At 52.1% G+C, this 252,338-nt stretch overlaps 9 protein-coding genes and 2 non-coding genes across 18 annotated transcripts; 6 read left to right on the forward strand and 5 right to left on the reverse strand.

Annotated features, from left to right (window-relative positions):
* The first annotated feature begins 4,776 nt into the window (after positions 1 to 4,776).
* TMED1 (transmembrane p24 trafficking protein 1) lies at positions 4,777 to 7,867 on the forward strand. Its single transcript, XM_065874679.1, has 4 exons — positions 4,777 to 4,972; positions 5,669 to 5,766; positions 5,906 to 6,089; positions 6,841 to 7,867. Exons 1-4 carry the CDS (start codon positions 4,790 to 4,792, stop codon positions 7,057 to 7,059), a joined length of 684 nt encoding a protein of 227 aa, XP_065730751.1. The 5' UTR covers positions 4,777 to 4,789; the 3' UTR covers positions 7,060 to 7,867.
* Positions 7,868 to 8,453: 586 nt separating this feature from the next.
* On the reverse strand, positions 8,454 to 100,703 carry DNM2 (dynamin 2). 7 transcript variants are annotated; one of them, XM_065873932.1, is made up of 21 exons: positions 100,542 to 100,702; positions 67,236 to 67,309; positions 54,516 to 54,665; positions 52,929 to 53,132; positions 50,408 to 50,506; positions 48,636 to 48,796; positions 45,105 to 45,247; positions 40,417 to 40,552; positions 39,124 to 39,191; positions 38,374 to 38,512; positions 35,913 to 35,999; positions 33,536 to 33,606; positions 29,934 to 29,985; positions 28,977 to 28,988; positions 24,997 to 25,110; positions 19,264 to 19,373; positions 16,381 to 16,492; positions 15,673 to 15,837; positions 11,308 to 11,540; positions 9,963 to 10,217; positions 8,454 to 9,379 (listed from the first exon to the last, which is right to left on the reverse strand). In XM_065873932.1, exons 1-21 carry the CDS (start codon positions 100,700 to 100,702, stop codon positions 9,310 to 9,312), a joined length of 2,616 nt encoding a protein of 871 aa, XP_065730004.1. In that variant the 3' UTR covers positions 8,454 to 9,309. The 7 variants fall into 7 exon arrangements, with proteins under 7 accessions (XP_065730004.1, XP_065730009.1, XP_065730005.1 ...); XM_065873933.1 differs by lacking the exon at positions 38,374 to 38,512 and adding an exon at positions 37,138 to 37,276 and having other exon boundaries at positions 9,310 to 9,379; XM_065873931.1 differs by lacking the exon at positions 28,977 to 28,988 and adding an exon at positions 27,855 to 27,864 and having other exon boundaries at positions 9,310 to 9,379; positions 11,299 to 11,540; positions 24,997 to 25,130.
* On the forward strand, positions 59,779 to 59,851 carry TRNAG-UCC (transfer RNA glycine (anticodon UCC)). The gene has a single exon. It is a non-coding gene; the product is annotated as a tRNA-Gly (tRNA).
* Positions 100,704 to 103,406: 2,703 nt separating the features above from the next.
* On the reverse strand, positions 103,407 to 115,147 carry QTRT1 (queuine tRNA-ribosyltransferase catalytic subunit 1). Its single transcript, XM_065874721.1, has 10 exons — positions 114,890 to 115,147; positions 114,579 to 114,647; positions 114,345 to 114,483; positions 107,958 to 108,036; positions 107,706 to 107,821; positions 104,413 to 104,551; positions 104,104 to 104,179; positions 103,892 to 104,001; positions 103,717 to 103,804; positions 103,407 to 103,628 (listed from the first exon to the last, which is right to left on the reverse strand). The coding sequence occupies exons 1-10, from the start codon at positions 115,130 to 115,132 to the stop codon at positions 103,476 to 103,478; spliced, it is 1,212 nt and encodes a 403-aa protein (XP_065730793.1). The 5' UTR covers positions 115,133 to 115,147; the 3' UTR covers positions 103,407 to 103,475.
* A 14,345-nt stretch (positions 115,148 to 129,492) lies between these two features.
* On the reverse strand, positions 129,493 to 156,936 carry ILF3 (interleukin enhancer binding factor 3). Its single transcript, XM_065874052.1, has 20 exons — positions 156,814 to 156,936; positions 145,362 to 145,459; positions 144,576 to 144,805; positions 144,204 to 144,381; positions 142,224 to 142,371; positions 140,710 to 140,801; positions 140,225 to 140,320; positions 139,474 to 139,585; positions 138,954 to 139,051; positions 138,292 to 138,403; positions 138,077 to 138,187; positions 137,495 to 137,694; positions 136,970 to 137,137; positions 136,416 to 136,553; positions 136,131 to 136,307; positions 135,880 to 136,033; positions 135,679 to 135,732; positions 131,901 to 132,269; positions 130,982 to 131,110; positions 129,493 to 130,095 (listed from the first exon to the last, which is right to left on the reverse strand). The coding sequence occupies exons 2-20, from the start codon at positions 145,362 to 145,364 to the stop codon at positions 129,959 to 129,961; spliced, it is 2,706 nt and encodes a 901-aa protein (XP_065730124.1). The 5' UTR covers positions 145,365 to 145,459; positions 156,814 to 156,936; the 3' UTR covers positions 129,493 to 129,958.
* Positions 156,937 to 166,754: 9,818 nt separating this feature from the next.
* Positions 166,755 to 180,442, reverse strand: SLC44A2 (solute carrier family 44 member 2 (CTL2 blood group)). Its single transcript, XM_065874784.1, has 22 exons — positions 180,406 to 180,442; positions 179,883 to 179,931; positions 176,574 to 176,647; positions 176,366 to 176,450; positions 175,701 to 175,785; positions 175,393 to 175,503; positions 175,253 to 175,313; positions 175,042 to 175,165; positions 174,839 to 174,922; positions 174,633 to 174,745; positions 172,898 to 173,029; positions 172,700 to 172,799; positions 172,523 to 172,615; positions 172,262 to 172,346; positions 171,393 to 171,655; positions 171,213 to 171,307; positions 170,557 to 170,660; positions 170,378 to 170,451; positions 170,219 to 170,289; positions 169,966 to 170,054; positions 168,263 to 168,347; positions 166,755 to 167,392 (listed from the first exon to the last, which is right to left on the reverse strand). The coding sequence occupies exons 1-22, from the start codon at positions 180,440 to 180,442 to the stop codon at positions 167,286 to 167,288; spliced, it is 2,121 nt and encodes a 706-aa protein (XP_065730856.1). The 3' UTR covers positions 166,755 to 167,285.
* A 9,698-nt stretch (positions 180,443 to 190,140) lies between these two features.
* Positions 190,141 to 190,212, forward strand: TRNAG-UCC (transfer RNA glycine (anticodon UCC)). Its single transcript has one exon. It is a non-coding gene; the product is annotated as a tRNA-Gly (tRNA).
* Positions 190,213 to 201,402: 11,190 nt separating this feature from the next.
* Positions 201,403 to 211,326, forward strand: AP1M2 (adaptor related protein complex 1 subunit mu 2). Of its 2 annotated transcripts, none has more exons than XM_065873200.1 (12): positions 201,403 to 201,473; positions 202,596 to 202,752; positions 202,939 to 203,006; positions 205,417 to 205,547; positions 205,655 to 205,802; positions 205,931 to 206,057; positions 206,558 to 206,700; positions 206,781 to 206,852; positions 208,968 to 209,126; positions 209,639 to 209,764; positions 210,412 to 210,487; positions 210,919 to 211,326. In XM_065873200.1, the coding sequence occupies exons 1-12, from the start codon at positions 201,432 to 201,434 to the stop codon at positions 210,939 to 210,941; spliced, it is 1,272 nt and encodes a 423-aa protein (XP_065729272.1). In that variant the 5' UTR covers positions 201,403 to 201,431; the 3' UTR covers positions 210,942 to 211,326. The 2 variants fall into 2 exon arrangements, with proteins under 2 accessions (XP_065729272.1, XP_065729271.1); XM_065873199.1 differs by having other exon boundaries at positions 201,432 to 201,473; positions 206,552 to 206,700; positions 210,919 to 210,941.
* A 1,377-nt stretch (positions 211,327 to 212,703) lies between these two features.
* On the forward strand, positions 212,704 to 215,239 carry CDKN2D (cyclin dependent kinase inhibitor 2D). The gene is made up of 3 exons (XM_065874994.1): positions 212,704 to 212,825; positions 213,083 to 213,238; positions 214,279 to 215,239. The coding sequence occupies exons 2-3, from the start codon at positions 213,098 to 213,100 to the stop codon at positions 214,636 to 214,638; spliced, it is 501 nt and encodes a 166-aa protein (XP_065731066.1). The 5' UTR covers positions 212,704 to 212,825; positions 213,083 to 213,097; the 3' UTR covers positions 214,639 to 215,239.
* Positions 215,240 to 215,707: 468 nt separating this feature from the next.
* KRI1 (KRI1 homolog) lies at positions 215,708 to 223,945 on the forward strand. Its single transcript, XM_065874230.1, has 19 exons — positions 215,708 to 215,801; positions 215,915 to 215,988; positions 216,757 to 216,862; positions 217,366 to 217,474; positions 217,718 to 217,772; positions 217,859 to 217,908; positions 218,206 to 218,302; positions 218,393 to 218,470; positions 218,755 to 218,882; positions 219,558 to 219,684; positions 219,770 to 219,865; positions 219,969 to 220,139; positions 220,975 to 221,050; positions 221,145 to 221,233; positions 221,319 to 221,445; positions 221,531 to 221,661; positions 222,570 to 222,634; positions 222,732 to 222,830; positions 223,606 to 223,945. The coding sequence occupies exons 1-19, from the start codon at positions 215,708 to 215,710 to the stop codon at positions 223,943 to 223,945; spliced, it is 2,112 nt and encodes a 703-aa protein (XP_065730302.1).
* Positions 223,946 to 224,171: 226 nt separating this feature from the next.
* On the reverse strand, positions 224,172 to 230,211 carry ATG4D (autophagy related 4D cysteine peptidase). The gene is made up of 10 exons (XM_065873912.1): positions 229,792 to 230,211; positions 229,157 to 229,240; positions 228,902 to 229,075; positions 228,331 to 228,607; positions 228,193 to 228,257; positions 226,626 to 226,756; positions 225,485 to 225,563; positions 225,332 to 225,408; positions 225,135 to 225,254; positions 224,172 to 224,711 (listed from the first exon to the last, which is right to left on the reverse strand). Exons 1-10 carry the CDS (start codon positions 230,021 to 230,023, stop codon positions 224,529 to 224,531), a joined length of 1,422 nt encoding a protein of 473 aa, XP_065729984.1. The 5' UTR covers positions 230,024 to 230,211; the 3' UTR covers positions 224,172 to 224,528.
* Positions 230,212 to 252,338: the final 22,127 nt, after the last annotated feature.

Below are 252,338 nucleotides of genomic sequence, written 5' to 3' on the forward strand. Positions count from 1 at the left end.
GTTGCGGCGAGCAGGGGCTACTCTTCGTTGTGGTGCGTGGGCTTCTCATTGCAGTGGCTTCTCTTGTTGCGGAGCACGCGCTCTAGGCGCGCGGACTTCAGCAGTTGTGGCTCGCAGGCTCTAGAGTGCAGGCTCAGTAGTTGAGGCGCACAGGCTTAGTTGCTCTGCAGCATATGGGATCTTCCTGGACCAGGGCTCAAATCCGTGTCCCCTGCATTGGCAGGTGGATTCTTAACCACTGCGCCACCAGGGAAGTCCCTGTAACCTGGAATTTTGAATTCAGAAATAGCCACACATACCTGTATTGGTCAGCTGACACACAGATTATGCCCTTAAGAGACAGGACTGAGGAGTCATGGGCAGGGTGAAGGGAAAGCAATGACGGGTGGTGACTCCCTGGGGTCAGGGAACTGTTAGCAGCCAGGCCTGAAGCTGCTGGGGAGAAAACAGTTCTGGAACTTGGAGAGAGCTGGAGTTACAAGCTTTGGTGGAAAGATGCAGACCAACAGGGTAGGAGATAGGGAATAGATACCTAGACCTTTCTTTCCTTCGGCCCTCAGATATCCTACCAGGGCTGAACCCAACTGGAAATAAGAGGAAAAGGAAGCCAAGTTGACCCAGTGTGTAGATATCAGTTCCCTGCCTCCCACTGCGAAGCAGTACAGGGAATGTTAGAGAACAGCTCTGGTGGGGCAAACAAACACAACTACTTCAAAATGTCCAAGTAGTGAGTCTGCCCAGCACATGGTCTTGTAATCTTTTGGTTTTAATTTCAGGGGATTCCTGACCTCCAGAAGCCAGCCTGCTAACTCCCCATGGTTATAAGAACCCCAGACTAAGATCCTAGGCCAACATTACAAACGGAAGAGGGACTCTGTATGATGTGGCCTCTGCCAAAGGCTCCCATCTCTTCTCTGGCTACTCCTCTCACCCACCCCACCCTCATCTCCCTTCTGCCTCTTGAAGTCTCTGACAGCCTTTGACCTCAGAGCTCTGTTCTTTTCTGCTTGCCTCTTCTCCCTTCTATTTCAAACCTGAGCTTCAATGCCACCTTCTTGGGGAAGCTCTCTGACTCCATCCAGGTGAAACGAACCATCCCCACCTACCCACCTAGCAGTTACTTCTCAGTGCCTCTGACTTCCTGAAATCATTTAGTGGAGGAGCACTGGGATGACAGCTCCATGAGGACATTGTCTGTTTTATTAACAGTGTCACTCAGTAAATTTTGTTGAATACTTGGGGAGAGGGATGGTTTTGTTTAATTGAGGGAAACAAGAATCACCCATTCACCCCAGACAACAGTGAAAATGGCAGAGCTGGTAGCTCCATGGGCCTCTACCTCCACCAAAACATCGACCAACTGAGCAAACGTGGTAAGAATTAACTTTATCCAAACTCTGGAAAACAGCTCAATGTTGATGCCAACCAAGGAAATGCTGAATCAAGAAGAGGCAACTTGATCATGGCAGGAAAGCTTTTTATGGTGTTTTCCCTGCCCTTCCTCATCTCCTTTCCCAGCACAGTGGAGGACTTGAAGACAGCAGCCTATGTCTTCAAGTGAAGTATAGGGCCCTGGTCCCCAGTTTCTAAGGGAGCAGAGCAGCCCTCGTTCTCACAGTATTGTGTGTGTCTGTTCTAAGATGTCTGGGGGTTACCTGAGGGACTGCCTCAAGGTGCTTGTCTGTTTAACTCAGAGCACATTCTTGGAAAACACTGTAAGGCAAAGGGAGAACCCACAGTTCTCTGGGGTACAAGATTACAATTGACTTACCAAAAGCTGGGAGGAAAAGCTGGGGTGAGAGTTTCTTTGGGTAATTAAGGCATTCAAAAGCACCCATACACACTGGGTAACTTAGAAAGCAATGTGCATGCCCAGGGCAGGACAAATGCTCAGAAAAGACCTGAGAAGATCCTACTCTTTCATCTCCGGCTGAGTTCTAAGCTTGATGCAAACAGGAAGAGAAGACTAAGGCAGAGTTATAAACACCCAGGTGAAGTATGGATGTGCCCTAGCAGAGACTGGCAAAGAGTGGGAGAGGTTTTTCATTGTTTTTCTTTCTTCCTTTTCCATTCCATAATATATGAATCAACACCACCCCAATTTAAAAATGTACAAAAGACTTGAACAAACATTTTTCCAAAGAAGATATACAAGTAGCCAATGAGCACATGAAAGGATGCTCAGTATCATTAGGAAAATGCAAATCAAAACCACCATGAGCTTTCGCGAGTTCCCCGGTGGCCTAGTGGTTAGGATTCCGGGCTTTCCCTGTTGTTGCCAGGGTTCAATTCCTGGTCGGGGAACTGAGATCCCACAAGCTGTTTGGCACAGCCAAAAAACCCAAATCACTATGAGCTTTCAGAGACTGTGAAGCTGAGAAGATCCCAGGGCCGGGAGAAGGATGTCAGATATCACTGTCCTCCCAGCTCTAAGGCCCTCTCCCGATGCCCCTCAATAAAATGGCTTGATCCCCCAAAAAGAAACAAACAAACCACTATGAGATACCACTTCACATCCATTAGGAGGGACATACTAAAAATAAAATAGAAAATAACAAGCGTCGATGAGGATGTGGAAAAATTGGGACCCTCGTACATGGTTGGTGGGAATGTAAAACGGTGCAGCCACTGTGGGAAAGTTCGGCAGTTCCTCAAATAGTTAAGCACAGAATTACCATATGACCCAGCAATTTCACTCCTAGGAATACACCGTAAAGAACTGAAGGCAGATACTCAAAATACACATGTTCTTAGCAGCACTACTCACGACAGCCAAAAGGTGGAAACAACCCAAGTGTCCAACAGATACCCACACAATGGAATACTACTCAGCTATAAAAAGGAATTAAATACTGATATTATGATGAACATTAAAAACATGCTAAGTGAAAGAAGCCAGACACATCCCATTTATATGAAATACCCAGAATTGCTAATTCCATAGAGGAAGATTGGTTGCCAGAAGCTGGGGTGAAGGGGGAATGAGGAATAATTGCTTAATGGGTACAGGGTCTCCGTCCAGGCTGATGAAATGTTTTGGAAGTGGGTAGAAGTAGTGGCTGTACAACATTATGAACATACTAAATGCCACTCCACTGGGTTGTTCACTTAAAATTATTAATCTAATGCAATGTGAAATTCACCTCATTTAAAAAAAAGTTATCACTCATTCTCCACAACTACTTCAAAATGTCCAAGTAGTGAGTCTGAATGATAGACAAACTTGGAACGAAAAGGAGGACGAAGCGTGATCATACATAAACTTTGACATTACAAAGTGTTACTTCCCCAAGCTCTGCGAACGCCGAAAACAGTTGACAGCCACCAGCTGTATTCGAAGAGTAATGGCCACCATCTGCCAACCTCTCGCAGGCCTATCTTGAAAGACTCAGAATTTCCATCTGAGCATTTTTCTTATGTTTAGATGGAATCACCAGAGTCCATTTCTCCAGCGACATCTTTGCTTATCTGCTTAGGTCGCCTCCAAATCCTCTAAGCCAGACTGAGGGAGAGGTTAATTGGCAGCATGCCCAAGGAAGGGCGATAAACCTGGAATATAACGGATAATATTTACTGAGGGCCTATGATACGCCATGCACTAAACAAGCATCTCACTTAATCTTCACAACAGCCCAGTGAAGTAGGACTAGTATCACACACACACACCCCCGGCCTTTTCTTTAAATATTTATTTGGTTGCACCAGGTCTTGGTTGCGCCAGGTCTTAGTTGCGGCAGGCGGGCTCCTTAGTTGCGGCACGCGAACTCTTAGTTGCAGCATGCACGTGGGATCTAGTTCCCTGACCAGGGATGGAACCCGGGCCCCCTGCACTGGGGGCGCCGAGTCTTAACCACTGAGCCACCAGGGAAGTCCCCATACCCCTTTTATGGATGTGAAAAGTGAGGCCCAGCAGAGTGATGCCTCAAGTAAAGCGTGAGGCGTGCTTTGAACTAGGCAACCTGCCTCCCAAACCCACAGTCTCTCCTCCGCTCTTCTCTTCTGACGCTAAGCACCTCGGCTGTTATTCTTCTTACCCTGGGCCACTTCAATCACTGTTTACCTTCTAGCCCTCGAGTTTGAGACCATTGGGGTGCAGGGCGGGGCCAAGCCGCCGTGCTAACTATATGCAAGAAATGCGGGGCGCTCACTATAGACCAGGCCTCATCTCAATTCTCATCACCTCTAATTCACAAACGAGGAAACTGATAAAGTGACGGTTCTAAGGCGCCAAGGAATGAGTGGTTAGGCATCCGACCCGGGACCAAACTCACAGACCTGGCACAAGCTGCCCCCCACGTTAACGTAAAAGGGTCTCCGCCCACCCTAGCTGACCCTTTTTAGACGAGCCCTACGGGTCGTGTGCAGGGCCATGCCCTGTCTCTATTTCCGATCCGCTACACCCAGGCTGGATCGCACAATCTTCGTCGCGCGCGGGGTACTCTGGGAAAACCGCAGGAAGGACCCGGCCACCTCCACTACAGTTGTCTTAACTTTTGCCTGAGAAGAATGTACCATCGTGTCTTATTTTTGTACTTTTGCCCCCCCACCAGCATTTGAGACTAGAAGTGGAGACTTTGCAAAGAAAACGTCTGTAGAAAGTCGAGTGTTTTCAGGCGCATCAGTCATTCATTCGGGCAGCTATGCTCTCAGGGGGTCCTTCACTCCTGGCTCCGCGGGCTTCGGACAACGGGCAGAAGCGGCTGCCAATGAGTCCCGCCGAGTAGCAGAGGGGGCAGGGCTAACTCTTTAAAGGAACCGCGACCTATTAACAGACCAGCGGGTGACCCGGATGATGGCGGCCGGCGCGGCCTTAGCCTTGGCCCTGTGGCTACTATTGCCGCCAGTGGGGGTGGGAGGGGCAGGGCCCCCGCCGATCCAGGACGGCGAGTTCACGTTCCTACTGCCTGCGGGGCGGAAGCAATGTTTCTATCAGTCCGCGCCGGCCAATGCAAGCCTTGAGACTGAGTACCAGGTAGAGTGTCCCGGGCCGTAGAGCGAGCGGAGCCAGGGAGAGAGGGCGTGGCCATACAGAGCAAGCAATGCATGCATTGAAGAGGGAAGGAGGAGGAGCCCGTGCGTAGGAGCGCGGGGGCGGAGCCAGGGAGAACTAAGCGGAGGGGGCGGGGACAGCGCGTGGGAGCGGAAGGGATGGGAATAATGGAAGAAGGCGGGGCTAGAGTGGGGCAGCGGGGAGGCGGGGCCATCGGGAGAAAGAGGGAGCCCTTCAGAAGGCAGGACCCTCAAGGGTGGGCGTGGCCAAAAGGGTTTGGTTGATTGCGGGAATTGCCAGGCGAGACCAGAATGCTGTACAAGAAAGGGCGTGGCCAACCTGAGAATTTCTCGGGGGTTGGGCTAAGAGAAGAAGGCTGGGCTCCGTCATCTCATTTGGGGTGTGGCTAAGCCGGAACGTGGTCTCTAGGGGGGGCGTGACCAGATAAAAGAGCCGGTCCTGAGGCCATCAAATCAATGGGGGCGGAGCCAAGGCAAGGGGCGCGGCCAGAGGCACGGGAGAGGGGCGGGACTGGCTTGCAGGTGTAGGTGTCGGAGCTCAGGTAGGCCCCTGGTGGTGGTCGGTACGGGTCTGTGCGGGTCGGCCGAGCCCTGGCCTTCTCTGGCAGGAGCCCTTGGCCTGCCCCTAGCCCTCCACCCGCTCTTACCTGCCCCCCAGGTGATCGGAGGTGCTGGGCTGGACGTGGATTTCACTCTGGAGAGCCCTCAGGGAGTGCTGCTGGTCAGTGAGTCCCGCAAGGCAGACGGTGTGCACACGTGAGTTAAGTCCTGCTGGCTGCCCAGGTTCAGTTACAGCCCTGCCCCTCACCAGCGGCCTCGGGTTACCACCCTGCCTGCCTCGAAAAGTCTGGCTGGCCGGCCACTCAGGGTCATGTCTGTGTGTCTGTCTGCCCAGGGTGGAGCCCACGGAGGCCGGGGATTACAAGCTGTGCTTTGACAACTCCTTCAGCACCATCTCAGAGAAGCTGGTGTTCTTTGAACTCATCTTTGACAGCCTGCAGGATGATGAGGAGGTGGAGGGTTGGGCAGAGGCTGTGGAGCCCGAGGAGATGCTGGATGTCAAGATGGAGGACATCAAGGTGCGCCCAGGCCAAGCTGGGGCCACTCCTCCCAGATCTCTGGCATTGGACCCTACCCTCTCACCTTGACTGGGGTCCGCCTTGGCCTGACCCTGCCTTTCCTACATATTGGTGCCCCCAACCTAGTAACAGTATAACATTTCTAGGTGTAACCCTTGTTCTAAGGGCTTAAATAACTCATTAAATCTCCATAACCACCTTATATGTAGGGAGTGTGCTCTAATTATCCCCCATTTTACAGTTGGGGAAACTGATGCACAAGATGGCTAAGTAACTCTTCTAAGGCCACACAGCCAGCAACTGACAGAGCCAATATTTGAACCCAAGCAGTCTGGCTTCACCTACTGCTATTTATTAATCACTAATATGTTCTTTATACTTAATTAGGCATTCAGGAATTTCCCCAGCAGTCCAGTGGTTAGGACTCCAAGCTTCCATTGCCAGGGGCCGGGATTTGATCCCTGGTTGGGGAACCGAGGTCCCGCAAGCCATGCGGCACGGCCAAAAACAAAATTAGGCATTCAATTCTCAGGGCAACTCTGAGGTTTAATTCTGAGGAGGAAACTGAGGCCCAGAGAGGTTATTTACTTGCTTATGGTCACACAGCCATTGAGTGGCAGAGGGATTTAGACTCAGGCAGCCTGGCCACTGAGTCTGTGCTCTCAGCTGTCTTTCCCTCTCCCCCCAAACATGAACTCTCACCCCATTCTGCAGGACAAAACCTTGACCTGCTTCTCCCTCTGTGCCATAGGAGTCCATCGAGACCATGAGGATCCGGCTTGAGCGCAGCATCCAAATGCTGACTCTGCTGCGGGCCTTTGAGGCACGTGATCGCAACCTGCAAGAGGGCAACCTGGAGCGGGTCAACTTCTGGTCTGCTGTGAACATGGCTGTGTTGCTGCTCGTGGCTGTGCTGCAAGTCTGCACGCTCAAGCGCTTCTTTCAAGACAAGCGGCCCGTGCCTACGTAGCCCACTGCCATGGAAGAACAGGCGAAAGGAAGAGCAGCAAGGCGCATGTGTGTGAGACTTGGTCGGTGGGGCGGGGGGTCCCTTCCCCAGCTTAGTTTTCTACGGGAGGGGCGGTTGTGCAGTTCGGGCCTGAGTTGTGGGTCCCCCTGCATCTCCTCCCTTCAGGGGCTGGGTAGGGAATACCAGCTGGCTTGCAGACATGGACGCTCCAGGAGGGGTGGCTTAGCACCCGGAAATTGTGCATGGGGGGGCACTGCAGCGTTTGAATGCAACCCTTGCATTTTCTGGCCCTGCCTCTGTCCCCTACTGTAAAACGTGCCTTAGCCAGAGTCTTCCAGCCTGCACCAGCCCTGCGTGGTACAGACGGGGCCCAGGAAGCAAACTCCCCCTTCCCTTCCCCACTGACCCTCCAAGCCAGGTCCCAGTAGGAAGGGGCTTGCTGCTGTGGGATGCCATGCCTTCCTTCTTCTCCTTGTGGCTTCACCTGAGGCCTGTGCCACTGCTGGGGGTGGCCTGCTCGTGCTAGGGGCCGGGAAGGAGATGTGGCCGCAGTGTTCTTGCGAGAACAGTCACTTTATTGACAGGAAGGGGCCCGGCCCCCCGGCCCAGCTGAGGGCAGGCTGCGTGTGAGGTCTGGTAACAGAACTCCAGGAGCGGGGCCTCCAAGACCACCCGCCCCTCCCGTTGTCCCTGCAGGGGCCCCAGACAGGGCTGAGGGGTGGCCTCAGCCAAAGCCCGCACAGGAGCCTCATGGAACAAAGGGCAGTCTGGCCTGGGCACCAGAGTCAATAAATTATGGTCAGAAAAACCACAGAGCCTGGTAATTGGGGCTCAGGGACACCAGCCGGGACAGACCTGCCCCCAAGGGGGCAGCCAGGCAGGCGGGAGGGGTCTCCCACGAAGCTCAGAAGAAAGGTCGGGCAGGAGCCGATGGAGGTGGTCGCCTGGGCACAAGAGAAAAATCAGAAAAAGCAAAGCTTAACTGTGTCCCCGGCTGGGCTGGAAGGCCTGTGCCCCGAAGAGGGCGAAGGGGACCTCTGGGGAAAGTCCTCAGGAGACTGCGGGTGGGGAGGGGGCCTGACTGCGGCACAGTCTGGGGCGCAGGGCCAGGAGGCCCTCTCCCCTCAGTAATCGCAATGCCTGCCGCAGGCCCCCGTCCTGGCCTCTGTAACCAGTGCCGTCTGGGGTGCAGGTGGGGGGACAGCCAGGCCTGTGTGTGTGGCTGTGTGAATGTCTGCTCCTACTCCTGAAGTGTTAAGGAAAGTAAAAGCTCTCCCCTCCAGAAGTGAACCCTCTCCCCAAGAGCACTGCCGTTTGGGGAGCAGGGGGAAGGGGGAAGGCCAGCAGCCCCCGTCCTCAGCCTGAAGGTCAACACAAAAGGCCCACACAGCAGCCACCAGAAGCGTCTTCCCTTTATTTTAGTTTATTAATAGGATACAGAGTGCAGGCACTTACAGTGGTCAAACCGAGCGAGCGAGAAGGTCTGCTCACAGAGTGGCCACCTGGGCCCGACCCGTGGGGGAGGCCTGAGTGGGAGCCCAGAGGCCCCCGAAGCTTCCCCACCCACTCAGCCCTGAGCCCAGGCTGCCCCGGGGACCCAGGAGGAGGAGATGGCCCAGGGAGGAGAGAGCGAGGTTGGCCGGGCCGAGTGTTCCGGACCTGGGAAAGGCACCTCCGGCAGCCGAGGCTGGGCCGTGCAGTTAATACGGCCAAGGAAGGAATATGTACAACTTGGGCGGGCGGGTAGCGCTGGGCCCACTGGGCCTGGCTCGCCGCTGGGAGCTCCCACTGCTGAGAAGCAGACACACTCCTTGTGCCCCAGCAAGGACTGGGGGTATGGACACCCTCGGTGCTGTTTCTAGAAAGCCTGGCCTACTCAGGCTTTCCTGGCCAGAGAAGCCCCTGGGTGAGCACCACCACCCCAGCCTGGACCCCTCATTCAAGATGGCACTCAGGACGCAGCTGCCTCCTCTGCTACCTGAGACCCCATCCCCCAAAGTGCAACACCCCGGCTCCCCTCATCCTGGGGCTCCAGGGCCCCTCCATTCAGTGCTGTGTCCAGCTGGGGATGGGGGCCAGGCCAGCCCCTGACTGGGGCCGGGGTTAGGGAAGAGTCAGGGGCTGCCTGCAGAGAGCCTGGTCCCCCGTGGGGACTGGAAGGCCAGGGGTGGCGGTGGATGGGCCCGGACCACCGAAGCTCCTGCACCGAGGGTCCTGCTCGAGGACCCCCGAGAACATGCTGCCCGCAGCCTAGTCGAGCAGGGATGGCTCGGCTGGGCGGATAATGGTAGGCCGGCTGGGTGCAGCAGGGGGTCTTCTGCTGCAAAGAGAATAGAGATAGATGGGGAAGGGAAGAGGGCAGTGAGGCCGGAAGCAGGGCAAGGAGGAGGACCCAGGCCCCACCACCGCTGCCCCAGGCTGCTGCCCGAAGCCGGCTGCTCCTCTAAAGGCTGCTCGGGTGCTGGAAAGGAGTGTGCCAAGCCTGGACATCAGTACCCCCGCCATTACTCCCTTGCTCTGTGACCCTGGGCAAGTCCCCTGCCCGCCCTGGACCTCAGGTTACTCACAGGAGAAGTGGGGAGGAAAGACCCTGGCCTGCAGGGTGGGGAGAGGCAGGGCTGGGGCGGGCAGTGACTGACGTGCGTATCCTCAGAAAGGGGACAGGTGAAAACCGGAAGGGGCCCCGTGGGAGGGGACCCAAGCTATGTGGTGGGCCCATTTGCTCACAAAGATGACAGGCCTGAGAGCCTGGGAGTCACCCTGACTCCACCACTCCGTGAATTTGGCCTCTCTGAGTCTCAGTTTCCCCACTGGCCCAATGGGGATGCCAGTGACTCCTCCGCTCCCTGCAGGGCACAGGCTGGTGGCTCTAGGTGGCAGGCAGCGAGGGGGTCCAGCCTTACCTGGGCACTCCGGGGGGGATGCCGGGTGGAATCCGAGCTGGCCGAGATGGGATCTGAGGCGGGGCTGAGAAGGGGTCATTGTTGGCAAACACGCTGGGGTGGGGTCCGGGCCGGGATGGGATGGGGGGCGCTGAGAAGGAGGCTGCTGCCCCCACCGGCACAGGAATCAGGGGGGGGCCCGGGGTGGGGCCCCTCACTGCTGGAGGCCGGCCTGGGGGGTGCATGCTGGACACAGGCCGGCGCTGCAGAGTGGGGCTGTGGAGGAAGGAGAGGGTGTGAGCTGAAGATGGGGGGTGGCAGCACTGGCCGCATCCGTGTGGCTGTGGAAGCCCGAGGCGGGGCGTGGGGTGCTGGCCACGGTGGCTTCCTCTGTAACATGGGCTGGCACCAGCTACCACCCAGCGAGATGCAGGTGACTGCCCGGTCCTGGGCGTGGGGCAGCGCAGATACACTGGGCCCCTCCGTCCAGCCCCAAGACCTGAGCCAGGGCGCAGCACCTGTCCTCAGCTGCAAAGGGCTCTTGCTTCCCTCTGGCCTCGTTCCCGTGGGCATTCCCCTCTCACTGGCCCCACTCGGGCCTCTCCCGCTCCTCCAATCCCCCCTCTATAGCCAAAGATCCTTTCAGAGCCCAGCCCTGCCCTTCAAATCAGGTCCAAATGCCTCCAGAGGCTGCAGGACCCAAAGGCCTCTGTCCCAGGTGCCCCCCCCCCCCCGCCCCGCCCAAGGCTCCCCTCTGGGGCCAAGCACTGGATGCCCCTCAGGCTGGTTGCTGTGCCCTCTCCCCGAGGAACTCCAAGGCTCCCCAAGGGCTCAGTAGGGCTGGCACCTTCTGAGATTTCCCTGACCAATCCTCTCTCCTCCCACTATCTGTCCTGTCACTGGTTAGATGTCCCTGCCTGATGCTCTGACTCGCCCATGCCAGGGCCTTATTTCCATCTCAGCTCCAGGGTGGACAGGTTGGGGGATGCTGGTTACACCCTCCACGTGTCCCTCCAGTTCCCCCCTGCCCGCCATTCTCAGCTATGCTCTATGCCCCAGGAGGCTCACCCCTATGGCCGGGGTTGCCCAGGCCCCTTGCCCCCTCTTGGCTTCTGTTTGGGGCTTAACCAATGGAAGGCACCAGGAGACAGGCGGGCCTTTAACCCTCTGTCTCCAGTCCCTTCAGGCCTAGGCGGGGAGGCAGTCCCACACTGTGGCTAGCCCTGGGTGCTGAGCCATCTGTGGTCGGGGCCCCTGCACCCCGCCCACCCATGGGTTGTGCCCTGATGGACACATGGGGGCGTGGCAGGGGGGTGGAGCTGGGATCCCGCAGGCAGCAGCCTGCAGGCGACCAGGCCTCGCAGACCTGTGGCTGCTGGTGCTCTGGAGCCAGGTGTCATCAACGGGCGGGGGCACGGGTGTGGACACTGTGCTGGTGCTGATGTCCCCGATGATGCTGAGCGCCTCCTTGAGCGCGTGGTACATGCGCAGCATGTCGTCCCGCCGCTGGGCCTGGTCCGCCGACTCCTCCATGAGGCTGCTCTGGTCTGCCGATGAGTACAGGTAGGCCAGCAGCTCATGGTGGATGAAGGCCTTCGTCTGAGGGCAAGGGTTGGAGAGGTCAGGGCTTTCCACCACACCAGCCAAGAGCTCAGCCAGCCTTGTGAAAGGCCAGAAGAGCACCCAGCATGCTGGGCGGGGCTGCGTCTTTCACCTGACTGCAGAACGTGGGAGATACTTACAAGTAGGTGAGCTCTCCACTCAGTTGTCTCCCGAGTCCCTCAGGGGTGCTTGCAAGTGTTCTTCCAACCCATTTCATCAGATTCTTGTGAAACTTATTCCTAGAATCTTATCTTTTTTCTTTTTTTCCTTCCACATGGCTTGCGGGATCTTGGTCCCCGGACCAGGCATTGAACCCGGGTCCTTGGCAGTGAAAACGTGGAGTCCTAACCACTAGAATGCCAGGGAATTCCTGAATCTTATCTCTTTTATTGCTATCTTTTCTTCCATTATATCTTTTTTTTTTTGGCTGCATTGGGTCTTCGTCACTGTGCGTGGGCTTTTCCCTAGTTGTGGCGAGCAGGGGCTACGCTTTGTTGAGGTGCGCAGGCTTCTCATTGCGGTGGCTTCTCTAATGGAGCACGGGCTCTAGTAGTTGTGGCTCGTGGGCTCTAGAGATCAGGCTCAGATGTTGTGACGCACGGGCTTAGTTGCTCCAGAGCATGTGGGATCTTCCCGGACCAAGGCTCGAACCAACGTCCCCTGCATTGGCAGGTGGATTCTTATCCACTGAACCACCAAGGAAATCCCTCAGTTACTTTTCTTGGGATTTCTAAGTATACATGTTCATGTTTACATACAAACAGTTTTTCTATTCTTTTTGACGTTCACAGCTTTAAATTATTTTTCTTGGGACTTCCCTGGTGGTGCAGTGGTTAAGAATCCACCTGCCAATGCAGGGGACATGGGTTTGATCCCTGGTCCGGGAAGATCCCGCATGCCGCAGAGCAACTGGGCTCCTGCACCACAACTACTGAGCCTGCGCTCTAGAGTCTGCGAGCCACAACTATTGAGACCGCGTGCCACAACTAATGAAGCCCACACGCCTAGAGCCCGTGCTCTGCAATGAGAAGCCTGTGCACCGCAACCAAGACCCAACACAGCCATAAATAAATAAATAAATAAATAAATAAATTTTCTTGTCTAACTTCATTGCCTAGTCACCCTATAAGAAGATTAAATAAAAGTGGAAATAGCCAACTTGTTCTTGATTTTGGAGGGGACGCTTCCAGAGCTTCCCCATTAAGGGCAAGAGTGGTTTTGAGACTGAAATATCAATTCAATGGATGTATGAGATCTCAGAAGAGAAGTCTCCTTCTACAAGTGTCCTTTTAAGAATGGATGTCGGGGACTTCCCTGGTGGCGCAGTGGTTAAGAATCTGCCTGCCAATGCAGGGGACGTTGGTTCGAGCCTTGGCCCGGGAAGATCCCACATGCTCTGGAGCAACTAAGCCTGTGTGCCACGACTACTGAGCCTGCGTTCTAGAGCCTGCGAGCCACAACTACTGAAGCCCACGTGCCTGGAGCCTGTGCTCCGCAACAAGAGAAGCCACCGCAATGAGAAGCATGTGCACCGCAACGAAGAGCAGCCCCCACTCGCTGCAACTAGAGAAAGCCCGCGTGCAGCAACGAAGACCCAATGCAGCCAAAAATAAATAAATTAAATTAATTAATTTAAAAAAATGGATGTTGATCGCTAATTATAAGAGAAGTGCAAATTAAGACTACAATGAAGTATACCTCACACCAGTCAGAATGGCCATCATCAAAACGTCTACAAATAATAAATGCTGGAGAGAGTGTGGAGAAAAAGAACCCTTCTACACTGTGGGTGGGAATGTAAATTTGTGCAGCCACTATGGAAAACAGTATGGAAGTTCCTTAAAAAACTAAAAATGGAATTACCATATGACCCAGCAATCCCACTCCTGGGCATATGCCCAGACAAAACTATAACTGGAAAAGATACATGCACCCCTATGTTCACAGCAGCACTATTTACAATAGCCAAGACATGGAAGGAACCCAAGTGCCCATCGAGAGATGAATGGATAAAGAAGATGTACATATATACAATGGAATACTACTCGGCCATAAAGAAGAATGGATATGATATCACTTATATGTGGAATCTAAAATATGATACTGGGCTTCCCTGGTGGCGCAGTGGTTGAGAGTCCTCCTGCCGATGCAGGGGACATGGGTTCGTGCCCCATTCCGGGAAGATCCCACATGCCGCGGAGCAGCTGGGCCCGTGAGCCATGGCCTCTGAGCCTGCGCGTCCGGAGCCTATGCTCCGCAGCGGGAGAGGCCACAACAGTGAGAGGCCCGCATACCACAAAAAGAACGAAGAAACAAACAACAATAAAATGTGATACAAGTGAATTCATTTATAAGACAGAAACAGACTCATAGACACAGAAAACAAACTTACGGTTACCAAAGGGGAAAGGGTGGAGGGATGGATAAATTAGGAGTTTGGGATTAGCAGACACAAACTACTATATATAAAATAAACAACAATGTTCTACTGTATACTGCAGGGAACTATATTAAATATCCTATAATAAACTATAATGGAAAAGAACATGAAAAAAATACATATATGGATGGATGAATTTTCTCGAACTTTCAACACGTACAAAGATGACGGTGCTGGATAGTTTTTCATTTGCGAACCACGTAAATGCACTAGCTAGTCAAACATTTAAATTCTGAAAAATGAGTAAAAGGGAAAATAAAATATAACCTAAAGATACAGTGAAAACTCCTTTGTCCACTCTGGCCTCCTTAGGCCCCCTGAGTTCTCCCTCTAGGGAGCAACTGGTCACTAGGTCCTTGTACAAACTTCCAGATTTCTAGGCATATTATAGATAGACAAATAGATAATTTCCCTTCCGTTTTTACACAAATGGAGCCTTTCTGATCATTCTGTTATGCTCTATACCTTTTCTGTTTTAATAAAGTTATTACAGACCTGGAGATGGTTCTCATCCTTTTGTTTTTTGGTATTTTTTGCAATAGATTGGATATTTATTTAATGGATTCTAAGAAATGGATAGAGATTTCTTATCTTTGGCCACTATAAAACACGCTGAAAAGAATAACCATGTACGTGCTCAATTTGCATGTTGGCAAACATCACTGTGGGAGAAATCCCTGCAAGGAGAACTGCTGGGTCAAAGCATACATGAATTTAAGAGTTCATAGCTGCAGCAAATGCCATCTATACGTGAACAAGGTACTAGGACACCCATGAAACTTAACACTGACCACCACTGAAGAAGAGACTGGGAAGAACGGAGTGAAAGGGAAGGGATATGGGATTTTTGCTTTAGACTCTGTCATATTTAGAGGTTTTATAGTCACAACATAAACTGTACCCGGGTTACATAGCTTTCTGAGTGCCTAGTGCTGAGCCCAAGGCCTGAACCCTCCCAGCAGCCTGGAGCAGGAGACATCAGTACAGCTGCATTTCACCGAAGAGAAGCCTGATACCCTGAGAGGTTCAGGAGCCCCGGAGGTAGCAGGTAACGCCCTGGGGTGACGGGCTGCAGGCCACAGTTGGGGACAGACTCAGCCTGGGTTTGAATCCCACCCCTCACTCTTCTGAGTGACTTGGGTCAGGCTTCTTGACCTCTCTGGGCCTCTGTTTTCCTGTCTATAAAATGGGAATGATAGCAGGCCCTCTCCCAGGGTTACTGTAAGGCTGGAAAACTTTAGAGAAAATGCATAAGAGTGGTGGTAGCTTCAATGACCCGATTAAACAGGGGTGTGTGTCTGTACCTTCTCATTTCCCAAGAGAGGCTGAGGATCCTGACTGTGATGTTTAAAAGGTGGTGAGACTCACTCTCATTTCTTTTTTTTCTTTTTTTTTTTTTGTGGTATGTGGGCCTCTCACTTTTGTGGCCTCTCCCGTTGCAGACCACAGGCTCCGGACACGCAGGCTCAGCGGCCACGGCTCACGGGCCCAGCCGCTCCGCGGCATGTGGGATCTTCCCGGACCGGGGCACGAACCCGTGTCGCCTGCATCGGCAGGCGGACTCTCAACCACTGTGCCACCAGGGAAGCCCTCACTCTCATTTCTGATTTTATACAGACTGTTCAGCCCAGATCTGGTTGTGGCTGCCCCGTCTTGGGGGAAGGGGGACCCGGAGGGGCAGGCACTCACATTGTTGATCATGAGGTGCATGATGGTCTTTGGCATGAGGTCACGGATGGACTTGTTGATGATGGCCACATAGGAGTCCACCAGGTTGCGAATGGTCTCCACCTGCCGCTCCAGCTGCGGGTCCATGGAGAAGGTGTTCTCCTGGGCTCCGTCCTCATTTTCGGCCTGCAAGCGGGGAGGGGAGGCCATGAGGGGTGACTGCAGCCTGAGTCCAGCGTGGGGAGCCCCCCTCCTCTGGGGATTGCTTGCCCTACCCCACCCGCAGCTGACCCTCTGGGCTGGCCCCTCATGGCCGTGTTGGCACCACGTGGCCCTGCCTGCCCGTGGGCTGAGCTGCCCGGACCTGGGGGTGACCACAGTCCAAGATGGGCTAGTGCCTCTCACCTGGGGATTGGAACATGTTAATTTGGGGGCCACGTTCACTCCGCCTCAAGGACAGGAAAAAAGGAGAGAGAAGAAAGCAGACAGGATCCTGGTCCACGTGTGTCCCTGTCCTTGACTTTAGCTGGAGAACCTTCTGGGCACCGATGACAGAACCCTCTCTAGCCCTTTCTGCTTTGTCTGCTCAAGAGGGTATGGGCTACATGCCCTCAGAGAGTGCTGGCAAACACAGCCTGAAATGACCCATCCCGTGAGATGCTGGCCGCCCTTCTCCCAGGTGGGGTCAGCTCAGCCCAAGGTGTGCCGGCCGGGCAGGGCGCTCCTCACCTGGTCCTTCTCAGGGTAGACCCCGGCTCGGAGGAACGAGGCCTTCCAGCTGTCCACGTCCTCCTGGGAGTCACAGGCCAGCTCAATCTGCCGCAGGTCCTTGTAGACGTTCCTGCGGTGAGAGGGAGGGAGGGAAAGGCGCATGCTTGACCCCGCCCGTGGGCCCGGTGGGTGCAGTGAGCTGGAGCTCAGGCCCTGGGGTTGGCCTGACTGATCAGGATTCACCCCTGACCGGGGGCACTCACGACCAGAGGCCCCAGGATGGCAGCAGCCCCTGCACCCCATTGGGCTGATGGAGGTACCGTGAGTTCGTGCCTGTAACACCCAAAACCGAGCCGAGAGCAGGGCGTGTGCTCAGCAAGAGTCTGCACCTAGCGGCATCTGCAGTGTTTTGTTTGTGGGCTCAGCTACTCCTCTCCTTCCCCTGGGAACTGCCCATCCCCTCCTTTATGCTCTCCTGGGGGAGCCAAAGGCTGCCAACGACCCCTCCAGAAGTGGGCAGTGACCCACGACACCCTCCGCCAGTTGGGGAGCTCCCATCAAGGTGTTTTCTAGAGAAGTTACAGCCGCATCATCCAAAAGAACGTTCTGGCCTGACGCAGCAGCCACGAGCCACAGGTGGCTTCTTTCTGAGCATCAGGAATGGCGCCAGCGTGGCTGAGAAAGTGAATGTAAATTTTTATTTTATTTCCATCAATTTACATTTAAATAGTCACATGTGGAAATCCAAAAAAGAGAGAATAGATGTATACGTACAGCTGGTTCACTCTGCTGTACAGCAGAAACTAATACAACATTGTAAAACAACTAAACTCCAATAAAAATTAATAAAAATAAATAAACAGTCACATGTGGCCAGTGGCTGCTGCCTTGGACAGTAAAGGTCCAGCATGTGCCCCGATTCCTGGGAGGGAGGTGGAACTGGCCAGGGCAGGACTGAAACTCCCAGCAAAGGCTTGTGAACTGCTGGGCAAATGTGGGTCTGTGAGCAGAAGGTGCAGAGCCAAAAGGCTGGGGGAACAACGGACAGACACTAACCAGTGTTTATGGGCAGTGTTCTCTATATATAGGCCAGGATCCATGCTACACGCATGCCATCCTGTCCCACAAGGCAGGTGTGACTGAGACGGCCAAGCTGTCCCAAAGTCTTCGAGTGAGATCTGGGTCTGAGGTTAGGCACGGATGGCCTCACAACAGTGCTCAGGCCAACCAACAGTCAGTGAGTGGCTGCCCTGAGACTTCTGGAAGGAGCTGAGAGCAGGGAAAGGGAGCATGTCTTTGTTGCTCCTCCTCCTTCCTGCTGCCTGGAACATCATCATGATGGCTGGAGTTTGAGCAGCCATCTTGGACAAAGAGGAGGAGAGCTGAGAAATAAGAAGGAGGGCCTGGGCCTGGATGCCTGTGGGGTTGTCCAACCTGCCCCAGATGGTAAAGTCTGGACTTGATTTACATAAAAAACCCCCAACTTCTATCTTGTTTCTGCTACTATCATTCTGGGTTTCCCAAACTCACCACTAAATGATACATTAGGTATATCTTCACCCCCCCACACACACCGCCCGCTGCACAGGGGATCACAGGGCCAGGGAGGTGGGATGGCTGTCTGGCGTTACACAGCCAGGAAGAGCTTCCCAGCAGGCCTGTCCCATCGCAGAACCCAGGTTCTCCCACACACCCTAGGGTTTCTTAGGCAGGGGAGGTGGGGGATAGGGAGAGATGAGCCTAAAAGGGTTATAAAGGATTTTGGAGCCAGCTGATGGTCAAAGTGGGTCTCAAGAGTTTTAGGCCAGCCCAGAACAAAGCAGGATAGAACGATTCTTGCACAAAACAGGTGGCTCAGCTGGATTTGGTGCGTGTGGATGGGCAGTGGGGAAGGTGGTCCTGGGGCCAGGAGGGAGGATGTCAGTGCCTACTGGCCAGTCATGAAGAACCACCAGGCCCTGGCTGACAGCTGACCCCTGACTTGGGGGTTCCCTAGATGAGGGTGTGAGTCCGGGCAGGGGCCCTCCTGGGTCCATGTTCAGCCCTTCCTCCTGCTCTCAGACCTCCTGCCAACTGGGTCTCTTCCTGAGCTGAGAGAAGTATCTTTGCTTTTGCTAAAATCTCCCACCAACGTCCCTTGGCATGGGTTTACTGAGAGCCTCCTGGGCCCTTCTCTTCTCTGTTATACTGGCCCAGGGAATCTCATCCCATTTAGACTTGAAACACCTCCACACAACGACAACTCCCCAAATTCACGTTCCTGCCCGGAGCGCACTCCTGAACACCAGTCTCTCATACTTACCCAGCTGGCTCCCCTGTGTCCCACGTGGTGTCTCACAGGCCCCTCTCCCTCAGCATCACCCCAACCCAGCCTCCGACTGGCCCCAAGCCTACTCTGCCTCTGCCTTCCCCATGTCAGCCAATGGCAGCTCAGTCCCTGAGCAACACCTTTCTTGCTCTCATACCCACACCCACCAGGAGTTCAGTCGCTCTACTGGAATCCACCCCTTCCTCCTCTATGTCCTCAACCCGACTTGGGTCCAGCCCCACCATCTCCCACCTGGGCCAGTGCAGGCGTCTCCTCCCTGGTCTCCCACGCTCGCCTCCTCAGCCTGTTCCCCTCGTGGCCACCAGGGGGCGCCGGTGAGCACCAGAGCCAGGTCCATCCCTCCTCTGCTCAGAACCCTCCACGGCTCTTGCATCATTTCAGCCTCCCCACCCCGCTGACCACCCCACAGAAGCACTTTTCTGTTTCTTGACTGACACCCTTTCTGGAATGTGAGACCCCAGGGTAGGGACTGTTCACAGCAAGTACTCGGTGGACACTGAAGAATGACTGAACGAGGGCCATTGGTCTCCCTGGGACCTTGGGGGATGGGGGTCGGGGTTGGGGGCACTCACCTCTGCTCCGTGTTGAAGATGGCGAAGACGTGCTTGTTGGACATGAAGCCCTTCTCCACGTCGCGGATTTTGAGGTTGTCCAGAGGCAGCATGTACTTCTTCTCTTTCTCCTGAGGGTGAAAGGGGAGGGGTCACCCTGGGCTGTTTAACTGAGGCCCTGAGGCTGCCCTCGGCTGGACTCTACCGGGAGGACCACCGCCAACACCTGACGCCTCCCATGCTGCTTTTCCTCGGGTGAACTAGTCTGGCACCGCCCTCCCCCTCGCTTACCTGCCCCAGCCACGCTAGCCTCTGTGACTCTCTGAACATCCCAAGCGGGCTCCTACCCCAGGGCCTTTGCACCTAGCATGCCCCACCCCCACCCCCGCCAACACTGGCCTGGTGCCCTCCTTGCCTCTTTTGTACGGAGGGACCCTCCAGGAGACACCTGCCCTGACCCCGCCCCAAACTCTCCCCCTACTTTTCCCCTTGGCACTTCCCCTCACGTAACACAACACACCACGCATCTTTTTTTTTTTTTTTTGCCTGTGCTGCGTGGCTTACAGGGTCTTAGTTCCCTGACCAGGGATCAAACCCACGTCCTCGGCAGTGAGAGCACGGAGTCCCAACCACTGGACCAGGGAAGTCTCCCCCGCCACCCCGCATTTCTTTTCTTGCTTATTAACCTAGGGTCACCTAGACCGACTCATTGGGTCCTCGGGGGGTGGAGACTCCTGTCTGTTTGGTTTACTGCTGACACACAGTGGATGCTCAAAAGTGGCCGACTCTGACTCTACCCAGATTCCAACCACTGAGTGAATGAAACCATTAACATGACTACTTCTTCACGACGAGCCTGCAAGTGAGTTACCAATATGATCCCATTTTCGAGAGAAAGAGACAGACAGACAGACAGACAGAGGCACAGAGGGGCAGGCAGTGGGGGTGGGGGAGGGAGCTGGAAAGCGAGGCCCCCGTGAGCTGATGCCTGAGTCCCAAAGCCAGGGTGGCCCTGTTCAGAAAGTGCCAACCGAGTGCTGGGCATGGCAGTCCTGACGGCTGCTGGGGCCGTCCTGCTGGTCAAGGGCACGGGCCTGGTGAGTCTCCGAGCTGGGAGTCCCACTCCGCAGCCCACCTCCTGTTAGCTAAGCATCTACGATACGCCTAGGCCCGTGCAGATGCATTGCTATTAACCTTTACTGGGGGCGGGGGGAGGAGGTGGCAGTGCATTCACTGGGTTTTCTACACCAGGAAACCAAAGCACAGCATCAGGGTACCCCCCCGCCCCGCCCCTCCCCGACTCCCACTCGACCCACAGCAGCTCTCAAGGACTGATGGGAAATGCTGCTTATCCAGCAGCTCATGGAGCCCTCTCACACATCCCTGCCAGGGAAGCATCGCGCTCAGAGAGGGAAGCGGGCCGCACTGGGCCACGCAGCGGGTGGAGTGGGCCACGGTGGGACTTCAGAAGCCAGGTTCTCCCCACTGCCCTCCTGGGCATCTTTGGAGAAGAGAGACCTGCCCCCCTCACACAGCAGCTCACTTCTTTTCGTCCATCCTACCCCTGACCTCCGGAAGGCCTCAGAACAAAACCCAACGTGGCGGTTCCTCCCCAAATCAAGAGCAGCCACAGTGGTGGCGGGGAAGGGGCCCAGGGGCCCTCCCAGAGGGTGGAGGGCCACTTGGAGTTTCAGGACTACTCAACGGGAGGCAGGAGCGAGTGGCAGGCTCGGTGCATGGGCTCAGTCCTGACTGAGGCGTTAGAAGCTCAGCTGGGCCTGGCCCCTCCCCAGCCTTCTGCCCTTGGGCAAGTCACTGCCCCTGTCTGCCTCAGTTTCCTCAGCTGTCAAAGATGGGTAGGAGTCTCGTCCTCCTGGTGCAAGGTGAGGACGGACACTGTGAAAGTCCCGAGCACATGCCCACCCCAGAGCTGGTGCTTGCGAGGCGCCAGGGGTTTTCTTTTGTCTGTCTGTCTGTCACTCTTATGCTCCAGGGTCAGTCAGTCCACCGGGTTCTGGGCAAGGAAAGGAGCCAAGGAAGTGGGAACCCCATTCATGCTGGGAGCCAGGGCAGGGGAGGAGGGTACAGGCAGGCCAGGGAATGCGGAGCCCGGGGCCCTCCAACCTCTCAGGGAAGAATTTGGGCGGGGGGCTTTAGAAAGGGCCAGGGCAGGAGTTCCCGGCCCGGAAGTTTGTGAAGAGCCTCTGCTGCCCCCACCCTATCATGTCATGAGGCAGGAAGCTTCCAGTTGGCCGGCTAAGGCCAAGTAACTGAGTCACAGTCCTTTTGGGCCCCGAGTGAGACACCACATCTGGAAGTGTTTATAGCGTGATTCCGCCCAGAGCACAGAGGCTGCCTTCCTGATGCTGCCCGCACGCACACATACACACTCTCTCTCTCTACACACACACACACGACACAAACACACACCAAACACACACGACACAAACACACACCACACAGACACGGAGGCGTGCATGTACCCCGCCCCCACCCCCAAAGAGACCACGGACCCAAACCCTCCCTCCCAACCCCCCCGCCCTCCCCCCGCCCCCCCCCCCACCCCGCCTCCTTAGGATTTCCTGAAAACCCACAACTTTCTCCAGATGCGCGCTGGCCCCGGCCGTGCCACGTCAGAAGAGACGAAGCAGATCGTCGCGGGCGGACCAGTGGCTTCCTCGCCTGCTCGGAGGTGCTGGGGCACTGTGGCCCTGCTGCTGCCCAGGGGGCCCGCGGGACGGACAGCCGGCCCCGCCAACCCAGTGTTCAGACTACCTGTTCAGGGGGCTCTGAATGTGTACAGTAGTCTGCACATTGGTTAGGCTGGGCTCGGGCGAGCGGCGCGTCAGGATGGGCCCCCCACCCAAACTTGCTGCCACCCACGCCGTGAGGCAGACCAGGAGGTGAGTGCCACTGCCCACCGCCCTCCTCCCCACGGGCCGGAGGCCTGGACAGAAGATTCTGGAATAAAGAAGAAGGGCTTGGGCGGGGGCGGGCGCCGGGGAGGAAAGGAGAGCCCCGACACCGGCTGAGTGGTCGGGGGCTCTGGCGGAATCAGTCTCCTATTCCTACCCTCCAGTAACCACCTCCTCTTGTTTATTTTTTTTAATAAAGAAACATGGTGTCTTGCCTCTCTCTGAGGCTTCTCTACGATGGTGGCCTGACCCCAGGGGGTGCCCACCCTGTTGTGTGATTTTCAGGGCCCTTGCTGGGATCCTAACTTGGGGGGGAGGGGGGAGGGTGGGGGACGGACAGACAGAAAGACAGACAGGATTTCGCGACTGCCCCTCCCCAATCTCAGGCAGCTCTGTGTCTGGGGTGTACACAGGGCCCCATTCACAGGTCTGCTGGTTCTCATTACCGCCGGCGGCGCTCGACCCTCCTCCCAGCACTGCCCCTGCCTCTGCTCTGGGGCCCCGAGGGAGGGTCTGGGGCTCCTGCTTTTCAACCCCTAGAGGAAGGGGAAACGAAGGGCCCCTCCTTAAGTCAAAAACTGGGCTCCCGATGGTGCCATACAGCGAATCGCCAGGCTAGGGTTTGGGCCCAGAAGCCCCCTCTCCAACCGCCCGAGACCCGGCATTCCTGCCCCGGGGACCCCCAAAGCCCAAAGGTGCGAACCAGCTCTCAGCTTATCTGACAGCTGATGCAGCACAGAGCAGACTGAGCTTCAGACTGCGGGGGAGGAAAGAGAGGGAGAAAAAGTGCAAGCGTCATCCCCACCCACACTGCACCCCGGCCATTTTGAGGAGCGGATCTGGCCACGCAGGTTCCTTGAGAAATGCCCAGTCCCACCCACCCTCCCTCTGCATCTCGACCCGGGAAGGCGCCAGGGTCCTGGACAACCCCAGTTTAGAAGCAGCCACCCAGACAAGGTCCCCTGGGGGACTCGGGGCTCCCAAGCCTTCACGACATTCCAGCGGTGAGCCTCTGGCCTCACGGGGAGTGGGATGATGACATTCTACTCTTAAACACCCGCCTCGTGTGGGAACCGCTTCCTTCCTGGGCAGTGGGGAGTGGTCCAGGTGTGGGGCTGAGGTGCCTCGGGTCAGGGAGCCTGTGTCCTGTACCCACCGCATGGGGACACTTCCCCACCCCGTGACATGGGGGCAAGTCACTGCTCAGAACCTCAGTTTCCTTCCCTGACAAAAGGAATGTGAGTATCTACTGAGGAGGAGGAAGAAGAGAATGCCCTCCGTGTGGGACCACGGCAGGCTCTCCCAGCCAGTGAGCCTGGCACAGGGCAGGGGCTTCAAAAACAAGAGAGGGCTACCCAGGGGTGCCAACAGAGTTCTACCTGTCTTGTCTCTGAGCCTGGGTGGAAATACACATGGTTGGGCACAGGCCTGCCTGTCCCGGGATGGGGTCAGCTGCCAGTGAAGCCCCAGGTGTGGGGGTCACCCCAAAACCCCAAGGGGGGAGAGCCAGGTAGGGCAGCTCCAGGGGCGACCAGAGAAGCCCGGCCTCTCCTCCGGGGGCACCTGGGCCGGGCTGGAGGCTGTGCCATCCCATGTGGGCGAAGCACAGACGGAAGCAAAGATCCCGGAGCATGTGTGCAGAGAGATGCGTGTGCCTTCCTTGTCAGGCACCTCCTTCCCTCCCGTGGCCACGTGGTGATGGGCACGGGGCAGCCATCCTGGACCACGAGGAGGAGCTATGTGTTACGACGGCCATGGGGGAGGCGAAGCCAGGGCCCTGGCCAGCCTCACGGCACAGGGCTGCCAAGCTCACCAGGATGCGGGCAAGGAACAGACCACCTCTGTAAGTGCCTTCATTTGGGACCTCCGTCACAGACGCAGATCGATAGCCACCTAACACCACCTTGACGACAGGGAGCGCCTGTGTTATCTCTCACAGGGCAACCCAGAGAAACACACCGGCCCTCGCTGGTGGCCCCTGGAAGCCTGTATCAGAGTGGCAACAGGCAGTCACACCAGAGGAGTGGCTTCACTCCCAGGCCACTAAGCCACAGTACTGTCGTTCTGTTAAGAGAACTAAGCCACGAAATGGGCCACTCAGGACGGGAGGATGGGCCGAGGCGGAGGAGGGACCTGCACGGCAGCACCCGGTGGGGCTGCCCGCTGGGCCAGGGAACAGGGGCGCACTCACTCACAGCCCCGTCCACAGGCTCAGGGAGACCATGGCACGAGGCAATGTGCAACACCACCCCCTGTGCTTATTATTCCTGGTGCTGTTCCCAGAGGCCTCCCTCATCCTTCTGAGGAGGCCAAGCACATGTGGAATGATCTCAAGACAGACACCGTGACGGAGCACCTCAAAGATGCAAGGGCCGTTCTACCTCACTTCACGGATGGGGAAACTGAGGCCCAGAGAGGCTAAGGGCCTGACTGAGCCTGGGTTAGCTGTAGAAAATGGAACCCCAGCAGCCTCGGCGTGAACCTGAGTCCCCGACCCCAGGCTGTGCCCCCTCTGAAAGCCCCCACCTTGCCATGATTTTGAAGGGTGGGATCAGTTTGGAGCCTCCCCCATGCCCCTTTCCTCCTCAGGGAGCCCAGCCCCCACGAGGCACGACCGCACGGGGGGCCGTGAGGGGCTCGGATATGATGCCCAGTGCCTTTGGACACCCTGCGGCCCTGGCTGATACCATCCTAATTAATGGTAAGCTTTGCGGAACGGTGGCGCTCAGGGAGCCTTTCCCGAATGGGCAGTAAGTTGAGGGAGCGCCACCCAGAGGAGGGAGGTGTGGAGAGCACGACCCACCATTGCCCAACCGTCCCACCCCTGCCAGCCACTCACCTCCTCATCCTTGTACCAGGACAGTGACTCGGCCGTCAGCACAAACCAGTACTCCTTGGAGCCGCCCTTCATCAGGCTGATGTTGTTGATGGTCAGCCAGCCCCTGCGGATCACCTGGGGGGGGGAGGGCGGGGCTCAGCAGCGGCCAGCGGCCACCACCCAGCCCGGCCCGCCCCAGCACAGTGGCCAGCACCCTCGCCCCCAGCAAGGCGGGAAAACGGGGACCACGGCAGAGACACCTCCAGCCCAAAGCCAGGCACCCCGATTCCAGGCCACCTTGCCCCAAGCACTTCCCAACGGAGACCAACGTGGGGCCCTCGGGCAGGCGGACGTGGACTCACTCACAGTCCCCAGGGTGATTGGGAACTGGGTCCCTGGGGAGCCCCTCTGCGCTTGGTGTTAGGTTGAATTAGCACAGGTGGCAAGAGGTACTCCCAGCTGGAAGGGGCCCAGAGGAGGGCATCCCAGGCTTGTCGGGGGCGGGGGGGCCATGTCACGTTGGATGTGACTGAAGGAATCACACTTGTCTTGGTGAGACGCGGTACCAGCGACACCCTTGGGCCCTGCCCCTCGCGCCCTGTGGAAGGCGGCTGTGGATGTAGAGCTGGAGGAGTCGCCCAGGCAACGGGCAGAGGCTTGATTCTGCTGGCCGGCTCACCCAGGCAGGCATTCGGTGGGCACAGCAACCTGCTCTGACCAGGAGTCAAGGCCAGCCCCCCCCCCGGGGCTCCCCTCCCCACAGGCTCTTTTCAGAATACAAGAATGAAGAGACTCCTCCACCCAGAGGGCTGGGGACAAAAGTTTGAGCCCAGGGGACCCGCCAAGGATCATGCCCCACTCTGGCTTTAAGCCGCGTGGTCCCACTTTTCTCTGACTGGCACATCCGGGTTCTGGGCTGGGAGACCCCCTATACGGGGCTCGTCTGGCCACTGCTGTCATCTGAGCAGGAGACGGAACCCAGGCCTGCGTGGGGGACTCACCTGACAGCTAAACGCAGGTAGCCTGGGGGAGGCCACACTCCCATGCTCCCCGGGCCATGGAGGCGCTTGTGGGGTGCAGCCTCCCACCACTCTGGATTGGGGGCCCCGGGGCGGCGGGAAGCACGAGTCTAAGCAGGCAGGGACACCCAGGGCCAAGGCAGCGACGAACTGGGCTAAGCTGCAGGAGATGGGCTGCCTGTGGCCACGGACAGCGGGGAAGGGCTAGCTCTGTACCCCCAGGGTGGGGTAGGGCTTTGGGGCTGCCTCTGGGGCCCACACGCCTCCCTAGTGGATGCGGCTCAAGAGGGGTTTCATCCTGTCTACTCTGTCCTGCCCCCAGGCACACCAAATCTTCACAGGGCCACCACCCGCCTGTGGCTGGAAATGAGCTCTTAAGCCTCAGAGACCAGGAAGGCAGAGACAGCCACAGAGTGGCCAGGGACCTCTGCACCACATAGAAGTCCCTGCCCAGGCTGTGCCACCGCTGAAATGCCACCTGGCAGCCCGTGCTAAGGCTTCTCCCTCCCTGGGATGACGAGACAGCACCTGGGAGTCTTGTGGCCGTCAGGCAGCAGGCAGAGACTGTCCGCCCCAACGAGGTCATGGTCTCAGTCCTGGCAGCAGGGTGACCGACCTGCCCTGGCTTGTCCAGGAGGGCTCTAGGCTTAGTCCTCAAAGTCCTGGGAATGCCCTCAGTCCCGGGCAAAGTGGGACGGGTGGTCAGGCCAGGGGTGGAAGAGGCCCCTGCATCTGGCAACCACATCCAGCTCCAGAGCTGCGTGGGTGCCTGTCCCCGCCTGTTCCTCGCTCCCCCAGGGGCAGGGTAGGGCCTGCCTTGTCTTAGTCCAGGTCTAGAGTGGGTGCTTCTAAACTTCAGTCATTAATCGACAGCCAGGGGCAGCGGGGAGGCTGTGTGTGTTGTGTGCTCCCCAGAGAAGAAGTCCTCACATGGCAAGACCTCCACGCTCCCAGGCCCAGCCTCGTTCCCAAGGGGGCAGATGTGCCCCACACCGCCACCCCTTGGTGGCCAAGCTGGCTCGCCTGCCTCCACCCTGGGTCAGGTAGAGGTCAAAGCTAGCAGATGGGGCCCTTGTCACGCTCCAGGGCATGCGGCCATGCTGGAAATGGCACCTCTGAGCCTCGGGGCAGGAAGCTGCTAGCTAGGCCTGGAGAAGCACTGTCCCCCCTCAGGTCCCTCTGCCCTTGAGCCACCCAGAGAGCTGCCTGTGTGGGAGCCCAAGGGGATTCAGAGACAAAATCCCGCCCCGAGGAGGGGCAAGCTGCCAGTGGCAGACACAGGCACTGAGTCTAGAGGAAAAGGAGTGGTCGGGCCTTCTCATCCAAAAGCCAGATTTGTGCCCAAGGGACTGGGCTTAGAAAAGGGGGGCGGAGGCGGCGGGAGTAGGGTCAGCTGAGGAGATAGAAGAGGCAGGCGGAGTTCCCGTGCTCCGGGGGGCAGGCACGCTGGGGGCGGGAGGAAGGGCTGCCAGGAGAAGTGACGCAGCTGGGGCACACCTCCTCCTCCCTGGGTGAGTCGCCTGGGCAGGGATGGAAACCATGGCTGGAAGACCCAGGAGCCACAGCCACGCACACGGCAGGGCTGGGCTTCGTGGCTAGGGGTGTGGAATCTGGCAGGAAAAGAATGACTAAACTTCTCAGGGTGTGGGTGTGGGGAGAAACATGCCTCTGGGCTGTTTGGAGGGAAGAAACCATTCAAAGGGGATTGGGGGTGACACATGGGGAAAGTGGGAACCATGGGCCCAAGGACGATCCATTCCTCCCGCAACCGCCCCCAACCATGGCAAGCTTTGGCCCCTTCTGCATCTTCCAAGTCTTGTTAGGGGTTCAGCTCAGCTACTGGAAAGATCCCGGGGTCACCAGAAGATCCCTGCCAGAGGGCAGCAGTAGGGCCTGCCCAGTGTGGCGGGGAGAGAACCCGGGAGAAGGAGGCCTTGGTTAGGGCTGGTGGCCCAGGCCATGGTCTCCAAGGTGGAGAGCTGGGGCGGAAGCCAGCTGCCCAAAGGCAAGCACCTTGAAAAGAGCTCAACTCTCGGAAGTGAGCATTGCCTGCTCCCTGCCGGGCTGGGCTGGGCCACACACAGAGAGGAGGTGTTACAGAAAACAGGGATGGCAAATACCATTCGCCAATCAATGGGTAGCACTGTGGTGAGAATTCTGGGCACTGTGGGAAAGGACACTAGGATAAATTAGTGATGTTTGCCATTGGCAAAGGAACAGGGGCAAGTGCAACAGAACAGCCTAATCAATCATCGTATTTGCTATGGAGGCAGTAGGATAGTGGCAGCATCCAGGAGAGAGTCCCCTGATCCATGTCTGTCATGGGTACAGGAGGGGTATCACGTGCAAAGCTATCACATGGGGGAAAAAAATTCCTTGACCAGTTAGTCACATCTGCCACGGAATGGGGAGTAGTGACATGCTTAGGAAACAAAAATGCCAGGATTAATTAGTGATGTCTGCCAGGGGCACAGGACAGGAGAGAGGTACAAGGAAAAGAGTGCTGGATCAATTAAGAATGTCTGCCTTGAGTGCAGGAGGGGAAAATTTCTGCATGGTGTTGTCTGGAAACAGAGTGGTGGCAGTGGCAAGAATAAGCTCTTGCAGGGCTTGAGCAAAATCATCCCCGGCCAGGGAAGTGAAGGGAGAAAGGCCTGGGGTGTTAGCTGAGTATTTGCCATCCCTGACCTACAGGAAACCAGGAAACCGTGTCAGGAATGGGCTGGAGGGGTGGGCGCCAGATGGGGGCAGTGGTCAGGTTAGTGTCTGTGTGAGTCAGCTTAGCCCAGGGCAACACGAAGCCTGGCAGGCGGCAGCCACGGCAGGGGTTTTTAAAGGTTAGCTGGATTTTTAGTTGTTCTGTTATTTATTTATTTATTTTTGGCAGGGGGTGGGGGGGGGGGAGGGGATATTATGGGGTGGCGTGGCCTCCACCACTACCAAGTTCTCTAATGTTTGCTACCAGACTAAGTGAGTACTTACCAAGATCTCCCCCTTTGAAAATGCAAAGTTAGGGTTGTGGGGAAATCAAAGAAGAGCAGGCGGAGGAAAAGAGACGTAAGGGACATGAGGGGATGGAGAAAAAGCAGGAAAGGCACAAAAATGAGGAGAGAGAAGAGCAGGGGGAGAAAACAGCAAAAGAAAAAAAAATTACATGCTATTAATTATATTCATGGTGTTAATATTTAATTCATTATCATCTCCCGAAATGAAAAAGCAACAATATATGTATTACCTATGGCAAGCGCAAAAAAAAAAAATCATGCAGTGGTTACACCCTTCTTTTCCAGAGGGCTCTGTCATCGTGCAGGATAAAGGGCAGAGCCCCCACCCCCACCCCCGCCCGATGTGGAGAAGGCAGGGGACACCGGCAGAAATTTTTGCAAAGATGATGTGTTTTCTTAAGCAGGAAAAAAAAAAAAAGGGCACCTAATACTGGCCTATATAAAGCTGTTCTTACTTCACAAGGCCTCTGGCTGGGGCATGACATCAAGGTGGAGAACCCCCCATACAGCTCTGGGTTTCCCCAGGTATGGGGATCAAAGCACCCCCAGGCTCCCCAGACCTGCCTGTCACAACCAGCCTCCCCCCAGGCTCCAAGTCTCTAAGGCTGGGCCCGGGAACCCAAGGTGGCTGCAGACACCAGAGGGACTGGGCTGCCCCCCTCCTTAGTGTCAAGTTCTAGCCGCGGCCTTGGATGTCAGACAGGGCCTTCTGCAAATCTGCCCCCTAGGCCCTGCCAGAGCTGCCGCTCAAAGACCGGTTTCCCAAAATATCAAAACCTAAGTGGATTTGAGAGGCTGGAGGGGTGGGGGTGGGGGTTTCTGGCGGGACATGCTATGAGCCAGGTGCCATCGCTGGGCTCGGTGGTCCCTTAGTGCCCTCCCACCCCCGAGGGTGGAGCTGCGGGCTGCGGAGGGTGCAGGGGTGGGCAGTTACCTGGTTGGGGATGGCTCTCTTCTTGTTCAGCTGGGTGCTCCTCTGCTGGGCGCTGAAACCAAAGCACAGAGAGAGCTCATGCGGCAGGAAGCCCATGAGGGACGAGGAGCAAGAGGTGCTCGTGGCCCAGGTGGGGTTCTCTCCCGAGTGGGCGCCAAGGGCAGAGGCAGAGAGAAGCCCCCCGTGTACGAAGGGCTGCCCAAGGGAAAGAGAGTGGGCTCATGGAACGAACGAGATACCAAATTAAACCCTGACTTCTCATCCCTGATCTCGGCCACTCCTGAGAGTGCCAGCTATTTCTAGGAGTCACTGGGTCCTGGCACTTCCAAGAGGGGGCATGGGAAGCTGGATTCCCAAGTGGCTGGGAGGTAGCCATGCTGGCTTCAGAGTAACCTTCAGTGTTTGGGGGCTCAAACTTGAGGCTTCTTCCCACTTTCTCCACCCATCCTGGCCCGGGCACGAGGCCCAGAGCGGCTCTGACCACAGGGCCATCCAGAATGGGAGATGAGGCTATGGGACAGCTGCTCGCATGAAAACGCTACTCATCTTGGATGGCTCCTGACCCAAGTCAGAGGACAGTCAAGGTCAATGTGTTTCTGCAAGGTCCCTTATTTACCTGTAGTCCCAGATCTCTTTACTTCTTCATCTATGTTGTTTCCTGGCTAGTTCACAACAGACAGACGAAGTCTCCTTTATTTTGTACGTGGGCACCTACTCAGCTCCCTTGTTTGTCCTAATATATTTTCTACTCGGACCATCATTATCACCACCGGCAACCAACTGTTAACTCCTGTTACTTAGGGGTCATATTGTCTTTTCTTACCATATTGTTTTAGCTGGAACTTTTGAAACAACATGAAAAGGCAAAACATCTTGTTTAATCCCTTTACTGAATGCCTCTGGGATTTTACCTTAAAGTTCAAGCTGGCTGTTGGATAAGGTGGTGTGTGTGCCTCTGTGTGTGTGTGTGTGCGCGTGCGTGCGTGCGTGCGTGCGTGTGTGTTAAGGAAGAAGGCTTCTGTTCCTAGATCACTAAACGGTGGAACATTAAGAATGGAAATGAGGGACTTCCCTGCCGGTCCAGTGGTTAAGATTCCGCGCGTCCACTGCAGGGGGCATGGGTTCAATCTCTGGTCAGGGAACTAAGATTCCCACATGCCGTGTGGCGCAGAAAAAAAAGAAAAGAATGGAAGTGGAATTTATCCACTGATTTCCCTAAGATCAATATATTTACTACAAGGACTTTTTCTCTGGGCCTTGTTTTTAGTGTTTTGAGGGCAGTGAGAAAACACCCCAGAACTTCTACGCACAGCAAGGAGGTGGATCAAGTGTCTGAAGGACACAGAGCTAAGCCACTCACAGTGATGTCTGGGTGCCGGTGAGGTCCCAGATGCTCTACTTCCTAAGGGCTTCCTGGGTCTCACACATGCCTCGCAGCCCCTCTTTCCCTTGCCTCCTTGGTGTGTGTGTGTGTCTGTGTCTGTGTGTGTGGTGTGTCTGTGTCTGTGTGCGTGGTGTGTGTGGTGTGTGTGTGGTGAGTGTATGTGTGTCTGTGTGTGTGTATGTGGTGGGTGTGTGTGGTGTGCGCATGTGTGTGTCTGTGTGTGTGTGTGTGTGTGGTGTGTGCTGGGGGAAAATCCGAAGTGCTCCCCTTGGCCTGCAGGCCCTCCTGTGACGAGGCCGTGACCTCATCCCTCCACCTCGCCTTGGCCTTCATGCTCCTGCTTCTCAGCCTTCCTTCCCTGTCTCCAGTGCTCTCTGACCCCACGCTGGCCCCACCGCCTGGCTGTCATGACTTTCTTGGGAAGGCCTCTCCAAGCCTCATCCGTCACTGCCCTCTCCCACAGCCCCTCCACCTGCCCTCCTTTCCCACTGTCATCCTCCTTATGAGAACTGGCTTAACGACAGCGTGTGGGTTCTCAGCCTCGGGGTTCTGAAAAGGCAAGGCCCAAGTCTGGCTTGTTCACCGTCCTAGGACAAAGGCAGTGCTCCGTGGCTATTCCAGGGGCCCCTGCGACATCCCACCCAGGGCCGGGGCCTGGGCCTGGGCCGGGTGGAGCCTGGCACCCTGGGCCCCGCCCCCAGCCAGGGCGTCCCCCGTTCACACACTAGGGAAAAGGCACACAGCAGGCAATACCCACCCGGTCACCAGCTGCTCAGTATAGTAACAGCTGGGGGAAGTGGGAAGGCCCAGGAATCCAGAGGAAAGAGTGGAGTGGTCAAAGGAAAAACAGGAGAGATTGTGAGAAGGAACTGTGGATGAAGTGTGAGAAGCAGAGACATCAAGGTGAGGAAAACAGCAGCAACCTGAAAAGGGGGACTGGCGTTTCCAGGCCCCACACACCCGGCTGCTGGGGGAGCAGGAGCAAGTGGGGCTGCTTCCCCAGGCTGAGAGCCCAGCCTGAGGGGCAGTGCCCGGCCAGGGCCCCTCAGCCTTCCCCACAGCAGGGACAGTCCGGCCGGGGCCCTCAGCTCACCTGGGCTGGGGCAGCAGCTTCTAATCATGCCCCCCATTCATTCGCTCACTCATTCGTTCATTCCACTCACCAACCACGTGTCCAGCACAGAAGAGCTGAGTGCACTGATGAATGTCTACCCAGGGAACTACTCAGCCAGCAGAGACCCTGGACAGGAAGACCCTCTTGCCCAGCCTCCTAGCCCCTTCCTCCCTGCAGCCCCAAGGCCAGGCCACAATGCCACCCTCCGGACTCCCACGGGCGGTGGACAGCCCCACCTCGGCACTGACCACACTGTGTCTTAACTGCCTGGGGGCAGCTCTGTCCCTGGCGCAGGACCTTCCTTTCAGGGTGGGGACCTGGGTCTGGGCCTGCTCACTGCTGTTATCACAGGGCCTGGTGCAGTGAAAGCACACCAGCGATACCGGCTAAACAAATACAAGGAGGCTGGCTACCAACCACCTGTTATTCTATCAGGCTCCGGAAAGAGGACCTTCGTGAGCCATCAGAACAATCTGTGTGATACTCACCGAGGCGAGGGGCTGATGGCATCAGCGGGTGACACTGGAGGCCACCAGCATTTATATTTATATCCTGCTGAAATCAGCGCCCTGCTCTTCTGGCCCCTTATCCGGGTGCCGTGGAAGGTTCTAGTTTTAAATCTACAGCATATGGACAGAAGCCATGCAAATCCTGGCAGCACTTCCCAAAGAGCAGCCCCTGGAGCCCTGAGCCCCTGAGCTGCTCAGTGAAAGGGCCCAGTGCACGTGGGGGAGACTGGGAAAGCTGCATGTGAGTCTACGAAAGGCTCTGAGAAGTCCTGCAGGAAAGTAGGCACTGAACGCTAGTTAGCCTTGCCCTTTCTTGAAGCCTCTGACCACTGGACCGCCCTTTCCTCCTTAAACTAACCATGGGGGTGCCCCACAAGAGGTGCATTGGGGACAAGGAGGCTGGAGGGTCGCTGCTACCCAGCAAAGCTTCCAGATGCTCTCCATTGCCCCGTGCTTCACCTGGGGACCCATGACAGAGAGACCTTCGTGCCCCAGCCCAGGAGCGGAATCCCAACTTGACCGCCTTTCTCAAGGCGTGGCTCTGAGGGTGGACACTCATGCCACCCCACCAGCCACTATCTTGAAAAGTACATACTTGGCAAATCCAATGAAGTCTTCGTGGTTCGTGTTGATGTAGGACTGCTCGATGTCGATCAGAAGAAGAATCTGGGGGAAAGCGGGGGTCGTGGTGAGTACAGAGCCCAGCGTGGCAGGGAGTGGCCGCTGCCAGAGCACTTCCCACACCCGCCAGCAGGGGGTGCCCCGGAACAACCACACTGTTTCCCAGTTAGAAGAGTGATCACCCACCCACTCCTTCCCATATCCTGGGGTCCATCTGCAGAGGGAAGGGGGCATGGGTGCTTCCAGACACCAAGGCCTCACAAGTGAGAAAGACTGGGCCAAAAGAGCAGAGTGAGGCAGCCCAATGTGGTAGCCACAGTGCGGCCTCCGAGGCCTGGAGTAGGGCAGTAAGGCCTCACTGCAAAGGCTTACGTAGGTCACAATATGTCATGTTGAGAGTAGTGCCCGGCATGCTATAAGTGCCTCATTAAAACGGCAAAGGTGGAAACTATATTCAATAGCCTGTGATAAACCATAATGGAAAAGAATATGAAAAAGAATGTATATACATGGATAACTGAATCACTTTCCTGTACAGCAGAAATTAAACAACATTGTAAATCAACTATACTTCAGTAAAGGACTTCCCTAATGGCGCAGTGGTTAAGAATCCACCTGCCAATGCAGGGGACACGGGTTCAATCCCTAGTCCGGGAAGATCCCACATGCTGCAGAGCAACTAAGCCCGTGCACCACAACTACTGAGCCTGCTCTAGAGCCTGCGAGCCACAACTACTGAGCCCACGTGCCTACAGCCCATGCTCTGCAACAAGAGAAGCCACCACAATAAGAAGCCCGCGCACCGCAACGAAGAGCAACGCCCGCTCGCCGCAACTAGAGAAAGCCTGCACGCAGCAATGAAGACCCAACGCAGCCAAAGATAAATAAAATTAAAAAAAAAAAACAGAAAAACTATACTTAGGTAAAATTAAAAACAAACAAAAAACTGGCAAAGGTAATTTGGCCAGGTAAGGACATTAAAATGAAACACACGGGCACAAAGGCACACACCAGCCAGCCAGGATGTCGTCTCAGATAAGACATGGGCCCTTAAACAGCCCTGTCACTTCACTGTGCCTCTGAACCCTCAAGCATAAAGCGGGCCAGGCACTCGGATCTTGGGGGGTTGTTGGAAAATGCTGGGGCGCTCCGTCCACGGGAGACACTGTCGCTGGTTTAAAAGGTCTGAGTCCTGTTGCCCTGGAGCCCAGCCATGACAACAGTGGGGCAACCGGGGGCTCTGGTGTGTATGGAAGGGACAGTAGCATTCTTGCCAACCATGACAACAAAACAAATTAGAATCTCTTGAGCTTTTCACAAAACTTCCAGGTTACAGAAGCTTCGAGGGAATGGGGGACCCTGTGAAGGACAAATGAGCAAGTTTCTTCTCCGTCAATGTTGAGGGGAGAGGGACTGTTCTAAACAAGGTGATCTCACAACCAAATACAACAGGTGGGCTTGTTTCGGTTCCATAAATAAACAGCTTGAATAAACAGCTGCCAATCTCCTGGGATAAACCATAATGGAAAATTATATATATATATATATATATATATATATATATATATATATATATATATATATATATATATAAAGCAAGCCTATATGTGTATAACTGAGTCACTTTGCCGTACTGCAGAGATTGGCACACACTGTAAATCAACGATACTTCAATTTAAAAAAAAAAAAGAGAGAGAGAGAGAGAGAGAGAACACAGTGGACCACCATGGGGGAAATAACCCAAACCAGGTGTCGGGCCACATGAAGGCAGGATGACAGCCCCGGGCTGAGCAGGTGACAGGTGAGACTTGAACTGTGGCTGTGTGGGGCATCTCACTCTCTACCTTTGGGTATGCTTATGATAGTCTTCATAGGACAGTGTGAAAACACAAAAAGCACTCAAACATGCTCTGGTGGGTGGATGGGTAAGCAGGCTGTGGTCCATGTGCACCATGAAACACTACTTGGCAGTCCTAAGAGACACACTGTGGCTACACCACAAACAACAGGGATGAGTCCTGAATGCATGGTGCAGAGTGAAGGGACACAGGATCAAAAGGCTACCACAGGGCTTCCCTGGTGGCGCAGTGGTTGAGAGTCCGCCTGCCGATGCAGGGGACACGGGTTCGTGCCCCGGTCCGGGAAGATCCCACATGCCATGGAGTGACTAGGCCCCTGAGCCATGGCCGCTGAGCCTGCGCGTCCGGAGCCTGTGCTCCGCAACAGGAGAGGCCACAACAGTGAGAGGCCCGCGTACCGCAAAAAACAAACAAACAAAAAAACCTCACACTGCACGACCAAGATCTACTGCACATAAACTGTATCTGAAGAATGAAACAAAAAGCCAGTACCTGGTCCTTGGTCCTCCCCTCCCGTTCCCGGATGTAAGTGGTGACGATTCGTTCGGTCTCCTCTCGCAACCGGGGGTAGGAGCTGAGCTGGAGGGAAAGCAGAGTGGCGGCGTCGGCTGGGTCCTCGTGGCTTGGGCAGCAAAGTGAGCCAAACGGAGAACATGGGAGGAGGGGGGGTGACGTGGAGTGTGCCCACCGGTTCCCCACCCCACTCCTGTCTCAGAGCTGCTCCAGCCGGGAGACAGGAAGGGGACGGTGAGGGGACGGTGGGCCGGAGAGACCGAGAGGGTGCCCGCACACAAGCAGAGGTGCTTTTCGAGAATGCGTCTCGGAGGTGGAAAGTGGCAGAGAAAGCTGGTGACAGCCACCCCCCTCCCTCGAAGTGCTGGGTGAGAGCAAGGACACAGTGTAATGAAAGCCCCCGGGCCGCCAGGGCGAGGGCCCGAGCGCAGCTCAGGAGTGCACAGCAGCGCCCGTTCTAGCATGGGGGGAGGGCCAGCATCTGGGCCATCAACCTCGGAGGAACTCCCTTGCGGGGGGTGCAAAACTGCTCCCAATCATCTCACCTTTGGGATCCACTCCCCTGGCACCCCCGCTGCCCCAGCCTTTGCAGCAGCAACCAACCCAACGCACAGAAGCCCACCTTCCATGGTTTGGGGAAAGACCACGAGTTGGGAAAAATAGAGCCAATGGTCAAAATCACTAGAGGAAAAATTCCATTTTCTTTTTTGGCTACACCACGCGGCTTGTGAGATCTTAGTTCCCTGACCAGGGATCAAAACCTGAACCGCAGAGTCCTAACCACTGGACCGCCAAGGAACTCTGAAAAATTCTCAGGTGCCTTGTGATGTAAGAACAAGCAGACCAGCACGCGGGCGAAGTGTTTCACCGCGTTGGTGGCAGTTTGGAAACCACCTTTCTCAAAGCGTTCCAGGGATGGGCATGGACACTCATCCCTGCTGCCTGCTTAGTAAGTGCATCTGGTGACATCAAAGGCCTTCCATCCCCGTCAGAGGCCCAAGATGCAAAGGTGGAACCCAAGTGCGACTGGCCCACCCCCTTGTGTCAGCCAAGGCAAAGTTGAGATGTCTCCAAGCGACCACTGGCCCACGGAAGGGGGTTCCTGCCGAGGCAGAGTTTCCCAGATGCTTGGGTTAAGACTCACGATGGGAAAGAGGAGATGGGGGACAGAGGCATAGGTGATAATAATGAAACCTTCTGTTACCTTCTCAGCACACTTTTTAATGACCGTGGCCAGTTCTGAGACCACGAGATCAACACACTTCAAACTCGGCTCTTTGAGTTTTACAATCTGTTTTTTCACAATGGCTTCAAAGGCCATGTCGGGGGTGAAGAGCCCCGTCCTGGGTCATGCGGAGGGCGGGATGAGGTAAAAAGACACCCAGGGGCAGTGCAGGCCACACACGCGGGACGGGAGACAGAGAAAGAAGAAACGAGAGTCAGCTGGTTAGTGACATGCATGGAGGAGCCTGCGCCCGCATTTGCCCCGGAAGCTGCTTCGGATCAAGAGGCGACCTGGGTCCAAGGGGTGGGCTCAGTCTGGGGTTTAATTATAAAAGTGCTACGGGTGGGAGTCAGCCTACGAACAGCTAAAGGTTTGGGGAGGCCTTGCCTTTTCTTATCTGTGACAATGGGCTCTAGGACGAACGTCTCCAAACCACCTGGGTTTCTTTCCCTTCCCTTTTCCAATCGAAGAAGCTTAAGAAGCAAATGTGGGCTTTTCCAGACTGAGAACAGAAGGATGAAGCAGAAACTCCTGCCTTGGAAGGCCGACCCAGAGCTCCACGGCCATGGGGGACGTGCAAGCACAAACTGGCCACTAGGAAGCGCGTCAGCACCTTGGCCAACATGTGCTGCCCCGGGAACCAGGCTGGGGGTCCGAGGGCCACTGCCTGGGGACAGCACTGCTCCTGCGGGAGCTGGTGGAGGCTGTCAGGGGCGAGCCCGGGGCTGAGCACTCCTTAGGCTGCTGGCGTTTGGGCCTTTCTCGGCGCCTTGGGGACAGAGAAGTGGCTGGCTCCGGGAAAGCCTGAGGGTGCCAGGCATTTGTCAAGAAGGCATTTGTGAGGGGCAGGGAGGTTCAGGGAGCTTGGCCTCCAGCAGGTGACGCGAGGTCCCTCTCTGCTTCCCAGAAGACAGCAAAGCGACAGCCCAGCAAGACCCCCATCAGACACATGCTAAGCTTGGTATCAGGGTCCCAGGGAGCCCTGCCCACCAGTCTGGAATCTGGAGGCCTGGCACCCCCAGGCTGCACCCAGGCCAAAACGCTTCTGCCCCAGCCTCTGGGTAGAGGCCACGTTCTTGGAAACTGAGGCAATCTGGGAAGGGGAGGGAGGGGGACCAGCGGGGCAAAGGCCAAGCAGCCATCGGGAGCCTGATACCAAACTCCCACAGCCCCGTTTCCACAAGGCCAGGAGTCACCCTGCCGAGGGTCCAATACCTTACTGGTACACTGCCTAACTGTATTGATTAGCTCCTGGATAACCAGGTCGACACATTTCAGACAGGGCTCTTTCAGCTTGACGACCTGCTTTTTCACAATGGCCTCGAATGCCAAGTCCGGGGTGAAGAGCCCGGTCCTAAAACCATCCGTACCCGGGGAGGGGGCAGGGGAGATAAGTCAGAGAGAAACAAAGCACGGTCAGCGATTTCATAGGCACGGGCTGGGTTCCCAAGAGAGCCAAGGTTGCAGCAAGTCTGGGGGTCGGACACCCGTGTCCGCTACCTAGAACCCCCCAGGGCGATGTGAGGACCCCACGGCGACACAAGCGTGGAGGGCGGGAGCAAAACGGTGGGGACCCAGGAGGAGTCCGGGGCACCCATGACGGGGACAAATGCTGGGGTTCTTGCAATCGTGCCTTGGGTCTGACTTCCTCCCCACCCCCCAGGGCAAATCTGCAGTGAGCTTTCTGACTTGGCTGACCACGGTAACTGGGCCCTTTAACCCATGTTTAACCCAAGGGCAGCGGACAGCCGCGGGGCTTACGACAGATCCACACAGAACTAAGCACATGCACCCTCGAGTGCCTCTGGAGACCCAGAGGGAGAGACTGACAGCTACTGCAAACCATCCCAGAGCCCTCTCCAGGCCCCCCCAGTTGGGGCACCCCAAGGATCGTGGGGACTGACTCGCTGCAGGGTGGCACCATGGAGGAGAAGGGAACACGGCGCCTCCCCTCGTGGAACTTGCCTGACTCCATGGATATTCTTAATGGCGTAGCTGATCTCCCGTCTTAAGTCCTTCTCATCAAACTCCATCTGAGAAGAGACAAACCAAACACACGCAAGGAGGTACCTGAGGCACCGCCACATCAGGTCTGTACCTAGGGAATGTCACCTCCTGTGTACCATTTACATTCACAGGGCAGAATATTTAATTGGTCAAATTTTCAAGAACATTAAAACTCAGTTTCAGCAAGGATGCTCTGAAACTAACACTCTTGCTCTCTTGGAAGGAAACTCAACTCAAACTTTCTTCTGGGCTACGTGGCAGTACAAATCAAAACATACCTATACTGTCACAGGGTCGTTTTTAAGAGCTCTAGGAATTTACCTTGAGGAATTAATCAAGGATTAGCTACATTCACAAAACCATCCGTAACTGCTGAAAAATGTGCAAAGAACCTAAATGCCGTGAAATGGGAGACTGGTTAAATGAACGATGGGACAGTCATAAAATAAGATAGTGTTCTGCCATTGACAATGCATGAAATGTATATACTAGTTTGGAAAGATGGCAAATCATTTGAAAAAAAAAAAGAATACAAATGTGCGTAATTAATTTAAAAAAAAATACATACGCACACACTGGTATGGATGAATATATGTATTGTGTTTGTGGACGCAGGGAGGCTTTTTGCCTGCATTTGCACAGAAATAATTCTCAAAGGACACACATCCAGGTGCTAAGAGGCGTTGTCTGTAGGTGTTAGGATTATGGGTGTTTTTTTCCTTTTAGCTTTTGCTCTTCTATTGAAAAGAACATGACTGGTTTTTACAAAGATGGTACGTGCTCACTGTAAAAAAGTATAAAACTTCAAGCAATTAAAACAAAAAGAAAACCTCCAATCCCAGCACCCAGAGCTGACATTTTGTGAATATCCTTGCAGGTCTGTCTCTGCAAAAAGACACACATCTAGATATGCGTGTATGATTTCATGTGAAGGATGCTGTAACTATCATCTGTATGTTCTGTTGTACATGCTGGCTCCATGATCTGCTTTTTCCCTTTCAACCACATGCTGGGGACATTTTCCCACGTGAATTTACCTATATTTTCTACGTACTTTGCAAAGAACATGTATTCAGAGGAAGAAAATGGAACTTTTCATAGAGCTCTGCTGGAAATCTCTAAGCTCAGGGAAGGAGGCCCGGGCCTGTAAGTGGGAGCTCGAGACCTCGTGGCCTGGGAGGAGGCCGGGTTCAAGGTGGACTGAGCAGGAGGGTCAAGGCTGACCAGAGGGCCTGGCCCGGGCAGTGCTACCTTCACCAGCTCGAAGGGAAACCGCTCGTGGAAGATGCGATTGATCCGGGCACCCCCGGAGAGCTCTAGCGTGTCCACTTGGTCTCCAGAGCCCTCGATCCTCTTTTCGAAGTCCACCCCAAACTGCTGGACCATCCTATGAGGAAACAGAAGACCCGAAGGTCAAAGCAGAGGTTTTAACACAGCTCCGGAATTATGTCCCTGGTTAAGCCGTGGCTTACTTTCCTCCGCAGTGAAAGCACTGTATCCTAACCACTAGGCCACCAGGGAACACCCATCTTTTTATTTTTTAGCAGCAAAACCAGACAAAATCCAGGAGCAGCCAGCCAGTGGCAAGCACTTGCTACACACCAGGCCCACTCTATAGGCCTGCTACGACTATTCATTCATTGAGTTGGGGGCTCGGGGGGGGGGGGGCAGTTATTACTCCCATTTTGCAGATGGCAAGAGGGAGGTACGGGGTGTGTGTTGGGGGTCACAGTTTAGCAATCTCTGCCCTGAGGTTTGGCCTGATCCAGCAGGACCGTAACGTGAAAAGGGAGCCCCTGCACACAATTCAGGTGGCTTCCACTGGTTCCCGACACCTCCCAGTCTGTTTGGGTCAGGACTCCACCACTGAAGGGCTGAGAGGCCTTGGACAGGTGGCTCTGCCCCTCTGAGCCTCAGTTTCTTCATCTGCAAAGTGGGTTGGTTGTAACAGCACTTCCACACAGGGTCACTGTAATAAGGATTTAAGGAGTTTCTAGATTTCATCAACTCAAAGCAGGCATTGGTCCCCAAATGCACTAATGGCCCTGGACAGCCCCCAAAAAGAAAACTGTTGCCAATTAATGGTAATTCATCTGAATCATCTGGTTTGAGAAGTTAAAAAAAATGTTTTTTAAGTGCACACCTAATTGACGAAATGTGGTAACGCCACGCGTGGCCCCTTAGAACCCAGCCCAGCCCTTAAAAAAAAAGTGTCTCCGAGTATTTCTGATTAGTGCTGTGAGGAAGTGAACGGTAAAGAACCAAGATATTTATCAGTGTTTTGGTCTTCTCTAGCATTTCTAATTGTCTTCCCCAGTCCCTTGCACTGTCTGTCTGAATCATTTCCTCATTTCCATTCCCCCAATTGTGGATCTCCTCAAGTACTGTGTGGAGGTTCCCCAGAAGAGGAGCTGCTCCAATCGGGACCAGCCCCGCACTGGGCTGGCAGCAGGGAGCTGGCAGTTCCCTGGCACAGAGAAGCCCGGCTCTTACGGGCAAATACAGCTGATGCCTGCAAGCTGCCAGCCTCGGCCACCAGTGGATGGGGTTCTTCCAGAACACCCAGGGGGTCACGCACAGGGCGTCCCAGATCCCCAGAAGCTCTCTGCCCACGTGAAGCAGACAGCGCCCACGCTTGACTTCCTTCCCAGAGACACAAAAAGGCCTACGTTAATGCTGCACCTGGAATGGGGACCTTGAACGGTGGCCTCATCAGGGCCAAGGTCGTAAAAGGCTGAGCACTACAGCAAGGACAGAGTATGGAGCAGGGAGTGGTTTAGGCAGCGGGATGAAGACCACGCCAGCTGCTGCCAGACTCGGAAGGGAAAAGACGGAGCATCCATGAGCATCAGCCTCCCAGGGGCCCTGGAGTCCAAGCTGCACTCAGAGAGCATACTTACCAAATGTCATGAGTTAAATTGTGTCCCCCCAAAATTCATGTTGATGTCCTAACCTCCAGTACCTCAGAATGTGATCTTATTTGGAAACAAGAGTCTTTGCAGATGTCATTAGTTAAGATGGGGTCATACTGGAGAAGGGTGGGCCCCTAAGCCACTGTGACTGGTGTCCTTAGAAAAAGGGGAAATTTGGACACACAACACAGGGAGAACGGCATGTGAAGACAAGACAGAGATTGGGAACCCCAAAGTTGCCAGCAAGCCACTCGAAGTCCACAGAAGAAAGCAACCCTGCCGACACCCTGATTTTGGACACTCAGTGTACATAACTATGAGATGATAAATTTCTTTTTCTTTCTTTCTTTCTTTTTTTTTTTTTTTTGACACACTGCAGGGCTTGTGGGATCTTACTTCTCTGACCAGGGATTGAACCCAAGCCCTCGGCAGTGAGAGCACAGAGTCCTAACCACTGGACCGCCAGGGAATTCCCAATAAATTTCTATTTTAGTTTAAGCCACCCAGTTCGTGGTACTTTGCTGCAGCCACAGCAAATAAATACACCAAGGTACAGGGCAGGTAAGATATCTAAAACTGACCAGCGGTCCCTAGAGATGAACGGTCCTGAGTTTAGAGCCACAACTGCACGTCTAGGGAACGTGCATTCCTGATCCTAGTTCTAGAAGGAGAGAGATCCAGGCGCAAAACACAAAAGCTGAGGGACAAGGGCTGGTTTGAAAAATGTCCCCGATCACCTCTGCTTGGGGAAAAAAACCTGCTAGGGTTTTAAGTGACCTGTGTTCTATGCACAGGATGGAGCTGAGGTGAAGGTCATTGTATAACTTGGTTCCCCAACATGGAGCAAGGACCAAGCTGTGCCTGGGAGGAAAAAGCTCGACTCAGAACAATCGATCATGGTAACGAGGATGATTAAAGTAGACAGTTAGCTTTCCTATCACTGGCTCCAAGTGAGCCACATACCATATATACCTGTGTGGGACCTGAGGGGGTGCCCAGAACCAGGCCGGGAGGGCCAGCGGGCATGGGGCCCCCTGGAGGCCACGGAAGCGCTACTGATTCAAATTCAAGTTCTCCTCAAGCTAGTGAGCCCTCTTTTAGGAGTCTGCCCTGCGGGAATCCTCGCTTGTGAGCTCGACAATGAATTTGAGAAGCATCTATCGAAGCAGCAAAAAAATACCCGAACGTCCCCTATGGGCATGGGGTCACGGGAAGAGCGTATGGGATACTCCAGGCGGCCGTGGGAAATGGAAGGCTCTCGATGCCACTTCCATCAGCTGCGAGAGAACTGGGGGCTAGTCTGATGCCACTGTTCTCATTCTCTGGTAAGAAAAGAGCCTGGAGACAGGAACCGTGGTGCAGAGGAGGGAGGGGAAGTTTTCACCCTCTGTACACGTGAAGGCAGTCATTTTTATAATAAAGGCCGAGGAGGAGGTCACACAACAAGCCATTCAAAGGGACGCCCGCCAGCAGGGAAGGAAGAAGCAAGGGCCTCTGCTGAACGCTGGTCTGTGTGGCCCATAGCCTGCAGGAGGATCTGGGACTGCAGATAAGACGCTAAAGAAGGAACACCAGCCCTCGCTGAGGGGCCGCAGATGATAGCCGTGCACCTCCGCTGTGATGTCAAAACCACCCGGGCCGGGCCTCAGGGCACTGGTGAAAGATGACACGAACCTTGGGGGATGGGTGCTGTCGTGGAGGGTGTCCCCTGGCCCGCCCCGCCAAGGGCCCCAAAAGCGTCTTCACAAGATTCCCCAATGGCCACGTGACGTTGAGAGCCGCTGCGGGCTGCGGTCGTCATTTTAGGGGCGAAGAAAATGAGGCTCAGAGGGGTGTGGCCACCTGCCTGTGGTTGCCCATCAGGCCCAGGTTTAGCCCCAGGCCGTGGCCTCTGCAGCACTACACCAGATCTCCTAAAGCCTGCAAGGGGCCAGCGCTGGCGCTGCAGAAAGCTTTTCGGAATGGGCTGAGGCCGTCTGATGTGAAAAGCATTCTCACCCCCGATCCAACCAGTGTGCAGTGCCACTTGGCAGAGAGGGTAGGGGGACGTCAGGGCTATAACGGCCACACAGGACAGTGTCCCTCTGGGAGGGGTCTTGTACGCGGCACCATCTGCCATCTGAGGTGCCAAGGAGCTTCTGGATCCCATTCTAGCCAAGCCAGCTAAGGGTCACCGGCAGGGCAGACACCTGGAGTGCGGAGGCAGGAGAAGACCCGGGTGAGAAGCTGAGATCATGGGGCACACCCACTCCTCCGACTCACAGCTGGGTGGCTGCCGGGAGCACCTTCTTAGAGTCAGGGTGAGGATTCCAAGAAAGCAAGCAGAAGTAGCTGACACGTGGCTCGTCTCCCTCCCCCCATGTCTGTCCTCCCTGCAGCCGCCAGAGGGCGCCCGTGAATACCTGAGTCAGGCCACGTCCTGCCGATGCTCGGAACCCTCCATGGCTCCCACCTCAGAGCAAAAACCAAAGCCCTCCCCATGGTCTACAAGGCCCTGTAGGCTCTACCCTGTTCCCTCCCCGCCCTCCCTTCCTCCCACTCTCCCCTCGCTCAGTCTGCTCCAGCCCTATGGGCCTTCTCCGACATGCTGGATGAAATCCTGCCTCAGGGCCTTTGCACTGGCCGGGCCCCCAACCCCAGGACTCTGCGTGGCCCCCTTCCTCACCTCTTCAGGTCTCTTCCTGACTCTCACTGTCTCAGGGGGGCCTTCACTGGCCACTTTATTTTAAATGGCACCCCATAACTACCCTGGCACTCTCTAGCCCCTTCCCTACTTCGATACTTGGCCATTTCACAGAGTACACATGTTCTCATCTACTTATCTTGCCTCATCCTTTCCCCCCTCCCCGTTCTGAGCATATGGTGTGTCTGCCCAGCACACTGGGGAGACCCCAGTGCTCAAGACAGGGCCTAGCACACAGGGGGCTCTGGCCAAGTGTTTGTTGAAAGCACAGACGGACGGATGAGTGGGGGAGCCTGAGGCCAGGTGGAGGCCCCGGAGCGCCAGGTGGGGGGAGGGGCACATACTGCAGCAGGGCTTTGGTCTTGCGCGTGGGGTCGTCGGGCCGGAAGTTCTTGTACTCCTCCACCTCCTTCTCCAGGGACAGCAGCTGGCTCTGCAGCTTGCTGCGCAGGGCCGGCAGTGACTCCCGGATGTGGTTGGTCAGTTGCTGCAGGAGAGAGGCTAGAGGTCAGAGGTCAGCACAGGCAGGATGCTGAGAAGGGGCAGGCCCGCTCCACCCCCAGCCTCGAGGGACCAACAGAAACATCCAGCTGGAGTCACACTGGCGTGAGGGGCAGGGAGAGGTGGCACAGCTCCGTCCACAGCGCGAGATGCTGCAAAAAGCCTGCAGGGCCTTGGGAGATCACATCAACCAGGCTGTCACACCAAAGAGTACACGCAACTGTTCGCAAGGACCAGGCAGCAGGACCCAAGTGCTGACTGGGAACAGCCTCCCACAAGTGCCGCTCAGTGGTGGGGGGGGAAAAAGCCTAGAAGCCAACGCAGGACCCAGGTACAGAAGGACTGTCAGACGGGCGATGGTGCATCCACACTGCAGAATGCTGGGGGAACGTACAGATACGGGGACGGGCCCTACAAACTACAACAGAGACAGTTTGCCAAAAAAGGCATAGAAGACACCTATGATGTGCTCCCCTCTGTAAAGACGGGGATAAAGTAAGAACACATTTTCATTTGCACGAACAGAGTGAAGGATGGTTCACAAGAGAAGGGCAGAATGGACCAGGTGGGTGGAAGGACGCTTCCCTGCAGCCCCCTTTTCCTCTATTGTTCTGCCTTTTGTTTTTGTTTTGTTTTGTTTTGTTTTTTGCGGTATGTGGACCTCTCACTGTTGTGGCCTCTGCCGTTGCGGAGCACAGGCTCCGGACGCGCAGGCTCAGCGGCCATGGCTCACGGGTCCAGCCGCTCCGCGCCATGTGGGATCTTCCTGGACCGGGGCACAAACCCGTGTCTCCTGCATCGGCAGGCGGACTCTCAACCACTGCGCCACCAGGGAAGCCCTATTGTTCTGCCTTTGAACCACGGGGATTTGTTCCTTATTCACAAATTTTAAAAGGGGGCAGCAGTGCAGAAAAAGTTAGGCAATGAGCCTCAAGATGGGTCGTTCAAGAAAAATCTAGTTACAGAGCAGTGGGTAAATATCTTAACTGTTCAGGTGGTGAAAAGGAAGATGGAAAGGGAAAAGAAGGAAAAGAGAAGCAGGAGGAAAAGGAAGGCTGGCGGTACAGATACATCAGTGTCTAGCGTCTCGAGAAGGAAGCCCAGGAAGTGGTGACACTGGCCGCCTCAGGGGAAGAGAGCCATCGCAGGATGGGAGGAAATGGAACATTCGCTATATTTGCACTGTCTGACTTTTTTAAAAACTATGATAAAAGAGAAGGAGAGAAGGGAAGAAAAAAATAATAGCCATACATCAGCTAAAACCCACAAAGTGAAAAGCAGTGTTTTGTGGCCACATCTGTCCTACAAGACAAAAGAAATGACAAACTCTCCATCAAGCTAGAAAAAAACACATGAAGGAGGCTCACACTCCGCGGAATGAATCTGATGGTCACCCCAAAGCCCTATGTGAGCTGGGGCCCCTCCCTGTGGGAGCTGCAGGTCCCTAAGGGTGGCAGTCCACTCCGGCCCCCGACAGCATCCTGGGGCGTTACAGTGGCCCCATTTAGCTTGTGAGGCAAAGGAGGGGTGGGGGGACCAGGATGTGGAGCTGGGCTGCTCACCTGCGGCTCTCAAAGGGGGTCCCAGGCACTTGCAGGGAGTTTTACTTCCCTTCCTCTCCCTCCTCCCCCTGCCCAGGCAGACCGCTGCTTCCCTTCCTGGAGGGCCCCTCCCACCAGACACTTACTTCCCTCTTTGTTCTGCTGAGCTGCTTGCTCTGCCTTCCTGCTCTGCGCCAGCTCTCTTCCCGGCCCCATCACTGCCTAACACTCGACTGTGCCTCTACCTGGTGCCCCCACCTGGTGCCCCCAATTAGAAACATCCCTTCCCTAAGGACAGGGCCCAGCTCCCACTGTGTCCCACTGCAGTCATGAAGGACTCAGGCTGTGGGGCCCTGCCCCATCCGAGATGCTACCATATAGCACTGCGGGGGAATTCCTCATAACCCCGGGGCCACTAAGGACCACACTGCCTGCTAAGATATAGCTACATAATCCCACATTAGGGATTTTAGTCTCATAGAAAGTGGCACACATGCAAAACGATGTTATTAAACAGCAGCCTTTTACTGACTAGGAACATTAGAAACCAGCCTTCCAAAAAAGAGCCTGCTTAAACAGACTAAGACCCATATGTTCAGGGACTACTACAGGGCCACGAAAAAGAGTGAGGAAGCTTTTTCTGTAGGGACAGAGCTCCAGAAGATACTGCTGAGCAAAAAAAAAAAAAACCAAGGGGCGGTTATCCATGCCTATGCAAGAAAGAGAGAAATGTGATTCTCAAAAGTCCTTTTTGCTTTTATGAACAGAAAGAAACTCAGGTGGTGTTAACAGTGGTGCCCTAGGGGTGGGAAGCAGGGGCAGATGGGAGTGCTTCACTATATACTTTTTTTTTTTTTTTTTTTTTTTGCGATACGCAGGCCTCTCACTGTTGTGGCCTCTCCCGTTGCGGAGCACAGACTCCGGATGCGCAGGCTCAGCGGCCATGGCTCACGGACCCAGCCGCTCCGCGGCATGTGGGATCTTCCCGGACCGGGGCACGAACCCGCGTCCCCTGCATCGGCAGGCGGACTCTGAACCACTGCGCCACCAGGGAAGCCCCCACTATATACTTATAAACACTGTTTTTTTTAATGAGCCCTGTGAATATACTACCTGTGGGAAAAAATAACACTAGAAAAGCAGTGAGATACCAGAGTTGCTGGCATTTGCTCTGTGCTGCATTTCATGTAGCCCTGGGGGCAGGGATGCGGATGATTCCCGCCTGATGGACGGGGAGGCTCGGAGAGACGGGGCTGGGCTTTGGACCAAGGAAGCCCAGACTCCGAAGTCCTCCCACTTGGCTACTGTCGAGCGCTGCTAGCCACCCGGTGTTGGTTCAGGCGAGGCATTCGTAACCCAGCTCATCAGTGTCAGGAACTGTATGCAAACTTCTGGGTATGTGACTAAATAACTATGGTGGTAATTAAAATAATGGTGATAAACAACAGGGTCCTACTGTATAGCCCAGGGAACTATAGTCAATATCCTGTGACAGACCATAATGGAAAAGAATATGAAAAAGAACAGATATATGTATAACTGAACCACTTTGCTGTACAGCAGAAATTAACCCAACATTGTAGAGCGACTATATACCGCAATAAAATTTTTTTAAAAAATAAAAATAAAATAATGGTAACAATAGTAGTGATGGTAATCACAGTACCAGTACAGACTTACTGAGCACCTGCTCTTCTCCAGGCCCTGAGTCAAATGTTCACTGAACCCATTTTGCTAAAACAAGTGCTGCTCTAGACCAAGGCCAATGGCACTGTGCATGGCAGCTGTTGTGCAGTGCGCAGCCTGAGCAACTGCACAAAACCCTTGCCGTACCTGATTCAGAGTCTTCTGCAGGTGTGGGGTGCCCATACGGTCTGCCATGTGCCGGTAGGCCGGGTGGGAGAGGAAGAACTTCCTCTCCGCCGCCAGCGCTGCGCGGATGTCCTTCTTGCCCTCAATGTCCTTCTGGCTGCGGTTCACCACGCCAATGTAGCCTGTGGGGAGAGAGGGTCAGGTCAGGGCAGTGCCAGGCAAGCCAAGGAGCCCAGATGCCCCCTTTTTTGCACGGGACCGGGCAGTGTGCAGGTGTAGACGTGGATCTTGCCCTACAAGTCACTCACAGAGGAGGTTACAAGCCATATGCATTACTCAGAAGCAACACGGAGAATGCAAACACCGAGTACAGTCCTGAAAAGCAACACAAGTGTTTGGAGGAAGAAGTTATGTTCAGCACGGTGTGAGGGGCTGGACAGAGAAAAGCTCTGGAGAAGATGAATTCCACAATCCGAGCTTTAGAAACGGAAAAAAAACCCTTCAAAATTAAGGGCAATGGGGGACAGCTAATCTTGCTGGATATTAATACCTATTCTACACTGTGCCACAGTGAAAAACAGGAACAACCTAAGTGTCCAACAAATGGGGTCTGAGTAACGGTCCATGTACCCCCATATGAGGGACCCCACAGGATCTTTTACAGTCATCTTGAAGAGTATTTGCCTTCAAGGGAATGTTCACAGGGACACATTCTGCTATTTTGCTAAGTGAAATGGAAAAGTAGGTCACCAGGCGGTGTGGCGCTGGAGAGCTGGCGTTCCAAACCAGCTCCGCCACCTGCCAGCTTTGTGAGCTGGGGCAAGGGATTTAGCCTCTCGGTGCCTCAGTTTCTTCATCCATAAAATGGGGATGATCACAGAGCCACTGCACTGGATTGTTACGGGGATTAAATGGGTTCTTCCACACCAAGAGTGCAGAACAGTGCCTGATACGTAATAGGTACTTAATACATGTCTGCTATTCTCATTTTATTGAAAATAAAAATACTCGGGCTACTTTTGTCAGAATATCTGAAACTAAACTTAAACACAAGCCTCATCAGCCTCTGTCTAGATCAAATGACTGGTTTATAGGGAACTACAATGGCCAGATCCCAAGTGAAGCAGTACAGATAAAGTGGCCGGAGGAGGAGCTGTTTGAACAGAATCGTAGGTATTTATGTGTCAAATGATAGGATGCCTAGGATTTGCTTTGTGATCCCCCCGAGGAAGGAAAGAACAACAGGAGAGGATATTGGGGGCATTGAAGGTTAGCTGTATGTGACTAGCAGCGAGGCTGGGCCAGTGGTTCTCCTTGCACTTTTCTCTCCACTTGAGAGAATGTTTGAAAGCAAGTATTGAACATTAAGAAAAGTTACAAATCCTCGGGAACTCTTGGGAAGGAGAACCACAGAGTATTAAATAGGGGGAGAAGTTGTGCTGTGGATGATTTCCGTTTCCTTCTTCTGGACACTTGTTTTCTGTTGCCAAAGTGAGTAGGCATTCACTGTGTAACTGAAAAATGCACGCAAATCTGAAGAAAAAGCTACCTGTGTTCACTCGGGCAGAAAAAAAAAAGAAGGTTCTACAATGGAACAGAAAAGCAGTTACTTCTGGGCAGTGGGGAAATGGGATGGTGAATGTATCTGTGAGCATTTGCTGGGGTTTCAGTAAAGATAACAAAAACAAATCATTTTCCAAAAGCAAAGGTGCACCAGCTCTCCTGCTGCTTGAGCCCACCCATCTTGCCTGCCCTCCCCTGCCCTGTAGCCCCTAGGCCCTCCCGGGCCGCACCTCTTCTCAAGGGGAGCAGCTTGTTCTCCAGGATGTCCCTGGCATCAGTGCCTTCGTCCATTAGGTCGAGCTTGGTGATGACACCGATGGTCCGCAGGCCTGAAAAGAGCACAGAGGTCAGAGGGCGCCATGAGGAAGGAGCACGGGCTGGCGACTCTGGGCCACCTGGGGCCCAGCTGGATCCCCCCACTTCCAGGCCATGTGACCTGGGACAAACCGTAACATCACCTGCCTGGACCCTAGTTCCCCTCATGTCAAATGAAGGCAGTAACACAGCAATCTCAGGGGGTCGTCCATGAGGATAAACCTGGCATGCGGCCAATGCTCAATCAATAAACGCTGGCCACCGTCATCACTGGTACGACCAGCGGCGGTGTCTTGCTGCAGCATCAGAGGGCGACCTCGTCGAACTCGAACCCCAGGTCAGAGTCTCCATGCTGTGCTCTCTGAGTGGCATGCAACGTAACACACTAACCCGTGACAATTCTTTCTAGGGTTACCTCTCATCTGAATGGCCAAAATTGCACACTGGAAACCACCCCATGGAATTCCTCTTCGTCCCAAGTTGCCCAGAATCGAGGGAACCCTATCAACTGCCCCTGCTGGTGCCTGAGGGCCCCTCTGTTCTAGCCGTGTGTGTGTGTGTGTGTGTGTGTGTGTGTGTGTGTGTGTGTGTATGCAAGCACCCACAAAGCTTGGGGAGGGTAGAGGCAGCCCAAGGTAGAGAGATATGACTGGGGAGGGGGTCTGGGGGCATCTACTTTATTAGAAATGTCCAATCTCACTGAAGCTCTGTTCCTCAAAGCTCAGAAACAACCCAAATGTTCAAGAACAAAACAAAGACAGCAATGGGCCGCACGGTGGATGGCTATGGATCTATGTCCCTGTGGTAATAGGCAAACACACACACACTACAGAAAAATAAGGAAAGACCATCCCATTTCTAAAAATGTGACTTTACGTGGAAGAACAAACTCTGAAAGAATATTTGCCAAGTGTGGCCACCAGTATCTGCAGGGAGAGGAGCTGTCACATGTTAGGTCCTAAATTTTACAATGGTGACATTTTGGGGATAATTATCAGGAATACTTTCAAAGTTAGAAAGCCACTTTTTTCTGGAAGAATGCCAGCATCAAGTTCACTTAACTGTTTTCAACCGCACATCCTCACTGCCTGATCTAGCCTCTGCAGTCACGGTCACACGCTATTTCCTGGGACTGGACTAGGGGGACAGGAAGGCTTGAGGGGGGCGCTGTGGGCAGGGGGGGCCCCTCCCAGGAAAGCACACCTGGATGACCCTGGGGAAGAGCTGCCAGAGCCCTGAGCTTTGAGGAGCTCACAGTCGCGGCGGGAAAGGAGCCCCCTTCGCCGACTGTCCCCCAGGCCTACAAACTAGGGAGCGTGAGCCACAGAGCCTGTCTCCCCCAACTCCACACTAGTCCCCAACTCCTTCCAAAACACTGTGGGATCCAGGCAGTCGGCAGACAATTTGGAGAATGTATTTTGGTGTGTGTTGTACTCTGCGAACCCCCCGCCGCTCTCAGAGCACACCCAGCTCCCCAGTGCAGTCCACGGGGCCTGCTCGACTGGTCCTGGCCCCTCTCGGCCCTCACTCCCGTGCCCTCCCTTTAGCTCACTCTGCTCTGGCCACACCGGCCTCCCTGCCGTGTCCTGGGCATCCCCGCTCTTTAGCACCCACTGTCCATTTTCCTGATTTTTGCCTCTTTTTCTCATTCTGATCTTGCCCAGAACCTCATATCTTCAGAGGCCCGTGACTGCACCTCCTTCCACTCCAGCCTCTCTCAGTGGGTTCTATTTCCATCCAGTGCTTACCACTACCGGTATTCCACTTGCTTATTTCCAGTGGGGGATTCTGTCGCTTCCACTGAAATATCAGCTCGCTGGTGGCAGGGGGCCCCTCTCAACTTTGTCCTGTGCCGGGTTCCCAAGGCCGAAACAGAGCCTGGCATGTAGCCGGGGCTTAACTGACATTTACTGAATGAAGGCCCTGGGCCAGAGAGGCCCCAGTCTCCACCACTCCCTCCTGCCCCAACTGGCTTCATTAACTCGTCATCCTTTCACCTTCCCTGCTGGACCCCCCGAACAGTGATGGAGAGACCTCCGGTCCTCTTGACAGCTCTACAAGTTAGGACCGCTGTTGCCATTTAGACAGGAGGGACCAAGTCTCGGGGAGGAAGAGGAACTTCTAGAGGTGGGATTTGGACTCGCATCTGTGTCCAAGGAGGGCTGCCCTCTTCCCACCCCCCTGGACTAGCTTTCTGCACAGGTGAAGCAGGGACCAGCTTTCCAAGCAGCAATGCCAACTGCCACACACTGGCCTCCCAAGGGATGCCCCCCGGAACTGCTGGCCCTCATGGGAAATTCTGTGTCCCAGGCCTTTTCCTGGGGAGGCTGTGCGCCAAAGAGAACGCCAGTGACGTGGAATCGAGGATGTGGGGCAAGTCATGATGCTCCAAGGCGCCGGGAAGAGGGAGCTGCTGCCGTGGGGCTCGGGGGGTACCTTGGGGGTCGACCTCCTTGGCCAGCTTGAGGGCATCTGAGTTGGCCAGGTCCATGTTGGCAGGTGTCACGGCGAGGATGAGGCTGCTCTCCCGGCTGATGAACTGCAGGATCATGTCCTTGATCTGGTACTCAATGTCTGGGGGCTGGTCCCCCACAGGCACCTTGGTGATGCCCGGGAGGTCGATGAGGGTCAGGTTCAACACTGGGAGGGAAAGCAGAGGGAGAGGCTGTCAGAGCCAGGGCAAGGGAGGCACGCACAGCCCTGCAGGGACCTGGCCCACTTCTCCAAGTGCTGGGGGTCAGGCCTCAGGATTTCTCCTGCGCTCCAACTGGATCCCACCTTTTGACCCGATAACTCCCTCCTAGGAATCCCATCTTACGGACACCCTCCTGTACGCTATTTCAGTGAGACAGCTTTGATTTTTTAATGAAGTGACTATTTTTTTTTACTGAAGTACAGTTGAAATACAATATTATATAAGTTACAGGGATATAATATAGTGATTCACAATTTTTTAAGGTTATACTCCATTTGCAGTTATTATCAGCGATACAGTTTTAAATCTGGACATTTGCATTTGCAGACTGGAATTACTCTCAATGGCTGAATAAATTTCAGCCCATCGATTCAGCCAATACCAAGGAACTATTAAAAACAAAAAGATGATACTCTGATAAGAAACACACTCTTGAGATGCACTCATACAAAAAAGAGGCATCAACGACTTTTACACCATGCTACGATTTGAGTAAAAGTTGTGAAACACACATACACAATATATACATACATGTTCATAACTGCCCACAGAGGCATTATGTATCATTTCGAGAACGTGAAATATATTTGTAATTTGGGGGGGCAAGGTAGGTTTTCGCTGGATATACCCTTTTATAACTTGAATATGAGCCATGTACAGGCATCATTTATTCAAAAATAAATAAACTGGGAATTCCCTGGCGGTCCAGTGGTTAGAACTCTGCGCTTTCACTGCCGAGGGCGTGGGTTCAATCCCTGGTTGGGGAAGTAATATCCTGCAAGCGATGTGGCACGGCCAATAAATAAATAAATAAATAAACGCATCACAAAGAACCCATACTGAGGTGTTAGGCGTCAGCTGCAATATTCACCAGATACCATTTAAGTTAGCAATCCATGCCTCTGGGTCAGAGGTTATACATGGCTACAGGCTGCTTGCTTTGTTTAAATGATGCAGTTTTAAGATCAGGACGTTATGCAGAAAAATCTGGCTCTCTGGCTCCTCGTGAAGAACCAGAAGACCTGGCTACCTTGGGCTGGCATCACTGTGTGGCCACCATTCACCTGGGAGCCGAGCCGTGGCTGCCCCTTTAAAAGGAACATACGAGCTGCCATTCACCCCAGACTCCACCATTCCTGACAGTCTCCCTGGCGTGCTGTTTTTCTTAGAGCTGAGATCAGACGTGGGAAGATACGGATCAAGAGGGCTGTGCTGTGTGTGAAGAGAAATGGGAGGGGCCGTATGCTTGAGAGTGAGGCCGACCCGACCCGTGACCCGCGGAGTCAGCCTTCCGCTGCCCCCGTATGTGAGGGGTCCCTGTTGCCTACCGTGTGGTGAGTAGACCCGCAGGTTGATGGGAACTGGGGAGATGCCTTTGTTGGTCCCCGTGACCCTGTCGGTCTCGGCTTCAATCTCCTGCCGGACTTCATCAAAGTCTGTAAACTTTTTGGACTTGCAGTGCAAAAACTCGGCATATTCTGGAAAGGGAAGAAAGATGCTCCACATGAGAGAGAGAAGTGGTCTCGCTGTGTGCGGGGGAACAGATGGCCTTCTGGGACAGGCGCTTTGTCAAGCAGAGCAAGTGAAGAATCAGTTATAGGCCTTCCAGGAATTTGGGGAGCAACAGATTAATTCTCTTGACAAGTATTTGAGGGGGGCCCTCCTATAGACCATGCCCCCCTCCTAGACCTCAGGGATTCCACAAGGTACAAAACTGGCAAAAATCCTGACTCTGTGGAACGGACATTTTCATGAAACATTTTGCAAAACAACACGTCATGACATATTATGAGTATAAAAAAAAAATCAAAACCAAAACAAAGGGCTTTCTCTGGTGCTGCAGTGGTTAAGAGTCCGCCTGCCGATGCAGGGGACACGGGTTCATGCCCCGGTCCGGGAAGATCCCACATGCCGCAGGGCGGCTGGGCCCGTGAGCCATGGCCGCTGAGCCTGCGCGTCCGGAGCCTGTGCTCCACAACAGCAGTGAGGCCATGTTGTGGCCAACAGCAGAGGCCACAGCAGTGAGGCCCGTGTACAGCAAAAACAAAACAAAACAAAACAAAAAACCCCACAAAAAACAAAAGACAACAACCAACAGGTGGATGTGACCAGCACTTATTCTTTTTTTCTGATGACCAGGATACGAAGGATAAGCATGCATCACCCAGAGTGCAGTGATGTACGTTTGATGAAGCTTCTGCTTCGGTTTTATATTGCATGAGATGGTCCTGGGTCGTGATGCAGAATCTCAGTCAAAAGGGCCGCAAGCCGCTGCCCTGGTGGGATCCTGAGCCGCCAGCTCCCTCTAGCCAGGTGAGATCCCCGGTGTGTGGCCCTGGGACTCACTGTCCTCCTTCCCCAAGGCACCCGCACAGGATGGGGAACAGGCAGCACCACTGGCCTCACCAAAGCCCATCTCGCTGCCCCTCCTCCCCTCCTGACTGTTCACGGGGCCCCCCAACCTAAACGTGAACCCCTCAAGAGAAAAGCTTTATGGCTTCTTCAGGCCTTCTGAGCCCGGGGTGTCTGAAAGCCGTTACTGACACTGAGATGAAGGGAAATAAAAGTGACTAACGACAGTGCTGGTCCTATCATCAAGGCAGAGAAATCCAAAGCACAATGTGGATAAAGCAGGAAGAAAAAATGTTCATCGCGGGACGTAGGTGCTGAGTCTACAGGCATTCGCTGTACAATTCCTGACTTTTCCATGTGTTTGAATTTTCACGGTATATGTTGGGGATGGGGGACCTTCTAGGCCCAGAGAGCATGGCTCCTGCAAGTGATGCTAAAAAGAGGGAAGTAAGTCTCACTGGCAAACAGCCTAAAGAACTGGTCCATGGCAGAGATGCAAAGATGTTGCAGACAGCGTTGTAGCGCTGTTTCTCACAGTAAAAGACTAGAAATTGCCTCAATGTCCACCAGGAGGAGACCTGGCTACATAAATCACAGCACAGTGTTACCATCAGCTGCAGCAGAAGAAAGGATGGAGAAAGACCCCTGCGACAGAGAAAGGCCAGGCAGGTGAAGAGTCTCTACCCAGAGGTGGAACACAGCAGACAGAAATGAATGCAAAGAGGCTGGCCATCCCATCACCATAACCAAACAAACTATGGCCAACAGTCAGGCCTTGCTTGCTCTGGCCAGGCCCTGCATGTGGTCCCATTTGTTCCTCACAAGTGAGCACCTTAGCAGGTAGGCACCTCCATAATGCCCATATCACAGACAGGGAAACTGAGGCCAGAGAGGTAACACAAGCTGGCTCAAGCTCAGTGGCGGAGCTGGGATTTGGAGTTCAGATAATCTGTCTCCAGATGGTGGCTCTCGAGTTACACGGCCTCTGTGAGGCCACAGACAAGCTCTTCACCTCTCTAACCTCTGCTGCGGGGGTCAGGAGGACTCCGCGCTCAGATCACTGAGGATCTTACCCAATGTGGGCGCTGGCCACTCGGGAGCAAGGCAATGAAGACGCTGGCTGGAGGGTACAGGACCAACCACCCCAACCCCTTCAGCTGACCCAGTTCCCAAGGACGGTCGTGCTCCAGCCCTCCACAGGGACAAGAGGAAATACTCCGCTGCTCTTCCTGCAGCAGCCACCAAAAATGGAACAGTCCTCCAACCCACACAGAAAACCTCAGCTCTCTTCCGGCTCAAGACCCTGGGCTCAGCACTTGCAAGGTACCATCCCCCTTCCTAGAGTGCAGGGGAATGGAGGATGGGAAAGGGGCTGTGGACCAGGACACAGGCCCTGTCCCTTGCAAACCTCTGCCATGCCAGGCCGGCCTGCCTGTTGCCTCTTCCAAGGAGCCTTCCCTGACTCCACGCCACCTGGAACCCCATTGTGCGTCTTGGACCTCCTCCCCTGGCAGAGCCAGGTCACCCTGGAATGTGTTTATGGGACCAGGACCTGCCAGCTGTAGCCTCCCAGAGCCTAGTGTGTGTGGCAGCCTTCCCTTCTGCCAGACCCTTTGTGCCTTTGTGTGACTGAAAGTTGTGCAGGAGATGGTGCTGGAGAGCCACAGCTTCTTCCCCAGAGGGTCAGTGGACAGCAGAAACCATACCCTCTGTGCCTAACAGGAAGGTCAAGGATTCCGCCAGGCCCATCCCTCACAACCTGCCTTCTTTACTGGGCTCCTCGTCACTTTGGAACCATGGGCTAGATTCCAGGCTCATACCAACTAAGAAAGGTTCTGCCAACCCTCCTTCCTCTCCGCCCACAAGCACTGACCCTCTTAAAGCCAGACCTCAGCCTCTGCTCCTTGAAACCCTCCATAGCTCCCACCTCACCCCAATAAAAGTCAGTCTCAGGACTTCCCTGGCGGTCCAGGGGTGAAGATTCTGCGCTTCCAATACAAGGGGTGCAGGTTCGATCCCTGGTCTGGGAACTAAGATCCCACAAGCCACACAGTGCGGCCCCCCGCCCCCAAAAAAAGAGCTGAGGTCTTCACCACATGTCGCAGGGCGCTACAAAATTTCCTTCCCCCCAGCTTCTGACCCCAACTCCCTCCTCTCCAGCTACACTGGCTTGCCTGGTTTCTCACACTCCAAGCCCTCCACTCCTGCCTCAGGGCCTTTGCACTGACTCTTCTCTCTACCTACAGATACCCTTACGGGTCCCTCCCTCTCCCCCTCTAGGTTTCTGCTTGAATGTCACCTCTCCTTCTCCATGAGGCCTGCTCTGACCCCAAAGTGAGATGACAAACCTCCTCAGTCTCTTTCCCCCTTCCCTTCCTTAGGATCGTCCAAGTACCTGCCACCTTCTAATACGGTTTACCTTGTCAGCCTATGTATTTTCTCTGATCCCCAGGAGAAGGTCTACCCCACGGGGCAGGGATCTGAATCTGTGTTGTTCTGTGTCCCCGGGGCACAGTACTCTGAGCACACAGTAGGTGCGCTGTAATTACGTTTACAACTAAAATGACTGCCGGAAAGGTAGTATGGTCCCTGCTCCAGCTTCCGTGAGGTAGCCCAGCACCACCACGGCCACCAAGCTGGATATATGGGAGACTAGACAGGAACAGGGTCTGATGGGACCACCTGCTACCTCCCCCTCCCTTCCTCCTTCCCAATGCACTTCTTGATGGCACAGGTCCAGTCCAGAGCCAGGGTCCTGGTCTGACGAGGAAGATGGACTCGGCACAAGCATGTCACAGCAGGTGCCAGAGGAGCTCAGAAAAGAGACTCAACGTACCAGGAACTAGGAGGCGTCTCCTGGAGGGGCGGCCTGCCCGACTCAGCCCTGGCCTACCTCACGGCCGCGTGATCTTTCTGAAGTGGACACCTTTCCCCATGCCCTGAGGATGCTCTGGACACAGGGGAGTCTACAGGAGATGGAGAGAAGGTGGCAGGGATGCCCACTGGCCAAGCTCCCCCTCTGTGCCTCAGTTTCCCCGTGAGGAAAATTAAAATATGACATGGGCTTCCCTGGTGGCGCAGTGGTTGAGAGTCTGCCTGCCGATGCAGGGGACGTGGGTTCGTGCCCCGGTCTGGGAAGATCCCACATGCCACGGAGCGGCTGGGCCCATGAGCCATGGCCACTGAGCCTGCGCGTCCGGAGCCTGTGCTCCACAATGGGAGAGGCCACAGCAGTGAGAGGCCCGCGTACCGCAAAAAAAAGACAAATAGGCAGAGTGTTTAGCCTGGGCTTCCACAGCCCTGTAAGTGCTTGGATGGGGGAGGTGATTTTTTTTTAACGACATACGGTCTCAAAGAATAATTCAGGGGCCTTGAGGCTGAGCTACTGGCCTGCAATGCCTGGAGAGCGCCCTCTCAACTCATCCCCAGCAGCCCAGGTTGAGCCACCACCAGCTCTGCCTGCCCTGGTCCCCAGGCCCCGCTGCAGCGTTGGTCCATCCCCAGAGCAGCTGCAGCGTTTTCAAACCTTCCTTTCCTTGTGCTCAGATAACAAAGCCAGTCCCTCAGGTCCCTGGGCCCTGCCACAGCATTTCGACGGCCACACAGGCACCCCACCGGAGCCCGGCAGCAGGCTTCCCTGGAAGGAGGGCCAGCCACATGTGATCAGTCCCCGGAGGCTCCACGGGACCAGCCCAGGGCACAGCAGGAATCAAGGATAAAGCGGGCCCTCGGTGAGCAGCTGAGCTGCCAACTCCGAAGAGCCAGCCACCCTTAGCCACTGCAGGGCATCCCACCCGCGTCCCATGGGGTCAGTGAACACACTTGCAGTTTTTTTCTAAAAGGAGGTTCTGCCCTCCGCCCAGGACTTGTTCCCTGCCTCCTTCAGGTCTTGGCTCTAAACAACTCTGCTTTGGGAGGCCCACCCAGACCAGCCGGCCCTTCGCGGCACTCCTCACACTGACTCACCATGTGCCTGTGTGTCCCCTGCTAAAGTCAGAGCTGCAAGAAGGGACTGCGAGGGACTTGGTTTTGGTCTTTGTACTCCACAGTGCCTGGTGCATAGTAACTGCTTAATAAAACTTAATTACTAGGTGGCCTGTTACAAAGCATTACGTGCCGAAGCGTAGGAGGACTTCCTCCACCCCATGACCCCCATGTGGGTCCCCATTGTGTTCAGTAGCCAACACGCCACCTCGGGCATCTCCCAGGCATGCCGTTCAAGAAGATGCCCTCAGGACTTCCCTGGTGGTCCAGTGGTTAGGACTCTGCGCTTCCACTGCAGGGGGCCCGGGTTCAAGCCCTGGTCGGGGAACTAAGGTCCCATAAGCCAAGTGGCGTGGCCCCAAAAAAAAAAGAAAAAAGAAAAAGGATCAAAGATATAGAAAGAAGAAAAAGATAGGGGAGATGTGTATTAAGAAGAAAACATTTACTGGATATCTTTAAGAATATGGGGGCTTCCCTGGTGGTGCAGTGGTTAAGAATCCACCTGCCAATGCAGAGGACACGGGTTTGAGCCCTGGTCCGGGAAGATCCCACATGCCGCGGAGCAACTAAGCCTGTGCGCCACAACTACTGAGCCTGCGCTCTAGAGCCCGCAAGCCACAACTACTGAGCCCATGTGCCACAACTACTGAAGCCCACACTCCTAGAGCCCGTGCTCCGCAATGCGAAGCCCGCGCACTGCAACGAAGAGTAGCCCCCACTCGCTGCAACTAGAGAAAGCCCGCGTGCAGCAACGAAGACCCAATGCAGCCAAAAATAAATAAAATCAATAAATTTATAAGGAAAAAAAAGAATACGGAATGCTAAAACTTGATAAAGCATTAAAAAAACGAATTTTAAAAAAAAAACAGCCCCTCGGGCCTGGAGAACGCAAGTCAGGCACCACAGAACGACTTGGGGAGGTGACAGGAAGATGAGAAGGAGGTGGGAGCGCCTCAGTTTCCCCACAGTGAAACAGGACAACACAGAGCCCAGGGTTAGCGATGTGATAAAGCAATCAAACAGTGCCAGGCCCAGAGACAGCATGCAGATAGCTCAACTGCCGGGCTTAGGACAACTTCCGATGCTCTCTGGGGTTTCGGTGCTTCAGGGGTGTGTGTGACGGTTCTGTCCTGACCTTTGGGAGCACGTCCCATCCCTTCTCCATTCTCAACCCAATGAAGAGCAGAACAACCAGGCCGACCCCGGGCAGCGGAGATGGGGGTCTGCCTTCCCCAACCTGTCAACAAACATGCTGGTCTGGCCGACACAGCCCAGGAGGAACAACCTGGGGCTCAGAGACACCTGGGCGACCCTGCGCACCACACAACCGAAGGGATCCAGACTTGAGGAACTCTTCAGAGCTTTCAGCTGAGCAGGAAGGGGGCAAAGCCCGTGGCATCTCCGAGTCTGTGTGGTCCTCAACCCCCCACCCCCACCCCCAGATTTGAGACAAGTCGTGAACACCTCCCATCCTAGGACACATTCTGGCCACTGGGAAGGTATGACATTACGATTTATAATAAGAAATATGTATTTGGTCTTCCCTCCACTTCTGACACAGAGCTTCTAAAATCCTTGGAATGTTCTAGTGATAAGAGTGATATTCATAATAAGCCCCTCTCAGTCATACCTAAGTTTATGTTAATGAGGTGACTTGGAATGCACCTAAGGATGGGGGCTGGTTATCAGGGAAACCAGCCAGCTGTGATTAGAAGGTTGGAAACTTCAGTCCCACCCCTTGACCTCAGGGGAGGAAACAGAGGCTGAAGGTTGAATCAAGCACTAATGGGAATGATTTAATCAACCATTCCCTACATCCTCCATAAAGCCCCAAAGGGATGGCGTTCAGAGAGCTTCCAGGTTGGTGAGCAGGTGCAGGGACCGAGGGAGCGGCGAGCTCGGACAGGGCGCAGAAGCTCCTTGTCCCTTCCGCATACCTTGCCTCATGCATCTCTTCCATCTGGCTCTTCCTGAGTTATACATATCTTTTTATAATGAACCGGGAATCTGGGGAGTAAAAGGTTTCTCTGAGTTCTGTGGACCACTCTGGAAAATCGACTGAACCCAAGGAGGGGCTCACAGGAACCTCTGATCTAGAGTCGGGCGGTCAGAAGCACAGGTGACAGCTTGGACCTGGGATCGGCATCTGAAGCAGGTGCGGGGGTACAGTCTGGTGAGACTGACCCCTTGACCTGTGGGATGTGATGCTGCCTCCAGGTAGGGAGTGTCAGAACTGAGTTAAAGTGGAGCACACCGGACCAGTGTCCACTGACAACTGGAGAACTGGCTGTTGGTGTGGGAAAAAACACACACTGGAGAAGGTGACAGTGCCAGGCTGCCATCCTGACCAGCTCCTACCTGACCCTCACCAGCTCCCAGCTTGGTTTCCTTATGCAGACACAAGGCCACACCCCGACCATGGCAGGGTCTATAGGCTTTATAGAAAGGGCCCTGCCAGGGCCAGGCTGGCCAGGGAAAGGTGCTGCACACACAGTTGTGGATACTCTCCCACGGGAGAGAAGGAGCCCAGCAGCAGCCCTTAAGAGCATGGCTAGCCACCTGTCCCATGATGATGGAGCACCTATTGGGTGCCAGGCCCCATGCTGGGCACAGGGGAGAGCGATGGACAAAGCAGGTCAGCGGCCCTGCTCTGGTGGCACTGATGTTGAGGCACGGGGAGAGACAGAGAGACCATCAAGAAAATACGAAGGGGGCTTCCCTGGTGGCGCAGTGGTAAGAGTCTGCCTGCCAATGCACGGGACACAGCTTCGAGCCCTGGTCCGGGAAGATCCCACATGATGCGGAGCAACTAAGCCCGTGTGGCACAACTACTGAAGCCTGCGTGCCCTAGAGCCCACGTGCCGCAACTACTGAGCCCCCGTGCCTAGAGCCCGCGCTCAGCCACAAGAGAAGTCACCGCAATGAGAAGCCCGCGCACCGCAATAAAGAATAGCCCCCGCTCATTGCAAGGAGAGAAAGCCCACGCGCACCAACAAGGACCCAACGCAGCCAAGAATAAATAAATAAATAGACAGACAGATAATTAATGACTTAATTAATTTTAAAAAGAAAGAAAGAAAGAAAATACAAGGGACTTCCCTGGTGGTCCAGTGGTTAAGTCTCCGCACTCCCAATGCAGGGGGCCCGGGTTCAATCCCTGGTCAGGGAACTAGATCCTGCATGCTGCAAGTAAAGATCCCGCATGCTGCAACTAAAGGAACCTGCATGTGGCAACAAAGATCCTGCATGAGGCAACGAAGATCCCGCGTGCCACAACTAAGACCCGGCACAAACAAATATGTATTAAGGGAATAAAAAAAGGAAATACGAGAACAGGATGGTGCCTCATAACGCACGTTGCAGAAGAACTAAGGCAGCAGTGACTGGGGTGGGGCTTGGGGGTGGGGCTCACCCGGGGACGGGGAGGAGGATGGGGCAGGGTGGTCCAGGCAGGACACACAGTGAGGGTGGAGGACCAGAGGTGGGAACAATCGAGCTGGTCCTGAGGATGAAGAGGAAGATTGTGGTACCAGGAGGAGGTGAGGTCCCAGAGGCTAGCAAGGCCCTGTGGGAGCCACGAAGCCTCAAGGAGGCTGAGAGCCAAGCCCTGACGTCCCCTCTCTGGCTCCTGTGAGCACCGGCCAAGGTCAAGGCTGGGAGGGGAGGCTTGTGCACATTCCACACAAGAACAGTCCCCAGCGCCCAGGGTTTACGAGGTCCAGGGGTGGTTCCCAAGGAGGAGCAGGGTTCCCCTGTGAGCCACCAAACTTCCTGGTGGCTGCAGTCTAACATAATTTTTAAACTAAGCCAATTAAAAGTAATGGCTCACTGAGACCAACCTGGATGAGGAGAAGCAGGGCGCCACTGGGCGCTGCCGAAGTCAGAGAATTAGGAACTTATGGTACCAGGGACTCCAGACCCTACAGGAGGCGACAGCCACACCACAGACTCATGGGGTGCCAGGGCCACGAGGGAGTCACCACTACCACCCCATTCTACAGACGAGGAGGCCGAGGCACAGAGAGGGAAGTTACTTGCCCGAGGACGCGGATAGGAAGGGGTGGCAGCCTGGCTCTGGAGTCCTGTCCCTGAGAACCACCTGAACAAAACTTTAATCTCTAGGAGCAATGCAGCCCCGTGTAGCCCCTAGAAAGCTCTAAAGCCCCAGCCATCACCAAGTCGCACACTGCGCTCAGCTTCTTCCCTCTTATCATTGTCACCCTCAGCCCTGGTGCCTTGGTGACCGTCACCTGGGCTCCCCACCTCGAGATCACTGTAGACTCTGCCCTCGCCACCACAGCACGGCCCTGGGCCAGGCCAACCTCTCCCTGGCCTCCCCACCTGCGCTCCTGCGCCTGTCCATCCCTCCTCCACAAGGCAGCCAATGGGCTAAGCCGGTCTCTACACACCCTGAATGCCACTCGGGTTCCCAACGCCTGAACCCCTTATCACACCTGCCAGGATGTGCCACCTGCCTCCCAGGCCCTCCCCAGCCTCACCTCACAGACAGCTTCACAACAGAGCTGTTGCCCTGCCTAGAATGTTCTCCCCGGGCCCCTGGCCCAAAGTAGATCCAGTGTCTGGTATACTCTCCCACAATCCCCTGTGCTTTCCCCTCTCAGCTGGACCACAGCAACCCCGCGTGTGCCGCACCCAACAGGCTGAGCTCAGGAAGGGCCAGGACCCTCGGAGTGCTCATGCTGCCTCCCTGGCATCTGGCCAAGGCCCAGCTCACATCTGCTTGGGACATCAAGCGACTAGGAAGGGGCTTCCCTGGAGCGCAGTGGTTAAAAATCCATCTGCCGACGCAGGGGACACGGGTTTGATCCCTGGTCCGGGAAGATCCCACATGCTGCGGAGCAACTAAGCCCTTGCGCCACAGCTACTGAGCCTGTGCTCTAGAGCCTGCATGCTGCAACTACTGAGCCCGCATGCCACAGCTACTGAAGCCCGCGCACCTAGAGCCTGAGCTCCACAAGAGAAGCCACCGCAATGAGAAGCCCGCGCACTGCAAGAAAGTAGCGCCCGCTCGCCGCAACTAGGAAAAGCCCGCACGCAGCATCGAAGACCCAACGCAGCCAAAAAAAAAAAAGAGAGACTGGGAATGCCATGGTCGGTGGCGGGAGACTGTGCAAGCTGGGACACAGCAAGGAGCACTCCCACGTGGGACACCCTGGACCCCTCTCCCCCACCCCACACCCCCAGGCCCAGCCCAACAGGATCCAACTATATGTCTCCATCTCCACGGATGCCACCTCATCCCTACTTCCTGGGTCCCCCTGCCCCAGAGCTGGTCCCTGTGGTCTCTTCTCCACCTGTGGCCACAGGATCTGATCAAACCACACCTCGGCCTAAGGCCACACTCCCCCAGAATGAGTTTAAGCCTGGGCTTTCAAGATGGCCCTCCCATGTGCCCTCAGGCAAGTGGCTTGGAAGCTTCAGTTCCCTCCTCTGTAAAGTGGGGTGGCAGGAATGGAGATTTCAGCATCATCCGGGGCAGGCGTTGGGCAGATGTGCTCCCATAGGGCTGTCACTTGTCACGTGCTTCTCTTCTCTCCCCCATCAGAAGGAATTTCAGTTCCTCCAGCAGGCCACGCTGGGCCTCGCTGCCTCACGGTCTTCACACGTACCACTCTCTGCTAGGAGGGAGAGTTTCCCCTCCCCCAACACACCCCAAAGCACCTGTCAGCCTCGGCTCAAACATCACTTCCCCCGAGAAGCCCTGTGATGCTCCCAACCGATGGACTGCGTCACCCCACCACCACCACACATATTCGCATCTGGTGAGGGCCATGTCTATGTGTCTCCCTCCTGCTCTCAACCCAAGTCTCCCCCTGCACTGTCCCTCAGCACTAAAAGAAGTACCAAGAGGCAAGGTGACAGGTGGTGGCAGCATCCCTGGTCCTGCTCACCACTGTGCCCCAGCCCTGCGCTAGCTTGCGGCATGCAGCAAGTGCTCACTGGATTATTGCTGGGTGACAGCCACTGGGGAGGTGATGGGGGAGCCCTCCCGCCATGACAATGCCACGGACCTTCTGTTGCAGGAAGCCAGCCAACCTGTTCCCCAAACAGCAAGCTGTCCCCAAACAGGCTGGCAGCAAGCACAAACCCACAGCCAATGGGATGGCACCACTACTGTTCTACGGGCTGTACGTGTATTGAATAATACGGTCTTCATGGCAACCGACAAAGGCAGTACTATTATTATCTTCACTGTCCAGACAGGAAACACAGCTGTGAGCAGCAGTCCCTCCCCAGGGGCCAGACAGCCAGTAAGCTACAAAGCCAGGATCTGAACCTGGGCAGTATTAGCTCTCAGCCCCCACCCACCAGGGCAGAGGTTTTCCCAATGTAGTTTTCCCAAAAGCATGAGCATGACCTGGGAACTCATTAAAAATGCAGATTCTCACCCCTCCACCCCCCACCAACCTACTGAATGTGAAACAGAAACCCAATGGGCCAAGCCCTATGTGACTCTGACCCCGCTGACATCTGAAAACAGCGGGGACCTGCCGCTGCCCTTCCTGGCACAGCTGATTGGACACCTGAACCCAGAGGAGACAGCCTATTGGCTTGCCCGTGGCGGGCGCTGGACCAATCAACTGCCGTCTCTCACTGGTGTCCTGCCCTCCTGCAGGTGGATTGGGTGAAGGCCCGGAGGATGAAGGTGAGATGAAGGGACTAGAACCAGTTGAGAGTGGAGTCGGAGGTCTGACCCCACCTGGGTACTCATCCCAGGTGAAAGGCAGGTAACCTGGTTAAACCTCAGTTTCCCAATCTGTAAAATGGGACTATGTCAGCTGCCTTCCCAGAGTGGGGGTGTTTAACATGGCCTGTGGTGACGCTGGCACAGCGAGTGCGGATCCGACCACGACTGACATTCCAGGTCAGTGGGGAAGCAGCATGGAGACCCCCTGGGGGCTCTGGAGAGAAGAGAGGCCCCACCCCCAACGGCTCCCCCCTCCCCTTCCAGCCTCTGACCTGAGATGCTTTACAAGGAAGCCAAGTGGGTTTCAAGCTGGGAGAGATGCCCACGTTATGTCAGAATTGTGTGGGAAGAACGGAGGCCACCGAGGGGAGGACAGAAAAAAATCTACATGTGGGCCATTCTATATTCAACAGGCTGGGTCTCTCCCAAAAGTCAGTGTTGTAGTTTAAAAAGAAACGGTGGGGAAAGAAAAAAAAAAGAAACGGTGGGGATGCTGCTCTAATGAAAAGAGGCGACACGACAATGAAGGGTAGTGTGGGACTGATCAGAGCAGCTGTAGAACCAGCCAGGGAAGATATCTGGGGGACAATTGGCAACATGAGTATGGACTGGGTGTAAGATAACAGGCAGAAATGATGACTTTTCTTGGGTGTGGTTCTGTGAGTGTAAGAGAGTGTCCTTATTGCAAAGGGAGATGCACTGAAGCATTTCGGGTTGACATGTCACAGTGTCTGCTATTGATTTTGAAAGTGTTCAGCAAAAACGTGTCATGTACGATAGAGCCAGAAATATGGCACCTGATGGCCTGGTCATAGCTGAGGATGCTGGGGGCGGGTGGAGGTGCTCAGTGAACTGTGCTTCAACTTCCCTGCATACAAGGAAAAAGTGAATTCAAACCCAAATGGCAGCCTAGGACCCGAGACTCATCAGAAGGCCCCTGGCTCCCGCTGGGCACCGCATCCACGTTCGTTTCCTGTTTGGGCTACAAGCCACCCCATCGTACCTGTTTTTGAGAAGATGAGCTGCAGGATGAGAGGCCGCCGCGTGACGATTCCTGAACCTCGGGGAAGGAAGTCCCTGTGGGAGGGGAAAGGGTCAGAAATTACTCATGAGGCCGGCTTACGGGGGGGCAGGAAGTGTGGCCACATAGAGTGGAGCAATCCCCTCTTGCAATCTGGGTGATCTCAGCAAAGACACCAACCCCAGCAGGGTACCAGGGAACGCTCTGAACTTGGAGGGTCTTGAAGCCACAGAGGAATCGGGGAGGGGCTGGATTGAAGGTTAGCGACAAATGGAACCATTTCCCTCCAGCTGGCTATGCTCTGGACCCAGCATGCCCAAAGAGCCCTTTCCCTGCCAAATATTTGGACCCCCAGACCCAAAAGAGATCAGTACATTTCTTCTTCTTCTTCTTCTTTTTTTTTTTTTTTTTGCCACACCGTGTGGCATTCAGGATCTTAGTTCCCTGACCAGGGATTGAACCCATGTCCCCTGCGGTGCAAGTGTGGAGTCTTAACCACTGGACTGCCCGGGGAAGTCCCCAGATCAGTACATTTCCTACCTACATTTTTAAAAGTAATATAATGCCATACACATGATATAAAGACTAAAATAAAAGGAAAATATTTAATGACAAAACACGATGTGTTTCATGTCCCAAAAAGACAAATCGATAGAGGCGGGGAGTGGATCAGTGGTTGCCCCAGGGGTGGGAAACTGAGAGCAGAGAGCTTTCTGGAGTGATGGAAATGTCCTAAAGCTGGACTGCAGTGCTGTTTACTAATACTTACTATACATTTACTAAAAATCACTGCATTTGAAATGGGTGAATTTCCTAGCATGTAAATGAGCCCTCAATAAAGCTGTTTAATAAAAAAATATATATATGCTATGTATTTCACTATGGAAATACACAGGCACTACCTGCACTGACTTACACTAATACACCTGGATTCATGCAAAGTGGGAAAGCCGGGAGCCACCCTGGACCATTAAGAAAGGAAAGCAAGGGAATTCCCTGGCAGTCCAGTGGTTAGGACTCCGCGTTTTCACTGCTGAAGGCCCAGGTTAGATCCCTGGTGGAGGAACTAAGATCCCGCAAGCCGCGTGGGCGCGGCAAAAAAAAAAAAAGGAAAGCAAAAGAGCAGGGTTCCAAGCAGGCACAAAAGAAGCAACATTTTCAGAGATCACCAAAGCCAGGCAAAGGATTCTTTGTTGTTCCATGTAAAACGGAGAAAGGTTCTGGGCTCAGGGAATTTTAAACAAGTTTTGCACCCAGATAAACATTCGGATTATCTGAAATTTGTGCAGAACGCTGGGCAGGTGTGTTTCATACAGGCAAGCATCCTTGGTGCCTCCCCACTCCCCAGAACTGTGACAACCAGTGTCTCAGGGGCACCCTACCTGTATCGGGAACCCTAGAGAGAGCCCCAGAGGAGGCTGCTGGTTCTCAGCATGGGCTGGGTATCGGAACCCCTGGGAACCTGTTAGCCCAGTGGGCGGAATGAGGGAGGAGGCGCGCCCTCACCGCACGCCATGCACTGTGAGGGTCCCGCCCCATCGGCCTGTGGGCGGTCCCACCACGCTTATGCAGCGCCTCCTCTGGCTGGGCACAGGGACACGGCAGTGACCACGCAGCAGGTCGGCCTGTGAGATGAGGGACATCCCAGGGGCAGATCGGCTCTGGAGGTCCTATGGGGGTGCCGCTGTGAGCAGCAGAGTGAGGCGCTGGAGTGGACGAGTGAACGGGCCCAGAGAGGGGTGGGGTGACGGTGGTGCTGGAGGTCATGGGGAGAAGGCTGGTCGTCATTCTTAGAGCAAGGCCACTTGCTGTCACTGTTAAGGGACAGTCAGATCATAACCCTGTGTGCTTTTAAAGGTATGTGGCTTTAAAAGACCCCTCTGGGGACTTCCCTGGTGGTGGTCCAGTGGTTAAGACTCTGCGCTTCCAATGCAGGGGACACGAGTTGGATCCCTGGTCGGGGAACTAAGATCCCACATGCCACGTGGCACGGCCAAAAAATAAAAACAATAAAAAATAAATAAAATAAAAGACCCCTCTGGCAGCTTCAGGGGTGAGGGTGGGAGCCAAGAGGCAGGCAGGAGGCAACTGCACACAGAGGGAAGAATGCCCCAAGGGCACACATAAGCCCCGGGGCGGGGGGGTGGGGGGTATAAAGCCCACAGCCCCTGGCGGCAGGCATGGTCAACCCTCCACACGCCTCGGATGCTCCCCATGGAGCCACATTCCTGAGGATGACAAAGAACCTGCCCTGCTCAGAGTACTTCACACCAGCGCGACACCCTGGACGTGACTCCCATTCTCCCACTTGGCAGATGAGGAGACTGAGGAGCAGCAAGGATTTGTGACCTGGCCAAGGTCACAAGCTTGTTCACTCAAGTATTACTCACACGTACTGAGCACCTTGGAGGTGCTGGGGACACCAGTGCCAACCTCCTGACAGGAACCACGTGAGACGGTGTGGGTGGGGACAAAGAAGGCACATCATTGGGGTAAGAGGGCTTTGGTCAGTGACCAAACAAGACAGGAGCAGCATGCGAATGGAATCCCCAATGTCCCACCCATGCGGCTCCTCCACGCTGTCGTGTGTGATCAGGGCCGGTTCCTTTTCCTTGCTGACCCGTGCGCCACTGCGTGGATGGTCCACAGTCTGTTCACCTGCTCGCAAGCTGATGAGGCTTTTGGTGGGGAGCGAGGGGTTGTCTTTCCAGCTCGGGGCCACTACAAATAAAGCTGCTATGAACATTCTCATCCATGCCTTTTGTTGACATATGCCCTTGTTTCTCTTGCTGAGTCACAGGGCAGACCTAACCCTGAACAGGCAAAACTAGTTTCTGCTGATAGAAATCAGAGCAGTTGGTCCCCTCTGGGGGAACTGACTAGAAGGGGCAGGAGGGGACTTTGTGGGGTGATGACAACGCCCTCTATCTTGATCTGACCAGTGCATGCATTTATTTTTAAAATGAAGGTGTACATGTAAGATTAGGACAATTTACCATATCTAAATTCAATCTCAAGTTCACAAGCACAAGGAGGTCCAGGAACACGCACTCGTGAAGACTCAGGGACAAAGCACAGAGAGAACACTCCATTAAAATTTGCCCACAAAAACATTATAATCTGGGCTTCCCTGGTGGCGCAGTGGTTGAGAGTCCGCCTGCCGATGCAGGGGACGCGGGTTCGTGCCCCGGACCAGGAAGATCCCACATGCCGCGGAGCGGCTGGGCCCGTGAGCCATGGCTGCTGAGCCTGCGCGTCCGGAGCCTGTGCTCCGCAACGGGAGAGGCCACAACAGTGAGAGGCCCGCGTACCGCAAAAAAACCCACAAAACATTATAATCTTACTAGTTTCCCAGTAATAGCTCAGATGTAAAGAACTTTAAAGCCCATGGGGGAGACTAATTATATTATGGCCCATTCGTGTCACTGTGCAGCCACACACACACGTACACACACACACACCCAAAAACAACAACAAAAAAGAGCTTTTTATCTCCTGACATGGAATTTCCTTCTGGGTGTATTAAGTGAGGAAAACAAAACGTGTGGCACAGTGTGTTTTGTAAGTAAATAAAAAGCCTCAAAACAGAGCCCAGGGTTGCAGGAGGTTAGGGTGGGGGGAAGAGTCACTGCACTGTTTTGGAACATCTCTGAATTCTGCATCATCCACATGGATTACTGACTCCAAAAAAAAATTTTTTTAAGAGTAGCTAACAGTTGTCGAGAGCTCACCGTATGCCAGGCAAAAAGCTGAGAACTTTCCGTGCCACTAAATGGGTTCATTTAACCATGACAAGATCCAACAAGGTGGTCTGTGAGCTCCATTTTACGGAGGTCACTAGGCCCAGAGGTTGGGCAACTGCCCACGGTCACTTGGCAACCAAGGGCGGCAGGAGTGTAGACTGAAACCCATGGGGTCTGAGCTTCTGACCACCAAGGCCCCCGGCCTCTGGGCCTGCATGTCTGCCATGGAAGCTACAGGCATCTCCCCGGCAAGGACCAGGCTTTCCGCCACTGGTGTTGACACGTGCTGTCCTGTGACTGCTCGGGGTATGTCCAGGAGGCCCAGGCACCGTGAGCACGATGGTGACACCACACACAACAGACAATGCGAGCCTCAGAAGAACACGAGGGCCAGCGTGATGAGAGCTCTGGGCCCTCGCAGGGGAAGGCTGCGACTTGGGCTGGGACGTGTATCCGGAAGCCGCCGGACTGCAACACCCACCCTCAGCCTCAACAGTCCCTGAAAAGCAGCCCCCCAGATATCTCGGAGGGGCTCCGTAAGGAGGCGCCTGCCCGGCTGTGCCGTAAGGCCCACCCACAGGGTTTCCTGGCACCCAGCAGCGGGAGCACTCTTGGGGCCCTCCTGGCCTGGGTGGTGGAAGGAAACCGCCTCCCCCAAGCAGCTCTGCCCGCAACACTGACTGTCCACTTATCAGGAGGCGACTTTCAAGCCTCAGTAATCAGCTTCCTCCTCCCTGACCCCACCCACACTCCACTGGTCACCAAGTCCCTCCCTCTGACTCAAAGTGCCCACCCCCTCGTCTCTCTTCCCAGCTGCTACAAGGGCCACTGTGCCCCGAGGTGGCCCTGCATGCTGTGTGACCTTGGGCCAGCTTCCCAGCCTCTCCGATCTGGGTTTCCTAGTTAGTAATGGGGAAACTCCTCTCACCTCAGAGGGCAGCTAGGTAGCAAAACAGGCCGCCCATGACTGGCGCCCCACAGCTCTGGCTCAAACGACACCTCCCCAGGGAGATTTCTCCCACCCTCATTCACAGCTCCACCCCCCCATCTTCCTCCCCTGCCTCATTTTTCTCCAAAGCACTAACCTCTTGTATGTCACTTATCTGCTTCTTGTCTGCCCCTCACCACCCCCATGTCAGCTCCCCAGAACAGGATCTAGGGTTTATTCTGCTCCCCGGTACACAGTAAGTGCTCAATAAGTGTTAACTATGGTCACTTCAGCACCATCCCTGGCCTCTAAGCCATTGGGCCCACCCCTGGTCCCAGGCTTCTGACCCATCCTCCTCTCAGGCTATATGTGGTCATCCTCCTAAAACAGAGACCTGGGCCTCCAAGCCTCCCTCCTGCAGAGGTCACATGACCAATCCCAGGTTTGACAGGGTCCCCCACCTGCCCATCCCACCCCCGCCCAGGGCTGCCCCCTGGTAGCCGCCCCCCACCCACCGGCCCCAGCCTCTGGGTTCTTCCCTGCACTGCTGGCCTCCAAGCCTTTGCAAGGGCTGTTCCCTCCGCCTTCCTCTCAGGCTCTGCAGATGCAGTGGATTGCACCTCTCCCTCCCAGATGCATGCCCCTTCTCACTGCCACCAACTTGGCCTCCAGTGGAGGTCTAGTCCTGTGTCAGGATGCGACCTCTTCACCTAAACTGGTCACCACTGGATCTCCAGCACCTAGAACAGGGCCTGTCATACAGCAGGTGCTCATTAAATGTTGAATGGACAGGAGGAACGTGGACGCTGGAGCCAGATGGCCTGGCTTCAAAGCCCAGATCTGCTCCCACCCTGGGCAGGTCTCTGTCCTCTCTGGGCACTGGCCCAGCCACCTGTGGGATGGGAGGAGGCCGCCCATCCACTGGGATACGTGACCTGGCCAAAGTCACTTCACCCTCTTGGAGCCTCAGATTCCAGGCTCTAAAATGGGCTGCCTCTCCCTAGAAGGTGATTAGTGCTCCGCGAAAGGCAGTAGGGGGCAGGGAGGGGAAGGGCGCAACAGGAGGTGGCACCGTGGGCCACTCAGAAGCCCAGGCTGTTTATTTACTGTCTTCTGAATGGAGCACAAGGCCTCTCCAGGAGCACTTTGACTTGCAGTCCCCAGGAGGGTAGAGGTGCAGGAACAATGGAGACTAAAACCCCAGGAGAGGGAAAACAAACACAAAAGCCGGCAGAGGATGAGTCAGCCCGAAGCCAGAGCCTGTGAGGGCCCAGGCAAGGGCCCCGCGCTGGGGTCCCCTCCTCCTCAATTCCTCAAGGGGTCACCCAAAGCCTCAGTGGGGCTGGGAGACCACACACAATGCCAGCCACAGCAAGAGCCCCTGGGCAGGTGCATGTGCCCCAGGGTCATGTCTGGCCTGACTCTCTCAGGCTCTCACAAGAGTCCATACAGGGAACCCTGGCCGCCCACCCGGCCCAGCTCTAACCCTATTTTAGGTAACATCTCAGTAAACCCTCTAGCAACGCCAAAGGAATGATGCCAGGGTCAATACGCCCATTTCACAGATGGGTAGACTAAGGCTCCGTTTCGAGACTTGCAAAAGCCACTCAGCAAGGAAGGAGCAGAATCAGGATGGGAACCTGGGTGGGACACCAATGAAGCAGAGCCCCCAGTCACCCCCACCTGCCTGGGAAGACTCCTCTGTAGTTTTTTTTTTTTTTTTTTTAGGCTCCAGACGCGCAGGCTCAGCGGCCACGGCTCACGGGCCCAGCCACTCCGCAACACGTGGGATCCTCCCGGACCAGGGCACGAACCCGTGTTCCCTGCATCAGCAGGCGGATTCTCAACCACTGCGCCACCAGGGAAGCCCCTCCTCTGTAATTTTGCTAGAACAGAAGCAGAGGTCATCATCGCTCAGTCTCCGAGGCCACAACATCCGGCCTGTGCACACCCCCTTGGTCCCTGCCCTGGTCCCTGCCTTGTCCACATCCCCTCTCGATACCACCCAACAGTAACCATCGGCTACCTGGTTACTGCACTCAGTGTCCCTAGGCATGTGCCACCGTGTCCTTGTGGTCCCCCCAAGGGCCAGGTATGGTGATTATGCCCCTGACTCAGACCACAGACCAGGGGCTCCTCGTGTCTCCCATCCCCCACCCCGCCAAGGGGCAAGTCCTGCAGGTTCCACCTCCAAATGGAGCCTGAATGGGCCTACTTTTCTCCACATCCAAGGCCTTTAGCCTGGCCCACCAGCGCTTGCCTGGACCAGTGCAGTGGCTGCCTCTCAGGCTGCCCAACACAAGTCAGGGCATGACCCCCTCTGTTCAGAGCCCTCCCAGGGCTACTACCTCACTCAGGTTAAAAGCCCAAGTCCTGAGGACTTGCCTGGTGGTCCAGTGGTTAAGACCCTGCACTTCCACTGCAGGGGGCACGGGTTTGATCCCTGACTGGGGAACTAAGGCCCTGCATGCCATGAAGTTTGGCCAAGGGGAAAAAAAAAAAGCTCAAGTCCTCCCTGCGGCCCATGTGACCTGCCCTGCGTGATCTTCCCAGTCACCCCCCTGCCCTCACCTCCTCCTTTTTTCCCCTCAATCACTTAGTTCCTGCCACACTGGCCTCCTCCTCCATGTTCTCCAAACACACCAGGCACAGTGTGCCTCAGGGCCTTTGCACAGGCTGCTCCCTAGACCTGGAACCCTCTCCCTGCAGCATTCACAAGGCCAGCTGGCAACTCCTGGCCAAACGGTCTCCTCCCTGCACCCACCCCTTGATATGGAGCAGCTCCCCGCTGTCACCCACCATCCTGCTCAATTCTCACTTCTACTCATAACCGCCACCTTCTAGTTTACTGATTTGTTCACATGGCTGTGGTTTATCCCTTCCCACCTACCCACCCACTAGAAGAGTGGCAGCCTCACGGGGAAAGGGTCCTCTGCCTGGCACGAGGCAGGGGACCAATGCTTGTGGGACGAAGGACCAAACCTGCCATTGTACAGATGAGGAGACTGAGGCTCGGATGACGATGGGACGATGGGATAGGTTGTGGGTGCCCCCCCGCCGGCTTTCATAATCTCACTTCCAGGTGTCACCCTTCACAAAATTCCCAGCAGGCTCCTCCCTGCTCAGGAATCCTGCAGGTTCGCCAGGCACTCAGCCATAGTGTCACTTGCTCTGTGGTCTCATCTGCCAGCCAGGCCAGGAGCAAAAGCAGGAAGTGGCCCACAGCATACAGCAGCCCTGGCTCCGGGCCTTTCAGACCCCGGCTGGAATCCTTTCTGGACAACCTGTGCAGGTGGGGTGACATCTTTGTGCCTCAGATTCCTCATTTGTTAAGTGAGGTGAGGTAGAGTGGAAGGTTTGCAAAAGTTCTTACCACGGTGCCCAAAAGAGACCATTTGCCCCATGCAATCGAAGAAAAACCCAACACAATATGAGATCACATCCCTCCTCTGCTCCAAAGTGCTCCCTGTGGCTTCCGAGGCCCTGGGCACTCACCCCATCACCTCCCTTCCCTCACCCCCACCTTCACTTCGCACACTCCCTCTGGCCACACTGGTGGTCAAGGTACCGCAAGCAGGCCAAAGCAATTCCTGCATCAGGGCCTTTGCACACGCTCATTCTCTGCCTGGAATGACCTTCTCCCTGGAGCCTTTCCATAATCCTGGCTTCCTCTGGTCACTCAGGACTCAACTCAGATGCCACCTCCTCTGAGAGGCCTGACTGTCCTCTTCTGACCCTTCCTGCCCCACGTCACCGGGTTCTCATTCTCCTGAGTGGGTCTGCAAGGACGGCCACTCCCTGCGGCAGTACTTTCCAGAGTGAAACCCATTAACAACCTAGAGGTCCGTCAGCAGGCAATTGGCTAAATCAAGCTTGGAACTGGCCCAGGGAGCAATCCAGGCCGTAGTGCTGAAAGCAAAGCGTGACATGCAGAACCGTTTGTGTCCTCCATTTTTTTTCCTGCCTGTGTAGGGACAGTAAGTTTGGAGGTGACACCCTGAGCCCTTCATGGAGGTCGTCTATGGAGTGAGAATGGAAAACCTTCTGTTTCTTACAGTCTCCAATGTGATTTGGATTTTGGTCTTTTATAACTTTTTAAATAACTTTTATAACAGGCAAATACTAATTTGTAACTTTAACTTTTTTTTTTCTTCCGGCCACACCGTGCGGCTTGTGGGGGCCCTGGGCAGCGGAAGCACAGATTAACCACTGGACCACCAGGGAATTCCCACTAATTCATAACTTTCCATTTGTACTGAGGCTCCAAAGCAACTGGTCAGCCAAGCCACATTTTCAAGGGTGATGGGGAAACCACCAGTTTTGGGGGAGCTGAGCTCTCAACTCCACCCTCGCGGGCGTCCCTCTGACACCTCCTCACGGCTCTACACGGCAGCAGGTGGCCTGACTTGTGCAGTGTTGGCCGTGCGACCTTGGCAGCAAAGTCACTCATGTTCTGGGCTCGGTGTCCTCACCCGTAAAATGGGATGTGCTGGGGGAGGGAGGAGACATCGCAGGTGCTGGGGAGGTGGTGGGCGCTCCCCGCGAACCTGTAGCCCCTGGACGGTGGTCAGCCACATGTGGATTTCTAGCTCTGTGTACGTCGCCACCCAGAGGGGCCCAACTGAACGCAGGGGCAGGGTGTTGGTAAATACGTGGAAAGGAAAGCCAGGCAGCGCCCCAGCCCACTGCCAGCATTCCAGAGCCTTCCTCCTTGCAGGCTTCCTTCAAGCAAGTGGGTGGGCATTGGCCTCTGGGGATAAGTGCACCCCTCCGCACCCCGTCTCCTTCCCAGAGCCTCTGCCAGCATGATGGGGTGTCACACTGTGAGGAACCCTCAAGGCAGACCAGGGGCACAGGGACACACAACACAGGACAGGCTTCCCGCCCTTCCCTGGGTGGTCTCTTTCCCACCTCCTAGGGCCCACCTCTCAGCAAATCCTGTCGCCCCTGCCTTCAACAGACCCAGATGCATCCCCTTCTCTCCTGCTTGGTCCCAACATCCTTAGGCTAAGTCCCCTGGGTCACAGCCACACTCCCCCACCCACGTCTCCCTCTCCCGGCCCCGTATGTTCTTAGCCCAGCAGCCAGGGAGAGTTTTTCAAACCGCCAGTCAGATCACGCTGCGCACGTGCTGAAAACCCACCTGTAGCTTCCCACACACACTGGGACAAAATCTGTGTCCTCCCCGCAGCCCACAAGGCCCTGCCTGAACCAGCGCCCCATTGCTCCCTACCATTCCCTCCTCTCCCACCTCAAGGCCCTGCTGGCTGAGGCCTCCACCTGGGCTGCTCTGCCACCAGACACGCCAGAGCGCCCTCCACTCTTCCTCTGGACACTGGCCGGACGGCACCTCCTGGGAGAGGCTGCCCTCACCGCTTCCCCAGGCCGGGCTCTGCACCCCCTCCATGCTTCCTTCCTGCTCACTGGTTCCCCCCCGCACCCCCCGCAGACCGTCAGCCCCATGAGGACAGGGATGCTTGTCTGCTTTGTTCAGTGCCGGTGTCTGGCACACAGCAAGTGCTCAGTAAATGCCTGCTGAGGAGCAAACAGCAAGCCCGGCTGGCATCTCTGGGGTATGACATGCAGGTCCTGAGCTGGCCTCTGCACACGCAAGTCCCTGTTTCACTCTCACGGACGCTCTCACCCACGCCGTTTCTCAGATGGGGAAACTGAGGCGAGAGAGGTTAGGTCACCTAGACCAAAGCCTCACAGCTAACAGCACACCCCTCTTCCCCAACCACTGAGGCACCCATCCAGCTGGACTCGTTCCTGTCCCCACTGTCAGGCACCATCCCAGTCACTATACCACACATCCGGAAATGAAGATAGAAAGGAGCCCTGAATGCTGAAGGCAGGACAGTCAGTCACGGCTGCCTGTGGAGACAGGAGAGCCAAGCGTGGTGGTGCAGAGCACAGTCTGCAGCCAGACAGCTCAGCCACAGCCTTGCTGTGGGACCTGGGTGAAGGTCAGGACTTCCCCAAGCCTCAGTTTCTCCATCTGTAAAATTGACCTAATAACAGTGCCCACCCCGTCAGGTCACTGGCAGGACTAGGACAAGTCACGTGAAGCCCAATGCCTGGCACACGTAGGGCCCTGTTCCACAGGACAGTTCACAAGGGTGATGGGGATGGAGGGGGGGTGTCACCCCCTGGCACCACAGACCCTCCTTGGTACCCCCAGAAGGTCTCTGGCAAGATGATCCTATATCTGCTCCCTCTCCAACACAGCAGCCCCCTTCCAGGGATCAGCCCTGAGCCTAGCAGATTGCAAGCCGGTCGACCCCCAAGGCTCTGTCAGGAGGAGAAAACCGGAAACAATCTAAAAGCTCATTCAGAAAACAATCTTATGGTTACCAAAGAGGAAAGAGGGGTCAGGGTGGGGGGGATAAATTAGGAGTTTGGGATTAACATACACACACTACTATAGGAAACAGATAAACAACAAGGAACAGGGAACTATATTCAATATCTTGTAATAACCTCTAATGGAAAAGAATCTGAAAAAGAATATATACTATATGTATAACTGAATCACTTTGCTGTACATCTGAAACTAACACAACATTGTAAATCAACTATACTTCTACTTAAAAAACAAAAAAAAACTCATGCAGGAGAGTGACTGGATTTAGTGGGACTGAGGAATACTACACAGCCGTAAAGAAAGCACAGGGCAAGGGAAATAGAGCCGAGTCAACGATAATAGTTGGAGACATCAATACCCCACCTTCAATAATGGATAGGGACTTCCCTGGCGGTCCATTGGTTAGGACTCCACGTTTTCACTGCGTGGGGCCTGGGTTCAATCCCCAGTCAGGGAACTAAGATCCCGCAAGCCGCATGACGCAGCCAAAAAAGAAAAACAAAAAAAATGATAGAACACTGGACAAAAGATCAACAAGGAAACAGAAAACGTGAACACCACCATAAACCAACAAGACCTAAAGGCATGTATAGAGCACTCCACCCAGCAAGAACAGAATACACATTCTTATCAAGGGCACATGGAACATTCTCTCCAGGATAGGCCATATTTGAGGTCATAAGACAAGACCGATTAACTGTGAAAGGACTGAATGAAATCATACGAAGTGTGTTCTCTGACCACAATGGAGTCAAGTTAGAAAACAGTAACAGAAGGAAAGTTTGAGACATTCACAAACATGTGGAAATTAAACAATACATTCCTGAACAGCGAATGAGTCAAAGAAGAAATAACAAGGGAAATTAGAAAAATACTTGAAGATGAATGAAAATTAAAGTACAACATACCAAATCTTATAGGATACAACTAAAGCAGGTCAGAGAGAAATTTATAGATGTAAGCTCCTATATATTAAAGAAGGAGATTGCAGATTTCTATATATCAATTATACCTCAATAAAGCTTCATAAAATTTTTAAAATTAAAAACAATTTTAAAATTTTTCTAAAAAAAGAAGAAAGATTTCAAATCAAAAATTAATCTTCCACTTAAGAATCTGGAAAAAGAAGAGCAAACCAAACCCACAGTGAACAGACAGGGAAAACAATAAAGATCAGAGAGGATATAAATGAAATCGAGAATAGAAAAATACAGAAAATCAGTAAGATCAAAGTTGGTCCTTTGAAAAGATCCACAAAACTAACAAACCTTTAGCTACATCAGCTAAGAAAAAAAGAAAGAAGACTCAAATTACTAAAACTAAGAATAAAAAAAGTGGATATTACTAGCCCTTACAGAAATAACAAGGATTACAAGGAAATACTATGCGAACAAATTAAATAACCTATATGAAATGGACAAACTGCTAGAGAGACACAAACTACTGAAACTCACTCAAAAAAAAAAAAAAAAAATGAATAGACCTATAACAAGAGATTGAATTCCTGATCAAAAATCTTCCCACAGGGCTTCCCGGTGGCACGGTGGTTAAGAATCCACCTGCCAATGCAGGGAACCCGGGTTCCAGCCCCGGTCTTGGAAGATCCCATGTGCCGCAGAGCAATTAAGCCCATGCGCCACAACTACTGAGCCTGCGCGCCTGGAGCCCGTGCTCCGCAACAAGGGAAGCCACTGCGATGAGAAGACCGCACACCGCAACAAAGAGTAGACCCCACTCACTGCAACTACAAGAAAACCCACGCACAGCAACAGGGACCCAACACAGCCAAAAATAAAATTAATTAATTTTTTAAAATCTTCCCACAAAGAAAAGCCTGGCTCAAGTGGCTTCACAGGTAAATTCTAACAAACATGGAAAGAATTAATACCAGTCTTTCACAAACTCTTCCCCTAAACCAGGACACTTTTTTTGTTTGTTTGTTTTTGTTTTTGCGGTACGCGGGTCTCTCACCTCTGTGGCGTCTCCTGCTGTGGAGCACAGGCTCCGGAGGTGCAGGCCCAGCGGCCCATGGCCCACGGGCCCAGCCGCTCTGCGGCATGTGGGATCCCCCAGGACCGGGGCACGAACCTGTGCCCCCTGCATCAGCAGGCGGACTCTCAACCAGTGCACCACCAGGGAAGCCCGAACCAGGACACTTTCTAACTCATTCTATGAGGTCAGTGTTACCCTGATACCAAAGCCAGAGAAAAATATCACAAGAAAACCACAAATCCATCATCTTTTATGAACAAAGACATACACACACAAATCAACAACAAAAACTATTAAACCAAACCCAACAACATAAAAAAAAAATTATGCGCAGGAATTCCCTGGTGGTCCAGTGTTAGGACTCCACGTTCTCGCTACTGGGGGCCCAGGTTCAATCCCTCGTCAGGGAACTAAGATCCCACAAGCCGTGCAGTGCATCCAAATAAAAAAAAAAAAAATTATGTGCAATAGTCAAGTGATATTTATTCCAGGAATGCAATGTTGGTCCAAAATTGGGGAAAATCAATCAAATACAATACACCATATTAATACAGTAAGTGACAAAACTGTATGATTATCTCAACAGATGCAGAAAAAGCATTTGATAAAAATCCAACACCCTTTCATGATAAAAACAGTCAACAAATTATGAATAGAAGGGAACTTTCTCACCTTGATAAAGGACATCTACACAAAACCCACAGTTAACATCATACTTAACGGCGAAACACTCAAAGTTTTCCCTCTAAGATCAGGAACAACACAAGGATGCCCACTCTCATTTCTACTCAACATTGTACTGGAGGGTCCAGCCAGAGCAGTCAGGGAGAAAAAGAAATAAGGCATCCAAAGGAAGAAGGAAAACCATTCACAGATGACATGATCACATCTATAGAAGACGCTGGGAAATCGCAAAATTTTTTAAATTTATAGGTAATAAATTTAGCAAGGTTGCAGGATACAAGATCAATATACAAAAATCAGTTACATTGTTACATACCAGCAGTGAACAACCTGAAAATGAAATTAAGGGCACAATTTCATTTATAATAGCATCGAAAAGAATAAAATACTTAGAAATAAGTTTAACAAAGGAAGCACAAAACGTTTACATTGAAAACTAAAAAACACTGTTGAAATAAATGAAAGCCCTAATAAACGAAAAGACAGCTTGTGTTCACAGATTGGAAGACTTTTTTTTTTTTTTTAATTCTCGTTGATTTACAATGTTGTGTTAGTTTCAGGCGTACAGCAGTGAATCAGTTATACATATACATATACATATATCCGCTCTCTTTTTAGATTCTTTTCCCATATAGGTCATTACAGAGCATTGGGTAGAGTTCCCTGCCCTATACAGTTATCTATACAGTCCTTATTAGTTATCTATCTTATATATAGTAGTATGTATATGTTAATCCCAATCTCCTAATTTATCCCTCCTCCCTGGAAGACTTAATACTGTTAAGATAGCAGTACTCCCCGAATTGATCTAGAGATTCAATGCAATCCTCCTCAAAATCTCAACAGCATTTTTTGCAATAAGTGATAAGCTGACCCTAAAATTCATATGGAAATGCAAAGAACTCAGGATAGCCAAAACAAGCTTGAAAAAGAAGAACACAGTTGGAAGACTCACGCTACCCAATTTCAAAACTTACTGCAAAGGTACAGAAATGAAGACTGTGGGGTACTAGAATTTGGGTAGACATAAACATCACTGGAATAGATTTGAGAGTCCAGAAATATACTCTTGCATTTATGGCCAACTGATTTATTTTATTTTTTTGGCTGTGCTGTGGCATACGAGATCTTAGTTCCCCAAGCAGGGATCGAACCCATGCCCCCCTGCAGTGGAAGCATGGAGCTCTAACCGCTGGACTGCCAGGTAATTCCCCAACTGATTTTTAACCCAAGGTGCCAAAACTATTCAATGAGTAAAGAATGTTCAACAACTGGTGCTGGGACAACTGGATAGCTACAAGCCAATGTATGACATTGGACTTCTACCCCACACCATACATAAAAGTTAATTCAAACTGGATCAGAGACCTCAATGTAAGAGCTAAAACTACAAAATATTTAAAAGAAAATATACGGGCTTCCCTGGTGGCGCAGTGGTTGAGAGTCCGCCTGCTGATGCAGGGGACACGGGTTCGTGGCCTGGTCCGGGTAAATCCCACATGCCACGGAGCAGCTAGGCCCGTGAGCCATGGCCGCTGAGCCTGCGCGTCCGGAGCCTGTGCTCCACAATGGGAGAGGCCACAACAGTGAGAGGCCCGCATAACGCAAAAAAAATAAATAAATAAAAATTTTTAAAAATAAATAAATAAAAGAAAATATAGGAGTAAATCTTCATGGATTGGTCAATGGCTTCTTGGATATGACACCAAAAGCATAGGTGAAAAAAGAAAGAAAAGACAGGAGTTCATCAAAATTTAAAACTTTTCTGCTTCAAAGGACACAAGAAAGTGCAAAGACAACCCACATAATGGGAGAAAATATCTGCAAATCATTTATCTCATAAAGGGCTGTTCTTGATGCCAGATGTAAAGAACTTTTGCAAACCAACAAATGAAAAGACAAATAACCCAATTTAAAAATGGACAAAGGGGGACCTCCCTGGTGGCGCAGGGGTTAAGAATCCACCTGCCAATGCAGGGGATGCAGGTTCAAGCCCTGGTCCGGGGAGATACCACACGCCACAGAACAACTAGGCCCGTGCGCCACAACTACTGAGCCTGTGCTCTGGAGCCCACAAGCCACAATTACTGAGCCCGCGTGCCACAACTACTGGAGCCTGTGCACCTAGAGCCCATGCTCCGCAACAAGAGAAGCCACCGCAATGAGAAGCCCACGTGCCACAATGAAGAATAACCCCCGCTCACCGCAACTAGAGAAAGCTCGAGTGCAGCAACAAAGACCCAACACAGCCATAAATAAATAAATAAATAAATGTTTTTTTAAAATGGACAAAGGATTTGAATAGACATTTCTCTGTAGAAGATATACAAATGGACAATAAGCACATGAAAAGCTTACCGCTAGCCATTAGGAAAATAAGAAAAAAAAAAAAACCCACGACGAGCAAAATACCACTTCCCACCCACTAGGAAGCTGAATTCAAAAAGACAGATAATAACAAGTGTTCATGAGGATGTGGAGAAACCAGCACTCTCCTACAATGCTGGTGAGAGAGTAAAATGATTCAGTCACTATGGAAAACTGTCTGGGGGTTTCTCAAGGTTCAACACAAGGATTACCATATGACTCAGCAATTCCACTCCTAGGTACATACCCAGAAGAAATGAATGCATATGCACCCACAAAACTTTGTCCAAAAATGTTCACAGCAGCATTATTCCTAATAGCCAAGAAGTGGAAACACCCCACATGTCCATCAGGTGAGGACTGGATAAACATAAGGTGGCATAACCATAGAGTGGAATGTTATGCAGCCGTAAAAAGGAATGAAGTTCTAATAGATGCTATAGCAAGGATGAACCTTGAACACATTAATGCAAAGTGAAAGCAGCCAGACACAAACAGCTACAGAGCATATGATTTCATTCATACGAAATGTCCAGAGCAGACAAATTCATAGACAGAAAGTAGATGAGCAGCTGCCAGGAGCTGGGGTTGGAGAGTGACTTGACTGCCTAATGGGCACAGTTTCTTTTGGGGACATGAAAATGTTCCGAAATTAGATACTGGTGATCACTGCACAACTCTGAATACACTAAAATCAGTCGGATAGTACACTTTAAAAGGATGAATTTTATGGTCTGTGAATTATATCTCAGTAAAGATGTCATTTTAGAACAAAAAGCACAAGAGCCACCTATGTACCAACAAGGGGAAAAGTCCATCTTAAAAAGCTTTAAGATAAAAAACTGCTGCTGAGGGACTTCCCTGGTGGTGCAGTGGTTAAGAATCTGCCTGCCAATGCAGGGGACATGGGTTTGATCCCTGGTCTGGGAAGATCCCACATGTCGCAGGGCAACTAAGCCCGTGCGCCACAACTACTGAGCCTGCGCTCTAGAGCCCGCGAGCCACAACTACTGAAGCCCGCGTGCCTAGAACCTGTGTTCCAAAACAAGAGAAGCCACCGCAATGAGAAGCCTGCGCACCACAACGAAGAGTAGCCCCCGCTCACCGCAACTAGAGAAAGCTCACATGCAGCAACGAAGACCCAGAGCAGCCAAAAAACAAACAAACAAAAGAACTGCTGGGCTCCCCTGGTGGCACAGTGGTTAAGAATCTGCCTGCCAATGCAAGGGGTTCGAGCCCTGACCCAGGAAGATCCCACATGCCGCGGAGCAACTAAGCCCGTGTGCCACAACTACTGAGCCTGCGCTCTAGAGCCTGCAAGCCACAACTACTGAAGGCTGCGCGCCTAGAGCCCGTGCTCCCCAACGAGAGCCATGACAATGAGAAGCCCGCGCACCGCAACGAAGAGCAGCCCCCGCTCGCCGCAACTAGAGAAAGCCTGCGTGCAGCAACGAAGACCCAACGCAGCCAAAAATAAAAACAAATAAATTTATTTAAAAAAAAAAAAAAAGAAAGAACTTCTGCTGACCCACACAAACCAGTCTAACTCCAAGTGGTGACCAGCTCTGTTTGGCCCCAGCTGAGTAGCGGCTGGGTTCAGAGCTTAGCACCGAACAGACTCTGCTACCTTTGCTGAGTGGGTCCCACTTAGTGATGGAGACGCAGATGGGTGAGTTTACACAGAAAGGGAGATGGATTTCGAGAGCATCTAATACACGCCAGGCACAGTACAAGGGGCTGGCACACACCTAGGAGCAAGGCTGCGCCATCAGGGCACTCACCTACTACTGGGTGGTAGGATAATAAACCAAATAAACAGGTAGGACAAGGACGCGGAGTGACAAGTGCTTCCAGGAAAAAATAAGCAGAGCAAGAGGATGGAGTAATAGGGTGGGGACATTTTAGCAGGGTGGCCAGGGAGGGCCTCTTGAGGAGGAAACAATTTGAGCAGAGGCCCAATAGAGATGATACACGAGCCACACGGCTATCTGAGGGAAGGAGCTTTCCAGGCAGAGGTAATAGCACATGCAAAGGTCCTGAGGCTGGACTGTGTCTAACATGTTTGAGGAACAGTGTGGGACCCTGTGTGGCTGGAACAGAGCAAGAAAGAGAGGAATAGGAGGAGGTGAGGGGAGAGAGGTGATGGGGCAGGGGGAGGAGGGTAAGGAGATCATGCAGGGCCTTCTGGGTGATAATGAGGACTTTTTTGGCCGCACCGTGCAGCTTGCAGGATCTCAGTTCCCTGACCAGGGATTGAACCCAGGCCACGGTAGTGAAAGCCCAGAATCCTAACCACTAGGCCACCGGGGAACTCCCAAGGACTTTAGCCTTTACACTGAGGGAACTAGGAGCCATGTTGGGTTCTGAGCAGAGGAGGAGCACCTTCTTAAAAGGCTCCCTCCCACCACTGTAGGAAGAACAGCCTGGGGTGGGGTGCGGGGGAGGGAGTGGAGTCAGAAGGTGCAGGGCCTAGCAGGAAGTGACTGCAATGGTCCAGGTCAGCGCCCATGTTAGAGGGAATAATAACGGTTACAAAAACTAATAGCACCAGACTTCCCTGGTGGCACAGTGGTTAAGAATCCGCCTGCCAATGGAGGGCACACGGCTTCAAGCCCTGGTCCGGGAAGATCCCACATGCCACGGAGCAACTAAGCCCGTGCGCCACAACTACTGATCCTGCACTCTAGAACCCTCGAGCCACAACTACTGAAGCCCGTGTGGCACAACCACTGAAGCCCGCACACCTAGAGCCCGTGCTCTGCAACAAGAGGAGCCACCGCAATGAGAAGCCCGTGCACCGCAACGAAGAGTAGCCCCCACTCGCCACAACTAGAGAAAGCCCGTGCAACGAAGACCCAACGCAGCCAAAAATAAATAAATAAAAAATAAATAAATTTATTTAAAAAAAAAAACAACTAATAGCAAAGCTCTCCATGTACCGAGGCACAGGTATCATTTTTGCAGAAACCAACAAGCTGATTCTAAAATTTACATGTAAAGGTAAAGAAACTAGACTGGCCAAAACAATTCTGAAAAAGAAGAACAAGGAATTCCCTGGTGGTCCAGTGGTTAGGACTTGGCTCTTTCACTGCTGGGGCCGGGTTCGATCACTGGTTGGGCAACTAGGATCCCGCAAGACGCGTGGCACAGCCAAATTTTTAAAAATTAATTAATTCAAATTCTCTCAAAATGCATCACAGTTATAAGGCACACAGAAACGTGCAGATAAATGTTTATATCAGCATTGATCATAATCACCCAGAACTGGAGACAACCCAGCATCCGTCAGCAGCCTTCAGTGGGTGAACACTTCAACAGCCAGTGATCCAGACACACCATGAAATGCTCCTCAGCAACAAAAAGGATCAAACTATCAAGGCACACAGCCTGGATGGCTCTCAAAGGTGTTATGCAGAATGAAACAAGCCAGACTCAAAAGGCTGCATGAGTCTATCTATATGACATTCTGGAAAAGGCAAAATGATAGAAGGGAGTGGGGGCGGGGCGGGGGGGTGACTGCAAAAGGACACAGGGGATTTGGGAGGGTGATAAGAGTGTTCTATATATTGTTTGTGGTGGTAACTCTTTGTGTGTTCACTATATGTAAATTTTATACCTCTAGGGTGGGGGGAAAAAACCCACAAAAATGAGCAGGCTCTGTGTTCTGATACACTAAGATCTCCAAGAAATACTGTTAAGTGACAATCTCATCGTTCACAACAGGGTGTTAAGCTGGGCGGGAGAGGGAAGTGGATACACACACATTCGTATTTGCTTCCACTTGCATTGAGAAACTGGGAGGACGCAGGAGAGGAGCGAGGGTGGTTAGCCGTGGCTGTAGAAGGAGGAGGACAGGAAGCAAGCTTCTCTCTCTCCATTCTTTCTGATATTTTTGAACTTGGTTCCACGTTGGACATACTACCTATTCAAACAATTATATTAAAAAGAACACTCGGACTTCCCTGGTGACACAGTGGTTAAGAATCCACCTGCCGGGCTTCCCTGGTGGCGCAGTGGTTGAGAGTTGGCCTGCTAATGCAGGGGACGCGGGTTCGTGCCCCGGCCCGGGAGGATCCCTCATGCCGCGGAGTGGCTGGGCCCGTGAGCCTCGGCCGCTGAGCCTGTGCTCCGCAACGGGAGAGGCCCGCATACCGAAAAAAAAAAAAAAAAAAAAAAAAGAATCCACCTGCCAACGTAGGGGACACGGGTTCGATCCCTGGTCCGGGAAGATCCCACATGCAGCGGAGCAACTAAGCCCATGTGCCACCACTACTGAGCCCGTGCTCTAGAGCCTGGAATTCATAACTACTGAGCCCGCACACCCCAACTACTGAAGCCCGCGCACCTAGAGCCCGTGCTCCGCAACAAGAGAAGCCACCGTAATGAGAAGCCTGTGCACCGCAACGAAGAGTAGCCCCTGCTCGCCGCAACTAGAGAAAGCCCGCACGCATCAACGAAGACCCAACACAGCCAAAAAAAAAAAAAAGAATCTTCAATGCTTCCAAGGGATAGTGTACAAAAAGGAGGAAAAAAAGTAACTTTGTGGCAAGGAAAGCTGACAGACATGCCATCTCACCCAAAAGATCAAGGTCAACATCATCCACGGGAAGCTTTATTGATATCATGGACCACGGATAGGATGTGAAGAGAAGAGTACCTCATCTTTGTGGTCCTCTTCCCCACAACCCATAGCCCCACTCAAAACATGAGAAAATACCAGATAAACCCAAATTGCAGGACAGTCTATAAAATACCAAGGTCATGAGGGCTTCCCTGGTGGCGCAGTGGTTGAGAGTCCACCTGCCGATGCAGGGGACACGGGTTCGTGCCCCGGTCCGGGAAGATCCCACGTGCCGCGGAGCAGCTGGGCCTGTGAGCCATGGCCGCTGAGCCTGCACATCCGGAGTCTGTGCTCCGCAGCGGGAGAGGCCACAACAGTGAGAGGCCCGCTTACCACAAAAAAAAAAAAAAAAAAAAACCAAGGTCATGAAAAGCAAAGGCTGTGGCGCTGTCATAGCTGGGCGGAAGCTAAGGAGACAGGATGACCCAATGCGATGTGGGATCCTGGATGGGGTCCTGGGACAGAAAACGGACGTATTGGGGACAACTGTGGAACTGTGAATCAATTCTGGCTTTCGTTAATAGTAATAACATGCCAAGGTTAATTTCTTAGCTGTGAGAAATATACCACGGCAAGGTAAGAGGTTAACCTTAGGGAAAGACGGGTGAAGAGTATATGCGAGCTCTCTGTACTATCCCCATAACTTTCCTGTATGTTTACAGCTTGCTTACTTTCTGTAAATCTAAAATTATGCCAAAATAAAAAATGTCTTAAAGAAACAAAACAAAGGCAAAAACCCCTCAAGACACTAAATAGCAAAGAACCTGGCATGAGGCATGACACATTCCAGCGAGATTTTGGACTATCAAAGATAAGACCTGGGAATTCCCTGGCGGTCCAGTGGTTAGGACTCAGAGCTCTCACTACCAGGGCCTGGGTTCAATCCCTGTTCAGGAACTAAGATCTCGCAAGCTGCACGGCACAGTCAAAAAAAAAAAAAGAACACAAAACCAAAACCAAACAAAAAGACAGACTTAACCCTGGCATTTAATGTGGGGGGGGCATTCACACATTAAAAAAATAAAGAAAGAGGATCTGAGAAGAGCCACAAGCTGATGAAGGTGGTCCCAAGCAAAGGGCAAGACGAACCTCCACCTTACTCTTCCTATAGGAGAGAACTGTATTTTACAGCGAGTAAACAGTCCAAGAACTCTTGTAATTAAAAATCAAGCTAGATGGATCTAGAGACTGTCACACAGAGTGAAGTAAGTCAGAAAGAGAAAAACAAATATCGTATATTAATGCATATATGTGGAATCCAGAAATATAGCACAGATATTTGCAAAGCAGAAATAGAGACAGAGATGTAGAGAACAAATGTATGGATACCAAGGGGGAAGGGGAGGGTGGGAGGAATTGGGAGATTGGGATTGACACATATACACTATTGATACTATGTATAAAATAGATAACTAATGAGAACATACTGTATAGCACTATGTTAACTCTACTTAATGCACCGTGGTGACCTAAATGGGAAGGAAATCCAAAAAGAGGGGATATATGTATATGTATAGCTGATTCATTTTGCTGTACAGCAGAAACTAACACAACATTGTAAAGCAGCTACACTCCAATAAAAATTAATAAAAAAAAAAATCAAGCTAGGACATCCTTTTGCCAGGAGCGTATTCCAGGTGGGGGCCTCCCCACCTCAGAAAGTGGCCTGCTGTGAGCTCGCTGTCAACCTGTGCCAGGCGGTGCCACCGGGAGATGCCACTAGGGCACAAGCCGCTGGAGCCAGGCTTCCTCCTGAATGGCTTCCGCCTAGACGAGGGGAAGTGTTGCAAGATGAGGAGACGTGTCAGCCCAAACCACAGGCAGCCTCTCTCAAGCTGAGTGGGCGGCTCACAGCCCCCGGTCACAGGCCCTGATCTTGATTTATAGATCCCTGGGACTCCATCGCCCCACCAGCCAGAAAAGAACAACTCTGAGGGTATCATCCTCAAAGCCACTGGCTCCCTGGCTGCAGGGCCTGCTGACGGCGTTGTAGGCAAGCAGGCTGTGACCCTCCAGAAGGATCCTGGCCATGAGCACAGAAGACAGAGGCCCCGTGGCTGGGACAGTAGGGGCTGTGTCCCCAGCCCACCCCGGGGCTTCCTCCAGGGCTGGCCTGGCTGTGCCAGGGCGTATCACCCGGCAAGCAGACGTAACCCCAGCTGGGACTGTTCCTGCCTGCTGTGCTTGCCTGCTGGCCTGCCAGTCCCTAGAGACTCTTATGGCTGGGAAAACGTGTCATGGGGCAGAGCCTCCAGGGTGCCTCGTCCTCCTCCTCCGTCTGGGCATGAGGGTGTCATCGGGGCCCTGGGCAGCTCTGCTGGCCACCTGTCCACACGCTATGGGTCTGTGATCCAAGCGGGTTCAAGTTTAGGCAAAGGAGGTCTCCCAGAACAAACAGAGCATGGTTCTCCATGCTGTGGCATTTGACTGGAATCCCCCTGGGAGTTTCAAGTTGGTCTGGGGAGGGGTCTGGCACTGGGCATCTCCCCGTGACGGACACTAATGGGCTGCCAGGACTCAGAAGCGATGACCCCAGCAGCTTCCTTTCCTTGGTTCTTGGTCCAAGCAGGCACCTGGGTATCCTCGGGCAGGGGGGTGGGGGTGGGAGGGAAGCTGCCTTCAGACCTCGGGTCCCCATTGAGAGAGTGTGCCAGCGCCCGGACAGAGTGGCTGCCTGGTACCCAGGCAAGAAGCAAGAGTCAGAAGGGATGGCTCACTGGAAGCTGTGCAGGGCCTCAGTCACCTCAGCCCAGGGAGGGGGCCCTGCTCGGCCCCATCTCACGGCCAGGAAGCCGGTCCAGAGAGACAGCCATGCCTGGCCGGTCCCGAGGTCTTAGCCTGTTACTGTTATTACCCTGTGCCCAAAGGGCAAATCACAGCCCTCCCCATAAAAAGGATACACTTGCTTCTGTCCCCCCTGGAGCACCCCAAAACCCTCTTCTATTCTCAGTCCCACACAACCCAGGTAGGCTGTGAGCCCCCAAAGGCAAGTCACAGGGCTGTCCGCTGGTCCCCTTCTCAGTGGACGTCTGTGCAGTGAAATTAATCCAAGTTTGGTCTTAAGGTACCTTCACGGAACAAATATGCATGCTCCTACCCTGTGCCAGAATGGCGAGGAACGCTCGAAGATCCCTGCCCTTGTGGACCTGCCGTCTGCCGGGGGGGAGGAAACAACACACAAAACAGTTTCAGGTCCTAAGATGAGCTCTGAAGAAAACACATCTAGGCACACGGTCTGAGTGCCAGGGCCCTGTGTGAACCAGGGTAGGTGAGGGACGGCCTCTCAGAGGGGTGTGGTTTGAGCAGGGACCCAAGGAGAGAGGGGTAGGGTGTGGAGAACTCTGGACAAAGAGGAGATGTGGAGGAAGGAAGAGAAAGGCCCCGAGTAGGCGTGAGTCTGGGGGGTTCAGGGGCGGCCAGGAGGCTGTGTGGCCGGCGGGATGAGCTTGGGGGACAGTGGGAGCAGGCGAGGGTGGGGGTGTTGGGGGGCCAGTGGAGGACTTGGACTTTTAGCCCAAGTGTGGGGGCCGCAGAGCGTGGTGGGCAGAAGAGGGACATGCCCAGACTCAGGTGTTCACAGGTACCCTGTGGACACTGTGGGCGGTGGGGGAGGCAGGGCGGGTGCCAGGGGACCAGGGCAGAGGCAGCTGCACTGGTCCAGGTCGTGGGAGGGGTCGGGACGGGTGAAGCGCGGCGAGGACACGCTGATGTGGGAGCCCTGGGATGGACTCTTTGGCCAATCCCAAGTCCACTCATTCAACCCAGGTGAACAGCTGCCGGGCAGCATCCTGGCCTCCACACCCAGGGAGGGGAGGGCCACACACCCAGTGCTGGCCATCCATCTCCCCATGTCCTCCTCTGTGTAGACACGTGTTCCACACAGGTGTCCCATGTCCACGTGCAAATCCTGGGAGTGGGTGACTAGACACAGCCTGAGCATCCATCATCACCAAGAGGCTGGTGAACAAAGGTGGCTTTGTACCATGGAGTACTATGCAGCCGTGACAACAAGAAAGCACCCTGTATAACAGGACACGAGCCTCGAGCCGGGGCCCACAGCCAGGCAGGATGGGCACAAAGGTCCTCGTGTAGCAGTCACCTACCTGCTTCAAGGCAGCTGCTGCCTGTCCTCGTCTAGACAGAAAGACCTACTGCCTCCTCCAAGAAGCATTCCCTGACCACCATTCCCACCCCAAGGCTCCCTATGGGGCCGCCGTCTCCCACATGCCTCCACTCCCTTCTCACTGGAAAGTGCCTCCTCAGAGAAGGACCTCTAGGGCCTCTCAGGTAGAGTGAACAAGTGGGTAAGGATGGGGCTCAGAGCCTCACCCCCACCGCCTGCCCCATTTCTGCCCCTCAACTGCCTCATCTGTAAAATGGGGCCAAGCTGAGGGGACGTACAGACAGCACTCAGTGCCTAGCACATGGTGAGTATGTCAAGGGCATGGAAAGTCCATTCAGTGTGACAGGAAGACCAGAGCCGCCCCCCAGTCGCCACCAGAGGAGGCAACTCGAGCAGCTGAGCCGTGGCACCGGGCACCCGAATGGGCACTGCAAGAATCCCCACAAGGGCTTCACTTATTCCTCAACACCCGGCTTTGTTCCAGAAACTTCTGAGGTACAAATGCAGTGCAGAGGGAGGGAAAACTGGACCCTGTGAAGCTGGGGCCAAGGGGAAAAGGGAGGCTGGAAAATCCAAAGGAGCCAGGGGTGAGGATGCTACTTCAGGTACAGGCCAGCCGGCCTGGGGGAAGGGGGCCACCCATGAAGGCCGAGGCTCTGGGTTCAAGTCTGGCCACTTGGGCAAACCTCTGTGACTCAGTTTCCTCGTCAGTAGACGGAGATCAAGCACTGGCCTCGAAGTAGGTGAGGCGCCTTGTACCCAGGTCCCAGCATGGATCCTGGCAAGCAGCACGTGAGACAGCACTGTCCTCTCTCACTGGGACAGCCGCAGTGACTCCTGCTGGCCCCCCACCTCCATTCTTACCGCTCTGGGAGGGTCAGGAAGCTCCAAGCAGCAGTTACAAACATTTCGACACAGCAGGACCCCTAGGATGTGCTGCGTGGTTGGAAAACAAGTTTCTGAACGATATAAACAGGGTAGTCCCAGTTCTGGAAAGAAGATGTACCCCCAAAAGAAGCAACCCCGAATAGTGCTGTGTATTTTCTATAGGTACCAGCGTGTCCATATGTACATAAACACGAGAGGGCTCTGACAGGATATATGCCAAACTGACAATGGTGCTTCCACGTGGAGCTGGAAGGAAGGGACAGGGTGGGCAATGTATCCTTCCTCATCTGTCATGGTTTCCCTTTTTCCGAGAACTCAGTCTTCAGTGTTCTACTTATATAATTAAAACTTAGGGGGCTTCCCTGGTGGCGCCGTAGTTGAGAGTCCGCCTGCCAATGCAGGGGACACGGGTTCGTGCCCCGGTCGGGAAGATCCCACATGCCGCGGAGCGGCTGGGCCCGTGAGCCATGGCCGCTGAGCCTGCGCGTCCGGAGCCTGTGCTCCGCAACGGGAGAGGCCACAGCAGTGAGAGGCCCGCGTACCGCAAAAAAAAAAAAAAAAAACACAAACAAAAACTTAGGAAAAATAGGCATCTGAAAGGCAGTTTCCTGACCCCCATGGCCCCAGTGGTCTTGCCTTCGACTCAGGTCCCTTTCCATATCTGAAGGGGGCACCTGTAGAGCCCTCTGCCTGGGACACCCTTCTCTGGGGTCTGCAAGGGGCTGGCTCCATTGCAGGCCCGCCCTGACCACCCCGTCTGAAGCAGCCCCTGCCCAGCCACTCTCTCACTCTCCCCATCATTTTCACTGCACTTCTCCATCTTCAGAATGTCACTGCTCATTTAACCATTCTGCTGACCTCTGTCCATCTCAGTCCCCGCTGGGTCCCCAGCACCCGGCATGCTGTCAGACACAGAGTTAACCTCAAGGATCCGGAAAGCCAGAAATCGCTCCATCCGTCACCTCGGCCCCAGCCCCAGATACAAGCACCGTAGTGTCCACTACTGACCTGACAGCCAAAAGCCATGGCCACACCTTCCCAACCCCACTATCCCCGGGCAGTGGGCTCTGGAGGAGACAGGCCCGGCTCAGGGCCCGCTCCTGCCCTCCTCCCTATGCGACTTCAAGCCAGTCCACCTCTGAGGCCTCAGTTTCCCTACCTGTGAAGCAGGGATGCTAAAGGGCAGTATCTGCCCTCAAGGACTGCTGGGACCATGTGGTCAGATTTTAGACATAAGTCCCTGGGGCACGACACACAGTGACTCTCCACAAACATCAGCTCTTACTGTGTTATAAACATCCAGCAGCAGGTGAAACCGAAAGGGCCACCCAGCTCCCTGTTCAAGGTGAGGGTGACTCCAAAGGGGAAAATCCCCAGCATCTAGCAGGGACTTCACTGCCAATACTAACAGGAACCCCTATGTACCTGGAAGCAGGAGCCTTTTCTCTCTAGTGCCATTTTGCCTCGGAGGCAGGGTAATTTTTTTCTTTATTCAGATTATGGTTAATGGACTATAAATATCTCATTATTGGCTTGCATTTTTCCAAAGCTCTAACAATAAGGGCTTAATTACAGTATGCGGTTGGCAATCCCAGTAAATTAAGGGTTAGCCGACATCCCCATTTCTTTCTGCAGCTGAGGGGCCTGTAATTTCGGCATTTTCATTCAAATCGGGCAAAAGCTTGGCAGATGTGGCTCTGAACCAAATGCAAACACCGGAGAGACACAGGGTTCCACGCCATGCCCAGCGTTTTCTGCCCGCACTACCTTTGAAAACTCCAAATCTGGAACTGTCCACGAGGCCATCCTCTGCCCTCACCCACAATGAACTGGACTTTTTACCAGAGGATTTCAATCCGTGTACCTAGCGAGGGCCATTATCCCCAGACAAATAACTCTGAAAAGCATTTGGGCAGCCCAGAGCTGAGCTCTGGAGAAATCTGTCTTCCTGGTTATAAACATAATCCCCAAATGAGCCAAAACGAATAAAGAATTATGTGGGGAGACAACCCACATGTGGGGTTCGAAGCTGTACATTTTTCCAGGCTTTTTACTATGAAAATACAACTGTTTGGAATAAGATGGGCTCACACGTCCACTTGGTCTGGGCCCTAACAGGTCTTGCACAGGCTTTCTGGGTCATTCAATTCTCTTCTAGATCACTCTGAGTAGTTATTTCGTAGTTGGTTGTCTGGACACATTGTCTAGTCAATTCGATACTGTTGGGCCTTTTTTGCTCCCAATTTCCCACCATCATAGGCTGAATGAGCATAAAAAAACTCTCATGGCCAGTCACCATTCCCACCGAGAAACAGCAGGAACGGGCTCCCACAAGCATTTCAGGACCTGGTTCACCAGCTGGTTCCAGCTGCATCCCCAGAGCTCAAAGTACACTGACAGGTGCTCAATGAGTGTCTGTGCTAAAATGAGGCGTTACTTATATTAACAATCATGAATTCCTTTTCTTTAAGGAAAGAGAAATTAACAACTGACCTTCAGAGTCCTGACCCAGGGCTATACAAAATGCACAGGTCTAATATTTCACAAGGATTAGCTCATTCGAATGCTCAGCCCGCTCCCAGGAGAGAGGAACCATCATGAACCCCGCTTTCCAGACAAAGAAACTGAGGCCCAAGAAGTGAGGTCATTCAGCTGATGGATGCCACCTTCCCACAGGTGCCTCTGGACTCTGCCTGCTCCGGCTGGCCTGGGTACTACAGATCACACAGGCAAAGGCCCTTCGGCTTTGCCTGAAAGGAAGGACCATGGAAACAGCAGCTGTCATTTGAACACCGAAGAGCTGTTAAGGGACAAACCAGCCCAAAGAGCAAGCCATGTGCCCACCCCTCAGTCTGGCAGGGACGTGAGCCAACGGTCATCTGACACGCATTCATCCAGTACCCACTGTGTGCCCCGCAGCGGCCCCATGATACAGCTACGTCTCCCTGCAGGGACCCATCACCCGAGACCAAATGGAAACGCAGCTGGAAACGGTAGAGTCCGTGGGTAGCTGCTTCTTGTCAAAAGAAAAATGGCACCGGGCCCTACATGTGCTCACAGCCACTACTCACTGAGAGCGCCGAGGCAGAGCTGCACATCAAAGGCAAGAGCCCTCAGCTTGCCCAGAACCAGATCCAGAAGGATCACAACAGTGCCACCAGCAGCTCTCCCTCTACCCAGGGCCCTCCCTGGCCTCCAAGTCTCCACGTGGCCTGCACCCCGCCCCACCCCAGTACCCCCCTCACCTCATCTCCCCCCACTCGCCCACTATACCGTGTTCCAGGCACACTCCCACCTCAGGGCCTTTGCCTTGGCTGTTCCCACAGTCTGGGACGCTCTTCCCACAGATCTCCACAGGTCCTCCCTCACCTCCTTAAGTCTCTGTTCAAATGTCACCTTCCCATGGAGGCCTTCCCTGACCCTCCATTTAAGCCTATAACCTCCCCCTGCCCTCTCCATAATCTTCTCTTTTTTTTCCATAAAACGGTTATCTTCTACCTTGTTTCTTCTTTATCTGCGTCCTGCTGGAAGGTCAGCTCCCCCAGGGCAGGGGCTTTGGTATCTTGCTCAGGGCTGTGTCTGCAGCCCTAGAACAGAACCGGGCACAGAGTGAACATGCTCAGAAAACACTTTTCAATGAACAAATGAAAAATGCATGACCTTTTACCTTTTAAGTGCTTTTTCACACTAGACACTCTTCCGAGACTCATTTAATCCTCACTCCACCCTCAATGCCCTAAGAGGTGAAACACACCCAACCTGGTGGCCTGAATGGGGCCCATGAGGAGGTAATGTTAAGAGCCCCATTTCCCAGCCTGGGAAACTGAGGCTCGGAAGACAAAGACTGACAGGATCAAGTCCAAGACTGGGAGACTCCAAGCTGGAGGCCTCAACCTCTGCCTCCCCTTCCTGCTCTTTTCCCAAGGGAATATTTCTACAGCCCTTCCCTTTGCCAGACCCTGAGGCTAAATGACAAGGGTCACCAGGGAGCCACATCCTCCCCTCTCTTTAGGGCCACAGGTCTATCTGCTGGTTCAGGGCAGGACAAGCCCTGGGCCTTAACCTTAAAGGTTTCCGGGGCCAGGAGGCTCCGGACAAATATGAAATGGGCCTGGGCAAGCACTAGGGAGTAGTGGGGACTCTGGCAGCTCAAGGGGCCACTCCTGGTCTGATGGGGCAGCCAGTGGCTGCTGCTTCTGAGACCCAGGCAGTTGGTGCCAGGCACAGGCCCAGGGCGGCCAGAATACGATGATTATAACAGCAGCAGCCACGGGTACAGTGTCCATGCACTCAACACACGTTAACTCACCCTGTCCTGCAGAGAGGGCCTAGTAATCACCCCATTTTACGGAAAAGGAACCGGGCCATAGTCACACAGCCAAACATGCTAGAGCCAGGCCTAGGGCCCAGAGCCTGTGCGCTACACCACTAAACCCTAAACATCTTTGGGGTTTTTTGCTAGCATGACCAAAATCTGATTTTGATGCAAAATCTCACTTTTAAATGTTGACAGCTAATTAAAAACAAAACATTTTAGGGTTCCCCTGGTGGCGCAGTGGTTAAGAATCTGCCTGCCAACGTAGGGGACACAGGTTCGAGCCCTGGTCCGGGAAGGTCCCACATGCCGCAGAGCAACTAAGCCCGTGCGCCACAACTACTGAGCCTGCACTCTAGAGCCCATGAGCCACAACTACTGAAGCCTGCGCGTCACAACTACAGAAGCCCGTGCACCTAGAGCCCGTGCTCTGCAACTAGAGAAGCCATTGCAGTGAGAAGTCCATGCACCGCAAGGAAGAGTAGCCCCCACTCGCCGCAACTAGAGAAAGCCCGCGTGCAGCAACAAAGACCCAACACAGCCAAAAATAATAAATAAAATAAATAAATTTATAAAAAACAAAACAAAACAAAACATTTAAAACTCCATGCTAGTGAAAAAAAAGACGGAGCAAGCAGGCTTCGGCCCCCATGGCCATGGACCTGCAACCCCTGGTACAGGGCTGGGCTATCTGGGCTATTCTCACTCTTGGATCAAGTTCTTAGAAAAGCCACAAGGAGGAGGCAGGGAAACAGAGCAGCCCGTGCTGCCCCCAAGGCACAGAGCTTGACATGCTCTCCTGTTTGTTCCTTGAAACCAGCCGGGAAACCCTCTGTGTGGGTCCAGGGCGCAAGGGAGGAAAAGGGTCTTCAGCTGCAGCACAGTTTAGCCAAAGTCACAAAAAGAAGCAGGCAGTGGGACTCAAAGAGAGGCCTGCCTGCCATCCCCCTAGGGCAGGGCTTTGTAGCTGAGAAGCCTTACCCACACTCCAGAAATAAAAAGAAGTTGGCTCCTGTCTGAGCACCCCATACCCAAAGAGAGGCCTTTTTACAGCTTTGGCTGTCGGGCCCTGAATTAATGTGCTTAACGACCGATGTCACGCTGCAGGCTCTAGGAGGAGGTCGCCACAGGAGCCAGCTCAATAGCAGTTGGCCGTTGCCAGATGCCAGGGTGGGTGGGAGGGAAAGGTGAAGGGCAGGGGGCCCGAGAAGAGGTGGGGATGGGAGAGAGACCCGGGGTCTCCAACCCAGAGCCCTCAATCCCTCACTGAACAACCTCGAGCAAGAATGCTCAGCTCTCTGAGCCTCAGTTTTCTGCTCTAGAAAATGGGATCACAGCAGTGCCAGTCTCATAAGGCTTAAATGAAGTCCAGTGTGTAAATGCAGAGCACTTTTAATTCTGACTAGCCTTTGTTGTCGATATGGAAGGAACCAGCCTGGGGAGTAACAGCCCCATCCAAGTACACCTACTGTGTGCCAGGCACCATGCTAAGTGAGCACTTTCAACACACCATGTCACTGCATCCTTGCAACAGTCTTGTTGAGGGTCCATCGCCCCATTTTTCAGAGGGGAAACTAAGGCTCAAAGAGGTCAAACAATCTGTGCGAGGTCACAAGGCAGGTGAAATGGACAGAGCTTTACAGACGCTCACCGGAAGCCTGGGCAGACGGGAAGATGGCCAAGCAGGGGGCCCACAGCCCAGCCCGAGGCTCAACCCAGGCCGCGCTGATCCCAAGTGCACACCTTTCCGCCACAGTAGACAGAGGGCATTGCGCCAGAGACAAAGCAGCAAAGGAGGAAATTCGTGCTGCTGGGAGCAAAACCCCAGGCCTCTGGGAAGGCAGGGGCGGGGCTGGGCGCCCAGCTGGGCTCCACTGAGTGTCAGCCTGGTGGCCTTGGGCAAATAGCGAGTCTTTTCTGAGCTGAACCAAGAAACAACTCAGCTTGGGGCCTGCTGGATGAACATTACCTCTTAACGTTGATAACAACAATAATAATAATGATGACTATGACATTATTATTTGGCAGCCACAGTCACAAATGGAGTCCTTCCCAGAATGCAGAAGTGGCCACCCATCTGGGAGGCAGAAGGACAAGAGGTGGGGGAAGGGAGAGGGGAGAACCAACCGCCCTCAGTGGCCACAGGGTCCATTCGCATCCATTAGCTTCCTGAATCCTGGAAACAGCCCAGAGAGTGGAATTTGTCCACTGGACAGATGGGCAATCTGAGGCTTCTCAGGGCTGCCTAGGGAAGGCTGTATACCAGCTCTTGCCACCACAACCTGATCAGGCAAGAAGTTCCTTCCCAGGATCCAAGGAGGGCCCCCAATTTTCAGGCTTTAGCTTGGGGCTGGGACCCTATGTTCCAGGGCCCCGGAGGCACCCTGACATGGGCCAGGAAAGACTCCTGGAGGAAGTTCCCCCTGGGGTCCTACTTCCAATAGAAAGGAGTTCAGGTCTCATCCTTCAGCTCCCTTCTCCTCTGCATGCTCCCACCACCCCCTGCCACAGAGGTGACGGCTAGGGCATTGACAGGCAGATTAGGAGAAGGACAGACACCAGGACAGACAAACAAATGGGTCCACTTGGAAGAGAGGAGCCAGCGTTCACCAGGCACCAAGTTGAAGAGTCAGCCCAGGAGAGCCAAACAGGGTCTCCTAGGTCCAGCCAGCCAGTCAGACAGACAGCACAGGCCAGCTGGGTAACCCAACAGAGAAATAGCTAAGTGTTAAAGTCTGGGAAGGGCACGGATGGGCAACCAGACAGGACAGGTCATCCTGGATAGCTAGCCAGGCAGCAGGGGGCTGCCCTGCGGTACTGGACAGATGGATAGCCAAATGGTGGCGGCGGGGAAACCTATCCAGGACAGAGAGACAGCCAACCAGACGACAGAAACTGCTCCAGATAAATGAACAGCCAGCCAGACCGCAGGGATCGGCCCAATAGATATCTAGGTGACAGGTTTCGGACAGAGAAGGGGAACCTATCCCTGACCCACAGACAACCAGATGGCATAATTCACCCACTACAGCCGGGGGCCAGAGAGTCGGCGGGGGTTCACCGCACCTCCTGGCCCACGCCCCCCAGCCCCGGCAGGGAGCCCTCCGCCCAGGGCGTCCCACAGGGCCCGCCTCCCTGTCCCCGGCCCCGTCGCGGGCACGCAAGCGCCGCAGTTACGCCGGCGGCGCAGGACGCGCCATTCCCGGTCCGCCCTCCGCGCCCTAGGCCGCCGCCAGCCCGCTGTCGCCGCCCCGCTCGCTCACCGGCCCACGAAGTTCTCGAGCACCGAGCTCTTGCCGGCGCTCTGGCCGCCCACCACGGCGATCTGCGGCAGGTCCAGGTGGCAGCTCTGGCCGATGGAGCTGAAGGCATCCTGCAGCTTGTTGACCAGCGGGATCAGCTCTTCCATCCCGCGGTTGCCCATGGCGCCGGCGGCCCCGGCCCGAGAGCCCAGCGCTCCCCGCCCGCCCCTGGCCCTCGACGATGCGGCCCCGCGGCGTCCGCGGCCGTTGCTCCCCGCCCTCCCGGGCCTCGGCGCGACGCCCGCTCCCGGCTCGGCCTCACGGTCGCCGCCTCATCCGGTTCTCAGGCAACACCCGACCCAAGCGACCTCCCGCCCGGGCCCTGGGGCTGCACCCAAAGCCCTCGCGCCACTCTCGATTGGTCGGCTGCGCTGTCACTCGTGCACACAAGCCAATGAAAGCGAAGCACGGCCCTACGGCCAAATGAGTCTTCCCCCTGGGGACCTTCTCTCGGACTCATTGGACAAAAGAACTGTCGCTGTTGTGCTAGAAGCCAATAGCGGCGGGAAGCGAGTTATCCAGGCCCGGAGGCGGTGTTTCGAGAAAAGGCATTTTGGCCCCGCCTATTAGGGGCAGTTCCAGGATAGCAGGAACATCCACCAATCTTATTGGCAGGGAGACCGCCAGTCAACAAAGCTGGCCAATGATACTAGGGATCGGTTCTTAACCACAGTCTGTCACTTGACGCTACCTAGTTCCCTAAAAATTTCCCATTGGTTTATATAAATATCACCCCGTTCCATCAGCCAACAAATCAAGAGAGTGGGACTTAACCTCCGAATCTTGACTCTGATTGAAAACTGTACCTGTCCATCAAAGAACTTCCTCCCGTTCTTACTTGTGATTGTCGTGTCTACTGGAGTCTTCCGGAGCAGAGGGTAGGCCCGCAGTACTCGCCAACGCGCGCCACCTCCTGGTAGGGAGCAGTGGCGATCCTCACTTGTGAGTTTCTGGGCTCTAGAGAAAACTAAAAGTCCCAGAATGCGTCTCGGGCCCGGGCTTGCAAATCAGCTCCCTACGCGGGGTCCCAATGCACTTCGAAGGTGAGAGTCAGGCTGTTAATGGTTCCTAGGGAGAGGCAGTCTAGCACGGCCTCGCTGGCTCTCACTTTCATTCCTATTAAGTCGTCTCCATGCCCTTGCAAACGCTGTGCTCTCCCCTAGGAATACCTTCCGCTCACGCCTGTCTTGATGCGGCTAACGCTCCAACGTTGTTCCCCTGCCTCTTGAACTTCAGCGCGTCTTGGATCTTTTTTTTAAAAATAAATTTATTTATTTTTTATTTTTGTCTGTGTTGGGTCTTCACTGCGTGTGGGCTTTCTCTAGTTGCAGCGAGCAGGGGCTACTCTTTGTTGCAGTGCGTGGGCTTCTCATTGCAGTGGCTTCTCTTGTGGAACATGGGCTCTAGGCATGCGGGCTTCAGTGGTTGTGGCACGCGGGCTCACTAGTTGTGGCTAGCGGGCTCTAGAGCACAGGCTCAGTAGTTGTGGTGCACGGGCTTAGCTGCTTCACAGCACGTGGGATCTTCCCGGACCAGGGTTCGAACCCGTGTTCCCTGCATTGGCAGGCGGATTCTTCCAGGGAAGCCCCTGGATCTTTTCGAGTACCCAATGAAACTCAACGGACCCTTTCCCCAGGAAAAAACACGTTATTTTGCAGGTAACGTTGGGGGTTCTGGGAACTGGGAACTCTTGACCACTTGGAAAAGAGGCCGGGAATAGGTGGAACAATTTTAAGACAAATGATTTGATTATGCTGGGCATAGATAGGCCGAAGAGACAGCCCAGTAAGGAGCTAGCAGCAAAGGAGGTGGGGAAGTAGTCTGACAGGTGGGTTGGTAACAGGGGAATGGAGAAAGAAGGAGTAGGAGGATGGCAGAGTGGCCAAAGGTGGCCTGCTCCATGACCCAAAACTATTAGTCTCAGAGATAGGCAAAAAGACTGACTCAGAGATAGGCAAAAAGACTGACAATGTTTGGCACTGCAGCCTTGACCACGATCACAGAAACCCGGAAACACCCTAACTGCTCATCCATAGATGAGTAAACAAGATTGAGGAAGTTTTCATGTACTGATGTGTAAACAATTTGAGATACACTAAGAGAAGGAAAAAAAGCAAGGTACAGAACTGCATGTATAGGATGCTGACATTCATGAAAAAATGTACACATGGAAAATTTATGGAAGAATACACAAATTGATAATTATGATATTTGAATTGTAGATCCTACAAGTGTTACTTTTTCAGTTTAAAAAACTGTAGCTTCTAAGAGCACCACCAGCTCTGTAATTGGCCATATCTGGATTAGATCCTAGGCCTGTTTATTTGCTGGGTGATAATGACCAAGTGCCTTCATTTCTCAGTTTCCTCATCTGTAAAATGGGGAACCATAAAGTTGCAAGAATTAAATACACTTGACGACCATTTAGAACAGTGCCAGGCACAGTATAAGCACCTTCTAGATCACACATGTTATCATCACTGTGTTTACTGACAACTAGATTAAGTCTGAAGAGTCAAGGTCAAGAACCAGAGCTTTGGAGCCCAGGTGCTTCTTCCTTGATGGTGACCTTGGCAAGTGACTTCCCCCTCTCTGGACCTGTTTCCCCACCCCCAGGATGGCTGGGGGGCCTGAGCCACGGTAAAGGAATGCAGCTCCCACTCTGAGCACTTCCTACATGCTCAGTTTCCAGATAACAACTGCTGCTATGGTTACTTGTTGTTATTATCAATTGGGGGTGGGGGGGATATGGGCCCCAGTGACACTCAGACCAGGAAGAGAACCTAGACAGGCCACCTCCCCAAGAAGACACGGACACACTCTATGTTATAATTAAAAAAAAAAAAATCCTTCAATATCTCCCATCCCCTCCCTCCCTCCCTCCCCCAAGCGGGGTCATCCCAGTGTGATTCCCACAGAGGCCAGGGCTTCAGTGACCCAGGAGGGACAGAGGGTGGGGTCCCCATACATGGTGCCCATAAAGGCCCTCACGAAGTCGGGGAAGCGCTTCTCCACAATGCTGGCGCGTACAGCGCTCATCAGCCGCAGCTGCAGTGGGGGGGGGGTCAGCAATCAGCCACCAGCATAGGGGAGACCCCCATCCCCCTTGCCTCACCCCTCCCAACTACAGGCCCACCTGATAGGCGATGTTGTGGACAGTGAGGTGGTGCAGGGCCGCGGTGTTGTCGCTATGGAGCAGTGTGTGCAGGAAGGCCCGGCTGTGCCTGGGGACAGAAGGAGGGGGCTTAGCAGTGCCGGGTCCTTCCCCCCTCCCTGCCCTCCCCCTGCCCCCAGGCTCCGTCCTCCCCTACTTCTGGCAGGTGGGACAGGCACACTCTGGGTCTATGGGGCGGAAGTCTTTCTCATACTGTTTCTTCTTCAGCTGCAGGTTCCCCGTGGGCACCAGGGCAGAGCCAAAGCGCTGGGGGTGGACAGAGGGAGGGGAAGGTGAGTCAACCAGGTCTTCCCCCCCACCTTGGCCCCCGCAATCCCTCTCCAGTCTTTCCCCTGCCAAGGGCCTCACCGCTGTCCGTGTGGGGAAGACGCAGTCAAACATGTCGCATCCGAGAGCCACGCAGACCACCAGATCAGTGGCATAGCTGGGGGTGGGGCCATGGGGGAGGGGAGCAGAGAACCTCAAGCCCTGGTCACATACCCAGGGCCCCCCTCCCCAAGACTGGTACCCTCAGAACCACCCCCAGCAGAGGGCCATGTCCTCCTCAGTTCCCTCCCAAGCAGGGCTGTGTCCTTCCCCCTCCCCGACCCCCAGAGGCAGGGTTTCCCAGGAATCCCCTCCCCGCAGGCAGGGCTATCTCCCCTCTCCTCCACATACCCGACCCCCATCAGGTATCGGGGCTTGTCCTTAGGCAGCCTTGAGGTGCTCAGCGCCACCATCCTCCAGAACTGGCCCTTGCTCTCACCCCCGCTCAGGCCCCCGATGGCGAAGCCTGGCACGTCTCTCTTGGTCATCTCTGGGGGTGCAGAGGCAAGGTCAGCGGTGATCAGAAAAAAGGAGATAGGCCGCAGTCTCCTCCTCTTCTTCCTCCTCACCCTCAGGGCAGACCCTGCCCAGACCTCCACAGGCCATCAGGAAAAGAGAATGTGACAGAGACAGAGAGAGAGAGAGAGAGAGAGAGAGAGAGAGAGAGAGAGCGTATGTGTGTGGTGTGTGTGTGTCTGGGGGCTGCTGGTGATCTCAGCTACCGTTTATAGAATGCCTGCTGCATGTCAGGGCTTCTTCTTCAATCCTCAGGAGAGAGGCCCAGGGCCCACACTCCCTTAGCTGAAACCTAAGATGAAGACAGATGTGTTTCAAATTTTTCCAGATTTTAGAACAGTGAACATCCTACTTGCTGAAGAACAGCCTGTCATCAAACGCTGTAACATTTTGACAGCAAAATGTGTAAAGACTCCTAACAAACTGGGGTCAGTAAGTCTGGTCTTGCCACCAAATGAATTGCAAATTCTTGCGTGTTTTGGATATTAGAAGTGGGCAGGGGAATTCCCGGGCGGTCCAGTGGTTAGGGATCTGCACTTCCACTGCAGGGGGTGCAGGTTCGATTCCTGGTCAGGGAGCTAAGATCCCTCATGCCTCGCAGTAAGACCAGAAAAAGAAAAAAAAGAAGTGGGCAATTAGGCTCCAGAACTGCAGGGCAGGGGCTGCAGATCTGCACTGTGGTTGAGGTATGCCGAGCTTAAACCACTGGCCCCAGGCCACATATGCCGGAGGCTGGATTCGAACCCAGGTCTAGCCTCAAAACCAAGACTTATCTCTGGCCCCAGCTGCCCAGTTCAACTAGGGGGGAGGCCACAGCATTGACAAAGCAGGCCTGGTCTGGGGCTGGGTTTTGAAGCCGGAGTAAGCAGCAGAACCAACTGGGGATGAGTTGTTCAAATGCAGCTTCCCAGGTCCGCCCTGGCCCCAGATTCTGACCCAGTCATAGGGAGAGCCTGGGGGGTTCTGGTGCAGGTGAGACTCAGAGCACTGAGAAGCACCACCGGGACAGTGCTTGTCAAACTGCAGGTGGCCGAGAAATGAATTTGATTTGATGGGATGAGATCAGGGTTGTTGCTGTTGTTTTTTTTTTAATGAGAACAGAAGATATTGTATCAAAGATTATCTCGTGTATAATGGTAAATGCTTCAGGAAGCCTTGGTTTCCACTCTCATATATGTGCATGCATCTGGAGCCATGACACGAAATGTACTTCTGACTGTGGGTCTCCATTAAAAAGACTTACTGGACCAGGGGTGGGGGTGGAGACTGGGGGTGGTGGGCAGTTTGAGGACAAAAGGAATTACAACAGGACAGTCTTCACAACAGCATACACTGATGCCAGGTGCAGGCGGGACACCTTGAACAAATGTTCCCATTTATTCCTCACTTCGATCCCATGACATTGGGAGTATGTTCCCATTTTACAGAGGAAGAAAGTGAGGCTCAGAGAGGCCAAACCACTAGCTTAAGGATGCACAGCCGTGAGGCAACAGATCAGGGGGTTGGATCCAGCTGCGTGGACTCCAGAACCCAGAGTCTTGTCCGTGACACGTCACTGACTTTGAGCCCCCAACTCTGCCTCCACTTTGTCTCCATGACCACGGTCTTGGTTCAGGCCTCACTGTCACCCTCCCCCTGGGCAACTACTCCAGCTTCCTCTATGGGCCTTACGCTTCCTATCTCACTGGGATTTTTCTCCCACTCTCCCACTCAACAGCCTTCCATGGCTCCTCAGCACTTCGGTGTGCTGTCCCAGGGCCTCCACCGTCAGCACAATGCCTCCGGCCCAACCCCTTGCTCCTGACTGACTGCATGTCTCACTCCCCAGGGATGGAGCAGCTCCATGTATCTGTTAATGCTGTAGGTTCCAGAGCCCAAGGTCTGGGTTCAAATCCCAGCTCTGCAACATGCACGCTGTGTGGCTGGGCGTAAGTAACTTAACAGCTCTGTGCCTCAGTTTCCCCTCCTATAACCTTGGGAACCTGGTAGTTCCCACCTTACAGGATCTTTATGAAACCTCAATGGGTCACTCCATGACCAGCGTCTGGCATAGTGCCTGGTGAACACCCGAAAATTGATAGCTATTGGAATTTTTATTCTCCAAACACACTCTGCTCCATGCTGCCTGAGGGCCTTTGCTTCAGCTGTTCCTTCCACCTAGAGTGCTCTTTTGTTAATTAATAAGCACTCTTGGACTTCCCTGGTGGCGGAGTGGTTAAGAATCTGTCTGCCAATGCAGGAGACACGGGTTCGATCCCTGGTCCAGGAAGATCCCACATGCCGCGGAGTAACTAAGCCCATGTGCCACAACTACTGAGCCTGCACTCTAAAGCCCACAAGTCATAACTACTGAACCCACGCGCCCCAACTACTGAGCCCACATGCTGCAACTACTGAAGCCTGTGCGCCTAGAGCCTGTACTCTGAAACAAGAGAAGCCACCGCAATGAGAAGCGCATGCACTGCAACAAAAAGTAGCCCTTGCACGCCACAACTAGAGAAAAGCCTGCATGCAGCAATGAAGACCCAATGCAACCAAATAAATAAATAAATAAAAATTTAAAAAGAGAGAAAAAATAATAAATAAAAATAGGGGTTGCAATATTAACATCAGAAAAAAATAAAACTCAAAGCAACCCACATCAGGGGCTTCCCTGGTGGCGCAGTGGTTGAGAGTCCGCCTGCCGATGCAGGGGACACGGGTTCGTGCCCCGGTCCGGGAAGATCCCACATGCCACGGAGCAGCTGGGCCCGTGAGCCATGGCTGCTGAGCCTGTGCATCCGGAGCCTGGGCTCCGCAACGGGAGAGGCCACAACAGTGAGAGGCCCGCGTACCACAAAAAAACAAAAACAAAGCAACCCACATCAAATAGGAAACTATTTAAAAAAAAAACACACATAATAATCACTCTTGGGAACTCCCTGGCGGTCCAGTGGTTAGGACTCCACACTTTCACTGCCGAGGGCCTGGGTTCAATCCCTGGTTGGGGAACTAAGATCCCACAAGCCGCAGCGCAGCCAAAAACAAAAACAAAAACACCGCCAACTCTCTCAGCATCATCGCATGCCAGGCCCACGTGGGGCTCTCTGCAATGGAAAAGCCCTGGTCCTGTTGGCACATGGCTTTACCTTCGAGGCAGGTGGCCCGGAGATCCGCATCCAGCCCACCCTGGATGATGGCGAAGAGGTTCTGTTTGTCCGGCCGCTGATGGGCTGCAATGCACCGGTCCAGCCAGCGGATTGATCTGAAAGAGGACCCTGGTTGTAAGCCATAAGGACTTGGTAAGGGGTAGGGTGACAAGGCTGCAGGACCAGGATCCTCTCCCTCTCCCCCTCCCTCTCCCAACACACACACACACACACACACACACACACACACACCTGTACATGGCCTCTTCCACACGTGGCCCTGTCACAGTGCTGCTGACCACATCATCCAGCTGCATGATGATGTCTGAGCCTGGAGAGTGAGATAGGAACACAGTCACTGGGAAAGCCCCCACACCGAGGACAAGCTGGACCCCAGGTCCCTCTCCAGGTCTTGCTGACTCCCATTTAACCCCCAATCTGCTTATACAGCAACCAGAGGAAACTTTTCAAAATGCACATCTGATCTTGCCACCCCCCAGCTAAAACCCTGCCCTGGCACTACTGTAGAATAAAATCCCACCTCGGGGATTCCCTGGTGGTCCAGTGGTTAGGACTCGACGCTTTCACTGCCGAGGGCCCGGGTTCAATCCCTGGTCGGAGAACTGAAAGCTCACAACCTGTGTGGTGCAGCCAAAAAAAAAAAAATCCCACCTCTGCAGATTTACCCTTCAAGAACCAAATGACGTGTGTAGCAAGTGATTCTTCACAGTGTGTCAGGTAATAGCAAGATGGGAGTCCAAGTGTCACAGGGGTCTAGTTAAGTAAACCATGGTCCAGGCCTTAATGGAAGGTTCTTTCCCACAATTCCAAAATCCAGAAACTTCTCAAAATCATAGGATTCTTCTTATGCTTATGGCATCCTCATTTGGCAGCAAAACCTGAGACAGTTGTCATCTTTTTTTTTTTTTTTTTTTTTTCCGGTACGCGGGCCTCTCACCGCTGTGGCCTCTCCCACTGCGGAGCACAGGCTCCGGACGCGCAGGCCCAGCGGCCATGGCCCACGGGCCCAGCTACTGCGCGGCACGCGGGATCCTCCTGGACCGGGGCACGAACCCACGTCCCCTGCACCGGCGGGCGGACTCTCAACCACTGCGCCACCAGGGAAGCCCAACAGTTGTCATCTTTTTAAAAACCTAATTTACTGTGAAGGTTCATAAGTGTTCATGCAATAAATGTGAAGTGTAAGGACTTCCCTGGCAGTCCAGTAGTTAAGACTCTGCACTTCCACTGCAGGGGGTATGGGTTTGATCCCTGGTCAGGGAACTAAGATCCGGCATGCCGCACAGTGCAGCCAAAAAAAAGAAAAAACAAATGGTTAAGATGGTAAATTTTATATTATGTGTATTTTAACACAAGTTTTTTTAATTGAAAAAAAAGAAGTGGGCTTCCCTGGTGGCGCAGTGGTTGAGAGTCCGCCTGCCGATGCAGGGGACACAGGTTCGTTCCCCGGTCTGGGAGGATCCCACATGCCACGGAGCGGCTGGGCCCATGAGCCGTGGCCGCTGAGCCTGCGCGTCTGGAGTCTGTGCTCCGCAGCGGGAGAGGCCACGAGAGTGAGAGGCCCGCATACCGAAAAAAACAAAAAAAAGTGAAGCGTAATACCACAGGGTACTGCCCCAGACCCAGTCGAGGTACTGTGTAATAAATGGTATGTACCCTTTATTATCTTTCTAAAATGTGAGAATTCTGAATTCTGACACCTATCTGGCCACAAGAATTTCAGATTAGAGACTGTGGACTTATAGGTTAGAAATCGCAAGGAAATATTGCCAAGATGTATCATTATAGGAAAAAAGCACAGTGTACCACGCTAGCCAAAGATGGGGCGATTTGAGAAGCAATAAGGATTTTAACTGCAATTGATTGAAATGTATCAAATACATTTAAACCCATGAGTGCATGGTGATCCTAAAAAACTAAACATTAGTTTATCATTGCTAGAAGATGCTACGTAATCAACCCATAAAAACTAGTAAATGAGGGAAAAGAATGAATCCCACTCTTCCTGTGTGAACTAAACTGCTTGGTTTCCCAGGAGTAGGTGAGAAATGTTTCTCTTTACAGAAGTAATCTGGCTAATAAATGAAGAAAGGATGACAGAATTGGAACATCACCGGTTTGCAATTCCTAATAATGGTTCCTGGGGAGGAGCATGACAGCTCACTGGGAGAGACAGGCAGACATCAGATGCCCCCTGATGGACAGACACACTGTGAAGACTTCTTGCCAAAAGGAAGAAGGACTTGAATCTGGCTCTAACCTCTAGATCCAAGTACCAACCTACAGGAAATCTAGAGGGTGGAGGAAAACTATTACACGACACCCAGGGGATGCAACCAGCAAAATTCAGACCCGGTGAAACACTATAGGGCAAAGGAACCAGTTTCTTCAAGAAGCAAATTGCTGGGACTTCCCTGGTGGTCCAGTGGTTAAGAATCTGCCTTCCAATTCAGGGGACGTGGGTTCGATCCCTGGTCAGGGAACTAAGATCCCACATGCCACGGGGCAACTAAGCCCATGCACCACAACTACTGAGCCCACGCACCACAACTAGAGAGCCTGTGTACTGCAACTACTGAACCCACACGCTCTGGAACCCGTGTACCACAACTATAGAGAAGCCCGTGCGCCTCAACGAAAGATCCTGCGCGCCACAACTAAGACCTGAGACAGCCACAATAAATAAATAAATAAATCTTTTTTAAAAAAAGAAGCAGCAAATTGCTGGGGCATCCCCTGGCAGTCCAATCATTAAGACTCTGGGCTTCCACTGCAGGGGGCATGGATTCCATCCCTGGTTGGGGAACTAAGATCCCACAAGCTGCTTGGCTCGGCCAAAAAAAAAAAAAAAAAAAAAATTTAATGAAAAAAAAAAGAAGCAAATTGCTAAAAAAAAAAAATGGAATTGGAAGGCAAAACTATATGATATGTAATATATATAATATATTAAAAAAGACAAGAGATCTTTCAAACAACTGCAGTATCTGCACATTAGTTGGATCCTGAAGTAAACACACTGTAAGAAGAACTGACATTCGTGAAATGACTGGCACGTTGGACACTGGCCAGATATTTGATGATGTTAATGAATTATTGTCAATTGTTTGTAGGTGAGATGATGGTATTGTGATTATGTTAAAAAAAAAAAAAGAAACTATGGGTCTTCCCTCGTGGTGCAGTGGTTAAGAATCCACCTGCCAATGCAGGGGACCCGGGTTCGAGCCCTGGTCAAAGAAGATCGCACATGCCGTGGAGCGACTAAGCCCGTGCACCGCAACTACTGAGCCTGCGCTCCAGCCCGTGAGCCACAACTACTAAAGCCCGTGAGCCACAACTACTGAAGCCTGCGTGCCTAGAGCCCGTGCTCCGCAACAAGAGAAGCCACTGCAATGAGAAGCCCGTGCACCGCAACGAAGAGTAGCCCACGCTCACCGCAACTAGAGAAAGCCGTGCACAGCAACAAAAACCCAACACAGCCAAAAATAATAAATAAATTTTTTTTAAAAAACTATGTTTTGGAGATAAAATACTTAGAGGTGAAGTGGTAGGACGTCTGAGATTCGGTTTGATATAATACAGATGATCTATGGAGACTAAGATGCTAGAGAAAGAAAACCAATGCAAAACTAGCTAAAAATTTAAAAATAAACAAGATACATAAGATTGCAACTATCAAAAACTAAAATAAAATCAATGAAGCATATCTATTAACTAGTATGTTATTTGGCTATAAAAAGGAATAAAGTACTGATGCATACTACAACATAGCTGAACCTGAAAAACATTATGTTAAGTAAAAGAAGCCATTCACAAAGACCTCCTATTGCATGATTTCATTTACATAAAATGTCTAGAATACACAAATCTATAGAGACAGAAAGTAGATTACATAGGACTGGAGGAGGGAGGAATAGGGAGTGATTGATAATGGATACAAGATTTCTTTTTGGGGTGATAAAAGTGTTCTGAAATTAGATTGTGGTGACGGTTGTACAACTCTGTGAATACACTGAAAACCACTGAACTGTACATTTTATATTTATTTATTTTTGATCTTCTTTTTTTCAAAATTTTTTTTTAATCTTTGGCCGCACTGTGCAGCATGTGGGATCTTAGTTCCCTGACCAGGGATCACACCTGTGCCCACTGCATTGGTAGCATGGAGTCTTAACCACTGGACTTCCAGGGAAGTCCCAACCTGTACATTTTAAATGGGTGAATTGTCTGTATATCATATCTCAATAAAGCTATTTTAAAAAAAACAACAAAGAAGTCAACAAAACAGAAAACCAACAAATGAAGAAAATGAATAAGCCAGAAGTTGGTTTTTGGAAAAGATCAACAAACTCGAAATCAATAAACCCCTAACAGACATCAAGAAAGAAGAGATCACAAGGTTTTAACATCAGGAATGAAAAAGGAGACATCACTACAGGTACTATAACATTAAGAGGTTAATAAGAGAACATTAATGATCAACTTTATGCCAAGAAAGTTGAAATAAAGTTCAAGGAATGGCCAAATTCCTTGAAAAATCCAACTTATCAAATCTGACCCAAAATGAAACACAAAATCTGAATAGCCAAATCAAAATGTCAAGTAAATCGAATTCATCATTAAAAACCTTACCACAACAAAACTCCAGGCCCAGGGGGATTTACTGGACAATTCTATGATACATAACACCAATCTTAGGCAAATTCCAACAGAAAATAACATGGTAGAAGCAAAGTGGGCTGGGATACTAATGAAACATAATGGCTGTGACCTGGTGATTGTTGAAGCTGGGTGACAGGTCAATGGGGTTGTGTCTATTTTGGTATATACTTGAAACTTTCCAAAATTAATAAAAATGCAAGGTACAGAAGAATGTGCCATAAATAGCATGCTCTCATCATGGAAAAAATAAGAATAGATTTGAACCTGCTTGTATTTACATAAACTCTGGAAGAATACATAAGAGACTAGAAACAGTGGTGACTTGTGAAAGAGATGGATAGAATATAGGCATGGGAAGACCACTGTTTCCTGCACACATCTTTATATAGAAATATATACAAAATGTTTTCTTGTTCAAGTTTTTTCTTTAAAGGACAGACCAAAACTCACAAGGTCCTGTAGGACCTGTCCCCAACACCTCCCTGTCCTCACCCTACACACACACACACACACACACACACACACACAAACACACACACACAAACTCCCCCTACCCCACTCAGCTCAAGCCATGCCAGTCTTGGTCCTGCTTCAGGTCCTTTGCACTGGCTGCTTCCTCTTTCCAGAACATACTTCCCCCCCTTTGGACATCTAGTTTATTCCTCCTCATCCATATAGGTTTTAGGCCTAGGGCAACATTCCCTGAGCCTACAGACTGAATCATGCCAAGAGTCCCATGTACTTGGCCTTCACAGTCAGGGTCCCAACCTTATATCTATTTGTGCCTTTAAAACAAATTTTTTTTTTTTTTTTTGGCTGCACCATGTGGCTTGCAGGATCTTAGTTCCCTGACCAGGGATTGAACCTGTGCCCCTGCAGTGGAAGCACAGAGTCCTAACCACTGGACCACCAGGGAATTCCCTAATAACTTATTTTAATAATAATATATAATTATTCAAAATGTTAAATGCACCCCCAATTTAAAAAAATACAACAGGATATTTGGTGAAAAGTCTCTTGCCCACCAAGGGAAGGATTACAAAGGGGCACAAGTAACCCTTTAGGGGTGATGGACATGTTCACTATCTTGATTATGGTGAAGGTTTCATGGGTGTATACATGTGTCAAAACGTACCAGAGGGTACACTTTAAATATGTGCGGTTTATTGCATGTAAATTATATCCCAATTTTTTAAAAAGGAAAAGAATTTAAATGCTCCCTGTCTACCAAGCTCTTCAGTTCCCTTCCCTCCGAGAATCTTATTTTTCTTATTTTTCTTTCCTGAGATACCGTAAGCAAATCATGTGTTTGGGATTTGGGGGTTTTTTTTCAATACAAATGGAAATATACAATGCACTCTACCTGCACTGTTTTTTGGGGTTTTTTTTTTTCTCTTTTTTCTGCCTTTCTAATTAAGATGTTTTCACCAATGCCTGTCTCCCTTTTGGACTGTAAGTTCCACGGATGGTATGGCACCAGCACCCAGGCCCATTGCTATAAGCAGAAGCCACAGAATCTGTACATAGAGGGGTCTAAAAGCACCAGTCTGTTTGGAAGATGGGAAGTTTTGAACCTGTTTCCATAGCACTTTATGAGATTGAGAAATGTTAATTGTCCTTATCAAGGAATAGGGGATATTGATGGAGATGGGAGGGGTCTAAAGCCTCCCCGATACCTCCTTTGTTGCCCCCATTATTTCAACATATCTTTGCCCAGCTGATTTACTATTTAAGAGAAACAGTAACAAGAAAGATAATACGAAAAGCTACTATTACATGTCAGGCATTGTGATAAGAGATTTACTGACATTACATCGTTATTTTTGTGAACTATCCCCTCAGCTGAGGCTCAGGGAGGGGAGTGACTTGCCCAAAGCCGAGCAGCACGAAAAGAGCAGGCCCGCCTCACCTCCACCTCCGAAAGGCAGAGGAAAGGGCGGCTCCCCGGTACCCGCTCACCCAGCGCGTTCTGGATCTCCACGGATCTCTCGGGGCTCAGAAGGGTCTCGTCACCATCGTAAGGGGAGCGGAAGCGGACGCCCTCCTCCGTCACTTCGGACAGGGACACCAGGGACACCATCTGGAAGCCGCCGCTGTCCTGAGGGAAACCCCACCGCAGGGCTGACAAGAACGGGACTGGGAAAATCCACGCCCAAGGAGGTCTCTCGGATCCCGGCGCTGACCCCGCCTTACCGTCAGCAGGTTGTGCGGCCAATTCATAAAGCCGTGGAGACCGCGGGCTTTCTGGATCAGCTCGGGGCCCTGGGGTGGGGGAAGAAGGGTCAGGCTAGGGGTGAGGGCAACCCTTGGGGCTCATATTGGGGCGACAGGGTTGGCCAACTTCCATCCTCGCTGGCCTCTCACGCCCAGCACAAGGCCTGAGCCATCCGGGACTCTCGATATGCATTTTGTCGATAGAGTTTGGGAGGCGTGCCCGGGTCTAGGGAATCTCCTGGGCTCCCCCACGCTTCGCCGCCGCCCAGCCCGGGGCACAGCCCACCCACCGGCCTCAGACCCAAATGGTAGGTGTTGCCCAGGCAGATGCGGCAGCCCAGCGCGTCCAGTTGCTCGGCCGTGATGCCCTTCATGGTGGCCTGCGTGCCCACTGGCATGAACACTGGAGTAGCCACCGGCCCATGTGGCAGCCGCAGCTCCCCTGCCCGGGCCCTAGAGCGGCTACACTCGGCCACCAATCTCATGATGCGCGGAGCCGACTCCAGGGATGTCGGGCTGACAACTGCCGCCATCTTGCCTGCCGGAACCACGTGGTCCGTTGAACACCCTGGGCGGCGCCATGTTGGCTGAAGTCACGTGGCGCGCGACGCGGGCCGAAGCTTTGGGAGAGCGTCAGATGAACCATGGAAACGGACGTCTGCGCGCTTGTCTCTGCGCTGCGCCCTTGTCTCTGCGCTGCGCCCAGTTAGTTCCCACAGGCAGCACACTGCTGCGAAGTATTAAAATTGTCTTGGTTTGGAGGCCCATTCCTGCCAATTCCTCGAAGTAAAAGCCTCTCTAGCTATAATTTTATGTTCCATCAAATGGGGCGAATAATAGTATCTAGACATAGGGAAGTTGCGAATACTGAATGACAGGATGGATGTATATAGATTTTTACACAGTGCCTGACGTAATCTTTTGTCAATTTTTTTTTTGGTCGCCCCTCTTAGCTTGCGGGGTCCTAGTTCCCCGACCAGGGATACAACCTGGGTCCTAACCCACTAATAATAATAATAACAGTATAGATATATATTAATACTTTAATAATCTTATGGTTGGAAATGGAGCTGATATCTGACCTGGCCAGCAGAGGGCGCGTTTGCCCCAGAAGCCTTCCTTTCGGGACCACCCGCCGAAAGCCCCGTTGATCTCAGCCAGAGCCTGACCTAGAAGCCTTGGGCTAATGCTACCAGTTTCTCAGTGTGGTGGAGTCCTTGCTGTGTCCACGTCTGGAAAGCGCCCACCAATGAAGCCCACCTCAGGACCTTTCAACTTGTTATTGCCATCGTCAGCAACACTCATCTGATATTCCCACAACTGGCTCATGTTTTCACCGTCAGTTGCTCCTGACTCCCCCAATCTTAAAAACCCTCCACCACCGATGACTGTATATCACATATCCTGTAATTGATATGATGCTTTTAAAAACCTCTATACAGGACTTCCCTGGTGGTGCAGTGGTTAAGAATCTGCCTGCCAATGCAGGGGACACAGGTTCGAGCACTGGTCTGGGAAAATCCCACATACCACGGAGTAAGTAAGTCCGTGCACCACAACTACTGAGCCTTCACTCTGGAGCCCGCGAGCCACAACTACTGAAGCCGCGCGCCTAGAGCCTTGTGCTCTGCAATAAGAGAAGCCACCGCAATGAGAAGCCCTTGTACCACAACGAAGAGTAGGCCCCGCTCGTTGTAACTAGAGAAAGCTGCAGCGTGTATCAATAAAGAGGCAAAGCAGCCAAAAATAAATGAATAAGATAAACTAATTTTTTTTTTTAGAAAACCCTCTATACATTGACAATACCCAAATTTTTATTCTCAGCATAGTCTTCTCTCCTGAGCTCCCATCTCCTCTTGAGAGATGCCTCCTTGACACCCCCAGTGGGCATCTGTAGACATCCAAACTCCACATGTCTAAAGCAGAATTCATGATTGTCCTCCCAAGCTTGCCTACCTACCACCGTCTTCCCCTTCCCAGTAGTACCAGCTCATGCCCTCCACCTCTGGGACTGAACTTAAAAAAGGCCTAAAGGTTTGGAGGGATTAGTGTCACTACTGGCGAGGCTGTGATTTGGAGGGGGCCAAAAAAAAACAAAGAAAAGAAAAGAAAGTCCAATCATATAATATTTACTTTCTCATTTATTATATACATTTTATTTCCATTCCTGAAATAAATCCAGCTTGGTCATGGTATTCTTTTTTTTTTTTTTGCGGTACGCGGGCCTCTCACTGTTGTGGCCTCTCCCATTGCGGAGCACAGGCTCCGGACGCGCAGGCTCAGCGCCCATGGTCACAGGCCCAGCCGCTCCGCGGCATGTGGGATCTTCCCGGACCGGGGCACAAACCCGTGTCCCCTGCAACGGCAGGCGGACTCTCAACCACTGCGCCACCAGGGAAGCCCGTGTATATCTTTTTATTTGATATTAAAATAACTACTCCAGGGACTTCCCTGGTGGCTCAGTGTTTAAAGAATCCACCTGCCAATGCAGGGGACATGGGTTCGAGCCCTGGTCCGGGAAGATCCCACATGCCACAGAGCAACTAAGCCCGTGTGCTGCAACTACTGAGCCTGTGCTCTAGAGCTAGCGAGCCACAACTACTGAAGCCCACGCACCTAGAGTCCGTGGTCTGCAACAAGAGAAGTCACCGCAATGAGAAGCCCCCGCACCGCAACGAAGAGTAGCCCCCCGCTCCCCGCAACTAGAGAAAGCCCGCACACAGCAATGAAGACCCAACGCAGCCAAAAAGAAATACGTTAAATAAATTAAAAAAAAAAATACTACTCCAGGGGACTTCCCTGGTGGTCCTGTGGTTAAGAATCCGCCTTCCGGTGCAGGAGATGAGGGTTCGATCCCTGGTCAGGGAACTAAGAACCCACATGCCGCGGGGCAACTAAGCCCGCGCGCCGCAATTACTGAGCCCACACACTCTGGAGCCAGTGCTCCACAACTAGAGAGAAGCCCACTCACCGCAACGAAGAGCCCGTGAGACACAACGAGAGATCACACGTGCCGCAATTAAGACCCTATGCAGCCAATAAATAGATAAATATTTTAATATTTTTATAAATAATAAAAGAAAATAAAATAACCTCTCCAATTACTTCCATGTTATGATAACCCTTAAATATTTTTGTATATCCCACTATTTAAAATTGTCTGTCTCGTTTGTGTATATTTAGAAAACAACAAAAAGCTGGATTTTTGTACTTTTCCACCGTTCCAACGATCTTTGCCTTTTATTGACAAGTTTAGTCGATTTACATTTATAATGGTTACCAATATACATTTATAATGGATCTGATACCATCTTTTTACAGGCTTTCTATTCTTGTAGCTTCTGTGGGTTCTTATATTTGTTTTTTCTTTCCCATCTCTCTTGTCTTCTTTTGAATCAATCAAAAGATTTTTCTCAATTCATTTCCCCTCTTATTTTATGAAACTTCTGAGCACTTTATATTTTTGTGGTAGATGCTCTAGCAATTTTAAGTGGCATACTTAACAAATTATAGATTTTTACCTTTACCATGGTCCCAATCAACTTAAGGTTTCTAGACAGTTGAACTCAGAACTCAGAAGGCTTGTCTGTCCAGTGTTTGATATCTTGATCGGGGTTATTTTCCTCACAAATTTGGCATTATTGTTGTTCTTGTTGTTTTATGCAATCAATGCTTATAAATATAATCACATATATAGCAATATCTTTGCTTATAACTTCTACTCACAGATCTCAGATCAATTTCTATTTGTCAGAAGTACCTCTTTGACACTCTTTTCAATAATAAGAACCCTGTGTTGATAAACTTTCTAAATTTGTGTTTACCTAAAAGAAAGTTATTTTGCCCTGGTGCTTGAAAAATTGTTTCACCGAATATAGAATTCTAGGTTGACAATTATTTTCTCTTAGCACATTGAACTTATTCCACTTGTGGCTTCTATTATCACTTAAGAAATAGTAAGTGATATTGTAATGTAAATGTAAATGCTATTTCTTGAGATCTGTTTTTGTCTTTCTGGTTTCCTTTTAAAATTATTCCTTTATCTTTGCCAGTTTGCAATTTCACATGATGTATCTAATAATTTTAATTTATCCTGTTTGGGATTCCCTGGACTTCTTGGATCTGAGGATTGTGGTCTTTCCATAATTTTGGCAAATTCTCAGTTATTCTCTCTTTGAAGAGCTGCACTTGTCTGTAACTAAGCCTCAACACAGGTAGCTGTGAGTAGAATGCTGCCCCTCCTGAGAAGTTAGCCCTCCGACTGGGGAGCAACCCCTTGCTACTGGTTACTCCGGTCTGGACTGGAGTTTCCATCTCGCTGAACTGGTATAAAGGAGGGAGGGAGGAGATAACAAATACCAGCTCCCTGTTCTAACCAAATTTACTCATAGATTTTTTTCAATAGTTGTTTCCTCATTTACTGTATGCCCTTGAGACTATTTCCAGAGACTTTAAATGATTGTTTTTTAATACTTTTCACCAGTTTTACTAAGAAGTGGATCTGTGAAGCTCCTCAAGCTAGCATGCAGGAGATCGATTACTTTTTAAATATTTTTTGATGTTTTTATTTCCCATTCAAAAAATTAAATATACTCGCAGTATATACATATATCAAATCATTATGTTGTACACCTAAACTACTACAGTGTTGTATTATATGTCAATTATATCTCAATAAAAGGGGGGGAAGAAATCTTTTAGAAAATATGAAAAAAGTTTAAAATGGTAAAATTTATATTTTACATATTTTACCACAGTATATGGTAAATATATATGTAAATAAAACGTGTGCCCTAACAAAAAAACTGTATGAAATACAAAGAAATTTTTGAAAACTCAGGAATTTAATAAACTTGACTTATGATTCCATTTTAATTAAATAGATTTAAGTTTTTAAAATAGATAATACATGCTTTAAAAATACACATAAGGGCTTCCCTGGTGGCGCAGTGGTTGAGAGTCCGCCTGCCGATGCAGGGGACGTGGGTTCGTGCCCCGGTCTGGGAAGATCCCACATGCCGCGGAGCGGCTGGGCCCGTGAACCATGGCCGCTGAGCCTGCGCGTCCGGAGCCTGTGCTCCGCAATGGGAGAGGCCACAACAGCGAGAGGCCCGCATACCGCAAAAAAAAAAAAAAAAAAAAAAAAAAATACACATAAAATGTATACTGTGAATTATCTTTCCCATGCCTGTCCCATGTAAATAGTTCTCATCTCTTAATTTTTTTTAACCTCTTAATATTAAGTGATGTTTAGTATTCATTCATTTTTCTTTTTCTTCTTCTTTTTTTTTTTTTTTGCTGCGTTGGGTCTTCGTTGCTTCGCACCAGTTTTCTCTAGTTGCGGCGAATGGGGGGCTACTCTTCGTTTCGGTGCCCAGGCTTCTCATTTCGGTGGCTTCCCATTTCGGTGACACGGGCTCTACGCACGGGGGGCTTCAGTAGTACGGCGCACGGGCTCGATTGCTCCGCGGCATGTGGGATCTTCCCCGACCCGGGCTCGAACCCCTGTCCCCTGCATTGGCAGGCAGATTCTTAACCACTGCGGCACCAGGGAAGTCCTTAGTATTCACTCTTGTCTATACTTACATATTTTTCAGCATATAAAAGAAAATATGTACTTTATTGTTGCAGTTGTTTTGTTTAGGGTGGATTCATCTCAATATACTAATGGTGGGTTTTTTTTTTTAATCTTCTGGAATCTTTCATAGACTAACAGAGTGTTTGAACTGTCATTTTCCACTAGTCATGGACCACTGACTCATGGAATTGTTTAAAATTTTCAAAACCCTTACAACTTACTCTAGTATAAGTTTCATAATAGTTTTTTTTTTAACTCAATAGCAAAAAGGAGGTATGGGAGAAATTGCCGTCTGTCCCACAGCTATTCCACTAATAAAATCATATTATACCACATCTAGTCCCTGTGACTTGTTTAATGTTCCTTACAAGTATGTTTGTAAAATTCAATTGTGTTGTATGTAGTTGTGATCCATTCATTTCTTTTTTATGTATTGGTATAAATATACCACAATGTACTTATAATTTCTCCAGTCAATGGACTTGTGAACTCTTCAGTTTTTGTTCTTAAAGATTTATTTATTTATTTGTTTGTTTGTTTATTTATTTATTTATTTATTTTTGGCTGTGTCCTGTCTTAGTTGCAGCATGCAGGATCTTCGTTGAGGCATGCAGGATCTTTCGTTGTAGCACGCAGGCTCTTCGTTGTGGTGCACAGGCTCCCGAGTGCATGGGCTCTGTAGTTTGCAGCACTCGGGCTCTCTAGTTGAGGCATGCGAGCTCAGTAGTTGTGGCACAGTCTTAGTTGCCCCACGGCATGTGGGGTCTTAGTTCCCTGACAAGGGATCGAAGCGTCCCCTGCGTTGTAAGGCAGATTCTTTACCACTGCACCACCAGGGAAGTCCCCAGCTTTTGTTTTGTGTGTTTGGTTTTGCTATTATAAACAGTGCTGCTCTGAGCATTTGTGTGTGCATCTCATTGTACGCTTCTGCAAGAATCCTAGGAATAGAACTGCAGGACCCTAGATCAGGTGGATATTCAACTTGAAAAGGCAGGACCAACTTTTTTCAAGGTGATCACACCAATTGACATCCACAACAGCAGTGTAGATAAGCTTCCTCATCAGGTTTTCACCAACTATATTTATAGAACTGTTCAATTTTGCCGATCGGGTGCCTGAGAAATGGCATCTCCTTTGGCTTTAATGTGCATTCCATGATTTTATGCTGCTGAGGTTGAACACTTTTTCAGATGTTTGAGCCATTTACTGACATCTTTCATTACTCAGATGATTTGGCAGCAGAATTCAACACAGCAGAGCTGAACACTCCTTTTTAAAATATATATGTACTGGGACTTCCCTCGTGGTGCTGTGGCTAAGACTCCGTGCTCCCAGTGCAGGGGGCCCGGGTTCGATCCCTGGTCAGGGAACTAGATCCCACATGCATGCCGCAACTGAGAGTTCGAATGGTGCAATTAAAGATCCTGTAACTAAGAACTAAGATGCCGTAACTAAGACCTGGCACAGCCTAAATAAACAAATTTTAAAATAAAATAAAATATGTGTGTGTGTGTATATATATATATATATATATATATATATAAAATCTTCATATGGAACAAAAATACAAAATATTGGTCTTTGGAGGTTGTAACTACAAGAGTGTTCAATGAACGGCACTTTTGTATTTTCTGCACTTTTCTGTATTTGTAATATTTCACATTTCTGAATGTATAAAAAATTCAGAAAGTACAAAAGGTGAACAAACTCATCCCCCCCACACTCACTTTCCAACTCAGCCTTTCCTAATAACGTGTTTTATCAGATTCTTGTGTCCTTCTAGTGTTTTTTCATGCAAACAGAAGCAAATATTAAGTTAAATACTTACTTTTATCCCTTTATACACAAAAGGAGGCTTGCTAGTTACCGTGGGGGCATGCACTTCCCTTCTTGTGTACACCTTGGAGGCCATCCCATGTCAGTACATAGTCTCCTAGTTCTTTTTCTTTTCTAATTAATTAATTTATTTAAAAAAATTTGGCCACACTGCATGGCTTGTGGGATCTTAATTCCCCAACCAGGGATTGAACTCAGGCCCTTGGAGTGAAAGTGAGGCATCCCAACCACTGGACCACCAGGAAATTCCCATCCTTGTTCTTTTTCAAAGGTTGTCTAGTATTCCAAAGTATGGGTAGACCATCTCTCACTTATGGGGTTCTCCTGTTGATTCTCACTTGTGTTGTGAGTAATCTTTTGCTTCTACAAACAAGGCTGCAGTGAATGATCTTGTATTTAAGTCATTTCACAGGGCAGCAAGTATTTCTTTAGGAAGATTTTCCAGCAGCTAGATGACTAGGTCAAAGAGAATAATAAATCCTATTCAGTGCCCTGTATAGGGTTTGTGGCATTTGCACCTTCACCAGCAAGCAGTATATGGAAGTGCCTGTTTCTGCACAGCCTCTCCAACGCGGTTTCACCTGCCCCCTTAACAGGAGAACTCTGGTAACTCTGTGTTATTATTATTAATTTTTTTTAAAGCATGCATTTTTTCCCCTTTTTAAAAAAATTTATTTAATTTAACTTAGTTTTGGCTTCATTGGGTCTTCGTTGCTGTGCATGGGCTTTCTCTAGTTGTGGCGAGCGGGAGCTACTCTTCGTTGCGGTGCGCGGCTTTCTCATTGTGGTGGCTTCTCTTGTTGCAGAGCATGAGCTCTAGGCGTGCGGGTTTCAGTAGTTGTGGCGCGCAGGCTCAGTAGTTGTGGTTCGTACGGGCTCTAGAGCGCAGGCTCAGTAGTTGTGGCGCACGGACCCAGCCGCTCCGCGGCGTGTGGGATCTTCCCGGACCAGGGCACGAACCCGTGTCCCCTGCATCGGCAGGCGGACTCTCAACCACTGCGCCACCAGGGAAGCCCAATCCCACCTTCTTGAAACATTCTTCCTATAGCTTTTCTAGCCTCATTCTCCTGATTTTCCAATATTTCTTTTCGTTCTCCCAAAAAATTATGATGATTAAGAGCCAACGCTGCCAACACTAATGGAGCAGGTGCCAGTGTGTGTCGGGTGTCTGGTAAGCCATACGCTGTCATTGCCTTATTGGACCCTCACAGGACAATGAGGTGGGTACTATTATCATCTCCACTTTATGAATAAAGTAATTGAGGCAGAGATATTTACTAACTCACTCCTGGTCACAGGAGTAGTAATCCAGGAACAGGAATTGAAATCTCATCCTGTCTGAGCCCTGTGAAGCCGCCCTCTTATACAGCTTCTTTTCCTGAAGAAGGCAGTATTAGGGATTGCAGCACAGAGCAGGGGCGAAAGGGTTACAGCCAGAGGAAGTGGAAGAGGGGCTTCAGGCTCTGCCACTCAGAAGCCAGGTGACTTTAGTCAGGCGATGGCCACTCTGTGAGTCTCAGTGTCTTCATCTTTAAATTGGGGCAGAGGGTCATTATGAAGGTACACAGTAAATGCCAACATATACACATGAATACACATTATGGAGCATCCACTCTGTGTCAGGCACTGTTCTCACAGCTGGCAACACAGCAGTGAAAAAACAGACAAAAATCCATTCCCTGGAGGGGTGAACAAGAAAAAATTGTAAAACACGTCATGTCTCGGGTGGTAATGAGTGTTGGGAATAAAGAGGGCAGGAAAGGAGAGGAGTTGGGAGGTGACTATTTTTTTTTTTTTTTTTTTTTTTTTGCGGTACGCGGGCCTCTCACTGTTGTGGCCTCTCCCGTTGCGGAGCACAGGCTCCGGACGTGCAGGCTCAGCGGCCATGGCTCACAGGCTCAACCGCTCCATGGCATGTGGGATTTTCCCAGACCGGTGCATGAACCCGTGTCCCATGCATCGGCTGGCGGACTCTCAACCACTGCGCCACCAGGGAAGCCCGGGAGGTGACTATTTTAAGTAGCGTGGTCAGGACCAGACTCACTGAGAAGGTGAGATTTGAGGTAAGGCCTGAAGGAGATAAGGGAGGGGCCAAATGAGATCCGAGAGAGCATTTCAGGCAGTGGGAACAGTGAGAGCGAAGGCTCTGTGAGGTGGGAATGTATCTGGATCGTTTGCAGTGCAGCAGGGAGAGCAATGTGGCTGGAGGGAGTGAGGGAAGGAGCGGAAGGTTGAGTGTGGCAAGGTCACAGCGTGAGATCCTGAAAGGCCTCTGGTTTGCGGTGGGGACTTTGGCGTTCCTCTGAGCTAGATAGAAGCATGGAGTGAAGGGAGCCTTTTCTATCACCAGAGGTAAAGTCGGGGTTGGAGGTGGCGTGCAGTGGCACCTGCTTTACCGTTTCGGCGCCGCTCAGCAGGGAGGGCTGTGGGGGGGCCACAAGACCGCCCGTTGAGGCAGCTCTAGGAGCGCGGCTTCAGCACTCTGGACAGAGCCGCGCACGTCGCCCGGAGACCAGGGAGGCAGCCGCCCTCGGGGCGGAGCCTGCGGAAGCGGCCTATTAAAAGCGGCGCGCTTTGCGCAAGGGCCCATCCCATAGGAGCGGGGCCATGGGTGAAGCTTGAGAAATTGTCCAATTAGAAGCGCTGGCTCGATGACACAGCGTACGATATCAAGGGGCGGAGCCTGTGAAAAGCACCCATTTGGAGCGGGGCCTGTTGACTGGCCCTGTTGAAGCGTCGGTGCGCCAAGAGGCGGTCCTAGGGGCAAGGAGGACGTCGCCTTTGAAAGGGTGATGTTTGCACAAGCGGGTCCTCGGGTGATTTCTGCGCCCCTCAAGTAGAAGCCCGCGTACCTTTCCAGGTGCGTGACCGGGGTTGGTACCCTCAGTAGATTCTCCAACCTCCCCTTCCTCGGGGTCCCCGCAACTGCGCAGTGTACCCCCCCGCCACCAAAAACCAGACGTAGGGGATTGCCCTTTAAGGAGTGGGTACTAAGGTCCTGGGACCCAGAAGGGAAGGAGTTTCTGGGCGTGGAGTGGAAAATCCAGAACCTCTGGATGAGAGTTGGGGGGTTTGAATACCTCTGATGTTGAAATAGCGGTCCCAGAAGCCTGGATGGTATTTTCTCTGGTTTATCCAGCTGGGGGTGGGAGCTGTCTTGTGAGATAGTCTCGGCCCCCACAGACCTGGTGCCAGGATGCCAGCATTTTGGGAAACACTGGGAAGACCACAGGCCCAGGACTTGCGACCTGTGCGGAATGACCTCTGTGGCCACTCCTTAAACATTCCTGCTTGTTTTCCCACAGCACAGCAGACAGCTGGTGAGTCTGGACCCCTCTCCTTCCTGTGTCCTGGGGCAAGGCAATGCAACTCTCTTGGTCCCAGTCAGCTGTCTGGGATATTCAGTATTATCCCCTCTTGGGTCTGGAAGTTGATCCCTCACCAAGTCCAGTGGACTTTTGCCACATAAATCACTCTGCACCTCAGCTCAGATGTTCCAGAACTCAAGCCTCTTTCCTGGTCTCTCAGTCTCCATTTTCACCTCTCCCACACACATGTTCTTCGCCCAATAGCCAAAGGGACTGTTCCTGAGCATCACTCAGCCTGGGTTCTTCCCAGCTCAGAATCTTTCCATGGCTCCCCACTGTCCTCAGGATAAAGGTTAGAAGACCTCTGACTGCCTGTCAAGGCCCAGCACTGGGTGGCTCCAGGATTACCTCAAACCACACTTTTTCCTTTTTGCAACCAAAACGCCTCACTCATCTGACTTTAGCTCCTTGAAGTCCATTCCCACCTCTCAGGAGAATTGTTTGAGACGTCTGCTCCCTTGGCATGGCATACCCTTGGCTCACCGCCCCCCCCCGCCCCCCCCCCAACACTGTCTTGAGACACAGAAAATCTTTCCTGACATTCCCTGCTCTAGCTGGGACAGGGCCCTCTTGGTGCCTGGAAGGTCCATGAGGGCAGGGGCCAGGTTCACTGCCACATTCCCAGCCTGCAGTACAGGACTGATACGTAAGCAATACCCAATAAATACATGTTGCGTGAATGAAACAAATGAGCACATGAAGTTTCCATTTATTCCGGGATGGGTTAGAATGAGCCTCTCAGCCAAAAACACGTGCTGCACTGTTGCCCAAAATTGTGTCCAGAGGTCTTGGAACAGGCCTGCAGAGGGAAGGAAGAGCCGGCGTGGTGCTCACACCTGGACATGGACTTCTGAGGCTGGACAGCCCAGCTGCAGAGAGGTCCAGGCCTGGGTCCTTAGGGGCAGGGCCAGCCCTGTTGGTTACACAAGAATGGTTGATGATCAGAGGTCCCTGCCAGGGTAGTCGGGCAGCTGGGTGGTGACTTCAGGTCAGGCTGGACCCCAGGGACAACCAGGGCCCCAGTGACTGCTAAATCTAGAGGCGCAAATCCTGGATTTGCCTCCCCCATTCCTGCTCAGAAGCCCCCTTTCATCCTAGATCTCTAAATCCCCAATACTTCTCCCTGGGATCAGTTCAAATTCCTGGCAAGGCCCTGCCCCTCCCTGGGACATCATCTCATCCCGCCATGAGGTGTCAGTCGTGTGCTTTCTCCCTTCCTACCTTCCCTCCAAAGACACCCTCCAGGGTGGTGCCCAGTTCCAGGTCACTGACCCCCAGGGCCTATCCACCAAGCACCCTGTCCCGATCAACTTGCTGAGGCTGTGGGCCATCGACCCTTCTGCTGATACTCCTGGTGCTCTCTACTGGTGACTCCAGGACGCATGACACCATCCTCCAGCAACATGTGGGCCAAGACATCTCTTCATAAGCCAGCTGTTGCCCACCATGGCCCTGGCTGAGGAGGAGCTGGAGAAGCAGCTCTGCTAGGACCTCCTCCAGGCTGGCCTCCTGGACTTGGAGGGCAATAGGCCTGGGGGGAGGCCTCAGTCAACTCTGAAGGAGTGACGCACCAGCAGCAAGGCCGCCTTCATGCTCAAGGTGTCAGCCACATCTTCCTGAACCCAGCTTCCTGGGGTGGTCCTGAGGGCTGGGATACTGTTGTTGGCCAGCTGCATCACCACCAGTGAGGTCCCTGAGCACAGTCAGGGTGCCAAGGATCTGGGCTCACGAGCTGTCTCCTCAGGACAGTTACCTGTGCTGCAAAGATGCTGCTGGCTCTGTGGCGTCCAGACCTGACTACGGTAACCCTGTCTGTGTCCGACAAACTCCCAGGGCTGTGCCTGCATCCATGAAGATGAAACCTTCACCCAGCCTTGTACTGGGCCGAATACTGTCCCCCAAAACGGTATTTCCAAGTCCTAACAGCTGGTATCTGTGAACGTGACCTTACTTGGAAAGGTCTTTTTAGATGTTTTTAAGGATCTTGGGATGAACTCATCCTAGACTAGGGTGGGCCCCAAATCCAATGACTGGTGCCCTTATGTAAGGGAGGAGATTTAAGATGCAGAGACTCACAGGAAAATGTCATGTGAAGACAGAGGCAGAGATTGGTGTAATGCTGTCACAAGCCAAGGGACGGCTGGAGCCACCAGAAGCTGCAAGAGGCAAGGGGAAATCCTGCTTGCTTCCCAGTTAACGCCCTCTTTTTGGCAATAAACTTGTCCTGACCATGGCAAAGACTCACATAGGCATCTGATCAAAGATAAGCCACCCGGGGTCTAGCCCTTCTCCGCAACAGATGAACATGGCAGCAAGTCTCGACTCCCTGAGGACTTGTCACCATAGGTACATATTTTTCCACTGCCTTCCCTAACCTTGAGATTCATTCCCTTGCGGTGAGTCTGCATTCAGAAATGTGAATGGTGGTGGCGGCTGCTGCTTGGGAAACCAATGGTGAAACCTGTGTTGAAAAAGCAGGTCCATAGTTGAAGGCATTTGGCAGGCGTTGCAAGAGTGTTCCTCGCCATGGACTTCTCAGTGACACAGCTTCCGTCCACACCTTTATCCTATCTTCTGAAACACAAGGTCCAAGTGATCTTGTGTGGGTCTCTTTTTTTCCATCCCCTGGACCTGTCTGGAAGAGGAGTCGAGGCTGGAAGCCATCCCTCAGGTCTGTCTCTGGTCTCCAAATGCAAATGCTTGAGGGATCCCAGGGCCCTTCAGGCCAACACAAATGTTTGCACTCTGGGACCCGCTCCCAGGGCTGGACCATTTGGCATCCCAGGCCTCCTCTGCTCTGGCAGTAAGCAAAATTCTTCCAATGTTTCCTCTTTTAGTGGAGAACGCCTTTCTCTCACCTCCCCAAGAAGGCAAATCTTCATCCTTTGAAGGCACACTGGACTTTCTGCCTCAGCTGGGTGATTCTGAGTCAAGAATGGTTCGCACTTCTCCCAGAGGCCATGGTTAACTAAGCACGGGAGGCCAAGGGGCCACAATCTTTTTTTTTCTTGTGTGTGCCTCTCACTGTCGTGGCCTCTCCCGTTGCGGAGCACAGGCTCCGGACGCGCAGGCTCAGCGGCCATGGCTCACGGGCCCAGCCGCTCCGTGGCATGTGGGATCTTCGCGGACCGGGGCACGAACCTGCGTCCCCTGCATCGGCAGACGGACTCTCAACCACTGCGCCACCAGGGAAGCCCGAAGGGGCCACAATCTTGAACAGTACTTGGTCTGAGAGAGTGGAGAGGCAGCAAGACTAGGTGGGTTCCTGTAGAGATGCAGTCCCAGGCGTCACTGAGGGGCTCGTTCCAGACAGGCGGGTAAAGCAATCCGGGCGCGACCCCCACTCTCTCCCGGACACAGGGCCAGAGTTGAAAAGGGCTGCTCTGGGGAGGGTTCCTCCACCTGCGCCCTGCTGACATTCAAGTGTAGAATGGTCAGCAGCATCCCTGGCCTCTACCCCACTAGGTGACAGATGTCTCCCAACAACTGCAAAATTACCCAGAATCGTGAAGCACGCCAACAGTGCACTCTGTGGAACACACTCGAGGTGGGGCGACACCAGGGGAAAGGCCGTGGCTGCTGCAGACACAAAGCGCCATCCTGGCATGGATGGTTCTGTGGCTGGGTTCCCTAGATCTTGGCACCTTTCAGCCAGATTCAACTGGGCTTTTTTAAGGTTACACGTACCCAACCTACAAGGATGTTTTACTCCATGGTGACTTGAAATTGCACTTAAAACCATATGAGAATTCATGGAGAAAACAAAGCATGCCCGACTGTGTGAGCAAAACCCCTACAGCAGTGTGGGTCTCCGGAAGCCACTCTGCAGCCCAACGGGAGAGCTGGGACTGTGGTGCCGCTGGGACACCGGTTCTACAAGCTGCCAGGAAACTGGGTTGCTGGCCTTGGCCGTTCTCTGGTGACCAGGGACTGCCCTGCCCCCCACACCCTGCCTTCCTGTGCTGGGAACAGCGTGGAGGAACCTGCCCATCTTGCTGCTGGTGGCCCAGACACCCAGGCCTACGACAGGCACAGAGTTTTGTTTTTCTTTATTCGTCTACATTCAGCTCAATTCAGATGTACTGCCTGAATGAACCAGACATACAAAAAAAACCCCACTCTTTCCCACTGGTTTTTAAAATAAAATCTTCACTTATAAAACTGAAACACTAAAGCATTAAAATACAGAAAGCTCGTTTAACTCACTTCACAAAAGCATTAACAGATGAAGTATCCCTTCCGTTACTATTTAAAGACAAACTGAGTTAACACTAACACCAATTGTAAATAGACAGAGGGATACTTAATTGCAAGAACTCAAAAAAAACTCTACTCAGACAAAGTTGTAATGGCAACTAACAAACCACTGAAGACACGGAGTCCCAAACACAGCTAAATATGGGTCACAGGACGGGTCACAGGAGTGACCAGCTGCACCTCACAACACAGCAACGTGGACAGGGTAGGGCGGAAGGGGCCTGGAGAGGCCGGTTGACATGTTAACTGTGATGCATAAAACTGAATCTTACAACGGGGGAGTAAGTGCAGAAGGTACAAATCTTCACCCCTTGGGGGCTTTATCTGTACTGGTAGTTCATGCTGTGATCTGCGTTTCTGCCGTAGCCCCCCTGTGACGACTGGTAGGAGCTGGGAGGGCCGCTGTAATTCTGGCTGGACCCCGGGGAGTTGTAGTTCGACTGTGATGAGTAGCCTCCTAAGGGAGAGAGGGGGGAGGGTTAGAGGTGAGAGGCACAGGCCTGCCCCGCGGTCAGAGAGCAGGACGTCAGCCAACACCAGAACTGTGTCTGCCGGAGAGATCGCGGCAGGGCAGCCATGGAAGCTCCACCTTGTTCTGCTAAGTGCCTTTCCAGGGTCACTGGGCCTAGTTGTCCCAAAAACCCTGAGGTGGGACCATCAGCCCTGCGTTCATGAGGGGTGGGGAGCTGCCCAGCCACGACGCATGGGCAGCGGAAGCTGTAACCGGGGGCTGCCTGAGCACAGGCTGAGCTCACCACCCCAAACCAGAGCTCCACGTCAGGCTCTGTTTGGCCCTCACTGTTCTCCGTATTCTTTCCCGTTGGTGCCAACATTTAATAGTAGGGCAGGGCTTCCCTGGTGGCGCAGTGGTTGGGAGTTCGCCTGCCGATGCAGGGGACACGGGTCCGTGCCCCGGTCCGGGAGGATCCCACATGCCGCGGAGCGGCTGGGCCCGTGAGCCGTGGCCGCTGGGCCTGCGCGTCCGGAGCCTGTTGCTCCGCAGCGGGAGAGGCCACAGCAGTGAGAGGCCTGTGTACCGCAAAAAGGAAAGGAGAAAAAAAAAAAAAAGAATAGGGCAATTTCTGAACGCCTGGCTCGGGAAGAACCCGACGCTGGAGGTGTGCCTAAGCCCGTGCTCTCACAGGGTCCTGGTGTGCCCGTGTCTCCCACTCCTTGTTCTTACCCCACATGGAAGCCAAGCTGCAGCTGCCACCGGGGCCCCCCTACCTGTGCTGCTATCTGCCCAGGCCAGGCCACGCCCCCTCCTCATGGAATCCGTGTGGTCCCTGCTGGCTCTGAGTTTAAGGGGCCCCAGGCTGTGCTGCCTGCTGCCCCAGGCCCACCTTGTTTGCCTTGGTATGAGGAGCCGCCCCCAGAACCTCCGCCGTAGCCCCCGTGTGACCCTGGATTGTAGGACGACCCGCCTGAGCCGTAGCTGTTCCCGCCGCTTCGGCCTCCACTACCACTGTAGTCTGGGGGAGAGAAGATAACACAGTTAAGGGGCTGTGGCCAAGACTGCGGCTGGGGTGATCTAGGTTCCTTGTGCGCGGCCCTGGCAGTGGCAGGAGCTCAGCTGACGCCTGGGCCTTGCCCGATCCCCATCTTGACTGATGAAATTTGGCACACTCGGTCCAACCACGAAGCGCCAGGGGCCACTGGAGCCCTGTAATGTCATCATGTTCTGAAGCCCAGGTCCATCCTGCCTTCCCGCCTGCTCCTCCAACCCAGGGTCCCCAGCGGCCTCCTCCCCTCTCCCACCCAGCCAGGTACCCGAGGCCCACCGCCAGGCCCACGCACAGGCAGCACAGCTTCTTTAAGGTCCCCGGCACGCAGCTGCCCGCTATCCTGCTGTGCACGAGTTCACACCCACGCTCCCCAGGCCTGCTGGGTCTGTGCACGAGGTGGAAGGACCGACAGACGGGGAAGTTAACTCAGGATGTGTTGGGGGCTGTCTCCAGAGCCCATCCCTGGAGATGACCTTGCAGCAGCTGGCCCAGACTCACAGGCTCTATCCACCCTTGGGCCCCAGCCTCAGCCCACAGCCTCCGGGACCTCGGAGAAGGCAACAGGGAGGGACCAGCAAAGACCTGGGCCAGGGGACCCTGCTTTCAGGATTTTCCTAACGCCCGCCCTGCAGCCAGCACCACCCGGCTTCCTTCCAGTCCCTCCACCAGAGGTCAGGTTGGGGCAGGGCTGAGCTTCCACCACTCCTTGGGATGTGCTGCTGGCCTGGACCCCTGGCGGCTCTGGAAGCCAACTCACTGAATTTGCTCTCGTAGCTGTAGTCTGATCCGCCCCCGCCTCCGGGGGAGCTGTAGGAGTTTGAGTAGGAGGAGTAGTTGCCTTGTCCATGATTATAGCCTTTCTGCTTGCCCTGTGGGGGGCCGTAGTTGCTGTACTGGCTCTGGTTGTAGGACTGCTGCTGGCCTTGGTGGGACTGGTAGCCCGAGCCGTAGGAGGGCTTCTGCTGGCCCCCGTGCGGCTGCTTCTTCCCGGCGTGTTTCGGGGGCACTGGTGAGTTGTAGTTGTCACCTTGGTAGTAGGAACCGTAGCCAGAAGAGCCACCACCGCCCCCGCCGCCGCCACCACCACCGGCATTCCCAGAATGCCCTCCGTTGCTGTAGAACTGACCTAAACAGGAAGGCAGCGGGTCAGCTGGAGGATCGGGAGACGGGGGAGGGGAAGGAGAGGGAAGGTCACAGCTGTGGGCCCTGAAGGCTGACCCACAAGCCCACTGGCCAGGCCCGGAGAGACGGAAAGAGGCAGGAGAGCGAGGAGCAGCGGCTCCGGTCCTTGAAGCAGCCTGGTATGGGCTGGCCCAGCCTTCAGCCCCACTCACCCATCAGCTGACGACAACAATGGCTCTCTGCCCAAGCAGCAGCACGACAGCAGGCCAGCAGCAGCTTTCGCAGCGGATGTCAACATTACAATGAGATGGGCTCCAAGCGCGGGATGACATTCACGACTAGCTGACTGCTACCCAGATGTCCCCAATGGTGAGAGGAAAAGCAAAGCCCCAAAGAAGCAGCTGGCCACCGCCACCTCCCCCCTGCTGTGCTGGGAAGAGGCTCTGTAGTCCCAGGCCTGGGTGACCCCTGGAGCTGCTCTCTAACGATGCCCCTAAAAGCCAGAGTCGTTCCTGGAAGACCAGCTGGTCCAACCTGGGTCTGGGAGGACCGAATGGAGACTTAGCCCAATGACCTAGGGCATCTCCCTCGTGTGACTGCCACAGCCTCGTGGGCGGAATGAAACACTACGGCTGGGTTCAGAACACCCAGGTGGGGCCTCAAGCTCCCGCCTTGGGTGGCCCCCCGCAGAGGGCCCCTCCTTACTCCCAGCACAGCTGCCGGGCGCAGGCAGGACCCAGGGGCAGGACGGACAAGCGTGCAGCCAGGCCGCCACATTCTCAGGCCCTGGAGCGGAGAATGTCACGGTGGGTCCCCCCTCTGGTAACTAGGTACAGACCCCGGAAGACAGGTTTGTTAGCACAGCCCCACCACTCAGATGGACTGACGGGGCATGGGTCAGCTAAGGTGAGGCGACAGGAAGAGAGCAGGTCACGTGGGTGGCTCTCCGACCCAGCCGGGCAATCCCTAGCATTCACATAAGGGCTGCAGAACTCTTGGGCTCCTGGAGCAGGCGGGCCTGGGCGCACCTGTGCGGGCTGGCCGCTGCCCCTGCCACAGACAGCCGGGGCTGGTGCCTGGCGTGGCCACTATGCCCAGGGTGGGAGGACGGGGAGAGGACGCTCCCCACACACCCTGCCCTTCCTTCCCGTATTTAGCACCAAGGATCTCCTGCCTTTTGAATGGGGTTAATTCCTTCCACCCGCTGCAGATGTACGCCCCACACCGCTGTGTCTTGGGTGGTTTGAACAATAATTTGGATAGAACTGATCTGCAACATCAGTTAATCTTCTCTAGACCCTTCCACCCACACCACCCAAAGCCAAAAACACCAAGGAGAAGGACGTGTCCCAAAACGCAAGAAAGTAAACGCGCGAAGGCTTCTCAAGGAGGCTGGAGGACAGGAGGTCCCCTGCAGACCCCCTCTCGGAAGCCCACCACCTCGGCTGCCCACGACCAGCACTGAGCGCCTCCTCGCCCCTCCGCCAGTGTGGGAATGAATGAAGACGCCAAGGACTGAGGGCTTGTTACTTTAACATGTATTGATTAAAAAAAAATAATAATAATAATAAAGGGGAGGGGAAATTTTCAACGTCATTTCAGGATAACTATTTCCTGGTATAAAAAGACATTATTCTCAAACAATAACTTTCTAGGAAAAAAAAAAATACATCATGCAATCAAAGTTTTAAAAAGTTTCACTGAATGTTTCAAACCCCTGGGAACAAATTATGTAATAACCGTTTTGACCAATTTTTTGCCTGACTGAATAAACGCAAAATTTTGCAAGTCAACGCAGAGGCAGGCCTTGCTGCAAAGAAAACCTGCTGACCAGAGCCAAAACTACACTCATTCCCAAGAAGGACTCCCGCCAAGAGACGGGGGGTCTCATTCAAGAGCCAAAACGCCTCTGTGTGCCTCTGCGCACAAGGGAGAAGCCACACAAGCTCAAGCCTGTACCCTAAGGTGAGAGGGCAGAAGCTTTCCGGGCCTTCTGGAATCTGCCGTGGATGTGCGCCCAGCAGCACAGGCCCTGCTGAGGCTTGGCTCTTCACTGGAGAATTGTGCTATGTATTAAGCTCTTCCTGCTTATTTTTAAAGCCCCATTAAAAAAAAAGAAAAGAAAAATGGAAAAAAAACCTCTAGAATCCCATGCATTTGCAGGTGTGATTACGACTTGCAAAATTCCACGTTCTCTCTTCCTTAAAGCCTGTCTGTTTCTTGCACTAATAGTGGAAGCACAGTTTTGATACCTTTGAGAGTTCACCTCTAGCTAAAGCAGCCACAGAACATTGCATCCCGGAACAAGAACCCACCAGAGCATTTACAAAAGGTGGAAGAGGTTAACTTAGCACAATATACAATTCCCCAACGTTCCCAACGTTTCACATGCTTATGAAAAAACAACAGAAAAAAGGCCGGTTGCTCTGGATTCAGATGTGGTGAAATCGTTACTGTCAAAGGCATCAACCAGATTTGGGAATTTGTTAAAAGGTTAAAAATTCATACAAAACCTGCTGTAAATTAAGACAAAGGTAGATTAAAATGCATTATTATCTGTCTCTTAAATAAAGTAATGCTTTCCATAAAAAGCAAAGGTGGGCTTTTGCCTTGATGCTGACCAACGCTGGCTCTAGAATTCTGTGCAATTCTGCACAAAAAACACATTCTCTGAAAATTGTTTTCCACTTATTGTGAACTTCAATATGACCAAGTTCAAAGGCAAATCACGATAAAAACTGCCATTGTCTTAAATTCTGCAGGCTAAGAGTTTCAGACAAGCTGCGGTGACAAGCCACGGTTGAGAAACCCAGTGAAGCACAGGGCACAGCACGGACACTTTGGGTTTTGGAGTTCGAGAAAATTGGAGTAAAAAGTTGATTTTGTGTGCAATACTTTTAGATGCTCTAGGAAGACCCAAAATCATGATAGCCGTAGCAGTCTGTGAAAAAGTCACCTACAAAAGGGGGAGACAGAGCAGAGAAAAAAAATTAGAATTCTTTTGAAAAATGGCACAGAGCGCCACATTTGAAATTCATGTTTTAGATTTCTCTGCTCCTGTAACCCCCCAATGAAGGCTCCTTCTCAAGACAAGAGCTGTGCACTGTCAGGAAAAGTATATTCACAGGATTGGTGCTTCGCATGGCTTAAAGCAGAGAAATTTAAAATTCTGACTTTTAATGAACTTTCAAGGCACACAAGCGTGTGCATTAACATTTAAAGAGTAAATTACACTTTTGCAGGATGGGGGGTGCTGGAGGACCGCCTGACCTAACCACCGAGAATGGGTGCCAGCCAGCCGCCCTTAAGCCTCAGGGAGGCTCCTGCTGCTGGGCCACCCTGCTCTAACTCAGGCCACAGGAGCTAAGCTGCAGCTTCTCCCCAAGCTCAGACAAAGAGAAACACACACTTACTGTAGCCAGCGGTCGCCGAGTTGCCTCCATACCCGTAGCTGCCATACCCGGCGCCTGAAAGGGAAGAGACAGGGTCACCAGGGCAGGAGGTGGGTCTGCCGGCCCCCTGCCTCTTCCGGCATCTCAGTTGGCCCCAGGGGTCCCACCCGCTCCAGGGAGCAGGCCGAGCCCACTGGGGCAGCACAGGAAAATGGTCCTCACCAGCATTCATGTAGCCTCCATGGTTGGCGCCACCAAAGCCTCTCCCTCTCCCTCGACCTCGGATGTTCCCTCCTCTTCCCCGTCCTCGGAGATTGGGGGGCGGGGGCACTTCGTTGTGCATGGGACCCCCCATGCCGAACCCAGGGTTATGTGGCTGGACGGGAAAGAAGACAGACGGGTTACATTTGCCTCCCGCTCGAATCAGCAGAGAATACACGCCAAGGTCAGAGAGTTCCAGGGTGACCGCTCACCTTAGCAGCAAATTTCGGTCCACCTCTCACGGGCACGGGGGCTCTCTTCTTCTTGTTGGCCTCAAGGGCTAGAGGGGCATCGGGGAACAGTTTTTCTAGCGCAGCAAGGGCGGCATATGCTTTGGCCACCTTTTTGTTTGAGCCAGCGCCTTGAAACTTCTGTCCGTCCACCTCGACCTGGGAAGAACACATGCGTGTCTGGGGTGACCCAACACCCCCCTTGGGGCGGGGGGGAGTCTCCAAAGACTCCAGGCCCCCACAGGATCCGCCCCCAGGACCACTCACCTCCATGACGAAGCGCTTGTCATGGCTGCCCCCTGTCTCTGAGATGAGCTCATACTTGAGGCCACGCCTCTTCTCATTAAGTTCCATAACAGGGTTCTTGCCATGCTTGGTCAGGATCGGCCCCTGCTGTTTTACGTTCTCAGGGAAAACAGAAAAGAAAACCAACAAACTCAGCTAAGGGCCTTCCAGCACGTGGAGGAGGGCAGCCGCCCCTATGTCATGGCTGAGGCCCTCCGCTCCATCCCCCTTGCCACTCCTGTCTCCAGAAATCATCTGTGGCCTTCCCAGCAATGGGACCACCTCCACCCACACCCCGTCTCCTGGGGAAACGGCACATCCTCGACTGCAGGCCACCCCAGATGATGGGTCAACACCAGCAAGGGCCTCTTGGTCATGGCTCAACAGCTCACACCCAACTCCTTCCACAGGCTCCTGGAGTGGAAGGTACACTCTCTTGGGGTAAGAGAACAAGGACCAGTAACTGTCCTGGTTCACGGGACCCAGGGCTGCCTGCTCCTTCCTGCCGGGCACCCCAGCACCCACCCCGTGCTCACCTCGGCAGTGGGATCTGAGGGAAAGGCAGCGCTGGGGGTCGAGACAGCTTCCACCACAGGTGGAGGGGCCACCACAGCTGGCTTCGCCTCTGTCTCCTCAGCTGAGTCTTCCCCCTTGCTGGAGTCTCTGCCTTCGGCACCCGTGGGCAAGCCCATGTCCTGTAACACCTGCAGGAGGGAGACCCAGGCCCCCAGTGAGGGAGGGCTCAACCACACAGAACCCCTCCCACACCTGGGATCCCGAATCAGAAGTTCCTAGGGTGGCGTCCAGGCAACTGGAGGAGCTCTCCTATAGCTCCCAAGACCACCTCGATGCCCAGCCACACTTGGGGGCCCTCTGCCCATCAGCCACAGTGATGATGGCATTCTTGCCACGTGTGACTTGGCTACCGTTCAGGAATCTAACCATTTCAGTATGCGCATGCCCTCCTTTAGCCTCAGGCTTAAACAGGGGATGATGGCTCTGAAGGGGAGCAAGATGAGGGGAGGGTTTTGCTGTTGTACGACGCTGCCGGCCGCGCTCACCTTAACGGCGACATGCAACTTGGCAGTCTTTTTGGAGGGCCCAGAGGCCTCGAATGAGTTGCCGTCTACCTCCACAGACATGGTGAAGATGGGGGCGTGAACTGGACCAGTCTGGGAAACCAGTTTGTACTGCAGCCCCGGCTTGAGCTGGTTCAGTCGCATCAGGGCATTCATCGCTTGGGGAGGCTCTGCTTTCTCCTCTAGAGAGAACACACCAATGTTGCTCTGGAAAGTCAGTCAATTCTGAACCGGGCAGGGGAACCTGTCCTGACTGCGCCCTGATGCACGACGTGGAGGACTGGGCAGGGGGCTGGGCGGCCACACATGCCGAGGCCTTGCCTGCCCCACTCCCAGGCGCACACCACGCCTGCGGTCACCAGCTGAGGCACGGTCACCAGCTGAGGCACGTCCACCCCACTTGTGTTCCATACCCAGGCTGTATTTATTTAATCATTCTGAAAAGGACTTAAGTATCATGTCCGAGAAAGAGAAGGCAAAAGGAGGTATCCCACTCACTCTGGGGTGAACCTTAATTGAAGCCACGTGGAGGGTAAAACAAGGACTATGAATGAATGCTGGTACCTTTCTTCTGAATCTTCTTCTTCTTTTTGCTGGGAGACTTTTCCTCCCCATCTTCCTCCATTGGGCGTTTCATGGGCGTAATGGCGTAGGTGGTACTGGGGGGTATTTGAACTGAAACGAGACAAGGACAGAAGCAGCTGAGACTCCAGTCTGGGCTCTACTGGGAGCGTGCGATGATACCGCCTGCCTGGGCATGGGCACTGTGCCATGCTTACCTGTGTAGTCCACTGGGTTTTCATTCTTTGGTTTCTTGGGCATCTTCGAAGGCAAGGGGTCCATACCCAGGACCTTATGGAGCTGGCCAAACGCAGCAAGTCGCAGAGCATGCTGGAGAAGGGGAAGAGGAACCTGACTCAGCCGCCCTGCGTTCCCAGCCAACGTGTGTGCTCTCACTAATGCCTTCTGGAAGGGGTGGGAGCTGACGGGTTGCTAACGGTCTCCCCTATGTCAGCGAGGGGTCCCCAACAGCCAGGGCCCAGCCTCGCTGTGGGGGAAGGCCAGCCTGTGACCACCCCCCTCGAGAGGATTACAGGAGACCCCAACCTGGGGACTGGTTGCCACACGGAGCCACGTGGTGGGCCTGCGAGGGAAGGACTCCTGGAGCAGTCCGCACGCAAACACATCTCCCCGCTGAACTCGGTGTCTGAAAACAGCACTCGAGCAGGCTGAGGGGGCAGGCGACAACCACGCGTGGCGCCAGGGGAAAGAAGCAACCCAGATTGGGGCACCCTGTATCAGGCACGATCCCTTGACCTTCAGAATCCCCAGCCTGAGCCTATGAGTCCAGTGGCTACCCTGAGAATACCCAGTAATGGAACTGGAAGCCAGTGATTACAGACTGGGTAAGGGCTCACGTTGGCAATGGCGATGACTATACCTGCGCACTCTGTGTGATATCTTCCCGTTGCTGTCTGTCTAGATGCCCAATAGCATCAGTGGCTTCTTTTTCACAAGGGTCATAAATGCCAGAACCATCTGAAGGCAGGAAACAAGGAAGATATGCAGAGGATTATCTTTTAGCATCTCCGAAGAGTTGTGCTGGCTGAGGGAACCAAGTGCGTTACCCCCCACGCCCCATCCACACCCAGCTCTGGAAAACACACCGAGCTCGGTGACCCACTCGGCATCCAGCCTGTGAGAGAAATAATCCACATGTATCTCAGAGCATGGAGCTCGCGTGGGAGTGGGTCACCACTGCCCCGGATCCGCCCCGAGTCACAGCTGCGGAGCCGGCACAGGGCTGGATATGATGGTGCAAGAGGGTAGTCACATGCTTCATCCCTAGGGGGACACGGGGCTGCTGCTGCCCTAACCCGGTCAGGGGACCCGCCAGGAAGTGGCCTCAGGGCCTCAATCCCTGTCCTTTCCCTGCAACTTGCAAAGCACAAGGCCCCAACCTGGCATCACGATGCCTGAAGCCAGGCACTCCAGCACTCTCCGCAGGGCCTCGCCAGCACCCATTGGTCTGTTGGCTGTGCCGATGGACTTCTCACAGAGAAGCTCGAGGGGCTGAAAGGCAAGAGGGACAGTTAACTGCAGTGTCCAGGGGGGAGTTGGCTGATGCTAAGGAGCTGTTGCCGTGTGTGTGTGTGTGTGTGTGTGTGTGTGTGTGTGTGTGTGTGTGTGCGCGTGTGCGCGTGTCCAAGACAGGACACCTAGAGTGGGTCTTAACCAACTTCTCCTTAAAGGACCAGACGTTAAAGGGGCAGGCTGTGTGGGCCAAGAGGCAAACTGAAGCTGTTACATAGGTACTTATACTTAAAATGTAGCCATTTAAAAACATAAAAAGCATTCTTAACTATAGATAAACAGGCAACTAGCCAAAATTGGCCTGTGGGCCTCAGTTTGCTGACCCCTGTCCAAGAACAGCTACAAAACCTTCTTCACGGAGTGCAATCTGCCACAGTCAGTGTGCCACCTGGCCGGCCCCTGCCTAGCTGAGCTGCGAACCCTCCATGGGAGTCCGGTCTCGTTCTCACCCCCACCCAGGGTGTGGCACACAGTAGTTGCTCAATGAGCAGCTATGACCGGAGTATCGGCCACACCCTGAAGGGCCACTCCAGCCCATTTACCATTAACATATTCTTGGGATCCGGGAGGTCTCTGCACATATGACCCAGGGTGGCTATAGCTACAAAGGTGCCTTACCCATCCTCTGAGGGGACCCCAGGTGGGAACGCGGGTGCACAGGTCCCTCAGGACCCGGATGACAATGACACACGACTTCAGCCCATTGGCTCTGGCCTAGAGGAACAAAGCACAGGCTTTTCACACCAAGGCACCTCCCTGAACACAAGGCAAACATGAAAAACACAAGTCTCAGGGTGCTACTTTGTCAAGGGTAAACGGTGAACGTTCACAACCATCAAGCGTGTGGTCGGCAGCGATTTCACCGAGTGGACGAGAATGATGTTACTCTTGGCACAAAGCAGCAGCTCCCCACCTACTCAGTCACAAGCCTCCTCTGGGGGTGTCAAATTTGTCTATGCGTGCTCCTTTAGCAACTGCACGCCGGCAGGTGCCAAGTCCAGCACGGTGCTCTTCAATGTTACCGAAACTTTATGGTGAAAATTAGCCAAGTTATAACTTAGGAATTCTCTACCGAAAGACAAATAGAAGAACAAAATGCAAACCTGGAACCACTTGGCGTGTCGGAGGGACGCCAAGGCAGCAAGGCATTTCTGCCTGTCCAGAACGTCCGGGGGATCGTTGACTGATAGCGTTTCTATTCATGGATGGAATAAGAAGACAAGGTACAGTTTGACCAAGGGGTTTCTGTCAGGTGGAAAGGGGATGTGGCAGCTTCCTAAGGGGCAGCTGAGGCTCCCAGAATCTCAAGTCATCTCCACCCTTGACCAGGGAAGGAGACGCTCAAGTGCATTTAACTCTGCCCCAAGAGGAGATGGTAAAAATCAGAGGCCCCCTCCAAAAAAACAAAAAAACAAAAAACCAAAAAAACAACAATAAGAAAAACAAAAACAAAAGAGGGAAGTTACTCTAAAAGGAATAATCCCATGGGGGAGGGGGACAGATAGGTGGATCCTATCTTCTAGTAGAGACTATTACCTTGCTTCCTCCCCAGGATCTCCCAATAAATTAGCTATGCTAAAAAATTCATTAGCAAAAAACGAAAAACAAAACCAAAAACCAAAAACCAAAAAAAAAAAAAAAAAAAAAAGGTGGGGGGGGGGAGTAGAAATGCACTCCCTCTCTGCTTCCCACAGGCCTTCCCCTGAGGCGTCTACGGCAAAGGGGACCACCTCCGCCCACCAGGCGGGACTGCCCTAGCCCCAGCCCTTGACAGAGAGAGTCCTGTTGGTCAAAGGTCCAGCGTCCCTAAATTGATAAACTAGAAGGGCTCTGGTAGTAAATCAGGTATCGGAACCAAAGGTAATCAAAGAACAGCAACAAGGGCACGGCGTTAGCCTGTGCTGCAGCAAAACCGGAGCGTTTGTCGCTTCTGCCGTCTGTGCATCAGGGGTTTGGATAAGGCCTGTCACCTTTACTTTGAGGTGTGAGAGTTGTGACTGAAAAACGTCCACCCAGAGATGTACGAGGAGCCCTGGGTGGACTTTGAATCGTGAAAGCATTATCACTGTCTGAGGTTCAAAGACTTGATTTGAAAATCACTCAATTGTCTAAAACTTTATCCAAAACTCTGCATCAGCTCTTTGCATTTCAATCACTGCAACTGATAAAAGCAGCCAATGGAAGAGGACAAACGAAGAAGACCTCGGTTCTGCTGCAACACAAGCTGTTTGCACAAGTCCAACGTGATGCTCATGCAGAAACCATCTGGTTGTCTTCCGTAATTTAAAAAGCCTATGATCACCAGGGACACGCTTTTCCAAGGCCAGAGACTGGCTCAACAGAAAAAAATCACATTTAACACCGATGAGAACATCCAAGGATTAAGACAAACAAAAATGGTGCAATCCTCTAGGAAAAGTGCTACTCACTTTTAGTGCAACCGTTTTGTCAAACTCCCAGGACTGAAACCGAGTGGGAGATGTGATCTCAGAGTAAAAGGTGGTCAAAGCTACACCGCTATCCTTTTATCAAAGCAGTCTAAAACTGAATAGCACGTTTGAATCGTGAGGGAACACCAAGTTGCCAGTGTCCTGCTGGCCTTTCTCAGCCTCCCTACCTCCAGCTAATACTTTCTCCATTTCTTCTCTGACAACAGGGGATGTCAGGTGGATGGTCAGGGACAATGGAGGCTCTTTTGTGTTTTTTATCACAATCGCGGCATCGTCGACAGATTGGAGTATTTCGTACTTGTCATCTGTAACAGCCTACAAAAGAAAATGCAACTTTCAAACGCACTTTCCCCCCAAGGCTATCGACAGCTCTGTTTAGCTCCTGGTTACTACAGCAGACAGGCCAGTTTCTTGGACTGTGACTGACAGCAGTGCCTTCAGCTAGGGGTCAGAACCTCCCTCTTGCTGGACAGGTCTTTGGCCATCTTCCAGGTACTCCAAGGAGGAGGTGACTACTTAGAGGAGTGATTTTCACGGGAAGCTTTATAATGTAACGGGAAGCTTTATAATGTAACGGTAAGAGAGTTTAGTGTCTGGGAGGAGATGAGGGTGTGAATCCTCATTTTGTTGCTTGGTTGTCGTGTACTGGACAAATCACTTCATCTCATCAAGACTGTGGTTTCTAATTTGTAAAACGGACTCAGTGACACAGCCGACAGCACAAGGCTGCAGAGGACTTGAACCGGACACTCCGTGGAAAGCACAGCACCCAGCACAGAGTCGGCATCCAGCCACCGCTATTTCCACACCAGGCTGAGCAGCTATCACAGAATGCGGGATGATGGAAACTGTGTGCGGTAAAATAGTCTCATCATACGATGCCTATAAAAGCACGTACTTGCTGCAAATGCACCTGTCTATAAGAGGACGTTCACAATTGTGACTTCTGCTTTCTTCTTTATACCAGTTTATATGCCTTGATCAAGAAAACTCGAGCGTTTTTGATTTTTGTCAAGAAAAACAAAGTAAATACATTACGGGGAGGACAAAGGCACTATGGAAAATCTAAGATGACTTTTCTCCACCTCAGCACTACGGACGCTCTGGGCCAGATCACTCTTGGTTGTAGGGCTGTCCTGTGCACTGGAGGACCTTGAGCAACATCTCCAGCCTCTATACCTAGGAGATGCCAGTAGCACCCAACTCCTCCTGCTGTGACAACTAAAACTACCTCTAGACTCGCCACATGTCCCCTGGGGTGCAAAATCTGCCCCAGTCAAAAAGCACCAAGCTAAATTGATAAAAATCTATCTTTAAAGACTCTTCAAAAACTGTCTTTCCTTTAGAAACATTTACGTCAAATTAATTTTCTTCACTTAATATACTTTTTATAGACAAAGATTAACTGATCATTTCAATTCTGACCTCTGTCCTGAATCCCCAGTTGTCAGTCACACGTGACAGTACGTACCTTCTCACGTGAAAACGAACAGTGTGTCTAAGAGAGTCTTTACTTTCTTCTTTTGCTTATCCTGTCACTAAATCCAGGGTAAACGTGTCCCAAAGAGGCACTGAGTGGCAGTGACACTCAAGAGGTTCTGAAGCCCCAGACCTCACCAGCTGGGTATGTGGGGTCAGTTACTGAGCTCCCCACACCTCAGTCACATCTTCGAAAATACTTAGATGATAAAGCCCTATCTCAGTCATTACGATGAAATGATAAAGAGCTCTTCTGGCCTAGAGTCTGGTGTAGTCAATGCTCAAGAAATGCCAGAGGCTATTATTTATGTAATACTTTTGTAATGAGACAAATAAATCGGATAAAAAAATTTTTTTATGTCCAGCTTTGCGTCAGGGAGGAAGAGTCAACAACTGTGCTACCTATTCATCCACTCACCCGCCCATCCATCACTGGAGTCTGGATGTGAAGGTCATGCCCAGTGCGACCCAAAAACAGTGCAGCCTTGTGCATGGCAGGCACTGGGCCCTTCTTGGCTGCCAGAGCATCTGGGTGGCTCTGCAGCGTCCTGCCTGTCACCTACGGAAGGTGTGAGCACAGCAGGTGCAAGGCTGGGTTTGGAGTGTGCCTCTTGGCGCACCTCTTCCCCTGACCACCCTCCAACCCCAGTGGTGGTGGTCACACTCACCGCGAGCTGGATGGCCAGGTTGTCAGCCACCTTGTCCAGGAGGGCGGTCGTGGGCTTCTCCTTACACAGCAGCACCAGCTCCAGGTCCAGGTCACCCTTGAGCAGCAGGCCCTTTGCCACGAGGCCAACACGCATCACGCCCCTCAGGGTTCTAGTCACATGCTCTGCCTTCTGCTCCCTGAGGGACAGCCCAACACATGCTCAGTGAGAGATTCCGTCTGGCCAGAACCCAGGGATCCTGGAAAGGCTGGAGTTTCTTAGAAAAGGAGGTGCTCAACCCTAGCCTGGCCAGTCTCCCTAGAAAGTAGAAAGGAAAAAACAAAACAAACACACAGACAAACAAAACACAACCACCCTACAAAACCAACTTACCCGGCCCCTTCTTTGGTCTCGTCCTCTGGGGGCACATCCACATTCTCAGACTCGGCGTGATCGCCGCTACCTTTCTCCTGCTCATCAATCCAGTCGGACACAGCCTTGAGAGCCCGCTCCGTGTGAGACACCATGTTCTGGACTGCCTCCAGCTCCTCTTGTGTCGGATACACGGAAGAATGCTTTGCCATCACATGGCGATCATCGTTCACAAAAATTCTCACTGGACGCTGGAAATGTGAAAAGTTAGTTAAAAACAATGCAACTTGACACTTGTCTTTTAAGCTGTACAACTGAGAATTATTCATATGAAAATAAAACGATATGAACATATCTGAAAGCCTGAGCAGGACAACCAAACATAACAGCTGTGCTTTCTCTAGGTGGTGGGAGGAAGGGGGCATTTACTTTACACGTTTCTATATTACTAGAATCGTTACACTGTGTACTTGAAAAAAGTCCAATGAAAAATGATTACAGAATCAAATGCTTTGGGGACGCAAGACAGTGAAGGGGATTAAGAGGAACAAACTATTAAGTATAAAATAAGCAAGTTACAAGGACACAATGAACAGGATTGGGAAGGTAGCCAATATTTTATAAAAACTTTATATGGAATATAATCTACAATAAGTTATCAAATTACTGAAACTGAAACTAATATGATATTGTAAGTCAACTACTTCAATTTAGAAAAAAGAATCAAATGCTTTGGGGCAACACTACAGACATTTTTGTACATGAATGAAGAAACCGTATCTATGATTAAGAAAAAAACTTTCTTACCATTTTTACTTCTTTTCCTGTAGTGTCTGGAAATCAAATTTTTCCTTATCTTTTCAAATTGTGACAGATTTCCTTGGTGTTATCAATACTTCAACTATCTATAAGATCAGAAAATCTTTTTAGTTTCACATATTTCATCAATGGATGAATCTTAGCAGTCAGATATTCAGCAGGATGCAAACGGCGCTGCCTCAGGAAGGAAGTCCGTCCACACAGCAGGACACATCTTTATTTCCAAGTAACCACTAAGCCACGGTACAAACAACTAATTATAAAATTCCATAAAAATGAAAACAGCTGGCTTCTAGAAGGTGCGTCTCACTTCGGGCCCACACTCAGGTGATTTTTACTTTTTTAAAAATCCCTTTTCATCCTATCTTTATATAAGTATGCCAATTTTTACAAATAAAAAATAAACCTTTTAACAAGCCTCCAGAAAATGGTACAGGTGAAAATGTTCAGCAAAATCTTGGTATTTGGAGAAGAAAAAGAGAGGGAAAGAGCTCTGGTCTTTGAGGGTAATGAAGAGATGGCAGGAAAGCAGGGAACAGAGGGGCTCAAAAGGCTTCTGTAAACTGGAGAGGCAAGAACCTTCTGAAACGTCAGGTGGATGTGGCCACTGCAGCACATGGACACACACCTGTGGGTTCAATTCTGGAGTGGTTGAGACAACTGAAATACACAACAGAAGTCTTCAAGACAAACGTAGCTCTAAGTACAATTTTGGACTCTAAATAACATGCTGACTACAACCTACTCAATTCCCACTCTATGCAAACAGTCTGGTCCACAATGAAATCTTCCAAATGAGTAAACAACCAAAAAACCCCCATCAGCGTAATAGGTAACAGATGAATCCACCCATTCCCTCCAACCACATAACAGCTAGCCCCTTCCATCCACACCAGTTACCAGCCAGGGCAGCAGGTTCATCTCTGAAACGCACCCCCTTCAAGGATAAACTCCGACATGACTAGCCAGAACAAGAATTTCCCACAATGCTTCAGGACTACTTAGCAATCTCATCGAAAACTTGAAGGGTTCCAAAGTAGAACTTGAAAATCTAAGGGTGGAATGACAGGCGATGCCCCTGCAGAGCCAGGCAAAAGGACAGGTGGCGTCAAATGCTTCTTGACATGGGAGGGAGGGAAGGGAGGAGTGGAGGACCAGTCCCTGGGCTCAGCTCCTGGCTGAGCCTGGGCCCTTGGTAGTCACCAAGTGGGAGCTTTTGCAAAGATGTGGGCCTGAAACTTTGCCAGCTGGGCTACTACATGTGTGGCCTTGAAGTTTCGTTGGAGTTTCCTTCTAACCTGCAACATGAATCTACTCCTCTACCTCTTCAAGGGGACTGTGAAAATTAAATGAATTGACCTATGGAAAGCATGGAGCATAAATCCCACAGACCCGCAAAAACAGCACCAACTTCTGCTACAGACAAGATGTACATCACTGGCTGTTGTAGGGGCGGAGCACATGCAAAAGCACATCCTGTATTAAGGGAATAATGGTTCATTCAGTTAGGAACGAATGATATTACAGCTGTGTTTGAAAAGAACGTCTTTGGGGCTTCCCTGGTGGCGCAGTAGTTAAGAATCCATCTGCCATTGCAGGGGACACGGGTTCGATCCCTGGTCCGGGAAGATCCCACATGCCGCGGAGCATCTAAGCCCGTGTGCCATAACTACTGAAGCCTGCACGCCACAACTACTGAAGCCCGCGCGCCTAGAGTCTGTGCTCTGCAACGAGAAGCCACCGCGATGAGAAGCCCGCGCATTGCAACAAAGAGTAGCCCCCGCTCACCGCAACTAAAGCTTGCGCGCAGCAACAAAGCCTCAATGCAGCTAAAATAAATAATGGCTTAGACTACATGCCTGGTATTTGCTCTAAAATACTCCAGTGAGGTGGTGAGTAGAGAAGGGAAAAGGATAAATCAACACTGGAAAATGCCGATACCTGCTGAAGATGAGGATGGGTATACTGGGATCATTTGTGCATGTCTGAAAATTTCCAAAATAGTTTTTGGGTTTTTTTTAAAGTGAGTAGTAAACAAGAATTCTTACAAAAATGCAACCATGGCAGGTAACCTAAAATTTAAAGCAAAGCTCAGAAAACCAATTCTAAACTGACAAGAGGCAGGCCATCAGAAATCACAGCTGACTGGTGAGGAGCCCATGTTAAACAGCCCCCAGTCCTGGCCATATCTATACTGAAACTTCATCAATCTGATAATGAAGGATGATGTTTAAAACTGTATTTACTTATTCAAAAGTATTCAGCATGCACCTCCCGTGCCAGGCCTTGAGCTAGATGCTGGGACAGTGATGAACACAGCACGCAAGTCCCCCATTCCTGTGGACCTGGCCAGCGAGTGTACCCTAAAGGAGAAACTTCGCCTTCCCTCCAATCCAACATGGTGCATCACAGTACACCTACCATCTCTTCATTTTACATTCTTCCTCCACCACAGCTATCAGATATAGAGACTCCAAAACAACAGAGCTTAAACTGAGATCCCAGGTGACTAAGACCTTTTTATTCAGGGTTTTGTAGGACTGATATTGTCTAAAATCTTCTAAAAGGAGCTCCTGGAAGAAGTGGTTGATTCGGCACCTGATGCACAACTATGGTGGGTGAGCCTGGGTCACGCTGCAGCGTCAGAAAGCAAGGAAACATGCACAGATTACTGCAGGCTTGTCCAAACGACAATTGAGCTGAACTGTGAAGACTTCCAGTGGCTACATTTGGGGCAACTATCAAAAAAGAAAACGGAAAAAAAAAGCTTCCACCCAGATGAAGTTCTCAAACACAGCAAAACAGTCAAAACTCATCAGCGGTTGCGTCTGGGGGATGGTGGCAGGAAACACCTGGGAAGGGGTCCCGGAAACCTTCTGGGGTGATGGTCATGGTCTACATCTTGGTAATACTGATGGGGACACGCAGTGGTCAAAAATCCATTGAACTGGATATTCAAGATCTGTACATTTACTTCAAAAGAAAAAAAATGTAAATAAATACTGGACTCTAGTTAATATTTAGAGGAAAGACTACAACTTTCTGCTACTTTGAAAAGCATCATAAAAATAGATTATGTTAATTATATTTCAATAAAATGAAGTGGACTGAAAGATGAAAAGAATAGAGATGGAGAGATATGTGAAACACAACTAAAGTCAGATGTCAATGGCATATAGGACTTCCCTGGTGGCACAGTGGTTAAGAATCCGCCTGCCAATGCAGGGGACATGGGTTCAAGCCCTGGTCCAGGAAGATCCCACATGCCGCGGAGCAACTAAGCCCGTGTGCCACAGCTACTAAGCCTGCGCTCTAGAGCCCTTGAGCCACAACTACTGAAGCCCGTGCACCTAGAACCCATGCTCCGCACTGAGAAGCCACCACAATGAGAAGCCCGCACACTGCAATGAAGAGTAGCTCCCGCTCGCCACAAGTAGGGAAAGCCCACGCGCAGCCACGAAGACCCAACGCAGCCAAAAATAAATAAATAAAATAAAATGAAACGTTAAAAAAAAAGATATTCACTGTGTAAAACATCAGCCCATCAGAGCCCTGAAAGACATTTGTGCGCCCCCAAACGCTCCTGCCTTCAGCAAACGTCCCGCAGCGAGGTCTCCATCTGCTGTCTTCATTGCTAAAACTCAGAGCATGGCTGTGGCCTGTGCTCCAGCAGGCTGCCTCACTTGAGAGGCAGGCCCAAGAAGGGACCCCTAAAGGGGGCTCACTGGGCTGCGGCTAACTCTGACCACCACCCTTGGCCTATCTGCGATCCTTTCATCCCCTGGCCCTCCTCCCTCAGGCCAGGCCTTAGTGGTGATGGCTTCTGAGTCAGGGGGACAAAGCGAGTAAGAGTACTTGTTCTGTGAACTAAAACAAACACGTAAAAACTGTGAAGTCGGGAATTCCCGGGCAGTCCAGTGGTTAGGCTTCTGTACTCTCAGTGCCGAGGGTACGAGTTCAGTCCCTGGTTGGGGAACTGAGATCCCACAATCCGCGAGGCAAAGCCAAAAATAAATAAATAAGTAAAAACCGGAGTCAGGATTTCCCTGACGGCGCAGTGGTTGAGAGTCCGCCTGCCGATGCAGGGGACACAGGTTCGTGCCCCGGTCCGGGAAGATCCCACATGCCATGGAGCGGCTGGGCCCGTGAGTCATGGCCGCTGAGCCTGCGCTCCGCAATGGATGAGGCCACAACAGTGAGAGGCCGGCGTACCGCAAAACAAACAAACAAACAAATAAAAAACTGGAGTCAATACTTCTTTGCAGGGCAACAAAACCGGCCTCACTTGCCTCTGTGTAAGCCTTGATCTGTCATCCAAATCAGCCTCTTGGAAGCCAGCTGCTCCAGTCCTGAATACCAGAGAATCCACCTCATTTAACCTCCTTTTCAAGATTTTGAGGAACACCACTGGCAAGAAACCCACAATACCCACCTATATATGCAACACTCCACTGCCCCCTGCCTATCTAACTTTAAACCCAAGCCTTGAAAGGCTCACAGAGCTGCTTCTGCAACCTCATTCAGGATTCAGGCCCAACTGAAGCCTGATATTTACCAGCCCAGCCTCTCTGAAAAGAAATCCAAAAAAAGAACGAGTGAAGAGCGAAGAATCAGGATCTTAAACAACCTCTGTGTGGTTTTGGGATGTTCTAACATGCAGGCATCAGGTTTCTTTCTTTTGTTCTCAAAACCAGCCCACCCAGAGCACGCAGAGATACAGAAGTTTAAACGACAGCATGCAGTGAGATGACCACCTCTCTGACCTCTCACTAATTGGAATATGTCGTTCATGATCACTTGCTGTTGGGAAAGAAACGTGCCCAAGTCAGCATGTGTGGATCAACACATGTCTGTAGAATGAATGAAGAGGTGTAGTGACAACACCCCAACAGGTATGGCCCCACCTATCTTGAAGAGTAAATTCCCCCATCCAGGGTACTTCACAAAACCTTAGAGTCCCAGTCACTCCTGGGAATGATCCCAAACTGGATGCTCCTCTGAAAGAGACCTAATTAGGCTTTAAAAGGTACAGGGCCCAATCCTGGTTCCCTGACCTCTGGAGATATAATCCTATCCTGGAATGAGAAATGGAATAATACACACATACAACTTGTAAGTGACTCCTTAAACTTTTACACATTCACATCATCGAGGATATATGGAAAATAATTTTAACAAAGCAACCCAGCCAGAAGAGGCCAATCTAAAATCTGATTATGGATGCCACTGTGAGAAAATTTTCAATTCAAGACATATCTTAAGTCTAGTGCAATGGTTCCCAGTTCTGTCCCCCACAGTGTTTTTACTGGTCCATAGGGAGGTATAAAGTTAGGAATAAAAATGTTCACAAATATTTTCAATTTAAAGGACTGTCCTTGGGACTTCCCTGGTGGCGCAGTGGTTAAGAATCCGCCTGCCAGCACAGGGGACACGGGTTCTAGCCCTGGTCCAGAAAGATCCCACATGCCGTGGAGCACCTTAGCCCATGCGCCACAACTACTGAGTCCACGTGCCACAACTACTGAAGCCCACGCCTAGAGCCTATGCTCCACAACAAGAGAAGCCACTGCAATGAGAAGCCCGCGCACTGCAATGAAGAACAGCCCCCGCTTGCCACAACTAGAGAAAGCCCGCATGCAGCCAACAAGACCCAACAAAGCCAAAAATAAAGAAGGACCGTCCTTTACTCTAAACTTATTTTCTTCCTATATGTTCAGTATTAAAACATCCTTTTTTCTTATGAAAATGTGGAGATGGAGTATGTTAATTAAAAAGATATTTTAACTGGCAAATGCAGGTTGTTTCCTAAATTGCTTCTGGAATTATAACTGGTCTGTAAGACCCAGGCCTCCAGGCCCAATGACACCGTGGAACAGCTACAGGTCTCAGAAACAGAAGCCCCAGGTTTGCGCCCATCTGGGCTTTCCAACCTGGCCACTGTGGAAGCTCCAACAAATCACTTTATCTTTTCAGAGCTGGGTCAAAAATGAGATTAAAACACTACCTACACCTCAGAGCCGCAAACAGTAAGGATTAAAGGTGACAAGGTAGAAAAATGCTCTATCAGCTGTAAAACTACAAATGCAACGTATTGAAGGAGTAATTTCAGCTACTCTTGGATGAACCAACAGAAATATTTTAACATCTGCCTGTGAAAAAACAATATTACAGCAAAAAGGTTTAATGTGACTCCAAGTGGAAATTATTAAACTCTTTTAGCAACATGCCCTTCAGGCAGCAAGGGGGGAAGGGAAGCCAGCTTAGAAATCCTTGAGAGGGAGGGGCAGGCAGAGGTAACCTTCCCCTGTGTTCCCATGGGAAAGCCTCAGATTTCTTTTTTTTTTAATTTATTTTATTTTATTTATTTTTGGCTGTGTTGGGTCTTCGTTGCTGCACGTGGGCTTTCTCTAGCTGCAGAGAGCAGGGGTTCTTCGTTTTGGTGCACGGGCTTCTCACTGCGGTGGATTCTCTTTGTTGTGGAGCACAGGCTCTAGGCCCATGGGCTTCACTAGCTTGTGGCCCGTGGGGTCAGTAACTGTGGTGCATGAGCTTAATTGCTCCACAGCATGTGGATCTTCCCGGGCCTGGGATTGAACCAGAGTCCCCTGCATTGACAGGCAGATTCTTAACCACTGAGCCACCAGGCAAATACCCAGTTTTTAAAAAAACTAGTTTCTAGTTAAGAAACAAAACAGAAAAATGACTGTCTCTCAAAGGATGTTAAATATTAACAACATGCAAACTGTGAATTATTTTAGTGGGTAAGTTTCTTTTTCAAATGAAACGTTTTAATTTTGAGATATTGTAGCTTCTCATGCAGCTGTAAGAAATAACAGCGAGATCCCCCATGTACTCTACCCAGTTTCCCCCAATGGCAACATCTTGCAAACTCTAGAACAATATCACAACCGCAATCAGATACAGACTGCTGCTGTCACAAGGATCCCTCCCTGTTGCCCTTTATAGTCACATTCACCTTCCAACTGTCCCCCCTCCCCAATGCCTAACCCCTAGCAACCACTAATCCTTTTAAGGTTTCTGTAATTTTAGCATTCCAAGAATGTTATATTAATGGAATTGTAAAGCATACAACTTTTCAGGATTGGCTTGTCTGTTGCAGCATTACTGCCTCAAGATTCATCCAGGTTGTGTGTACTGACAGTTTGTTCTTTATGATTGCTAACTAGTATTCCACGATAAAGATGTACCATAGTTTAACCATTCACCCATTAAAGGACGTCTGGGTGGGTTCTAGTTCTTGGTTGTTATAAATAAATATTAAGAGACAGTATGAGCCATGGGGCCAGGCTGGTCATTTCCATATCAGGGAAATTTAGACTGGTTTTTTTTGAACTATGAATAAACAGTAAGAATTATTAACCTGCAAAAGCTCTAAATGTACCACTGAAAAGCAAGCCTAACTTACCACATTCATCCTTTACACACACACACACCACACACTCAGATAAAAGAAAGAAATCAGTTCAAAGGCAAGCAGCACAAAAGCAAGTGGCCTAGAAGATTATCCCAGTAAGACCTTACCCTTGAGCTTGAACCACAATCCTAATGGAAATCATATAAATGGCGGTTTCCAGGAAAATTACCATGAACCTCAAATTGCCAATAGCACCTCTTCTCACTAATCACCTAAGATTAAAAAAATAATCTGGAATAAATTTACAGACTCTAATAAAAGGACACACATTCAACTTTGTAAATGATCCTTTGTGATCTTATATGGACAAGAAAATATCCCTTGGACAGTAAACTCATTTTATTGTTAAAACCAGAGCCACGTTTTCAATTTCTTCATTATGTGGACATCCAATGAGAAGAGAAAAAAATTAAATTTCAACTGGACATCATTTCACAAAACATCTGAAAACAGCTGATGTTAAAAGCCTGAATGAAGGACTTCCCTGGTGGTCCAGTGGCTAAGACTTGGCACTCCCAATGCAGGGGGCCCGGGTTTGATCCCTGGTCAGGGAACTAGATCCCAAATGCTGCAACTAAGAACCAATATAACCAAATAAATAAATATTAATAAAAAAAAGTCTGACTGAATTTCCAATTGCTATTTATAACAGTATCACCTAAAAAGTGATGTCTAGGAAAAATCCCAGAGATTTAATAGAACATAACAATGGCAAGAAACAATTTCTTTTAGCAAGTCAGCACACTGACAAGCCGTAAGAGGGAGCTGCCTCAGCCCAAAGAAAACTTCTAAATGCCTTTTTCAAAACTGAGCACACAGGGCTTCCCTCGTGGTGCAGTGGTTAAGAATCTGCCTGCCCATGCAGGGGACACCGGTTCGAGCCCTGGTCGGGGAAGATCCCACATGCCGCGGAGCAACTAAGCCTGTGCGCCACAACTACTGAGCCTGCGCTCTAGAGCCCATGCACCACAACTATTGAGCCCATGCGCCACAAATACTGAAACTCGCACGCCTAGAGCCCATGCTCCGCAACAAGAGAAGCCACCGCAATGAGAAGCCCGCACACCGCAACTAAGACTAGTCCCTGCTCGCCGCAAATAAAAGAAAGCCCACATGCAGCAACGAGGACCCAATGCTGCCAAAAATAAATAAATAATTTTTAAAATGTGAGCACACTTCCAACTCCCACATGCTGCTGAAGCCTACAAGTGCTGCCTATGTTTAACCAAAGAGAAGAGATTTATAGACTTGTATAAGGCTCTTTCCTCATCAGCGACTCCACCTGTCCGTATGTGACAAACCTAACCAGGGGAGCATGAGCACCATGTTTGTGACATCAAAATATTAACAGCCAGTGGACTTCCCTGGTGGTGCAGTAGTTAAGAATCCACCTGCCAATTCAGGGGACATGGGTTCGAGCCCTGGTCTGGGAAGATCCCACGTGCTGCAGAGCAACTAAGCCCGTGCACCACAACTACTGAGCCTGCGCACTATGGCCCGCAAGCCACAGCTACTGAGCCCGCGTGCCACAACTACTGAAGCTGGCGTGCCTAGAGCCCGTGCTCCGCGATGACAAGCTACAGCAATGAGAAGCCTGCGCACCGCAATGAAGAGCAGCCCCCACTCGACGCAACTAGAGAAAGCCTGTGCGCAACAACGAAGACCCAACACAGCCAAAAATAAATAAATTTAAAAAACCAAAGCGTTCTCCTTAAACTGAGAAAAGAAAAGATATTAATAGCCAGGACTTCCCTGGTGGCACAGTGGTTAAGAATCCGCCTGCCAATGCAGGGGACATGGGTTCGAGCCCTGGTCCGGAAAGATCCCACATGCCACGGAGCAACTATGCCCGTGTGCCACAACTACTGAGCCTGCGCTCTAGAGCCTGTGAGCCACAACTACTGAGCCTGCATGCCACAACTACTGAAGCCCATGCGCCTAGAGCGTGTGCTCCACAAGAAAAGCCACCGCAATGAGAAGCCCGCGCACAATGAAGAGTAGCCCCCGATCACCACAACTAGAAAAAGCCCGCGCACTGCAATGAAGACCCAACGCAGACAAAAAGTAAAATTAAAAATACATAATATATGTGTATATTAGCAGCCGCTCCTGCCAATATTTTTTTGTTTGTTTTGACAAGAAAATAATTTAAGAAAAATAAGAGACAGCCTTAGCTTCCTCACTCCCAGGAATGTGGGCATCTCCTCAAGTACAGTGGAAGTAGTTAAAGGAATTTTTACCTACAGGCACTGGACAAGTTCAATCAGGAAAAAACAAAGAAAAACTGCAAATGATTAGGCACCACTCCACTCCACAAACAGGGAGATTCCCAGGCTGGCCCAAGCTTCAGCAGGGTAGGGAGACCCTGATAAATTAGTGCCCAGTGCTAGCAAGGCCAAGCCTGGCAGTAACTGCCTGCCTCCAATCAATTCAGACAACGCTAGAGTCTGCACAGATTCTATTCACAAATCCCAGGGACCAGGAGCTGTCCACAAGGCCAAGAGACAGCTCAAGGGTAAAGACCCAGGACTAGTGACAGGGATAGTAGCACCTACCAGTGCCCTGGGGCCTGCCCCCCCCCCCCCCCCCCGCATTCCAGCCGTGAATGAGCCTCTGGTTCCCACATTTAAATCACAGTCGGAGCGACTGCTGTAGCTACATCCCACGAGACCACACACAAAGCATAGTGGCAGCACTGTGAGCAATCCGTGGAGATTCCAGACCACAAATACCTGAGGGAAAGAGCCTAAAGTCGTAAATTTCAGTCCTAACTTCGGGTGACACCTTGTGTTTTCCCGTGGACTCCAAATATGCCAACCAGACCACTCATTTTAAAGACATCACAGTCCTAAGCAATCATAAAAAGATTCAGAATCACTGAAGTACCTGGGTCTGGAAAAGGTTAGCCAATGCTTCCCTGCTGATGGATCAGGTCCCCAACGCAGAATCCCAAGCAACTTTCAAACAGTTTTGGAAATATTGAGAAGAGATGGCTTACTCTCCCTAGGTTTAGACAGTGAACTGGGGGAGAACATGCTGATCACTGTACACCCCAAATAATTCCCCCAGGCGGAGTATTACCCTGGACAGAACCTCAAGAGCAACCCCAAGAATCTGTCACTCAACTACTTGAGAAAATAAAGTAGAAAAGGGAAAGGGTTTCAAGCTCTCATGCTTGGGTCCCAATCTTGCAGATCACAGGACACTCAAATATCGCACCAGATCACAGTTTTGGGGGAGAATGAATGCCAAGTCCGAGGCAATCTGGAGAAAATTCAACATCAATGAAACACCTGAATTAAAAAGAAGAAAAGCTTAAACCCTCCGCCAAATCTGGCTCCTGATCTGGGGGAAGCCTAGGTAGCCCGAGATTTGGGAACCCCATGAAGCCTCCTTTGCAATCCAAATAATGACGGGGTTCCAGGGAGGGGGTCTGCCTCTCTGCCCCACGTAAGGACAAAGGAGGCGACGTTTCCCGCCTTGGGAACCTGGGACCCTCCTGGAACTCGGGGCGGGACTGGGACAAAGAGGAGGACAGATGAGAAGGGGGGTCGCCCCCGCAGCGCGGGTCAGGAGGCTCCTGGCCGGAGGGGGGTGTGTGCCGCCGGCACGTGCGCGCGTGCGCGCGTAGCGCCACAACAGACAAAGCCCGGCCCGGGGGAGGCGGCGGCCGGGGGCCCGGTGCGCGCGCACCCCCCGCGAGAGGCGCCGCCGCCGGCCGAGGGGCCGCGAGGGGGGGCGGATGCGCGCGCACCGGGCCCTCGCCGCCGCCATTTTGTTTCCTCGGCACAATGGGGGAGAGTAACGGCCGAGCGCGGGAGCAAGGCTGGCAAGGAAGGAATGAGCCAGAGGCCACAGCGAGAGGACTGGGCGGAAGCGGGGAGCGCGGGGCGCCTCAGGCCTTGTCACCACGACTCTTCAGCCGATCCCGCGCTGAGTGGGAGGAGGGGCGGGGGGAGGGGGAGAGGCGGGAGCGGGCCCGGCCGCCGCCACATTGACTCTTACCTTGTCCGCGTCCCCTTCTCCGACCGCAGCCGCCGCCCTCCTGCCAGATCCCGCCGGGGTCTCGCCCCAAAAGCCACGCGGTGCGCACCGGGCTGCTGAGTCCAACTGCAATGGCGAGAAGAGGAGGAGGAGGAGCCGGAGCCGGGGCCGGGGGCGAGCGGGCGGGCGCGCGCCGGGGAGGTGCGGGGCCACGTGACCGGTCGGAGCCCCGCCCCTTCGCCGCCGCGTTGCCGCTCGACGCAGGCCCAGCCGGAGAGGGAAGGAGGGACAAAGAGAGATAAGGAGGTGGGCCCTGGTCACGTGACAGGACCGTAGGCGTTACGTGGCGTCGGAACGTTTCCCTCCTCTTTCCACGCCTCTACTTGATCATGTGACAGTGGCAAATTCAGCGTTCTCCTTGGCCACGTGACAAGGACCGTGGCGCCTTCCCGTTGTCGTATTGGTAGGCCTGCATCATGTGACAACATCGCGGCTCTTTTTTTCAATGGCGGTTTTTGAGAGGCCATTACCACGTGAGGCAGGGCGAGCGTCTGAGTCTCTAGGCGTCTGCTAGTTTACGCGCCTGCGCGGACGCCATCTTACGCTCGTTGAAGTACGTTGGCGGAAACGGGAAAGAAGCTTGCGCGTGAGCGTACTCATAGTGGCTTGTTCTCGGTAGAGGAGGTTCGGCCTCCAATCGAGGGATTACCGCGGAACTTCCTCTCCACTGTCCGCATCTCCTGCGAGAGGCCGAGCGGACTCGAGGTGCGTGTGCGAGGAAAGGGCGGGCCGAGCACCTCGTTGCTGCCCCGGGACTGGTGCCAAGCGAGCGCCCCGGGTCTTTGGTGTTAAAACTTTATCCGGTGTAGCGCCCAGCCGGATTGCCGAGCTTCTGAAGGGCAGAACCGAGTTGGTCGGGATCTTCCAGCCGCCCACTCACAGATGGAGAAACTGACGCCCGATCCAGAAAAAAACCCAACTGGAGACTTAACGGTCTTTGGTGGGAGAGCTGGGGCTGCGACAGAGATGCTCGGCCAACCACTTCTCAGGGCTCATAAGTAAAGCTACCGGGGACCGAGCGCCTTTTCTTTACAAGCCTGGTGTCGTTGAACCCTCCCGAGCGCTTCGTGAGATCCCCGATGTACAACCTATGCATAAACTAAACCCCACTCATCTCCAGTGTCAGGATCGAGTTGGCGCTCGACAGGCGTCGTTGTTAGGCGGGTTGTCGTGTGCGAGTCTGTGATTCAGACACTGCCGAGATTTGGAACAAGGAGTAGTTCAAAAGGTTTCCTTCCTAAAGAAGGCGAGAAGTCGTTCCAAACTTACGGCCTAATAACGGATTTTCCTTGCAAAAACGTAGGGATGGTGCAGCTAATTTGTTAAGAATGCAAGATCCAGGGTCGCACTAGGTTTGAGTCTCCCGGTGTGACCAAGAATAGTGCCCCTCCCTGAGCCTCCGTTTTGTTATCTGCAAAATGGTGATGATTTATTTTCTTAAAAGCACCTGGCACAATTCTTTGCGCAGAACAAATGCCCCCAAATGATAGTTGTTACTAACAAGGTAAGGTGTAAAAATGTGATTACAGAATGAGTGCATGCTGTACCTATCACTTTTCATTTTTGTTTACACTTAGATCTTGAACCAATAGTCTATTCATATGATATAAATAAAATGTCAAATGCGCAAAACGATGTGAGAAAACAAAGTCAATTTGTCTCCTCCAGACACCCTCCTTTTTGGCAACCATTGTAAAGTTTTTTGTGTGTATCTCTCCAGAGATGTTTTAGTTCCAGAGATGCTTAATTATGTTTTTATTAGAGTTTCTCGTAAATAATAGACGCTCTGCATCTTGCTTTTTTTTCCCCGACTTGGAGATCTTTCTTTAAATAAAGCTTGAGATTGAAAAAAGTTTTGGTTAAATTAATGGGGCAGTATTCAGACAAAATTAGCTAAAATAAATTTAGATTGTTCAAGGTCACCATGACAATAAAGGTGATAACTTGGCTTTAACACTGAGTTAGAGATCAGCTATTCCTCTGCGTGACACTTGAGGGAAGAGGCTCAGAGGTGGGGCAAGTTGACTAAGCTAATAGCGCTACCAAGTGGCAGAACAAGGAAGGTTTCTAGTTTTCTGATTGGCAAGCCCATAGGACCTTTCTTGGGAGGGACCCAAGGTTGCTTTTTTTTTTTTCTGGCTGCGCCAGGCAGCTTGCAGTATCTTAGTTCCCTGACCAGGGAGCGAAACTGGGCCCACATCAGTGAAAGCGCTGAGTCCTAACCACTGGACTGAGAGGCAATTCCCAAGGTTACATTTCTGAAGAACTGGCTTTTGAGGATCTCATTCCTCTAAGGTAGCCCTTACCAAATTCCTTTGATATGGGCAGATAAGAACATGATTACAGACCAAGGCTCCATGGAGGAGCCCAGGATGGACCTGAAGAGTTTTTGAACCTCAAAGCGTTGCTGGAGTGGCTGGCATGGAGTTAATGCTAAAGAAACAGTTGTGTGGGGCTTCCCTGGTGGCGCAGTGGTTGAGAGTCCGTCTGCCGATGCAGGGGACGCGGGTTTGTGCCCGGTCTGGGAAGATCCCACATGCCACGGAGCGGCTGGTCCCGTGAGCCATGGCCACTGAGCCTGCGCGTCCGGAGCCTGTGCTCCACAACGGGAGAGGCCACAACAGTGAGAGGCCCGCGTACCGCAAAAAAAAAAAGAAACAGTTGTTGTTGTGATTGTTACCTATTGGACTGGTGCCCCATCCAACCAGATTCTTTCAGTGACGTGGTCCATTAAAGTGCAGGTGAGGTGATGAGAAAACCAGAACTCCCTTAAGAGTGTATTCCTGTGGACCCACCTGTACGCCATCCACCAGGAGCTGCTGGGTAAGAGGTTTTCAGCCCGGCCTTCCTTGTCCCTGTTCTCTCCTTGGTCACCATACAAGATGGAGACCCAAGATGTCATCTGCCCTCTCATCCCTACACCTCCACCCTGGCCCAGCCTCCCACCCTTGCCTTTCCATTATTCCATGGTTAGCAACCCCCTGTATGCATAACAATTCTCTTACCTCCTTGCCTTAGCTGACCCCTGCCCACTGTCTTCTGGCTTTACCTTCTCCTGTCTCCATTACACCCACTCCCTCATTAGTTGAAGAGTGAGGTCTGCCCCTCTCCTCTTGCAGTCCCTTGATCTAAACAGATTCTGCCATCCTCTGGGACTTTAGTGTCTTCATGAACATCCTCTCCATTCCTTGCCTTCCTCACCTTAAGAGATTTCTCCTACTTCAGCCCCCCAACCCCAAAGTCCCCTGATCACACCCAAGAACTCCGCTTGAAAGTTTTTTGAACCACACCTGCTGCTTTCCCACCCTCTCAGTAGAGTGAACATAGGTTGACCGCCGTGCTTTGGGGAACCACCCCGCTCCCTTGCTCAATCTGTAGTTCAGTTGTTGGGTCCCCACTGCTGGACTCTGAAACCAGTCCCATGGCCTGGCTACAATGATCGGCTTAGCGGTAACTGACCAAACTCAGGCTAGTCAGAGCCAGTGAGCACCAGCCCTGGGATTTGTGGGTAAAAGAAGCCTTTATTTCTCTGATCTTGAAGCCAAAGTACAAGGTGTGGTTGGGGGACAGGGAGTGTTTGACAGAGAATGAAACTGACCTGGAAGAAAGCTGAGCCAAAAGATGGGGCAAGAAAACGTTACGGTGTTTACTCCAAAAATTAAACATAGAATTAACATGTCATCCAGCAATTCCACTTTTTATCTCTTTTTTTTTTTTTTTTTGGCCGTGCCACAAGGTATGTGAGATCTTAGTTCCCTGACCGGGGATCAAACCTGCACCCCTGGCATTGGAAGCATAGAGTCTTAACCACTGGACTGCCAGGGAAGTCCTGGCAATTCCACTTCTGAGTATATACCCAAAAGAAGTGAAAGCAGGGACTTGACATACTTGGACACCCATGTTTGTAGCAGCATTAATAGCCAAAAGGTAGAAGCAACTCAAATGTCCATGGATGGATGAATGGATGGATAAACAAAATGTGGTCCATCCATACAGTGGAATATTATTCAGCCGTAAAAGGAAAGGAAATTCTGACACATGCTACAACATGGATGAACCTTGAGGACATTTTGTTAAGTGAAATAAACCAGTCACAAAAGGACAAATACTGCATGAGTCTACTCATTTGAGTCCCTAGAGGAGTCAAGTGCATAGACACAGAGAGTAGGATGGCGGGTGCCAGGGCTGGGGGAGGGGGATGGGGAGTTAGTGTTTGATGAGGACAGAGTTTCAGTTTGAGAAGACGAAAAAGTTCTGGAGATGCCTGGTGGTTGCCCAGCAATGTGAACGTGCCTAATGCCACTGAACTGCAGACTTTAAAATGGTTACGGTGGTAAATTTAACGTGTATTTTACGACAGTGTTTTGTTTTTTTGGCTGTGCTGGGTCTTCGTTGCGGCGCGTCGGCTTTCTCTAGTTGCGGCGAGCTGGGGCTACTCTTCATTGCGGTCCGCGGGCTTCTCATTGCGGTGGCTTCTTGTTGCAGAGCACGGGCTCTAGGCGTGCGGGCTCAGTAGTTGTGGCGTACGGGCTTAGTTGCTCCGTGGAGTGTGGGATCTTCCCGGACCGCGGATCGATCCCGTGTCCCCTGCGTTGGCAGGCGGATTCTTAACCGCTGCACCACCAGGGAAGTTCCAACACAGTTCCTCTTCAGTCCCTTGTATCTACTACATGAAGTGCATGGCTGAGCGCACTCAAAATGGCTGTACGTGGGTCACCCACCGCTGTGCCCATATCAGGCCAACCTCACAGATAAGTAATATAATATTTACCCAATCCTAAGTGTAGAGCTTGGTAAATTTTTACATAGCATACATCTGTGTAACTACCACCCCAGTCAAGACAAGGAACATTGTCACCACCCCAGGAAGTTACCTCCTGCCCTTCCCAGCCAATTGCCAGGCCTTTTCTTACATCACCAGGGTGAACATTACCTGTTCTAGAATGTTACAGAATTGGAAGACATCTTTGTGTCTGTCCCTTGCCTGGGCCACTTTTGAGTTTTCTGCCAGCTTGTAACTGGCCTGCACATCTATACCTCCTTTCCAAAAGGGCAGCGGTCCTCTCCCCCTGGCCTGGCCTCATCCTGACTCACATTATATCCATACCTCTCAGAGAGGCAAACTGCAGCAATGAATGCCGGCCACCAGAGCTGGTAACTTACAGACTGTCTCTGGAGGCAGAGGAGCTGGCCTTAGAGGCTTTGCAGCTGGGAGCAGCTGCTGGGACCCAGTGAGAAAACCATCCAATGGGCCTGGCCTCATGGAGCTGACCTAGAAAGGGAGGAAGGCAATAAACAACGAGCGAAGTATGTAAGATGTCCATAGTGGCAAGTGCAGTGGCGAAAATAAAGCTGGGGGGTGCAGGGCCAGGGTGGGTGAGATTTTAAGTCAGATGGTGTGCAGAAAAGCCCTTACAGGGAGCCTAAGGACCTAGGCCAAGCAGATTGCTGGGTAGAGAGTCTTCCAGGCAGAGGGAACAGTCAGTGCAAAGTCCCAGAGGTTGTCTGTGCTTGTGGAAGGAGCAGCGAGGAGGAGGCCCGAGGGGCTGGAACAGGGCCAGTGAGGGAGGAGGGGAAGAAGCACCATGCAGGAAAGGGCAAAGAGGTCCTGTAGGGCCCCCTGGACACACATGGAGACAGTGGCTTTCACTCTGGGTGCCTTGAACTCCATAGGAGGGTTTTGGTTTGGTTTGGTTTGGGTTTTTTTATTGGAGTATAGTTGATTTACAACTGTGTCAGTTTCAGGTGTACAGCAAAGTGAATCACACATATACGTATATCCACTCTTTTTTTTTTTTTTAGATTCTTTTCCCATATAGGCCATTACAGAGTATTGAGTAGAGTTCCCTGTGCTATACAGCAGGTTCTTTTTAGCTACGTAGGAGGGTCTTGAGCAGCAGAGAGATAGGATCCATCCTTCATCTCTCCCTTGCCCATACCCTCAAGTCTCTGCTCCTCTCCATTAGCCGCAACTAAATCTAGCTTTCCACCTGCACCTTGTACCCCGGTGAGTTTGGGGGGAGCAAAGAAACTCCCACAACCCTCGTAACATTCCTTGTTCACGCGGTGCTCTCCCGCACGCAAAGATGATTTCTCACACCTTCATTCTTCTCACAGCTCTGCCATCTCCCCATGCTCTGCTCTCAGCTGATGACCTTCCTGCTTATTTCAAGAGCAAACAGTTGCTCCCATGCATATTCTTCCACCACTAAAGCCATGAGCACTTGTGACCACATCCCTGTCTTCCCCCAGCTCCCTCTCTGGCTCTCCTCAAGTCCACTTTTTCTCCTCCTCTCCCCAGGGCTCAGACTGGCCTCTGTCTAGGGCAGGTAGCCTCAGCCAGCCCTGGGGATGTAAAAGACCATCCAAAACACTGAGCACTCCTGATGGCATGCCTGCAGCCTGAAATTCTCCCCTGTGGTCCAGATCCACCCATGCAACCATCTATGTGACAGCTTCCCTTGGAGGTATTGTGTTCAATGGGTCCAAAATGAACCTACCTCGGACTTCCCTGGCGGTCCGGTGGTTAAGACTCTGTGCTTCCAATGCAGGGGGTGTGGGTTCGATCCCTGGTTGAGGAACCAAGATCTCACATGCTGCGTGGCGCAGCTAAAAAAAAAAAAAACAACCCAACCTACCTACCCAGATCCACTTTATCATTTCTCTGCACCCTTGCCAGGGCTTTGTGTGGTTTTGCACCACTGCCTGTACCTGCAACTCTTCTTCAGAGAACTACCCCTGGGCTCTGGACCACGTTGCCAATGCACCTTTGCTAGCACACTCAGAGAATCAGAAGTGCCTGAGAGCTTACCTTCCCCTGGGGCCACCTCTAATCAATGACTTACCGGTGCAGGCTGTAACTCAACCTCCAGAGCTCCCTGGCAATCAGGCGACATGTGCCCTCTGCAGGACTCTGCCTGGGCTTGCCTCCACTCAGAGCTGTGCTTCTTCCTGCTTCTTTGGCTCTTTTCCTTTTTTAAAAAAATATTTATTTATTTATTTAGCTGTGCCAGGTCTTAGTTGAGGCACGCGGGATATCTGTTGCTGCGTGCCGGATCTTTCAGTTGCGGCATGCAGGCTCTACCTAGTTCCCTAACCAGGGATCGACCCCAGGCCCACTGCATTGGGAGCGCAGAGTCTTAACCACTGGACCACCGGGGAAGTCCCAGCTCCTTTCTTTCACATTCCACGTGTAATCAATCAGGTCAGCTCCTCTTCAGATTATATCCAAAATCTGCACACGTTTTATCACCAAGACACATCAGAGCATGTGCTGGGACTAGAGCAGTAGCCTCCTCTTTGGTCTCCCTGCTTCTACTTTTGCTAACACTGGGCACTTTCCAGATCAGGCACTGTGCTAAACCCTTTACATTCATTCAGCTGTTTCATGCCTCTATACTGAGTGCCTGCTCTGTCCCAGGCACTCTGCCCAGCCCTGGGATAAAGTCTCAATACTAAAGAATAGGCAAGATCTGACATTCTGGTTGGGGAGACTGACAGTTAGCAAGTGAAAATACAAAGAAGTAATTGCAGACTGTGACAAGTGACATGAGGAAAAGAAACGGTGACGTGGTCATCACTAAGAGAGGCCAACTTTTTTTTTTATAATTAATTAATTTTTGGCTGCACTGGTCTTCATTGCTGCATGCAGGCTTTCTCTAGTTGCGGAGAGCAGGGACTACTCTTCGCTGTGGTGCGCAGGCTTCTCGTTGCGGTGGCTTCTCTTGTCGCAGAGCATGGGCTCAAGGCGCACATGTTTCCGTAGTTGTGGCTCGCGGGCTGTAGAGCGCAGGCTCAGTAGGTGTGGCGCAAGGGCTTAGTTGCTCCGCGGCATGTGGGATCCTGCCAGATCAGGGCTCGAACCCGTGCGCCCTGCATTGGCAGGTGGATTCTTAACCTTCTTAACCACTGCACCACCAGGGAAGTCCCAAGGCCACCTTTTTTTTTTTTGCGGCACGCGGGCCTCTCACTGTTGTGGCCTCTCCAGTTGCGGAGCACAGGCTCCGGACACGCAGGCTCAGCGGCCGTGGCTCACGGGCCCAGCCGCTCCACAGCATGTGGTATCTTCCCGGACCAGGGCACGAACCCGTGTCCCCCGCATCGGCAGACGGACTCTCAACCACTGCGCCACCAGGGAAGTCCCAAGGCCAACTTTTGATGAGCAGGGAAGGCTTCCTGGAGGTAAGCGCTGAGCTGAAGGCAGGATGGGGAGCTAGCTGTAGAAAGAGCCAGGTGGAGAGCGTTTCAGGCACAATCCCTGGGGCCAGGGTGTCTGGATGAGTCAGCAAGAGGGTGTTAATGGGGTGGATGGGGCCGGGCCTTGTGGGCTGCCATGAAGACTTTGGCTTTCACTCAGTAAAAGGGAGCAACGGAGGGTTCTTGAGCAGAGGAGGGGTGTGAACTCACTCCGGTGTTAGCAGGCGCCCTTCCGCACCTGTGGGGGAAACAGTGAAGGAGTGGGGACGGATGAGTTGATAACGAAGGCTGGGACCTGGAACTATGGGGAGAAGTGAGCAGGTTTAGGAGCTGTTTTGGAGGCGGGGTTAACAGGAGCTGGGGGGTAAGAAAGGAACAAACCTAAAAGATCGAACAAACAAGGAAACCCAAAGAACATCTGTACAGGATAGCGGGTGAGGGCTTTGGAGACCTGACCTTCTCAGCCCCTTTCCTGCTGGGGTCACCTTCAGACACGTCGCCCAACTCACCTGCCTTAATTAGTGAATGGCGACAGTACATAAGCAGATGAGAAGTACTCCAAAAATGGTAGTTATTTAAGAAAAAATTCCGGAGGCAGGAATGTAGGAGGGAGAAAGACAGTTAACATGGTGGAGCAGTTGGCCCAGAAGTGACAGTAAGCGAGCTGGCACCAAGGGGGCAGTAGCGAGCCTCCAGGTTAGCAGGGTCGGGCAGCTTGGCAGGTCTGAAGCCCTTTAGACGAGACTATGGTGCCCAGGTGCCCGGCCAGGGACAAAGCAGGCCTGGGGGCACATGTCCAGGCTGTGTGATGAGGAGGTAGGCAGGTCACTGCCACCTTCTGCAGTCTGAGGATCAGAGCCTAATAAGGGCTATTTGTTCAGGAGAAACCTGAGCCGGCCGCATGGTGGAATTCAGGCGGAGGCCAGCAGACAGAGGCTTCCTGCCCTCCCTCCTCCTCCCTGGGGAGAGTAGCCCCAGATCAGAGGATCCCAGGGAGGCTGAAGCTGGGGTTCCCCCTACCAGCCTCCCACTCCCCCCACAAACACTCCAGGCTCCGGCTCTGTACAATAGGCACTTTATTAGTGGTTGGAATGCAGTTACAAGTAGGGCTGTACGGACAGAATGGGGGAGGGGGCGGCAGGCACTGGAGACAGAAACCCCAGGCTGGGATTTCTCCAGATCCCGGATTGGGATCCTGGATTGGATTGAGCGGAGCCGGGGCGGGGCGCGGGGGGGCGGGCCTTGGGATATGGCGAAGGGGGAACCAGCACACCCGTTCCCCCGGAGTTCAACAAATTTGGCAAAAGGATCCTCAAGGGGAGGGGACTGGGCCGGGGGAGGGGTCCCCCCATTTGCCCAGGGCATCTGCCCATCTCCCCACTTCCTCTGAAATCATCCCTTGGGTGGATTCAGTTTCTTTTCTCTCTTACAAAGAGAGCTGTGTCAATAACTGGCAGAGAAGGGCGGCGGGGGGCGGCGGGATTCGGCCCAACCTGCCAGCCAGCCGGTTTCCATTAAGCCGCTATTAGCGACCTCCTCCCCCCTGTTCCACACCAGCTTGATCCCAGCCTCCCTCCCCGGACAGCCTGCCTTCTGTGCCAGGAGACACCCCTACCTGGCACACCCCCACCCCAACCCCAACCCTACCGAGGAGGGGACATCGGAAAGCATTCCTCAGTGGCCCCATCTCAGCCGTGATGACAGAAAAAAAGCTAACAGACCCTTTAATGCATGTCCAGGTTAAAAAAATAATAATAAATGCCTGCAGCAGCCGGTAACCAGTTGTTCAGCCCCAGAGAAGGGTCCTGGCATCCTGGCCGGAGGAAACGCAAGTGAAAAGTGGACTTCCTGTGGCCACCGCTGCTGCAGACACAAACGCTGTCCTGTCATAAGAGGGGGACAGGAAGCGGAGGGCAGCCCGCAGAGGGCCCTTGCATGCCAGACACCAAGAAGCCTCGCTGGGCTTCTCATCCGGGCCAGTGGGGGCTGGAGAGACTCATCGCACAGTTTTTTTGGGGGGTGGGGGGCAGCCGTGAAAACGCGGACTGGCCCTCGGCATAGGGAGGAGATCCCACAAATCCTCCAGGTTCCCGGAAACTGGTAACTGGATGATGGGGAGGGGCAGGAAGGGGGCGGCAGTGATAGGACTTCAGGTCAGCCCGATGGGCTGGGGGTTCTGACCCAGCTGCCAAGCACCCATTGTGAGACTTCCGGGGAGGGGTAGGAGGGCGGGGCCTTTAGGACTCCACCGGCTTCTTGTTGGTCTTGTTCAAAAGCTTCTTGAGGGTGAGAGACATGAAGTAAGGCCTCTCAGCGGTGCCATCGTTCCTCTCCAGGTCCTCCACTGCGGAGAGAGAGGCCCCAGAGCAGGTGGCATGAGGGGAGCCCACGGGCAGGGGCCTTAGGGGACAGGGTGGGCGGACAGGGGCCACAGAGAAGCCTCAGAGGGTTAGGAAGCAAGACATGCTGGGACTGGAGGGGGTGGACTGGAGCAGGCTGGGAACTCGACACACACACACACCCACACACCCACACACATGCTCCCCACTCCCAGGCCAGGAAGCCCCGCGTGCACCCCCGATCTACAGGGAGGAAACAAGGAGGCCTGCGTGGCCTCCAAGCCAGCCTCCCTCTCTACTCGACTTCGCCCCGCTTCCCCTCCTCCTCCGCACTCTCCTTCAACAGGATGTCTCTCAGCTCGGGCGACATGAAGTAGGGTCGCTCCTGAGAGCCGTCATTCCTTTCCAGGTCCTCACCTGGGCTCCCCCCAGGAACCAGCAGGGGGGGAATGGGGGTGGTCAGGAAGGGAGGGAAAGAGGGAGGCAGGGAAGAACAGGGAAGCCAGCAGGCATGGAGGAGAGGAAGAGAAAGAGAAAACAAAACAAAAAAACACAGACAGATGGAGAGACCAGAGTTAGTGGCAGCCACCGATCCCACCCGCCCCGCAACAAAGCCGGAAACTCCGAAGCTGAGGGCCCAGGGGCACAGTGTTCTAGTTGCAGCCTGGACCAGGGGACAACAGGATGGAGAAGCTCTGAGCACAGGGGGAAGCTGAGAGAGGGCACGCCAGGGCCCTGCGACGAGGGACAGCCAGGCCCTAGGGGAGGCTGCGGGCACTGGGTTGGCGTGTGTACCCCCATCGGAGGGAGATGTTCTGCCCAGAGGGGAAAAGGGAGTCAGGGCCCAGGAAGGGTGGGGATGAGGGATTACTCACAGAAACAGAGGAATAGTGTGTCCACACACATGCCGTAGACGCTGAAGAAGCCGTGGGCAATCAGGTAGGAGCCGATGATCACCGTCTAGGCAAGGAGAGACAAGCTGTTTCCACCCCAGCTCCTGCTCAGGGCAACCCCCCACTCACCACCACATCCCTCCCCAGCTGGGGTTATGGCATTTCCCTGCTGATAAGCCCCTCCTCTGGACCTCCCCGGTGGTGCAGTGGTTAAGAATCTGCCTGTCGATGCAGCGGACACGGGTTCAATCCCTGGTCCGGGAAGATCCCACATGCCGCGGAGCAACTGAGCCCGCGCACCACAACTACTGAGCCCGCGTGCCACAACTACTGAAGCCTGCGCGCCCTAGAGCCCGTGCTCCGCAACGAGAAGCCACCGCAATGAGAAGCCCGCGCACCACAACAAAGAGTAGCCCCCACTTGCCGCAACTAGAGAAAGCCTGCGCGCAGCAACAAAGACCCAATGCAGCCAAAAAAAAAAAAAAAAAAAAGCCCCTCCTCTTAGGCCTTCCTCTGGCTGCAATTTTATGCATCTTCAGGGCAAGACAGGTTTAATGCTCACAACCCTACTAGACTGTGTCTATCCCGTTTATAACTATATCCCCAGTTGGGACTTCCCTGGTAGTCTAGTGGTTAAGACTCTGCACTTCCACTGCAGGGGATGTGGGTTCGATCCCTGGTCATGGAACTAAGATCCCGCATGCCACGAGATGTGGCCAAAAATATAAATAATTAAAAATTTTTTTGTTAATTTAAAAATAACTATATCCCCAGCAATCTGGAAACTCACGGGGCCTTGGTAGGTACCTGATAAGCATTTATTGACTGAAGTGAGCAGACTTGAGAGAGATTACATAACTTGCCCAGAGTCACTCAGAACTAGCAAATAAAGAACTAAGATAAAAATCGAGGTCACATATATACACTAATGTGTATAAAATAGATAACTAATAAGAACCTGCTGTATAAAAAATAAATAAAATTCAAAAAAAAAAATCGAGGTCACTGGGCTCCAAGGCCTGCACTCAGATACTGTACTGCTCTTAGGGTGATGACCTAATCCCTCCACGGCCCCATCACCTCCCTGCCCTTATCTCCACCTCCTTGCCACCTCCACACCAGCCACACTGATTTGCTCACTGTTCCTGGCATAGTCCTGCCTCAGGGCTTCCGTACGTGTTCCCTCTGCCTGGATGTTGCCTGCATCTTCTTCAGATCTTAGGTGTGACATCACTTCCACGGGGAAGCCCCCTGGACTCCCACACCTGCCCACATCCTCCACCACAAGCTCTAACAATTGGTTCCCTGTAATTCTGCCCTGTGGCACACACAAGTTTGCAAGCATGCATCCAATGCAGATCATCATTGGTTAATGTCGATTTACTCCTAAACTGTAAGGCCTTTTTCTTGGTTGCACGGCATGTGGGATCTTAGTTCCCCAACCAGGGATCGAACCCGTACCCCCTGCAGTGGAAAAGCGGAGTCCTAACTGCTGGACCGCCAAGGAAGTCCCAAACTGTAAAGCCTTTACAGGTCACGCCTGGAACGTGGTCGGTACTTAATGTTTGTGTCCTGAATTAACAACTCCCTACCTCTGAGCCCCATCCACATCTGTCTAGTCAAAGGTAGCTAGGCAAGTCCCAACATCTTCTCCCCAACCCCTGTCTGTCCCCAAAAGTTCATACCAGTATAGGAACCCAGTAATAATTGAGGGGTGGTGCTGTGTCCTGCACGATCCTGATTCGGTGGGTGAAGAAGAAGAAAGCCAGGATCCCTGGAGAGGGGGAGGAAACCGGGATGGTTGAGGGTTCTGGATAAAGGAAATAGCCCCCCTCAAGAAGACCCCAGAGAAGAAGACAGTTATCAGAGAAGACGTGGGGGCCCGACAGCAGCTCACAAGCGGCCCCCAACAGGCTCCCGCAGCTGGACAGCACTCACCGACACTACCCACGATCAGAAGTTTGCCCAACAGTAAGAGGAAGTCGGTAACTTTGTCCAGGACAGCCACCCTGCCGGGGACAGTAGGAAACAGGCGTGAGTGCTGGCTCAGGGCCTGGGGGAGGAGGGAGGTGGCCAGAGGACAGTGTTTTCCCAGACCTGATGATGTTTCTCATGAGGAGGAAGAAGGCGTTTCTGGCTGAGGTGCAGAAGTTGGTGCCATAGATGGCAATCTGAAGGGAGGTGGGAGGGACGGATCAGGCCCAGTGGGTGGGGAGTGAGGGCTCCTCCACCCAGCAGGAGCTGGTGGGTTAGTGCCTGGTCCCAGGCTTACTCACCATGATGTAGGCATTCCTGTTGAGGAATCTGATGAATTTCTCCAGGCACCAGAAGCAGCATTTGAGACAGGTCATGAGGAACTTTGCAAACTTGTTCTCCGCAGCTGGTAGATGAGGGAGAGATGCAGAGGTGGGTGAGAGGAGACCCCACTCGGCCTGGCAGGAGCCCCCTATCTCCTTGTTACACACACTTGCCATAGTCCAGGACCCTTAGAGCCCACCTTCTCAAAGAGGTGGGGAGAGGAGACTTGATCCAGGACCTCAGGCCCAGCCTCCAAGACAAGAAGCAGTGACAACCCACACTGCTATCCTGGCCCCGCCTCCAGGGCAGAAGCCAATCCTTGATGCCTCCTTGGCTCCACCCCAAAGTACAACCAATCCCAGCCGAACCCTCTCGTCAGGAACCAGTGGTGGCCCAGTCTTCTTGTTCCCACCCCCTCAGCAGTAAGAACACCCAGTGGGCTCTTTCAGCCACCCCTCCATCACAGGAACCAATCACTCAAGACCGTCAGCCCCACCCTTTCCCCACCATAGGCAGAAACCAATCTTTGTCCTACCACCTTAGCCCCACCCCCCCCACAAGAACCAATCCCAAGCTGCCCCTCAGCCCCCCCCCCCAACCTCGGGAGTTACTGCCAACCATCTGTGGGCCATACCTTTCAGGCGCTGATCCAAGTACTCGAGTATCACTCGGATGATCTGCACGATGGCCAGAATGAGGGAGCCGAAGGCCAGAGAGCCTGTGTGATACCTTTGGGCCGAGGGAGTGGTCAGTGGTCCAGCCAGGCCTCTTCCACTCCAACTCACCCCTACCCCCAGCCCACCTTGGGCCCCACCTGAGCGCCCGGCCGAAGGCAGAGAAGAGTGGGAAGGCAGGCAGGTCATCCGGCTTGTTCAGGGCCCAGTAGTAGGAGGCGAAGGCGCCAGCTAGCGTGACCTGGCCCAGCGCCAGCACGAAGTTGGCCAGCCAGAAGAACATGAAAGCATTGAAGATCTGCAGGCCCAGCAGGGCCCGGTGGTAAGTCGACTCACCACCGTAGAAGGCGAACTGGCAGTGGGCTCCAGGGCACAGGCGGGATTCATTGGAGGAGGGGAAGGTCTGTGGGAGGGACGCAGAGCCTGGTCACATCATAGGGGCTAGGGGTTCAGAGTGGGCTCTGGGCATCAGGTCAGACCTGTCAGGTAGACCACGAGATGGGACAGGAGTCATGGGGAACAGAGTTAAGTCAAGGAATTGGGGGGTTAGGATAGGGGCTCTCAAAAGGCCTTCTAGAAACAAGATTAGGGATCACCATCCCATTGGGTGTCAGAGAGGCGGGATAAGCTATCTTGGGGATCAATGGAGTGGCCATGTGGACAGATCACAAGTGGCAGAGATCAGTATGAGGACCATGGAAGGCAGGTTAGGGGCTTGTGAAAGGCAAGACGGGGCTCTAAAGGAAGAACTGACCACCACTGGGTTAAGAGAGGGGTGTCGGGGCAGGAAATGAAGTCAAGGGGTGGGGGAAAGTGGGTAGATCAGCACTTGGTGGGGGGGAGTAGGTGCCAGGCTGGATCTCTTCCTCTCCCTGCCACCCACATCTGGCACAGGACATACGGCAGGTACCAAATGTTTGCTGAATGGTCCCCAAGTGGAGATGAGAGGCCTTCAGATCAACTGTGGGCTGCTAGGGAAAGAGCCACCCCGCCACTTCCGGACACCCACCTCAGGGTTGCAGGTTTTCCCAGCAACTGAGCAAGCAGTGTCATTGAAGATCTTATAGACAGCTTCGTTGGAAGTGGACAGAAAGCTAGAGGCTCATTAAGGAACCCAACGTCTGGGATTAGGGACCACAGGGGCATGTGGAAAAGAATCCATTCCCACACCAGGTTCAGGCTTTGCCCCCAAGATGTAGGTCACCTCCAGGCAAGTGTGGCACTTAGCCCCCAGCCCCGGGGTCGGAGATCGGGGTCTGACGGTGGATACATAGCGGTGCTAGCCCAGTAGGCGATGCAAAGGCACAGCAGGAAGAAGGTGACCAGTGGGTACAGCAAGGAGCACATCACGTATCCCACAGCCCTGGGAGGAGTAGAAACACAGACATCAAGGCCCGAGCAGGCCTGGGACCACCCCAGCCTGACCCCCTGGCACCCCGGCACCCACCTGCTGGCTTCTTTAATGAGTGCAATGGCGATGAGAATTCTCTTCCGTAGAAAGATGAGCAGTAAGATGATGATAACCTCGAGGACGCTCAGAATGATCACTGCGCGGGGGGGGGGGGGGGGGGGGGCAGAGAGTGATCAACCTGCCTGGGCTCCCCACTCCCACCCAGGCCTCACTGAATGGGGAGCTGGGACTCACTGAAGGCCATCCAGGTCTGCCGCAAGTGCAGGTACACGCGGAGGTCCGTCTGGAAGCCAAGGTCCACCAGGGAGATGTCAGAGCCGGCCTCGCCACGCAGTCGAGCGTACTCCATGTAGCAATGAAATATTCCTGCATGGGGAACCACCGTGCTACGACTGACCTCAGCCCTCCGACGGCTCCCGCAACATTACAAAGCGTGTACAACCACACCCATGTAACAGAAACAAAAACCAAGGCTGAGAGGGGCTGCCACGGCTTGCTGCTGCCTCAGGGCCTTTCCCTGCTGTTCCTGCTGCCTGGTTCAGTCTCTCCCCAACTGGATCCTCACATCCTCTAGTCCCTGCTCAAATGTCACCTTCTCATGAGACCTTCTGGGATCTCTTCCCCCATTTAGAATCATACCCTCTTACATTCCAATTTCTTATCCCCCTTCACAGCTTTGACATCCCAGAGGTTTTCTGGTTTGTTTCTTGCCCGTCTTGCCCATACCCTCTGGAATATAAGCTCCACCAAAAGTAAGGATTTGTCCTGTTTTATTCACCGCTGTAAGCCCAGGACCTAGAAGACTGCCCAGAACATAGCAGCCACTCAGTACATGATGGATGAATGAATGAGTGAATAGAAGTCAAGATGCTGTGTGGCCTGAGGCTTTCCTGACCCCTCTGCCATCCTGGAACAACGATTCATGGGTGGGGAGGGAGGACACGGGTGCTAACGTCCAGTGGGGTAGCATTAGGGATTTTCACCATTCCCCTTAGCTCTGGTAGAAGAAAGTTATAAAGTACAGATAAAGTACAAAAAGCTAGTCACCAAAACGGCCAGCACCCAGCTAGAAACGACTATTAACGAACATTTTGGGAATTCCCTGGCAGTCCACTGGTTAGGACTCCACACTTCCGCTGCAGGAGGCATGGGTTCAATCCCTGGTCGGGGAACTAAGATCCCACGTGCTGCGCGGCATGGCAAAAAAAAAAAAAAAAAAAAAATGTTTTTTTTCCTAAATGAATATTTTAACATCTGTGTCTCCAGTGTAGGTTGCACATCCAGCCTCTTTCCTCTTGGAAAGTTTAAATGAATAAACAGAACGTGAAGCATTGGCTTCTGAGCACTGCCTCTGAGTTCCACAGGCCTCAGGCCCTCCCGCATCTCATCCGCAGACTGTCTTCTTCTCATTAAGTCTCCTAACTAGTAAATACTAATTATCCCCAATTTATAGAGAAGGAAATTGAGGCATGGGGAGGTAGAGTCACTTGCCCAAGGTCACAGAGCAAGGAATTGGCAGAGCCAGCATTTGAACCCTGGGCTTTCTGGTGCCAGAGGATGTGGCCCTAGCCACTGTGCAAAACGGTATCCTTTAGAATGCATTTGCTGTCGATGAAATACAGATCCAGTCCTGCTTGGGAAGATTATGATGTAATGGTTGTTTCCAAGTACCTGCTCTCATAAACAATGTTGAGATGAATATCTTCACAAATATTCCAAATAAAAGATGGAGGATGTCGGATGGCTCAGGAGAAGTTTTGTTTTGTTTTTTTTCCGGCTGTGCCACACGGCTTGGAGGATCTTAGTTCTCCAACCAGGGATCAAACCCAGACCCCATCAGTGGAAGCGCCAAGTCCTAACCACTGGACCGCCAGGGACAGAAGATCCTTGATAGGCCGATGACAGCTCAAAGGGCATAGGCATTTTGCCGACTGTGGGGAGGGGAGGACACAGGGAGGGAGAGACATACCGTAGCCTAGGACCAAAATCACCATGACAATCATCACCCAGACCATAATGCCAGCCAAGAAGCGGAGCAGGACGATGAACAGGAGGCTCAATACCATGGCGATGACCAGGCCGCTGGGGGATAAAATGGGTGCGTGAGCGGACCCCACCCGCTCACCAGTCTCAGACAGGGCAGCCCAATGAGGGCTACCTTCCCTCTCAACTTACATGATAATCCAGTACCAGGAGACTGTATAATCTTCGAATATCCGCATGGCCAGCTGCCGGGCCTCCAGGACTCCATTGGCCTTCCTGGGGGAAGGCAGACAAGGCTTTAGGTCGGACCCCGCTCCCTGATTGGGCCAGCCCCAGGGGATACCCTGTCCCACCCAGGAAAATGTGATGTCAGCATGGTGGGTCACAGTCCTCACTTGGCGCCTTCCACCAGCTCTGTGATGTTTTTCCGAAAGCCATGCCCATCCTCATAGGTTGTCTCGTTGCCCACCATGAGGACCCCCTTGTGGCTGTGGATGTCTGGGAAGCACCGCTGGGCCACTGCACAGAGCAGGGGATAGGACCAGTCAGGCTGAGGCCCTGAAACCTCCCCATGCCCCTCCCAAGCTCATGGGACCCCAGACTCACGGGGTTTGCTGGGGGTGAGGACGGCGGGGCAGTCGCCATCTCGGAGGACCTCAGCCACACCCTACCAAGAGACAGGGAGGGGGTCAATCCTGCGGGCCAGCACTCTCGACCTGCCACTGCCTGGGCAGTTACCTGCTTACCTTGTTGTTCTGGAAGCCAGGCACACAGAACTGCTTGTAGTACTCAAAGTCCTGGGATCTGTGAGCGTTCAGGTAGGTGAGGTAACGGTCAGGACATTTCTCCACGCAGATCTTGGGGGGGCAGGAGGCAGGGTTTGAGTGGGGTCTGGACAGACACCTGATCGCCTCTCAAGACAGAGGTCCCACCCCCTTCCCCCTATTCACCAGGGAGAGAGAAAGGGCTGGGAGAGAAGCTGCCGCTACAGAGGGAAAAAGGACCTGATGGTGGAAGTGGGGGAAAGGAAAGAGGTGGGGAGGGGACAAGTTACCTGGGGGGTGGGACACTGGAATTCCAGCAGGACCAGGGGGCTGGCACAGTTCACAATGTTGAAATAAAACAGGAAGGGTTTGTTCCTGGGGTTGGGGAAGGGAGATGGAAACTGTCAAGACTTCTCAATCAGCCTATATAGACTATCTTAACGAAAACAACAACAGCAATAACCACAGCAGCAGCAACTCCATGCCAGGTGCTCTTCTAAGCACTGGACATGTGCTGGCTCATCTAACCGTCACAACAGCCCCATGAGAGTGGGACTGTCATGATCCCCATTTCAGAGATAAGGAAAATGAGACCCAGAGAGGTTGAGACACTTGCCGTAGGTCACACAGCCAGGGAATGGCACAGCTTGGATTGAACTTGCTCTTTTACCTCACCTATTCATCACCTGCGGACATCAGATCTGGGACTGTCTCCTTTCTGTCTCTCCCCTAAAATGTGGGCCACCAGAGGACAAGACTTTGAATGTCTCATTTAGTGCTGTGTCCCCAAGGCCTAGAACAGAGGCTGGGGATGGCGGGAGTTTTATAAATACTTGTTGACTGGACTAGTGGATGGATGGAGGCGAGGAAAGCCTAGAACCTTCTCCCCAGTGCTCATGAAGCTCTCCCGCACACTCCTCCCCAGACCCAGCAGGCCCCAAGGAGCCAGACTCACTCATTTTTCGTGCCCTTCTGCCCGCAGAACTCGCCTCGGCTATCAGTGGGGTAGATCACTTTTCGAGGGTCCCCGTGAGTCCAAGCTGTGGAGGGATCCAGAGATGCCGAGGGGCTGCCACTCCGTAGCACCAGCCCCACTTCTGCCCCAGAGGCGGTGGCTTGCCCTTCCACCCTGGAACCCCAATCCCATCCCCTCCTTTGCTCACCTATGATGCCTACAGCCACATAGCCCACAATGGCCAGGAGGAGGAACACACAGCAAATGACATCTGTGCAGCCTCTGGGGAGCAAGAGACCGTATGAGGGTGGGAGTACTGGTGCCCTGGATATCATGGACCCATCCTGCCTTGTACACATATATAGGTATGTGTTATTTGGACACACGTTCCTGAGCGGTACCAATGCTGTGCCAAAGGGCACGTGCATTTTAAATATTAATACCTTTCATTGCAGCACTATTTACAAAAGCCAAGATACGGAAGCAACCTAAGTGCCATCCATAGATCAATGAGTAAAGATGGGGTGTGTATGCATACAATAGAATATTACTCAGCCCCCCATAAAGGATGAAATCTTGCCATTTGCGGCAGCAGGGAATAGATCTGGAGGATATTCTGCTACGTGAAATAAGTCAGACAGAGAAACAAATAATGTATGCTTTCACTTATATGTGGAATCTAAAAAAATGAAACGAACCAACAAACAGAAACAGACTCATAGATGCAGAGAACAAACTGGCAGTTGTCAGACTAGAGGTGGGTGGGGGATGGACGAAACAGGTAGAGGGGATTAAGAGGTACAAACTTCCAACTACAAAATAAATAAGTCATAGGGATGTAATATACACATAGGGGATACAGTCAGTAATACTGTAACAACTTTGGGGGCTTCCCTCGTGGTGCAGTGGATAAGACTCCATGCTCCCAATACAGGGGCCCCGGGTTCGATCCCTGGTCAGGAAACTAGATCTCACATGCATGCCACAACTAAGAGTTTGCATGCCACAACTAAGGAACCCTGGAGCCACAACTAAGGAGCCCACATGCTGCAACTAAGGAGCCGACGAGCTGCAACTAAGGAGCCCACCTGCCATAACTAAGACCTAGCACAACCAAATAAATAAATAAATATTTTTTTAAAATATATTGTAACAACTTTGTATGGTGATGGGTGGTAACTGGTCTGATTGCAGTGATCATTTCATGATGTATAAAAATATCAAATTACTATGTTGCACACCTGAAACTAATATAACATTGTATATTAATTATAACTCAATAAAAAAACTAAAAAATAAATTTTAATACCTCATGCTACACTGTCCTCAAAGCAGGTTGCAGCAGTGTTCAGCTCTCTTTTGATTAAGTGCCCATTTCCCTACATCCTTACCAGCATAGCATATTAATGTTTTTTTTTCATATTAATGTTTTTAAAAAGTGAAGCTATTTTGTGGTGATCAGTTTGTAATGTATAGAAATACTGAATCACTATGCTGTGCACCAGGAACTAACATAGTGATGTAGGTCAATTATACTTCAAAAACTAACTGGGAAGAGATATGGGAATATATGTATAACTGATTCACTTTGTTATAAAGCAGAAACTAACACACCATTGTAAAGCAATTATACTCCAATAAAGATGTAAAAAAAAAAAAAATAACTAACTCATAGAAAAAGATATCAGATTTGTGGCTACCAGAGGTGGCAGTTGGGGAGTGGAAGGGGGCATTGGATGAAGGTATTCAAAAGGTACAAACTTCCAATTATAAGGTAAATAAGTGATGTAATGTACACACGGTAAATATAATGTTGTATGATATATGTGAAAGTTGTTGAGAGGAAATTTTAAGAGTTCTCATCACAAGGAAAAGTTATTTTTTTCTTCTTCTTTTCTTTCATATCTATATGAGATCATGAATGTTCACTAAACTTTTTGTGGTAATCATTTCATGATATATGTAAATCAAATCATTAGGCTGGGGCTTCCCTGGTGGCACAGTGGTTGAGAATCTGCCTGCCAATGCAGGGACACAGGTTCAAGCCCTGGTCTGGGAAGATCCCACATGCTGCTGAGCAAGTAAGCCCATGCGCCACGACTACTGAGCCTGTGCTCTAGAGCCCGCGAGCCACAACTACTGAGCCCACATGCCACAACTACTGAAGCCTGTGCGCCTAGAGCCCGTGCTCCACAAGAGAAGCCCTCGCAATGAGAAGCCCGCGTGCCACAACGAAGAGTAGCCCCCACTCCGCAACCAAGAGTAGCCCCCGCTCAAGGGAACTAGAGAAAGTCCGCGCACAGCAACACAGACCCAACGCAGCCAAAAATTTTTAAAAACTTTTTTAAATTAAAAAATCATTATGCCGTACACCTTAAACTTATTCAGTACTGTATATCAATTATATCTCAATAAAACTGGAAGAAAAAACGAAAACAAAAACCCATAAGTTTCACCAACCATGTTAGCACTTACTAAAAAGAAAAAAATTAAACTATTATCATAAGATTAAATATGAACATGATAAAATTTAAACCACACAGGAATGTACATAACCAAGAACTGTCTCCCACATAACCCTCCTCTCCAGGAGTAACCTGTGTTAATGATTTCTAGTGAGCTCTTTATTCACTGGTACAAATGTTTTCCAAAAAAACTTTTTTTGGTTAACTCAAGTATGATTATGATACACCCACTATTTGTGTCTTGTTTTTTTCACTAATATATTGAGAGGGATCCAAGTGACTATTTATAAAGGCTCTTGTACATTTTAACAGCTGTGTAATAAAATAACCTAAGGATGCATTGTAATGTATCTAACTAGTTCCAAGAGATGCAACTCAGATTGTTGGTTTTTGCCATTTTCAAAAAGGCAGGATTATCATACGATTTTGCCCATCTATGCACGGTCTACTGGGAGAATTTTTTTCATAGAATTTTAATCTCTGGAACAAACAACTGTACATCAAAAAAAAAGAAAAAGTCATATTTCCAAATTCCCTTCAAAAAAGACTGTATCAATTAGTTTCAGAGCAGAATATGTGTCAATCTTTTTTTTAAAAATTGAGGTAACATTGATTTATAACATTATGTAAGTTTCATGTGTACAACATTATATTTCTACTTCTGTATACCCTAGTGTGTCAATCTTTTTAGCCTCTGCCAACCTGTGATGGGGAAATTCTGTTTGGTTACTGTTTTAAATTACATTTCTTTACTTTCCTGTGAGTTTGAGCATTTCTCCATAACTCCACTGTTTACAGTATTTCTTGTTCTATAAATGATCTGTTCCAGTCTTTTGCCTGAATTTTAAAAATTCATTTGTAAAGACTTTGTATATTAAGGAAATTCCTTTATCGTTCTTTTATCATTCTTTTAAGTTCTTTTATCGTTAAGTTGCAAATATTTATCACCAGGTTGTTGGAGTACAAATGTGGAGGTGTGTAAAGAAACAGGGGTGGAGGCAGTGTTAGTAGAGACCCCTCCCCTCTCAGGAACCCAGACGGCTTAGGCTTACCTGTTGTAAATGGGTCCTTTGAAGGTGGGGTCATACTTCTGTGGTGTTCCTGAAATTCAGCAAGATTGAGCTGAGTGATCCAAGATGAGGGTGGCAGACCACCCTTCCCCAGATGTTCCTAGGGGTGTCTTGGCCACGGAGAATTAAGATTCAGAGATCCTGAGGATTTTCTGTGAACAGCCCGATTTATCACCTGACGACCACTCACTGGGAGGGGGCTGGAAAAAAGGCTACCAGCGAGCCCGGTGGAGAGGGGAGAGTCCAAGGTGGGATCTGGAGATGGTTCTCACAGGAGTCCTGGGGAGGCTGCGAGGACAGACCCTTCGGATGAGGGAGTTTGGAGGGACCTCTGGGCGGGCGTTGGGGTGAAGGGTGCTGCCAGATGACGATGGGGGGTTGGGGGGGGGGGACAGGCAGAGATCTGCAATTCCGCTCCCCCCTCGTCCCCCCATCCCGGGTCCTCCCGCTGCCCCCTCCCCCTCCAAGTTGCCAGGCCCGGGAGCGGGAGCGGGGCACTGCCTACCGTGCTTCCCGTAGTAATGCTGCCGCTCGCCCCCCATCCCTGCGGGCGCCCTGCCCCGACGACCCACTGACGGCTCGCGCTCCCTCTCTGCCCTCGGGTCCAGACGCGCAGGAGTCCCGAGCGAGGGACCGAGGGACTGACGGACGGCGGCCCCTCCCAGCAGAGCCAGGCGGGGCGGCCCAAACCGGTCAGACCGGCCCTAGCAGAGCTGCTGCCTCGGACGGACTGGACCACGGAACAGAGGGAGGGAGAGAGGGAGGGAGGAGAGAGGGAGGGAGGAGAGGACCCGGCGGGGCGGCAGCTGCTCCAGTCACTCACCCGCAGCCCGATTTAGCTCTCTCCGCACGCCCCCCCCCCCCGCCGCCCAGCCCCCACCCGGGGAACTCTGTGGCTTCACTCTGTGGCTTCACCCTGCGGCCTGGGCTAGCCCCCTGCCCCCAACCAGGCGACACCGCCCTAGAACATCTCTCAACCCTGGAAAGCGCCTAATTACTGTCCCATTCTCCAGATATGGAAACTGAGGCACAGGGAGGTCAGTGTCTAGCCAGGCACAGCAAAACGGGCAGCTGGCTTAACCCGAACAACCAATGACAGAGTATTTGGGCTGAAAACTCTCCAACCTGTGGATGCATTTTTTTAAAAAAGTAAATGCCAACAGTTAAATATTGGGACAGTCCATATAAAAATCCACGTCCCTGTCTCTGGAAAACTGCCAAATTAGGACTGACAGCCCCCAGCGCCACATCCCTTTCTGGCATTGCCCCCAGCTGGTCCCTTTGTGGCCCCCAAGGCTACACACCTCAGCTCTCCACCCTTGCACACTTTCACTGTCGATAACCCTGAAGCCACTGCTTTGAAGAACACGTATTTACTGAGCGCCTGTTGGGTACAGCGGCATGTGAGAGACCCAGTCTTGTGGGTCTGCTCTTGTGGAGCTGATACCCTACCAGGTGGCCCTGGATTTGAATGTTCCGGCCCCATCTGAGCCCGAGGATACTCAGGCCAGGGCCTTACCTTCTCTGAGCCTCAGCTTCCTCAACTGTGAAATGGGTCTAAAGCATAAAACCAAAACCAGCCAAAGACAAGGCATGGGATACCAAGAAGTATACAGTTGGCATGGATGCAGTATATTGTCAGTGTAGGAATACTCAGCTGATATGGATGTATACAGTAGGTATGGGGGTACTGCCAGCATGGGGTATATGGCCCACATGGAGGTATACAATTCGGGGTGTTTAATCAGTGTGGGGTGTACAGTAGGGGTGGCGGTATGCAGCTGGTGTGAGGGTACACAGCACAGCATTCCCAGTCAGCTAGCTACACCCCCTACACCAACCATCCACCCCTGCGCCAGCTGTATACTCTCTTGATCATGTGCCTGTTCAAACTGCATCTCCCAACAGCCCTTGGGGCCAGTTGTACACTTCATAGTACAACCAGCTCTACAGGTGACATGGCATGTTACAGTCGGCGTCAGGGTGTAGTCAGCAGGAAGAGATATCCAGTGTGAAGCATACAGCCAGCATGGGGTTATAAGAGAACAGTTGGTGCTCAATAACCGTACCTGCTGCCTCAGAGTCAGGCACCCCCTGATGGGACTCTGGTCACCGACTCAGCTTGTGCCTAGAGAAATGTCACACCACCCCCGCAGTGGCTTCTAGCTGTGGAGGCCCCACCTACCCCCTGGCCCACAGGCTTCAGCAAACAGGCGAGGCCCAAGGCTCCAAGCCATGCCCTTGGGTGACCAGGCCTCCCAAAGTAGCCCTGTAGTTGTCACAGTCCCTGCCAGCCCAAAGGCTGGTTGGTCCCACCCCGCCCAGTGCAAGCAGTGCCCAGGCCACAGCCTCTCTCTTCCCAGATACGCTAGGTCCCCTGGGGACACTCTTGCAAACTCCGGCCTTCAGCCACCAGCTCCGCCCTGATGATGCTCAAATATGGGTCCCTGGGGAGGGTCTCACTCCTGAGCAGCACGACCCTGTGACACCTGCCCCCCAGCACCCTACACGGGGGTCTCATGGGCACCTCCCACTCAGCATGACCACATCGAGCCCCCATTGTCCCCCAAGCTGCTCTGTCCTCCTGAGTGCTCAGGCTGGAAACCTGGGACACGTCTCTCTTTGCTTCACATCAGCTTTGCCTTCAGAATCTATTCAGGATCCAACCACTCTCACCCCATTTGGCTCCCACCCTTGTCACACGGCTGTCGTCTCCTGCCTGGACAGCGCAGGTGCCTCCACCCTGGTGTCTCAGCTCCCACACTTGTCCCCCACTGTCCACTCCCCCACAGGGGCCAGAGGAGCCTGTGGACACCTGAATCAGGGCACTCCCTCCTCTGCCCCGAACCCTCTATGGCTCCCATAAGCCCAAATCCTCACCATTCCCACAAGGCCCTGCCTGCTCTACCCTGTCCCCTCCTCCCTGCCTTCACGCCTCCCACTCTCCCCTTTCCTTGCTCTGTTCCAGCCTCACTGGCACCCTGGTTATACTGTAGGTTATACTGTTTACACTGTATACTGTTTTTTAAACTTTTTCACATTTATTAAAGGTTTTGACCATGAGGGCTTCATAAAATGTCAAGAAAGTCTATTTGCCATCTAACCGTCTACTTCTAAATAGGGGACAAACACTAGTATAGCAACTGTTTTAACGTGGAAAATTTTTTAAATTTTTTGAGAAAAGAATGAGGCATATATATATTTATTTCAACCCCCAAAATATTCCAGCAAAAAAATCGGGGGAGTTTGGGCTGGGTCTCCTTCAATGGGCATCTGTTGCCCAGGAGGATGGTGGACTTGCCCTCACCCAGGCCACCACCGGCCCATGTCCCCCCGATTAGACTATAAACTCACCAGACACAGTCTCACCTCAGGACCTTTGCTCTGGCTGTTCCCTCTCCCCGGAAAGCTCTTCCCTGAGACAGCCATTTGGCTCTACCTCCTGCAAGCTCAAACGTCACCTCCTCAGAGAGGCTTTCTCTGACCATCCTGTCTAAAACAGCACCCTTGAGGGGAAGAGGTTAAGGATCCTCCTGCCAATGAAGGGACACGGGCCCGAGCCCTGGTCTGGGAAGATCCCACATGCTGTGGAGCAACTAAGCCCGTGCGCTACAACTACTGAGCCTGTGCTCTAGAGCCCACGTGCCACATCTACTGAGCCCGTGAGCTACAACTACTGAGCCCGTAAGCCTGGAGCCCGTGCTCGGCAACGAGAGAAGCCACCACAATAAGAAGCCCGCGCACCATAACAAAGAGTAGACGCCGCTCGCCGCAACTAGAGAAAGCCTGCGCACAGCAGCGAAGACCCAATGCAGGCAAAAATAAAAATAAATAATTTTTAAAAATAAAATAAAACAGCACCCTTTCCCCCTTCTCTCCTGTTACCCTATTTTATTTTGTTTCTGACTCATTTACACATTGACTAGTGTCTGCCCCCATGTCTGTTTACTGCACAAGGGCAGGGATTTATGTCTGTTTTGTTCATAACTTTGCCCCCAGCGCCCAGCATAGCATCTGGCACAAGACAGGGACTCAGTCAGAGTTTGTTAAATGAATAACCATGATATATAATCCATGTATAATACAGCTAAAACTGAAAATAAAAATGCAGCTTTGAGTTTTCCAGGTGCACGTATTTAAAAAATTAATTTTCGAGTTTTATACATATAAGAATTGAATACATGATAAATGTGGAATTTCCAGTTGGCAGGGAAAGGGTAAGTCAGTCAGTAGCCTTGACTGTTCATCTGGAAGAAGATAAAGTTAACTCCACTCCCACCACATAGCAAAACAAATTCCACGTGGATTAATCATGCAAATATATAAAACTCAAAACTATGACGAGTAGGATGGGAAACACAAGAGCATATTTCTACCATCTGATAGCAGGTGAGACAGGTAAGGTGGGTGGGGGAAGAGAGAAAGGAGTGCCGGAAGTTTCTTACGTCGGCCAAACTGGCAGTGGGAACCATCAGATAAGAACAGCTGGGGCTGGGACTTCCCTGGCAGTCCAGCGGTTAAGAACCAAGGAATATCTTTCAGACACTGGCGCAGAGCTCTTTACAATACGGGTGATCCTATCAACAACCCATTTTAGGGAATTGCCTGGCGGTCCAGTGGTTAGGACTCAGCTCTTTCACTGCCGAGGGCCCAGGTTCAATCCCTGGTCGGGGATCTAAGATCCCACAAGCCACACGGTGCAGCCAAAACACATCAATTTTACAGTGGAGGAAACCGAGGCTCACGGAGAGGAAGTGGCTCCCCCAGTCACCAAGCAACAAGTGGTCAGTCCCTACTCCAGTTTTGATGAATTAGTGGGAGCCACTGAGGGTGTCTGAACAGCAGCATGATGAGGCCGGGCTGGGGAGGGGAAGACACATGGGGAAGTTTCAGACAGCTCTCAGGGAAATTGGTGGCCGTGGATGGGACAGATGGGCTATGGCCTTCCTGTGTGAACTTGAGTTATCCCTCTTTGAGATGGAACTAAAGAAGCAGAGAGGCACCTGGTGTAGCCTTGGCTCAGGGCATTGCCTTGTGGGTGGCTCAGGAAATAAATATAAGAGGGAATAATGGTACTGTCATCTGATGGGTTCCATTAACTCATTTTAACATTAGCCAAGTGGGGACGGAGGGAGGGGCAAGGCAAATACTAATGGTTTGATAATTGAGCCTGAGGATGGAAACTTGCTGAATCTTTGCAAAAATGCTGCAAAATAATAACAGTGGAATGCCCCAGTGCCTCCATATTTCTGACCCGTTTACTGTGTGCCAGACACTTTTCTAAAATGTTACACGGTTTACCTCAGCTCACCCTTATAGCAACTTTGTGAGGTTGATCCCATCATTACCCCCATTTGACAGATGCAGAAACTGAGGCCCAGAGAGAAACATATGCTGGTGGCCACAAAGATGGTGAGCAACAGAGCTGGGCCACCCAGCTCCTGAGTTAGTGTTTTCTATGGCTGCTGTAAGTAATTAACACCAACTTGGTGGTTCAAAACACAAATTTATTATCTTATGGTTCTAGAGATCAGATGTTCAAAGTGAATCTCACTAGGCTAAAATCAGGGTGCTGGCCGGGCTGCGTTTCCTTGCCTATTCCAGCTTCTAGAAGCCTCCCTCATTCCTCGACTCGTGGCCTCCTCCTCCATCCTCAAAGCCAGCATTCTCATTAAGCCCACATCCACTTCCATTGCTACATCTTCTCCTCTGACTCCCCTGCCTCCCTCTTTTCTTCTTTGTGGCCACACCGCGTGGCATGCAGGATCTTAGTTCCCTGACCAAGGATCGAACACACGCCCCCTGCAGTGGAAGCACAGAGACTTAACCACTGGACAGCCAGGGAAGTCCCCCTCTTTTCTTTATAAGGACCCTTGTCCTTGGGGCCACCTGGATAATCCAGAATAATCTCCCCATCTCATGATCCTAAATTTAGTCCCATCTGCAAAGTGCCTTATGCGTGTATGGTAACATATTCATAGGTTCCAGGAACTAGGACATGGACGTCTTTTGGGGGGACCATTATCCTGCCTACCACAGCGTCTTTTTTTTTTAAGATTTTGTTTTTCTTTTGACGTGGACCATTTTTAAAGTCTTTATTGAACTTGTTACAATATTGTTTCTGTTTTATGTTTTGGTTTTCTGGCTGCAAAGCATGTGGGATCTTAGCTCCCCGACCAGGGATCGAACCCACACCCCCTGCACTGGAAGGTGAAGTCTTAACCACTGGACAGCCAGGGAAGTCCCTACCACGGTGTCTTAACCATTTAGGCCAGGGGTTGACAAACCATCCGTCCCCTGTGGGGCAAATCCATCCACCATGCTTTCATATGGCTCAGCACTAGGAATGGTCTTTCCATTAAGTGGCTGAAAAACATCAAAGGAAGACTATTTTGTCACGTGAAACTCAAATGTCAGTGGCTATAAATCAAGTTTGCTTGGCACACAGCCAGCTCATTCGTTTTCATATTGTTTTTTTTTTTTAAATACATTTATTTTGTTTATTTTTGGCTGCATCGGGTCTTCATTGCTGTGCCCGGGCTTTCTCTAACTGTGGCAAGCAGGGGCTACTCTTCATTGCCGTGCACGTGCTTCTCATTGCGGTGGCTTCTCTTGTTGCAGAGCACGGGCTCTAAGCACGCGGGCTTCAGTAGCTGTGGCACGAGGGCTCAGTAATTGTGGCTCGCGGGCTCTAGAGAGCAGGCTCAATGGTTGTGGCGCACGGGTTTAGTTGCTCCGTGGTTTGTGGGATCTTCTCAGACCAGGGCTCGAACCCGTGTCCCCTGCATGGGCAGGCGGATTCTTAACCACTGCACCACCAGGGAAGTCCCCGTTTTCGTATTGTTGATGGCTGCTTGCTTTCATGTTGTCTGTGGTCTATGGCAGACTCGAGTAGCAGGCATAGATTGTATGTGAAAATATTGACTCTCTGGCCCTTTACAGAAGTTCGCTGCCCCCTGGTCTCTAAGCCATCAACCCACACGTGTTGAGCCCAAGTCTGTGCCAGCACGTTTCATGTGCTCTGCTTATAACAACCGGCAGTGGTAAAGGCATGTCATCCATTCCCGGTAATGTGGGTGGGGAAATTGACAAGCCCTTTCCCTCTCCAGGCTAATGTTTTCCTGTGTGGAGAATGGGACTCATCCTTGCATTTACTGGTAGCTGTTGCCAGGGCTTGGTGCTCAAAAAGCACTTAGCACAGGTCTGGGGTACGAGGCTTTAAGGAATGGTAACCAGGGGAATTCCCTGGTGGTCCAGTGGTTGGGACTCGCTTTCACTGCCGAGGGCTCGGGTGTGATCCCTGGTCAGGGAACTAAGATCCCGCAAGCCACGGCACAGCCAAAGGTAAACAAAAAAAATAAGAAAAAAAAAGTGCTAACCAGGAGCACGGTACCATTTGACAGAGGGGGCAAACTGAGGCCACGCGCTCAGACCACGTAGCTGGTGAGGGATGGAGCTCTGAATCAAACCAAGGTCCCTCTGGCTCCAACCCAGGCCTTTTGTGGGCAGATACTGGCAGAGGCAGAGCTAAAGATGTGACAGTGGTGGGGGAGAAGGCATGGGAAAGTCGGACCGTTAGACCAGGATCGGGGAGGGGAGGCGGCCGTTGGGTCCCAGCCTTGCTGAGTACGAAGGCCGGCCCACCGGGTTCAGTGGGTGTAGGAGATAAGGAAACAGATACAGGCTACCCAGTCACAATGCTCGTGCCAGGACATCAAGTGCCACCCAGTCTGAGGCTTCTGGATACAGGCCAAGTCCCCAAAGCCTACAACAGCCAAAGGCCTCGCCCATGCAGCCAGGCCAGCTCACCACTGCCTTCCCAGAAATCTCTGCCTGGGTAATAGGCATCCCAGCTGCCCAGAAAAATCCCTTTGACAAAAGGTTGGGGTAGGAAAGCTAGAAGTGATTCTACTGGCCACCATGATAGGACCAAAGATAGAGCACCTGCTGTGTGCCGGGCACCAAAGCAGTTATTTCCTTCTAGGAATCCATTTTATCCTTTCAACGAGGCTCTGAGGACAGATGGCACAATGAAGAAATGGAGGCACAGAGATGCTTTGTGACTTGTCTGAAATCACACAGCCGGCAGGAGCTGAGATTTTGAACTCTGGTCCTGACACCATGCTCTCTTTTTTTTTTTTTTTCCAAACATTTTTTCAATTGTTTTTGGTAGCACTGCGAGGCTTGTGGGATCTTAGTTCCCTGACCAGGGATCGAACCCAGGCCCTCCCTTGGCAGTGAAAGCGCAGAGTCCTAACCACTGGACTGCCAGGGAATTCTCTCAATTTTTATTTTATATTGGAGTATAGCTGATTAACAATGTTGTGTTAGTTTCAGGTGTACAGCGGAATGATTCCATTATACATATACACCTATCTATTCTTTTTCAAATTCTTTTCCCATTTAGGTTATTACACGGTACTGAGCAGAGTTCCTTGTTGGTTATCTATACCATGCTCTTGAAATGTGTGCTCTGTGAATAACTCCGATTAACTAAGCATTTACTGTAGACCCAGCTCTGAGCTAAGTGCTATATCCACATGAGTTCACTGAACCCTTGAGGCAGCCCCGAGAGGGAGCTGATACTGTCATTAACCCCATTTTCTGGATGGAGAAATTGAGGTTCAGATATGCAAAAGGTACAGATATGAAAGGTTCAGGGATACTAAAGGTCTCTGCAAGTACAGAGCTAGAAGAACGGAGCTGGGACTGGAACGGAGCCAATCCTGGGTTCCAGAACCTGGCTGAGAGTCAGAACTCTGCTTAACTTTTTTGTAGATGTGTTCATTTATTTAGCACCTTGCTACAAGGCGATTCATGTCCCTTGACTAGCGCTATCACCTCTGGTCTGGTTTCCTGGCTTCTGCCATTGCACCCCAGAAAGGCCAGGGGGTACCTGTGAACCCCTGAGTCAGGCTAGGTCCCTCCTCTGCTCAGAACTCAATGACTCCCACCTCTCTCAGAACAGAAGCCCAGGGAATTCCCTGGCAGTCCAGTGGTCCAGTGGTTAGGACTCTGCACTTTCACTGCCCAGGTTCAATCCCTGGTGGGGGAACAAAGATTCTGTAAGCCACGTGGCACGGCCAAAAAAAAAAAGAAAAAGAACAGAAGCCCAAGTCCTCCCATGATCCACAAAGCCCTGTACACTCTGCCCATCCCCTCTCTGCCCCCACCTCCTCCCATTCTACCCCCTTGATCTCTCCACTCCAGCCACACGCGCCTCTTGGCTGCTCCTCAAACACACCAGACACGCTCCAGCCCCAGGGCCTTTGCACATGCCTTGCCCACTGCCTGAAACATTCTGTCCAGCTCCCTCTCTCACTCCTCTGGTCACCTCAGGATGACCTTCTCTGATCCTGTTTGAAATTTTAAACCCTGCTTCCAGGCCCTATAGATCACGCCTATCCCTCCCTGCTGCTAAACTTTTCTCCAGAGCGCCTTCTCTGATATTGTGAGAATTTTCCCCATTCATCTTAGTATCTTGTCTGGGTTCCTTTCTACAATTTCAGCTTGACAAGTGCTGGATCTCCAGGGTCTAGGACAGAACCTGGCACATGGTACCTGCACAATAAACGTTTGCTGAAGGAAGTTATGAATGAACTTGCTTATGTTAAGTAAACTGTATGCTTATCAAGACTAAAACAAAAAAAAACTTCAGGCAGGACAAGCCTTTGGACTAAGAAAAATTCCTCTCCCTCTCACCCCTGGCCCAGAGCCCTCACTTCCTCTCCCTGGGGGCAGTTCCTCTCACTGGTTTCCCTTCTAGACACTGTCCACAGGGCACATACCTAAGCAGATTTCTAGATGTTTATCCCTCATCCCCCCTGTTTTGTTACCTGTTCCTCACTTTGCTATTTCACAAACTAACATAATTAGACATTGTTTTGCAACTGCAAGGCTCTTCATCTCACAAGGGAACATAGTAGCCCCCCCTAGGAACAGTACCCTTTCTCATTAAACCAGCCTGAGGAGCTTAAAAAAGATACAGATGCCACACATACACACAGAAATAAATAGTCTAAGCTCTGGAAAGAGTCTTCTTGGCTGTCTTACCTCTGGGGTGAGGACAGCTAGCTGAGGGTATGTGAAGGGTTCTTTCACTTGGAAAGCTAAAATCTTCTATGCGGTTGAGGGCTTATTTTTAATTTTCAGCCCCTACCCCCAGCCCAGCAGAGAGAATATATTACTTTTGTTATAAAAGAACTTCAAATCCTGTTTTAAAATAATCCTCCCTGGGAATTCCCTGGTGGTCCAGTGGTTAGGACTTGGCACTTCCACTGCCGTGGCCCAGGTTCAATCCCTGGTGGGGGAACTAAGATCCCGCAAGCTGCGTGGTGTGGTCAAAATAATAATAATAATTATAACTATTATTATTATTCTCCCATTGGGGATTGACTGGGAAGGGGCAGGAGAGAACTTTCTGGAGTGATGAGAAGGTTCTTACAACAGATCTACAAATTTTTTCTAAGGGCCAGGTATTAAAAATTTTAAGCTTTCTGGTTCAAATGTCATCTCTATCACATATTCTTCTAAGAACGCTTTAAAAATACAAGAGCCATTCTTAGTCCATTGGCTTTACAAAAACAGGCCACAGTGCAACAATGTAATAACAATACCTTGTACTACTGAGCTATACCCTTAAAAATGGTTTAGATGGTAAATTTTATGTTATGTATTTTACCACAAAAATTTTTTTAAATATATTAATAACGATAGGCGCTCGGGCTTCCCTGGTGGCACAGTGGTTAAGAATCCGCCTGCCAATGCAGGAGATACGGGTTCGAGCCCTGGTCGGGTAAGATCCCACATGCCGCTGAGCAATGAAGCCCGTGCGCCACAACTACTGAGCCTGCACTCTAGAGCCTGCGAGCCACAACTACTGAGCCTGCATGCCTAGAGCCCGTGCTCCGCAACAAGAAAAGCCACCACAATGAGAAGCCCATGCACTGCAAGGAAGAGTAGCCCCCGCTCGCTACAACTAAAGAAAGCCCGAGTGCAGCAACGAAGACCAAACGCAGCCAAAAAGAGAAAAACAAATACCGTATGCAGCCAAAAATAAAATAAAATAAATAAAAACAAAAAAATAAAAACAAAATAATGATAGGCCCTCCTTGGGCATGAGGGGATTCAGGAAGCTGGTAATATTTTTTACCTGATCTAGATACTGGTTACCTCATACATTTAGAATCTATACCCTTTTACGTATGAATTTTCTACTTCAATAAAAACTTTAGGGAGTTCTCTGGTGGCCTAGTGGTTAGGATTTGGTGCTGTCACTGCTATGGCCCAGATTTGATCCCTGGTCGGGGAACTGAGATCCTGCAAGCTACACGGCAGGGCCAAAATATATTAAATAAATAAAATGAAATTTCATCTTAAAAAAAATGTTTAAAATACTCCGCTTGATTGGTTTGATATAAGAGGGCCCACCCACAAATGCACAGCTTAATGCAACCATCAGCAAAGATTGAGGAGGGTTTCCAGGTGCTGATGTGAGAAAGGGATCATCTCTGACATATATTAAGAAAAAGAAAAAAAAAAGCAACATGATGTGAAACAAACACCTTTTCATTCAACAAATATTTGTTGAGCACCTACTATGTGCTATGTGCCAGGCACTGTGGATACACCTTCAAACCAAACAGACATGCCTTCTTGCCTCATGAAGCTAGTACTCTAGGGATTTGCTGACATTTTTGTAAAAGGGGAAAAAAGCCACTAAATAAAGAATATGTATATAATTGCATGCAAAGGTCTAAGGCCTAGACTTTGTTTGGAAGAAAACACAAGATGTTGTAATACTGATGCATCCCAAGAATGAAGTGTGATGTTGGGAGAGGGAGCAAGAGGGAGAGTTTTCATAATAAAGCTTGTTATCGTTTGTTTTTTGAAGCATGTGAATGTATTATCTCTTCCCCTGCAAAAGTTACAATTAACAATACCCTCTTCCACAATATTTTTAACAATTCAGATGCCAGAGCCCTACTGCTGGCTGAGTTGAACTCTCTAGCGAATGAGCCATGGAATCTGCTTTTAAAACAAGCACCATGACTTTTTTCCCAGACCCCGAACCCCATCAGAGTCTATTGTTTTAGGTTCTAGAATCTTTTTCCATACTGCTCATGCCAAGAGTGGGCTGGGAAGGATGGCAGTGCCCCTTGCTGACATCCGTCGGGGCCGGGAGCCATTTCCTGGCTTCCTCAGAGATGCTGCCTTCCTCTAGATATGGTGTCTGATAGGGAAGCAGCTTTCTGTCCTGCCCAGTCTTGTCCAAGTATGTGCCTCAACAGATAGGGCTGCTTCTCCAGCAGCTCATGGAAAAATCCATGTCCCCAGTATCACCAGTCCCAGAGCCCTCCTGAGCACGTACAGCTTACCAGGCACTGTGCAAAACACTTCCCACCAGCCAGTACAGTCTGCCCAGCCCTACAGATGAGGATACAGAGTCTCAGAGAGGTCACCAACTCACACATGGCCACACAGCTTGTATGTATCAGAACCAACCAGGATTTGAGCCTATGTCTGTCTGATATCACCCACTAAATTCACAATGACTGATGGGAAGGCACTGGGGTACAGGGGAGGATTTGTGAGCCACTCTTTCCAAACCACACTGTTCCCAAAGGAAATCTTGTTATCTGATTTCACAGGGCAGAGCAAGGGCCCTAGGTTTTTGGTTCTGATGAGAATGGACTACTTACAAACTAAGCAAGACACCACCACCCCCCGCCCACTCTGAGGATTCAAGCCATGTGGCCCCTCTGGAGGAGGTGAGGGCCTGGCTGCAAGACCCAGCTGAAGTCTCCATCTCACACTCTCCAGCCTCACAGAGAGAAATAATTAAGCAACTGTGTGGTTTGTTTGCTGTTCCCTCTGCCACATTTTGCTTAAATCTTCCCACGGCTGGCTCAACCTCCAGCCCTTGGTCACCTAAAATAATCCCAGATGATCCTCCCCCCACCACACACACACACACACACACACACACACACTCCTACCTAAAATTACGTATTTATTCAAGAATTTTTCCACTCTGTTGACTGCTGTGTTCTCCGTGTCTAGACACTGCCTGAAGGATGCTCAATACATATTTGTCGATGGAATGTGCTTCTAGTGCCCAGCACAAGGTCTGTTAGGCACATAGGTCCCCTGCCTCCTGTGTGTTCCTGGCAAGACCATGCATGGCTGGCTCCCTCTGGCCAAATTCAAGGCTGGGTGAATCATATCATTGTCCACTCTGCCCCCAGGCTTGCCTCAGGGAGACCAGAGATCAGGTGCTGCCCACAGGCAGGCAGGACCCCAGGCAGAGAATCCCAGATCAGAGACAGCCAGCCACACCGAAGGGACGCACAGCACCGGCAGCCACAGGGTCTGGGGCTTGGGCCAAAACCAAGAGCAAGTGGGCCCCTCAGGAGGTCTGGGCTGGCAGCTTCAAGCAGAGAGGGGAGAGGCTGTGCAGTTGCCAGGCCCTTGGCTGGGCTGGGCAGGGAGAGCCCAGCCTCCCCTATCTGTCTCTCTTTGCAGCCTCTGAAGGCCACAGTCCCTGGGGGGAGGGAGGCACAGCTCTAGCCAGCTCGTTTTTCTTGATTATTTTTGAGCGGTTTCCGGCCCCCTCCCCAAGGCCCTTCGGTCTCAGAGTTTCCAGGAAGTTTCAGACACACAAGGAGGGGTGGCAGAGCCCCTTGAGCCCAAGGCAGTGCCACGTGGGCCATGTGCCCACCTGAGCCCTGGGGACCCAAAATGGAGGAGAAAAGAGAAACTGAGGACCGCACACCCCTCCGTGGAACCCTGGGAAGGGAAGCTCTGCAGGGCGTGGGTGGGGAGGAAGCCTCAACTTTGCCCCATCCCATAGGCCCAGAGGCCGCCCTCAGAGGTTCGCGGGAGGGGGTCCCGTCGCTGGGACCCCTCGAAATGGGAGCGAGCGCCCCCGGGGGAAAGTTTCTCAATTGTTTCCTGTTTCCTTCCTGTCCCTTCGCCGGTGGCGCCCTTGTTTCCGCCCTTCCCAGACGGCGGGCGAGACCCGATCGCCTCCCACCCCAGCACTGGGTCTGCCTAGTCTTGCCTCAGTTTCCCCATCTGGCCGAAAGCCCGGAACGGCTACTTCTAAGGGAGTGTGAGCAGGAGGAAGAAGTGGATAAAGGGAATTGGAAGAGGAGGATTTGGGGAGGTTGGGGCCCTGGTCCTTTTCCGAGCCCCGGTCGCCGTGCCTCCCCTCCCCCGCCCTGCATCGAGCTGCCCAGATAACGGGACCTCCCCGGGCGGAGCATGCGCCGTGTGTCCCGGCCCATCAGCCGGAGGGGGAGCAGGGGCTCCCGAGAAGGGATGCAGGGCGACCTGGCGGGAGCAGGTGGGTGTGGGCTCGGCGCAGAGCAGGATGCAAGGCCGGGAAGCAGGAGGCCCCCAGCTGCAGCGCGGCTGTTTAAGATCTCGGATGTCTCCCCCCACCAAGGCCCCCGAACTCAGCAGAGGCGGCCGCGGGCCAGAGGCGGCTCCTACCGTAGGCTCCGTCCTTCCGCTCGTCCACCATGGCCGCGGCGGGCGGGGAGGGGAGTCTGAGCCAGCGCGACCCCAGCCCAGCCGGGCAGGGCGAGAGGCTCCGCGGGCTGCAGCGCCCCGCCCCGGGTCCGGGCCCGCCCCTCGCACCTGGTCATCCCCTCGCGACCCCACCAATGGGAGTCCCGAGCGGGTGGGGGCGGGACCCAGGGGCGGGGTCGAGCTCGGGAAGGGGTGGAGCCCCAACCTTTGTTTCCTATCTGGGTTCTCGAGAGACCCTCTAGGTTCGTTTAGTGGGCAAGGAGCAGTCGTCATTCATTCAATCTATCCATCCACTCATTCGCCACATAGATATTGAGTGTCGACTGTGTGCGAGTGAACAGACAAAAAGATGCTATTTTTCATTCATCAGATTGGCAAGAATTTTAGAGTTTGGTAACATCAAGCGGGGTGAGCTTATGCTGTGGGTCAGAATGTTCTCTGACAGAAAGATTAAATCCAAACCGTGTTCACCCTATATGATTCCTCTCTGCCACTGATCCTGGAGAAACCATATGCACGGCGAGTACGTGCCAAAAGGTGTTACCTGCAGTTTTGGGAGTTGTTGTAAAAAATGGTGGAGAACATGTATGTCCACCAATTGAGGGGTGCATACAACACAACGCAACAGAAGAGAACACCATACAATGGATGAATAGAATGAAATCATTAGGGAAATGCAAATTAAAACTTGATAATAACACCACTACATACTCATTGGAATAGCTAAAACTCAAAATACTGAGGGTACCGAGTGTTAGTTAGTATCTGGACCAAATGGGGCTCTCCTACACTGCTGGTGGGAATGTAAAATGGTACAACTACTTGGAAAAAAGATCTGGTAGTTTCTTATAAACGGGCATCAACCATATGACCCAGACATTCTACTCCTAAGTATTTACCCAAGAAAAATAAAACCAAAACCACTAAAAAAATAAAGAATAGAAAAGAAACCCGCAAAATGGGTATGCAAATGTTCATAGCAGCTCTGTAATAGCTTTATTCATAATGGCTCCTAGCTTGAAGCAACCCAAGTGTCCAGTGTCCATCGACGGGTGAATGGTTCGTCAAACTATGGTCCATCCATACCATGGAATACTCCTCGGCAAGAAGAAGGAATGAACTATTATTGGTAACTGCCACAGCATGGATGAATCTAAAAAAAAAAAAAAAAAAAAGACATTATGCCCAGTGAAAAAGGCCAGAGACTTTGATATGAAGTTCTAGAACAGGCATAGCTAATCAACCCATGGAACATGGATCAGAGGTGGCCTTTGCTGTTGGTAGTGATTGGCAGGAAAGGCCATAGGGTGACTTCCTGCGGGGGCAGAAACAGAAACAGGGTATGTGGTTAAACAGATGGGTTCAGTTTGCCACAGTTACTTGACTTCTGCCCTTTCTTAATATATGTTACATTTTAATAGTGGGAAATATCTCAATAGTTTAAGAAAGAAGGAGGTGGCCCTGCAGGTTAGTGCAAGAGTAAATGTTTAGGGAGATTAGTCAGCATCAGGTGAGGTATTAAGTGCTTTTCATTAAATCTTTATCACCTGTTTCCCATTGGGGACAATGACACAGGGAGATTTTACTCCTTGCAACCATTTTCCAGCTGCAGAAAGTGACACAGAGAGGGTAACTAATTTACCCACAAACACACAGTTAGTGAGCACTGAGCTGAACAAGAATTTGAACACGTGAAGGCTAACTTCACATTCCACATACATTCCACACCCCTCAGCCATAACCCTGCAGAGTAGCTCAGCTAGGCTTTCAGGTCCTATTGGTGAGTAATTATAGCAAGTTGTTTTTAGTCGGTTACCTTTGGTATGAGAAGGAGAAAGAGAGAGAGGTACATCAAACAGACACACAGGCACACATCTGCACATAACAACAGAAAAAGATTTCAACTTTATAGGGGATGTCAGAAGGACCAGGTTGGGGGAGGGGAGGCAAAGGGGACTTTTTCCTAATCTATCATGTTCTATCGATCTTTCTCTCTGTCTCTTTAGTGGAAGAAAGTATTCATGCGTTTCTTGGGTAATGAAAACTCTATTTCAAAAAATAGATTTCAGGGGGCTTCCCTGGTGGCGCAGTGGTTGAGAGTCTGCCTGCCGATGCAGGGGACACGGGTTCGTGCGCTGGTCCGGGAAGATCCCACGTGCCGCGGAGCGGCTGGGCCCGTGCGCCACAACTACTGAGCATGCGCTCTAGAGCTCGCGAGCCACAACTGCTGAAGCCTGGGCGCCTAGAGCCCGTGCTCCGCAACGAGAGAAGCCACCGCAATGAGAAGCCCGCTCACCGCAACTAGAGAAAGCCCGCACACAGCAACAAAGACCCAACGCAGCCAAAAATAGATAAATAAAATTAAATTAAAAAAAGCAAAAAATAGATTCCGTGGAAATTCCCTGGCGGTCCAGCGGTGAGGACTCTGCCTTTGCACTGCAGGGGGTGAAGTTTCGATCCCTGGTTGGAGAACTAAGACCCCGCATGCCGCGGGGGATGGAGGGAGGGGGATGGGGAGTTATTGCTTACTGGGGACAGAGTTTCCGTTTCAAAAGAGAAAAAGAGTTCAGGAAATGGGTGGCAGTGTTGGTTGTGCAACAATGTGAATGTACTTAATGCTACTGGACTGGACACTTAAAATGGATAAAATGGCAGATTTTATGTGGTAAATATATATTAGCACAATAAAAGTTTTTAAAATAGCTTTTTAAAAATACGGTGCAACACAGTTGTGATGGGGGCACAGGAGACTTGGGAAAGCAAAGAGGAGGGATCTGACCTAGACAGGGGTGTGAGGTCAGAAAGGGCTTCTGAAGAGGAGGCCTGAGAGCTGAGTGAGAACCAGGTGGAGTCAGTGTGTCTGAGTCAATGGGTTCAAGCGTGCCTCCTGGGAGAGGTCATCAGGGGTCAAACTTTGTCAAGCAGGGCAGCCTGAGGGCATTGGGGAGCCCTGGGCTATGTGAGGGTGAGGGAGGGCCATAGGACTGTGAGTTTCAGGGAGATGCCTTTACTGGTGTGGAGAAGAGATTAAGGGGGGTGTCTAGAGGCAAGGTCCCTGTAGGCATCTAGGAGGAACTGGGGCAGGGCCTCAGCCTCTAGGGACGGGGGAGGTTGCAGCTGCAGTGGAGCAGCTGGGCACACAGAGCTGCTCTGTTCTCTGATCCCACTGAAGCTTTTGGGCTCATGAATTTTTCAGCCAAACAGACCTTGAGTTTCAGATTCCAGGGCGCTGGGCCCAGGCTTTTAGGTTCTGTTTACTGCCTGAAAACATGAGGGCCCCAGGAGAAGGGCCCTTGCAATGTTCAATGATGCTGAGGCTGGGGCGAGGGACTGGCAGTGTCCTCAATCCACCCAGTTTACCTTCTGAGCAAGGGGCTGGTCGAGGCACGAAGGACACCCCTCTTTTGGGCAGAGGCAACCTAAAACCTTGGGCTTTGCAGGGCTAGAATTTCCAGCTCTGCCTCCGCTGGCTGGGTGATTTTTGTACAAATCATTCACTCTTTCTGAGCCTCAGTTTTCCTATCTGTCAAATGGAGATAACAGGTTTCCTAACTCAGAACATTGTCTCCCACATTGGAGACTTTTAGGGGAGCCCCTGAGTGTAGTGAGCACCAAATAGGGGTTAGCTATTGTTAGTAATAGTAATGCTTGTATCCTGTAATGAGACAGAAGAGGGCTGGGACCTAGCTCTCAAACTCTACAACTCAGGTTCAAATTCTGGCTCAATTGCTGTGTGGTCTTGGGCAAGTGGCTTCACCTCTCTGTGCTTCTGTTTCTTTCTCTGTAAGAGGACATGAAGGTAAGTGCTCAGTAAATGATATTAGAAGCAGTGGGTGGTTCTGATAGATGCTGTACTCTCTCCTTCCTTCCTCAGGTCCCCTGTGGGGATGCCCATCCCCCCTTCAGAGGCTGATAAAGACCTGGGGCTGGGTTTGGTGAAGGAGGGACTAAGCATGGGAGAGCTGAGTGTCTCCCCCTAGAGGCCCTGCAGGACCCTCCCTCCCTCTGTGGAGCACGATCATTCTCAGGCAGGCTGAGATTTATTTTCCCTTTCCTTTCCCCTCCCCACCACAAACTTCCCTGCCAACAATCTTGGGGTGTAACCCAGGGTCCACGGTAGCTGATGAGCTGGGAGGCTCCATCCCAGGCACAGTTCCAAGCATCGTGTTGCATGTCATAACTCAGTTGAGCTGCGCTGTAACCTAATTAGGAAAGAGCAGTGGATTTTTTTACTGTGTTTGTTTTTATTTTGTTCTGGGTTTTTTTCCTTTTTATTCTCTTTTTTTTTTTTCATTTTGCAAGGTTTTTAAAAAAATTTTGTTGGAGTATAGTTGATTTACAATCTTGTGTTAGTTTCAGGTGTACAGCAAAGTGATTCAGTTATACATAAGCATACATTCATTCTTTTTCGGATTCATTTCTCATATAGGTTATCACAGAATATTGAGTAGAGTTCCCTGTGCTATACAGTAGGTCCTTGTTGGTTATCTACCTTATTATATATAGTAGTGTGTGTATGTAATCCCAAGTTCCTGATTGATCCCTCCCTATTTTTTTTTTTTTTTTTTTTTTTTTTTTTTGCGGTACGCGAGCCTCTCCCATTGCGGAGCACACCCGGACGCGCAGGCTCAGCGGCCAGGGCTCACGGGCCCAGCCGCTCCGCGGCATGTGGGATCCTCCCAGACCGGGACATGAACTCGTGTCCCCTGCATCGGCAGGCAGACTCTCAACCACTGCGCCACCAGGGAAGCCCCCCTATTTTTTTTTTATTTTATTTGTGTGTGTGTTTTAATTGAAGTATAGTTGATTTACAATATCATATTAGTTTAAGATGTACAGCACAGTGATTCAGTTATTTTATATATATATATATATATATATATATATATATATATATATACACACACACACATTATTCTTCAGATTCTTTTCCCTTATAGGTTACTACATAATATTGAATATATTCTCTGTGTTATACAGTAGGTCCTTGTTGGTTATAGTAAAGTGCAGTTTTAACTGTATCTCATAGATGTGCAAACCGAGATCCAGGGAGGGGAAGCCAGGTGCCCAAGGCCATCCAGCTGGCTGCTTGCATACCCAGGACTTGAGCCCAAGCCGTAGGGTCCAGAGCCCATGCACTCAACCAGCACACACACGAACAACAACAGAAACAATACTATTACCAGCTTTGTGCCAGGCTCTGCAGTGGGACTTTCCCTTGGGTTGCCCCTGCTCTGAAGATCATGGTGGAAATTCAGGGATGGGAAGCCCATGAACCTCAGCACAGTTAAGGGATCGGCAAATAGTCCCTGGCAGTAATGGGATCTCATCACATCACCATTTACACTCAGGACTTTCTCAAATGTCAGCTCCTTCTCTGATCTCCCTGCCTCACAGCCCCCCATTTATTCTCCAACAAACACACACACACACACACACACACACAAGCCTCACAGCTTGTGGGATCCTAGTTCCCTGACCAAGGATGGAACCTGGGCCCTCAGCAGTGAAAACGTGGAGTCCTAACCACTGGACCGCCAGGGAATTCTCAAGGGTCACCTTATTTTTTTTGGTTTTCAAGTTGCATACCTCTCGCCCTCCCTAGGAGGAGAGCAGTGGAGTGGCTTTGTCTGCGTCACCATCCATAGTGTCCCAGGAGCGCTCAATAAATATTCACTCACTGAATGAACCATCATCACCATAATGGAAACGGCTTCCATATATCCAGTCTAGCACACAGTAAGTGCTCAATAAGTGTTGGTTGAGTGAATAATATGATAATTATAGTCATACTAATGGTGACCATTTATCTTTTCAACATTCTATCAGCATCCTAATGTCACATAGTAGGACCTTATAAATACGTTGGGAATGAGTAAGAGTAACATCAGGGGAGGGAATTCCCTGGTGGTCCAGTGGTTAGGACTCCACGCTGTCACTGCTGAGGGCCCGGATTCGATCCCTGGTCAGGGAACTAAGATCCCACAAGCCGTGTGGCGCAGCCAAAAAAAACAACAAAAAAGAGTTAACATTAGGGGATAAAGATGTGGTACATATATGCAATGGAATACCACTCAGCTATAAAAAAAGAATGAAATAATGCCATTTGCAGCAACATGGATGAATCTATCACATGTGGAATCTAAAATATGACACAAATGAATTTATCTACAAAACAGAAACAGACTCACAGACACATAGAACAGACTTGTGGTTGCAAGGGGAAGGGGGGTGGGAGAGGGATGGATTGGGAGTTTGGGATTAGCAGAAGCAAACTATTATATATAGTATGGATAAACAACAAGGTCCTGGCCTTCCCTGGTGGTGCAGTGGTTAAGAATCTGCCTGCCAATGCAGGGGACATGGGTTCAGAGCCCTAGTCCAGGAAGATCCCACATGCCGCGAAGCAACTAAGCCCATGTGCCACAACTACTGAAGCCCACGCGCCTAGAGCCCATGCTCCGCAACAAGAGAAGCCACCGCAACGAGAAGCCCGTGCACCGCACTGAAGAGTAGCCCCTGCTCGCCGCAACTAGAGAAAGCTTGCGCACAGCAACGAACGAAGACTCAACGCAGCCAAAACAATAAAATTAAATTAAAAATTAATTAATCAATTAATTTAAAAAAAAGATGAGTGGCTGGGTGGATGGATGAATGGTTGATTGGTTGGATGGATAGATGAATAGATGGATGAATGGATGGGTGGATGGTTGGTTGGATGCATAGTTGGTTGGTCTGGGGTCCCCACCCATCAGCCCTCCAGGGCGCAAAGGCAAAGTGAGGCGGGGCAGCTGTCCCATCCGAAGCTCCGCCCCTCCCCGCCCCCGCAGCGTCTTCTCGTCGGCAGACTGCGCCGCTCACCTGGTGGCCTCCCCTTTAAGACGCGCTCACCTGGGTGCTCACCTGCGCGCGGGCGCTTCCGCAGGAAGAAGGAAGCGGCGCCACCGTCGCCTCCCGGCCCTCCCTCCCCACCAGCCAGGTCTGCCGGCCGCCACCATGTCCGCCTCAGCTGTCTTCATCCTCGATGTCAAGGGCAAGGTGAGTCTGGGCGCAGGGAGTGGGGAACGGACAGGTGAGGCTGCACCCTCCCGGACCCCGAGGCGGCCCCTCCTTGCAGGCAGCGAGGCCCCGGAAAGCTCTGGGGGCGTGGAGACACCCCTCCCCCAATCCCTGGGAGTCCCGCGTCGAATCCCACCTCCACTGTTCACTAGCCGCGTGTCTGAGGCAAGGGGCTTCTCCTCTCTGAGCCTCAGTCTCCCTGTCCGTACAAATGGGAATAACAGAAGTCCCCACCCAAGAAGAACGAATACAACCTTGTGCGTGTATACCACCTAGCGCAGTCGCCCTGCTGCAAACATTAGGCGTTCAGCCAATTGAAATTATTATTTCTGTCGCCATCATCATCCACAGTACTAATATTTGGGAAAGACAGCAGGGGCCGGAGAGCCTAATCCCCCTTTGGGGCTGTCTTGTCCCTTTCTGGTGCCCCCTCCCATTCGTCTTGTCATTCGGTAGCAATAATAACAGTGGCGGTGAAAATAATATTTCTGATAATAATCGTAGTGGGAGCTAAGGTGTGTGAGGACCTGCGGGTGCCCTCTCTGTTCTAAACGCTGGACTAAACAACCTCACCAAGTAGGTATTATTATTGCTGCTTGCCAGGCAGAGCTATATGAACTATGAGAGATGTATGAGAGATATATGGATATAATTGTTTCTTTTCCTTTTTTCTCTCTTTCTTTCCTTTCATCGTCCCTACCTCACCGATTTGGTGCCTATGGAGCCTGGCTTGAGAGCAGGAATTCTGGAGCTGGGGCATCTTCGTTCAATTCCCAGCTTCCTCACTGACTACGGGCGTGGTTCATACCTCAGTTTCCCCATCTGTAAAATGGAGATACCACCTACCTCATAGGGTTGTGGTGACAACAGAATAAATTAGCGAACAACCAGGCTTTAGTAGACGTCAGTGAGGGCTCTAGACGCTCTAGCTGTCATTATCACGTGCCCATTTTGCAGAGGAGGAAACTGAGATGCAGAGAGGCAGAGCCTTGCCCGTGCCCCCTCAGCCAGCAAGTAGGGTCAGAGCTCGGCACTCTGATGCCCCCGGGCGGACAGTCCCTGGATCCCAGCAGTGACCAGACCTTCTCTTCCCACCCTTAGCCCTTGATCAGCCGCAACTACAAGGGCGATGTGGCCATGAGTGAGATTGAGCACTTCATGCCTCTGCTCATGCAGAGGGAGGAGGAGGGCGCCCTGGCCCCACTGATGAGCCACGGCCGGGTCCACTTCCTGTGGATCAAATACAGCAACCTCTACTGTATCCGGGGCCACGGGAGGATCCCTGGGGGCCCGGAGTGGTGGGCAGCTCAGGCCCAGAGGTGGTGGGCTGGGACAAGAGGTGCACAATACAGCAGTGGCTCAGGCTGGAGGGTGAGGGTTCAGGGTCTGTGCTCCATTGGAACCCTTCAAAACGGCACATTTTCCTTAACCTCGCTGCCCGCAGTGGTGGCCACCACACTGAAGAACGCCAACGCCTCCCTCGTGTACTCGTTCCTCTACAAGACAGTGGAGGTAGGTCCTGGCCTTCCATTGGCCGGCTAGTCTGTCTGTCTACCTGTCTTGCCCAGCTCCTTCGGAATCCATCTCTCCTAGGAAGATTTCCCTGGGGGTGTCACCATCAAAGCCCCATCGCTCTGTGTTCTCATTAGCTGCTGTGGGATCATCTCTCCCTATAGGGTAGGAACCAAGGAGGTCTCCGGTGCTCAAAACTGAACCAGAGGGAACTGGGTTCCAGACCCAGCTCCCCCACTTCCTGGCTGTGTGACCTTGAACAAGTCACTTCTTTCTCTCTGTGCCTCTCAACTGGGTTTAGTCCTGCCGCAGGGTTGTTGTACAAATTAATCAAATTTGTACCTCTAAAGTGCCTAAAACAGTGCTCAGTATACAGTAAGTGCTCAGTAAAGGGTTGGTATTATTGTTAGCTTTACCACTAATGTTGTATCATACTATCATATGGTAATTTATTGAGCCCTTACTATATGCCATTCTCAATGACTGAGAAAGTGCTCAGTAAATACTTTTTTTTTCCCTTTGGCCGCCGTGTGGCTTATGGGATCTTAGTTCCCGACCAGGGATCGAACCCACACCCTCGGCAGTGAAAGCACAGAGTCCTGGACTTCCCTGGCCATCCAGCGGTTAAGACTCCATGCTTCCACTGCAGGGCACACGGGTTCGATCCCTGGTCAGGGACCTAAGATCCTGCATACCGCACGGTCCAGCCAAAAAAAATTCCTAGTAAATATACTTCGACAAACAAGAGATCTGTATTGATTTGTCTCCTCTGCCCGGCAGAGGTGGGGACACAGCTGTGCACAAGACAGGCACTGTCCCTGCCTATGCTGAGGAGTTAAAGGGCAAGAAGGAGGGACTTCACTGGTGGCGCAGTGGTTAAGAATCTGCCTGCCAATGCAGGGGACACGGGTTCGAGCCCTGGTCCGGGAATATCCCACATGCCACAGAGCAACTAAGGCTGTGCGCCACAACTGCTGAAGCCCTCACGTTCTAGGGCCCATGCTCCGCAACAAGAGATCTGTACTGATTTGTCTCCTCTGCCCGGCAGAGGTGGGGACACAGCTGTGCATAAGACAGGCACTGTCCCTGCCTATGCTGAGGAGTTAAAGGGCAAGAAGGAGGGACTTCACTGGTGGCGCAGTGGTTAAGAATCTGCCTGCCAATGCAGGGGACACGGGTTCGAGCCCTGGTCCGGGAATATCCCACATGCCACAGAGCAACTAAGGCTGTGCGCCACAACTGCTGAAGCCCTCACGTTCTAGGGCCCATGCTCCGCAACAAGAGATCTGTACTGATTTGTCTCCTCTGCCAGGCAGAGGTGGGGACACAGCTGTGCATAAGACAGGCACTGTCCCTGCCTATGCTGAGGAGTTAAAGGGCAAGAAGGAGGGACTTCACTGGTGGCGCAGTGGTTAAGAATCTGCCTGCCAATGCAGGGGACACAGGTTCGAGCCCTGGTCCGGGAATATCCCACATGCCACAGAGCAACTAAGGCTGTGCGCCACAACTGCTGAAGCCCTCACGTTCTAGGGCCCATGCTCCGCAACAAAGAATAGCCCCCGCTTCTACTCGCCGCAGCTGGAGAAAGCCCATGTGCAGCAACAAAGACCCCCAAAAATAAATAAATAAATATGTATATTAAAAAATAAAGGGCAAGAAGGAGATTCAAAGGGACATTGTGATAACCAGTCACTGGGGTGCGAGTCTCACCCTGATACTCACAGGGGTCAAGGGATAGGGGTGGCTTCACTGAGGAGCTGAGGCCTGTCACAAGGAGGCTGCTGTGAGGAGAGTGTCCTAAGCAGTGGGCATAGCATGTGCAAAGGCCCTGAGATGGGAACAGAAAAAAGGCCAGAGAGGCTGGAGCAGGATGAAGGATGAGGTTTCCAATGCTGGGTGACTGACAGGTTCTCTGCTGTGGTGATACCTATTAATCCCAGGGACTCCCATCTTGGGGCCCCCCAAGTCCCAAGGGCCCCTGGATAGAATTCAGGGAGTCCATAAACTGAGACGTATTTCTGTGTAACAGTTTTCCTTTGCCATCTTGTGTTTCGTTTTGTTTTTTTTGTTTCTTGCTGCGCATTGCATCTTGGCTTGTGAGATCTTAGTTCCCTAACCAGGGATGAAACCTGGGCCCTTGGCAGTGAAAGTGCAGAGTCCTAACCACTGGACCACCAGGGAATTCCCATCTTGTGTATTTTATTTCATGCATTTACAAACCTTGTTCTGAGGTGGGTCCATTCCAGGAGGGCAGAGACGCTGTTGGCTTTGTTCACCATTAATATACTGACAGTGGTATATAGTAGGCACTCAATAGTTGCTTGTTGGGTGGCTGGCTGGGTGAGTGGGGACTCAGCCCACAGCTACACCAGCCACACCTCTGTGGATGTCGGTCTCCCTGCACCCGCAGGTATTCTCTGAATACTTCAAGGAGCTGGAGGAGGAAAGCATTCGAGACAACTTTGTCATCGTCTACGAGCTGCTGGATGAGCTCATGGACTTTGGCTTCCCACAGACCACGGACAGCAAAATCCTGCAGGAGTGAGTGGGCCCTGGGTCAACCACAGGGTGGGCCATGGGTAGAAGAAAGTTGGGGAGGGCTGGGGAAGTGTCCCTGGGCCTACCTGCTCATCTCCCTGCCCTGCCAGATACATCACGCAGCAGGGCAACAAGCTGGAGACGGGCAAGTCACGAGTGCCACCCACTGTCACCAATGCTGTGTCCTGGCGCTCGGAGGGCATCAAATACAAGAAGAACGAAGTCTTCATCGATGTCATAGAGTCCGTCAACCTGCTGGTGAGCCCCCATACCTCTGTCCCACCCCTGCCATGGCCTTAGGGCAGGAGAGTGGGCCCTATGCCTGTTGACCCGCCCCCCCCGCCCGCCCCCCCCCTCCCCCCCCCCCCCCGTGTGTCCATCCTCAGGTCAACGCCAACGGCAGTGTCCTGCTGAGTGAGATCGTGGGCACCATCAAGCTCAAGGTGTTTCTCTCAGGAATGCCGGAGCTGAGGCTGGGCCTCAATGACCGCGTGCTCTTCGAGCTCACTGGCCGTAAGTTTCTGGAAGGGGGCGCAAGTGGGGAGTCTGAGACTTCGTCCCATCAGGGGTGGATGGTACCGAGAGACTTGCAGTCAGTTCTGAAATAGCACTCGCTCGCCCTCTTCTGGTTGCGTCCAGTACTGCATCTGCTGGTTCCTTGAGCAAACAATTGCTTCATTATTGAGTGCCAGGCTCAAGGAGACCGCAGTGAAGAAAAAAATCCCTGCCCTCATGGGTCTGACATTCTAGCGGGAGTAGGGGACAGAACAGCATCATATTTAACAACCTGGCAGCAAGAGCCTGATTCCCGGAGTTCAGATCCTAGCTCCGCTCCTGGCCAGCTGGGTGACCCTGGGCAAGTTACTCATCCACTCCGGGCCTCAGTTTCCTCATCTGTTAAATGGGGGTGATCGTAGCGGTAGAAAGGGAAGACAAGGATAGGGACCATGCCCCGGGCTCCAGGGTCGCCCCAGGCTTCAGGATCACGCTGCTAACTCGGCTCCGAGTTTCAGGGAGTAAGAACAAGTCCGTGGAACTGGAGGATGTGAAATTCCACCAGTGTGTGCGGCTGTCTCGCTTCGACAACGATCGTACCATCTCCTTCATTCCGCCCGACGGTGACTTCGAGCTCATGTCCTACCGCCTCAGCACCCAGGTAAGGCAGGGTCAAGCCCCTGGCAAGGGGTAAGAGTTGACCCCAGAGCCTCGGAGAACTCCCTCTTCCTCTGTCTGTAGGTCAAGCCGCTGATCTGGATTGAATCTGTCATTGAGAAATTCTCCCACAGCCGCGTGGAGATCATGGTCAAGGTGGGCCCTGGGGAATAATTGCTCACAATGCTGGATCCGCCCCTTCATACCCACCCCCCCCCATCAGTGTAACCTCATCTCCTACCTCCCTCCCTGCCCCTCACTTCCTTCCAGCCACATGAGTCTTCTGGCTGGTTCTCAAACATGCCAGGCATGGTCCCCGCTGTCCCCTGGATCATTCTGCCCCCAGCCACCCATATATACACATAGCTTGCTCCTTCACCTCCTTCAGTTCTTTGCTTAAATGTCACCTCCTCAGAGAAGCCCTCCCTGATTTTCCCACCTCCCTTCTTTGCTGTAGTTTTTCCCTTATTACTTACCACCATCTGACACATGATCTGTTTTACTTATTTACTTTCATACACGTATATAAACCATATAGTGTATTTATATGGTTTAAAGATTAATAATAAGCCACACAGCTTATCTGAACGTGTCTGGCTCCACCAGCTCTTCTGAACCCCCACCTGCCCCTTCCCCAATTACTGCTCCTCTTTTGCCTGCAGGTAGCCACAATTTTGAATTTCCTGTAAATAATTTCTTTGCTTTCCTTTATAGTTTTGCCACCTGCATTTATAACCACAAACATTTCATTCTTCTGGTTTCTGACCTTTATATCCATGGACTGGAGCTGTATGACTTTCTGTATAATTTGCTTTGTTCAGGTAACGTGGATTTTTAAGAGGAATCCCAGCAGCCAGAGCTTAGTGCATCCATTTCTGTGGCTGTAGAATATTCCACCGTGAGAATCTTCTGTCCCATCTCTTGCATGGGTTGTTTTCAGTTCCTGGCTACTCTGGTTCACCTTACCATGAATACCCCTGTGCTTGTCTCCCGGTGCCCCAAGCAAGAACTTCTCCAGAGCATATAGTTAGCCCCATTTACAGATGGGAAAACTGAGGCCCAGAAGAATTAAGATGTCATTCATCTAGGAAGGGAGGGGGCACGTTGAACTTGGGTCTGCCTGGCTCAAGAGTCTGTGTTCTCAGATTTAACTTTGTTCCCCAGTCTTAGAGTTTTCGGGGAGCTGGGTTGTGGAGTGGACGGTCACGGGGCGGGGGTGTTGACATCCCCAGTGTCCCCGTCTCTACAGGCAGGGAAAGTGGAAAGGGCCTTAAAGCTGGTGCCTTCCAGAAAGAACACCCCCTGCCTTGTTTTACCTCCAGGTCCTCTGCCCCCAATCCCACCTCTCATATATTCCCCCCCACCACCAAATTCATAAATAAGAGCAGTCATCATAATGCTAGCTACTGCACATGGACACTTAGAGTCCTTGTGTTAAAAGCCAGATCTTAAAAAAAGATCTGGCTATAATGTTGTAACTTATCTGTAAGGAGAACACGTGAGGATTGAGAACACAGGCTTGGGTCAAATCCCTGCTGTGCCGGTTATCAACTACGTGACTCGGGCAAAATGCTCTTTCTCTCTGGGCCTCGGTATCCTCATGGACCTTAGGAATGGCTCCTACTTTAGAGAATTAGTGAGAGGGCTAACTGCTTGGCACAGGGCCCAGCACATGGTAGGGGGTCAGTAAATTTCAGCTTTCAAATGAAAACTCTGTGACGGGCTAAGGACCCTTCAGGCTTTGCAGTCAGAATCTTCGGCTGTGAGTCTTGGCCAGGAGCCTTTACTTTCTTGTCTGTAAGGTGGGCTGAGAGCAGAGCCTGCCTTAGGGGCTGCTCAAATGAGGGATCTTTTGAACCAGACAAAGGTGTATGACACTTTCCAAACGGAAGGCACCAAAAGCAGGGCCTCTGGGGGACCTCCCTGGCAGTCCAGTGGTTAAGACTTTGCGCTTCCACTGCAGGGGGCGTGGGTTCCATCCCTGGTCGGGGAACTAAGATCTTGCATGCTCTGCATACAGCCAAAAAACAAAACAAAAAACAAAATCAGGACCTCTGGAGTCTCTCCTGGGTGTGGACCCCGGCTCTGCCAATTGTTGGCTGTGTGTCTCCAGGCAAATGCTTTAACTTCTCTGTGCCTGTTTCCTCATCTGGAAAATAGGCTGGATTATGGTCCCCACTTCAGGGCTTTTGATGAGCTGGCACATGAAAAGGCCTTGGTGAATATTTGCCTGAGTGAATTCCTCATGCCCCATGTTCTCTCCACTGACAGGCTAAGGGGCAGTTTAAGAAGCAGTCGGTGGCCAACAGCGTGGAGATATCTGTGCCGGTACCCAGTGATGCCGACTCCCCACGCTTCAAGACCAGCGTGGGCAGTGCCAAGTACATGCCAGAGAAGAACATCGTTATCTGGAGTATCAAGTCTTTCCCGGTGAGCACCGGGGATGGGCGGGGGATCTGGGGGACCTACCCCTGCTTCTTGAGGGCAAGGCAGAGAATAAATCAGAGAGCCACCTACGTGTGCACACGGCTATCCTTCAGGGATGCTAAAGCTGGAAACCAGACCAGCATAATAGTTAAATTCTCCCAATCCCAGACAGCCTTGGGAATCCCACTTCCTCTCATGGAGCCTCAGTTTGCCCATCTGTAAAATAGGCAATATCATGTTACCCACATCCTTGGGCTGCTGGAGGGAGGATTGGTCTGTCCCTGGGATATTGGTGGGGCTGTTCATCAGGGCCTGGAAAATGGGAGGTGATCATTAGAAGGTCCCTGACCAGGCTTTGCAGTCAGAAGCTTTGGCTGTGAGTCTTGGCCAGGAGCCTTTACTTTCTGGTCTGTAAAACAGGCTGAGAGCAGAGCCTACACCTAGGGGCTGCCATGAGGATTGTCTGGGGTATAGAGGGGCCCCTCAATGTGTCTGATACCTCCATGTGCCCTCAGGGGGGCAAGGAGTACCTGATGCGCGCCCACTTTGGCCTCCCCAGCGTGGAGAAGGAGGAGGTAGAGGGCCGGCCCCCCATCGGAGTCAAGTTTGAGATCCCCTATTTCACCGTCTCCGGGATCCAGGTGAGAGAAGTAGGCAGAGTGGCTCCTCTCCTTGACCTCAGTGGGTTCCCTGCTCTCCTATCTCTTAGCTTGGATCACCTCCGTTCCCTGGCCTGGCATATCTCTCCTTTGCAATCATCCTTGTCTTTTCCTGGAACAGTGTTGCCTTTTCTGCTCTCAGCCTGGGTCCCCTCCCCCTCCCCCTCTTACTTTGCCCTGTGCCTAAACTGTGTTGTGTCTATTCCCTTATACTGAGCCATCTTTCCCACTGTCCTGGACGACCTCTCCCCTAACCAACCCCCGACACTGTCCTTGCCATATCTTTGCCCTGAGCCATGTTACTTCATTTCTCCCAGCCTGTGCTTTTTTTTTTTTTTTAAATATTTATTTATTTATTTGGTTGCACTGGGTCTTAGTTGCAGCAGGCGGGCTCCTTAGTTGTGGCATGCGAACTCTTAGTTGCAGCATGCATGTGGGATCAAGTTCCCTGACCAGGGATCGAACCCTGGGTCCCCTGCATTGGGAGCTCAGAGTCTTAACCACTGTGCCACCAGGGAAGTCCCCAAGCCTGTGATTTCTTATTCCCCGAAGTTGTGTTATATATTTTCCCCTGGCCCCAGCCAGCTCTCTCCCCCTAGCCTGGGCCACCTCCTATCATCCCTTTTCAGGTCCGATACATGAAGATCATCGAGAAGAGTGGTTACCAGGCCCTGCCCTGGGTCCGCTATATCACCCAGAGTGGCGGTAAGGCAGCCCAGCTCCCTGGGATGACGGAGACAAGGAGATGAAAGGGGATGGTCTTAGGGCTTTAATACATCCTGTCTCAGAGGGCTCCAAAACTCAACAGGCCTGGCCCCAAGTCTACCCTGTCTTTGTCAGTGTGCCACCCTGGGCCTCAGTTTGCTTATCTTTAAAGTGGCGACAGTTGCCAGTTCCAGGTTAGTGGTGGTGGGGTTTGGATGAGGGGCTGAACACATAGCACCCTCATCTACTGCCTGGAAGCAGGCTTGTTGCTGTGGTTACAGCCCCCATGTTTGAGCCAGTCCTTAGCCTTGTTTCATACCTGTAGGGTTGATCATGAGTGCTGGGGAAGGGGCTGGACTTGGGTGGGGGGCCTGTCTCTTTGACTCCTTTCCCCAGTTCTGAGATGGTCTCTGCTCATTGTTTCCCTGCAGATTATCAACTTCGTACCAGCTAGAAGGGAGAAGAAGTGGGGGCTTGAACATAGGCCGTCCTCTCCCCAGGCCCCGACTGCGAACTCTAGAGAGAGAGAGGGAAGATGGGATGCGTGTGTGTGTGGGACGGCAGTCCCTGAATTAGCAGTTTCTTAAGGGCTGGCTGGCTCCCAGCCTTTTCCTTTACCCATAGGCTGGGAGGGATGGTCTCCCTGTCTGCAGGCTCCCGCCCCTCCCCCCTCCCATTTTATATGAAGAAATAGAAAAGGGGCTTGAAGTCCCCCTCATGAGTGCCTTCTTGCAGTGACCTGCCTTAGGAGGTGTGGGGAGGCCCTCCTCCACAGCTGCTGAGCCCAGAGACCCCGCTGGCCCATTCTGAGTTTTAGGATGGCATTAAAAATGAATCTAGCTGCTGTTATGTGTTTCTTGGCTGGCGGCTGGGGGGTGCCAGGGCTGTCCCCTGAAGTGCTGGGATAACCGTGAGCAACACATATCCATTTCTCATCCCGATTGCCACTCATCTGGGCCCTCGTTGCCCCCACTTTGGTTCCCAGGGCTCTGGGCTTCCCTCCCCCACGACAGCCAGTTACCATCATAGCCGCCAGAGGGCGCCCGTTAACTCCTAAATCAGATCATAGCTCCATTCTTTTTAAAAAGTAAAAGTCAAGCGCTCACAGCAGCCCACAGGCCTGATCAACATTACCCCTCCCCGTCCCCTACCTGCCCTCACCTCCTGCCCCCTCTCTCCCTCTCTCCCTCACTCTTCCTGGACTTACTAGGCGTGCTCCTACCTTAGGGCCTTTACATCTGCAGCGTCTTCACCTGGTATGCTTTCCCCCAGAGATCCCACATGGCTCCTTCCCTCACCTTCAGGTCTCAAATCAAATGTCACCTCCTCAGGGTGGCCCTCTCTGACCTCTCTCTTTCAACGGCCTTCTTTTCCCAAGAGACTATTACTTATCCCGATTTGTCAGCTCCACAGTGTGTACCATTCTGAAAATATGTAATTATTGTCTTCTCCAGCCCTAAACGGTAGGCGTCCTGCAGCAGGAGGCACCCAGCTTGCTCTCCACTTGGCCGCCTAGTACACAGTAGGTGCTCCGTAAATGTTTGAAGGTCTCTGTTAAGAGCCTCCGACCGCGACTCTCGCCTCCCAGGCTTACCCACGTGGCACCTGCAGCGTGAACTTTCCTCCACGCCCTTGCACTTGCTGTGCCCCGGCTGGCCCCAACTGAGCCGAATGTGATTCCTTCCTCATCCACCCCGTTTCCACGTTTTATTTTCTTCACCGTGCTTAAGACTATCTAAAATTATTAAGTTGCTTGAATGTGCGCTCCCCAGCGCCGGGTTCCTGCACACAGAGAACGGTTCCTGCACACAGAGAGTGAATGAATCAAAGCGCTCAGCACAGTAAGAGCTAATAAATACTTATCGCACGGTAGAACTCCGAACAGGGCGGCCCCAGCCCTGCCTCCCTTTCCCTCGGAGGTGCCGAGGTCCCGGAGCGGCCCGTGCTACTCTGCTCCTGACCTTTCTCCCCTGGGTCAGTTAAACCGGCCCTCTTTCCCGCCCGCCCGGCGCATTTGAAAAACCGAAAACCCCGCCATTGCCGGCGGTCTACCGGTCGCCGCAGTTCGCCCAATCAGAAGCGGGCCCGCCCACGCCCGTGTGCACAGCCTCCCTGGCGACGCGTGGCCATTGGCTGCGCTGGCCGAGTGGGCGGGGCACTATAGGGTCCAGAGCCGGGCAATGCAGCTGGGCTACAACCTAGCTAGTTCTTAAGAAAACGAATCCGCGGCGTTCGGGGGCGGGACCCTGAGCGCGTTGGCTCCGCCCCCTGGCGGCCGGCTCGGCTGCGGCGTCGGCGTCTGCTCAGAACAGACCCCGCCCGTCGAGGAGGAGGGAGGGTGAGTTGGGGGAGACCCGGCCCCCAAGGGGCGGGCGCCGGGCCGGGCGCTGCGGGCCTCGGAGGGTTGGGCCCGGGCCCACCGGCCGATAGGGGGAGGAGCCGGCCGGGAGGGCGGGGGTCGCGCAGGAGCCCCGGACTGGCGAGTCGGACCAGGAGCCTCGCGCAGGCCGGGGACGCTGTGGGAGGGTTGTTCGGGCCAGCGTCGGTGGGCTCCCCCGCACTGACCGCGTCGGGGTGGGGCGGGGGGCTTCGCAGGCCGCAAATATCGACATGCTGCTGGAGGAGGTCCGCGCCGGCGACCGGCTGAGCGGGGCGGCGGCCCGGGGAGACGTGCAGGAGGTGCGCCGCCTTCTGCACCGCGAGCTGGTGCACCCCGACGCCCTGAACCGCTTTGGCAAGACGGCGCTGCAGGTGAGGCCCGGCCCTCCCGCAGCGAGGGCGAGGCGGGGAGCGGGGCGAGGATCGGGACCCCAGATACCTTCCCTCTTCTCTCCTTGTTCCCGTTGGTAGCCGACTGGGGTCTGTTCCTCCATCGCTGGGCAGACTTGGCTCCCTGATGTCCCCTTTCTTAGGTGGGTGGTGGATGGGGTTAGGTTGGGGGAGGGGAGAACTTTCCATCTTTGGAGTATTCCTCGTTCTATGATTGCGGAGGATTCAGTTTCCCTGGAGAAGTTCGTATTCCTTGGGTGAGGGTTCAGCTTCTTTGGATCCCGGTTTCATGAGGACGGCTCCGGTTTCTTGGAGCTTGCATGGAGGATCCGACCGCAGGAAAAAAGGATTCATGTTTCCAGGGTGTCCCCATTTTCTGGGGGGGGTTCTCTGAGAGGTATCCAGTTTCTGGGGGGTCGGGGAATCTCCATTCCCGCGGGATTTTCATATTGGCATATTATTGGGGAGATCCCAATAAGGGAATAGTTACAGATTGCATGGGAGTCCCTCTTCCCTTGGGGACATTTACAAAAGGGGAACCCCATTTCTTGAGAGGGTCAGGTACCTTTGGGAGCATCCTCACTATATGAGAGGGGGAAATTCCTTGGAGATGGAGTTTCAAATTCACTGGCCATCTCCTTTCCCTTGAGGGGGCTGTTCTCTGAGGTCTGTTTCCTGGCGGGGGTTTCATATTTCCTGATGATTTCCCATCTGTGGAGAGAAGTGTCTCTGGTTCCTTGGGGGAGGGTCTCAGGTTCCTTGAAAGTTTCCATGGGGCTATACCCTAGGGGGAGTGTATTATCCTTGGGGCGGGGGTGGCCAGTTTTTTGAGGGTCCTTATTCCCAGATCATCTTCTATGGGGTCTCAACAGCTGCCTGGGAGTTTATGTTCCCTGAAGTTTCTCGTTCGCTAGAGGACCTCATCTCTGGCATTCTCTACTCCTGAATGCCCCTCTCTGCAATCACCCATTTTCCTGGACCTCCTCCTTCGGAGACCCCCTCACCCTCTACCCCCCGAACAGGTCATGATGTTTGGCAGCCCCACCATCGCCGTGGAGCTCCTGAAGCAAGGTGCCAGCCCCAATGTCCAGGATGCCTCCGGCACCACTCCAGCCCATGATGCAGCACGCACTGGATTCCTTGACACCCTGAAAGTGTTGGTGGAGCATGGCGCTGATGTCAATGCACCTGATGGCACCGGGGCCCTCCCCATCCATCTGGCAGTGAGAGAGGGCCACACGGCTGTGGTCGGCTTCCTGGCTGCCGAGTCCGATCTTCATCACAGGGACGCCAGGGGGCTCACACCTCTGGAGCTGGCAAGGGGGAGAGGCGCTAAGGATCTCATGGACATACTGCAGTGGCATACGGTGGCACCACTGTGACCTGGGGCCACCCACTCCGGCAGCAGGACCCGGCTGGGTTCTGTGTCAGAAGAGGAGGGAAGAAACACTTTCTCCCTTTCTTCCTCCTGCCCACTGCCGAGGGGCACCAGTTTGTGGCTTGTTGGTGTTGATTTCTGGGGTGTGTGTGTTTGAGGTACATTTCTCATTTTTTTTTCTCACCCCTTTTGGTGTGTTGGGCAGAGAAGGGCTCCTGCAGGCAACAGCCACCTAAACGGTTCGGTTTCCTCCACGCCCCGACTGCTGGGGCTACAGACGAGTCCCAAGGGCAGAGCGTTTAAAGCCCCAGCCCTAGAGTGAGGTCATCGCTTCCAAGGCTCCTGGAACCTGTCGACCTTGGCTGGCTGTACCCAGAGAGAGACCTCAAGTGTGCACACTGCTTTCCGGCATGGGGGAGGGGGGAGTGTTCCAAATCAATAAAAGGGTAGTATGAGTTCATTCATATTTTGTTGAAAGCTTGGTTTCCAGTCCCTTGTACAGCGTTAAAGAAAAAAAAAAGTCTATTTATTATGATTTATGGAAGAAATTGTTGTGTGTGTAATTTAATGTTTTTACCCATTAAATTAAGACTTGTGCATGATCACAGCGCCGGTGGCTTCTGATTTTTGAGGCTGCGATGGAAAGTCGCGTGTTCAGGATGTTTGTGGGAGTGGGCACCGGGGTCGCGGATCCTGGATGCTTTGGGGGAGGGGAGAGAGTGGTAATTCCCAGGGCGCCACGGTGAGTGAGCTGGGTGGGGCAGCGGTTTGCGCTGTCGGAACGGAAGGGAGGCAGGAAACCGCGAGTGGAGAAAGGGCCCCCAGATGTCAGCTGGGTGTCGGGAGCCCCGGCGGGTGGGGGAGTCGGGTGGGCGGTGGCTGCAGCCTTCCCCGCAGAGGCGTGGCCCATGGGCGGGGACTGCAGTCACAGGGCAAGGGATCCCGGAAGGACCGGGGGCGGATTAGGTGCGGCCCATGAGGTTCCGCCCCATTTAAAGCTCGCTAGTGAGTAGCCCCGCCTCCGGGGGGGTGGAGCCTCTTCGCACGCGTGCGCGGTGGATCGTAGAGCCGCCATGCCGGAGCCGCGCGGGTCGTCACCCCTGCGGGTGAACGCGGCGTTCGCCGCGCGGTACGGCCGCTACCGGGAGCGCGAGGAGCTGCAGCGGCGTGAGTGCGGGGCGCATGCGCGCTGGGCGCCGGCGCGTGCAGGGCGGTCGGGAAGTGGGGGTTGATCTGCTCCCCCAGCCTGAGCTGGGGGGGATCCCATCTGTGCCCCACAGTGAAAGATCGCTATGGGGATAGGGACAGCTGCGGCGACTCCAGCTCCGAGTCTGACTCCGACGACGAGCGCGTGGTGAGCTTCCCCGCCTCTCTCCCGGACTTGCAGGAGGTGTCCAAGCCCCACACGGCATCCCGGCCCGGACTTATAGGGGGCGGCTAACCTCCAACCCCATCGCGCCGTACGGGAGCGTCCATCTCCCACCCCCCATTTCCATGAGGGACAGACAGCGCCCTTCCCATACCCAGGGAGTGGGCAGAGCTCCCCTACTTCCTCTCCCCTACCTCGGATCTACCTGCCCATCTTGATCTGTGAGGTGTGAACCCTCTGTCCACATTTTCATCCCTAACAGTTTAACCGTTTCTCCGTGTCTGCCTCTGTCCCCAGAATGGGGCATCCCTCTGCCACATGCGGCACCCAGCTTTTCCCCATATCAGCCCTGATCTTCCCAGCCTCACTGAGCAGTCCAGCCCTTCCTCTCTGTTCTGATGTGCCCTCTGCCCACTTGCCCCTAGGTTGTCCATCCCTTGTTGATACCAGAAAGTACCACCCACCCCCTTGCCTGCTACCTTCCTCTGTCTCATATCCCGTACCTATGTGTGGCCCACCCCCAAGAGGGCCCCTCTCCTTCCTCCACCTAATTGACCACTCCCCACAATTCAGATCCAGCCCTCCACCCCCACCTGCCTCTACCCAGCTGGATTCCCCCGCTTCCTTCCTCCTAACATATACCCCTCTATGCACACTAATTCCCACACACTCTCAGCCCACCTGCCCCTGTTGCTTACTGCCCCCATCACAGCCCCTTTCTGAAGTCTGTCCCCACCCCTTTTCCTGCCCTAGGAATTTGACACTCAGCAGGAGCGTGACTTTTACAGGACCCTCTCCTTACTGAAGAAGAAGGATCCGCGCATCTATCAGAAAGATGCCACCTTCTATCAGAGAACAGGTCTGGGGCTACTTCTACTGAGGCCCAGATTCCTCATTGCTTTGTAGGCGGTTGTGACTGTTTAATGGATCTCCACACACATCAAAACTGATTAGCAAAGGGACTTCCCTGGCAGTCCAGTGGTTAAGACTCCATTCTTCTACTGCAGGGGGCACGGGTTCAGTCCCTGCTTGGGGGAACTAAGATCCGGCATGCCACGCGGCAAGGCAAAAAAAAACAAAACAAAAACACCGCTTAGCAGAGTGTCTTAGGTTAAGACCTGTTGTCACTAATAACGGCTGTGTGCTTGGCCCTGTTCTGAGTGTGAATTATTCACTGAATGATCACTGCCAGGTACTTCCAGGTCATAGCAAGTGTGATGCCTCTTTGATAGCTGGGAACTAGTGGCTCGGGGATTTGAAACCTAGGTCTGACTCTGGCCCAGCATAGTCTTGCTCTCTGCCTGGGGGAGGAAGGGGTTTGTGGATGTGGATGATGGCAGGTGTCTTCTGGTGTCCCCGCAGCATCGTCCTCAGACAGTAAGGAGAAGCCAGCAGCTGAAGAGAAACAAAAGAAGGTGCAGCCCATGTACCTGAAGGACTACGAGAGAAAGGTTATCTTGGAGAAGGGAGGGTAAGGAGAAAGCCTGACTCCTCTGCTCCCACCTTCCCAGGGCAGGTGGACACATCAGGCACTTAGGGGCAGGGGTGGGAAGAAGCCAGTGACTCACCAGAGTTGAGGGAACCCTGGAGAGCAGGAGCCTGCCTGCACCCCACTGCCCCCTCCACCAGCTGTTGCTCTTAACAGCCCCCTACCCCATGGGGACAGACAGGCCATGGGGAGTCTATTCTGAAGCCTTCTTCCTTCTTCACACAGCAAATATATTGATGAGGAGAATTCAGATGGGGAGGCCTCCAATCAGAGACTTCAGGTGAGTGGGGTGGAGGCTGGGTGGGGGGCTTGGGGGCGCTTGAAGCCTCAGGGCTGGGCCTGAGGCCCATGTCACTCTCTCTGCAGCAGACCTCATTGAAAAGTTATGTGGAAGAACAGAAACAGCTGAAGGAAAGGTGAACCCTGGGGCTGGCTGAGTGGCCAGGTGGAAAGGAGTTGAGGCGCTGAGGTTGGGCGGGCCTGGGTTCAAATCCAGCTCTGTCACTTAATGGCTGTGTGCCCTTGGGCACATCGCTTGCTAGCTCCGGGCCTCGGTTTCTGCATCTGTGACATGGGGTTGGTCATGGGCTCTATGTCACAGCACAGCTCTGGGCTTGTCAGGACGAGCTCAGGGATTAGTAGACGGGGCTTGTCTTGGGGCAGCGGGCAGGGCCAGCCCACCCGTCCTGAGGCTTGTTCTCTCGCACGGGCAGCTTCCGGGCATTTGTGGAGGACAGTGAGGACGAGGACAGTGCCGGCGAAGGTAGCTCCGGGTTGCTGCAGAAACGTGCTAAAAGCAGAGAGGAGAAGGTGGGTGCTGGGGCCCAGCTAGATGGGGGCTGGTGGCAGAGAGGGGGCCCCAGGGCTCCCACAGGCCCTCAGCGCTGGCCTTCCCCCCAGGCCCAGGAGGATGCTGATTACATTGAGTGGCTGAAGGGGCAGAAGGAGATTCAGAACCCTGACACCCTGAAAGAACTGGTGAGTTCGCATTCATGGTCACTGACCCACTAAACTACCTGGTCTGCTTCCATCCAACCTTTCCCTGGAAACTGGCCCTTGAGACGGTAGCCAGGAGCACATTCTCTAAAGATGGGGTGTGTCCCTCTCTGGGCCTCAGCTTCTACATCTATAAGATGAGGATTAGCCCACCTACTTCCTAGGCTGGCTGTGAAGCTGCAGTCACCAAATCCACTGGGTGCCCACATCTGTGCTCCTTCCCTGTCCCTGATCCGGGTCCTGTTACCCACCCTCTTCACCCCTAGACTCACCTCAAGGAATATTGGAACAACCCAGAGCTAGATGAGGGGGAGCGCTTCCTGCGGGATTACATCCTCAACAAACGCTACGAGGAGGAAGGAGATGAGGAGGAAGAGGAAGAAGGAGAAGAAGGGTGAGTAGCCATGTCCCCCAGGGGCCTGGAGCCAGCACTGGCCAGAAAGGAAAAGGCACCAGGCGTTTACACTTTTTCACATAGATGGTAGTAGAGTTAGCCTTTTTCTTTTCTTTTCTTTTTCTTTTTTTTTTTTTTGCGGTACGCGGGCCTCTCACTGTTGTGGCCTCTCCTGTTGCGGAGCACAGGCTCCGGACGCGCAGGCTCAGAGGCCATGGCTTACGGGCCCAGCCGCTCTGCGGCATGTGGGATCTTCCCGGACCAGGGCACGAACCCGTGTCCCGTGCATCGGCAGGCGGACTCTCAACCACTGCGCCACCAGGGAAGCCCTTTTCTTTTTCTTTTTGGCTGTGCTGTGTGGCATGCAGGATCTTAGTTCCCCAACCAGGGATTGAACCTATGGCCCCTGCAGTGGAAGTGTGAGTCTTAACTACTGGACCACCAGGGAATTCCCCAGAGTTAGCCTTTCTTGAGGAAAAGCTGCAGAGTGTGGGCTCTGGAGCCAGGGGGCCCTGCCACTGGATTTCCATGCCTCGGTTTTCCCATCTGTAAATGGGGGTAACGGTGGCACCCTAGCAGAGGGTTCTTGTGAGGATTAAATGAGTTAATATGCTGGTACACAGGAGTGCAGGAGCTCGGCTGACGCCCCCAGTCCCATCCCATCTCATCCCTCAGGGTCCCTGGCCCCCCGGTCCAGCTGGCCGTGGACGACTCCTCAGACGAGGGTGAGCTGTTTCTGAAGAAACAGGAGGACTTTGAGCACAAGTATAACTTCCGCTTCGAGGAGCCAGACTCTGCCTCGGTGGGTGGCCAGTGCCAGCTCCAGGGAGGACCTGGCCCGCAGGGTCTAGGCCGGGAGAGCCTGGAATCATCTCTGCTGCCCACAGGTCAAGACCTATCCTCGGAACATCACATCCTCCGTGCGCCAAAAGGACGAGCGCAGGAAGGAGAGGAGGGAAGAGACGCGGGAGCGGAAGAGGAGGGTGAGTGTCTGTTGGGGCGGTGTGCTGTGAGGAGGCGGGGCCCAGCCTGCAGGAGGCAGGGGGGAGCCCATACCCTCCCTCTCCCGTGAACTGCCGCCTGCAGGAGAAAGCGAGGAAGCAGGAGGAACTCAAGCAGCTGAAAAACCTGAAGAGGAAGGAGATTCTGGCCAAGCTGGAGAGGCTGCGGCAGGTCACAGGCAACGAGACACTGGGCTTTGAGGAGCAGGACCTCGAGGACGACTTTGACCCCGCCCAGCACGACCAGCTCATGCAGGTGTGGCCCCAGAGCCCCAGCCCGGCTGTGCAGCCAACTGCTCAGAGCGTGGCTCTGGAATCAGCAGTCCCTTCCTGGCTGTGTGGCCTCAGAAAAGTGACTTGACCTCTCTGACCCTGTGTCTCTGTCTATAAAGTGGGTCTAACTGCAGCATTTATGTCAGGGCTGTTGTAAAGATAGCCTGAGAGGAATACTAAATGTTAATTAACTTGGTAAATGCTCAAGGAACTGTGGGTCCTGGTATTTCCTTTAAACTCATTTATTGAGCCGTTAGTGTTTATTGTTGTATTTGGGGAAACACAGCTTCAGGCCACTGGAACAGGCGATGAGGGCTGGATGGGAGAACAGTGGGGACCACGGGCACCGCAAAGCTGCCCCTGACTAAGCCTGGGAGGTCAAGAAAGGAGACTAAGGATGCATAGGTGGGCCAGGTGAAAACTGGAGTGGGTGGGTGCTGTGTGGTCAGTGTTCAGCCTTCACTTTCTAGAAGCTTCTCACTCCTGAGCTTCAGCTTCTCAATATTTGGCAGTAGTTTCTGTCTCTTGGGGAGCTTGTGAGAACACAGTGAGATGCAGCCCAGCGTCCAGCATGTAGTAGGTGCTTATAAATGGCACAGTTAGCAATATCTGCCTTTGCCAGCCAGTGGAACAGGGGGCAGAGAGCAGGGGGGTCAAGGGGGCAAGATGAGCCAAAAGTGGGTGTGGAGGAGCCCAGACACACAGGGTTCCCCCGACATCAGGAGCTGAGGGGGGTGCTGCAAGGCCATTTAAGGTGCAGGAGTGCTGCCATCTGGGGGGAGTGGGCCCTGCTCACCCTCCTGGCCCCGACCCTGCAGAAGTGCTTCGGGGACAAGTACTACGGAACCATGGAGGAGGAGAAGCCACAGTTTGAGGAAGAGGAAGGGCTTGAAGGTGAGGTCACTTGGGGCAGTGGGCTGGGGGTGGGGGCTGCTTGGCCTGACATGACCCCCCGGCCCATCCCTGCCTGCCTGTCCTCTGGAATCAGACGACTGGAACTGGGACACGTGGGCTGGGCCGGAGCAGGGTGGAGCTTGGAGCCAGCAGGAGCCGCACTGCGAGGACCCCGACTTCAATGTAGGTGCCCTGGGCGCGGGGATCTGGGGGTCCTCAGAGGGTCCCGAGGACCGCAAGGGCAGGCCTGACCTGCGCATCCCGGCAGATGGATGCCGACTATGACCCCAGCCAGCCTCAGAAGAAGCAGCGCAAGGCTCCTTCGTTGGGCAAGAAGAAGCGAAAGTCGCCCTTCGCCACAGCCGTGGAGCAGGAGAAGCCTGTGTTTGACCCTGGTGAGGCCCGGGTGGGCGGCCGTGGGCAGGCAGGGGCTCCACAGGGCCCGGCACACCCCGGCAGCCTGGCTCTGTCCCCGCTCAGGGGACAAGACATTCGAGGAGTACCTGGACGAGTATTACCAGCTGGACTACGAGGACATCATCGATGACCTGCCCTGTCGCTTCAAGTACCGCATGGTGGTGCCCTGCGACTTCGGGCTCAGCACCGAGGAGGTGGGACCCTGGGGGCACCTGCTAGGCAAGGGGGAGCCTGGAGCCATCTGTGCTGTGACGTGGCCTGTTTCCTCATCTCGAAAACAACAGGAATAATAGTGCTAATGACAGTACTAATAACATTACCTGCCTCAAAGGGTTTCTGTGAGGCCGGGGCTCAAACAGTGCTTTGCCCACGGCAGGCCCCAGTAAATATTAGTTTTAATTCTGTTACCGTATGTCAGCAGCAGGGCGACCCTTAAGACTTGACACAGGTTCAAATCCTGGCTCAGCCGTTCACCAGCTGTATAACCTTGGACATGTGACTAGAGCCTCTGTTTCCCCGTCTGTAAAATGGGCCTCATAGCAGCCCCACCTCATGGACGTGGATGTGAAAAAAATATGCTTTGAATGTCACTTGCGCCTTAGCCACAATGGCTATGGATGCTTGACAGCAAAAATAGACGACGTTTATTGAGCTTATAACATCTGCATTCACTTCATCTTCCTGATGACCTTCCAGTAGGTTCTAAGGGGGTGCCCAACTCATAAGTGAGGAACCTGGGCCTCATCTGTAATTAGCAAACCCAGTCAGTGGCATGGAGACCCCTGCCCTGGTCTGAGGCTGCTGGGACCACAGTGCATGGGGTCAGGGCTCAAGGGCCCAAATTGTAATCTGAGAGTAGCCACTTCCTGGCCATGTGACTTGGGGCAAGGATCCCCTCTCTGAGCCTCAGTTTCCCCATCTGATGCCCCCAACAACAAAAAAATCAATTAGCCTCTGCAGAAATCAGTTCTTTCTCACCATCGTGACATTTCTGCTGGGTGGAACTGGCATTACCCTGCTTTGACCCATGAGGTGACTAAGGCGTAAGAGTCAGGGCCCCCTGGGGCTCACGAGCAGGACCCCACTCTCCCTGCCCTTGCAGATCCTCACTGCCGATGACAAGGAGCTGAACCGATGGTGCTCCCTGAAGAAGACCTGCATGTACAGGTGACGGGGTGGGGCTGGGCCAGGTGCCCCGGGGGGGGAGGGGCGGGCAGGCTGAAGGCAAGCATGAGCAACTCCCAGAGCACCCAGCGGCCTGCAGGTCGGAGCAGGAGGAGCTGCAGGACAGGAGGGCGTACAGCCAGAAGGCCCAGAACGTATGGAAAAAGAGGCAGATCTTCAAGTCACTCTGCCCAGAGGAGTAAGTATTGTTGGTTGTAGGGGGTGGGTGGGCTTGGGAGCCTGCCAGGCCCAGGTTTGAGTCATGCTCTGTCAGCCATCTGTCACATGACCTTGGGAATGGGGTTTCCCTTCTGACACCTGGGTGTCAAGTCCTGGCTGGGCTGTAGCTGTGTGACATTGGGCAAGTCACTTTCCCTCTCTGGGCCTGCTTCCTTATTTATAAAATGGGGATAAAGATGGCTCACTTCTTGTTGGGTTTTTCTTTTTTTTTTTGAGGATTAAGTGAATTAATTCACACACAGTGCTTAAAACAATAAGTTCTGGATAGGTATTAGCTCTTGTTATTATGCCTGTTATTTCCTGATCTATAAATGAGTAGTGATAAAAGCTCACGGAGCTGATGGAAAGCTAAAATGAGTTAATTTGTGTGAAGAGCTTAGTGCAGGCCCAGGCTCAACATTCAAAATTATCAGTGACGCAATCCAGCCTCAGAGTTCTGTAGAAAAATCCCAGCTTGGTATTGCATTAGACCCACATTTGAGTCCCAGGCAGGCCCCTGAATTGTTTTATTTTTTTTTATTTTTGGCCGCGCCACGCGGCACATGGGATCTCAGTTCCCCGACAAGGGACTGAACCCCTGCCCCCTGCAGTGGAGGCACGGAGTCTTAACCACTGGACCGCCAAGGAAGTCCAGGCCCCCGAATTCTGAGCCTCTCCTTTTCACATCTGTAAAAATGGGGGATGGAAAGCCTAACTGTGACTGGCCTGGGCTGAGCCACGCCTTCCTCCTCCAGGACAGAGATGCCCACGGAAGCCACAGGGAAGCCACAGAGAGACAAAGCTGGCCCACAGGGGCAGCTGCTGGCACCCGATGGGGCCTGTGGGAAGTGGCCCCAGCCTGAGAGCCCCCCAGTACAGGAAGAGGCAGCCCCTGCGACACCCACCGAGAAACTGGCCCCCCAGAGGCAGAGGAGGGGCAAGAAGGCACGTCTCCTGGGCCCCACAGTAACACTTGGTGGATGTGAGTTCAGCCGCCAGAGACTGCAGGCCTTTGGCCTCAACCCCAAACGGCTGCACTTCCGCCAGCTGGGCCGGCAACGGAGGAAGCGGCAGGGGCCTAAGAGCCACCCCTGAGCTCAAGGGAGCCTGCAGGGGCCTTGGGACTCCTCCCCGTCAATCAAGCCCCCTCTTATCGACTGTATAGACCCTCACATCTACCTGTGGGCAAGGGAGTCTTCCCATCTTAAGATATGTGAAAGCTGAGGCCTACTCAGTAAGCTTCCCCGGATGACTTGGAACCTCACCTCGAGACATACCCTGAGCCCCGTCCCTCAAATGCTGGGCCCAGCCATAGCCAAGGTCAAGTCAAACGGCTTTATTAGCCCCCATTGGTCACAGCCCCGCCTCCCTCCCACCAGCCCTTGGCAGGATGGGGGCGTTGGGACCGGCGAGGGGCATGGACGGTCCAGTGCAAACTACAGTACTGAGTCAGGCCCTGAGTGGGTGCCCGGGGGCCCTCCCTCCCTGCCTGGTGAGGAGGGCCCAGCTGGTGGGAGGCAGGGGTGCGGGCCCTGCTCCTGGCTGAACGGCCCCAGCCCGGAGGCGTCCTGGACCGCTCTCAGCTGCACTTGTCGGGGAGGGGAGTTCAAGCTCCCGCACCCAGAGTGACACAAATAAAAAATAAATAGGGTCGTGTCTCCTCCCTCATCCCCTCCCTTTATAAAAACACAAAGTCCTCAGAGCTTGGGCGTTTAGCCTTGAGGAGCCGGCCTGTGCGAGGAAGCCGCAGTGTGGGTTGGGAGGGCTGGGAGCAGAGGTCGTCCAGGCTGTGGTCCTGAGCATGGCCCTCAACCAGGGTGAACATGGGGTATCGCTCTGTGGCTGAGGAGGAGCTGAGGACCTGGTGGGAGGAGAGAGAAGAGCTCAGCCCCCAAGCCATGTTAATTATCCTAGTAGGTATAATTATCTTAACAGGTATATTTATCAGGTGCTTCCTGAACTCAACTCCCATCCCTCCAGGGCAGTGATGCAGGCCAGCCAATCAGCACCTTCTGTGCCCTGGCTATAGTGATTGGCTCAGTGATGAGCACATGGCAGGGTCCTACCACTTGACCCCCTGGAAGCAGCTGTCCCCTTAAATTTTTCATTTCATGCCTCTTTTTGCTCTAATTAGAGCTGGGCTTTTGCAGCTTGTGGTCGGGATAATAATCTTAACAACATAGCCTGGATGTGGCCTTGCCAGGTCTGCTGGCCTCAAAGCCTCTGTTCCTCTTCTACCCTCGCCCTGCCCTTTGCCTCCCACCCTCCAGCATGCCTTGCTCACCCTGGTCAGCTCTGAGCAGAGCGTCTCAAACTCCTTCCTGTCTCCAGCATAGAACCCCACAGTACAGCTCGGGTCCATCTTGGCAAAGGCCATCTTGCGGGGTGAGGTGCAATGGAAGGACTGGGGCAGACAAACAAGGGAGGCTCGGGGGGAACCCTCCACAGGCCTCCAACCCCACCCTGGGGATCCCAGCTCACCCCTAGGGGGAAGTCGGCCTGGCTGACATCCACAGTGGGCTGGCAGTAGTGAGGGTCCAGGTAGAGGAGGAAGTCATCTGCAGGGGAGGAAGCGTGAGCAGGGGTGGAAGAGGGTAAGGTGGGATGGGATGAAGCAGGATGGGGTGGGCCTACCCTGATAGCCAATGAAGTACAGCGAGTGGCGTGGCTTGCCCCCCATGATGCCAAGGCACAGCTCTGAACGCAGGAGCTCCTGCAGGGAAGAAAGTGGGTGAAGGTAAAGGACCCACAGCAGGTGCTGTCAGTGAGCATTGTAAGCACTGTCAACAAATGCATAGCAAAGGCCCAATGTGTGCAAACCTAAGCCTGTGCTGGGCCCTGGGGGGTAGCAGTGACCAAGATAGACAAAACCCTGCCCTTATGCAGCTGATGTTCTAGTGCGGGAGAACAAGGGACAAGATGAGCAAGTTACGTCACGTGTCACAAGGCGGTAACACTGGAGAAAGAATAAAGGCGGGAAGAAGGCTTTGCAATTTTAAACAGGGGGATCAGGAAAAGGCCTCACTGAGAGATGATGTTTTAGCAAAGAGTTAAGAGTTAAGAGAGCATCTTGGGATATGTATAGCTGATTCACTTTGTTATAGACCAGAAACTAACACCATTGTAAAGAAATTATACTCCAATAAAGATGTTAAAAAAAAAAAAAAAGAGTGCATCTTGGGAAAGAGTGCTCCAAGTGATGGGAACAGCAAGTGCAAAGGCTCTGAGGCAGGTGTCTTCTGAGAACAGTGAAGAGGCCTGTGTGGCTGGAGCAGAATGAAGTGAGTTGGAGAGTGTGGGCAGATGGTACAGGGCCCTGTGGGCTGTGGAGGGATCTTTGGCCTTTATTCCGGGTATAAACACATCAGGGTCTTTCCAGCCTTGCTGTTCCTTTTGCCCAGAACACTCCTCTGGCTTCTCTCTTGCTTCTGACTAGAGAGGGGCTTTCCTAGGCTGTGCAGCCACCCGCATCTGCCCCTCATCGTGTTAATTTTGGTTCCTTTAGAGTCCGAGTTGTAACACCACAGCTGTCAATTTGGTTCCACATACACTGCCTGTTATTCCCCCATTAGAACGTCTGTTCCCAGAGGGCATCAGTTGTTGCCTGTTCACCTCTGAATCCCCAGCAGCTGGGACAGTTCTTGGCACATAATTGGCGCTCCGTAACTACTGGATAAACCGATGAAGAGATGAAGGAAGCATAAACACCTAACCCAAGCTGAAAAAGTCTGCAGGGCTCCTGGGGGGAGGCATGGTAGAATCTGGTAGAACCTACCTTCATGCAGGGCACGTACACGGGGTTGAGAGTCTCACCACCCAGCCGCACTGGCACCAGGATGACCACGGATTTCCACTCAGCTGTGGGGTCTGGCCTGGCCACCAGGCGTGCCACATCCGCCTTGTACACTGGAAGGACAGGGCAGCAGGTCACATTCTCTCCGGCCCTTCGAGCCTCAGAGTATGGTCCTCCATCCTCAGGGGACCAACCCTGCCTGAGCAACCTCTTGGGATGACACTCCTGTCATCGGCAGAAAAACACCTTTCCCGTGTCCCCCCACCCCAAGCTCCCTCAGACAATCCCTGGGCCTCCAGGCATGTGTGGAATCCCCATTTTACAGAGAGGGCAACAGAGAGGGCAACTGACGTCCTGAGACTGAGACAAACAGTGTAAAGCTAGGAGGAGTTAGAGAGCCTTCCCCGCAGCCCAGAGTGCCTCTAGTCCTCCCCGACTCGGCGCCTGGGTTTCTAAGATGGAAATGGGAGCGCTGAGCAATCCGCCAGTCAGCTGAAAGTTCCTGTGTGTCCCTCCTCAAGTCCCGTCTGCTGGTTTCTCCTCTCCCGCCTCCTCCCTTGTGGCTATGTGAGCCCCCTCCTGGCTCCCAGAAAAGTGCATTCAACCCTTTCCGGAGGCAGCTGCTACGGTCTGAATCCTTGTGCCCCCCTCTAAATTCTTATGTTGAAATCTTACTCCGCAAGGTGATGGAATTAGGAAGTGGGGCCTTTGGGAGGGGATTAGGTCAGGAGTGAAATCACTGCCCTTATAAAAGGGACCCCAGAGAGCTCGCTTGCCCCTTTTGCTACCTGAAGACACAGCAAAATGAACCAGGAAGTGGGCTCCCAACAGACACGAAAACTGCCAGTGCCTTGTTCTTGGACTTCCCAGCCTCCAGAATTATGAAAAATAAATTCCTGTTGTTCACAAGCTACCCAGTCTATGGTTTTTGGTGTGCTGTTTTGGTTTTTTGGCCATGCCGCGCAGCTTGTGGGATATTAGTCCCTGACCGGGGATCGACCAGGGCCCCGGCAGTGAAAGCGCCGAGTCCTAACCACTGGACCGCCAGGTAAGTCCCTGGTCTATGGTATTTTTGTTACAGCAGCCCTAACAGGCTAAGAAAAAAGCTCTCCTGAACTGTTTTCGAGGGAATAATAACAAGAATAGTTAAGATTTAGTGAATACTTACTAAGTGAGAAGCGCTATCCTAAGGGTTTTACTTTTATCACTGACTCACTTAATCCTCATGACAACCCTGTGAGGCAGAGACCCAACTTTTGTACATGTTGGACCTGTTTACACAGTAAGAGCGAGTTGGACCTGTGAGAGGAATTCCTTATGTCTTTTATTCTATCACTCAGGGAGAAGCCCCTGAAGTCTCCTCTCCTGGTTCCAGAGGGAGGGAAGGAATCCTGAGCACCCCCACCCAGTGTGGGCCTCAAATCCTTTCCAAGGGTCCCTCTGCCGCAGAACTTGTTTCAGCATCTGAGGAATGTGGGTCCTAAGAGGCAGCTGAGGTAGTGACTGGCTCAGGGTGAGAACCCTGTGACCTTGGCTCCCAGCCCCTTACCTGTGCAGTCCTGAGAAACGTACACCACCAGGCGGGTGAACTCTGAGCAGCTCTCCACAGCTTTCCTGGGGATGGGAGGAAAGGCCTGAGCTCCTGGGGGTACCCAGTAGCTCCCGTGTCCCCTGCAGCGGTCCTCACCTGAGTATGTGCGCCACCAGGGACGGCCCATACCAGTCACCCGCCTTCTTGCCCGAGCTCTGCCCAAGCTCCACCAGCCGGTGTAGGCCGAAGGGGGCCCGGGGATGGTCAGCGAACCAGGATACAATCTGCCGGTGCCGGCGCTCCTGCTCCGGCTCAGGGGCAGCCTGGGCCCAGCGCGGAGGCATCCAGTGGGCAGGCCCACGGTACCGGTTGGGAGAGGCCAACCTCGATGGCTCAGGGGGACCCAGGCCTGCGCCCAGGGACCACGTCCAATCTGGTAGGGATGGAGTTAAGAGTCAAATGGCAATGGTGTAGGGGGGTGGGGCACAGTTCCCACTATCCATGATTTACACACAACTCTACTGCTCCAGAGATGCCGTGTTTAACTACAATTTTCACATTCCTTCAACTTATTTTCTAAACGACTCTCACTCCCCGCCCCCCCACAAGCTTACTTTACACACAATTCTAACACGACTTTAAACTCTTTGTTTACAAACAGTTCTAACACTGCTGACCTGTGGTGGGCGCTAGGCTCCTACTGTGCCCTTCCCCCTCCACCGCTCACCTCTGGGCAGGAAGTGCAGCAGCAGCCCCTGAGCTAGCATCATCTGCCCACTCCGTAACATGCATCCCCAGCCACAGTCGGAGGTCAGGCAGCCCCCGGCGAGAGGTGGGAAGTCCCGGCGGTATGTAAACCATAGGCGAGATACAAAGTCCCGCTGGAAACGCTGGATGTCACCTACAAGAGCAGGCTTGTCAGTTGCCACCAGAAACACCCCTGGGGGACTCCTCCAACCCTAGCCAGGGGCCACCAGCTCACCCTCGCCCTCGAAGCGGTAGCGGCGGCCACAGAGATGGACGCTAGAGATCTTGCTAAAGCTGGTCCGGCTTTTGACTGCCCAACCTGGGGAGACATGGGGCAGTGTCCAGCAAGATGAAGCACTTGCTTGGCAGACACGCAACCTAACAGGGCAGCAACAGCGCTTAAATTCTCCCATCTGTGTGATGGGGATATCCTAGTTCCTATCTCAGGGAAGGCTCTGGGGAATCCGTGCTACACTTCTCCTGGATGGAGGCGGAGCCCCTAGTAACAGCCACATTCATGTCTGCCGTTAATTCGGGATGAATCAAAGCACGTCTGATTACCCATTTTACAGAGAAGGAAAATGGAGGCACAGGGAAACAGAAAACCTTGCCCAAGGTCACACGGGGAATCGACTGAGGCTTGTAAACACATTCCCCTTTGGACCTGCCAGCCAGCGGCCCGCTCTGGGCAGGGCAGGGCGGGAGACCTACCCACAGGTGACTCACGGGAGGGGAACAAAGGGTGGAATACTTGACAGGCGCAGGGTCTGGTTCTCCTTGACTCCCACCGACCTCCAAGTCCCCAGCCCGCCTGAACCCTCAGCTCGCTCCCATCTCAGAACCCAACCCCGGGGCCCGCCCCCTCCTCACCGTACTTGACGTTGTTCCAAGCTGTCAGGAACTTCGCTTTAAACTTGTCCACTTCGTCCGGCTCCCCCGGGCCGGTCCCGGACGACGCAAGAGCGGGGCCGCTGGCTCCGGAGGGCCCCAGGCCGTTGGGGTCCGGGGTTCGGGGGCGCCGTGGCCTGCGGCCCTCGGGGCTGCGCGCGTCCTCCTGGCTGCCGCTCCGGTACTGAGCTGCGGCCGGCGACACGGAGTTCATGGGCGCGCCGGGAGGGCTGACCGAGGGCCACAGGGGCCGCGCTCGAGCGCCCCAGGGGCCAGGACGCGGCCAGGACGCGGGCGCCCAGGAAGGCGCTAGTGGGCCCCCAACACGGCGACTAGGCCCCCGGGCCCTGTGCGGGACGGTGTCACCGCCGCCGCCGCCGCCATTTTAGCGGCCCTGGCCCCGGGAGGGAGGCGGGCGTGACACAGCCGGACGCCCCGCCCAAGCCCGGCCCCCAGCCTGGGTCCCCAGCCCCAGTCCCGTGTGGCTGCGCTGTGACTTCCTGACGCCGCGCCTCCCTGCTGCGCCCCGCGACCCCCTCCACCGCCCGCCTTATCGCAGAGCCAGGCGCGGCCGAGCCCCTAGAGGTCCTTATCGGAGGCCCCAGAGCCGGGAAGCCCGCGCCAGGCCCCGCCCCTCGCCGGTTCCGGCCCCGCCCCTCCCGGCCCCGCCCCCTCCGTGCGCTGGGGGACTGACCCCCAGGCGGGACCCCTACGCGGTTTGCACTTGCCCACGTCCGCCACAGGATCAGAGCGCTGCTCTGCGGGCTGCGCACCCAAGACCTGCCTCGGTCGGGGGCCCAACCTGTGCGTGACACCCACTCCCCCAAACTCCCCCTTCAAGCCACACCCCTACGTGCTTTAGTTTCCCCAGGAGCAGAAGGGCTCAAGTACACGCAAAGAAGCCAGACAAAAAAGAAGAGTATATACTCGCTGGTTCCATTTATTTAAACTCCAGAAAATGCAACCTCATCTATAGTCATAGAAAGCAGATCAGTGGTTGCCTGGGGGTGGGGGGGGGGAGAGGTGGGAGCGAGGGATAAAAAAGGGCTTGGGGAAAAAAAAAAAAAAAAAGGGGCTTGGGATGTGTTTAGTGTCTTGATTGTGGTGATGGTTTCCAGCATGTGAAAGCTCAACGGATTGTACACATTAAAAGTGTGTGGTTTGTTGTATGTCAGTTATACGTCAAGAAAGCTGTAAAAATTTTTCAGTGCATCTAACTCAGAGGCATGTTAGGAGGACGAGCTGAGTTCATTCTGGTAAAGCGCTTAGCAAGGCATTTGAGACACAGTTAGGGCTCAGAGAAAGCCAATCATGACCTCAAAGGCAGGATGAGTGCCCTGGGAACCACACAGAGGGTGCCCTCTAGTGGCCAGCCCACGGGCTCTATCCTCAGCAGGCAGAAGGAAGTTGGATGAAGGCTTTAGACGAGGGCATGCAATGTGAAGAAGACACAAAAGTACAGTCACCTCCCTGACTTTCTCACCTTGGGTTCTCCCCTCATTCACTTCCCTTCAACCACACACCTGCCTCCTTCCTCAAATTCAACAGGTACCAATCCACCTCACCTTTGCACTTGCTGTTGCCTCTGCCTAGACCTCTCTTCCCTGAGATATCTGCATGGCTGTCCCTCAACCTCTTTCAGGACTATTCAAATGTCACCCCTGCAGTGTGACCACCTTCAAAATTCCACCCCACCCCTACCCTTGGGATCCTTCCCCCTTCCCTGCTTTTTTTTTTTTTTTCCAGAGCAGTTATCATAACCTGATTGTCTGAGTCAGCTTGGACTGCTATAACATTAGTACATGGTGAGGGCCCTATTCCTAGCAAAGTCCTCACATGGCCTTTCCTTGGTGCATTATACAGAGAGATATCTCGTGTCTCTTCCCTCTTTTTAATCCCATTGGGGGGGCTCCACCCTCATATCCTCATCTAAACCTAATCACCTCCCAAAGGCCCCTCCTCCTAATACCATCACACTAGCGGGTTTGATTTCAACCTGTGAAGTTTTGGGGGGGGACACAAATGTTCAGACCACAGCACTGATCTTATATTTATATGTATAATTTTTATGTTTATCACCTCTGTCCCCACCACATCACTAGAGCAGGCATCTCTGTCCATCTTGGTCACTGCTGCCTCCTCAACACTCAACGTGGGGCCTGGCATATGGTAGTTGTCAAACAACTTGTGGAGTGGAAGGAGAGCTGATAGCTTCACAGGGGACAGATGGACTGGGGTGGCCCCAGGTGACCCCTTCTGTTTGATTTGCTGGCTGAACCCCGCCCCAACCATGGTCACAGCTGTTGACCGAAACCCCCCGCCTTGGTCAGGCAGGACGCTAACCACTTGCATGAGTTGTCTCACAACAGGAGCTCCCAATAAAGAATATGGTGCTGCCGCCGAAACTAACTGGGAGAATTTGGGAGGGGCCAAAAGGAGGGAGGAGATGCCAGCCCATAATATTGTCCTACAGACCTCCCAGGATCCTTCGCGCTAGGGTCCGTCTTGGCTGAGATGCACGCGCCACCAGAAAGGACCTTGAGTCAGACTATATATGGGCCAAGCAAGATGACTGGCCAGAGACAACCCGGAAACTAACTCCATTACCATAAAACCTAAGACTGCGAGCCACGTGGCAGAGCAGTTCTCCTGGGTTCCCTTACCCTGCTGCTCTCCACCCGGGCGCCCCTTTCCAATAAAGTCTTTTGCTTTGTCAGTACGTGTGTCCCTTAGGACAATTCATTTCCGTGTTAGACAAGAGCCCACTCTCAGGCACTGGAAGGGGTCCCCCTTCCTGCAACAGTTCCTTCCTGGAGGAGGGCAGTGATTCACAGTGTGACCTTCAATTTCTTCCCTTCACTCGCCTTCCATACAAGTACAGCCACAATGTCAGCTCCCCACCTGGGTCTCTGTCCCCACCCAGCATCCAGCTGCCACCTGTATCCCCCCTGGGATGTTCCCCAGTTTCCCCAGTTTCGGTTTTTCACCCCCACTGGCTTTTCCTCCTATGCCCTTGGCTTCTCCCCACCCAGCCTTCATTGCCTTCCTTCCTGGGGGTCTGTCGGTCCACTTACTAATCTGTCCCCAATTGTCCTCATGTCCCCAAAGGAGCACAATAGTTATGGGCAGATGCTGCAGCCAGGTGTCTTAGACAGGTGACCTTGCTTCTCTATACCTCAGTTTCTTCATCTGCCAAATGGGATAGTAATAGTGCCTACTTCCTAGGGTTTGGGAGAAGAATTAAAGGAATATGCAAAAGGTTTAAAACACAGCAACCACCACTTCACTTTGAATTGTTACTGCTATTTATTGTCTTTCTTATTCCCACCACTGCCCTCTGAGGTCTGGCCCCCACCACCACTGTTGCATCCTTCCTGGCCTCCTGAATGCCATCTCTGACCCCTCAAACCCACACAACAGCTGGAAGAACCTATTTATAAAATTATTTTCATGAACATTTCCACCACACACAAAAAAATCTAGAGCAGCACTGTTTAATAGAAACATAACATGAGGTACATTTTTCAATATTCTAGTAGCCATGTAAAAAAAATACAGCTAGTTCAATTAAAAAGTGGGCATGGGGGGGCTTCCCTGGTGGTGCAGTGGTTGAGAGTCCGCCTGCTGATTCGGGTTCGTGCCCCGGTCCGGGAGGATCCCACGTGCCGCAGAGCGGCTGGGCCCGTAAGCCATGGCCGCTGAGCCTGCGCGTCCGGAGCCTGTGCCCTGCAACGGGAGAGGCCACAATGGTGAGAGGCCCACATACAGCAAAAAAAAAAAAAAAAAAAAAAGTGGGCATGGGGGACTTTCCTGGTGGTCCAGTGGTTAAGAATCTGCCTTCCAGTGCAGGGGACGTGGGTTCAATCCCTGGTCGGGGAACTAAGATCCCACACGCTGTGGGGCAACAAAGCCTGTGCACAACTACTGAGCCCGCGCTCTAGAGCCTGTGTGCCACAACTAGAGAGAAGCCTGTGCGCGTAAGGAAGAGCCCACGTGCCAAAACGAAGACGCCGTGTGCCGCAACTAAGACCTGACGCAGCCAAATAAATAAATAAATTTTTTTTAAAAAGTGGGCATGTAAGCAGATAGGGTAAGGGTCCCTGGAAGAAAAGAACCAGATATACCTTTTTGACATAAGAGAAGCCATTTTTTGCCTAAGCCATTTTATGATCTAAGGCCGGCCACAGGGCTTGCCCTTGAATGAGTCTCAGTAGTTAATGATCTTAAGGGAACAAAAGAATGCAGGAATGAACCACTGTTATCAGCCAAGAGAAGTAACAGTAGCAAAGATAATAAATCCGTTGTAAAGACTTCCAGTTCTGTTTCAGTGGTAAAGAGTAGCTTGAAGCACTCCCTTGAGCTGTTTTGCACAATTCAAACTCCCCTCAAGGGCTCAGTCACCAGATCAACTAGAACCTAAGGAATGATGATGTTGACCTTTTCTGACCCTCTTGATTTCATCAACTTAAGCTTGGACTCTGTCAACCTTTGTCCAAATTCTATGCTGAATTCTCCTCTGCTCAAACCCCTTCATGGATATGCATATAATCTTAGCTTAAAACGTCCCCAATTTTACTGCCTGGGGAGACACTGCTTTGGGAGAGATCCCCGGGGTTCTCCTTACTTGCTGCAAGTAATAAATCCTTCCTTCACCCTATCTTATCTTATCTTCGGTGTGGTTGTGTCTTTTGGCTTGACACCCACAAAGAGGTGGGTTTTCTGGTAACAGGCAGAGGATCTGAATAGATATTCTTCCAAAGAAGACATACAGATGGCCAACTGGTACATGAAAAGGTGCTTGACATCACTAATCATCAGAGAAATGCAAATCAAAACCACAATGACTATGATAATAGTTCTAACAGGTGTTAGAATGACTATTATCAAAAAGACAAGAGATAACAAGTGTTGGTGAGGGTGTGGAGAAAAGGGAACCCTTCAACACTGTTGGTGGGAATGTAAGACTGGTGCAGCCACTATGGAAAACTGTATGGTGGTTCTTCAAAGAATTAAAAATAGGACTATCATATATCCAGCAATTCTACTTCTGGGTATTTATCTGAAGGAAATGATATCACTATCTCAAAAAGATATGTGCACTCCCATGTTTATTACAGGGTTACTTACAATAGCCAGGATGTGGAAGCAAGCAACCTAAATGTCTACCAGTGGATGAATGGATAAAGAAAATGTGATATAGGGGAATTCCCTGGTGGTCCAGTGGTTAGGACTCTGTGCCTCCACAGCAGGGGGCACGGGTTCGAGCCCTGGTGGGGGAACTAAGATCCTGCATGCCAAGTGGCGTGGCAAAAAAAAAAAAAGTGTGTGTGTGTGTGTGTGTGTGTGTGTGTATATAAATGTTACTCAATCACAAAAAGAAGGAACTAAGTCAGACAGAGACAGATACTGCAGGATCTCACTTATATGTGGAATCTTAAAAAAACAAACTTGCAGATACAGAGAACAGATAGATGGTTGCCAGAGACGGTGAGTGGTGGATGAAATCAGTGAACAGAGTCAAAGGTACGAACTTCCAATTATAAGACAAATAAGTCATGGGAATGTCATGTACAGCACGGTGATTATAGTTAATAATACTGTATTTTGCATGTGAATGTTGCTAAGAGAGCAGATCTTGAAAATTCTCGTCACAAGAAAAATAAATCGAACTATGTGTGGTGATGGATGTTAAACAAACTGATTGTGGTGAACATTTCAGAGCATATACATACAGCAAATCATTCTGTTGTATACTTAAAATGAATACAATGTTATATGTCAATTCTATCTCCAAAAAAAAATTACAAGAAATAGGTGACTAATTTTAATAATACTTTGTACTTAAGCCACTATACACAAACTACGATCATGTAACAAGTATAAAAAATTATTAATGAGCTAGTTTACCTTTTTTGGGGGGTACTGTTCTCAAAATCTGATATAGTTCATGTGTTTTTTTTTACAACCATAGAACGCCTCAATTTGAATTGGACACATTTCAAGAGCCACATGTGGCCAGTGGCTACTGTATTAGTGCCGGAAATGTAACCATTGCCCAGGTGAAGACAGGAGACATCCCAGATGCAGCTGGAACCCGGGGTCCTTCGCTCCATGTTCCCAGATAGTCTCTGCCTGAATTGCGGCGGACTCCTTGGAGCCTGGTGTAGGGCTGGAGCCCAGTCTGTATCTCCAAAGGTACTGACTCTGCTCTTTGAACCCCTTCTCCTCTCTTCCCTCCTCCTCCTGCAAGGTCCCACTACCTTAAACAAACCAGATGCCAGGCACCCCCACAGGGCCACCCCAGGCTTGTCTGGATTGGCCTGGGGCCACCACCTCAGATTCCAAATAACAATGACTGTCACCGGCTGTCCTGCCTTGTGGGCTGTATTGTTTCTCCACAGAAGATATGTTGAAATCCAAACCCCAGGTCCTTGAGGTTGTGACCTTATTTGGAAATAGGGTACTTTGCAGATGTAATTAGTTAAGATGAGATCATACTGAATTAGGGTGGGTCCTGAATCCAATATGACTGATGTCTTTAGAGAAGAGAGATGCAGACAGACACAGAGGAAGAAAGTCATGTGACCATGGAGGCCAAGATTGGGGTGATGCAGCTTTGTGCAAAACCAAGAAGGCCAGGGCTTCCCTGGTGGCGCAGCGGTTGAGAGTCCGCCTGCCGATGCAGGGGACACGGGTTCGTGCCCCGGTCCGGGAAGATCCCACATGCCGCAGAGCGGCTAGGCCCGTGAGCCATGGCCGCTGAGCCTGCGCGTCCGGAGCCTGTGCTCCGCCACGGGAGAGGCCACAACAGTGAGAGGCCCGTGTACCGCAAAAAAAAAAAAACCAAAAAAACAAACAACAAAGAAGACCAGTAACCACCAGAAGCTAGGAAAGAGACAAGGCATGATTCTCCCCTCTCCCCTAGAGCCTTCAGAGAGAGCATAGCTCTGCTGATACCTTGATGTTGGACTTTTAACTTCCAGCACTGAGAGAGAATCCATTTCTGTCTCAAGGCACCCACTCTGCAGTAATTTATTGCAGCAGCCTTAGGAAATGAGTGCAGCCTGTTTATCCCTTCTCTTCTTCAGGTCTTGGCTTGCCAATCACCTGCTCTAAGAGGCCTGCCCTGACCTCCAGCTTGGGCCAGGCTCTCTTTATTCTCAGGCTCCTTCTGACCACAAATGAATTATTACATCTTTACAATGGTGTCATCGCTTGTTAATCCCAGTGTCCCCTGTGAGAGCAAAAGCCCCACGAAGAGAAGAGCCACAACAGTCCTAACTCCATTATTCCTTCAAGAGCATCCACGGTAAAGAATGAATTACTTTTTTTTGTTTTTGGCTGCACCACGTGGCTTGTGGGATCTTAGTTCCCCAACCAGGGATCGAGCCTGTGCCCCCTGCAGCGGAAGCGCAGAGTCTTAATCACTGGACTGCCAGGGAATTCTCAAAAAGAATGAAATTCTGCTATCTGCAACACCATGGATGGGCCTCGGGGGCATTATGCTTAGTGAAATAAGTCAGACAGGGACTTCCCTGGTGGCGACTGTGGGACTTCCCTAGATCCCACATACATGCCGCAACTAAGAGTTCGCACGCCACAACTAAGGAGCCTGCCTGTCGCAACTAAGACCCGGCACAAGCAAATAAATTAATTAATTAATATTTTTTTAAAAAAGAAATAAGTCAGACAAAGACAAATACTGTATGTTGACTTATGTGGAATCCAAAAATAATACAAATAAGTGAATATAACAAAACAGAAACAAACTCACAGATACAGAGAACAAACTAAAAGTTACCAGTGGGCTGAGGAAGGAGGGAAGGGGCAACATAGGGGGAGGAGATTAAAAGGTAGAAACTACTATGTATAAAATAAATAAGCTACAGGCTACATTGTACCACACGGGGAATATAGCCAATACTTTATAATGACTTAAAATGGAGTATAATCTACAAAAATATCAACTCACTACATTGTACAGCTGAAACTAATAGAATATTTTATTTTTATATTATTATTATTTTCTTAAATAAATTTATTTATTTTATTTATTTATTTTGGGCTGCGTTGGGTCTTCGTTGTGGCATGCGGGCTTTTCGTTGTGGTGGCTTCTCTTGTTGCGGAGCACGGGCTCTAGGTGCACGTGCTTCAGTAGTTGTGGCACGTGGGCTCAGTAGTTGTGGCTCGCGGGCTCTAGAGTGCAGGCTCAGTAGTTGTGGTGCACGGGCTTAGTTGTATTCTTTTTTTTTTTTTTTTTTGTGGTATGCAGGCCTAACTGTTGTGGCCTCTCCCGTCGCGGAGCACAGGCTCCGGACGCGCAGGCTCAGTGGCCATGGCTCATCCTCCCAGACCGGGGCACGAACCCGTGTCCCCTGCATAGGCAGGTGGACTCTCAACCACTGCGCCACCAGGGAAGCCCCCTGGCAGGAGTATTCTTAACCACTGCACCACCAGGGAAGTCCCTAGATACGATTATTAAACCCATTTTACAGATGAGGAAATAAAGTATCAGAAATAGAGCTCATACAGTGGGCGAACAACTGTTATTCCCAGTGGTCATCTTCATAGTCGTCATACATTTAAAACTCAGAAAGCAACCCAATAAAAGCACAGGCAAAAGATCTATACAGTCTCTTCACAAAAGACAAATGGATGCCAAATAAGCACATGAAAAGATTCTTATCAAAAGCCATCAGGAAAATGCAAAATAACATGACAATCAGATACCACCACCAACCCACCAGAACAGCTAAAATGAAAAAGACTGACCCTGGGGCTTCCCTGGTGGCGCAGTGGTTGAGAGTCCGCCTGCCGATGCAGGGGACACGGGTTCGTGCCCCAGTCCGGGAACATCCCACATGCCGCGGAGCAGATGGGCCCGTGAGCCATGGCCACTGTGCCTGCGTCCGCAGCCTGTGCTCCGCAACGGGAGAGGCCACAACAGTGAGAGGCCCAGGTACCAAAAAAAAAAAAAAAAAAAAAAGACTGACTCTACCAAGGTGAAGATATAGAGGAACCAAACATTTAAAGGGCATGCATTTTGTTGTATGTCAACGACACCCCAATAAACTAGGCAAAACAAATCAGTATGGTAACATTAGGACACAGACACAAAATTCCATTTGAGTGGAATCCAGTGAGGTAGGGTTGGTGACTGTATTCTGGTGATTGTATTTTGGCGTCAGTGCCTGAATTTCATCCTGGGTCTCTCAGCAATTTCAAGAATGTTTTGTGCTTCTCCATTCAGTTCCCATGCTCCTTAGTGAAATCATCCCTCCTAGGCTGAGCTGACTAAATTACACACTCTTGAAGGAAACACAAATATGTATAAAGATGCTTTCTCACATAGATCACTCTCCTAGTCAAACTTCCTTGTTTCCTTAGAGCCCCCTCGTCCTACCTCTCATGCCTTTATTGTACCCAGAGTTGTGTGAGAGAATGCTCTAGAAATGAACTCACATTATGAATGCCTTTTTGGCTGAAAGGATGCCAAACTCTTCTTTCATTCAACAAATGTATCCTGGGGGTAGGGATAGATTAGGAGTTTGGGATTAAAATATACACACTACTTTACATAAAATAGATAACCAACAAGGACCTACTGTATAGCACAGGAAACTATATTCAATGTCTTGTAATAACCTATAATGAAAAAGAATCTAATAGATAAAGTATAGATAGATATAGATATATAACTGAATCACTTTGCTGTACACCTTAAACTAGCACAACATTGTAAATCAACTATATTTCAATAATTTTTTTTTTTTTTTGGCTGCACTGCATGGCATGTGGGATCTTATTTCCCCGACCAGCGATCTAACCCTCATCCCCTGCATTGAGAGCACAGAGTCTTAACCGCTGGACCACCAGGGAAGTCCCTCAATAAAAATTTTTTAAAGTTAAAACAATACTACTAAAAGCCAACCAACAAACCAAACAAAAAAATCCCCACAAATTTATCCTGGGCATCTACTATGTGCCAAGCTCTATGCTAGGCACAGGGCTATAGAAAGAGGACAAATACCACGGTCTCCTCTTGGGGTCTTTGAGGTAGGATAAAGGAGATAAATGTTGAATTCATTACACAAATAATTACATAGTTATGATTGCAATAAGGGTCACACAGGAAAATGCAAGCTTACAATAACAGGAAGTAACCTAGTTTGGGGGCTGTGATCCAGGAGGACTTCCGAGGAAGCCACATTTAAGTTGGGCTCTGTATTAGTCTGAATAGGTCAAGTTTCGCTGCAATAGCAAACAAGACCAAAGTCCAATGGTTTAACACAACCAAAGTTTATTCCCCCCTCATGTTACTCATCCTACATGAGCTGGCAGAGGCTCAGCTCTACACAGTCATGAAGGGGTCCAAGCTGACCAGGTAGGTACCACCTTGTGGCTGTACCATCAGGAACTCACTGCCTCAGTTGCCACAAAGGAACAAGAGAGAGACTGGAGAAGCTTGTGTGGGCTTTTTTTGTTTGTTTTTTTTAAATTATTTATTTAAGGGCTTCCTTGGTGGCACAGTGGTTGAGAGTCTGCCTGCCCATGCAGGGGACACGGGTTCGTGCCCGGGTCTGGGAGGATCCCACATGCCGTGGAGTGGCTGGGCCCGTGAGCCATGGCCGCTGAGCCTGCGCATCCGGAGCCTGTGCCCCGCAATGGGAGAGGCCGCAGCGGTGAGAGGCCTGCGTACAGAAAAAAAAATAAAAATAAAAAAAATAATAAATTTAATTAATTAGTTTATTTTGGGACTGTGTTGGGTCTTCGTTGCTATGCATGGGCTTTCTCCAGTTGCGGCGAGTGGGGTCTACTCTTTGTTGCGGTGCGCATGATTCTCATTGCGGTGGCTGCTCTTGTTGCAGAGCACGGGCTCTAGGCGCTGGGGCTTCAGTAGTTGTGGCACGCGAGCTCAGTAGTTGTGGCTCTCGGGCTCTAGAGTGCAGGCTCAGTAGTTGTGGTGCACGGGATTAGTTGCTCCGTGGCATGTGGGATCTTCCTGGACCAGGGATCAAACCCGTGTCCCCTGCATTGGCAGGCAGATTCGTAACCACTCTGCCACCAGGGAAGTCCTTGTGTGGGCTTTTTGATGTTTCCTCAGAATTGATTGACATGCAGAAGTGATGTATGTCATTGCATACATCTCATATTTCAATGGCCAAAATTAGTCAAGAGAGTCACCTAATTGAAGTAGTTTTTCATTCAATAGATAGTGATCCCCAGAAATGTTTATCGTAGCATCTAAAGGATGAGTGAGAATTAGTGAGAAAAAGAGAGGAAGGAAGGAAGTGCCTTCCTGGTAGAACAGCACATTCAAAGACATGGGAAACAAAGAGACAATGGGGGCTTCCCCGGTGGTGCAATGGTTAAGAATCCGCTTGCCAGTGTAGGGGACATGGGTTCGATCCCTGGTCCAGGAAGATCTCATATGCCATGGAGCAACTAAGCCCATGCGCCATAATTACTGAGCCTGCATGCCACAACTGCTGAAACCCCTGTGCCCAGAGGCCATGCTCTGCAACAAGGGAAGCCACTGCAATGAGAAGCCCGTGCACCACAACGAAGAGTAGCCCCCGCTCGCCGCAATGAGAGAAAGCCCACATGCGGCAACGAAGACCCAACGCAGTCAAAAATAAATAAATAAATCTATTTAAAAAAGAGAGAGAGGTTCCCCGTCCCACTCCTGCTGAGAACCTGCCTTTGCTTCCTGCCCTCAGGTGTGTGAGAGGAGCATGTTTCTTTCCAATAAATACCAATACATCAAAAAAAAAAAAAGAGAGAGAGAGAGAGACAATGGGGATATGGATTCAAAATTCTGACAGAAAAGGATTTTCAATCCAGACCACTATTTCCAGCCAAAATATTGATCAAGTGTGAGGCGCAAGTAAACACATTTCAAAACATGGAAGGACTCAGAAATGTTATCTTTGATGCTCTTATGTTCTCAGAAATTTACTGCAGGATGCACTCCACAAAAACAGAGGGGTAAACAAAGAAAAAAAGAAGACATGAGACTGAGGAAACAGGGATTCCAGCTTAGGAAAGAGATGAAGAGAATTCCTGGATGGCGGCAGGAGGAATACCCCAGCAAAAAGAACCCAGGAGGAAAACAGAGTGCTACCTATAGATTATCTGATGAATTTTATCATTTGGAAAGTTGGATTGAGATAAATTACCAGAACTTCTAAGAGAGACAGCTAAAGAAAAGAAGAAGGTAATTAACTCCAGGTGGAGAAATTATACATCATAATAATTACATTTCTTAATTGTATCCTTCAAAAGGAAATTACATTTTCATAAAATCAATAAAAAGAATGTGAGCCACCAAGACACCAGGTGAATGCATGTCTCATATTCAGTTGATGACTCAGTGGCACCACCCGATGGCGGGGAGGCATCTCAAACTCAACGGGCCCTAAACTGAACTCCCTGAATTTAACTTCTGCCCTTTCTGTTGTTCCATGCCCTTCTCATCTCAGATGCCTGAAAAGCAACCCACCAAAGTTTGAAGACTCCTGATGGCCCACGTGAAGATGCTCAGACCAATTTTGGGTTGACTCCGCCCACATTCTCCAACCTGACCAATCAGAGCAGTCCACTCCCCAGACCAGGAGATTGGTTTGGTTATGACATGTGATCCTAGCTGGGCCAATGAAATTCAGTACTAGGACTTCTGGTGGAACCCTGGGGTGACTGGATATCTTTTTCCAAGTTGCTGCTGAGTGGGAATAATGGATCTGTAGTGCCAGGAAGAATCTCTGCCACCCAAAGGGGAGCTTGATGAGATGAAAGCCCAGCTGAGCCAAGAGACAGAGTTAGATTCCTGGTGACACTGGAGCTTCTTGATCCAGGTATGCCTGAAGTTAACCCAACTCCTAGATCCCTAGATTTTCAGCTACGGGAGTCAATTCATTCCTAACCACTGCCCCCACGCCAGTTTTAGTTGTTTTTAAGTTGGACTTAATTTCTTTTTCCTGGAACTTTCAACTAAACAAATCCTGATTAATACAGCCCCTACTCAATGCCAGGCATTGCACTAACCAGTTGACATGACCAGTCTCATTGAACCGTATGAGAGGGGAATAATTATGATTCTCATTTAACTGATGAGGAAACTGAGGCTCACAGATGTCAATCCATCTGCCCAAGATCATCAGAGCCAGAATTCCAACCCACGTCTCTCTGACCCCAAATCCTGCTTCTCTGACCATGAGGAACAGTTGCCAGATTTGGAGATTTAGAGACAAGAGGTATGGTATGGTAGGGGGTGGGGAGCAGGGGAAGAGCCAGTTGGCAAAGGCCTGGGCTGCCTGAGCTTGCTTTCTTTATTATTTGTTTTAATTGAAGTATAGTTTATTTACAATGTTGTGTTTGTTTCAGATATACAGAAAAGTGATTCAGTTATACATGCATATATATCTTTTCTTTCCAGATTCTTTTCTCTTATAGGTTATTACAAAATTTTGAGTATAGTTCCCTGTGCTATATAGTAGGTCCTTGTTGGTTACTTATTCTACATATAGTAGTGTGGATATGTTTATCCCAAACTCCTAATTTACCCCTTCTCCCCTCTGCTTGAGCTTTCTTCAAAGTGCTCCAAGGAGTTACAGGAGGGTCGTGAGTGGGGAAGGACAGGAGGAAGGATGCACTGCAGTGTGGGCATTGGGATCAATAAAAATAATAACAAAAAGTAATAACTATCAAACCACAATGAGATGCCACTTCACGCCCACCAGGATGACTGTAATAAAAAAGGATGGAAGGGAATTCACTGGTAGCACAGTGGTTAAGAATCCTCCTGCAGGGGACACGAGTTCGATCCCTGGTCCGGGAAGATCCCACATACCGCGAAGCAACTAAGCCCTTGCGCCACAACTACTGAGCCCGTGCGCCACAACTACTGAAGCCCGCGTGCCTATAGCCTGTGCTGCACAAGAAGAGAAGCCACCGCAATGAGAAGCCTGCGCAACGCAACAAAGAGGAGCCCTCTCTCCCTGCAACTAGAGAAAAGCCCGCGCACAGCAACGAAGACCCGACACAGCCAAAAATAAATAAATAAATAATAAAATTTAAAAAGGACGGGAAATAACAAGTGTTAGCAGGATGTGGGGAAATCAGAACCCCTATATATTGCTGGTGGGAATGTAAAACAGGGATCGCCTTTGGAAAAGTTTGGCAGTTCCTCAAGATGTTCAGCAGAGAATTACCACATGACACCACAATTCCACTCCTAGATATATTCCCGATAGAAATGAAAATATATGTCCACATAACAAAACCTGTATACAGGGACTTCCCTGGTGGTGCTGTGGATAAGACTCCACGCTCCCAGTGCAGGGGGCCCAGGTTCGATCCCTGATCAGGAAACTAGATCGCACATGCATGCCACAACTAAGGAGTCTGCCTGCTGCAACTAAGACCCGGTGCAACCAAAAAACAAAACAACGACAACAACAACAAACCTGTACACAAAGGTTCATAGCATTTTTCAAGGTAGCCAAAAATAAAAGAAGAAAAGGAATAGAAACAAGCCAAGTGTCTGAGAATTCCCTGATGGTCCAGTGGTTAGGACTTCGTGCTTTCACTGCAGGGGCCTGGGTTCGATCCCTGGTCAGGAACTAAGATCCTACATGCTGCACGACATGGCCAAAAAAAAAAAAGTCTGACATTTATCAAGTGGTTAGCTCTGGGCCGAGCAATGTGTTAGCTCTTTACACCAATGATTGCCTTCATACTCCCAAGATCACTGTGAGAACGAAAAAGACTTTCATGACTTCATTTTACAGATGAGTAGACTGAGGTCAGAGAGGTTAAGTAAGTCACACAGCAAGATGGTGAACAGATATCACAGGCCTGATATTTGAGGTCCACCAGATCTGCCCTTGCCCCACCCCCAGCTTCACCTCCCACTCCTGCTCTTTCCTCCCACTAAGCCATAACTCTGCCCTACTGACCCGATTTGTTTCTTTTACCCACACATTCTTTTCAGCCTCCACACTTTTGTTTTTGTTTTTGCGATATGCGGTTCTCTCACTGTTGTGGCCTCTCCCGTTGCAGAGCACAGGCTCCGGATGCGCAGGCTCAGCGGCCATGGCTCACGGGCCCAGCTGCTCCACAGCATGTGGGATCCTCCCGGACCGGGGCACGAACCCGTGTCCCCTGCATCGGCAGGCGGACTCTCAACCACTGCGCCACCAGGGAAGCCCAGCCTCCACACTTTTGCATGTGCTGATTCGATCTCTCTGCCCAGTTGTTCTTTCCCCTCCCCTCCCTATCTAGTCTGTGAAATGAATGTCTAAGTGTGAGGGGGAGAGAGAGAGAGAGAGAGAGAGAGAGAGAGAGAGAGAGAGAGGAAGAGAGAGGAGGATCTGACTCCAAGTTTCCAAACCTCACTTGGAAGTGAGGGATGCAGGGAGGGGGGCACCAAGAGGGCTGCTTGGTGGGAAAGATCAGGGCCTGCCTCCTCTGCCTTCTGAGGACTTGGTCTGCCAACCATGTCTCCAGCTTTTGGAGCCCTTGGCCTGGGTTTAACCCAAGCTGTATCTGGGGACATCTGTGTAGGAAGATGAGGTCAGATTTTCCCCTGGGCAGTTCACCAGGCCCGGAGTGAGCAGGGGAGAAAAGCATGGCTCTGCCCAATTTCTGCCCAGCACCTGGGGACGAGGTGATTCCCCGCCCCCCGCCACGAAACCCCTCATTCTCCCAACTCAAAGCCTCTTCTCAGAGCCTTTTAGAATTTTTAATAAGTACATTAATACAATAGTATTATTCACTCATAAAAAGAAATGAAGTCCTGCTGCCTGCTACAACCTGGAAGAACCTCAAAACATTATGCTAAGTGAAAGAAGTCTGGTGCAAAAGGCCACATATTGTATGATTCCATTTATATGACGTATCCAGAATAGAGAAATCCATAGAGACAGAGTGTAGTTCAGTGGTTGCCTTGGGCTGGGGGATGGCGATGGGGAACAACTGTTTAATGGGTGTGGGGTTTCCTTTTGGGGTGATGAAAATGTTTTGAAACTAGATAGAGGTGGTGGTTGAATACCATTGTGAATGTCCTCAATGCTACTGAATTGTTCCTTTAAGAGGATTAATTTTATGTTACGTGACTATCACCTCCATTTTTTTTTTTTTTTTTTGGCTGCCCTGCGCAGCCTGCAGGATCTCAGTTCCCTAATCAGGGATTGAGCCCAGGCCACTGCGGTGAAAGCGCTGAGTCCGGACTTTCCTGGTGGCACGGTGGTTAACATCCGCCTACCAATGCAGGGGAAATGGGTTCAAGCCCTGATCCAGGAAGATGCCACATGCCTCGGAGCAACTAAGTCCATGCGCCACAACGACTGAGCCTGCGCTCTAGAGCCCGCGAGCCACAACTACTGAGCCCACGTGCCACAACTACAGAAGCCCGCGTACCTAGAGCCTGTGCTCTGTGACAAGTGAAGCCACTGCAATGAAGAGTAGCCCCCGCTGGCCGCCACTACGGAAAGCCCACACACAGCAACGAAGACCCAACACAGCCAAAAATAAATTAATAAATAAATTTGTTAAAAAAAAAACAAAAAGAAAAGCTCTGAGTCCTAACCACTACACCACCAGGGAACTCCCTCAATTAAAAAAAAAAAAAAAGGAAGTACAGTAAGCTAGGCCTTTGCTCATGCTGACTCCTCTTCCAGGAACACCCTTCCCTCTGCCTTCATGTTATTCTGACCTCAGCTCACTTCACCTCCACAAAGAGGCCTTGCCTGCTCTTGGATCTAAAATGGTCCCCAGGACTTCCCTGGTGGCGCAGTGGTTAAGAATCTGCCTGCCAATGGAGGGGACACAGCTTCGATCCCTGGTCCGGGAAGATCCCACATGCCGTGGAGCAACTAAGCCCATGTGCCACAAAGACTGAGCCTGCGCTCTAGGGCCCGTGAGCCACAACTACTGAGCCTGCGTGCTGCAACTACTGAAGCCTGCGCGCCTAGAGCCTGTGCTCTGCAACAAGAGAAGCCACCGCAAGGAGAAGCCCGCACACCACAACGAAGAGTATTCCCCGCTCGCCGCAACTAGAGAAAGCCCGTGCACGGCAACGAAGATCCAATGCAGCCAAAAATCAATCTATAAGTAAATAAAATTTTAAAAATAAATAAATAATAAAAAAAATAAAGTGGTCCCCATTCCGGGAATTCCCTGGCGGTCCAGTGCACACTTTCACTGCCAAGGGCACAGGTTCAATCCCTGGTTGGGGCCCACAAGCTGCGCGGCCAAAAAAAATAAAATAAAATAAATTCCCCATTCACTCCCGTAACACAACATTATATTTTATTTGTTTATAGTACATGTCACTATATGGAATTCTCTTAATAACTTGTGTATGATTTTTTTTTTGTCCCCCACAAAAATGTGAGCATCTTATGGGCAGAGGACCATGGTGTTCCCATTTTCAGATGAGGAAATGGAGGTTCAGGGAAGTTTAGAAACTGAAAGTCGCCCTGCCACCTGTCTCCTCTGAAATCCATGCTCCTGGCACTGCAGCCAGAGATTTCAAGCTCAGATACTGTGAGAGGCCAGGCTGGCAATAGAAATGTCCAAAGCCTCCTGGTGGCGTGGCCTGGGAGTATATGTCTTCTCGAGGACCTCTCAGGCTGTAAAATTGTCTTTTTTTAAAAAAAATTTAATTTAATTTTTTGGCTGTGTTGGGTCTTCGTTGCTGCCTGCGGGCTTTCTCTAGTTGCAGAGAGCAGGGGGCTACTCTTTGTTGTGGTGGGTGGGCTTCTCATTACGGTGACTTCTCTTCTTGCAGAGCACGGGCTCTAGGCACACGGGCTTTCAGTAGTTGTGATGCACGGGCTTAGTTGCTCCGCGGCATGTGGGATCTTCCTGGACCAGGGAACAAACCTGTGTCCCCTGCATTGGCAGGCGGATTCTTAACCACTGCGCCACCAGGGAAGTCCCTAATTTTTATTTTATATTGGAGTATAGTTGATTTACAATGTGGTGTTAGTTTCAGGTGTACAGCAAAGTGAATCAGTAATACATATACATATATCTACTCCTTTTCAGATTCTTTTCCCGTATAGGTTATTACAGAATATTGAGTAGAGTTCCCTGTGCTATACAGTAGGTCCTTGTTGATTATCTATTTTACATAGAGTAGTGTGTGTATGTTAATCCCAAACTCCTAGTTTATCCCTCCCCCCACTTTTTTTTTTGATTAATAAACTCTATTTTTTAGAGCAGTTTTAGGTTCACAGCAAATTGAGCAGAAAGTACAGAGATGTTCCATATACTCCCCGTGCCCCACTCCCAACCTCTCCCACTATGGACACCCCACACCACAGTAGTGTATTTAGTACCACTGATGAACCTACATGAACACATCATTATCACCCAAAGTCCATAGGTCCATAGTGGCTCCCCCACCCCCACCCCTTCCCTCCCCGGCACTGCGAGACTGCGAGGCATGCCAGGATCTTATTTTCCGGACCAGGGATTGAAACTGTGCCCCCTGCAGTGGAAGCACGGTCTTAACCACTGGACCACGCGGAGTCCCGAAAGTCCATAGATTTTTTACATTGAGGTTCACTCTCTGTGTTACACATTCTATGGGTTTGGACAAATGTATAATGACATGTATCTACCATTACTGTATCATACAGAATAGTTTCACTGCCCTAAAAATCCCCTGTTCTCTGCCTATTCATCCCTCCCTCCTCCATAATCCCTGCCAACCACTGATCTTTTTACTGTCCCCATAGTTTTGCCTTTTCCAGAATGTCACAGGGTTGGAACTATACATCATGTAGCCTTTCCACATTGGCTTCTTTCACTTAGGAATATGCATTTAAGTTTCCTTCATGTCTTTTCATGGCTTGATAGCTCATCTCTTTTTGAGCTAATAGTCCATTGTCTGGATGTACCAGTTTATTTATCCATTCACCTACTGAAGGACATCTTGGTGGCTTCCAAGTTTTGACAATTATGGATAAAGCTGCTAGTAACATCCATGTGCAGGTTTTTGTGTGGACAACACTCTATTCCTTAGAAGCAAGTCTCGAAGTCCAGCTCCTTCCCTCAAGGAGGGGGGAACTTAGCTCTCCCCTTTAGAGGGAGTTTCCAAGAATTTTTGGACGAAGATTAAGGCCACCTAGGTGATTAATAAATATTTGGGAGGAGAAACTTTGAGGCTATGCGAATGTCGTCTTTCTCCTTAAGGTTTTACCCATTAATTTTCTCATTAATCAGTGGATTCTACCTGCAACAATTATCACAGTGGTATTCTAACAGTGATTTTCTATTTTCATCATTCATTATACTTTTTTTTTTTTTTTTGGCTGCATCATGCAGCTTGTGGGATCTTAGTTCCCTGACCAGGGATCGAACTCTTTCCCCCCGCAGTAGAAGTGCAGAGTCCTAACCACTGGACTGCCAGGGACTCCCTCATTATACTTTTATTAATTGGAATTCTTCTGTCAGGAAGATTTGTTCCTTCTCCCTCATTTTAAAATAGATTCAACCATGTATTTAAATCGGTATGGATTTGTGGACATTTATTCTATTTATTCTATTCATATAATCCAACTCTATCGCTATTTATTTTGTTCAAATTGTTCCAGCTTTGGCCAGTGGGAGTTCTTTCAGACTGGCTCTGGTGTCTTTTTGGCATTTTTTTTTTTTTAAAGCACTCTGTCTAGAAGATGCTCCAGGGCCCTTGTGCTGTTTCTCTGCCCCAGCCCTAGAAGTGGTCGTTTCTCCAAGAAGCCCTGGTTCCTCATACTGGAAAATGGTATTTAGAAACCAAGATCTGGGTGCTGAGTGTACTCATTGCTACTGGGGTGTCATTGCTCTGAGCCCTCGGCAGACAGAGCTGGGAAATGTGTGTGTACTAACCCATGTGTACACTCACATCCATATTTACTTTCATATCTAACTGTTAAAATAAACACTTCATAATGATAACCCCATCCGGCACCACACTGCTTATTTGTAACTTCATTCTCCAACAGTATGAAAACTGGTTGTCAGTATCTACAACATATGTACTTATTTGTTCAGTGCTAGTACATAGCAGTTCCAAAATTAACCCATACCCCTGTGAGAAACAAATATACCGACCAGACTAGTGTTTCTGTACAGTTCAGACAGATGTTTGAATGGGAAACTGTTGAGCCAAGCAACCGAATCTTGAGCTTGTGAGCCGGAGTTGGCCCTTCGACCTCCAGTTTGAGACAACCCCCCACCATCCCCCCCACCCCACCCCACCCCACCGAAACCATGAACGCTCTGGTCTCTGGTTGTGGGAAAGTTGTCAGTTTGCACCTCCCTGCAGCCACATTCATGCCTTAGGACTGGTCAGAGGGAGATGGAGAGGGGGGGAATGGGAAGTCCTGCTGCAGCCCTCTGACTCTGGATGGGTGGAGGTGTGAGGGTACTGTGGGAGGCATTTTGCTCTTTCAGAGATGAGGATACAGCTCAGTGAGAGTGGGCACAGATTGGATGGGGCGGGCCCTATGGGTGAGGGCCCTGGCAGTAGAACCTGCCGGGCAGGTGTGCCGGCCCAGACATGCATCAGGCAGCGGGCTGTGGCAGGAGCTCGGAGGCCAGGGGTGCCCTTCCCCTGGGAAAGAGACCAGGGGTGCCCCCCCTGGGGGGCAGGGGGTGGAGGCAGGTTGGGGTGGTGGTGGTGCCTGGGGTTGATGGGGCCTGAGTTGAACCCCTTCCTAATTCCTCCTCTGGGATACAGTGGTGACCAATAGCACCTGAGCTAACATTTACTGAACTCTCACCTGTGTCTCGCAGCTCTGTTCCACTCCTTCCTCCTCAACAGCATCCCTCGGAGTGGGGACTGTCATTATCCATTTTACAAAAGAGGCCGCCAAGGCTCAGAGTGGGTGTCACTTGCCCAGAGTCCTAGATTACAAAGTAGCTGAGTCCAGCTCCACACTCCAAGCTCTTAACCTTTACTCAGTGACTGGGCAGAGGGACAGACAGGGTCCCTGGCTTCCTGGAGCTGGGAGTCTAGGGCAGAGACCCACAGTATGCCAGATGAATAAGTAAATATTCAAGGTAATTTCAGATGGTGCCAACTGCCGTGTGAGCTTGGGGAGGAGGGGGACGCAGCAGGGAAGGCCTCTCTGTGGAGGTGACTGGCTGGAAGGGCTGGAAGAAGGATGTTCCAGGCAGGCTGATCCCCAAGTGCCAAGGTCTTGAAGTGTGTGAGGAACTGGGGGGAAGTCAGTGGGGCTGGAAGGGAGTATGACAGAGGAATAGCAGAGATGTAAGGAGGAAAGACTGTGCAAGGCCTTGTGGGTTTTGAAGGCCTTGTAGTTAGGGTTTGGACTTTAACTCTGAGCCACATATGGAGCCATGGGAGGGTCTAGAGCAGGAGAGGGCTGTGATCTTGTGTACGAGGTGGCATGAGTTGGGGGTGCTGGGCCTGAGACCCGTGGCAGGAAGAGCCCCCCTCCACCCTGTGGGGCCCGTAGGAGGTGAGATCGCCGCCTGGGAGGTGAGAAGCAGCCACTTTCCCACCCTGGGGTGTGGCTTCCCCTTTGCAGAATGGGGTCATTTATGGATCACATGACGTGTGCCAGGCATGGCCCCGCCGCGTCTGGGGAATCTTCAGGGCTCATCCCAGCGGGCTTGGTCGCGGGAGGCTGTGGAGCTCTGGCACCCAAACCTTAAGGCGCCCCCCTTTCGTGGGCCCCACTGGCTGCGCTGTCCCTGTGTGGGACCTGTTGGAGCAGGCAGGAGTGTTTGTATTTGGAGCCACAGGGATTCCCTAAGAGGCTACACGGGGATGCGACCTGGCCTGGGTGTCCCACGCGGTCCCTCCCCTGGGGGCACCCTTCCGATCCATCCCCAGCCTCTGGCTCATGGTCCCTGGGACGCCCTCACCCCACCCGTGACCCGCAAAGCCTGAGGCAGCAGGTGCAAAGGGCACAGTCCTGGTGAAGGTCGTGGCAGCCAGGCCCAGCCCCCCTTCCCGGCTGTGGCCTCTGGTAGGAGGGAGCTTCCCAGCCTGGAGGCTCCTGGGAACTGGGGGTGTGGGCTGCGGGGCCAGTTGGGACTGGTCCGTCGGAGGAGCAGAGGCCTGGGAGCGACGTGGGAGAGGCACAAACAGAGAAAGACAGAGAAGCGACTGAGAGAGACACACAGAGACGGGGAGAAACAGAGACGGAGAGACCCTGACAGAACAGAAGAGAGACACACACAGAGAAAGTGAGGGAGACAGTCATTCATTCATTCACTCAGCGGCTGCTTACTGGGCACAGGCTGTGTCCAGGCAGTGCCCACGACAGAACGCAAATTCCTACCCCTGTGGGGCTGACTGGTAGGGACACAGTCCAGAAACATGACAACCGAGTAAATCACGTTGTCGGGAGTGATAAGGGTGAGAGAGACGGGGTGGGGGAAGCGGGAGAACCAGGGGGACTTACGAGCCAGATTCTCCTTATCTGGGGAGGAAAAGGTTCCCACCAGAATCTTGACCGCGCCTGCCCCTCCCCTACTCGCCCCAGACGGGGGGGTGGGAGCGGGGA

This window comes from Phocoena phocoena, chromosome 3, assembly GCF_963924675.1.
Source record: "Phocoena phocoena chromosome 3, mPhoPho1.1, whole genome shotgun sequence".
NCBI classification, from domain to species: domain Eukaryota; kingdom Metazoa; phylum Chordata; class Mammalia; order Artiodactyla; family Phocoenidae; genus Phocoena; species Phocoena phocoena.

Coding starts and splice junctions, on each gene's coding strand:
- CDKN2D (XM_065874994.1), top strand. CDS start 213,098: ATGCTGCTGGAGGAGGTCCGCGCCGGCGACCGGCTGAGCGGGGCGGCG. Junction 213,239..214,278: donor TTGGCAAGACGGCGCTGCAG/GTGAGGCCCGGC, acceptor CCCCCCGAACAG/GTCATGATGTTTGGCAGCCC.
- DNM2 (XM_065873931.1), bottom strand. CDS start 100,702: ATGGGCAACCGCGGGATGGAAGAGCTGATCCCGCTGGTCAACAAGCTG. Junction 45,248..48,635: donor TGCAGAAGACTCTGAATCAG/GTACGGCAAGGG, acceptor TCTCTCCTGCAG/CAACTGACCAACCACATCCG. Junction 39,192..40,416: donor TTCCCTTCGAGCTGGTGAAG/GTAGCACTGCCC, acceptor GTCTCTTCTCAG/ATGGAGTTTGATGAGAAGGA.
- ATG4D (XM_065873912.1), bottom strand. CDS start 230,023: ATGAACTCCGTGTCGCCGGCCGCAGCTCAGTACCGGAGCGGCAGCCAG. Junction 228,258..228,330: donor CTGGTGGCGCACATACTCAG/GTGAGGACCGCT, acceptor TCCCATCCCCAG/GAAAGCTGTGGAGAGCTGCT. Junction 225,255..225,331: donor AGGCCGACTTCCCCCTAGGG/GTGAGCTGGGAT, acceptor TGTCTGCCCCAG/TCCTTCCATTGCACCTCACC.
- SLC44A2 (XM_065874784.1), bottom strand. CDS start 180,442: ATGGGGGGCGAGCGGCAGCATTACTACGGGAAGCACG. Junction 176,648..179,882: donor AAAGGACCCATTTACAACAG/GTAAGCCTAAGC, acceptor CTTGCTCCCCAG/AGGCTGCACAGATGTCATTT. Junction 171,308..171,392: donor GCCTTCGGCCGGGCGCTCAG/GTGGGGCCCAAG, acceptor CTCGGCCCAAAG/GTATCACACAGGCTCTCTGG.
- ILF3 (XM_065874052.1), bottom strand. Junction 144,382..144,575: donor GAGACCAAAGAAGGGGCCGG/GTAAGTTGGTTT, acceptor GCTGTCCCTCAG/GGAGCAGAAGGCAGAGCATG. Junction 138,404..138,953: donor ATATCACACAGAGTGCGCAG/GTATAGTCATCG, acceptor CCCCTTCTCCAG/CATGCTCTGCGACTTGCTGC.
- AP1M2 (XM_065873199.1), top strand. CDS start 201,432: ATGTCCGCCTCAGCTGTCTTCATCCTCGATGTCAAGGGCAAG. Junction 201,474..202,595: donor TCCTCGATGTCAAGGGCAAG/GTGAGTCTGGGC, acceptor TCCCACCCTTAG/CCCTTGATCAGCCGCAACTA. Junction 205,803..205,930: donor TAGAGTCCGTCAACCTGCTG/GTGAGCCCCCAT, acceptor GTCCATCCTCAG/GTCAACGCCAACGGCAGTGT.
- KRI1 (XM_065874230.1), top strand. CDS start 215,708: ATGCCGGAGCCGCGCGGGTCGTCACCCCTGCGGGTGAACGCGGCGTTC. Junction 221,051..221,144: donor GGAAGAGGAAGGGCTTGAAG/GTGAGGTCACTT, acceptor CTCTGGAATCAG/ACGACTGGAACTGGGACACG. Junction 222,635..222,731: donor AAGAAGACCTGCATGTACAG/GTGACGGGGTGG, acceptor AGCGGCCTGCAG/GTCGGAGCAGGAGGAGCTGC.
- QTRT1 (XM_065874721.1), bottom strand. CDS start 115,132: ATGGCGGCAGTTGTCAGCCCGACATCCCTGGAGTCGGCTCCGCGCATC. Junction 114,648..114,889: donor ACCATTTGGGTCTGAGGCCG/GTGGGTGGGCTG, acceptor CCCCCACCCCAG/GGCCCCGAGCTGATCCAGAA. Junction 114,484..114,578: donor GGCCGCACAACCTGCTGACG/GTAAGGCGGGGT, acceptor GGTTTCCCTCAG/GACAGCGGCGGCTTCCAGAT.
- TMED1 (XM_065874679.1), top strand. CDS start 4,790: ATGATGGCGGCCGGCGCGGCCTTAGCCTTGGCCCTGTGGCTACTATTG. Junction 4,973..5,668: donor GCCTTGAGACTGAGTACCAG/GTAGAGTGTCCC, acceptor CCTGCCCCCCAG/GTGATCGGAGGTGCTGGGCT. Junction 6,090..6,840: donor TCAAGATGGAGGACATCAAG/GTGCGCCCAGGC, acceptor TCTGTGCCATAG/GAGTCCATCGAGACCATGAG.